Source organism: Chlorocebus sabaeus, chromosome 11, assembly GCF_047675955.1.
Source record: "Chlorocebus sabaeus isolate Y175 chromosome 11, mChlSab1.0.hap1, whole genome shotgun sequence".
Lineage (NCBI taxonomy): Eukaryota > Metazoa > Chordata > Mammalia > Primates > Cercopithecidae > Chlorocebus > Chlorocebus sabaeus.
In genome coordinates, this window is record NC_132914.1 from 105,896,448 (window position 1) to 106,160,007 (window position 263,560).

The 263,560-nt window shown below is 46.2% G+C and overlaps 3 protein-coding genes and 1 non-coding gene across 10 annotated transcripts; 1 reads left to right on the forward strand and 3 right to left on the reverse strand.

The window, feature by feature from the left end:
- Positions 1-3,086: 3,086 nt before the first annotated feature.
- On the reverse strand, positions 3,087-79,068 carry SSH1 (slingshot protein phosphatase 1). 5 transcript variants are annotated; one of them, XM_008004593.3, is made up of 15 exons: positions 78,880-79,068; positions 74,029-74,069; positions 45,209-45,312; positions 39,854-39,918; positions 38,625-38,746; positions 32,486-32,554; positions 30,918-30,983; positions 28,871-29,065; positions 27,549-27,642; positions 25,988-26,116; positions 23,197-23,243; positions 21,669-21,815; positions 19,891-20,091; positions 13,143-13,689; positions 3,087-9,611 (listed from the first exon to the last, which is right to left on the reverse strand). In XM_008004593.3, exons 1-15 carry the CDS (start codon positions 78,946-78,948, stop codon positions 8,355-8,357), a joined length of 3,153 nt encoding a protein of 1,050 aa, XP_008002784.3. In that variant the 5' UTR covers positions 78,949-79,068; the 3' UTR covers positions 3,087-8,354. The 5 variants fall into 5 exon arrangements, with proteins under 5 accessions (XP_008002784.3, XP_008002789.3, XP_008002782.3 ...); XM_008004598.3 differs by lacking the exon at positions 45,209-45,312 and having other exon boundaries at positions 78,880-78,938; XM_008004591.3 differs by lacking the exons at positions 74,029-74,069; positions 78,880-79,068 and adding an exon at positions 49,215-49,484.
- A 28,249-nt stretch (positions 79,069-107,317) lies between these two features.
- On the forward strand, positions 107,318-123,746 carry DAO (D-amino acid oxidase). Its single transcript, XM_037996571.2, has 9 exons — positions 107,318-107,687; positions 109,808-109,922; positions 111,823-111,899; positions 112,560-112,625; positions 115,455-115,509; positions 116,715-116,819; positions 120,282-120,364; positions 122,646-122,744; positions 123,658-123,746. Exons 1-8 carry the CDS (start codon positions 107,413-107,415, stop codon positions 122,704-122,706), a joined length of 837 nt encoding a protein of 278 aa, XP_037852499.2. The 5' UTR covers positions 107,318-107,412; the 3' UTR covers positions 122,707-122,744; positions 123,658-123,746.
- Positions 123,747-133,617: 9,871 nt separating this feature from the next.
- On the reverse strand, positions 133,618-237,715 carry SVOP (SV2 related protein). 3 transcript variants are annotated; one of them, XM_008004606.3, is made up of 16 exons: positions 237,425-237,687; positions 205,256-205,416; positions 200,133-200,218; positions 198,907-199,005; positions 193,897-193,968; positions 182,336-182,460; positions 166,272-166,335; positions 164,385-164,510; positions 162,081-162,209; positions 160,518-160,591; positions 156,513-156,589; positions 145,314-145,421; positions 142,286-142,397; positions 140,800-140,881; positions 138,545-138,634; positions 133,618-135,457 (listed from the first exon to the last, which is right to left on the reverse strand). In XM_008004606.3, the coding sequence occupies exons 1-16, from the start codon at positions 237,457-237,459 to the stop codon at positions 135,251-135,253; spliced, it is 1,647 nt and encodes a 548-aa protein (XP_008002797.1). In that variant the 5' UTR covers positions 237,460-237,687; the 3' UTR covers positions 133,618-135,250. The 3 variants fall into 3 exon arrangements, with proteins under 3 accessions (XP_008002797.1, XP_008002799.1, XP_072877173.1); XM_008004608.3 differs by lacking the exon at positions 145,314-145,421 and having other exon boundaries at positions 237,425-237,715; XM_073021072.1 differs by lacking the exon at positions 205,256-205,416 and having other exon boundaries at positions 237,425-237,711.
- On the reverse strand, positions 149,068-149,174 carry LOC119623955 (U6 spliceosomal RNA). Its single transcript, XR_005240055.1, has one exon. It is a non-coding gene; the product is annotated as a U6 spliceosomal RNA (small nuclear RNA).
- Positions 237,716-263,560: the final 25,845 nt, after the last annotated feature.

Below are 263,560 nucleotides of genomic sequence, written 5' to 3' on the forward strand. Positions count from 1 at the left end.
TCTTTTGAGATATGCATCACAGACCGCAATGCCTAGTTTGGAGGATTCCGGGGGTTTTCTTACGTAAAGCACATAGAAGGAATGTGATAAACATAACCTGGTTTTAGGCGGCAAGGATGCGTGGGTGGGTGGTGTTTCCTGGGTGGGGCTCACTTTGTGTGCTATCAGTGGAGCTCTCCTTTAGAAAGGGCTTCTTTACCACAAAGTGAATCCCCCTAAGTTCCGAGTCATCCTCCGTGCTGCCTTTGGAGCCTCTCCCAAACATCTTGCCACGAGGGGCTTCCCCAGGCATAAACACAAACAAGCATGCGGATCCTCCCCAGCAAAACCACCTCCATCGTGGGTGTGATCTGGGATCACACCCAACTGGACGATGGTTACTCTGAGGAGGAAATCAGGGGAAAAGCAGTCAATTACAGGAATATTGTCCTAGGGCCCTGAACAAGTAAGTATCGGATGAGTTTTATGAACACATACATTGTTAGGGTGGTGTGGGTGTTGTCTCCAAAAAGCATGTGTGCAACGTGATTGTAACTGGCAAAGCGTGAGCCTACTCAGTTGCATCACATTCTTATTTTCATAGTTTCTAAACTTGACCATCAGAATTCCCAGGGAATCTCGGAAACATACAGATTGCTGGGGTCCATTCCACCCTATTCGTGGCTGGAACCCAAAGAGAATTTGTTAGCTATCTTCAACGTTGCCAGGGAACCGTGTCTTGAACCATGACCCTCAGTGATTTGTTTTGAAAACATTTGACAGAGAGGGCTGAATTATAGCTTGGTAACACTATTGGAAGCATTCTGCGGCTGGGCGCGGTGGCTCACGCCTGTAATCCCAGCACTTTGGGAGGCCAGGGCGGGTGGATTACCTGAGGTTGGGAGTTTGAGACCAGCCTGACCAACATGGAGAAACCCTCTCTCTCCTAAAAATACAAAATTAGCCAGGCGTGGTGGCACATGCCTGTAGTCCCAGCTACTCGGGAGGCTGAGGCAGGAGAATCGCTTGAACCCAGGAGGCGGAGGTTGTGGCGAGCCAAGATCACATCACTGCACTCCAGTCTGGGCAACAAGAGCTAAATTCCACCTCAAAAGAAAAAAAAAAAAAAACAAAGCAGCATCCCGCTAAACTTTTAATATTCAATAAGCAATTCTTAGGGAAAATTTGGCACCCCATATAGATTTACCTAGAAGGGGCTGGGCACAGTGGCTCATGCCTGTAATCTCAACACTTTGGGAGGCTGAGGCAGGAGGATCATCAGAAACCAGGAGTTCAAGACCAGCCTGGACAACATAGTGAGACCCCATCTCTTAAATAAATAAATACATACATACATACATTTAGCTGGGTGCAGCAGTGTGTGGCTCTGGTCCAAGCTACTTGGGAGGCTGAAGCAGGCTTGCTTGAGCCCAGATCAACACTTCAGTGAGCCATGACTGCCACTGCACTCCAGCCTGGTGACAGAGGGTGACCCTGTCTCAAAAAAAGAAAGACTTACCTAGCAGGACTAAATGTGTTAATCAGCGGCCGGGCACGGTGGCTCACGCCTGTAATCCCAGCACTTTGGGAGGCCAAGACGGGCGGATCACGAGGTCAGGAGATCGAGACCATCCTGGCTAACACAGTGAAACCCCGTCTCTACTAAAAATACATTTAAAAAAAATGAGCCGGGCGCGGTGGCGGGCGCCTGTAGTCCCAGCTACACGGGAGGCTGAGGCAGGAGAATGGTGTGAACCCGGGAAGCGGAGCTTGCAGTGAGTGGAGATCGCGCCACTGCACTCCAGCCTGGGTGACAGAGCAAGACTCCCTCTCAAAAAAAAAATAAAAATAAAAATAAAAAAATGTGCTAATCAGCATATGAGTAATCTGGTCCCCTTGACAATTGTAATTCTTTTGGTAAAGTAATAAACTTACATTCTGGTTTATTCATCAGTCGTTTGAGTCCAGTTGAGACAGCAAGTCCAGATGAACTGAACAAAATACTTCCTGGCTCTGCAGGCACTGGAATTTAGGGGTCACGCCCAGGTACTTGCGGCAGTCAGTGCTCACCAAATACATGTGCCCCATACATTTCCCAGTCTCCCTGGCTGTTGCGTTCGGACCCTGTGACTGGGCCTCGCCCACTGGAAAGCGAGTAGAAATGATGTATTGCATCCAGACAGAGGAGACTGAGTGAATGCGAGTCCTCCTTGGCTACACAGTTGAAAGCAAAGAACTCTAAGGTGGCAGAATTTTAAGATGGAAGTTGAGGTGGCTCACACCTGTAATCCCAGCACTTTGGGAGGCCAACGTGGGAGGATCACTTAAGATAGGAGTTAAAGACCAGCCTGGAGAGCAAAGTGAGACTTCATCTCTATAATACATTTTAAAAATTAGCAGGGCAAGGTGGTGCACACCTGTAGTCCCAGCTACTGGGGAGGTTGAGGTGGGAGGATCGCTTGAGGTGGGAGGATTGCTTTAGCCTAGGAAGTTAAGGCTGCAGTGAGCTATGATGGCACCACTGAACGCCAGCCTGAGCAACAGAGCAAGACCCAGTTTCAAAAAAAAAAAAAAAAAAAAAAAAAGGAAGCAACTCTGCTTCCTGAGTGTCCAAGGCAGGAGAGCCACCAAAAGCTGCCTGGTGTGCAGTGGCCTGGAACATGAGCATGTACTTTGGAAATCAGCAGTACTCAGCCTCCAGAGTCCTCCTCTCCCACCAGGGCTGGGGGGAGCAGGTTAGATGTTCTCTAGTGCATACCTCTGGCTTTACTTTTTCTACTTGTATGGGAAGAGAACCCACCCAAAGTCCAAACCCTTTCCTGGTGGATAATTTTTTTTTTTTGGTACACAAAGGACCACCCACAAGTGGGCCTGCTCTTGCTTACTGACAAAACTAGAAAGAAAACAGACTAGTCCTGGGAGGAGCTAACATTTCTTCCCGTGCTCCTTTCTTTGGTGTAACTTGTCCAGGTTTTCTAGCAAATAACTTAGCACATAACAGATGCTCAATAAAGACTGTCCATGTCAATGACGATGATGATGATGTATCAGACTGTCTTGGCAAGGGTTGAGGAAGCAGTTTCCTTTTTTATAAACTCAGTCATCAGGAATTTATAAAGAAAAAGTTTATTTTCATCACAAGAAGCACACACACTATATACAATACACACCAACAGAAGTAAAAAAAAAAGTGCATTCTGCATCTTCTACTGCAAATTCACAGTACAAAAGATACTGCCTTTAAATATATTATTAAAAAAACAAGAAAAACAATATAATAAAAATAATCATCAATATCGTAACGCAATTCACGGGAACCCACTGGCAGCTTCTGGAAAACCAAACAACTCCTGGTGTGGAGCTCCTGATCGGGGGAGGGACGGGGATTGGTCTGTACCTACATTTTGTTGCAAAAGAGCTCAGGACACTAACAGAGAGGAAAACGAGGGTGGCCTAGGTGGTAATAAAATGTCTATGAAAGAAAAGTATGATTGTGTGACTGGGGAATGGGCAGGTGCTGGACTCTGGTGCAGAGGCCGCCTGGCCTGCATCACCCCACAGCTGGATAGCAGACCAAGCTACGTTCTTTCATTGGCTCCTATGGGACGCAGCGTCGGCCAATGCCTGCCTGGCCTGCAGGACCTACCAGTGTTGTTTCTAGCAAGGCTCCTTGGAATAGATAGGAACACACAACGTAAAACTGCATAGCAGAATAAACACGTATGGAGTAGGACAAGCTCACATCCCAATACCGACCACTACTGACAAGATCAAGTATCCAATCACAACAGAGGAGAGTTGAACAGTTTTGCATAAATACATAGTATTTGTAAACTATTATTAAGGCACTCAATTGTAAAACAATGATTACAGTGTAGGAAAAGAGGGAGGAAGCAGCTATCTTCTCATGCAGCAAGGCCGACAGGAAGGACAGTGGAGGACTGGTGATCTGCTTATCGGGACTCCTGTCTGAGACAGTGACTGAAGCCAGGGCCCCAGCACCTATGGCCAAACAAGAAGATGGCAGTCTCTCCAGAACCACCCAGGGTGGCTCTGGTCACAGTTTCATTCCAGATCATTAAGGTGATTTGCTCTGTGGCTCAGGTGACGTAATGTGTCTGGATGCACATGATCATTTGACTCGGTTTCTATACTCAAATATACAGATGCAGAGTGAACTCAAACACACAGGCATTCCATTGCAGAGCAGACAATGACAAAACAAGTGGCTGGGGACAGGGGTCATTCAACGACCTTCGTTTGGCCTGCAATGTCTGCAGGAATCTGGGAAGTGGGACCAAGATGAGTGAGCCTGCTCCGTGCTAGCCAGGTGTCACTAAGTTTCTGATCTACCCAGCTCTTGCCAGAGGTGAAGGGGGTCCCCTCGCTGAGTTGGTGTTTAGAGGAGCCCTGCTAGGTGGCCAGCCAATGAGGAGAGTTTTGGGCACAATGTATTCTGGCACCAACAATTTCCCACCAATGAAAGGCAACCCGCTCTCCAGATGTCTCAGGCGAGGTGACTTAATAGGATCTTGACTCAATTATGTCGCATGTGTTCCCGCTAGGGAGAAAAGGTCCCCAGGAGAGTGGTGGGGAAATTAATCAACTTTCTAAAATGGACTGCCCTGAGATAAGAGTGCGTTAGTCCAGGGCCGTGCTGAGGGTCTGTTCTGTTCAAGCTCAGCTCCATACTGCTGCATCCTCTGGACTTCTCCAGGGGAAAGGGCTTTAGATTACCGGAATGCTCTTTAGCTGAAGAGGGCAGGGTGGAGCCGAATGGGCTTGGACAGTACAGCTGTCTGTGTGCGCCTGGTGAGCAATCTGTATGCTTAAGCAACAGGGTGCCAAGGAGAAGGGCTTGCCACCCAGCAGAGAGCTATTCAACAGCCCAGAGGTTGGCTGGGGTCCCTGCATGGACAGCAAGGAAGCAGGGAATGTAAAGAGAAATAAACTTTGTTCTTAGGAAATACGTGCAACCAGGGACCTTGCTAGAAGACGCGGAAGTAGCCATAAGAAAAAGAAATGGAAATCGTCATTGTCAATTAACCATCCGAGAGCAGCCTGGTCCTCTTCCCGTGACCGCTATCCCCCTTATACCCCCTTATACTGAACAAGACTTAAAGAGAAGACCTTCCTGTATCAATGCAAGGTGAAGACGTAAAAAAGTTCAGTCTAACTTTTGGCATGCCACATGAATTAATGTGAGACAGAAGATAAGATTCAGCTGTTTATACAGAGTATCAAGCTGATTTAGAAAATGTTCCTTTTGTCCCAATTCAACAAATGCATTCAATGAAAATGATAGTCATAAAAAATCAGTGACTTGCACAGCACAGACCCCTGCCACCTCCGCCTGCCTCTTTCCTGTGATATTTATGTTTGGAATTTCCCCCATCAGCTAAGGTTGCATTCAAAGCAAGGGCCAAGCTATGGCATATTTTACAGTGCGGACAGTATGAATTTATCTTTGCCCAGGTGCCCCAAAGCCTGACGGAATGCTCATCTTGTTCATACAGCATTTTATTTTTTTTTTTTTGAGATGGAGTTTCACTCCCAGTTTCACTGCACCCAGGCTGGAGTACAGTGGCGCGATCTCGGCTCATTGCAACCTTCGCTACCCAGGTTCAAGCGAGTCTCCTGCCTCAGCCTCTTAAGTAGCTATAGGATTACAGGCACGCGATACCACACCCAGCTAAGTTCTGTATTTTTAGTAGAGACGGGGTCTCACCATGTTGGCCAGGTTGGTCTAGAACTGCTGACCTCAGATGATCTGCCCGCCTCAGCCTCCCAAAGTGCTGGGATTACAGGCATAAGCCACCGCACCCAGCTGCATCATACAGCATTTTAAATAGCCACGTGCCATCTGTTTACATGCAACTGATCTGGGTTTCAACAAAAAAATCTTTATCCTTTTCTCCAGGCCAGAGTATTAAGCATCAAGTCAAGAATGCTTCACTTTGCTCTGATGACGGGACCAGTGCTCTTGTCTGGATATTGACATGCTAGCTGTGCTTCAGAAAATCAATAGGTAAGTTTGCCAGAAGCCAAAGACCAACTTGTATTCTCCCGATTCCACACCCCACCCCCCAACTCTTTAGATAAGAAAAATTATGGCTTTCAAAATTAAAGTTTTCAAAAATATATCATTCTCATACATAGACATGGTTAAAAAACCAACAAAAGCCTGTCATCACTAAATTTAAAAGGTTATTTTGACACAAAAATTGATCTACCACATGAAATTTGATTTGGCAAAAACATACTGAACTTGGTATTTTTTGAGGCTATGCTTTTGTTGGCTGAGGGAGAGGGGGAACAACCCACAGGGTTTCAGGAATAAGTGGATAATCACCTTTTAAGGTGATTTTAATTGACACTAGTGGGAAAACAGCTTCCTATAAAGTACTGTATGTATTTTTAAAAATCACTCCAAGGAGACAAAGACCTGGAGAGAGGATTTTTGCAAAAATTCTGCCCAGTAGGTGAAATACGGACTCGCCTTGTTCCTGTGGACCCGGCCTGGGGTGCTTTCTACAACAGCTTTGGGGAGCACGCTTCTGACCAATGGAAGATGATGGCTCACTCACCCACTTTCAGAATCAGCTGGCCCTTGAAGGCTTTCTGGTTTCACTGAGTCAATCTGGCGGACCCAGCTGAGGGCAAGATGGAATTGTGGAAGAGCTTCAGCCAACTGTGTTCCCCTGCTTTCTCCCGCGTACGCACCTACTCCATCCTGCACAGGTGAGGCTAGTGCGGGGCTGGAAAAGCTTGTGGTCGGGAGGAGGGAAGGATCTGGCCATAGGTGTCAGAGAGGCAGAGGGCTTCACATTTACCCAGTTTCTTCCTACAGGGCCATGGGCAGCCCTGTGTGGCAAATCAAACCAGGTAAAGGGCCTGACCGTAAGTATCTCAGGCTTTGTGGGCCACATGAATTCTGTCACATATTCTTTGCTTTTTTTACAACTCCTTAAAAAGGTAAAAGCCATTGCTAGAGCCAGGGAAGTTGATGCTGCAGCGAGTCATGATTGCACTACAGTACTCCAGCCTGGGAGACAGAGCCAGGCCCTGTCTCAAAGAAAGGAAAAAGGAAAAACCATTCTTAGCTCACGGGGCCACATGCCATAGCTTGCTGACCCCTGAATTCAACCTTTCTGCCCTTCGACAAGCTGCCTCGCCCCCTTGAAATGTTTTGACATCCAGCTTGCTGACACCTTTGATTCAAGCTTGGCGCAGCGGGACTGGCTGAGCTCACCTGAGTCTTAAAGGGGCCGCCCACAGAGCCAGGCAGCGACTACAGATCCCTCTTTTACTCCATCACCACTGCTGGGAAGAGCTGGAGGGAAACAGGAAGCAGTAATCTCACTGCAGGAAGGGGCAACCGTAAACATCCGGGAAGCGTCCCGACAGTCCCGTTCCTTTCAGGGAAGCTGCTGAAATCTCCTTTCCCTTCCCTAGATGGGCCCTAGTGGACCTGAGCAATCTGGGCTCCCAGCAGGACGATGTGTCTCAGAACCACCACCTGAGCCAGACACTTGAGCAATTTCAAACCTAAACACAACCATGTGGTTCAGTAGCAGAGGCTCAACAATGCGGGTGGGTCCTTCCCCTCGAGATTTAAACTTCAGCATTAGCGACAACTCAGTACAACCCATATATTTTTCCCCACCAGACCCCTGTGCTTGTCAAACACGTAACAACGCAACCAGGACAGAGAGCCTGCACCGCCCTTTGGGCACAGAGTCAGCTCAACAACAGCATGGGGCCACCCATCTGATGACTTTACCCAGCAGCTCTTGGGGCTGTCGGGTTAAAAGTCTTGACACGTCTGGGGTCCCAGTCGAAAAACAAAGTTTTTTTTGGAAAAACACTTTCAGACAGAGCATTATTCCCTGGAACGAGTCTTGGTCATTGTGTTTTAAAAATAAAAAGCACAGCGAGAACAGAGGTAGGACTTAACGTTGCCATCGAGAGTTTTCTGCGAGGTCCAGAATGAGTTAGAACGTGTGCCGCGGTGAGGCTGCCACCACAGGACTCTTCTTTTGCAGGTTGCGAAGGGAACAGTCTGGATGTGTGCGCCTATGTGTGCACGTTCTTCCTAAAACACGGTTCTTCTTGAAGACACGGTGGGAGCGGAGTTTTGTGTCTCCTGGCCGGCGGCTCCTGGTTCTTCCAGACCACAAGACTGATAGCTCTCCTTTTTGTGCTGCATGTTGGTTAGTTTCTTCTCCTCTCTATGGCAAGAGTAGGGGAAAAGTTAGGATGACTTCAATTGTTTAAGGGAAATCAAGATGTAAGGGGTTGATCAAAATCCACAGTGAACGTGAGGGAGGGATCATATGAAAATATCCGCCCGGCCTGACGCAGCAAAAGGCGGGTCAACTTTTGCTCATCCACGAAGGGCTCTTTAAGTTTTCTGGGGCGGGTTTCCCTGATGATTTGGAGGTTGCAGCTGGGTCCCTCGGGGTTGCCTGGGGCTCATGCAAGAAGGAAGATTCGCTCAACGTGGCGTCCTGGGAGTCAGCGCCGGTGGAGGGGTCAGCCTCACTGGACAGATCTTCCGTGGAGAAGTTGAGACTCCCGAGCTTGGCAAGGGAGTGTGAGCGCTTCAGTGGGGAAGAGACAGTGAGGCCTGCCAGCCGGAGCCGGGTCTCAATCTCCTGCGTCCGCTGCTTCACCAGCCCAGGCTTCCCACGGACGCTGTGGATGCTATCGCTGCTGGAGCTCCGGGTCAGGTTGGAGCTCATGGAAGAGGAGGTCGGGGTGTAGCAGATGGTCTTCAGAAAGTCTTTTGAGAAACTACTGGTGTGGTCCAGGCGGTAGAGGAAAGGAGGGGGGCTCTTCAGTGAGCCTCCTTCCAACGAAGCAGGGGCGGCCTCTGATTTCTCATCACTCCCAGCCTGGCCAGGCATAACCAGGGGGCCCAGCTCGTGGAGCGCAGCTAGATCCTGGCTCTCCTCGGGGATGCTGGCCTCCAGCCTGCTGGCAGGGCCGTCCCTGGAGGGAGGTGCTGGGTCTGTAGGCACGCTCTTCAGCCGCTCCAGTTCTTTGGTGTGCTTGCGGACCAAGCCCGCCTTCTGCAGCTGAATGATGGACTCCTGGTGCTGCATCAGGTAGCTGTTGGTTGTCGGCTTCTCAGATTCGTGACTGAACAGAAGCCTCAGGTCCTTGGCTGGCTTTGTATCTTTCTTGGGTGACGATTCTTCCTTTACTACCACTTCTGTGCTGGGAGGGTTCTTATCACAGTGAGAATTCTTCAAAAGGAGGGACTTTGGCAGGACTTTTGGGGTCTCTCTGGAAGGTTCCAAAAGGCTGGTTGGTGGTTCTAGGACAGCTCCAGCCCCAGGGCCACTGGTGTCTGGCCTCCTGGAGCCTGCTGGTGGTAGGAACGGGGGAGGTTCAGTTGGGCCGGAGGCCGGCTTCTCCGGAACACGGGACCTGTTGGCCATGTGGGCCACGGGGGAGGACGTGATGTGGGGCAGGAAGGCTGGCTGGGTGCAGATGGCGGGAGCACTGGGGTCCTCACATCGCTCCCTGGAGGCCTCAGGAGCCCCACCAGCTGTAGGGTACACGCAGTCGGCACAGGATTTATAGGAAGGCTTCACTTTGTTAAGGATCCCAAATATAGCATCATGCTACAAGGAAGGGACAAGAACATGGTGAGATGGGGCAGTCATGAGCAAAGACCGAAAACACGAGGGTGGGCAGGGAAAGGCGTGCGAGGCAGGGCTGGGGGCCAGGCCTGGAGGGGCAGCTCTCATTTCACTTAGCACCAACAGCCAGACCTCCTGGAGCCCACTTGATTGTGAATAACCACCGTGCCTGGCCTGAGGTGGGTTTTACACGCCAACAGAAAACAAGTTTAGGACAGGCGAGGTGGCTCATGCCTGTAACCCAGCACTCTGGGAGGCCTAGGCAGGCGGATCACGAGGACGGGCGAGCAAGACCACCTGGCTAACATGGTGAAACCCCGTCTCTACTAAAATTACAAAAAATTAGCTAGGCGTGGTGGCGGGCGCCTGTAGTCCCAGCTACTCGGGAGGCTGAGGCAGGAGAATGGCGTGAACCCGGGAGGCAGAGCTTGCAGTGAGCCGAGATCGCGCCACTGCACTCCAGCCTGGGCAACAGAGCAAGACTTCGTCTCAAAAAACAAAAAAACAAAAACAAAAACAAACAAACAAACAAAAAAACGGTTTACATTGTTTTTTTTTTTTTTTTTTTTTTTGAGACGGAGTCTTGCTCTGTCGCCCGGGCTGGAGTGCAGTGGCCGGATCTCAGCTCACTGCAAGCTCCGCCTCCCGGGTTTCCGCCATTCTCCTGCCTCAGCCTCCCGAGTAGTGGGGACTACAGGCGCCCGCCACCTCGCCCGGCTAGTTTTTTGTGTTTTTAGTAGAGACAGGGTTTCACTGTGTTAGCCAGGATGGTCTCGATCTCCTGACCTCGTGATCCGCCCGTCTCGGCCTCCCAAAGTGCTGGGATTACAGGCTTGAGCCACCGCGCCCGGCCTTACATTGTTTCCTAAGGAAAACCCCCTGCCTTTTGGTCAGTGAGGAGCTAAGTGAACGTCACACATGCCTCTATGTCCCCACCCTTCACTTCCTCACAGGCCAGTTGATAGGTACCCAGTGGTCCTGGGAATGGACTAGAAAGCTGTGTGAAGAGTCCCAGGGGAGAGAGGGACAAGTTCAGAGTCTCCGCGGGGGGAAGGCTGCCCAGAGGAACTGACACTTCAGCTGAGGCTTCTGGGACAAGCAGGTGTTGACCAGCCAGAGACAGCAGCATGCAGGCCCAGAAGCAAAGCGGGAGGAAGGAGGAGGGCACCCCGCACCCCACCCCACTTGCACAGGACTGTAGGCTGGAGGGCAGGACAAGGCAGGGGGCAACAGGGCTCTGTCTCTCTCTTTCAAATAGATAAGAGATAGGGCCCTACTATGTTGCCCAGGCTGGTCTCGAACTCCCGGGCTCAAGTGATCCTTCCGCCTCAGCCTCCCAAAGTGCTAGGATTATAGGCATGAGCCACCACAACCCACCAGCTCTGTCTCTCAACACCTCCTGATGTCCTTGCCCCATCCTCTGAGCCACTGTGATCCCAGGCTCCCAGCTTCCCCTCTCACCCCACCAGCCTGCCTGTAGACCACAGTCAGAGGGGGCTCATCACCCGCCTGTTTAAAGCCCCCGCCATGGCTTCCAGGGTTTTTTTTTTTTTAAATGGAGTTTCACTCTTGTTGCCAAGGGTGGAGTGCAATTGTGTGATCTCAACTCTCTGCAACCTCTGCCGCCCGGGTTCAAGCGATTCTCCTGTCTCAGCCTCCTTAGTTGGAATTACAGGCATGCACCACCATGCCCAGCTAATTTTGTATTTTTAGTACAGCCGGGGTTCCACCATGTTGGTCAGGCTGGTCTCGAACTCCTGACCTCAGATAATCTGCCCACCTTGGCCTCCCAAAGTGCTGGGATTATAGGCGTGAGCCACCGTACCTGGCCCAGGGTTTTATCTCATCTGTCTTTATGGGTATTTGCTTTGTGGTAAGTAGGGAAGTGAGGGAAATCCATAATAAGTATTTGATTTGGAACATTTTATGGAGGTTGACAGATGCAACTGCCCAGTTTTGTTTGCATTATAACATGCTGTTAATAATAAACTGGCTGTATACTTGAATGCATCTGTCGGGACCCCAAGTGCCCCAACTTGAGAACCACGGCTGTCCTGTGAGACAGGCAGGTGAAGCCAGAGGGAACGAAGTCAGTGGCAGGGCAAGGGTGGAAGCAGAGACCGGGCTGCACGGCCACCCTTCCACTGAACCAGCCTTGGCTCCTGCATCACTTCCCCCATGAAGGAGGGTAAAGTTTGGCTGGAATTAACGAATTTCTCAGTAAGCACCAGGTTGAAGCTCAAACCTTGTGGCAGATAATCCACTAAAAATGGCAACTCCAAGAGACTAATGGAGTTAAGTATTAGAGTCTAAGTTGGAAGGTTGGATACTTGATAATGTCGGGAAATTACTATCTTTTTTTTTTTTTGAGATGGAGTATTGCTCTGTCGCCCAGGCTGGAGTGCAGTGGCACGATCTCGGCTCACTGCAACCTCTGCCTCCTGGGTTCAAGCAATTCTCATGCCTCAGCCTCCTGAGTAGCTGGGATTACAGGCACGCACCACCACACCCAGCTAATTTTTGTATTTTTAGTAGAGACAGGGTTTCACCATGTTGGCCAGGATAGTCTCAATCTCCTGACCTCCTGATCCGCCTGCCTTAGCCTCCCAAAGTGCTGGGATTACATATGTGAGCTACCGCATCTGGCCCTATCAGTTTTTTTAAAGGTGACAATGGTATTGTGGCTATGTTAACATACTGGGGCATTTATGAATAAAATAATGTATCTGAGGCCAAGCATGGTACTGAAACCTGTAATTCCAGCACTTTGAGAGGCCAAGGTGGGTAGATGGCTTGAGGTCAGGCTGGGCAACAGTGAGACCTCATCTCTACAAAAAAATAGAAAAAATTAACCAGGTGTGGTAGCATGTGCCTGTGGTCCCAGCTACTCAGCAGGCGGAGGTGAGAGGATCACTTGAGCCTGGTAGCTGCAGTGAACCGTGATCATGCCACTGTATTCCAGCATGGGCAACAGAGTGAGAACTTGTCTATAGTATGTATCTATCTATATCTATAGTATATACCTATAATATGTATTTTTTAGATATAGGTATCTATATCTAAATCTGGGATTGGCTCCAGAATCGTCCAGGGTGTGGGGAAGTGGGTAGGGGTGAGATGAAAAAGCATAGTCACGTATCGATAAAGGCTGAAGTTGGCTGATAAATTATATGTTTTAATTTTACATATGCAAAAAGAAATTGAGCTGGAAGCCCCGCCCAGGGTATGGATAAGGTATATGGGTGAAGATGGCATGCAGAGATATGCATTATTTCTAATAGATTCCCAATTTGCTATATAAGGTACGCATTACGTACCCAAGGCAGAATCACTGTCTGAAAGAACCCTCAGGTCCTGGAGATGGGAGCTGGGGGCCCAGCAGAGGCAATAGAAAAAAATCAGCTGTGTGTGGTGGCGCGTGCCTGTAGTCCCTGCTACAGAGGCTGAGGTAGGCCAATCAGAGTGGGATGGAAGGGACGAGGTGTGCCACCCTGCAGGCCGGGTCCTGCCTACCTCCGTGCCGTCGGGACAGCTCCTCTTGCTGTTGTTGTTGTTTAGGTTCTCTGAGTTGAGCAGGTTTTGATCAAGTTGGGTTGGAAGCCGCCCCCAACTCCCTGCTCCCAGGCCCTCCTCCCTGTCCGTCTCCTCCACCTGCGGCAAGGAGCCACTCCGGCCTTTGGGACTCCCAAACTCTAGTTTCTTCTTCACATCCTTCTCACAGAGTCCGGACCCCTGCTGGGGCTGTCTGGCTGGCCTGTGCACCTCTGCAGGTAGAGCAGCTTCCTCCAACAGAGCCTCCCTCTCCGGATCCTGCAGGTGGACCAAGCTGCCAGTTTCATCCTCTGGGGAAGGCAGAAGCGGGTCTGAGAGTCTCCGGAAACAGCAGGGGAGGGGGGGCCCTAAGCCAGGCTGGGTGGCATCATCCAAGCAGGGCAGCTGGCTTTCTAGGGTGCCATCTGGGGTCTCTGGCAAGAAGTCGCCGGGTCCCGCAGGGTCATCCACAGGCTGCTGGAGGTTGCTGTCTGTCTGCTGACGCCACAGCTTGTTGTGCCGCTGTTTGCTGCGGGGAGAGAGGATGGAGGAAGGTGAGGGGAGGAGGATGGTGCCTAGGGGTGCCGGGAAGAGTGTGCGGTGAGCCAGTGAGGGGCTGCCCAAGGTCGGGGCGCCAGGGACGATCCATGGCTCATTCAGGTGAAGCCTCTCTCTATTAATTTGTTCCCAAGAAACACAAGGATGAGAAACAACACTGGGATCTTAAGTTGTCCAGGCTCGCAGAGGAAGCCTGATGTGACTTTCTGCCCCTGATGACAACGGGGAAGGAACGCGGGGGCATCTAGACTTCAATCTGTGTATCTGTGTTTAGTGCTGCCTCATTTTACGAACTTCATCCTGTCAGTTACACTCCATCTTTCATTTCTCTGTCAAATAAGAATAACAACGCTCCCCTACCTATATTGTAGGAATATGAAGAGAATCAAAGCAGAGTATGTACAGATCTATACACGATAATACAGCTATACACACGCATAATGCACTGGAACACATTTGGGAAGATCTCGGAAAACTACAAAGTATTTGTGTAGGTCAGTTTTGAAACAATTTCTTCTACTATGATGATACTGTTTTTATAATCCTTTTTTTTTTTGAGATGAGGGTCTCACTCTGTGGCCCAGGCAGGAGTGCAGTGGTGTGATTATGGCTCACTGCAGCCTCAAACTCCTGGGCTCAAGTGATCCTCCTGCTTCACCCTCCCAAGTAGCTGGGGCTACAGGCATGTGACACTATCCCTGGCTAATTAAAAAAAATTTTTTTTTTTTTTTTTTTTTGTAGAGACAGGGTCTTGCTGTGTTACCCAGGCTGGTCTTGTACTCCTGGTCTCAAGCGATCCTCCCTCAGCCTCCCAAAGTGTTGGGATTACAGGTGTGAGCCACTGCACCAAGCCCTATAATAAAAATGTAAGGCATAAAAAAAGAAGTTTACGGTGAAATAAGGTAACTAAGTCACCCTCAAGGACCTTAAAGTAATATCAATACAGGTTTGCAAGGGTTAAAAAGAGAGAGGTAAATGTAAGAGCACACTGTGGGAGCGCCATTCACCCTCTCTGCTCAGTGTGCACATTCCAGCCAGCAGCTATTCAAGGACACCGCCAAGCTGCTGTGAACCCAGCCTGGGTGCCCAGCTTAGGCTGCAAAGGGCACTGAGTGCCTGGCAGGCTTGGGGAAAGGACAGTGAGATGCTCGCACTTCCTCCTCCTCCTCCTCCTCTGGGCCTTGCCTGGGGATCTGTCTAGCCCTTCTGACAGTGAAGGAGTCCACAGTTGGCCGGTGCTGTTCTCTGGACCCTGTTTAACCCTGCAAGGGCACTCCTGCATTCCCAAACTTGGCCAAGAAGCTGGTGGACTTCGCCTGTGGCTTCCTTCCAACACCGGCGTGATATCACCTAGGGAGGTCTGCTTCTCATACAGACTGATTAGAAAGGGAACCAGGAGAAAGTGACGCCCAGGCTCTGGGCTTCCGACCTTAGAGCCTGGGGTACTGGAATCAAAGTGAGGACCTCCCCACCACCCCATGTGGGCAACAGAACCGCAGCGCTTTTTGCACACAGCACCCTGACTCAGGCCCAGTGAGGGGCCGTGGTGTACCTCTCCCTCCTGCTGCCCACTGGCTGTGTGATGGGGGACAGGTCAGCCTCTCAGTGTCAGCTCATTATCCCTGCCCTGATCCTCGTAAAAGGGGGATAACCTGTACAGAACTTTTTAGGGTGGGAGTTCAGAGACTTTAAAATAAGCTACATTTATTATTTACCACAAGCCAGATCTGGAAGTATCTGTAAAGGTAAACTTGTTTAGCACTGGAAAAGGAAAATAAATCTTGGGACCCTAAACTCACTAAGCCAAAGGGAAAAGTCAAGCTGGGAAGTGGGTCACACAAATCTGCCTCCCATTTTGGTTCCTAAATAAGATGGCTACGAAGATGAAAAGCTACACACCTCCCTCATATCTTGCCCACAAGGAAGTTCCTTGGTGTCCCCAAGATCTTTACCCTAAAGCTTTTCTGTTAAAATTCACCATGGCAATGTAAATAGACCACTGTCTTCACAGGTGGGAGGGTGGGTGGGAAGGAAGACAGAGGACAGGACTCAAAGTCGTCGCTCTACCCGCCTGACACAAATGCGTATCTGATTGTCTCCTCTGCCCTATTGTCTATGTTATGCAAACACGCAGATTCACAGAGCCAGACGTGCAGGACTCTCTTCCCCCTACCCCGCCTCACATGAGAATTGTGTATTTCTCAGTATCCCACCCTTTCCCCTCAAAATTTGAAGCTCTCAAAATTATCTTCGGAGAAAGGCACAGACCCGTCTCCTGGGTGCTCATCCTTAACACTGGCAAATAAACCTCCTGAAATGATTGAGACTTGCCTCGGTCATTTTGCTTGATTGACAGACAGCGCTTATGCAAACTTCACAGCAGCCCTATTGGGTGGGTATTCTTTAAAAACAATTTTTGAGGTGAAGTCTCACTCTGTCACCTAGGCTGGGGTGCAGTGGTACGATCTCGGAACCTCTGCCTCCCCGGTTCAAGCGATCCTCGTGCCTCGGCCTCCTGAGTAGCTGAGATTACAGGCATGCGCCACCACACCTGGCTAATTTTTTTTTGTATTTTTAGAAGAGATGGGGTTTCACTATGTTGGCCAGGCTGGTCTCAAACTCCTGACCTCAGGTGATTCGCCTCCACTGGTCTCCTTAAGTGCTGGGATTACAGCATCTGACCCTCAAATTTTTTTTTACGGCTAAAATACATATAACACAAAATGTGGGCCACGTGTGGTGGCCCAGCACTTTGGAAGGCCGAGGTGGAAGGACTAATTGAGCCCAGGAGTTTGAGACCAGCCTGGGCAACATAGTAAAACCTTGTCTTTACAGAAAATATGCAAAAAACTAGCCGGCTATTGTGTGCACCTGTAGTCCCAGCTGCTTGCGGGGCTGAGGTGGGAGAATCATTAGAACCTGGGAGGTTGAGGTGTCATGATCATACCCTGCACTCCAGCCTGGGTGACCGAGTGAGACCCTGTCTCAAAAAAATAAATAAATGAAACAAAATTTGCCATCCTGACCACTTTTTATTTATATATTTTTAAAATTTTTATTTATGTATTTATTTTTGAGAAAAGGCCTCACTCTGTTGCTCAGGCTGGAGTGCACTGATGCGATCACGGCTCACTGGGGTCTTGAACTCCTGGCCTCCCAGGTTCAAGCCATTCTCCCGCCTCAGCCTTCCAAGTAGCTGGGATTACAGGTGCATGCCACCACACCCAGCTAATTTTTGTATTTTTAGTAGAGATGGGGTTTAACCTTGTTGGCCAGACTGGTCTTGAATTCCTGACCTCAAGTGATCCACCCGCCTCAGCCTCTCAAAGTGCTGGGAGTACAGGCATGACCCACCACACCTGGCCTCATCTTGACCACTTTTAAGTGTACATTAAATACATTCATAATGTTGTGCAACCATCACCACCATCCAGGCAGCCTCCAGACTACAGTCCCCAGAACACTCTGTCTCTGGCAAAGCTGAAATTCAGTACCCAACGAATAGTAACTCCTCATTCCCTTCTTCCTCCAGTCCCTGGCAACCACCATTCTACCCTCTGTCTCTATGACTTTGACTAAGTAGCTCATATGCATGGAAACATACAGTAGTTCTCTTTTTGTGATTGGCTTATTTCACTTAGCACAATGTCATGAAGGCTCATGCCTGTTGTAGCCTGTCAGACTTTCCTTCCTTCTTAAGGCTGTGTAATGCCCCACTGTATGAATATGTCACATTTTGTTTGTTCATCATCCATCAATGAACACTTGGATTGCTTCCGCTTTTTGGCTATTGTGGATAATGTTGCTATAAGCACTAATGTACAAATATCTCCGAGACACTGCTTTCAATTGTTTTGGATATATTTCCACAAGTGAAATTGCTGGATGATATAATAATTCTATTCCTTTTTTTTTTTTTTCCTTAGACAAAGTTTCACTCTTGTTGCCCAAGCTGGAGTGCAACAGGTGCAGGGCTCACTGCAACCTCTGCCTCCCGGGTTCAAAGCGATTCTCCTGCCTCAGCCTCCTGAGTAGCTGGGATTACAGGTGCGTGCCACCATACCCAGTTAATTTTGTATTTTTAGAAGAGATGGGGTTTCTCCCTGTTGGTCAGGCTGGTCTTGAACTCCCGAACTCAGGTAATCCACCTGCCCGGGAATCCCAAAGTGCTGGGATTACAGGTGTGAGCCACCGTGCCTGGCCCCTAATTTTCTGAAGAACCACCATACTGTTTTCCACAGCACCTGTACCATCAACACCCACATTAAGGTAAGCATTCATTGTTTTTTGTTTTGTTTTGTTTTCTTTTTCAGACAGGGTCTGGTTCTGTCACCCAGGCTGGAGTGCAATGGCACAATCTCGGCTCACTGCAAGCTCTGCCCCCTGGGCTCAAGCAATCCTCTTACCTCAGCATCCCAAGCAGCTAGGACCACGGGTGCATGCCACCACACCTGGCTATTTCTTTTTGTACTTTTGGTAGAGACAGGGACTCAGCATGCTGCCAATGACAGCAATAGGAGGCAGAGAAATTCTAGGCAGATAGGGGCGGGTCCCTGGCAAAACCCCACCTTCAAGCCGAAAAGCCTGAAACCTGTGTCCCAGAGTAAGAACGCTCATCCCGGTGTGCCTGCTCTTTCCCGACTGGCTCCTTCTGAATAATGTCTTTTTACCAATTGAATGTTGCCTTTTCCAAAACTACCTATAGCCCACTCTGCCCCCATCCTGTGCCTATAAAGACCCCAGACTCAACTGGCAGAGAGAAGCAGCAGCTGGACATCAGGAAGAAGTGCCTGGACGTCGGAGAGAGGCAGCTTGATTTCAGAAGATGGAGGCTGGATGAGGCAGAGTGGTGGCTTGACCTCAGGGGAGAGCAACCTTCCCTTCCCATCCCCTTTCCGGCTCCCCTCTCTGCTGAGGGCCGCTTTCATCACTCAATACAATTCTCCACATTCACCATTCTTCAATTCGCCCATGTGACCTCATTCCTCTTGGGCACCAGACAAGAATTCAGGACACACCAGGTGTGAGTACCCAAAAGTGCTGTCACACTGGCCCTTTGCCCTTGCTGGCAGAAGGCAGCTGCCTCACATGATGAAGCAAAGGGCCCACTGAGCTGGTAACACACTGCTATCTGCGGACAGCGGAGCGAAAGGACGTTATAACACACTCTCTGAGACCTTGGGGTCACAGGCACCCACACCTGGACGCTGCCATGGGGCCTGCACAGAGTTCACTCTTGCCAGTGCCGAAGAGGCCAGTTCCTCCACTCACTCACTCACTCCAGTTCTTGCACTAGTTCGCTTGTACGCTCCCTCCCATGAGGGGTTGAGTGAGGCGGGCTGAGTAAACGAGGCACCCCTGTCAGAAGTCCCACAAAGGGGTCAAGAAAATATACTGCATCAGTAAGGCTGGTCTTGAACTCCTGAGCTCAGGCGATCCACCTGCCTTGGCCTCCCAAAGTGCTGGGATTGCAGGCGTGAGCCACCACCCCTGACTCAGTGTTTTAAGAAGCATTTTTGTTTAAGAGATGGGGTCTCGCTCTGTCATGCAGGCTGGAGTGCAGTAGCACGATCACAGTTCACTGCAGCCTCGAACTCTTGAGCTCAAGCAATCCTCCCATCTCAGTTTCCTGAGCAGCTCGGACTACAAGTGCCTGTCACCAGACCTGGCTAGGTGGGCATTAATTCTTAACTCAGAAGAGGGAACTGAGGCTCGGGAAGACTGATGAGCTTGCCCTGACTTGCCCTGCTCATCAGTGGTGGAACCTGGTTGCTGTGCCTCTCCAAGTCCTTGGCTTTTCCTGCAGCAAAGCCGGTGCACAGGGCTTGGCACAAAGCAGATGCCCAGGAAGCGGGATGCGCACGTGCCTACACCACACACATGAGGCCAGGCCTTGGCTTAGAACCTAGGCACCGTTCCCTCCAGCAGCAAAACCAGCTTTATGTGTGTGCCAAGAAAATCAAAACAGATCCCTCCTGGAAACCACTCATCAAAGCCCAAACAATAGTTGTTTTTCTCAAACTGGCTCCCCCTGAGAGGCAGGATTTTGGCTGCGGAAGCGGCTGCCGGGCCGAATGGGAGCACGCTCTGCTGCCGAAAGAGGCCCGGCTGGCTTGGCCACACGGCCGCTCCAGCTCTGCCTGCCAACCCTTCTCTCCAGGCAGGCACCTACCTTGCGTCCAAGATGCCTTCATACTCAGACAGCTGCCTCATAAAGCCTGCGTTGGGACGCGTGATGCTGCGCTTCTGCTTCACGTAGTTATATGCTTTTTCCAGAGGCCAGCCGAATTCCTTCATTGCATAGGCTATGACTGTGGAAGCCGAGCGACTCACGCCCATTTTGCAATGCACCAGGCACTTGGAATGGTTCCTCCTGCAAGGGTGGAAGCAGTTAGGGAGGAGGGATGGGGGAGAAGCAGTGGGGAAGGAGTTAAAAAGCTCCAACGACTTCATTTTCTCAGGTTTTACCTGAATCATTTTTTTAAACCCTGTAGTTATCTACCGCTGAAATCCTCCTACATCTTAATGTTTACGGAGCAGATGTCCACACACCCTCTAAAGGAAATACCACCACTGCAGAATCAATTAGCACACAATGGGATATCAAAAGAAATCTGTTCTGGCCTGACCATGTTTTGTTTGCAGGGAGAGCTTCAACATTTGGCTGTCTTCAAGGACCAAGTGAGAATCTTCTCACATGGCTGGCATGGGCAAGGGGACCCTGGGATGAGACTGGGCAGCTAACGGGATTTTTGCAAGAGCTCCTCAGCGGCTACAGCAGATGGAGACAGTGAACGAGTTACTGCAGAAAAATGGGGTCAGCAAACTGAAAGCTGCAAGGCCCTGGGGAGAGCGAGATGCTCTTCAGAGAGGAGGGCCAGAGAGCAGGAGTGGGGGCAGCCACAGAGAAAAGCCAGGAGTGGGAGACGGGGCTGGCCCGTTATTTGTAAGGAGGCAGTGCTGGCCCAGGCCTGGCTGATTTACCAGATATGGCCTGGGGGACAGTGTTTCTTTAAGTATCACTTGCTCAAGAATGTGAGGGAGCACCAGGCCGGTAAGGGCAACACCTGTGAAACTTTATTTGTACAGAAGGCAGACCCAGCAGGTGGGAGCCGGCTCTGGTTTCCTATACCCCAAGCTTGAAATTCTCCTGCAGATCTCAGTGGGTTTTTTTCCTCCTAACTGCTGGTCTGAAGTCTCCATCAAGGGAGTCTTGAGTTTTGACTCCTGGGAATACAAGGGAACTAAGATTTGGTTAAGGACACATCATGTGGCTTTGACCCAGAGAGAGACAAAGCAGAAGAGGGTGATTGTCTGGACAGCATCTCAAAGGGTTCTCTTTTTCTGTTCTTGACTTCAGTAAGGCAGAGCTGTTTTGCAGGGGAATAAAATGAGCACCAGAGACAGGTGAAAACAGTGACGGGCTCAGGGGCAGTGGGGCTGGCCATGACCTCCGATGTGCTGTCCTGTTCCATGTGACAGTAACTCAGGGAGGGAAGATGGGCCGTATTCTTAGGGAGACAGTCCCAAAGCAGCTCTAAGCTGCATCCGTGCATGTTGTCCTCTAGCCCGCCTTTGGCTCAGTGACTTCCTAGGGGTGGGGTCCCTGAGTGTCCACTTGGTATCTGGGGCTTGCCTGGAATCAGAGCTGATGATGACAACTGGGGTCAAGTGTCACAATCAAAGACAGGTGGGAGAGCCTAAGCTCAATAGGGACTCTACCTGGAGAGGAGCAACCACCTTTTCTCCTTTGGTGCTTGGCGTCCTGTGACTAAAAGCATAGGCCCATCCCACATCAAGTTCCCTCCCATCAGCCGACTCCTGTGTCTGGAGTCCTGTTAGTTCCCCCCTCCCACCAGCCAACTCCTGCGTCTGCAGTCCCGTTTGTTCCCACTCTCCCAGCCTCCGCAGGTCCGTTTCATCCTCAGCCCCGCCTCTCTGCCCACTTACTTCGCTTTGTTTATAAAATGATACGCTTCGTTCCAGTGGGCAAGGAGGTCTGTGGTCTCTTCGTCGTAGACTCGGATGTTATGATATGCAAATAAGCCAGGAAAAAAATTATCTATTTCTCTGGTAACATTTAAAATGTAATCAACCCTGCAATGAGAAAAAAATAAGAAACATATTTGGAGAATCAGAATGAGAAACAACGAAAAGCAAGGTAATAAAAAACTGGCAGAGAAAAGAAAAGGAAACACGCATTAACCAAGGGTCATATGTTCGTGGTGGGACTTTGGTTTTTCCTTAATAGCTATGTTTTTTTGTATTTTCTAAATGCCCTCTCGATGGTGAGAATGTTGTTATATTTATACTAAGAAACCAAATTATTTTAAAGACCTTATAAAAAGAAAGCTCAGTTTAAAGCATTCTGGAAAATTAAATATATGTATTACTTAAATTTACAACTATTCGTAACTATTATGAATATACAGAGGCTTAAAAAAATCCCAGTGTCTTCACTCTTAAAGAGCTAAAAAGCAGACTATATCCATCCATTATCTATATCCTTGGGAATTGCCTTAAATCTTTTTTTGAAAAAAGGCAAGACAGATAATTAAGTATTTGACAGGGTCTGCTAACCCAGGTTCTATAGTTATCTAAACTTAATCAACACTTCTGGAAGAAAATAATGTCAGGAGTTAGAAAACATCTCAAATAGGTTTCATAATATTTAGACATGCTTAAAAAAATACCTACGAAAATCATTAATTTATTCCCAGCAAGACGAAAGCACAGAAGGGTATGGCCTTACGTTTTAAGAGTACTTTCTGTTGAAATAATGCATCTTAACCGGTAGTTCTAAAGATATATTTTAAGGTTTGTTTAGTCTTGATTTTTAAAAGTGGTAATTCTAGAATGTCATTATGTCAGGCCCACAGAACGGTGATTTTGTGACTGTGTCAAAAAAAAAAAAAGTCCAGACATCTGTTCTTGAAGGTCTAGATTGAAACATTTTTCCTGCTTGCTGAGTGTTTGTCAGACTACGACAGGAATGTGCTTCTGGCCAACACTGAGCGTGAAGTTGCAAGATTCCCACCAGGCCCCAAAGCATAAGCTCAGATAGAGCCCAGAGAGGCCCAGGGATCAGAGCTGCTGACTAACGAAACAGCCAGCAGACCTCTGCATCCACATTAGGGTTTGTAGCAACTGTGCGGGGCAGGGAGGCCAGCGGGGAGGCAGCACAGGGCCTAATCAATATCCAGGCGGTCCTACAGCAATTAAGAGTGTAATTTTAAGTTTTCCTCAACCCACACCATCACAAGAGACTTCAGCACAATCTAAACTCCATGAATTATTCAGGGTGTGGTGTTTGGAAGCACATCTGTTTAGCTATGCACATCAACCCCTGGCAGCCACTTCAGAGACCAGGGTGCAGGCAGTTACAGGCAGGCAGCCCCAAGGTCTCCCCCTCCATGGCAGAGTGGAGGGTTTCTAAGCTGCCTGGAAGGACAGGGAAAGACAAGGGGAGGAGACTCACCCTGAGCCCTGCAGTTCCTCCAGATTGGATGCATTCCATTCAGAGCCCTGGGAGACAGATCACACAAACTCCTGTGAGTGTCACATGTCAGCCTCAGAGCTGCTCAGGGGATGCACGGTTTGCCCTAGCTCTGGCAGTGAGGTCTTACTTCATGGCCCCTTGGCCTCAGAGAACAGAGAGAACCAGCGGCTGATATTTAAGGAGGTTCCTGAGTGAGTACTCACAGCATGGGAGGAAGGGAGGAAGGAAGGGAGGAAGGGAGGGAGGGACGGAGGGAGGGAAGGGTCCCGGTCCTCACTGGCCCCTTGGCCTTAGGGAAACACCAAGTCCAAGAAAACCTGCTCTCCGTCTCCCAACTTCCTTTCCTAAGAGTCCAGTGGGGTCCTATAAGCAGAGGCGATGACCTGCGACCTCCCACCCAGGGAAGGGCATGTTCACAAGCCACTAATTAAAGCAGGAACTGTTCTACCTTCTGGGAAGTATTTTGGCAATACTGAAAAAGTTCCCACCCTCTGACCCAATAATTCCACTTACAAAAAGCTATCCTGAGGAAATAATCAGAACTCACACAGTGATTTAGGTAGGAGGATATTTATAATTATTTGTAATAAACCAGTGGAAACCACCCAAACATCCAATGGGAAAAAATGAGTAAAATAAATGAGGCTGGATCTTCATGATAGAGTCTTTAAAACAAATAAATTTTGCAGAATATTTAATGATACAGGCAAATACCATGTAAGGAAAAAAAATTTAAAAAGAGAGGATACGGGACTATATAAACATAAACAGTATGATCCTTTCCTTCTCTGTTTCTTTTTAAAGAAGCTACATATGCATTTAAAAAACCCCCAAAAAAACAGAAGATGGGAAAATAAATACGCCAAAATGTTAACAGGGACTACCTCTAGATTTGTGAGATTGGGAATGCTTTTTTCTTCTTTAGATTTATTTCTATTTGCAGACTTTCTGCAACATGTTTTAATTTAGTACTTTTAAAAGTACTAAATTTTTGTACTTTTCATCATTGGTATCGTTGAAAAACCTTCCATTCCCAAGCATTCAAAGGACATGGAACGGCGGAAAAAAAAAAAAAAAGAAAAGAAAAAATGATCACTTTCCTCTTAGGAAATGCGGACCACATAGTGTCATAAAGAGCAAAATAATCTACCTTTGTCTTCCTTGCAACTTCCTTTCCCAAGTTCCCAAGAGGGCAGACCCCTCAGGACCAGGGGTGGCAGGGCCCTAAGCAAGCTGGCAATGTGCGACACTAGTTGAATTTTCATATTTGAGGGTGAGGCCCAAACATAAAAATTCCTTTAGTATCTCTCATGGAAAAAGTGACATAAAGCACCGAACCACACCAAAAAAATAACCCGAGCGCCGCTGAAGCTGTGAGCATCATCTTGCTGTGACTGCCACCTAGTGGACAAAGACAGGACGGAGGTGCCTTCTGTTCCCTTCTGACCAGGGAAATCGAGAGACTTCCAGAGAGATAAGTGCCCACAACTGCCCACGGCTTTCAAATCCACACATGTACATACATCTTAATCAATAACTATGAAATCTATATAGATTTGTACACAGAAATATATTAAAAATACACGTATCTATATATCTACATAGATATCATGACATACATATAACTCTTAATTACTTCCTACAGAAAACAAAATTTACTAAAATTTACTAGCACTAAATTTACTTCCTTAGCTTTCCCAGGAAGCGCTTTCTCCTCTAACAATGGTTACCATTTATTAGCACCTACAGAAACTGCACTCGGTGCTTTAAATATGTATTTTTTGTTTTATTTGATTAAAAAAAAAATTTTTTTAGAGACAAGGTCTCACTGTGTTGCCCAGGCTGGCATTGAACTCCTAGGCTAAAGTTATCCTCCCACCTCAGCCTCCTGAGTAGCTGGGACTACAAGCATAAGCCTCTGTGCCCAGTTTGTATTTTATTTAATCCTCATAGTCATCCCTTGGGGTATAGGATGAAGAAAAAAAGAGGGAAAGTGACTTCTTCCAAGCCATATAGCTGTTGAGGCTGAGGAGTGGGAACCCGGGCCCTGGTGGGCCTTGATCTTCATTACACCACCAGGCCTCTCTAATTTTAGTAACGTGCCTTCCTCTATAGCCTCTCTGACTTTGAAAACCTGCCAGTTGCCTTCTATGGAGATTCACAGCATTAAGATAATCTGAGCTAGCCGCGGAGGTGCACAGAAATCAGTACAACCCACCCAGAGCTATAGGACCAGGGTGAAGGCTTCCAGCGGCCCTGGAGCCGGGCATGGAAAAGCTGTCTGGACAAGCTTGGCGGGAGCTCCGTGTCAGCCGTGTGATCTCTCCTCCCTGTTGTTTCTCATGTCTCACGTCTCAGGATGCCTAGGCATAATTCTGGGGTTTGGTGAGGATGCTTCCTTTAGTAACTGGGGCTTTTTTAGCCCACAAACCACTTGGAAGTAACGGATGGGGCCTATGTGTTAGTGACCGAAGAAGACAAAGGGTTTGAGGGAGTCTGAAACACATGCCAGCTGACTAGGCCAAATAGCCCCCAAACAACTCCCCGCAGCTCAGCCAGGAGCCACGCCTCAAACAGCTGGCTCAAGAGCACATCAGCAGGCTGCAGGCCGGAGAAGTCGCCAAAGAGGGGCGCTCCTGCCAGCCAGGATGGAGGCTCCGGCAACTTAAGTTTTTGCCTGCTTTTTCTCCCGGACTTGCTGCAAACTCCAAACAACCAGGGTCTGATTTATGTCCCCTAAACCAGATACTGCCAGGGCCATGCCTCTTACGAGATAAAGATGATCGAAGATAAGGGAGGGCTTGTCCATTTGTCCCAAGATAAGTAGCATCTCGTTGTCTATGAATTCCTTGAATTCCTTCAAGTTACAATTCATCTGTTTCTCTAATTCATTACGGATCTGTGGAGTAGAAAATATTAGGAAAAGTGATTTGTTAAAGAAAACAACTGTCCGCCTCAAAAGAATTAAAGTTACAATACAAACTGTGGCTATTTCCAAAAATGGTAGTTTTTTTCTCTTTCAGGGTAATACATTTAGACACACGCAACATACACGCGTGGGTGGCGGGAATGCAGGTTACTCAGCTTAGAAGTAAACTCAACTGGGTGAAGTTTATTATTTCAAATAAGGAATTTGATTTCCATGAGATCTCTTCTACCAAGTTTAAAGTGCTTTTACTTTTATAATTAAATGTCAAATACATCAGATAATCTAAAATCAGTTCTATCTTTCTTGGAAAGATATCACAATATGATTTTTTTAAAATGTATTCACTAATTAAAAGACAGGGCTGGATGGAGTGGCTCACGCCTGTAATCCCAGCACTTTGGGAGGCCTTGGTGGGAGGACCGCCTGGAGGCCAGGAGTTCAAGACCAGCCTGGTCAACACAGGAAGACCAAGTCTCTTAAAAAAAAAAAGAAAAAAAGAGATTATATATGAACTTTTAAAATGTCAATTTTAACCTCTTAGATCCACCCAGTTTAATCTCTTATTATAATTCATTGCATGCTTTGAATAAAAAGCAATGGAAAAAAAAGTGATCCAGGAAAAAACATGAAAAGGTAAAAAGGGAGAGAGAAATTATTCTAGAATTTGATACTTGCAGGTCAGCTGTCATCCTGTGGAAAAACAAGTCTGCTGTCTCCTCCATAAAACCCAAGGTAGGCCGGGCGCGGTGGCTCAAGCCTGTAATCCCAGCACTTCGGGAGGCCGAGACGGGCGGATCACGAGGTCAGGAGATCGAGACCATCCTGGCTAACACAATGACACCCCGTCTCTACTAAAAAGTACAAAAAACTAGCCAGGCGAGGTGGCGGGCGCCTGTAGTCCCAGCTACTCGGGAGGCTGAGGCAGGAGAATGGCGTAAACCCGGGAGGCGGAGCTTGCAGTGAGCTGAGATCCGGCCACTGCACTCCAGCCTGGGCGACAGAGTGAGACTCTGTCTCAAAAAAAAAAAAAAAAAAAAAAACCAAGGTAATAGGGAGCGGAAGAGAGAACAAGGAGGTGTTATTAAAACAGGTTAATGCTTCTCGGTGCAGTCTGCAGATCTCAGGGAATTCTCCCCAAAGGTCATATTGGTGAGGCTCACAAAGGCCAAGAAATTTGCTCAACGTCTCATAGCTGATAAGCGGCAGATCTGGAATCAAACTGGAGTCTGACTCCAAGGCCTGCTGCGATTGTAGAACAAGGCAGAAAAAAAGCCTCCAGGGACTAACACAGGGACAGGTAAAGACAACCAGGTGTTGGGCCTGCTTTTGCTGCACTTTTGGGAGCAGGACACATGAAGGCTGCATGACCTCTGACCTGCAATGAAGGGAGGAGTTGTCTTACCTCTTTGGAAGTCACATTTTCTAGATCCTGGCTCATCATGATGCTTCGGAGCTTGGCTTTGATGAGGCGCTCGGTCCTTTCCCCTTCAGTGGGCCTGGAAAAAAACGACGTTTAGGAGAGCAAGGAGTTGTAGAAAGCTTGAGGTCAGAGGTTACAGGAATGCCAGATGCTCCTGGATCTAAACAGAACGCAGCTTGGCAAGGAGAGCACACTTCGTGGTGTGCACGTTCTCAGGCAGTAGGGAGAGGTGCACAGAAAACCCACTGCAGCTCTAGAATTCCCACAGGAGTCAACAGAACGGGGAGCAGGTCAAGGGGGGAAGAGGACAGTGTGGAAACTCACTCCTTGCTCAGACGCTCTTAGGGCAAGATGCCAGGATGCCCAGCACAATATCCCTAGGGCCCTGGGCCCTTGAGTCTCTGCTCAAACACGTTGGGCATGAGGACCTCACTGTCTCGAGGCAGCCCGGTCCAGCTGCAGCAGCTCCCACTATCCCCTTCTTCCTCGGAATCAAAATCTGGGTATTTCCCTGCTCTGGTTTTAACTCTAGGGGGTACACAGACCAGGATAATCCTTATTCCCCATAAGGAATCTTCAAATATTCAAAGGCAACTATCCTTCCTCCATGATTTCAAGGCCCTCTTCTAATGTGGCTTCCCACCCTTCAGGTCTCTGCCCTCTGAACACGCTGCGGTTTATCCATAGTACTCCCAAAATGCAGTGTCCTGGAGGAACACCACACTGTGGGAGCAGGGTCCTGACCCTGAGGGGAGGGGCGACCAGCATACTCCCTAACTAGACTTCAGGGAGTATGGCCCCTCCACGTCAGTGCTGTCATAGGTCACAGGACACAGGTCATGTGGTTCACCGCGGCTGCTGCTAAGGCAGGCTGCCCTCAGCTGTGGTGTTTTTGGATCCAAGGAAGCAGAGGACACATTCCTTGTTTTCCTCAGAGCAGAGCGGGAGGCTCCGGGAATTAAGTCTCTGGTAATCTGAAGAGAAAAGGCCAGACCACAGAGTACTGCAAGGAGTTGGGAACACAAAGGGCCACACATCCCTTTGAGAGTCTGATGGGAGTTATGGACCCCATCCCCAGAAATGCATTCACCAAATTCATCAATTTTTTTTTTTTTTGCACGGGACAGGGGCCTGTGTATAGACCCCCGCTTTAAACGCTGGTTCTGAGAAAGCTGGGGCTCTCACTCAGGGGACTCCAGGGAAGGTGTGGCCCAGTGTAGGTTCAGGATCGGGCACAGCGCAGGTCGGGGAGAGGCAGGTGCCTGTGGGCTCGGGTGCACTCACACCGGTGGCGCTGCACTTACTTGTCCACAAACAGCGCGGGGGAGTCGGGCCGCGTGGACTCCAGGTCCTGCATGGCGTTCCACTCGTTGATGCAGCTCTGCTCGGAGCTGATGCAGCTCTCATAGTAGGTGGCCCAGATGAGAGCTACGCCCCCAGGGAAGTAGTTGTGCCTCCGGGCCACTTCACAGGCCTTGTGAAGCACCTGCAGGGCAGACCTGGGGAGAGGAGAAGGCTGGGTCAGGCCTGGGAAGGCACAAGAGATGTGGGGTTTTCTCCTCTGACAAAGGGGTTCAAATATGGGAATGGAAGGGCAATGATTGATTGGTTGATTATTTCTTTTTGAGACAGAGTCTCGCTCTGTCACCCAGGCTAGAGTGCATTGGCGTGTTCTCAGCTCACTGCAATCTCCGCCTCCCGGGTTCAAGCAATTCTCCTGCCTCAGCCTCCGGGGTAGCTGGGACCACAGGCACCCACCACCATGCCCGGCTAATTTTTGTATTTTTAGGAGAGATGGGGTCTCACAATGTTGGCCAGGCTGGTCTCGAACTCCCAGCCTCAAGTGATCCGCCCGCCTCGGCCTCCCAAAGCGCTGGGATTACAGGCTTGAGCCACCATGCCCGGCTGAGAAGGGCGGTTTGTAAAGGGCTCACTCTTGGAGTTGCACTTAACACGTACGGGCGCTGGGGAATGCACACAGCCTGAAACATTCAGCCCACCAGAGCACAGAGCTAGTCCCTGGGACATATTCACTGATTGAATCTAAGAGTGGCCAGAACACCCCACATCATTTCCAAAGAGGGGCAGAAACAAACAACAACAAACTACTTCATAACTCTTCCAATCAGGTGGTTCATGGGCTACTTCACAACCCATCAATTAACTCCAGAGAATTAAGAACTGCTCCTGAAGCTGTGGTAGCCCTGAACAGATGTTCATATGACCCATATTGAACATAAGACCCACAATTAAGCTTAGCAGCTGGAAGAAAAAGTCTTTAATATGCAACAGAGACATCTGCCTGCATTCTAAATAATTACATTTCCACCCATCCCCCCATCAACGTTCTAATAGCTTAGATGCCTACATTTCTTAAGGAAACAAGTTCTAGAAAGTTATTTTAATACAAAAACTAACTGAAAAGGTTTGGGGAGGCAGACTGGGAAACAATATTAAGAATCTATGTTTTATTTAGTCACCCTCTTTTACTACTACTACTTCTTTTCTTTTTGAGACAGAGTCTGACTCTGTCGCCCAGGCTGGAGTGCAGGGGCGTGATCTCGGCTCACGGCAACCTCCATGTCCTGGGTTCAAGTAATTCTCCTGCCTCAGCCTCCTGAGTAGCTGGGACTACAGGTGTGCACCATCACACCTGGCTATTTTTTGTATTTTTAGTAGAGGCAGGGTTTTGCCATGTTGGCCAGGCTGGTCTCAAAACTCCTGACCGCAGGTGATCTGCCCACCGTGGCCTTCCAAAGTGCTGGGATTACAGTCATAAGCCACCATGCCCAGCCCATTTTGCTTCTTTTTACAAAAATATAGGCTGAGGCCAGGTACGGTGGCTCAGCCTGGAATCCCAGCACTTTGGGAGGCAGAGGTGCGAGGACTGTTTGAGGCCAGGAGTTTGAGACAAGCCTGGGCAACATAGTGAGACCCCATCTCTTAAAAAAAAAAATACAAAAGTTAGCTGGGTGTGGTGGTGCATGACTGTAGTCCCAGCTACTTGGGAGGCTGAGGCGGGAGGATCACCTGAGCCCGGGAGGTCAAGGCTGCAGTGAACCATGATCACACCACTGCACCCCAGCCTGGGAGACAGACAGAGCAAGACCCTGTCTCAGAAAAAAAAAAACCAAGAAACCCAACCCCCCAAACATTGTGAATATACTTAATGCCACTGAAAATTTTGCCTTTAAATATGGTGAAAATGATAAACTTTATGTTACATATATTTTTGCCCCCTTCAACATGCACATATATAACGAGCTTCTTGGTAGAAGGGGTTTTTCTACTCATGCTGTCAGCTAAGAAAATATTTCTAGGGAGTTAAAAAATCCCTAAAACCACACTTACCACATGGCCTGGACAGACACAGGCTTAAATATGTGCATCCTTCCTGCTGTGCTCACGCTGAACCCACTGAGAATAAAAAACAGAGAGAAAGGTATCTGTGGTGAGAAATCAGCGCCTTGAGTGAAATCACTCTGAGAGGAGGGAGCCGGCCCACCGTGCACACTGGGAACAAGCACATCTCATGCCGCCTGATGAGGGATTTTATGGAACCTGCTTCGGCAGAGACATGGGCAAGGGCAGAAAAAGACACATTCTCAGGCGAGGAGGGCTTGTTTTGAACCCAGCAATGCGAGTTCCACCAAAACCTGAAAGCCTGGCAAAGGGTGCCAGGTGAAGAACTCCAAGAGCGTCTCTTCTATGTTCCCATATGGTTCCTGCCTCCCTGCCACCTCCTGCCCCATAGGCCCAGCCGTTCCTTTTTGTAATTGCATGGAAACTATATTCATAGGATTGCACGGAAAATAATCAATATATAAAAATATCTATTAATACATTAATATAAATGTGTTAATCTAAAAATACTAATATAAAATATAAAAAATTAATACAGGCCAGGGGTGGTAGCTCACGCCTGTAATCCCAGCACTTTGGGAGGCTGAGGAAGATGGGTCACCTGAGGCCAAGAGTTCAAGACCAGCCTGGCCAACATGGTGAAGCCCCGTCTTTACTAAAACTACAAAAATTAGCCAGGCATGGTGGCAGATGCCTGTAATCCCAGCTCCCTGGGAGGCTGACGCAGAAGAATAGCTTGAACCCAGGAGGTGGAGGTTGCAGTGAGCTGAGATCGCACCACTGCACTCCACCCAGGGTGACAGAGTGAGACTCCATTGAAAAAAGGAGAAAAAAAAAATCATACAAATATATTAAAATAAATTTTAAAAAGGAAAAATATCCCCATAACCCCATCGCTTAAACAACAAATCAAATTTTTATTTTTCTCTTCCCATCCTATGAAGCAACATAACTCTGACCTGCTTAGAATCCCCGTGTCGGGCCACTTTCCTATTCTGTTTCTTCCCACTCCTCACTGTAACCACGCACCTCCTTGGGAGTGAATGCGTGCGGACGCTGGACGGCCCTCATCCCCTGCCTGCCTGCCTGCCCGGGTGGAACTGGTTCATTCCTCCTTTGTGGCTCCCAGGGTGACACCTGAAACCTTGTTGTGCCTGCCAGTTGTATGTCTTTCCTTGTACCCCCAAAGCTGGTGAGTTCCTGCTGCACCACATTCATCCATGAACTTTCAGGATGAGCCCTGTGGAGGGCATGTGGTGAGAGTTCACTTAACCGAAGGTGGTGGATGGATATCGGTTTACCGCTGTCTTGAACTTCACACTAGCAGCATATCTCCTGTAATCGCTCCCACTGATACCTCATGAGCTAAACTCCCTGATGGGACGTCCAACACATACCCTCCCTCGTGGAGCTCACTCGACGGCAATACGAATTCTCCTGCTGTGACACTCCCGCCACACGTGTCATTCTGTGCTAATGATCATCCAAGGATGCCTGAACCAGTTCGTGTTTCAAAGCCAACATACAGTGAGAGAATCTTTTAAAGACCTCCTTACCCATCTCCATCAAGGTGGATTTTCGTGTCGCTCCACAGTCGGAGAACCATCCCAATGGTGCAGCTTTTACTGCGAGGGGGGAGAGAAGACATGTGGAGTCAGCGTCTACCCACGTACATGCACAGCCTTTCCAGCTTACCACCTGGTCCAGGACGGGCTGTTGGATGTACGTGTGGGAGTGGCCCTTAGGCTGTCTGCATAGGAACTATTCACTGATGAATTCTAGAAGACATGGGTCTGGGATGGCCCTATGGACACAACTGCGTAAGTGCTCAGCCGAGGCTCTTGGGTGCAGTGTGCGCTGACCGCATGCCCACTCTGCAGCAGGGAGGCAGCCGCCCAGGGCTGGTGTTCTGCTGGCGGAGGCCACATGTGTACTCGGGGGTACATAGGCAAGCACCAGTGGCCAAGCCCGGCCCAGTCTGTCCCGGGTGGCAAGGAGGGGAGTGTGCTCACACCGTTCCCAGAGCTCACTTTCGAACCTGTGCACCTGCGCCTTTAGTGTGGTTGCTGTTTTATAACCTTGCTTAATCTGGTTTTGTTTTGCCCATCCTACCAGTGAAATGAGACCAAATGACTGCAGAGACTGGCGCCACTGAAAAACAGGGAAAGAAAGGGCTTATCGGAGAGTCCTCAGATTATGATGAAAACTCTTCAGGCATTTAAAAGCTGGCTTTTGAGAAGCCGCTGTAACTGTGCCAAGGGCCAGCTCTGCGGACCTCAGGAATCTCATGCTTCCATCTCTGCTGCTGCCAACACCACGGTCATGTTTTTGTGTGCCCGTGTGGGCGGGGCCTCTGCGGATCACAGACCCAGCTCCCCTCCGGGTAGCACCCTGCCCCATGCAGGACTCTTCTCAACCCCATGCTTCTGTATCTGTGGGGAAGGTTGTTCCAAGCCCTTCTGGCCAATGACACTCAGGCTTTTTTGGGTTGGGCAAATTCTGAGGTCCCTCCCTGCCATCCTACCCACTCCGGAGGGACTAACTGTATTTCTCTCACAGTATTGCAAAATATAATTTATGTTGGGCCTCACAGAGCTCTAGGGACCATGTGGCTGTGTCAGCGCCAGGAGGAGGCAAGGAAGGGGTCCCTGTGGAGCCCAAGTCAGATAGGCAGAAGCCAGGTCAGATGGTGCCCTGGGAACATGCAGTCTAGAAGACCCAACCTGAGCACTGATGACCCTTGCCAGGGACTGATAAGGAGGTGGGTACAGCACAGAGAGCTGCAGAGAGAACAGGACACGGGGCGCCAAGGCCAGGCCTAGGCCGGGGGTGGGGCCTCCCAGGACAGGTGGAGGACAAGTGGGCAGGGATGAGACTGCCCATAGGAAATAAGGAGCACATGAAACCATGTGGAAACTAAACCCCTAGACCGGCCTCCCTTGGACACGGATGCGCAAGAGGGTCAGCCCACAGGGGACTTCTGCTCACAACCTTCAACTTGAGCCAGGAGCAAGGAACAGGGACCAGGCAGGACTGCAACAACTGCCCTCATCTCCTATCGTCCCCTAGCTATTCCTTTTGTGAGTTTCCAGGGGTCCTACAATGATTAACAATAAGATTTTCACAAGGAAGGTGGGCCCATGGGAAGCATATTTTTCTTTCTTTCTTTTTTTGAGCCAGCGTCTTGCTCCATTGCCCAGGCTGGAGTACAGTGGTGTAATCATAGCTCACTGCAGCCTCCACCTCCCGGGCCCAATCAATCCTCCTACCTTAGCCTTCTAACTAGGACCACAGGCATATGCCACCATGCCTAGCTTTTTTTAAAAAAACTTTTTGTAGAGATAAGGTCCACCTGGGGAGCATATATGGGAAGCAGGAAAGGGATACGTAGCTAAGGAAACTGAATCTTTAGAGGAAGAGTGACTCCAAAGGATAAAGTGGGTGGGAGAAATTACAGAAGAAGAAAGCAGGCTCCAAGTTCCTAGGGCCGGTATGGCAGGAATAGAGAAGCCAGATGGGTCTGGCGGTCCAGGCAGGAAACCGATCTGTTCCAAGACTCCATTGTGGAGTCCTTCACTGATGGCAAAACACTGATGCGTGGACGGTGGTGTACGCTCATGGCACTCAAAACGTTCCCAATCCGAATTGAAAACATAATCCTGCTCGGGTGTGGTGGCTCATACCTATAATCCTGGCACTTTGGGAGGTGGAGACAAGAGGACTGCTTGAGCCCAGGAGTTTGAGACCAGCCCGTGCAATAGTGATTTAAAAAAAAAATTGTATGTATTGGCCAGGCGTGGTGGCTCACGCCTGTAATCCCAGCACTTTGGGAGGCTGAGGCGGGCGGATCACAAGGTCAGGAGATCAGGACCATCCTGGCTAACACGGTGAAACCCCGTCTCTACTAAAACTACAAAAAGTTAGCCAGGCATGGTGGCGGGTGCCTGTAGTACCAGCTACTCAGGAGGCTGAGGCAGGAGAATGGCGTGAACCCGGGAGGCGGAGCTTGCAGTGAGCTGAAATCTCGCCACTGTACTCCAGCCTGGGTGACAGCGCGAGACTCCGTCTCCAAAAAAAAAAAAAAAAAAAAAATTATATATATTAAAAAAATCAGCTGGGAATGGTGGCATGGGCCTGTGGTCCCAGCAACGCAGGAGGCTGAGGTAGGAGAAATGATTGAGCCTGGGAGGTCAAGGCTGCAATGAGCCGTGATTTCACCACTCCAGCCTGGGTGACTGAGGGACATCCTGTCTCCACATTAAAAAAAAAAAAAAGAAGGAGGAGGAGGAAAGGGGAAGGGGAAGGGGAGGGGAAGGGGAAGGGGAAGGGAAGGGGAAAGGGAAAGGGAAAGGGAAAGGGAAAGGGAAAGGGAAAGGGAAAGGGATGGGAAAGGGAAAGGGAAAGGGATGGGAAAGGGAAAGGGAAAGGGAAAGGGAAAGGGATGGGAAAGGGAAGGGAAAGGGGAGGGAAAGGAGAAAAAGAAGAGAGAAGAGAAAAGAATCTAAGATTGAACCCTAGGGTGGCGTGGCTGCTCTGGTCTCCCCAGGATGCATATGCAGATATAAGACTCTGAGGGAGGCTGGGTACGGTGGCTCATGACTGTAATCCCAGCACTTTGGGAGGCCGAGGAGGGTTGATCACTTGAGGTCAGGAGTTCAAGATCATCCTGGCTAACATGGCGAAATCCTGTCTCTACTAAAAATACAAAAATTATCCAGGCATGGTGGCGCATGCCTGTAATCCCAGCTACTCAGGAGGCTGAGGCAGGAGAATCGCTTGAACTTGGGAGGCAGAGGTTGCAGTGAGCCCAGATCGCACCACTGCACTCCAGCCTGGGTGATGGAGTGAGACCCTGTCTTAAAAACAAAAACATAAACAAAAACACTGAGTGAGAGTGTGCGAGCCTGTGCAGCAGCCGTCATTCCAATGCTGCCTTTTGGACAGCACTTGGACTCTTATGAAGATCCCCTTTGTGAGCAATGCTCATCTCTTTTCTTTTTCTTTTTTTTTTTTTGGCAGGGGGAATCAAAAAACAAAATCCCAAGGAAGGAATTTAGAAAAAACAAGTATATTGCTCCCTCAGCAGGTCAAACGCTTCTGGTGGGGACCTGGACTTTGTTTTCAAGCCAGGAAGGAAGACAACAGCCTGGTGCCCAGGCAATGTGGGAGCTGCAGGAGAAGGCCCAGTTCCCAGCCCCCGGGATTCCCTGGGCACGGAAGACAGCTGCATCAGGCCCAGCGACAGGAAGGACTGCTTAGTTCTGGTTCCTGTCAGGCCCCTGCTCACCTTGGGTGGCCTCTTGACCGCCCTCTCCAACCTCAGAGACCTGCCCTGGCCTTGGGGTCGGTGCCCACACGTGGGCTGTGGCTCCTGCTCAAAGGGCGCAGAGACTCGAATCTGAGGGAGGAGCATGCAGTGGAGGCGAAAGAACCACAGGGAGAGGGACCACAGGAGAGGGAACCACAGGGAGAGGGAAGTCGGGTGCCGAGGGGAGGCAAAGGGAGGAGAGGGTGGGAGGGAAGAGCACCGTGGGGGCGGTGCGGATGAGCACATGGGCCTGTCTCCTCCAGTCAGGCAGCAGTGGAGTGCACCTGTGTGCATCTAAGGCATGCCCATGACTGCTGGCCTGTGAGCTCTGTGAGACTGCAGGTGTGTCTGCCATGCTCCCTGATGTGGCCCCAGCACCTGGTGGGGCACCCGACACAGGGAAAGAGCTAACAGATCCATACACGATAAACCTAGAAGTGAATGAATGAGCAAGGCGGTGTACAGGAAGAGAGCTGCAGCCCGCTGGGAAAGAATGCGTGGGATCTATTCATTCAGCAGGTCGACAGGAAAAGCCCTGCCTCCAAGTCCCAGGCCGGCCACTTACTGGGATGGCCCTGGGGTAATCACTGCAGCCTCGTGAGCTTCTGTCATGTGTAAAACCTGAGGTAGGACTACCCACCCCAGGGGGATGAAGGGGCTAAATGAGACGTCCACGGAGGCATTTTGTAGGTGTGCTGTACTCTACAGTCAGGAGGACGGGGCTTCCACACCGCTCCCATGGTTCGGATCAAGACGATGGGCACAGGCCACAAGAGGCCGATTTCCATTCAGGATCAGAAAGCATTATTGGAACAGGCCACACTTGTGAGGAAAGTCCCTGCCTCAGAAAGATTCCGAAAAGCTGGATAGTCATTGGAAGAACAATTACAACTGCAAGACGGTCAAACACTAAACACTGCTATGCCTCACAACCATACAGATAATGGCCAAACAGATGGGGCTCTGGGCATTTCTGAGAGCATCTGCCTGGTGGTACCCCGTCCTAATGGACCACGCCTTCCAGTCTCCAAGTGGCTCTTTAGAGCTCATATCCTAACACCTCCTATGCTACAGGTTCTTCTAGCCCCAGGTTCCCAACCAGGTCAAGGCCACAGATGCCAGCCCCAACTCCGTCTCCTACATGTGTCACAGGAAACTTTCTCATAGTGCTATTTATTATGTACTGCAGGGGTGGGGGGCATGTCATAAAGAAATGTCCTCCCTTTTTTATTCATTTCCTTCTAAAAAGCATCCAAGTCTCAGTTGCTAGCATGTGACTTACAGAAGCTCTCACCGGAACAAGACAAGACCGTACTGTTACCATGACACTCACAGCCTCCCTGACGGGTTTCTGCTGTTGATTCTTCCTGAAATGCTCTTCAAATGCACCTCGCGGCTCTGCCTCCACCCTAGAGCCTGACTGCCCACTTGTCCGTTAAGATGTGGCTTAGGCTTCACTCCTGCCAGAAAGGTCCTGCCAGGTGCTCTCAGTAGCCGCCGCCTCCTGTGGTCTCACAAAACCCCAGCACCTCTCAGTCACTCTCTCCCTCCTACCTGGTTGTGACTGTCTTCCAAGCTCACTTAGAAGCCCTCTGAGGCCAAGAACTGTGTTGTTGCTTCTTTGTTTACCTGGGCCTAGCCCATTGCCTCATACACAGGAGAATGCAAATAAATCATATGCTTAACGAATGAGTCGATGAATGAATGATGAATAAAGGGAGTCTAATCTAGTTTGAACAAATCCAGGTTTTGCAGTGATCTCACAGGCATTCATTTATCTGAGATGTCAGGGGAGTGATCCCACCTTCATTTCACACACAGCATGGGGTCAACGCTCTAACTTACTTGGCCTCCAGTTAGTGGGAAATTACAAGCTACTCTTCAAGCCTCTGACTAGGACGTGCCATGAAGGTGGAGTTCCCACTCCACTTGGGAACCTGTGGAGTATCACTATGGGGTAAGGTGTCTGAGAGGAGACCCACCAATCTCCATACTTCTCCACAGGCCCCTCTGCCTGGGAGGGTCTCCTGCTTCCCTTGGTGGACTCTGGCTTGGCCTTCTGGGTTTGGCGTTGTTGTCACCTCCTTTAGGAAGCATTCCTGGCTAAGGTGCCCCACTCTGTAGCAGCTGGCGTGAAACCTCTCTAAGCACAGCATAACTTTCTGTCCTCTCAATCGACTCTGAGCTCCGAGAGCACAGCCTGGAGCTGGCACGGTGCCTGGCACACAGGGCTGAAATGGCACACCCTAGTGTTCCCAGTGTCGACTCCCCAGGCTCTCCATCAGGACGCAGCCCTCTCCCACATGGATATGGGACCATGGAAACCTTTTTCTAGCAGCAACTCTTGCCTCCCACACAGAAGGGAACACCTAGCTCATCAGACTCACCTTTCCTTACTGGAAAAGTCCACTCCCAGCAAGATATTCTCCTCGGTGTCCTGGCGCCCGCTGCTGTACACCACTACCATGTACCGGACCCGGTCCGCCCAGGCGCTCTCCAGGCGCACGGCCTGGAACAGGGCAGACATGCTCTCACTGGCCTGCCTTTAGAGGTGGTGCCTCCCTCCCATCTCCAACGCAAGATCAACACTTTCAGTGTTCTACCTTTCCCTCCGGGAGTTAAAAATGAAGAGAAAATCCTTGGCTGGGCCCGGTGGCTCAGGCCTGTAATCCCAGCACTTTGGGAGGCAAAGGTAGGCAGATCACTTGAGGTCAGGAGTTCAAGATCAGACTGGCCAACATGGCAAAACCCCATCTCTACCAAAAATACAAAAATTAGCTAGGCGTGATGGTGTGAGCCTGTAATCTCCGCTACTCAGGAGACTGAGGCACGAGAATCTCTTGAACCTGGGAGGTGGAGGTTGCAGTGAGCTAAGATCACACCGCCACACTCCAGCCAGGGCAACAGAGTGAGCTTCCATCTCAAACACCACCAAAAACAACAACAACAACAAAAACACACAAAGAGGAAGTTCTTGACAGCAGGAACCAGGCCTCGTTTCTCTCTGTAGCACCAGGGACGCTGCCTGGCTCAGAGGAGACACCCAAAATGCAAGAAATCAGTGAACACATGAAATCCAAAGAAAGTTCTTATTTAGCTTATTTAACTGCCGTAGAGACCTGTTTCATCCCTCCTGTGGCTCCTCTGGGGTACTGAGGAGTCAACCTGGCTTTGGCTTTAGTGAACAATTTGAGGAGAATTTGTTGTAATGTAAAAGCTTTTCCCCCTATCATTCATGAATGGTTCCCCACCAAGTTTCACAATTAAAAATTAAAACGTGCTGGCTGGGCACGGTGGTTTACACCTATAACCCCAGGACTTTGGGAGGCGGAGACAGGAGAATCGTTTGAGGCCAGGAGTTCAAGACCAGCCTGGCAAAACAGCAAGACCCCACATCCACAAAATTCTCTAAAAAATTAGTGGTATACACTTGTAGTCCCAGCTACCCAGGAGGCGGAGGTGGGAGGATTGCTTGAACCCAGGAGTTTGAGGCTGTAGTGAGCTAGGATCATGCCACTGCACTCCAGCCTGGGCAACAGAGCAAGACCCTCATCTCACAAAAACTAAAAAAAAAAAAAAAAATTTTTTTAAATTTGACATTCTCACCGCTTCTTACCAGCTTGATTCTGTCTTCACAACGCAGAAGGTTGATCATCACCTGAAGATGCTGAGGCAGGTCACCTGGTGGAGCAATAAAGAAAGGTTTAAAAGGTCTCCTACCTACTTTCTAGGAAACAAACCTCTGAAAGGCTGATTTTGAGGGCCTGGAAAAAGATTGAGAAGTTAAAATTTGTCTACCTACACCACAGGAGAATCACCACAAAAACTTCAAGTCTCCATTTCTCTTACACCACTCTGAATACTGTGTGATGCGGATGGGTGACATGGAGCTTACTGTCATGTTGTTAAAAGTTGCTCTTATTTCCTGAAATACATACAATATAGGTTTCCAAATACAAAATGTGGAAAATACACGCAAGCCTAGAGAAAACTGTCATTTCATCCAAGGCAATGTTACTCGGCAGGTTGGGGTGCCTAGAAACGACAGCTGTGGCTGGAAGTAAGGCATTTGCTAGGGGTTCATCATTAGAGAAAAAGGACAGAGCGTCATGTTTCCTCTTCAAACAACTTCTTCTTCCTTTTTTTAATTTTTTTTTTGAGACACAGTCTTACACTGTCGCCCAGGCTGGAGTTCCGTGGTGCAATCTTGGCTCATTGCAACCTCCGCCTCCTGGATTCAAGCAATCCTTCTGCCTCAGCCTCCCAAGTAGCTGGGATTACAGGCGCCCATCACCATATCCAGCTAATTTTTGTATTTATAGTAGAGACAGGGTTTCACCATGTCGGCCAGGCTGGTCTTGAACTCCTGACCTCAAATGATCTGCACGCCTCAGCCTCCCGAAGTGCTGGGATTACAGGCATGAGCTACCCCACCCCGGGCCCCACTTCAAATTTCTGCATTTTCCACTGGAGGTAGACATTATTTCCATAACCAGGAGGGGAAATATTTAAGTGACTCTACAGATAGCAGCTGTATGCTGGTTGCCCGGAGAAATAATTTGAATAGACAACCACCTGTCATTTTCTCTTTTCTTGCTAAAAATTATGTACTCTTTTTTCTTCACTATGTAAAACAAGCAGTAATCCAGGGGCGGCTTCTGAACTTCTCTGAGCTGCCCCAGGGTTCAGGTGGTGTCCCTGGAGTGCCGTGAGGAAAGTTTCTTACTGGCCATGAGTCTCGCGCGAAGCAGGAGACCCTGTCAGAAGAAGCGCACACTTTCACAGAGGGGAAAATTGTAAGGGAGGTGCATAATTAATTAAAGTAGCAGATGTTACTCCAAGGTTGCTTTTTTCTCTAGCTTATACATTTTTCTTTATATCTGAAAGGATTTCCTTCTGAAGAAAGGTTCATCTGTAAAGATGCTAATATCAGCCTGGTGTGGTGGCTCACACCTGTAATCCCAGTGCTTTGGGAGGCCAAGGCTGGACTTGAGGCCAGGCATTCAAGACCAGCCTGGGCAACATGGCAAGACCCCATCTTTACAGAAAAGTAAAAAATTAGCTGGGCTTTCTGGTTCGTTCACATCTGTAGTTAGTCCCAGCTACCTGGGAGGCCAAGGCAGGAGGATCACTGGAGCACAGGAGTGTGAGACCACCCTGGGCAACATGATGAGACCCTGTCTCTACAAACGAAAAAAAAAAAATTACCCTATACCTCACAATTGTAACCCGAAAAGGATCAATAATGCTTACACACTCAAATGCTCCAAAAGAAAACACTGTGTTTGTTCCTTTTGCAAAAGCATCTTTTTCATTTTAAGGGAGAATGACAGATGATGTCCAAACTGCACTTCCTGCCACAGAGAGGAATTGGGTCATTAGAAATTTGTGCCTCTAGTCAGGAGGGTAGATCTCATGTTAAGCATTCTTTTTCTTTTTTTTTTTCCAATAGAGATAGGGTTTTGCCATGTTGCCCAGGCTGGTCTCGAACTCCTGGGCTCAAATGATCCTCCCACTTCAGCCTCCCAAAGTGCTGGGATTATAGGCATGAGCCACCAAACTCGGCCCAATTAAGCATTCTTTCCACAATAAATAAAATGTAAAAAAGAAAAGAACCATGCCCCTCTTATCTGTCCTCTCCAGTTATACAATTCCACAGTGTATAACACCCTGTGTTGGCCCTGCTTCCTATGATGAGTGATTTGGAGATAAGGGTTCATATTAAAAAAAGCCATAGAGCTCCCCACTCCCTTCCTCCACCCATCATGTCACCAACGCAACACAGCGACCATGAGGGGTTCTTCACCTGCCTGCCCGCCCCCACATCTACCCGAGTCACAGAACTGCACTGGGGAAAGCAAAAACAAACCCCTGTCTGATAAATGCCTAAATGAAAGGGACATTTTCCACACAGATAAACTTCTTTCAGTGGGATTGTTTGCTGAGATATGGAATTGCTGACAGACAGAAATCCAAACCCCCGTCTGACATCCACACACAAAAAAATCAGAGAACACAAGCCCTAGAAAGGGTCTCAAATTGACCAGACTGGCTGAAACAAACTGAACTACTTTTCCACGGACAGAATTAACCCTCAATTGTACTCAGCTCTGCACGGTGGTTACTGGGGGGACTCTGGTACATTCATGAGACTTGATGGTAATGGTAATTCTAGGGAAAAAAAAGGAACTGATGTAAGTCTAGTCTGTGCCTGTCCCAAGGTCATTTTACAGACCTACTGTGGACAGCTGGTGGCCCCTCTGCCTTCTGACCTCATCGCCCACTCCAGACCTCAGGGCATAAGAGTCAGCCAGCCAGTGGCTTGCATCCTACCCTTCTAGTCTTCGGATTATAGGAAAGAGGTATATGACACTTAGTGAGCAGAGCTTGAGCATCTGCTTTGTTGTATGTGTTACAGTTAAAACATGAACAATAGCTACATTTCTAAGAGGGCAGAATAATTAGCAAATTCAAGAATGAAGAATCTGGCTGAGTATGGAGCCTCAAACCTATAATCCCAATGCTTTGAGAGGCTGAGGTGGGGGAATGGCTTGAGGCAAGGAGTTGGAGACCAGCCTGAGCAACATAGTGAGACCTCATCCACACACACACCCACACACACACACACACACACACACACACACACACACACAAAACTAGCTGGTGTGGTGATGCGCATCTATGGTCCCAGCTACTCAGGAAGCTGAGGCTGGAAGATCACTTGAGCCCAGGAGGTCGAGGCTGCAGTGAGCTATGGTCAGGCCACTACACACCAGCCTGGGCAAGGTAATGAGATCTGTCTCTAAAGAAACTTTTCAAATAATTTAAAAAAAAAAAAAAGAATGAAGGGTCTGCTTATAGCTGTATCGTACTAGGAGTCATCGTAATAACAATGATAGTTACCCATATATATACAGCACCTACTAAAGGCAGGTATGTTACACGCATAACTCTAAATTTCCATATTGTCTGAGGTACCAGTATTTGATGCCCATTGTAAAGACTAGGAAACTGAGGCTTAGAAGTCGACCTATGACTTGTAAGTAAGTTGGAGAACTAGGATTGGAACACAGGTCTGCCTGGTTTCAAAACAAATACTATTCCCACAAACCACACTGCCTATTATACAGGACAGTTATTTTCTTTGCTTAAAACAGACCTAAATATTATCAGCATCAGTATGTGAAAATACTGACTGAGCCTTGGTGTTTGCTATAAATTGTATGGTGCAGAATTCTAACCTGAGCACTCAGATCTAAAATGAAGCTGAATGACTTGAGGTTAAACGAACACAACGATCACAGGGAACAAGAAAACTGGCCACAGCGATGGGTTGGTTTCACCTGCTGCTGCTCTGAAAGGTAAAGGCCTTCTCAGCTCACAGACATGCAATCATGCACTGCCTCCCCAAGAAATACCGAGATGCTGGCCATCTACGACAAAGATTCACCGACATGCAAGCATTTTTTTCTTTCTTTCTTTTTGAGATAGGGTCTTTTTCTTTGTCACCCAGGCTGGAGTGCAGTGGCGCAATCGTGGCTCACTGAGCAATACAGTGAGCAACACAGTGAGACCTCATCTACACACACCCCTACAAAAAACTAGCTGGGTGCGGTGACGCGTCAGCCTCGACCTCCTGGGCTCAAGCAATCCTCCCGCCTCAGCTCCCCACCTTGCTAGGATTATAGGCACACGCCACCATGCCCAGCTAATTTTTGTATTTTTTGGCAGAGATAGGGTTTCACTGTGTTGTTCAGGCTCGTCTGAACTCCTTGGCTCAAGTGAGATCTGCTCACCTTGGCCTCCTAAAGTGCTGGAATTACAGGCAAGAGCCACTGTGCCTGGCCATAAGTGTTTTTTGTTGTTATTGTTTTTAAGAAACAGTCTCTCTCTGTCACCCAGGCTGGAGGGCAGTGGCGTGATCCTAGCACATTGCAGCCTCAAACTCCTCGGCTCAAGCGATCCTCCCACCTCAGCCTCCCAAAGCACTGGGATTACAGGTGTGAGACACCATGCAGGGCCATGCAAGCGTTTCTTTTTTTTTTTTTTTTTGAGACGGAGTCTCGTTCTGTCGCCCAGGCTGGAGCGCAGTGGCGCAATCTCGGCTCACTGCAAGCTCCGCCTCCCAGGTCCACGCCATTCTCCTGCCTCAGCCTCCTGAGTAGCTGGGACTACAGGCGCCCGCCACTGCGCCCGGCTAATTTTTTTGTATTTTTATTAGAGACAGGGTTTCACTGTGTTAGCCAGGATGGTCTTGATCTCCTGACCTCGTGATCCGCCCGTCTCGGCCTCCCAAAGTGCTGGGATTACAGGCATGAGCCACCGCGCCCGGCCTGCATTTCTTGAATTCCTCTTTCTAACTGCCTTCAGTTCTGAGTCAAGTCTCCTAAAAAAACCAGTCTTATTACTTAGTAAGCATTTCTTATTTAAACTCAGTTTGATTCTCACTCTACTACTTCTGTCCACTTCCTAAAAACAAAACTATTACAGAATCAAGACTTCCTACTATAGTGTCGATCTCAGAGTTGGAGCCAAAGGCCCTTCAAGAAATTCTCCAAATGAGTGTTTTTCACATGCTTGGAGAAATCCATCCCAAGATTAGGTATACAGCACTACAGATGGTTATTTTCAAGTGGACGACATCTGGTTATAATTCATTTTGGTGCATTTGTTAAAAAGTCACTTACAGCCTGCAGTTAACTGATAAACGACAGAGAGGAAATCTTTGCATCCCAGCAGGATGCAGATGACCTTACTCCTGACGCAGATAGACATGACATAAAAGGTTGGAAAATGTGCGTGGCGTGCTCAAGAAAGAGCATCTGAGCCTCTGCCTGCACTGGTCATTGCAAACCTGTGTTCTCCACTATTTCTAAGGCCTGCAAACTCAGCAATATCACCAACAATGGAAGTTTCCTCTGCTGTCCAGAAAAGCAGCCCCAATGTAAGAGTATCAACTTAGAGCCCTCACCTGCATGCTTGTGGGGGTGCTGAAGACTCCGCTGGCCTTGAGGGCTGCTTCCCTGTTGTAAGAAGAGGGCTGCGCCTTTCACCATGAAAAAGCTCTCGCTTAAGCTGGGAAGGATAAGACCAAAGTACAGTTAGACTGGAATTCAGACAGGAAAATGGACAAAGAATTACTGCAGGGGAAAAAGCTTTAGCGTGGACAAATGGCATGTAAAATGCAAATAGGATGAAACTGCTTTTATAATAATTCCACGTAGTACTCTTCTCAAACCTTGCTTTTGCTAAAAGCTTAGTGCTGGAGAATTTTCGTGACAAAGCAATGCTTCTGTGACACCACTCAAAGTTCTCTGTAGGCTCCAGGGCCCCTTTCTGCAGAACACCGGACAGGGATCTCACTGTAATATAACATTTTCTTCTTTCTTTTTGATTCTTCTTCTTCTTTTTTTTTTTTTGAGACACAGTTCCACTCTGTCATCCAGGCTGGAGTGCAGTGGTGTGATCTCAACTCACTGCAACCTCTGCCTCCTGGGTTCAAGCGATTCTCATGTCTCAGCCTCCCCAGCAGCTGAGATTACAGGTATGTGCCACCATGCCCAGTCAATTCTTGTATTATTAGTAGAGACGTGGTTTCACCATGTTGGCCAGGCTGGTCTCAAACTCCTGACCTCAAGCGATCTGCCTGCTTCAGCCTCCCGGAGTGCTGGGATTACAGGCGTGACCATGCCCAGCCGTAACATTTTCTAAGAATAGAGAACAACTCCCTGATTAGGAGAGGGTGGTCTACTTTGTGAATTCTCATGCTCTTGCTGTTGATCTCTGCTTCTAACTCTGGCTTTTAACCACTCCATTGTTTCTTGGTGACTTCCCTTTATGAAATACAAGATGAAATTACACTTTCACTAGCTGTTTGCATTTTAAGAAAAGTAGGGACAGGCGGGGTGGCTCAAGCCTGTAATCCCAGCACTTTGGGAGGACGAGGCAGGCGGATCACTCGAGGTCAGGTGTTCGAGACCAGTCTGGCCAACATGGTAAAACCCAGTCTCTACTAAAAATGCAAAAATGAGCCAGGCGTGGTGGCGCATGCCTGTAATCCCAGCTACTCAGAAGGCTGAGGCACAAGAATTGCTTACTTGAGTCCCAGGGGTGGAGGTTGTTGTGAGCCAAGATTGCACCACTGCACTCCAGCCTGGGCGACAGAGTGAGACAACGTTAAAAAAAAAAAAAAAAAAAGAAAGAAAAGAAAAGAAAAGGAGGGTGGCTACTGACTTGTGATTTAACTTAGTCAAGGTTGCCCTGTCCACTATGCTTGTGGAAAACCTCAAGTTGGCCCAATGAATTTCTCAGCAGAATGAATCTTTGGTCTGTTATTTTAGCTAGCAATAACACATATCTAACCTATAACTTTAAAAATTACAATTAAAAAATTTTTATTTGGGAGGCTGAGGTGGGAGGATCATTCGAGCCCAGGAGTTCAACACCAGCCTGGGCAACGTTGTGAGACCCTGTTGTACACCAGAAGTTTTTATTTTTAATTTCACTTTGATGACTTGGCTGCCAAGTCTGGCTTTGGCAAAAAATAAGACATAAAAAAAGAATGCCTCAGCTATGAATTACTATCAATTGTTCAAAAATACCATCAACTCTCAAAATTATGCATAAAATACACCAAAATTATTAACATCGTCTTTGCAGGAGGTGGGGGAGGAGGAGGAATAGATTATCTTCTATTTACTATTTTCCAAATGTTCTATATTAAACATATTAACCTTTAAAAACATCTATTTTTGTTTGATTCTCAAAATAATATAAAACACATACTATATAATTTAAAAAGAACATTCTAATCTTAATAATTTTGTAAAAGGAGGTCACAGTTCAAATTGTAGGCGACTACAAAAATTTCTCTCTTGAGCAACCAATGAACATATACATGATTTGAAGGAAAAATCCCTACGAAAAAGCAGTCTTCTAATTAAAGAGAACCTTGAAATTAAGTAAATCAATTCCTGACAGAAAGACGAAGGTGTTTTCTGTAATATAAGACAGCAAGATCACCTTTGCCCCAGACATCTAATGTTGCTAGTTAAACGTTCGAATTCTGGAATAAAAAACTCAGCAAAGTCTGCAGTATGACTCCGGGTGCCAAGAAAATGCCACATGAACTAGCATTTCCAATCAGCAGCTCCCGAAATCAGGAAAACTGGTATGTCCTATGATATGAAGTCCACAATAAAATCTGTTAGTTTTTCTGGCTAAATGCTCACGCTAAAAATACTGACTGCTCAAACATTAAATAAGAAGACTTAGTTCTTTCTGTCTTCTTGTTCAGTCCTTTGAATTCCAGGCAATTGGCCTTCGGTATCTTGTGACACCAACACTTGACATCTGACAGCATTTCGTCCGCTACTGCAGATGCACTGCCGAGTCATCCTTTCCACTCTCTCACAGTCGTATATTTGTGCTGCAAGGTTCAAGTGTTGACGAGCCCAGGATTATAAATAATGAAAGAAACGAGAAGTAGCCTTTCTTTGCTGTCTCACCCTCACTCATAGGAAGCAAAAAGCTCTTTAGCATCCATCTGGCCGATCTCATTTCACAGGTTGCAGAATCACCTAACCCTTTCCACCCACAAAGCTTGTCACTCTCTCCTTCCTTAGAATCTCACAGCTCAGTATGTTTTCAGAACTGTTCTTAGACACAGATCACTTACTATTTATTCTCATCAAAATCTGAAAGAGCTATGCGAGAGGTTACAAACTCACGAAACCTAAAACAACCAGCAGTTCATCGAAGCAGCTGGGAAAATCTTTTCGAGACAACATCAACTGCTTTTGTTCATCAGATTAAAAAAAAAAAAAAATTCATACTGACCAGAAACCCAAGCACGCTGGAAACAGCCAATCATTAACGATGACCTTTGCCTTGGAAACCACGGGCAAAAGTTCCCCTTGGTTTCCCTTACATTTCCTTTGGAAAAAAAAGGAACAATGCAACAGACTAGGCTGGTTTCACTCTGTGATCACTTACAAGGCCAGCTGTTCCTCCTCCGTGTTCCTACACTGATAAGAATCAGGGCCTCTGCTCTACGCATGAAGTCGTAGAGCACTGACTGGGGCCCTGGAACACTCTGCCTCTGTTCCCCGACGACAATCAAGCAACAGGCGTTTACTGTAAAAAGCAAGACTGGAAGCTGCAGGGAAGCCCAAGCAGCAGCGCATTATCCTGAGGCTGTGAGATCACCCTGCATCCTGCAAATACAGTAAGGGGATCCAGCCAGAGGAAACCGCGCGACATGACTCTTGGGGCGGGGGGTGGGGTGGGAGGCCGCAGAGCGTGGTCAGTCACAGGATTTAGGAAAACAAGATGCAGAAAGTCTCTGTGACCCAGCTTCCCGGCTTCTCTTCTGAGCTCACTCTGGGCCCAGAGCCTCACGCGCCCTCTGCGTGGCTGATCTGAATACTATATCTGACGGCCACAGCTTCTGACGCCGAGAGGCACAGGCTCCCGATTCATCAGACTCTCAAAGTGCCCTACTGGGGAAGTCCATGAAGAAATCCACATTAGTGATGGCACGCTCAACTTTTCCAGGTGCCCGGGGCCAGGAAGCCCAAACCCACAAGCCATTCATCCCAGCCACGCAGAAATCACCCTTCTCACAAAAGATCTGAGTGTCCTAAAAGGAGTGACCAAAGTTACAAAAGGTCAGACGCAGACAGACAAAACGGAAACGTCCTCCTCCACCGCTGTATGAGGGATAAAAAAAAAGCCACTGCCCTCTCTACCCGCCAACCAGAACATTTTTATCTCCACCACACAGATCTGTTCTCGGACACTGATTACTGCCATTCGGGAAGCTTCATAAGATTAAAGTTTCTCCAAAGCATTGAAGACAGACAAAAACCTCAATCAATGCTCCTCAAAAAACCCCAGGCCCCCAGAATATAAACAGCCAGTGTCATCTAGAAACTAAGCCATGGCAGGAAAACAGAAATCAGGGTGGTCATACGTACTAATTTGAGCTGGAAACCTCTGGACAGCAGAAGTAGTGGGTTGGCTGAAGGAAGATGCAGAAGTCAGTAAAATAAAAGAGGTTTGTGGCTGCAGTGCTCACATCTCTAACGCCCCCTACAACTGCCCTCGGAGCTCCGGCCATCTGCTCCCTACGGAGATCAGGAAAAGCCGGGAGGCTGCCGAGTGCTTCCACAAGGGCTGGGGAGCCGACTCCTCCTCGGAGTCCTACCGAAGAGCAAATGGCTCTTGTGGAACTCTTGTCTTCCTCTGATATTTTGGCTGAAAAAGGCCCTTGTCCCAGCACATCCTGATGAAAGAGGGCCATTCAGCAAAACAGCTGAGGTTCCTCTAATCACTGTACTCCTACGGGCTTTTCTGTAGGCCGGAGAAACAAGCGCCAGGGTGTGCATTCGACATTGTGAGGGCAAACAGCTGGCCCCCAAGGAACCAACCCCAAGCAACAAGACCCCCTTCCGATTCAAATCAACATTCTGAAGGATGACTCTTTCTTTCAAATCAGCATCCATTCACCCAACGGTGACGGTGACGTGGGCAGCTGCCGCAGTCAGTTATTCCGTGTATTCAAAGCACTGTTACATCCTGAAAATTCTTCAGTCGTGCTAACAGCTACCTGAGGGGACACGCCAGGTAGAGGGGACCACATGTACACCTATGAGGAGCGCTGGGATACGCACGTAGCCCAGGACAGGTCAGGCTGCAAAGGTCCTAAAGGGTGAAGGTATGATCCCAAACCCTCCAGGCACAAGTCAGCCAAGAGCTGTGTTTTTAGCGCTTCTTTCAGCAAGAGAAATAAATTCAGGATGTGAATAACTATGATGCAGGAGGGAATGGAATAAGTACCCTAAAAAAGGGGCTTGGCTAGGGTTTACAAGAGGGAGGAGGGAGCATTTAACTGGTGACTTCCGGAACAATTCCTGAAGGAAGCGGCACTGAGCATGGGCTTCTCTTCCCTCAGCTCGCAAGTGACCAAGCGATCCTCCCTGTGGATTAAGTGAAACACACATTACCATGATTCTGGTTTTGCAGGTAAGGAAACCCTAGCTTGCCTAGGAGCACATATCTCTACAAGATGGGGCTGGACTCACATCTATTTGCCCCACACCCACCTGCTTAACCCCTGGAATGCTGTTCTCATCCAGGGTGAAAATCAGAGCCATTATGCCTTGGTCACCTCCGCTCACACCTGCCCAGGTGCCTAATGGTAAAGCCACTAAAGCACTGAGAGAAGTCAGAATGTGGATCATATCTTCCGTCCTTCTTCCCAGCATGTGAATGCATCATGCGTGGGAAAGAGAGAGAAGGAACCATTCAAGCAAACAGAACTCCAAGAAGACGAGACTGTGCTGGGGTTCTTCCACCTCCCCAAGTAGAAATCAGAAGGGCAGGGACCCACAGCCTTATCCTACCCACCACCGCCATCACAGCTGAGGGACAGGACACATCCTTTGGCCCTTCTGCACTGCATAGAGGCTGGGGAGTTCTGTAAACCGCACAGCCACGCTGACCAAGAAGTTGCTTTGAAGGTAGGTTTCTCATCAACAGGACTATTGTTTACCGAGCATCTCCCACGTGGCCAAGGCTGTAGGAGGTACTTAGCTATGCCACGTCATCGAACTCTGGCAATTCTGCAGGGTAAGGTATTTTCTCCATATGACAAATGAAGGAAGCCCGTCAATGATTCCAAAATAGAATCTCCAGGGATAGCATGGACAACGCCCATGGTGACTGCTGCACTTCAAAGTTTAAGAAAAGTAAAAACTGGGGGGAGGGGGGTGGTGCATGCCCGTAATCCCAGCACTTTGGGAGGCTGAGATGGGCAGATCATTTGAGGTCAGGAGTTCGAGACCAGCATGGTCAACATGGCAAAACCCTGTCTCTACTAAAAATACAAAAATTAGCCAGGTGTGGTGGTGCATGCCTGTAATCCCAGCTACTCAGGAGGCTGAGGCAGAGAATCACTTGAACCCGGCAGGCGGAGGCTGCAGTGAGTCGAGATCACACCAATGCACTCCAGCCTGGGTGATAAAGCGAGACACTGTCTTGGGCGGGGGGGAACAAAAGTAAAAACAGTGGTCTGGGAATTCATATTTCTGGGTTCCAATTTACATTCTACCATATATAATCTGATTAACCCCTGGAATTAACCCCTGGAATTCCCTTACAGGGTTCTGTTCATTCATCCAAACAGCCAAACATTTGCAGAGCGTGGAGCACTGCCAAGCCAGCCCAAGCACTGATAAGGGCAAAGATAGCCATCCTCTTTAAGGAATGGGTATATGTGCTGGTGATCTGGGTGTCTGCCCTGCTGTATAGAAACAACATTTCCTGAAGAACAAAAATAGTAGGTATAGAAACATCACAGTATAGAATATCACCCAAATGCCCCTGAATTCCAACTCTGGTCATTCACTGAAACAACCTATCAAACTTCTAAAACACATTCATGCCCAAGTCCAGCCTCAGCAGAGTTTAATTCGGAAGGGCTGTGATGAGTCCTGGGCATCCAGTGTTTAAAAGTTCCAGGGGGCTGGGCATGGTGGCTCACAGCACTTTGGGAGGTCGAAATGAGAGAATCAGCTGAGCCCTGGAGTTCAAGATTAACCTGGGCAACATAACAAGATCCCGTCTCTACAAAAAATAAAAATAAAGTTAGCTAGGTGTGGTGGTGTGTGCCTGTAGTCCCAGCTCTCAGGAGGCTGAGGTGAGAGAATCACTTAAGCCTGGTGAGGTCAAGGCTACAGCGAGCTGTGACCACGCCACTGCACTCCAGCATGGGAGACAAACCTTGTCTCCAAAAAGTTCCAGGGGGTGCTTCTGATGCACAGCCAAGCTTTAAAAACCTCAGAATCAAATAACATCATGGCCGGGCATGGTGGCTCACGCCTGTAATCCTGGCACTTTGGGAGGCCAAGGTGAGTGGATCACTTGAGGTCAGTTCAAGACCAGCCTGGAAAACATGGTGAAACCCGGTCTCTACTAAAAATACAAAAATTAGCCAGGCGTGGTGGCGTGTGCCTGTAGTCCCAGCTTCCTGGGAAGCTGAGGCATAAGAATCACTTGTACCCCAGAGGTCGAGGCTGCACTGAGTGCAGATTGTGATCCTGGAGTTCCCACTGCACTCCAGCCTGGGTGACAGAGTGAGACTGTCTCAAAAACAAACACACACACACACAAACAAATAACATCAGAAGACACAGAGAAAACAGGCTTCTCCATGGGTTTCATAAAGATGCCTCTCACATAGGCACACGTCAATGTTTTCTGCTGGTAAAAGGTAACACCAACAAAAAGGCATGGTGCTCTCAGAAGGTGGGTGACGTGATTAGGTGCAATAAAGGGAGGTCATGCTAGGGTCAGAAACAAAATAATACTCTCTTTGGAAGCAGTAAAACAGACGCTAGTCTTCTACTACACACTTTCAGAGACCTGAATGTTCTTGCCCTCTAAGGGAGACGCTGCATCATGACAATACGAAATGATGACAGTGATAGCAAACACAGATCAGACCTGTGTTTTGTGAAACAGACATGGGGTCTCGCTATGTTGCCCAGGCTGGTCTCCAACTCCTAAGGTCAAGCAATTGTTCCGCCTTGGCCTCTCAAAGTGCTGGAGTGACAGCCATAAGCCAGCGAGCCCAGCCTCAGATCAGACCTTTGACAAACTCTGCTGTGGACAAAGCATTCTGGTGAACGTCAACTCATGTGATCTTCACAAAACCGTGTGGAAGACCAGACAGGCATTATTACACTAATTTATGCCTAAGGAAACGCGGAGTTACTCAAATAGTACAAATTTAGGATTTCTGATGCTGTATCTCAAAAAAAAGTAGAGAATATGAGCCTGAAGAACAGGCCCTGTAAAGGGTCCCAGATTGATGGGACAGGCTGAGACAAATGGAATCGCTTTTCCCTGGATAGAACTAACCCTCAACGGTAGCCCACTCTGCATGGTGATGACTGAGGGGACTGTCAATTGTCCATCCAACTTGATGGTAATTCTAGGAGAAAAAGGAACTAATGTAATGTTGTCAGCACAGGAAGATGGGTGCCAATCAGCATTCCAAAAAGGAGGCTCTGTTAATTCCATTTTGATCAACAAGTATTTGCTGAGTGTCTATTGTGTCTGGTCAGTGCTAAGGCCTGGGAATTTAGAAGTGAAACAGACCCGGTTTCCACCCACTCCACACCCAGTCTGGAGTGACACTGGAGGGCCAGACAGGCACAGGACAGTAACTTTGATATAAGGCAGCAAGTTCCATGGTGGAAGGATGCACTGGGGGCTGCAGATGCACATACACATAGGGGTTCAGGGAGGCCTCCCTGGAAGAAATGAAGCCCGTGAGGCGCTGAAGGATCAGTAAACAGAGGGGCGTAAGGGGCAGGAGAGTAAGATGATTATGCCACATGTACCTTGTTGTGAACCCAGGAGGATTTGGCCTCTGTCATAAAAGGCCCCTCTCTGGGTTCATAAACCTCAGTTTATAAATTCTGCTTTGTACATCAGTTCCTTATAAGTTTGGTTAGCGTAAATTGGTTTCTCAGAACTTATCATCACTGAGTGAACTCACAAATTCAAGTTTCAGAATGTGCAAACCTAAGAAACAAACCTCGTGCTTGTGGTTGAGCCATCGCACTGTCAACATCACAAATTCTCAGCACCTGAATGCCTGGTATACTAACACAATCAATACATATTGTTTTAAATAAGTAAATAATAGCTTTCTAGTTTACAGACAGTTTGTCCCTACATTTTTCCACTTAATTTTTACAATCCCATTCCTCTGATGAAACAACCCCAGCCTGGGCAACATGACAAAACCCTGTCTCTACAAAAAATACAAAAATTAGCTGGGTGTGGTGGCGTGCACCTACAGTCCCAGGTATTTGGGAGGCTGAGGTGGGAAGATCACTCCAGCCCGGCAGGCAGAGGTTGCAGTGAGCCAAGATCGCACTGCTGCACTCCAGCCTGGGTGACAGAGGGAGAACCTGTTCCCCCCCCAAAAAAAAAGAAAAAGAAAAGAAAAATGAAACAACCAAGACTGCAAGAAGATAAATGACTTGTCTGTCGTCATTTGGCTAACAAGAGGCAGAATGGGGCTGAGAAAGTTCGGTGCTCTTCCTGAAGAATCCATAGGTCAGAGAGCAGGACCATCTGACCTGCAGCAATAGCGGCAACGTGGAAAGCTGATCAACTGACCTCAAAACCACTCTCAGTGAGGCTCTGGATGGATTCAGAACCCCAGGCCTAGCAAAGTGAAGTTGATAAAGATGTAAAGGAGATCGAAAATTCACCATTTGAAGAGAGATTAGCTAAAGACTGCAGGTGGGATGGAAAATTCTTTCCATGGTTCTCCCACAGGTTCTTCCCTCATTTAGAACTCGTGTTTAAAAGTCACAAAGACCCCAAGTTGGGCCAAGGTCTCGTTCTTCTTCACTGTGCAGCTTGCAGTGCAACATGGCAGGGCCTCGTTCCAAACGTCACTCTTCAGAGCCTAAGAAAACAAGTAACTTTAGGGACACACCTGTCAACCAGAGTCCCAAATTGTACCCCCCTAAACACGTAATGCTGAGCATAGAAAAATTCCAGCTCTGCAGGGTGTTATACTTAGGGAAAGGGGTCACAGACAAGGAATGCTGGCAGGGCTCATTACAAATATCTTTGCTGCTGGAACATGTATTGTTTGGCTAGAAGGCGTAGGCTTCTCTCAGAGAGAAGGAATGTCCAAAAGTATTTCAGACAGTAAGAGACATTCTCTGAGCCAGCTACCCAACTCTCCTTCAAACCAACGGGTAGTGGCAAGCAGCTGAACCGACCAGCAAGCTCGCAAAAGCAAGCTTTCTTTTATTTCCCCTAAGACAGACAGCAAGTGATGTGTCTTGGCTTGGTTTAGCAAATCTTAAGATAGTTCCCTCATGACCCCAAGAGCCCGCAGGCCCCACGGAAGCTAGAGCTAATGCATCTTCCTCCAAGCATCATCTGCCCCACCAGGATCTAAGCCCCTTCGTGAGGGCAGAAGGTATAAAGGCTGCACTGTGCGGGAAATGCTATGGCAGCAAAGTCAGCCGAGCACGCCAGAAATAACAGGCACATGAAGAAATGTTTCTGAGACAGCTCAAAAATTCCGAGAAGAGATTATCCTGACTGTCCCAGGTTCTCAGCCCTGTCTTTGGTATGCAGCCCCATACCACAGTCATTTGTCACCAAGTCCTAACTTTGTCAGAGGCCCCTCCTTCCAGGTCTCTCAGGCACCACCCCAGTTCTGCCCTCCTCACCTCTGTGAGCCAGGTGACATCCAAGTAGCCCCACGGGGCACCCGGCTCTGTGCTGCATACTCTGAATGTGCCTGAAGGCCAGGGCTGTTGAGGAGAACATTCGTGTGTGTTCTCTACCCATGCTGTCTAGTATGGGAGCCACTGGCCAGATGTGTCGATTGAACAGTTAAGATGCAGTAAGTGTGACCAAGAAACTGGGTTTGCCATTTTATTTCATTTTAATTCATTTAAATTTAAGTTTAATTAGCCACATGAGGCTATCAACTGTGGAATAGGACAGCAGAGCTCCGGAAGCTTTTGGCCTGGTGAGAAGAATCAGGACAAGGGCCCCCCCGGCCTCTCGCCCACTCTGTGCAGCCCCTAACCACTGCTCTCATGACATTCTTTCCCAGCCCCAGAACTTTCAGCCATGTGACATCATCTATTGATTAGAGTCCAAACTTCTGTGCTAACTGTCTATGGTTGCCACAATTAGCCATTCTATGTCGTTAACCTAAATTTCATTCATCTGCTATGCCCTGGCCTTAGGGGCTGAGAATATAGTTAGAAAACAATACTTTAAAATAAGAACCCTCCTTGTATTACCTCTCACACTGTTTCTCCTGTTCTCCCCGCTACACATTCTCTGTTCTATCCCCATCTATAGCACTGTCCCCATAAAGCCTACTGTGGTTCTCAGCTCATGGTCTCCTTCCTCCCATCTGCCTCTCCACATCATGCCTGTCTTCCAGAGTTCATGCCTTCTCCAGGAAGCTTTCTCTTGTGGCCCTCACTGCAAGCTATAGCTCCTCCCCTTCAACATCTTCTAGCACCTCCTCTTACTGTGCAGGTGAGGACACTGAGGCTTGGGGTTAAGTCACTTGCTCAAGGTCACATACAGTCAGTCCTCTGTATCCGCAGGGGTTCCTCATTGGTGGATTCAACCAACTGCAGATAGAAAATACAGTATTCGAGGGATGCTGAATTCTTTGAATTAGAGGGTTCTGCGGGTGCTTAAGCATTCATGGATTTTGTTATCCTCGGCAAAGGGGGTGATCCTGGAACCAATCCCCTTGGATATTGAGGGAAAGACCATCCTTAGTGATAGGAACTCAAGTTCCCTGATTTCCAAATCGTGTTCCCTGACCCACTTATTTACTAACTAGTGGTGACGCCATCTTCCTGCCAGTGTATTTTAACTTCACAATGGGATGCGAGGGCCAGGATGCACATGCTTCTTAAATCTCCCTCTGTGCTTGACACACAGTAGACTGAAAGTAAGTGCTGGCAGATACACTGGCCAAGCTGTGATCCTCTCTGAAGTCAGTATTCCAGGAGTAACTCACCCTGGTCATCTCTGCACCCTGGGCACATTGGGCACTCCACACACACAGGTTGAACCTGGCAAATAAGACTCGTGGCATCAGTGCCACAAGCGAGTTAAAGCCACGGGGAGGTCAGGTCAGGTCTTCCTGACAACTGAGTGCTTCAAACAACACAAGAGCAGCTAAGTTTCCCCACATCACCTTGAGTGTCTGGCGAGCTAGGGCTATGACTTCTCTGTCTCAGGATCCCTCTCAGTGCCCAGAGAACAGTGGACATCAATAAATGTAACACCAATAACACCTTCGTTGAGCGCTATGCTAAGCACATCAGGTATGTTAACTCATTTACTCCTCAGTGTCCATCTCCCAGCGTTTTATACATATGGAAACGGGCTCAATTAGCCGAGCGTGGTGTCGTGCTCCTGTAATCCAGCTACTTAGGAGGCTGAGGCACAAGAATCGCTCGAACCCGGGAGGCGGAGGTTGCAGTGAGCCAAGATTGTGCCACAGCACCGCAACAGATTGAGACTCTGTCTTAAAAAAAAACACAAAACTGAGGCTCGGGGAGATTAAGTCACTTGCCCAAGTTCATGAGTCAAGGAGCAGGGAAGCAGGAAGAGGAAAGCAGGAGTGTAACCCTGAAACCTCTGCTGTTAGGCACTGGCTTTCGGCCAAACTGACACCTCTGGAAAACAGCGTCAAAAAAAGCCCACTTCTCTTCCCAACAATTCAGACCTAAAACCATTTGGCGGGGAAGGGCAGGGCAGGCTTCTGAGTTGGGGAGGGGGTGTGGGATCCCAAGCTGGGGTGTCTGTTGGCAAGCAGGGTGCAAACGGATCCGTGTAGGGAGGGGTTGCAAGGGAGACAGAGACTGCTCACAGGCAAGGACTGAAATATTAAACATTAATATTAATATTTATAATATTTTAATATATTTATATAACAGATAAATATATTAACTTTATAATTCATGAATATAATTATATTAACATAATTAACAAATATATTATGTAACGTAAATAATATATACATTTTATATAATATACATAATATTAATATTAATATTTTAGGGACGATGGGAGTCATGAATATGGAAGAGACAAAACTAGAATGAACCCCAAGATGCTGCATCAGAATTGAAGGTGTCAGTCTGAACTCATAGTTTTCCACATATTGAAATATAGATGCACGTGTGTGTGTGTGTGCGCATGTACATACACTTGCTCCCTAATTCTGCCCATTGACAGGCCTGTGGTTAGCAACACGCCAGCAGCAATAAGCAGACCCAGCTTGGCTCCTAAATTTCATTTTCCACTAAAAGGAACCAGGGCCCCTTGGAGAAAGGACTGATTCCACAGGTGGGGAGGGAGCATCTGTTGCCAGAAAGCAAGGAAGCACTTAAAGAATGCTGTGGACATGTCAAAGGGACACAGAAGCCAGCCTGGATGAGATCCCACTGGCCCAAATTGTCCACAAGGACAATCCAAGCATGAATGTCAACAATTTAAGAATCAGATTATAAACCACTGAATAAAATAGAAAAATACAAATAATTGAAACAGACACTGATAGCAGACAGGATATTAACATAAAGTATCTCTTCAAGAAATGCTTCTGAATGATGAAGGGGAAAAGAATAACTGTACAGTGGAAAAGCCTGGTAAAACCCACCTTAGTGACCAAAGTGAATGTCACTACAGTGGGACAAAAGGAAATCACGTGCCACCTTATGGGATTCAAAGAGGACACAGCATCCCTTGGGTGCTGTTCCGGCCAAATATGCACGCCCCGTGGAATCACACAGGAACATAAGACACACTCACACTGAGGGACACTCTGCAAACTGACAGTCCCAGGCACAAACATGCCCAGGTCATGGTCAACTGTGGTGGCTCATGCCTGTAATCCCAGCATTTTGGGAGGCTGAGATGGGCGGATCACTTGAGGTCAGGGGTTTGAGACCAGCCTGGCCAACATGGCAACACCCCATTCTCTACTAAAACTACAAAAATTAGCTGAGCGTGGTGGAGCACGCCTATAATCCCAGCTACTCAGGAGGCTGAGGCACAAGAATCGCTTGAACCTGGGAGGTGGAGGTTGCAGTGAGCCGAGATATCACCGCTACACTCCAGCGTGGGCAACACAGTGAGATTCCGACTCAAAAAAAAAAAAAAAAAAAAAAAAATCCAGGCCACAAGAGTCAAAGAAAGACTGAAGAATGTTCCAGACTGCAGGAGACCCAAGAGACAGGACATCTAGATGCAATGGCAGTCCTGAAATGGATCCTTTTATTACAAAGGACAACACTGGGACATATGGTGACTCCTGAATGGGGTTAGAGGACTAGACGGTGGGAATGTATTAAGAGTCAGTGTCCTGCGTGGATGGCTGTGTTGCGGTTCTGTGGGAGAATGCCCTGGCCTGTATTCCAAGGGTAATGGAGTAGCAGGTTGACAAATTACTTTCAAATGGTTAAAAAAAAAAAGTCATTTTCACTGTACTTGCAATTCTTACGTAAGTTGGAAATTATTTCAAAATTAATGAGAATTTTTTATCGACGTAGTATTTTACACATTTATGGAAGACATGTATTTGTTACATGCATAGAATGTGTAATGACCAAGTCAGAGTATCTCGGGTATCCATGACCTTGAGTATTAATCATTTCTACGTGTTGGGAGCGTTGCAGGTTTTCGAGCTACCATTTTTTTTTTCTTTCTTTGTGACACCGTCTTACTCTGTTGCCCAGGCTGGAGTGCAGTGGGGCGATGACGGCTCACTCAGCACAGCCTCCACCTCCCAGGCTTAAGCGATCCTTCCACCCCAACCACCCGAGTAGCTGGGACTGCAGGTATGTGCCGCCACCCCCAGCTAATTTTTTAATTTTTTGTAGAGACAGGGTCTCACTATGCTGCCAGGACTGGTACTGAACTCCTGGGCTCAAGAGATCCTCCCACTTCAGCCTCCCAGAGTGCTGGGATTATACACATGAGCCACCACACCCAGCCAAATTTCTTAAAGTTATTTTTTAAATCTCCACTTAATTTGATTTTGGTAAAACATTACCTGTAATTTTTCTTTATCAGTAGGTGATAAAAGCTTCAGATGATTCTACTGATCACTGGTACGGTCATATTTCATGACTTTCCCCTTTCATCTCTTGCATAGTTTCACCCTCACCAAGCAAGACCTTCCCTGCCTCAGCACTGTTTTCCCTCTTCGTGTTTTCCAGAACAGAAGTGGCCCTGTTTTGTGCCCAGAGCAGAAGAAAATGATGAAGGGCTCTGCTCTCCCAGGTCCTCCTGGTCTGTGTGTGTCCAGGTTTTGAGGGCCTCTCACATACATGGCTCTGGACCATGTAAGATCTAATTTTAGCATTTTCCTGCTTGGAGACCACACGTTTGGAACAGCAGAGGCCGACCTGCCCATGCAGGCCTCCCATTGTGAAGGGCACGCGAAGCCAGGATACCGCAGCCCTGCAGGATGTGACTCAGCATCCTGTCTCAGTGCTGGGGCGGCCAGCAGCTCTGGCACCAAGCGCTGCTGTTGACCTCACCTCTTAAGACCACAAATACCCAGGGTAATTGGTGGGATAGGCATGCAGCATCAGCTCTCCCTGTTAAGACAACTTGTTTGTCCACCCATTATGCTGGGCTTCCTTGTGAACACCCACAGGTATCTATCAGGAAGAGCTCTTCCAAAGAACTGATCTGCTGGTATTTTCAGGACACCATGAATCAAGAGATTGATCTTGTTTCTCTCTTTGCTTTGACTACCAGGAAGCTCAAAGTCAGATCTGTGGCCAAACTCTGGTAACCATACCAATGCTATGCCATGTATTCCATGTACAAACCTTCCCCTTACTTCATCTTATTTTCTTCTGCTTTCTTAATGTCCCGATTTTCTCACTAATGTTAAATTCTATTGCTCTCTATGAATGTTGTAGGGTGTTTCAAATCCTTTTTGGAAGGCACTACTGTAGATACAATACACGTTACCCCTGGGGGATATGGATTCTTTTTCACTCCACACAGAATCCCTGGTATTTGGCAAAGAACCCATATTTAGGCACTAAATACACATCGGCTGAATGGATAAAGCCAATAGCTAAGTAAAAACCACCTTCATTACCACATTGTTTCACAAGAGGTTCTTCTCCCTTCCACCTCGCGAGGTGGGGCCTGGTCAGGAGGAGTCCCTAAGGCCTGGGAGGTAGGTTCCTTAGGGAGCCTTCTTGCTGTAGGGGCAGCCGACAGGTCAGTGGCCTTGACACCAGACTTAAGGAGCCACGCCTAGACTCCCAGCTGCAACAGATACAGCGTGGCACGGGTGGGCCTGGCCATCTGGGAAGTGACAAGTGATTTCCAGATGCTGCAGCCAGCCTGGCTCTTTCCAGACCACACTGATGGCCCCTTCCTGTGGGAATTCTGACTGGGACCAGATTTGGGGAAACACGCCTCAAGGACTCTTGGCAAGTTGGTGCCAGCCCTGGACCAGGAATGACTTCCGTGGGCACAGGGAGAGACCAGGCATTTCCTAACACAGGACCTCTGAACAGCCTTCTCTGAAACAGTCTTTTTAAAAATAGCTTCAAAAGTAACCATTCAAGAAAAGAAAGAAAAAAAAAAAACTGTAAAAGTAAAGGCACTCAAGAATGATGTTTCCCAGATAAAAGCCTGGCACAGGTTTCAAAGGAACTTGCGGGAAAACAGGTCAAGGCTGGGTTTTTCCTCTTAGGTGTCACTCGGTTAACATTGGTCTTTGGAGGGGAACAAGCGCGGCAGGAAGGGCTGGCACCAAAAATGATGGCTAGTGGGTACGGACCAGGGCCAGACACCATACACAGAACAACACCCTCTGGAGGCCTCAGGAGGGCTCTGAGAGGAGAAAGACAGGTGGCAGGCCCAGGATCAGACACGCAAGTGAGCTAAGTGGCAAGGCTGATGTCCCATCCCGAGGCCCCGCTCTGGCCACACGCAGGCTCTCCCAGCATGTACTCATTTACACGGCAGTCTCTTGCATCTCACTGCAATTCTGCCCCCATACTGCAGGCTGGCCAGCGTGGTTTCCTCATCAGCACATCACCCTGCATCCCGACACTGACTACACCCACAAAGCAGAAGCCCCCACACCCTCCGGCCCAATCGTCCAGTTAGCTTTGAAAATGGCTCCTCTCAGGGGCTAGGTGCAGTGGCTCATGCCTATAATCCCAGCACTTTGGGAGGCTGAGGTGGTTGGACTGCCTGAGGTCAGGGGTTCAAGACCAACCTGGCCAACATGGTGAAACCCCATCTCTCCTAAAAATACAAAAAATTAGCCAGGCATGTAGGTGCACGCCTATAGTCCTAGCTACTCAGGAGGCTGAGGCAGGAGAATCGTTTGAACCCAGGAGGCAGAGGCTGCAGTGAGCTGAGATCATGCCACTGCATTCCAGCCTGGGTGACAGAGCGAGACTCTGTCTCAAAAAAAACAAAAAACACACACACAAAAGAAAAAAAGAAGAAAATGGCTCCTCTGGATTTTGATTAATCCTATTTTGATTAATCCTGTCTTTTCATTTTCAGCCTTCCTTGAAGCAGCACAACCCGTCTGGATGTCCTCCTCGTCTCAGGAATTTTCTAATAAGCTGTAAATCCAGAGATCTGACCACAGAACAATGAATGCCAAAGATGAGTTCTAAAGATGTGAGTACTCTCTTTCTAAACGGACGCTGCTTTGTGTGTGGCTCTGCTCCTGCGGGCAGACGCAGCAGGCTAAGCTCTGCGGAGGAGGAGGAGAGTCCCAGCAGAGGATCACTTCCTCTCGGTAGCCAGGCTGGTTTTCTCTATCGCAGGGTCAGACCATAGCCCTGACCCAGCTAGACCCCCACAAGCGCATGACCTTGCTCTCACTGTGGGAATAAAACTCGTGATAGTCAGTTACAAATACACAGCAAATGATGAGCAGCACAATATAAACACAGATCTAGATTGGTGGCTCTGAGGACTCTCATTCTTAAATTTGGAGGCCATCATCTAATCTTGTCTTTTCACTTTACACAGCGGGAGACAGGGACCCAGAGAAGTGAAGAGGCATGCCTTAGCCTGCACAGTAGATGACGCATCTCAAGACGGACCAAAGGTTTTCTGACTCTGTCACACAGCTTTGTCCCATTTACCATGAAGATGACCGCTGGTAACACTGCTACCTACGAGCTGAGCTTGCATGCACATTCCTGGTGTGTACACGCATGCGCGCAGGCTCCTGCGATGTGCTAAGCGCACAGGAAGGAGACCAGGGCCCCGAGGCATTCTTTTGAAGTCTAAGTACTGGTATTTCAAAAGTTTAATGAAACCTACTAGACTCTGAGCAAAATTCGTTTTACGTTAACCTTAATGAAAAGTTTAATTAAGTTCTGACAGAATTAACTCTTTACGTCTCTGTCCTCATTTGTCCCCATTCTAGAATGAGTTTTCTAATTAAAAAAATATATATAGGGCCGGGCGTGGTGGCTCAAGCCTGTAATCCCAGCACTTTGGGAGGCCGAGGTGAGTGGATTGCCTGAGGTCAGGAGTTCGAGACCAACCTGGCCAACATGGTGAAACCACGTCTCTACTAAAAATACAAAAAATTAGCTGGGAGTGGTGGCGCATGGTTGTAATCCCAGCTACTTGGGAGGCTGAGGCAGGAGAATCACTGGAACCCCGGAGGTAGAGGTTGCAGTGAGCCGAGATTGTGCCACTGCACTCTAGCCTGGTGACAGAGTGAGACTCCGTCTCAAAAAAATACATATACATATGGCCAGGCACAGTGGCTCACAGCTATAATTCCAGCACTTTGGGAGGCCGATGTGGGTAGATTGCTTGAGTCCAGGAGTTCAGCATCAGCCTGGGCAGCATAGTGAGACCCCATCTCTATGAAAAATACAAAAATTAACCAGGCATGGTGGTGTGCACCTGTGGTCCCAGCTACTTGGGAGGCTGAGGCGGGAGGACCAATTGAGCCCAGGAGGTTAGGGCTGCAGTGAGCTGTAATCATGCCACTGTACTCCAGTCTGGGCAACAGAGCAAGACCCTGTCTCAAAAAGAAAAAGAGAGAGAGACAGAAAAAAAAAAATTGAAGGCAAATTCTGATTTTCAAACCAAACGTTCCAACAAACTGCAGAAATAAAACCCGAGTTAAACCAAAAGGAACAACCAACAGCACAATGGCCCCAGAATGATAAGTCTATATGCTCCAATGTTTAAAAGTGGGAGTCAATGGGAGGCCACTACCTACAAGGCCACACGGGTGGGGGCAGGACTCAGGTCCCTGAATCACAGCAGCCTGCATTCAAACCCTGGCTCAGGCCTCCCACCAACCTCATGGAACTGGTTTCCTAAAATGAGGAGAGTCCTACGTTGCAGGCTTGTGACAAGAAGATGATAGCAAGTGCAGAAAGTTCCAAGCCCAGAGCCTGCAGCCGGCAGAAGCTGGCCTCATTACCACCGGGACGCTCTCCGGGCTGCAGCACATGAAGGGGATACATGACAATCCCTGCTTTAAGTAGAGCTCAGGGAGGTGACGGGACCTGCCCAAGCACGTAGTGGTGCTGCTAATGGCTCAAGCAGGAAGAATGGGCTGCAAAGCCTGGTTCTTCTGATAAGCTCCATTCTGTCTCCCAGTGTGCGTTCTGACGCATAGGAAGGAGGAAAAGGAAAGACAGCACTTGGATTTTGGGGTGAACAGCACAGGTTTTGGAGTCAATGAGACATGGAGTATGAGGGCCTCAGCTCAACGGTTTACTACTAAATAAAAACAGGCCACTGACGTCTCTGGGGCTTAGTCTTCTCATCCAGGGAATGGGAATTTAAATGTCCTTACAGGGTTTTCACAAGGATTAAATGAAATAATGCATGTGGAGTATGGGTGTTCCCTTTTCTCTCCTCCATCTCTGCTTTATTTTTTTTTTGCCTGGGCACTTACCAACATACGATTATTGTGCTTGTTTATTTTACTTACTGTCTTGTCTCCCTCAACAGAATGTCAGCTTCCAGAGCAGAAATCTTTATTTTGTTTGTTGCTATATTCCCAGCCCCTAAAACAGGGCTTGGCGCACAGTAGGAGCTCAATAAATGTTTGTTGAATGAACAGCTCACAAGCAGACAGATGAGGACAGAGGGGTACTGAGACTGATCTAATAGCACTCATATTACTAAACTGCAATGGAGGCAAAGGTGGGAAGAATCTCTCTGTCCTTTGTTTCCTGAACGTCCAAGACAACTTTTAGTTGCTCAACAGGAAACAATACTCAATTTACAAGACCTCCAGGGCCTACCCAGGGCAAACTGGGCACTGTGAGGCAGGAGGTCAGGCAGGCCCTGTCCCTAGGGTGGCTCACAGTCGAGTGGGCAAGGCCAGCTTCTTCATATGTGCTCAGAAGGGCCCCGTGCTTGGTTTAACACTCTGCTCATGCCATCTTGAAATTCTTAATTATGTTTGTTGTTGTTGTTTGCTTGTTTGTTTTGAGACAGATGCTCACTCAGTTGCCCAGGCTGGAATGCAGTGGTGTGATCTCAGCTCACTGCAACCTCTGCCTCCCGGGTTCCAGTGATTCTCCTGCCTTAGCCTCCCGAGTAGCTGGGATTACAGGCACGTGCCACCACACTTGGCTAATTTTTGTATTTTTAGTAGAGACAGGGTTTCACCATGCTGCCCAGGATGGTCTCAAACTCCTGACCTCAGGTGATCCACCCGCCTCGGCGTCCCAAAGTGCTAGGATTACAGGCATGAGCCACTGCGCCCGACCTCTTAATAACGTTTTAACAAGGGGCTCTACCATGTTCATTTTGCACTGGGCTCCACAAGTTATGCAGCCAGTCCTGCACTACAGGAAACATTACTGTACCTAAGTACATATACTACAGGGCAAGCACTAAACGCCAAGGAAACACTAAGGAGAGAAAAATGCCTGTGAGAAGAAAAAGGAAGACACAAATCATTTTCAACAGAAGCTGTTACCATGAAGGAAGTACAGGCAGGGGGCATTTGTTGAATGTCTACTATGGGAGAAAAGGTTCGCATCATGAGCACATTTAATTCTGACAACCACCCTACAAGCTGCGTACTATATTGGCCATTTGAAACTAAGGCCTGCCCAAGATCATGTAATAGCCTAGTGAGGGGACAAAGGACAGACACAGGAGCCAAACCCATGCCCATCTCTCCCTAAGTCCAAAGCTGTGGGAAAAACAAAACAGAATCAACATGGGTGGTTATTTTTAAGGTCAACATATTCAAGGTGGGGGCAAATCCAAGAGACACTAAGCCTCAGAGCATGAACAAGCATGTGGGTGCTGAGCGGAGGGGACCAGCGTTCACCAGGGTGGTGTCAAACTCTGTAAGGCTTGCTCCCCGTGTTCCTGGTCTCTTCCCATGAGCACCAGGCACCCCTTACCATCCCAAAACTAGGCACATCAGTAACACTGAATGGAAACCTATTTGTTTACATGTGTTCTCTCTATATTAGACTGGGGGCATCCCTAGAATACACACAGATTGACTGGTGGGCAGAATTCTGCCAGATGCATGTACCCGAGTGAGCCTTTCTCTTTGAACGTGGGAGGGACAAGAGAACAAGATGGGAGAGCTGTTCCCTTAATTAGGCTGCATTGCACATTAAAGACGATGAGACAGTCATTCTGGTGATAACAATCTGTCATAAGACCTTACAGAGGCAGACTCTCCTGTTGGCTTTGAAGAAGCAAGCACCATGAATTCTCTACAGTTGCAAGAAAATGAATTCAGGCCAGACGTGGTGGCTCACACCTGTAATCCCAGCACTTTGGGAGGCTGAGGCGGGTGGATCACCTGAAGTCAGGAGTTCGAGACCAGCCTGACCAATATGGTGAAACCCCGTCTCTACTAAAAATACAAAAATTTGCTGGGTACACCTGTAGTCCCAGCTACTCGGGAGGCTGAGACAGAAGAATTAATTGAACCCCGGAGGCAGAGGTTGCAGAGAGCTGAGATCGCACCACTGCACTCCACTGGGTGACAGAGTGGGGGGAAAAAAAAATGAATTCAGCCAAGAACCATGTGAGCTTAAAAGAGGACCCTGGGGTTTAGATGAGACCCCAGCCCTGGCCAGCAGGCCTTATAAGTCCCTGAACAGAGAACCCAGCTATACCGTGTCCAGATTCCTGACCCATGGAAGCTGTGAGATAATAAACATGGGCTGGGTGCGGTGGTTGGCCAGGTGTGGTAGCGTGGTGACTCATGCCTGTAATCCCAGCACTTTGGGAGGCCAAGGCAGGCAGATCACCGGAGGTCAGGAGTTTGAGACCAGCCTGCCCAACATGGAGAAACCCCGTCTCTACTAAAAATACAAAATTGTCTAGGCATGGTAGTATGTGCCTGTAATCCTAGACACTCGGGAGGCTGAGGCAGGAGAATCGCTTGAACCCGGGAGGCAGAGGCTATGGTGAGCTGAGATTGTGCCATTGCACTCCAGCCTGGACAATGAGAGCAAAACTCCATCTCAAATTAAAAAGAAATAAAATTTAAAAATATATATATATACTGTTTAACTGTTAAGTTAGTAGTAACTTGTTACACAGCAAGCGATGACTGATACAGTAACCTACGCACATGTCCATCTCCAGCACAGACACAGAATTTGGAAGCACTGGGTGCATGACATCTCTTGGCAGGACTTAACTGGAGAGACTAGCAACAAAGACAATAAAGCCCAGGCTAAGATGGACCGCCAAGGGCAGGGAGGAACCCCAGATGGTGGACAGCTGCAAAAGTAAGGATATTCAACATGCCAACCCCCATCTACTCAGACACTGTAGGGGAGGGGGAGAAGGCAAAACCACACTTTAGAAGGCTGTAAGGAGAATGGGGTCCCTGGGAGACTTCCAGGTGGAGACCAAAAGGGGAAGGGAGTGTGGACAGAAAGGCAGAGGAGTCAGGGAGTTCACAGTTTACCACTGAAACCCAATAAAACAGAAGAGACAATATCCTGCCACTTGCTCTGGCCCATACCTTTGCTAGGGCAGGCAATCACGAATCATCAAATTATAATAATTTTAACGACCATGTTCCCGCACTTGACTTGGAAACGCTGGATTAAAAAAAAAAAAAAATCTTCACTCCCGATCCACACCCTAGGGACAATATTATCTCCCCAGCGTCCTACCTGGCCCACAACTACTTATGTCTCATGCCAGACTGAGCCGGCTCCCAGGATGGCAAGGGAGCCAGGAGCTGCTGCCAGCAGGGCCATCTGTTCACCAGTTCCCACAGTCTAAACGGCACAGATTCCAAAGAGGGACTGGGAGCGGCCAGCAGCAGCCTGCACATGCGGAAGGCAGGGGAGAGCAAGGGAACTGGATCCATCCTGCTCTGCTGCAATCACCTGCATGCCGGGTGTGAGATGATCAGTTCGAGACACTTCCCAGAAGGCCTGCAGAAAAACCGTCTGAGTTACAACACTGCTTCCTCCAAGTCCGTATTCGTATTTGCATCTTATAGTAACGTAGCCGGGTAAAACAGGAAGGCTGCTCAAAGAGCATGGATGTCGAAGAGCATCCATGGCGGGCGCCCTCTCAGGCCTGGCCGCAGTACCTGCAGGAGTTGGCCCCTCTAATTCTCCTGTGCTGTGAACTAACACCGCACGTCAGCAACACCTTGTGAAGACCGAGCACAGCAACCAAGCCCACTGTGGACCTAATTCTGGACAAGGAACTTTTTTTTGAGACAGGGTCTCGCTCTGTCACCCAGGATGGAGTGCAGCAGCATAATCTCAGCTCACTGCAGTCTCGACCTCCTGGGTTCAACTGATTCTCCTACCTCAACCTCTTGAGTAGCTGGGACTACAGGCATGCGCCACCATGCCCAGCTAATTTTTCTATTTTTTTTGCAGAGATGGGGTTTTGCCATGTTGTGTAGGCTGGTCTCGAACTCCTGGGCTCAAGCGATCCACTCACCTTGGCCTCCCAAAGTATTGGGATTACAGGCGTAAGCCACTGCACGTGGCCTGGGCAAGGAACATCACACAACTACTCCACAACCCTCAAAGGTCACAGTGTCATCTCTGTTTTATAGGTGGAACAACTGAGACCCACAGAGGTGTAGGAACACACAAAGGTAAAGGAACTCAGCCACCAGCACAGGAGCCAGATGCCAAACCTAGGTCCGCCTGACTCAGAACCCCACTGCCTTCCCTCTATACCTGGCTGTTTCTCCTACATGTCTGGAATTTACTGCAGGGTCAAAGGTTAATCCATTTGAACTGTTAACCTTTATTTACTTACTTATTTTGAGACAGAGTCTTGCTCTGTTGCCCAGGCTGGAGTGTAGTGGCGTGAACTCGGCACGCTGCAACCTCCTGGGTTCAAGTGATTCTCCTGCCTCAGCCTCCCAAGTAGCTGAGATTACAGGTGTTCACCACCAAGCCCGGCTAATTTTTGTATTTTTAGTAGAAAGGGGGTTTCGCCATGTTGGCCAGGCTGGTCTCGAACTCCTGAGCTCCAGAGATCTGTCCCGCCTCAGCCTTCCAAAGTGCTGGGATTAGAGATGTGAGCCACCGCGCCCGGCCATTTAAAACTGTTTAAATGCTACACGAAGGCAGAGAAATGAGGCCATCCCTAAGGGATGTGAGAGCAGTTAGGGATGCGACAAGGGCACACAGACCTGCAACATAGGCGGATGTGGCACCTGTCACAGAGAGGGATGCCAGGGGCTCCCTGCTTTCTCTGAAGAGAGGGAAATCACAAACGTCTGGGGTGGGAGCACTTTTAGCTGGCCATGAGGACTACAGCCAGGTGAAAAGGAGCAGGCCAAGGGAACATGCATGATTAGGGAGCAGGGAGTAGTCCCGATGGACTGGAAAAGGCGCGTGCAAGAGGGGAGGGCGGAAAGGCCAGCCACGCCGGTGACGCTGGAGCTCAGGAAAGACTCCAAGGACCAGAAGGAAGAAGCATCAAGGGACCAGGGGTAATATGCCAAGGTAGAGAGGATAGGTCCAGGGGTGTTCCTCTGTGACAGGACAGAAGAGGTGTGAGGATGTGAAGAGGCGCCACCAGGGAACCTGAGAAAAAGAAGGCAGGCGGCTCGGAAGAACCGATCCATGTGACCCCGCAATTTATTGGATATGGATGAATCACAGCTGACTTTTTAGATGACCCAAAAGATGAAACTATTAATTAAGGCTAGACAGAGGGGAGAAAAGAGAAATATCCTGCTACCTCCAGTTTTTCTCCCTACAGCACCTCTTAGAGACGAGGTGATGGCAGTTCACCTTCAGGATCCATGGAAACAAAGAGAAATCTCTCCCTAACTCTCCTGATGCCAAACAAAAAACAACCAACTATTCCATAATTTTCTTCTCCAGGACAGACTCAGAGAGAAAAGGCCTGAAAATGCAAATTGACACACGGATGTGAACGCGTTTCAGTCAAAGCTTAAACCAGGACAACTTTTCTTGTGTAGCAAGGAAGGTTAGGAGGCAGGATGGTGTTCTGTGCCTAAAAAGGTGAGTGCGATGTCAAGGTGGCTGAAGAGGGGTTTAAAAGGGGACCTAGGGGGACAAGCCCAGGGCCCAGCATCCCACCCTAAATGAGAACACAGGTCTCCAACTCCAGCCCAGGGTCTCCCAATGGTCACAATGGTGTTGGGGACCTGCTGACAGTGGCAGGAAAGGACTCTCGGTGGCGGTCAGAATGACCCAACATCCCAGGAGGCACCCGCCACCAGCTGGCATGAGTCCTTGGTGCTGCCCTGGCACTGCTGCTAATCCACCCCGGCGGCCTCAGGCACGCTCCCGCACCTGTATGTCCAAGACAGCGAATTCAACGGTACTACTAGCCTGGCCTCCAGAAAGGCAGCAGAGTAGGATCAACTTGGCATTAGAGGTCTCGCTTCAAACACAGTATTTCCCAGTTCCAATCTTGGGCCTCAACCACCAACTGGGAAAACCTCCCTCCTAGGGCTGTTTTGAGAACTCGATATGGAAAGCTACCAAAGCTTTATTTCCCACCCCTTTGTAAGGTCCCCCGCAGCTCCCAACGAGGCAGAGAAAGGGGCCTTTTGCAAGAAAAGGGCCAGGTGCAGCGGCTGTCACCACGCCTGCAATCCCAGCATTTTGGGAGGCCAAGGTGGGAGGATCACTTAAGCCCAGGAGTTTGAGACCAGCCTCAACAACACAGTGAGATCTCATCTCTTCAAAACACATTTAAAAAAATTAGTCAGGTGTGGTGGCGCACGCCTGCAGTCCCAACTACCTGGGAGGCTGAGGTGGGAAGAGAGCTTGGCCCAGGAGTTCAAGGCTGTAGTGAGCTATGATCACACCAATGCAGTTTGGCCTGGACAACAAAGACCCTGTCTCTAAAAAATAAAAATAAAAAGTTTTAATTTAAAAAAAGGTTAAATACTAAGGAGAAAGGTCCACATACGCATTTTCATGTCATTGGTATTTATAAGTTCTTAACTGAAACCACTATGATATAAGCTATTAAAGGTAATTAAAAAATAAAAATAGCTGTTTGCCCCAAAGATAGTCTAAGTGACAGAGCTCAGTGCTCTCTCATCAACAACAGCCCTGAGAGAGACAAGAGATGGAAGAGATTCCAACCCCAAGAAAGGGCTGGAGGGGAGCCTGGGGAGGAGACATGGGGGAGGGGAGCTCCAAGAGGGAGCTGGGGGAGGGGAGATGGGAAGGGGAACTCCAGGAACAAGCAGGTGGAGGGGAGTATGGGGGAGGGGAGCTCCAAGAGGGAGCTGGGGGAGGGGAGATGGGGAGGGGAACTCCAGGAATGAGCTGGAGGAGGGGAGTATGGGGGAGGGGAACTCCAAGAGTGAGCTGGGGGAGGTGAGATGGGGAGGGGAACCCCAGGAGAAAGCTGCGGGAAAAGAGCTTGGGGAGGGTAGCTCAAGGAGGGGACCTGGAGGTGGGGAGCTAAGGAGATCTGGGAGAGGGGAGCCTGGGGAGGGGAGATGGAGGAGGGAAGCTGGGGAAGGAGATCTGGGAGAGGGAAGCTTGGGGAGGGGATCTAGGGAGGGGAGATGGGGGAGGGGAGATGGGGAGGAGACATGGGAGAGGAGCTTGGGGAGGGGATCAAGGGAGGAAATCTGAGGGAGGGGGATTCAGGCAAGGGAGCTCAGGGAAGGGAACTTGGGGAGGGGATTTAGAGAGGGGAGCTGGGGGAAGGGGAGCTCAGAGAGGGGACTTTAGGGAGGGGAGATGGGGGAGGAGATCGGGGAGTGGAGGCTGGGGAGGGGATTTAGGGTAAGGGATCTAGGGAGGGAGGGATGTAGGGTAAGGGATCTCGGGGAGGGGAGTGGGGGAACAGGGAGGTGAGTGGTGGAAGGGAGATGGGGAGTGAGGTGAGGGGAACCTGGAGGGAGGGATCCGGGGAAGGGGATTTTGGGGAGGGGAACAGGTGGAGAGAGGAGCTGGTGGGGAGGGGAGTTGGGGGCAGGGATCTGGGGGAGGAGATTTGGGGGGAAGGGAGCTGGGTGCCTGCAGGAGCTGCTCTGACGTGGGCAAGCCCCTCTTTCAGTTCCTTCTTGACAGTCAGTCTCCAGACTTCCACTCTGCCCCCTCCCTGTTTCCACCCAGACAGTCTGATCTGCAACTCGGCCCATGACTACCCCCACTTGGGAGTCCAGCTGCTTCCAGCCTGGCAACCCTGACATGGGCCCTGAGCTGACCAACCAAAAACCCCAAGGTGACAGAGCAAATGTGTCCTGTGTCTTGAGCATAACATTAAAAGCGAGGACCAAGCAGAAGTCCCCTAGCGAGGACCCAGAAATAAGACATCTCTTTGATTCTTGCAGGCTAGTGTTTCCCTAGCCACATAATCTTTAGAAATCATGTGTGCTGTGATAAAAGTCAGTATTTCCCCTCCCTTTACTCAAGCACATAGAAACATCGGAGAAAAGCTGAGCATATTTCCACCAGTTCTGCATGAGAGTTTGACCAGAACACCCTGCTCTCGGTAATGAATGGTTGACCCCAATTTCTGAACACACATTTCCTTTTCCAATCAATTTGCCTTCCCCTCATGAGATAAAACAGAGTATATATACATTTTTAAGAACAATATCCCTGAAAATTTGCTTACTTTTTTAAAACTATGAGGTCAGAGTTTAAGACTGGTTCCTTGGTATGAAGGAATACATTACATTAATACAACAAAGGGCTGAATCTTCTACAAACCAACAAAACACCCAAACAAAGGCAGAACTTAATTTTTGGCAAAGAAAAAACGAAAATGTTTTTGGTGTCCATTAGTGAATACATCAGCTGAGGACTACATCTTGGAATCTTTTCAATGAGCGGAGCTAAAGATTTCTCATAAGCGCAATTAAAGCACCCTGAATTGATACATCTAGGGGGCTGAGCATCTGTTTCAAATCAGTGAAGTGCTTACTGCAAAAGGAACACCTTACCAAAAGCAGGATGAAAAACTGAGGGCAGAGTGTCATGATTATTATTATTACTATTTTTTAAGCAGAATAGTCTGCAAGAAAATACATAAAAATGCTCAAGTTAGGCCAGGTGCAGTAGCTCATGACTGTAATCCCAGTACTTTGGGAGGCCAAGCAGGAAGATCACTTGAGGCCAGGAGTCCAAGATCAGCCCGGGCAACACAGCGAGACCTTGTCTCTATTAAAAAAATAGTAAGTTACCAAAAAATGCTCAAAATGGTAATGTAAGGGTGGCAGAATAATGGCAATTATTTTCCCTCCAAGTGTTATATAATATTATTAAAGTGGCTAGACATATGTATGGATTTTAAAGCACTTCAGTTTTATACGTGCTTTAGGTATAATTTCTAAGGCATTAAAAAATTGGCATATTCTTTTTTTTAAGATGGAGTTTTGCTCTGTCGCCAGGCTGAAGTACAGTGGCACGATCTTGGCTCACTCTGCCTCCCAGGTTCAAGCGATTCCCCTGCCTCAGCCCCCCGAGTAGCTGGGACTATAAGCACACACCACCACACTCAGCTAATTTTTTGTATTTTTTTACTAGAGACAGGGTTTCACTATGTCGGCCAGGATGGTCTCGATCCCTCGTGATCCACCCACCTCGGCCTCCCAAAGTGCTGGGAATTACAAGGTATGAGCCACCACACCCGGACCAAAACTGGCATATTCCTTTTGAAGGTTTTGCCTTTGGGAGAGGAACAATAGCATTCCTTACCTGCTTGGGAGAAAGACTTAGGAACAAAAATTAAAAGTCTACTTACCTGAGGTTTAATTTTCGATCTTCTTCACTGCCAGCCTCCAACTACAGAGAAAGAAAGAGAATATTACACCACAGGCACCACTGTCAACATGCCTCGGGCAGCAGTCTCACATTCTCCACCCTGGTATTGGAAAAAGATAAAGACATCCAGGAAACCTAGCTACTTCTAAACAGCCGTGCCCTTTCCTCACCAATCCCGGTCTGTCCCTTGGAGTCATTTCCGTGGGGGAATTTTCAGATTTCCAAATGTTGACCCACATTCCTGCCACAGTCTAGGGGATGGAGTCCTTCTAGCTCAACATTTCCTATCTGGTGTTATTACCCAGCACGGTCTTTTAGCCCTCAGCCCTCAACTTTCCGGGGTTGTTCTGGATCTTATCCTGTTTTTCTCTTTTAAGGGGAGGGGGTCGTGTTTAAAGAGAATTCACTTCCTCCGTGGAGCCAGGCAGTAACAGCTGAGTGATGAACACCATTTTCAAAAAACCATCCCAGGCAAGACTTGCACAGTGGAAGGTGGCCAGGAATCAGGCTGGCTGTCTGTGGGTCTTGAAAGCTCTTGATGGTTCCCGAAAAGACTTAAACATTTAATACGAAACATCCTAGGCTATCAGTTTATTTATATAAATGCAAGAAAGAGATATTTAATATTTTCTGAAAGCTAAAAGGCCAAGAGCTCGGGCTCCAGAAGTACCTATGACTTATTTTTATTTTTTTTCTTTCATAAACCGAAATGAGAAGGCAACACACACACAGACACACACACACACACACACACACCCCCCACGGCCAAACAACCCCTGACCACTGGGACTTGGCATGTTTTTTATGTTGCACACAGGCGCCCATTGAATGGGAAGGAGAAACCTGGAAAGCCGTGATGGCTGGGAGAGATGCAGGGCTGACTGAGGGCAGAAATGAGGCAGAAGCCAAGGGCGAAGGAAAATGGGTCCAGAGATAATGTAGGGAGGAGCCTGGGCAGCAAAGGACACACACCAGGAGGTGGCAACTTCAACCAAGAATGAGGACACCAGCAGTGAGCTGTGAGCAGTGGCTCACACCTGGAATCCCAGCACTGCGGGAGGCCGAGGAGGGGCTGATCACCTGAGGTCAGGAGTTCAAGACCAGCCTGGCCAACAAGGTGACACCCTGTCTCTACTAAAAATACAAAAATTAGGCGGGCACGGCGGCACGTACCTACAATCCCAGCTACCTGGGAGGCTGAGGCAGGAGAATCACTTAAACCCAGGAGGCAGAGGTTGCAGTGAGCCGAGATTGAACCACTGCACTCCAGCCTGGGTGACAGAGCAATACTTCATCTCAAAAATAAATAAATAAATAAATAAATAAAATAAAATACGTACACCAGAGAGCCTGGGAGTCCCTACATCATATTATGATGTACATACAAGATTCTGCAGAGGCACCTACCCCACACAGAAGAAGTGGAAAGACCAGGGAAGGCTTCACTGACCACAAAACAAGTCACAACAGCAACAAACTGAGAAGAGTATGTTGGGTCTAACCCAGTGGTTCTCAACTGGGAGCAAGTTCTCTCAACAGGAGACAGTGGGAGATGTCTGGAGGCATTTTTTCTGGAGGTCACTACTGGCACCTAGTGGGTAGAGGACAGGATCCCACATGTACTGCACATTCCACAATACACAGGACGGTCCCCCAACAAGAGAGAATGTTCCGGTCCCAAGTATCAACAGTGGGTTGAGAAACTCTGGTCCAATCCAAAAAAGTGCCTGGAGATCTGCCCATGAAAATTGGTCACTTTGAACATTTCTCAGAAATAACAATGTTATGATCCATTCCTGAAAATTATTGATTTATCTATTCTTGTGCTCTGCCTGTTCACACAAAGGAACTGAGATAAGATTCACAGGAAAACGACATAAGTGACATAATCAAAGACTGGGGGAAAAAAAAGAAAATTAAAAGAGAAAGGAGAGCCTTAGGACTGAGGGCTGTGATCCCCCCCGTTTCCCACGCCGCCAGCAGGCCTGGCTGTGCCAGGAAAGAGTTGCCATAAGTGTCTGACTCATTATGAAGTTGCATTTTGAAGAGTGATGACGTGACTTGGGGGTACGGACTTCACAATCATTTAATTCTTGGTCACTCTCCGAGGTTCTCAGATGAAAGGCCATGTCAGGTCAGTTATTCCAGGGAAGCTACATATGCCAAGGAACACATGAAAGAAGTAATCCAGTCCTTTTAGATGAGCCAGGGACCACAGACAGGAAGCAACTCAAGCGAGGGCAGACCACGGCAGAACCCGCCTGGCCTAGGTCTCCTGACCCCACACACACTTGCTGTCTCCATCCCACCTTGCTTCTCGCCTCAACACGTCTGGACGAGGACCTTGCCTTCGGGAAACCTCCCAGCCCATTCAAAGCCCAGCAATGAATGCTGCAGCTTTACTATGATCAAATAAAAGCTGCCTGAGTTTTATTTTATGTTTATCAGGTCACTAGCACTTGGTAAAAAGAATGCTTTATATAATAACTGGAAATGTATCTAGTAGAAAAAACACAAATGTCCCAACAAAATGTGCTACATCCATGCAATGGAGTATTACACAGCCACGAAAAGGAATGAAGAACTGCCACATGCTACAATATGCATGACCTCTGAAAACGTGATGCTGAGTGAAAAAAGTCAGACACAAAAGGCCACATAGGGTGTGATTCCATTTACATAAAATGTCCAGAATAAGCAAATCCATGGATACAGAAAGTAGATTAGTGGTTGCCTAAGGTTAGGGAGAATGGGGCAGGGGGAGGCTGCAGGTGAGGGCTAAGGGGTACAGGCTTCCTATTTTGGGGGGGATGAAAATGTTCTGGAATCAGATGGTGGTGATGGTTGCACAATCTCATGTATATACTAAAAACCACTGAATTGTGCACTTTAAAATGGCAAATTTATGGTATGCAACTAAAAAATAATAAGACCTTAAAAATGCATAAGACAAGAACAGACCAGGTTGCAAGTAACTCCAGGAACACGGGGTTTTGAATCAGAAATCTGGGCTGACAGGCTCAGCCTGAAGCCAACCACTCCCCTTACTTCACATACGTTTTTGTGATGGGAACCTGAGATGAAGCGCATAAATCGCCAGACAGCAGTGATAGGAACAGAAAACAGCCCCTCCTCACTGTGGGAAGGAAAGGTGCTCCTGCAATCTAACTTCTCAGTAGCAGGCTATTGATCGCCCATGTTCTTTTGCCACTAATCAGCGTGTAGAGGGGGATTACTAGAACCTTCTGTCTGTAGATAACTCATGAATGGCCTCTCCTCTCCAAGGAGGGGGCTGTGAAGGTTCAACTTCCCAGTCACTCTGAAAATGTCCCTGCCAATCCCAGCAAAACAAGGCTGAAGAACTACCCTACCAGGAGACAGGGCTGTCAAACTAAACGTAAATGTTCTTCTCTTGTCTCACACGGACACACAAACCTCTCCCATGTTATCAGTCAACTTGCCCCACTCCCTCCCACAAAGAAAGGGGCTGAAGAGCCCAGATGCCGGCTGCGGAACTTCCTGGGCCTGGGACAGCAAGGCCCTCCTCCAGTCTTCTCTAAACATAGCTAAGGGTCCGGAGGCAGACACTCAGCCTTGTATAAGTAAGAGTTTAGACCAGAGGCCTTGAAGGGTTCTTCAAGAGATGGTAGGCAAGATTGCACGACCAGAGAGTCATCCCTGCATCTGCAGAGGGCTGACCTGCTCAGAGGCCCAAGGCCCTAGCCTAGGACAAGCCAGGCCAACCCTGCAGGCTCAGAGGGCACCAGTTCCTTCAATCAACCTCAGAGGAAGCAGCAGCCAGGCAAATGGACCCAGGCCACACACAGACCCACAAAAACGCACACGGTGCCAGTACACGAAGCCCAGGGATGCACCTATGCAATCACCCAGAATGGGTCACAGTCACACAGAAAGACAGATGCACATAAACACACAGCCTAGAGCGATGCTACAGAAAGGAAAAGCCAGACTCAGGCTGCACACACAGACGTGAGACACGGCCACACAGAACCCATAGCACGCTGGGTCACCGTCACACAGTGACACGGGCACGCCTACAGACAGAACTCCAGAGGCGGCAGGCGGGGAAACAATCTCACACGTTTGTAGGGGCACTCCCAGATGCCTGTCTCACGCTGGCACAGTCCCCGGAGGGCAGGTCAGCAACAGTCACATCTCACATCGCACAGCCAGGCACACAGGCAAAGGGCCTAGAACTACCCCCGCCACAGGTATCAGAACCATCGGCTCACGCAGTCACCCAATCAAGGGCCCCAGTCGCACATTCAGTCACCCCTGGACCCGGGTCACACTGCAGAGTCACTCACAAATGGGAGTCCCCACCAGACGCACTGTCCTCCCCAGACAGAGGTCAACCCCAAGACGGGAGTCACACCTGAAATCACAGTCCCCACACAGTTGCGAGGTCACACTTGCACAGTCACCCTCAGATAGGGGTCACAACGCACACAGTCCCCGCCTAACAGGGGTCACCCCAAGATGGGGGAGACCCCCTGATGTGGGTCAGAGTACACACAGTCTCCTGCAGACACTCCCAGAGGGGTCGCACTGCACACACAGTCCCTGAAAAGCTGACCCCCGATGGGGGTCACACCGCACACAAAGTCCCCCACAGCTCCCCCAGACAGGGTCACATCGCACACAGTCCTCGCACGGTCACCCCGGTCCGGCTGCCCGGCTCGGTTCCTACGGCTGGGCCCCCGGGAGCCCGCGCAGCCGCCCCCCCTGCCCCGCACGCGCGGCCCCGGCTCCGGCGGCCTCGGCGAGGCGTCCAGCGGCCCAGGCCGGGCGCGGCGAGCCCGGGGCTCACCTCGCTGTTGCTGGCCGAGGAGGAGGCGGCGCTGGGCGTGGGCGAGCGCTGCAGGGTCACCAGGGCCATGGCTGCGGCGCGGTGCAAGGTCGCCCCAGAGGTCTCGAGCTAGAGCCGCCACCGCCACCGCCGCCCGGGCCGGGCCCGGGGCCTCCAGGAGCCGCGCGCGGGCGGCCGGGCCGAGCCGGGCCGGGCCCGCCCCTCCCCCTCCCCCTCCCCCTCCCCCTCCCCCTCCCCCTCGGCGTCGCCAGCGCCCCCGCCCCCAGCTCCCGCCTCCCGCGCCGGCGCGCGCCGGCCTTGGTGAGCAGAGTGGGCGGGGAAGCGGGGAGGGCGGGGAAGCGGGGAGGGCGGGGCGAGGAGGCGCGCGTGCGCGGGGGCCCCGAGGGCCGCCCGAGGCCTCGGCTGGTCTGTCACGTCCCTCGCGCTCCCGACACACGCGCCCCCGCCCGCGCGCCCGGCTATCTGACCTGGGACTCGGAGGCGCGCGCGCCGCCCGGAGCCCGTCCGCCCCAGGGGCCCTGCCCGCTGCTCCGGCTGGGGAAACTGAGGCCCGGCGACCTTGCAGACAGGACTGTACAGCGACCAGGAAATAAAAGATGTCCTGGGGCCCGGCGCAGTGGCTCACGCCTGTAATCCCAGCACTTTGGGAGGCCGACCGAGGAGGGCGGATCACGAGGTCATGAGATCGAGACCATCCTGGCCAACATGGTGATACCCCGTCTTTACTAAAATTACAAAAATTAGCTGGGCATGGTGGCGCTTGCCTGTAGTCCCAGCTACTCGGGAGGCTGGGCAGGAGAATCGCTTGAACCTGGGAGGCAGAGGTTGCAATGAGCCGAGATCGCACCACTGCCCTCCAGCCTGGGCGACAGAGTGAGACTCCGTCTCAAAAAAAAAAAAAAAAAAAAAACAGCAAAATACTCCGTCTCAAAAAAAAAAAAAAACAGCAAAATAGATTCACCTAATTTTGCAGAGGTTAATCAAGTTATTAGGCACGTTTTTAAAAAAGTATTTTGCTAATCTTTTTCAATGAATTCTTTCTGTGTGTTCTGAAACCCAGCCAACTCCTTGAAGGTCAGGGAAGCCTTCCCAGAAGAGCTTTATTCTGAGGCTTGAGCTTGAGCATAAGCAGGATTAACAGGTGAAAGAAGGGAGAGACAGCTCTCCAAGCAGGGGGGATCAGCGTGCCCTGAAGCAGGAAGAAGTTTGTCAACTGGAGGCCAGCACTCAGGGAAGGGAAGAGGGGAGGAATGGCTGGACTCTGCATCCTCTGGAAAGATGGCTCCGGCTGCTGCGTGGAGGAGGGACCATGGGGTAGAGGACTGAGGGAGACCAGGGAGGAGGCTGCTGCTGTTGTCCCGGGGAGAGGTGACCAGTTATGGGGACGGAGATGGGAACATGGAGTATGATACCAAGAAGGCAATTCTGGCTTGACTTAGTAATAGGAAACTTCTTTTAGTCAAAATCTCATCTCCCGGCTCCCACCCCCAACCTCTGCATGTTGCACAAGCACTCCCAAACGCAGTGGTTCCAGCCTGCCCGCAGCTTAGCAAATTTGTCTTACTGCCCAACAGGAGACCCACGCAGCCTCCTGGATTCTTCCCCCTCCCTCCCTCTGTCCTGGGGCTGTGACCTCCTCCATATTATTCACAGGGCCTCAGCACGATTCATCTCAAAGGTGATTCTAGTCGGGGGCACTGTAGCTTCTATGGAGCGTTTCTAAGAGGGGATTTGTGGGAATGTTTTTCGTTGTCTTGCTGGTGGAAGGGGAGAGCTCCTGGCATTTAGAGTGCAAGAGCCATGGGTGCTAAATGTCTTCCAATGCACTGGACAGTCTCCCCAAGGAGAATTGCTGCGTTCCCACAAAATGTTTCCTGGGTGAAAAACCCATTTATGATAATCTGAAGCCAGAACCTAACTCCATTTGATACATCAACACAAGCTAGTCTCCCTCCCTCCCTTTTTTCCTTCCTTCCTTCTTTCCCTCCCTCCCTCCCTCCCTCCCTTCCTTCCTTCTTCTCTTTATTTTCTTCTCGTCTCTTCTCTTCTTTTCTTTCTTTCCTTTTCTTTTTTTTTTCTGAAACAGGGTTTCACTCCCGTCACCCAGGCTGAAGTGCAATGGCACAGTCATAGCTCACTGCAGCCTCCATCTCCCAGGCTCAAACCATCCTCCTGCTTCAGTCTCCCGAGTAGCTGGAACTACAGGTACACACCACCACGCCCAGCTCCTTTTAAAAAAATGTTTAACTATGTTGCCCAGGCAATCCTTCTGCTTTGGCCTTCCACAGTTCTGGGATTACAGGCACAAGCCACCATGGTTGGCCTAGTATTTTTTACTGAATTTTCAGAAAGGTGACTATGTTGAAACTCCATCTCTCCTAAAAATACAAAAAATTAGCCAGACGTGGTGGCGGGCACCTATAATCTCAGCTACTCAGGAGGCTGAGGCAGGAGAATCACTTGAACCCGGGAAGCAGAGGTTGCAGCGAGCCGAGATCGTGCCACTGCACTCCAGCCTGGGTGACACAGCGAGACTCAGTCTGAAAGAAAGAAAGAGAGAGAGAGAGAGAGAGAGGGAAGGAAGAAAAGAAAGAGGGAAGGAAGGGGAAGGGGAAGAGAAAATATACTTTGTTTTGCTTGAGAGTTTTGTCAAGAGTTGTTCATCCATCCTTAGGGAAAAGGAGATCATGGATGGCAACACCTCTCCTGATATTAGAGCATTCCACACAAGGTGCCCACATTTGTAGCTGCATTCTAGGTAGACAGACAGTCATAGGTACTTAAATGTCAAATATAAGGCAAAATTGTGGACAAAATTGAGTTGAGTAGAGAATATTTTCTCAAATCCAAGCACATTCATTATTGGCAGGCCCATGCTTCTGAGACGCCCCGTGTCCTCTCAGGGAGTAGTGGCTGAGCATTTCCACATTGTAATACATGTTGTTTCATTATGATTTATTTTTCTTTTATGTCTCTCTTACATTAGTTTTCAAATTGGAGAGTTTGAGAATCCCCTGGAGAAAATACATATTGCTAGACCCCACCTCCCAGAATTTTGGATTCACAAGATTTGCTGTAGGGCTGGAAAATTTGCACATCTAACCAATTCCCAGGCAATGCTGATGCTTGTGTCTGGGGACGACAGTCTGAGAACTACTGCCTATACAAATGCCATGGCCTCTTCACCAAGAAATTCCTACCTAGATCTGATCCTGGTACCCATCCGTGACCCCGAATCCTAATCCCCCTCCTCTGGCCGGCCTGCTTTTCCACTCACCCCAATTGTTTGGAGGCCGTCTCCACCCCTTCTCACTTCCTCTTAGAGCTGAGAGCCCTCTTCTTCCCCACAACTAACTCTTGCCAGAAATCACCTCCAAAAAGCTTTCCCTGCCCCTTAAGCAGTGTTTTTTCCAGGATCTCGTAGCCCTCATCCTACCCTTAAACACACAGCAAGTGTCAGTCTGCCTTATCACAATGGGTCCATCTCTGTCTTGTCCCATTACCGTAGAGCCCTGAATGGTCCCTAAGAAAATCCTGAGGAGTCAGGCTGGGACCAGCGTGAGGGTGCAAAATATGAGAGGGTGCCCCCAAAAATTCAATGATTAAGATAAATAGTATTTTAATGCAACATTTTAGAAAATCAAAATTAATGCCAAATCCATCATGAATAAAATATTTTAAAAATTTGTTTCCTTTTTTTTATTGAGACAGAGTCTTGCTCTGTTGCCCAGGCTGGAGTGCAGTGTGGCACGATCTCTGCCTCCTGGATTCAAGCAATTCTCCTGCCTCAACCTCCCGAGTAGCTAGGATTACAGACCCCCGCCACCATGCCTGGCTAATTTTTGTATTTTTAGTAGAGATGTGGTTTCACCATGTTGGCCAGGCTGGTCTTAAACTCCTGAACTCAAGTGATCTGCCTGCCTTGGCCTCCCAAAAAGCTGGGATTACAGGTGTGAGCCACTGCACCTGGCCAAAATATTTACAAAACTTTTTTAAGAGCCAAGCTGTCATTCTGTCACCTAGAACAGGGTGTAGTGGTGCAATCCTAGCTCACTTCAGCCTTGAACTCTGGGCTCAAGCCATCCTCCTGCCTCAGCCTCCCAAGTAGCTGAGACCACAGATGTATACCACCACGCCTGGCTGACTTTATTTTTGGCAGAAACTGGGTGTTGCTATGTTGCCCAGGCTGGTTTCAAACTTCTGGCGGCACGCAATCCCCCCACCTTGGCCTCCCAAAGCGTTGGGATTACCGGCATGAGCCACCACACCTGGCCAACGTATCACATTTTTACATAAAAACTGAATGAGTACTGTATCACTGATTCTTCCATTTACTTCAGACTTCAGTATAGCTCAGCAAAGCACTTTTATTGATCCTGTCTTTATTTGATTGAGTCTTTTACAACTTTGGCCATTCTAAAGCCTTTTGTGAAAATGGCCTGTGGTTTAGCTGGGCATGGTGGTGCACACCTGTAATCCCAGCTACTCAGGAGGCTGTGGCAGGAGAATCGCTTGAAACCAGGAGGCGGAGGCTGCAGTGAGCTGAGATCGTGCCACTTTTGAGACTCTGTCTCAAAAAAAAAAAAAAAAAAAAAAAAAAAAAAAAAAAAAAAAAGCTTGTCGGCTTGACTCCAGTAGCCTCTGAGAGGGGTGGAATGGAAAAGGGGAAGTGAAAGCTCCCAGGCCTCAGTCAGGGCAGATCCCAAGAAGCCCTGGGTGTGGAGGAGGGGAACAATCCAGTAGAGGCAGCTCTGAAGTTTTCTCCCATGCATTAGAGCCCTTTCCAATCAGTATCATAATTTTTCATTATATAATAGTTTATTTAATCATCTTTGACCTCCTTGTAGTCCCAGCTCACATTTGCAACTACTAAAAAACAGTTATTGAGTTATTTGCTCTCTGCTAGGCACTATGCAAAGTCCTTTGTCAGTGTGTGGGGGACATGATTTATTAACATATGAATGTCCCCCCATTTATACTAGAAGATCACCTCCTCCAGGAAGCCTTCCTTGCCCCGTGGCTGGGTTAGGCACCCCTTCTCTGTGCTCCTACAGCCCCTGGGCATTGGTGACAATGGCATTGTGGATCTGCCCTGGGCTGGTTTCTGGGTTGGGCCACTTTAGGTACATTCATTCTTGTCACCCTGTGATTCTCATTTCATGGGTGAGGAAATGGATGCACAGAGTGGTTAAGGCACTGGCCCCAAGTTATGTAAGTAGGAAGAGGTGAATCTGGTATTCAAACCCATGTTTTTCTGCTTTAGAACTCACAAAGACAGGTTCTTCCAGGACAGCCTCAGAAAGGGTTGGTGCAAATTAGGTCGGTGCAAAAGTAATTGTGGTTTTTGTCATTTAATGGTGCAAAAGTAATTGTGGTTTTGTCATTAATGACCAACTAATAAAAGTAATAGTTCCCCCTTTTTTTTTTTTTGAGATGGAATCTTGCTCTGTTGCCCAGGCTGGAGTGCAGTGGCTGGATCTCAGCTTACTGCAAACTCTGCTTCCTGGGTTCAAGTGATTCTCCTGCCTTAGCCTTCCAAGTAGCTGAGATTACAGGCGCCCACCACCATGCCCAGCTAATTTTTGTATTTTTAATAGAAACGGGGTTTCACCATGTTGGCCAGGCTGGTCCCGAACTCCTGACCTCAAGTGATCCACCCACCTCGGCCTCCCAAAGTGCTGGGATTGCAGCCACAACACTCGGCCAATAGTTGGCTTTTTAAAGCAAAAAATTTGTAATTCCTTCTTAATTATTCATTCCAAAATGAAATTCAGAGGTAATAAAGCTCTGGTAGGCTGAATAATGGCCCCCAAAAATGTCCATATTCTAAATCCCCAGAATCCCTGCCTATGTTACCTTGCGTGCTAAGAGGGTTTTACAGATGTGATTAAACTCAGTATGTTTAGGTGGGGAAATTTTGCTGGAGGAAGCCCGAGAGGTCCTAATGTGATCACAAGGATCCTTATAAGAGGGAGGTGAGAAGAGTCAGTAGTAGGAGATGTGGCAATGGAAGCGAGGGATTAGAGTGAAGGAAGAGGCCACAATCCAAGGAATGTAGGCAGTTGCTAAAAGTGGGAAAATGCCAAGAAATGAATTCTCCTTTCAGAGCCTCCAGAAAGAATGGACCTGCTGATATCTTTTTCTTTTATTTTGTGAGACAGGGTCTTGCTCACAGAGCTGTCACCCAGGCTGGAGTACAGTGGCATTATCATAGCTCACAGCAGCCTCGACCTCCAGGGCTCAAGGGATTCCCCCACCTGAGTAGCTGGGACTACAGACACACACCACTAAGCCCGGTTGACTTTTATTATTATTATTATTATACTTTAAGTTACGGGGTACATGTGCAGAACGTGCAGGTTTGTTACATAGGTATACACATGCCATGGTGGTTTGCTGCACCCATCAACCCGTCATCTACATTAGGTATTTCTCCTAATGCTATCCCTCCCCTAGCCCCCCACCGCCTGACAGGCCCCGGTGTGTGATGTTCCCCATGCCCATGCCTGGTTGATTTTTAAAGGTTTTTTTTGTTTTTTTTTGTTTTTTTTTAAGATGAGAGTCTCAGCTGGACACAGTGGCTCATGCCTGTAATTCCAGCACTTTGGGAGGTAAGGCAGGTAGATGGCTTCAGCCCAGGAGTTCGAAACCAGCCTGGGCAACATGGCAAAACCCCATCTCTACAAAGAAATACAAAAAAATAACTGGGCATGGTGGCACATGCCTGAGGCTGAGGTGGGAGTATTGTCTGAGCCTGGGAGATCAAGGCTGCAGTGAGCCACGATCATGCCACAGCACTCCAGCCTGGTTAATGGGGTGAGACCCTGTCTCTAAAAAATAAAAGAAATGAAGGTCTTGCTATTTCTTTTCCTAGGCTGGTCTTGAATTCCCAGGCTCAAGCAATTCTCCTGCCTCAGCCACCCCAGTTGCTGGGATTACAGGCACAAGCCACCATGTCCAATCCTGGCAACATCTTGATTTTAGACTTCTGATCTCTACAACTGCAAGAGAATAAATTTATGTTGTTTTAAGCCACTAAATCTCTGGGAATTTGTGGCAGCAGCTCTAGGAAATGAATAGAAAACTCAGCCTCCATTTGGGCTTTAAAAAACATATCACTATAGGCCGAGATGGGCGGATCACGAGGTCAGGAGATCGAGACCATCCTGCCTAACCCGGTGAAACCCCATCTCTACTAAAAAATACAAAAAACTAGCCGGGCGAGGTGGCAGGTACCTGTAGTCCCAGCTACTCGGGAGGCTGAGGCAGGAGAATGGCGTAAACCTGGGAGGCAGAGCTTGCAGTGAGCTGAGATCTGACCACTGCACTCCAGCCTGGGGGATAGAGTGAGACTCTGTCTCAAAAAAAAAATAATAAAAAAAAAAATAAAAAAAAAAATCACTATAATGCCATTACCCAGTATGTTCCAGGTGCTTCCCAAGCATTGCGTCATTTTCTCATTTACTCAGCTCATCCAATAAACTATGTTTGTTGCTCTCCTGGGCACTAGCCTCGGAATCGGGTCCATCAGTGAACAAAATGGAATCACTGTCCTTGAAGAGCATTCAATCAAGTGGGAAATACAGTAAAAAAATATATATATGTATATATGCAAATATGTTTAAAATCATATATGGTAAATATATTGCATTTAAATGAATTAATAGGCCGGGCATGGTGGCTCACGCCTGTAACCCCAGCACTTTGGGAGGCCGAGGCCAGTGGATCACTTGAGGCCAGGAGTTTGAGACCAGCCTGGCCAACATGGCGAAACTACGTCTCTACTAAAAGTACAAAAATTAGCCAGTCGTGGTGGTGGGTGCCTGTAATCCCAGGTACTTGGGAGGCTGAGGTAAAAAAATCACTTGAACCTGCAGAGGCGGAGGTTGCAGTGAGCCAAGATCACGCCACTGCACTCCAGCCTGGGTGACAGAGTGAGACTCTGTCTCAAAATAATAATAATAATTAATTAAATGAATTAATATTGGTAAGGGTCTTAGAACAAAATAGGAACTGATATGTATCAAATAAATGAAATATGATGTCCAATCGTGAAAAAGAGCTTGGGAGAAAAACAAAGCAGGTTAAGGGCAGAGTAATGGAGGAGGCCATTTAGACAAGTGGTCAGGGAAGCTTCTGGGTGAGGTGATATCTGAGCAGAGGAATCACCATGACAACCCCACCAGGGAGGTGTAGAAACCCTGGGATCTGCCTGGTTCATTCAAACTGGCCTCTCCACTTAGGAACTGTGAGGTTATGGGTCAGGTACTTTTTCTGAGACCCACTGTCTTTCTCTTTGTATCACCCAGGCTGGAGCGCAGTGATGCGATCTCGGCTCACTGCAACCTCCTTCCCCCGGGCTCAAGTGGTCCTCCCACCTCAGCCTCCTGAGTAGCTAGGATTACAGGTGCGTGCCACCATGCCCAGCTAATTTTTGTATTTTTAGTAGAGACAGGGTTTCACCATGTTGGCCAGGCCAGGCTGGTCTCGAATTCCTGACCTCACATGATCTGCCCACCTTGGTCTCCCACAGTGCTGGGATTACAGGTGTGAGCCATCACACCCGGCCAAGACCCACTTTCTTTCTCTGTAAAATGGATATGAAAGTGATAGTGCTTGGCCGGGCATGGTGACTTGAAAAGGGCATGAAAAGGGGAAATTTGACCAGGTGTGGTGGCTCACACCTACAGTCCCAGCACTTGGAGGCCAAGGCGGGTGGATCACCTGAGGTCGGGAGTTCGAGACCAGACTGACCAACATGAAGAAACTGCACCTCTACTGAAAATACAAAATTAGCCAGGTGTGGTGATGCATGCCTGTAATCTCAGCTACTTGGGAGGCTGAGGCAGGAGAATCACTTGAACCCGGGAGGCAGAGGTTGTGATGAACTGAGATTGCACCATTGCACTCCAGCCTGGGCAACAAGAGTGAAACTCCATCGTAAAAAATAAATAAATAAATAAATAAATAAATAAATAAAAATAAAAGGGGAAATTTGGACCCAGAGACAAGGGGAAAATGCTTCCTGAAGGTTGGAGTTGTGCTGCCACAAGCCAAGGAGCAGCCAAGATGGTCAGCAAACCACCAGAGCTAGGAGTGAGGAGTGAGGAGCAGATTTGCGTGGCCTTCTGAAGAAACCAGCAACTTGATTTCGGACTTCCAGGCTCCAGAACTGTAAGAGTAAATGCTTTTGGTTTAAGCCTCCTGGTTTGTGGCACTTTGTTATGGCAGCCATGGGAAACAAATGCATCTAACATGATCATTTCATCAGCTGCAGAAATAAGGCTCAGAGCAAGACTAGAGTCTGAACCTAGTTCAGCTAGACCCCAGACCCCACACATGGGTTGTTAGCCTTTCTAGCCTGGGAGGTGACAGTTTGGAGGTGCCACTATATGCAGGGAATGGTGTTCAGAGGACTCAAAGCTTCAGTCACTTGGGCCAGGGTGTCCAGGGTTGGATATGGAAGTCACGTATCTGGGACTCCAGACAAAGCATCGCTCTGGGTGGGTCAATAGGCACCAGCAGCCGGGCAGTTGAGGGATCTGTGCCCCTGTGTGGAGCTGGCTGAAGCCTCCCTTCCTCTACCCATCCCTTCATTTAACCTGCTTGCCAGATCCAGGTGTTCCCTGGCCTCTGCCAGGGGTGTATTCACCTGACTTTGCCTTTTATTCACTGTGATCACAGGTAACACACTGACCCTTGCTGGGCCTCAGAATCTCAACTCTTGGTGGGGTGCGGCGGCCCATGCTGGTAATCCCAGCACTTTGGGAGGCCAAGGTGGGTGGACCACTTGAGGCCAGGAGTTAGAGACCAGCCTGGCCAACATGGCAAAAATGTGTCTCTACTAAAAATACAAAAATTAGCCAGGCATGGTGGTGTGTACCTGTAGTCCCAGCTGCTCAGGAGGCTGATGGACAAGAATCACTTGAATCCAGGAGACAGGTTGCAATGAGCCAAGATCACACCACTGCACTCCAGCCTGGGTTATGGAGTGAGACTGTCTTAAAAAACAACCAACCAAAAGAATCTCAACTCTTAATATGGAATGATTAAATGTCCTGTAAGAAAGGATTGGTTAGATCAATTGGGAATATGCATATGATGTCCCTCCTAGATAGTTCTCAGTGATCCTCATCTCCTGATGTTCATGCCCTGTGGAGTCTCTTCACACAATAAATAGAACTGACCTGTGTAACCACTAGGATATCACAGATATGACAGCATGTGACTTCTGAGGCTAGGGGTCATAAAAGACACTGAGGCTGCTATCTTGCTGTCTCTTGGATTTCTCATTCTGAGGGAATCCAGCTACCATGTCATGAGGACATTTAGGACATTTAAACAGCCAGAGAGAGAGGGCCACACGGCAAGAAACTGAGGCCTCCTGCCAATGACCAGCACTAACCTATTGCCATGTGAATGCACCATCTTGAAACTGGATCCTCCAGTCCCAGGCAGGCCTTTATTGATTGATTGATTGATTGATTGGTTGAGAGAGACAGGATCTCATTCTGTCTCCCAGGCTGGAGTACAGGGCACCATCTTGGCTCACTATAACCTCTGCCTCCTGGGTTCAAGTGATTCTCATGCTTCAGCCTCCTGAGTAGCTGGGATTACAGGCGTGCACTACCATGCCCAGCTAGTTTTTTGTATTTTTAGTAGAGACAGGGTTTCACCATGTTTCCCAGGCTGGTCTCAAACTCCTGGCCTCCAGTGATCTGCCTGCCTTGGCCTCCCAAAGTGCTGAGATTACAGGCATGAACCACTGTGCCAGGCCCCCATTCAAGCCTTCAGATGAGATCACAGCCATGGCCATCATCTGGAGTGCGACCTCATGAGACACTCTTGAACCAGAGCTGTCCAGCTGAGCTGCTTCCGGATTCCAGGCCCAAAGAAAACGTATGAGATAATAAATGTTTATTGTTTTAAGCTGCTAAATTTTAAAGTAACTTGTTACGCAGCAATAGATAACTTTTATATGCTGCCATAAAAATATTATAAAATCTTGCACTAGTACAGAAAGATTTTTATAAAATATTAAGTGGAAGGAAAAAAAAAGCAGGCCACCAAACAGTATAGGACAGTAGACCCCATTTTTGGAAGAAAAATATGAAGAGTTAAAAAACTCTACCAAAAGGGAAAAAAAAGAGGGCATCAATGGAGAGATGGAGAAGCTTTGTTTTTGGATGGGAAGACTCAGTATGGTAGAGTTAACAACCTCTCAAAATTAAATTAAACGGAAATGCTGTTGAAATCCCAACTTGATTCTTTTGAGTGTAGGGATCTTTGCAACAGATAACTGGACAAGCTAACATTTATTGGGTATATATGTGCATTGCATCACGTGACAATCACTGTTTCATCTTAATTCCACCATAGGAGAAAGTCTTTCTTTGTTTAATTTTTCTAATAGTAAGGAACTGCTGTTACCTGTTCCCCTTCCCATTTTACTTATGAGATTTCAAGAGGGGACTTGTCTGAGATCCTGGAAACCATGGAGGTGGGATGACATCAGGCATGTTTGATGTTTACATGTGTACCCTTGGGCCTCCTGCCACGTGGCCTCCCCACTGTGCTCTGGTTTCCCTAAGTACCAGCCCAAGGACACACGGATAGAAAGGGTGGAGCTGGGGCACCAGCCCGGTCTGCCTGACTTCTGAGTCCCTGGTCTTAATCACTAGACCACCCAGAAAAGTAACTGTGGGAGAAGAGACCTGCACACTAGGAAAAGGAAGATTAAAGGGAAGGAATCTGTTCTGCTAAATATTAAAACATATGACAAAGCTGTAGAAATTAAAACAGGATTGGGCCAGGCGCAGTGGCTTACGCCTGTAATCCCAGCACTTTGGGAGGCCCAGGTGGGTGGATCACCTAAGGTCAGGAGTTCTAGATCAGTGTGAGCAATATGGTGAAACCCTGTTTCTGCTAAAAGTACAAAAATTAGCTAGGCATAATGGTATGCACCTGTAGTCCCAGCTACTCTGGAGGCTGAGCCAGGAGAATTACTTGAACCTGGGAGGCAGAGGTTGCAGTGAGCCAAGATCACACTACTGCACTCCAGCCTAGGCTACAGAGCAAGACTCCACCTCAAAAAAAAAAAAACAAAAAAAACAAAAAACAAAAAAAACAGAAAAATAAGCCGGGCACAGTGGTTCATACCTGTAATCCCAGCACTTTGGGAGGCTGAGGTGGCTGGATCACCTGAGGTCAGGAATTCGAGACCAGCTTGGCCAACACGGTGAAACCCTGTCTCTACTAAAAATACAAAATTGGCTGGGTGTGGTGCTGCATGCGTATAATCCCAGCTACTTGGGAAACTGAGGCAGGAGAATACCTTGAACCTGGAAGGCGGAGGTTGCAGTGAGCCAAGATTGCACCACTACACTCTAGCCTGGGCAACAAGAGCGAAACTCCATCTCAAACAAACAAACAAACAAAAACATAGAATGAGTGCTGGCCTAGAAAGCCACAAATGGATGAATGGAGCGCAACATTAAGTCCAAGAATAGACTCAAACACACAGGAAGTTTGGTGACCGATAATAGGAGGTAGGTATCTGTGAAGCGTGGAGTAAGAGTGAGTTAACCAACTGTTCTGCTGCCACTGGCTAGCAAGTAAATGCGGATCCCTACCCCACTGCTAGTCTCCAAAATTAATTCTGAATGAGTCAAATAGTTAAATGTTTAAAAAACCTTCAAAAGTTGCCAGGCACGGTGCACCACTCTCGCCTGTAATCCCAGCACTTTGGGAGGCCGAGGCAGGTGGATCACCTGAGGTAAGGAGTTCTAGATCAGTGTGACCAATATAGCAAAACCCCATCTCTACTAAAAACACAAAAATTAGCCGGGCATGGTCGTGGGCGCCTGTAGTCCCAGCTACTCAGGAGGCTGAGCCAGGAGAATTACTTGAACCCAGGAGGCAGAGGTTGCAGTGAGCCAAGATCACACCACCACACTCCAGCCTGGGCTACAGAGCAAGACTCTGTCTCAAAAAAAAAAAAAAAAAAAAAAAAGGGCCTGGTGTGGTGGCTCATGCATGTAATCCCAGCACTTTGGGAGGCCGCCAAGGTAGGCAGATCACCTGAGGTCAGGAGTTCAAGACCAACCATGGCCAAAGTAGTGAAACCCCATCTCTACTAAAACTACAAAATTAGCCAGGTGTGATCGGTGGGCGCCTGTAATCCCAGCTACTCAGGAAACTGAGGCAGGAGAATCGTTTGAATCCAGGACACAGAGGTTGCAGTGAGCTAAGATCACACAACTGCACTCCAGCCTGGGCAACAGAGTGAGACTTGGTCTCAGAAAAAAAAAAAAAACAACAAAAACAAAAACAAAAAAAACCTTCAAAAGTTATAGAAAGTCTGTGTAATTTTTTTTTTTTTTTTTTTTTTTTTTGAGACGGAGTCTTGCTCTGTCGCCCAGGCTGGAGTACAGTGGCCAGATCTCAGCTCACTGCAAGCTCCGCCTCCCGGGTGTACGCCATTCTCCTGCCTCAGCCTCCCGAGTAGCGGGGACTACAGGCGCCCGCCACCTCGCCCGGCTAGTTTTTTGTGTTTTTAGTAGAGACGGGGTTTCACTGTGTTAGCCAGGATGGTCTCGATCTCCTGACCTCGTGATCCGCCCGTCTCGGCCTCCCAAAGTGCTGGGATTACAGGCTTGAGCCACCGCGCCCGGCCCTGTGTAATTTTTAATATGAAGCAAGGGAGAGCGATGAAGCAACATTTCTAAACATGACTATAGCCATATAAAAATATGTTATAAAGCCGGGTGTGGTGGCTCACACCTGTAATCCCAGCACTTTGGGAGGCTGAGGGCGGGTGGATCACCTGAGGTCAGGAGTTTGAGACCAGTCTGACCAACATGGAGAAACCCCGTCTCTACTAAAAATACAAAAACTAGCTGGGTGTGGTGGCGCATGTCTGTAATCCCAGCTCCTCGGGAGGCTGAGGCAGGAGAATTGCTTGAACTTGGGAAGCAAAGGTTGCAGTGAACTGAAATCAGCCTGTGCAACAAGAGTGAAACTCCGACTCAAAAGAAAAAATGTTATAAAACCACACACCACTATAAAGAAATGGTAATGCAAAAACCATAAAGGACAAAAAAAAAAAAAAAAAAAGGAAATAGATTTAACTACAAAAGAGTTTTTGTTTTTGTTTTTGTTTTTTTAGAGTTAGAGGCTTGTTCTTTTGCCCAGGCTGGTACAGTCATAGCTCACTGCCACCTTGAACTCTAGGGCTCAATCAATCCTCCTGCCTCTGAAACTGCCTTTGCAAAAATTATGCTGAGAAAACTATGACAGTGAAAGAGATCTGACCTGCCTGACTCCATCTTGCTTCTAACCTCCAAACTGTCCATGTTCATTCGTGGGTGTAGGCCAAGTTAACTTTGGGAGGAATTTAGTTTATATTTTAACTTTGTCAAAGTTTAACTAAGATGTTAATAGCCCATTTTCCGAAACAAACCCCCTTCCTGCCTGGGGACTAGACTGCCTTTGCAGGACTAACAAATTATTATAGCTACCAGATTAGAAATTACGGTTTAGGAGTCATGCAGCTGAAGGCTGCAAAATTCTAAATCTCCCAAATTGCTCCTGGGGATGACATCACTGTTATAAAACCTAACATCAGTGCCTGACATATTTTGCAGACCTCGCACTTGATGGACCAGCTGGCACCACCCAAATGGGTAAACAGTTTCATCTGATCTGTGGTCCCCACCCAGAAACTGACCCAGCACAAGAGGGCAGCTTCAACTCCATATGATTTTGTCTCCAGCCTGAGCAATCAACACTGCCCTACTTTCTGCCCCCCTACCCACCAAATTACCCTTAAAAACCTTGATCCTGGCCAGGCGCAGTGGCTCACTTCTGTAATCCCAGCACTTTGGGAGGCTGAGGCAGGCGGATCACCTGAGGTCAGGAGTTCGAGACCAACCATGGCAAACATAGTGAAACCCCATCTCTACTAAAAATACAAAATTATCCAGGCGTGGTGGCGGGCGCCTGTAATCCCAGCTACTCAGGAAGCTGAGGCAGGGGAGTCGCCTGAACCCAGGACACAGAGGTTGCAGTGAGCCAAGATCGCTCCACTGCACTCCAGCCTGGATGACAAGAGCAAAACTCAGTCTCAAAAACAAAACAAAACAAAAAAACCCACAGAAAACAAACCCTGAACCCTGATCCTAAACTCGTTCACTACTGCAATTCCCCTGACTTGATAAATCGGCTCTGTTTGGCGGCGGGCAAGGAGAACCCAATGGGCAGTTGCACCTCAGCCTCCTGAGTAGCTGGGATTACAAGTGCAAGCCACAGCTAAAAAAGTTTTCAGACCTCTGTAGGACAGACAAATTGGGGAAAGTATTTGCAACAAAGGGATAACACACATACATATAAAGAGTTCTTTCAAGGCTGGGTGCAGTGGCTCATATCTGTAATCTCAGCACTTTGGGAGGCCGAGGCAGGCAGATCATGAGGTCAGGAGTTCAAGACCAGCCTGGCCAATATGATGAAACCTTGTCTCTAGTAAAAAAACAAAAATTAGCCAGGCGTGGTGGCATGCGCTTGTAATCCCAGCTACTCAGGAGGCTGAGGCAGGAAAATGGCTTGAACCTGGGAGGCAGAAGTTGCTGTGAGCCGAGATCATGCCACTGCACTCCAGTCTGGGCAACAGAGTGAGACTCCGTCTCAAAAAAAAACAAAACAAAAAGAGTTATTTCAAATTAATAAGAAAAATGACCAACACACCTCAATAGAAAAATGGGAAAAAAAGGATAAGCACTTTACAAAGAAATAAATATAAAGCCCAATGGACATGAAACTTTGCCATCTCCTTATCAGGGCTTGGACTAAGGTGGGGAGAAGGGAGGATGCAAAATTTAAGGAGGCTCTCACTCTCAGGGCCATGTGAGCACAAAGTGGGCATCTGAGGGTAAGTGCCTCCTTAAATGTGTAAATTGTTAGAGCCCTGCTGGATGGCAGTCTGGCAAAATGGATCAATATTTTAAATGTACAAACCCTGGCACAATGATTCCATTTTTAGGAACTGACCGTATGAAAGCAATCAGGCAAGTGTGCCAAGAAACACATCTAGGATATTTTTAATATCAACAAATTAGAAATGACAGGTAAATTCAACCCTACGGACTGACTTTAAAAATTGTTGCTTCTGGCTGGGCATGGTGACTCGACCCTGTAATCCCAGCATTTCGGGAGACCAAGATGGGAGGAGCACTTGAGCCCAGGGACCCATCTCTACAAAAAAAAAAAAAATAAAAAATAAAAATTAGCCAGGTTGGTGGTGCATGCCTGTAGTTCTAGCTACTCAGGAGGCTGAGGAAGGAGGATCACTTGAGCCTTAGAGTCAAGGCTACAGTGAACGGTGATTGCACCACTGTACTCCAGCCTGGGCAGTAGAGTGAGACCATGTCTAAAAAAAGAAAAAAAAATTGTTACATCCAGTACATCGGCATCCTGTGTAAAAAGGATGCCATCCTGTAGTCCCAGCTACTTGGGAGGCTGAGGCAGGAGAATCGTTTGAGCCCAGGAATTCGAGGCTTCAGCGAGCTATGTTCACACCACTGCACTCCAGCCTGGGCAACAGAGCAAGATCTTGTCACTAAATTAAAGGAAAAATAAAAAGGATGTCACTGTTCTATAGTGGTCGTGGAAAGAGGCTCAGGGTGTACCATATTGGTATAAGTGAACAGAGGAACCAACATATGTCACATGATACTATTTTTGTCACCTGCCTGTGTTTATGTTCACATTTGTAAATATTTGCCCAAAGTAATGGTCCCTATTTCCTGGTGGTGGGATTAATTGCAGGGGATTCTTACTTTCTTCTTTGTGCCTTCTGCATAAATACCTGAAATCCTTAAATACTACTTAATACTTGAAAAAGCGATTAAAACTAATTTTGTTTGAGAAAGAGAGTGGGAGTTAACCTATTATTCTGTAACTTCCTGGCCCCACCAGGGTTGACTCCTGCAGGGAATTCTCCAGGTAAATGTTTCTGCCCTGGCCTGACTGTATTTCAGAACTACCAGGAGGTCGTTTTGTTTGTCAGTCACCCAGTGGGGTCAAAAGGACCCTTAACTTTTACAATTCCAGCCAAATAAACAAGAGTTGCTTTCAAAGGTCTAGGGCCTCGCATGACTAGGATCAGTGAGTTTTGGACTTCAGGGTAGTGGAAAGGGCCTTGGTCCCACAGGGCTCTCTCTGTGCACTTAAATTTCCCTAACTGTAAAATGGACAGATTCAACCATATCAGTGTTTCTCAACTTTTTCTTTTCCTTTCTTTTCTTTTCTTTTGAGACAGGGTCTCGCTCCGTCACCCAGGCTGGAGTGCAATGGTGAGATCTCAGCTCAGTGCAGTCTCAACCACCCAGGCTCAATCAATCCTCCTACCTCAGCCTCCCAAGTAGCTGAGACTACAGGCACGTGCCACCATGCTTGGCTAATTTTTTGTAGAGATGGGGTTTCGTCATGTTGCCCAGGCTGGTCTCAAACTCCTGGGCTCAAGAGATCCTCCTGCCTCAGCCTCTCAAAGTGCTGCGGTTACAGGTGTGAGTCACCGTGCCTGGCCGACTTTTTCTTAAACTCACTCTCCTTTTTAATAAAGATAAAATTCTTACACCCTTTCTAGTGGGTATCTTTCTCCTTATTCCAATAGCCAAGAAGATACTGTGGAAGTTTACTTTCTGTAGATTATATCACGAAAACAATAGTCCCCCAAGCTAATTTTCCAAAATTAAATAATAATTCTAAGTATGCTTGTTTGTACACAGTACAGGACTTTCTGAAGCCACAGGCCACCTCCAGTCCTGGTCACTGATGCCTGGGGTCCTTCTCTGGCTCTCAATTAAAAGCTGTAGTGTAGTGACTGAGTACCCCAGTTCTGGACACAGCCTGGGTGAGGGATGCCAGATAAAATACAGGGTGTTCTGGGGAGGTGGCTCACACCTGTAATCCCAGCACTTTGGGAGGCCAAGGTGGGTGGATCACTTGAGGTCAGGAGTTCAAGACCAGTCTGGCCAACATGGCAAAACCCTGTCTATACTAAAAATACAAAAATTAGCCTGGTGCGGTGGTACATGCCTGCAATGCCAGCTACTTGGGAAGCTGAGGCACAAGAATCACTTGAACCGAGGAGGCAGAGTTTGCAGTGAGCCAAGACCACGCCGCTGCACTCCAGCCTGGGCAACAGAGCAAGACCCTGTCTCAAAAACACACACACACAAACACACACACACACACACACACACAGTGTCCTGGAATTTATTTCCAGATCTGGCAACCCTAACCTAGGTTCACATTTGGGCCTCTGCTTCCAGGAAGTGTGACTATGAGCACAATCTGTCTTTCCTTTTTTCTTTTTCTCACCCTCTTTCTCTTTCTTCTTCTTTCCTTCTTCCCTCCTTGCCTGCCTGCTTTCTCTTTCTTTCGTTTTTCTTTCTCCCTCTCCTCTGCTCCACTCCCTCCTCCTTCCTTCCTTTATTCCTTACTTCCTCTCTCCTTTTCTCTCTCTTTCTTTCTTCCCTAATTGTGTCAAATGCATCAATCTTAATTTTAAATATGCAGCTTGATGAATTTTTACATATGCATAAACTCCTGCAACCACTACCCAGATTAAGGAGCACATTTCCAGCATCCCAGAAAATTTTCTTATGCCTCTTGCTGGTCAGTATCTCCCGCAGAGGTAACCACTCTTCTCATAGCGTCTGTTATTGTCAATCAATTTTGTATGTTCTTGAATTTCATAAAAATGGAAGTATGCAATATGAGTTCTTAAGTGTCTGGCTGCCGCTTCTTAACCTAATGATTGAGATTCATTCAGGTTGCTATATATAACAGTATTTTTCCTTTTCATTGCTGTATAATATTCCATTGTGTGAATTTTTTTTTTTGGGAGGGGGCGGGGTTGTTTCCTGAAAACACCACAGTTTGTTTATCCATCCTCTGTTTCATAGATATTTCAGTTGTTTCCTAAGGGTCCACTAAATGAACACCCTTCTTGGCAAAGGGAACCCCAGAAAAACTTTAAAAATTGTTTCCAGCTATGATGGGACAGGAGGTCAGACACACCACATTATACTCCCTTCCTTCCTTTTGTGATTTAGATACAAGAACTGATCAACATTAATGCTAAAATAGAGGGCTGGGTATGGTGGCTCACACCTGTAATCCCGGCACTCTGAGAGACTGAGGCAGGCAGATCACTTGAGGCCAGAAGTTTGAGACCAGCCTGGGCAATATGGTGAAACTTCGTCTCTACAGAAAAATTTTTTTAAAAATACAAAAATTAGCCAGGCACCGTGGTGTGTGTCTGTGGTCCCAGCTACTGGGGAGGCTGAGGTGAGAGGATCGCTTGAGCCCAGGAAGCAGAGGCTGCAGTGAGTCATGATCGTTCCATTGCACTCCAGCATGGGTAATAGAGTGAGACTGTGTCTCAAAACAAACAATCAAACAAACAAACAAACAAACAAGAACCATAAGACTGACAGAACAGACTTTTTGTGGTGATAAGATACTAAATTATAAACATAGCCTAAGGCCATGTCAGGCAAGAGTTAAGTCAGGTGCCCCTACTCTTAAGGAATAAACTATGTTCTAATTACGTTACAAGATTTTTCTTTTTCTCTAGCTGCTAAACAAGCACTGGCCTCAAGAGAAGCAATATTAAAACAGTTACAACTCATCCATCTCACAGACCCCCAAATGACACCCTGTTCCACCAGTCATAACTACAGCTTTGATTGAACAAGTGACTGATTTCAGTAACTTTCTCCTAATAAAAAGATCACTGACCATGGACTGCATCTGGTGGGATTACAGAAACCGCACTCTCACGTGCCTGCATTTCCTGAAAAGACCTTTTGATATGTAGGTTCCTTTATTTTTATTTTATTTTATTTTACTTTTTTTGAGACAGTGTCTCACTCTGTCACCCAGGCTGGAGTGCAGTGGTGCAATCTCAGCTCATTGCAAGCTCCGCCTCCTGGGTTCACAACATTCTCCTGCCTCAGCCTCCCGAGTAGCTAGGACTACAGGTGCCCGCCACCACGCCCGGCTAATTTTTTGTATTTTTAGTAGAGACAGGATTTCACCATGTTGGCCAGGATGGTCTCAATCTCCTGACCTTGTGATCTGCCTGCCTCAGCCTCCCAAAGTGCTGGGATTACAGGCATGAGCCACTGTACCCGGCCAGATGTGTAGGTTCTAATTGTAATACATTGATTGATTGACTGATTGATTGATTGATTGAGACAGGGTCTGACTCTGTTGCCCAGACTGGAGTGCAGTGGCACAATCACCACTCACTGCAACCCCTGCCTCCTGGGCTCAAGCAGTCCTCCCACCTCAGCCTCCCAAGTAGCTGGGACTATAGATGCACACAACTGCACCCAGGTACTTTTTGTATTTTTTGTAGAGACAGGGGTTTCGCCATGTTGCCCAAGCTGGTCTCAAACTCCTGGGCTCAAGCGATCCACCCACCTTGGACTCCAGAAGTGCTAGGATTACAGGCATGAGCCACCAGGTCTGGCCTAATTGTAATACATTTAAATGTTAAGTCTTCACCCCAAAGTGAACATGGGTGGTATGTCACATGCACGTTTGTTCATACACATGTGTTGGAGCCATCTTCAGAAATATTCATAGTTTCTCCTGTAACCTGCTAATTATATCATTCAGCCAACCCCTTCGGCACAAAGCTCCTAACCCAGCCCCTCCTCCTTCAAAGTGCCTGTCTCTGGTCTTGGCGGGAGGCATACTTCCCAGCCTGTGGGCTGGTCCTTGCAGGCTATAACTCCTTATAAGAAATAAGGTCTCTTCTCCTCTATGAATTTACACATTTGTGATTTTTTTTTTTTTAAGTTAACAGGGGCTATGAACATTCTTACAGAAGCCTTTTATCTTTTGATTGATGTATGTTTTCATTTATCTTGGGTATATATATAGGCGTGGGCATGATAGATATTAGGATAGCCATCTTTAACTTCAGTGGATGCTAGAGCAAGTTTCTGAATTTTAGCCCTGAAGTGGGGATGATAATAACAGCACCTGCCTTATAGGGCTGTTTCAGGATTCAAAGAGAAAATCTGGGTAAGGCAGAGTGCGGTGGCTTAGGCCTATAATCCCATCACTTTGGGAGGCTGAGGTGGGCAGATCACCTGAAGTCAGGAGTTCGAGACCAGCCTGGCCAACATGGTGAAACCCTGTCTCTACTAAAAATACAAAAATAATGAGCCAGGCGAGGTGGTATGCACCTGTAATCCCAGCTACTCAGGAGGCTGAGGCAGGAGAATCGCTTGAATTTGGGAGGCGGAGGTTGCAGTGAGTCGAGATGGCACCACTGCACTCCAGCCTGGGCGACAGAGTGAGACTCCGTCTCAGAAAAAAATAAAAAAGGAAATCCAGGCAAAGTATTGGTGCACCAAAATTTATAAAATGTATATTATTGCTGGGATGGCAGTGGGGAGCCTGAAGATATTGGGCTTTTATGAATGTTGAAGTGCTCCTATGACGAATTAAACACACAGGGAACTTTATAAGGCCACATGATATATAAGTGATACTTGACTATTGTATTAAAATTCAAACTAGTTAGACATAAAATAAAAAGTGGATTTCACCCCATCCATTTTTTATTATTGAAGAAAAAAAATATGTCAGAGTGTGGTGGCTTATGCCTATAATTCTAACCCTTTGGCTGGGGTGGGATGATTTCTTGAGACCAGGAGTTTGAGACCAGCTTGGGCAAAATAGCAAGACCCTGTCTTTACAAAAAATAAATATTTTGACTGGGTGTTATGGCATGAATCTGCAGTCCTGGCTAGGCCAAAGCAGAAGGATTGCTTGAGCCCAAGAGTTCAAGGCACCACTGCATTCTGGCCTGGGTGATAGAGTGAGACCCTGTCTCTCTCTCTCCCTCTCTCTTTTTTGAGACAGAGTCTCACTCTGTCACCCAGGCTAGAGTGCAGTGGCTTGATCTTGGCTCACTGCAAACTCCGCCTCCCAGGTTCAAGTGATTCTCTTGCCTCAGCCTCCCGAGTAGCTGGGATTACAGACATGTGCCACCACGGCCAGCTAATTTTTGTGTTTTTAGTAGAGACGGGATTTCACCAACCTGTTAGCCAGGCTGGTCTCAAACTCCTGACCTCAAGTGATCTATCCACCTAGGCCTCCCAAAGTGCTGGGATTACAGGCATGAGCCACTGCACCTGGCCTGACCCTGTCTCTTTTTTTTTTCCTTTTTCTTTTTTCTTTTTTATAGACAGAGTATCGCTCTGTAGCCCAGGTTGCAATGTGCAGTGGTGCCATCTCGGCTCACTGCAACCTCCGCCCCCCGGGTTCAAGCAATTCTCCTGCCTCAGCCTCCTGAGTAGCCGGGATTACAGGCACACCCCACCACTCCCAGCTGAGTTTTTGTAATTTTAGTAGAGACGGGGTTTCGCCATATTGGCCAGGCTGGTCTCAAACTCCTGACCTCAGGTGATCCACCCACCTTGTCCTCCCAAAGTGTCAGGATTACAGGTGTGAGCCACTGTGCCTGGCCGACCCTGTCACTTAAGAAAAAAGGAAAAAATACTAAGCAGTGAGTATTTTGCATGCATTTTCTTATTTCATCTTCGCCTTTTAATTTGATGATACTAAAGGCAGGTGTTAGAGGCCGGATTGCTAAAGCTGATCCAAAGAATGCCTCCCTCAAGGCTGGTTGATCCCTCTCTCTCAGGCCTCAGTCTTCCCATCTGTACAGTGAGGTGCCTGCAGATCTCTGGGCTCTAAAAATCACAGCTCCACGTCTATCCCTGGCAGAGGAAGGGCCTGGAGTCCTGCCGCTTGCGTCTCTGGGATACGGGAGCAAAGAGCCACGCATCCCCATGGCCCACACAGGCGTCACCTCCAGTCCCTCCTTGGCCTCATCTCCCCAGCGTCCTGGAATGGCATCGGGTTGGCCCAGGGAGCCCCTGTCCTGCGCCTCTCCTTTCCCCTCAGGGGCTGCCAGGCTGACCACCCCCTCTCTGCAGGCCAGGCCTCCAGTGCCCCAGGGAACGGCCCGACCCTCCCCCAGGGCGGCAGCAGGAAGAGGGAAGAAAGGGGATCCTCTCCAGCTGGCCAGAGGAACAGATCTTCTTGTGCTCATCAACCCTCCAAGAATGCCCGTCCTCCCTCCCTCCCCCGAGGCCTGTCCACAGGAGCTTGAGATCAGCCAGAAAAGTCAGGCAACTTTGCAGGGACCGGGAGCAAGGTCTCCCGGCCGGGCCTGGGTCCAGTCTCTGCGGGCAGTGCAGTGCTGAGCCCCACCCCTCAAGCCGTGCCCTGTCCATAGCTCCAGACTTTGACCCTGCGCTCCAGTCCGGGCTGGCGGACAGAGGGCTGCAGACAAGACGCCCCAGCATCAGGAGCTTCCCCTCAGGAAATAGCATCCTGTGTCCCCGCACGGCAGTTATCTGGTCTCTCCAGCAGTTTGGTACTTCCGGTGAGTGGCAGATGCACCTTTGAGCTGGGGGCAGGGGTTGGGAGAGGGGAGAGGCAAAGGATTTCATGTCCTCCCAATGTCAAAGACAGGGCTCAACATTACAGCCTAAGGCAGGTGACAGGAAAGGAGAGATCCAGCCTCTCAAACATCCAACAGAGAGACCATAGGTAAGTGATTTTTCCCTCCCCAAGCCTCAGTTTCTTCATCTGGAACACTGGGATCATAACTCCCCTCTTAGAGGGTGAATCTGAGTGTTAACAGAGGTGGTGCATGTGAAGTGCTTAGAACAGATCTAGGCAGGTAGCAAGGACTCAAATGATAGTTATTATTATTTTTGGTGGGAGAATTGTTAGCCTGGTTCTCAAACTTTTATAGCTTCTGTTCCATTTCAAGAATAAACTCTGCAAATAACTTCATAAGAAGTAGCCAGGTGGTGCAACCAGGGAGAATGAATTATGTTCATTCAAATGCCTCATCTCTGGCTTACTGATTTTTTTTTTTTAAAAAACAAGTCTTTCATATTCTTTGCTGTGCACGTAACAATCAAAGCCATCAGCTGTCTCAGATTGCCTTCTAGGAGACAAGGGAGGTCCTAGGCAGATAAACACAAGACTGAAAGACAAGCAGAAAGCGTCAGGTGGCAACTGCATGCCGACTGCCTAAATATTTTTTTAGAGCAACGCAGAAAGTGCTGATAGAACTGGGTCTGGATCCGAATGCTGTCCCATACTGACTGTGTAACCTTGGGTGGGTGACTTCTCCTCCCTGAACCTCAGTCCCGCCTCCAGAATGAGGGCAGTAACCTTCCCTACTTCCTACAGCAGTTGAGAGGATTAAGAGGATTACGTCTGTGCTGCATCTACATGTGTCTGGCAAGTGGCAGAGACCAAAATACGTTGGTTCCCTTCTTGTCCCATGCTTACACAGACATTCTAATCACACACACACACACACACAACTATAATAATCCCAGCTGTTTGCATCTTCTGGGATGCATACTCCAAGCTTGCTGGGTTGAAGTAATGGTGTAAAACAGAGGAGAATGGCAACGCTAATAAAAACATCAGCAACAACACGAAAATGTCCAACCGAGTAACTGAGCTGGGTGCGTTTAAGTCCAAAAGCTCATTACCTACACGCATGAATGATTTTACCTGAGGCTGGATCTGCCAGATCTCACAATGTGGCTCTGGCTTGTCGTGAGGACCTCATGCATTTTGCATTTATTTTGCACTTTAACACACACACACACACACACACACACACACACACACACACACGTTGCAATAATCAGTGTCAACTTTGACTCATACAGTGAATTTTTTTTTTTTTTTTTTTTTTTGAGACGGAGTCTCACTCTGTCGCCCAGGCTGGAGTGCAGTGGCCGGATCTCAGCTCACTGCAAGCTCCGCCTCCCGGGTTCACGCCATTCTCCTGCCTCAGCCTCCCGAGTAGCTGGGACTACAGGCGCCCGCCACCTCGCCCAGCTAGTTTTTTGTATTTTTAGTAGAGACGGGATTTCACCGTGTTAGCCAGCATGGTCTCCATCTCCTGACCTCGTGATCCGCCCATCTCGGCCTCCCAAAGTGCTGGGATTACAGGCTTGAGCCACCGCGCCCGGCCCCATACAGTGAATTTTTAAAAAAAGATAATTAACTTTGGACTCACATTTTTTTCCTTTTAAATTCCTTTTTTTTTTAGATGGAGTTTTTTTGTTTTTTTTTTTTTTAGACAGAGTTTCACTCTCGTCACCTGGGCTGGAGTGCAACGGCATGATTTCGGCCCACTGCAACCTCCTCCTCCCGGATTCAAAGGATTCTCCTGCCTCGGCCTCCTGAGTAGCTGGAATTTCAGGTGTGTGCCACCAAGCCTGGCTAATTTTTTTGTATTTTTGTAGAGACAGGGTTTCGCCATGTTGGCCAGGCTGATCTTGAACTCCTGACCTCAAGTAATCTGCCAGCCTCGACCTCCCAAAGTGCTGGAATTAAAGGCGTGAGCCACCGTGCCCAGCCTTTTTGATTTTCCATTCTATTCCCACCAACACTCTAAAAATTCCTACAGACATTTTATTTTATTTTGTATTATATTATATTATATTATATTATATTATATTATATTATATTTTTGAAATGCAGGACTCTGAAGCTTCGGTTGTTCCTCTTTACCTGCTTGATTCTCAGATTTTTCAAACCGTGTGATTTACTGGCAAGCACGGCCTTTAAGCACATAGACTTATGAGCCAGGCTGGCCTGGGCTCTGCCTCTCGCTGCCTGGGTGTCCAGGAGCTGATATTCCAGTGAGGAGACAATAAGGCAAGGAACTTTGTCAGTTCTCATAAAAGTTTATAGATGAGGTTGGGCATAGTGGCTCACTCCTGTAATCCTAGCGCTTTGAGAGTCTGAGGCCAGCAAATCACCTGAGGTCAGAAGTTTGAGACCAACCTGGCCAACATGGTGAAACCCCGTCTCTACTAAAAATACAAAAATTAGCCAGGTGTGTTGGCACATGCCTATCATCCCAGCTACTCAGGAGGCTGAGGCAGGAGAATCACTTGAACCCGGGAGGCAGAGTCTGCAGCGAGCTGAGATTGTGCCATTGCACTCCAGCCTGGACGACAAGAGTGAAACTCTGTCTCGGAAAAAAAAAAAAAGTTTATAGATGAGGAAACTGAGGTTCAATTAGGATTAACCAGCTCATCTTGGTTTGCCTGAAACTCTGATGCACTGACTTTTAGTCTGAAAGGCTGCATCCTGGGAGGACCCTCAGTCCTGGGCAAGCTGGGGAGGTTGGTCACCCTCACTCAGTCAAGTTGAGCAACCTGCCCAGGGTTACATGGCTGGTGTGTGCCCAAGTCAGCCTGCGAACCTGGGTCTCTCTGACCCTCAGCCTGGGCCATAGTGTCTCTTGGATTTATCATGGAGAATCTGGAGAATGCAGAAAGCCCTTTATTCCTCTGCCTTCTCATTGTTAACGTATAAAAATGGTCAAGAGGGCAAGTGCAGTGGTTCACACCTGAAAGCCCAGCGCTTTGGGAGGCTGAGGTGGGAGGATCACTTGAGCCCAGGAATTGGAGGTGGCAATGAGCTATGATCATGCCACTGCACTCCAGCCTGGGTGCCAGAGTGAGACCTTGTCTCTTAAAAAAAAAAAAGAAAAAAAAGTGGTCAGCTCTCTGGAAATTATGCAGAGACAGTCAAAAAGCCCAGAGAGGGAGAATTAACTTAGCCAAGGTCACACAGCAAGGCAGAAGTGAAGCCAGGTCTGACTCTACCTTTCTCTTCTTTTTTTTTTTTTTTTTTTTTTTTTTGGAGAGAGTCTGTCTGTGTTGTCCAGACTGGAATGCAGTAGTGCGAACTCGACTCACTGCAACCTCTGCTGCCCGGGGTTCTTCAAGAGATTCTCCTGCCTCAGCCTCCCGGGTAGCTGGGATTACAGGTGCCTGCCACTGCGCCCGGCTAATTTTTGTAGATTTTAGTAGAGACGGGATTTCACCATCTTGGCCAGACTGGTCTTGAACTCCTGACCTCGTGATCCACCTGTCTCGGCCTCCCAAAGTACTGGGATTACAGGCGTGAGCCCCTGAGCCTGGTTCTCCCTCTGTCCTTTCGTTCCTGCAATGTTTTTGTTCTATGTGATTTTTCAAAGTTCTAGGAGACAGAAGGAGGCTGCTGTGTGTTGATGGCCTACTCTGTGCCAGGCATTGTACCGAGAACTTTTGCTAAACTTCTTATTTAACCCTTAAAATGACCCTGTAAGATTGGGATTACCCCCTTTTCGCAGATGAGGAGATTGTGTCTCCAGAGGCAAAGTATTAGAGAAGAGGGAGGAGAGGAGGCCAGGAGTCCCTGAGAGGGGCTGTCTCCTAAGCCCCAGTATCCAAGCTAAGGCTCGAAGCTGGAAGAATTGCCTAGAGGAACGATACCTTTCTGTTTGTTGGTTCTATCTCCAACTTGGCTTCTGAAACCCCAACAGAGTCCAGTTCTTGTGGACTGGAGCCGTTTTTCCCTCCTCTATAAAACTAGGCCATATTAAGAATGTCCCGCTGTCCAGGGCCACAGGCCCAAGTTGCCAGGAGCTGAGGTCTGCGGGAGGAGAGTTGTGAGTGAAGAGGAGGGAAAGTTGAATTTGGCTCTTCTGAGCACAAACAATTCTCTTGTTCTGCCTCAGCAGGAGCCTGCAGAATATTTCCCTGCTGTGCAGGCTTAAGTAGCTTCAAGGTTAGAAGCTGGTAGGCCTTCTAAACTTCTCAGGGCCCAGTTAGCCCTGTGCCCCAAGGCAGGTGGGGTTCTGTGCTGGAAGACCAAGTTCTGAGGCCAGACACTGTGTCTGTCATGCTCATAGCTGCATTTGCTGGCTGCCAGCCTGGCATATGGTAGGTATGCATTAAGCGTGTGTTGAGTTTGCTCAAATTGAAATTAAGTCACAGCTGCACCATTTAACTGGCTGTGTGACTTCAGGTAAGTCACATCACCTCTCTGAATGTCAGTTTCCTCCTCTGTAAAACGGGGCCGATAGCAGCAGCCCCTACCTCATAAGAGTGTTGGGAGACTTGGAAGAAGGGATGCCTGTGAAGTGCTTAGCCAGGGCCAGCTGGCTCACAGTACGTGCTCCACAAATGTCAGTACATTACTTCTTTTTCATCAGGCAGCTTGTTAAATTTGTTACTTTTGGCATCTTGTTCAATTTCTCATCCATCCTCTCAAGTATGGATTATTAGAGGTTGAAGCATCTTGCCCAAGGTTAACGGCCAGTAGGTGGCAGAGCTGAGTCCTGAAGCCAGAGCCCATCGCACTAACCACCAGCCTACAGTTGGTCATGCGCTCTACTGGGTCTTTTCTATTCCTAGCCCAGAAACTACGTGTCTGGGGATGCTCCCCAGAGAAAGTTGCATCATTTACCAGCCGTGTGACTGTGGCCAAGTCTCGATCGCTTCTCCATACCTCAGGGTTTCCATTTGCAAAATGGGAACAATGATATTCCTTCCTCCTAGGGATCATCAGGAAGATCAAATATAAAAAGGGCTTGGTGGTGTCTGGCACTTTCTAAGCCTTCAATGGATGGTGGCAATGGCAGTGAGGATGATGGAGATGATGGTGATGATGGTGTGCCTCAACCCTTCCTTCCCACAGGCTGGTACCATGCGTGTGGTGGTGATCGGAGCGGGAGTCATCGGGCTGTCCACCGCCCTCTGCATCCATGAGCGCTACCACTCAGTTTTGCAGCCACTGGACATAAAGGTCTACGCGGACCGCTTCACCCCACTCACCACCACTGACGTAGCTGCCGGCTTCTGGCAGCCCTACCTTTCTGACCCCAGCAACCCAAAGGAGGCGTGAGTGAGGGTCACATAGGGTAGCCTGGGGAGCCCATGGGGCTAAGTCTGCAGAGGGGGTCAGGGTTCCCATCACCAAGAGCAAGCCCCTTGTGGAAGCTCTGGTCTAGCATAAGATAAAGAAAATGCCAGGCATGGTGGTTCACGCCTTTAACCCCAGCACTTTGGGAGGTCGAGGTGGGAGGATCACTTGAGGCCAGGAGTTCCAGACCAGCCTGGACAAGGTGGCGAAACCCCATCTCTACCAAAAATACAAAAACTTAGCTGGGCATGGTGGCGCACGCCCGTAATCCCAGCTACTCCGGAGGCTGAGGCAGGAAAATCATTTGAGCCCAGGAGGTAAAGGTGGCAGTGAGCTGAGATTCTGCCACTGCACTCTCAACAGAGTGAGACTGTCTCAGAAAGAAAAATATAAATAAAAGATTCATAAATATTAAGCCCCTTGCTCTGTGCCAGATACTAGGAGGTTTTGTCTCGTCTTCCCGAAACTGGGTGCCTGTCAATACCACATGGTTGGTGAATCTGGAAAACTTCCTCTTTTTTAGTTTATAAATTTTTATTTTTATTATTATTATTTTGAGATTGTGTTTCACTCTTGTCGCCCAGGCTGGAGTGTGATGGCATGATCCTGGCTTGCTGCATCCTCTGCCTCCTGGGTTCAAGCGATTCTCCTGCCTCAGCTTCCCAGGTAACTGGGATTACAGGCATCTGCCACCGCGCCTGGCTAATTTTTGTACTTTTAGTAGAGATGGAGTTTCACCATGTTGGCCAGACTGGTCTTGAACTCCTGACCTCAGGTGATCTGCCTGTCTTGGCCTTCCAAAGTGCTAGGATTACAGGCATGAGCCATCGTGCCTTGCCAAATTTTATTCTTTTTAAATAGAGATAGGGTCTGTCTGTGTCACCCAGGCTGGTCTTGAACTCCTGGGCTCAAGCGATCTGCCCTCCTCACCCTCCGAAATTGCTGGGATTACAGGTGTGAGCCCTTGCACCCAGCCGAATCTGGAAAACTTTTAAGTGGGTGAACATCTAAGTGGGTGGATGGATGCACAGATTTATCAAATAAATTGCAAAGGTCATTATGGTAGTTTAGAAACTGCCAGATGCTTCAGCAAATGGAACGCCCAATGAATAGCAGCTCAAATAGATTTAAAAAATTTTTTTAGTGGCATCCTTTCACCCAGGCTGAAGTGCAGTGATATGATCATAGCTCATTGCAGCCTTGACCTCCTGGGTTCAAGCAATCCTCCCAACTTAGCCTCCCAAGTAGCTGGGACCAGGTGCATGCCATCATGCCCGGCTAATTTTCTTTATTTTTTGTAGAGCCAGGTTCTCCCTATGTTAGGCAGGCTTGTCACAAACTCCTGGCCTCAAGTGACCCTCCTGCCTCAGCCTCCAGAAGAGCTGGGATTATAGGCATGAGCCAATGTACCCAACCAGAATTTTAATTCACACCTCTGTAAAAAACCAATGTTTCTGATCAGTGCGCAGTGATTCAGGGGCCCAGGCTCCTTCCATCTCATGGCTTTGCCATTTTCCCACATGTTCCGGAGTCACCTCAATGTCACCATTCACATGGGCCGGTGACTGCAGAAGGATCACGCAGGACCACATGCGCAGAGTCCTTAGAGTCCCTTGGCCAGAAACAAGTCACACAGTCACATTTAGCTGCAAGAGGGTCTAGGAAATGTAGGTGAGCTGTGTGCCCGGGGGAGGAGGAAAAGTTTGAGGAGCTGCAAGTCGATATCTGCCACCAATGTTTACAAGGAGGGGTGCTTGCAGCCAGCCTGAACAGTGTGGCTCGTAATCCCCAAAGCCAGGTCAAGGTCTTCACTGAAACTCATCAGCCATGTAATCCCGTGCTGGAGGGGTGCCCTCCAAATGGTTATGATGGGCATCCTTCATTCCCTGTCTTCTTTATTCTATTAATGGGGAAATATTGGAAAATTTGGGAAGGAGAAGACCCATGGCATTTGGGGAGTTGCAAGAGTGAACGTGGTGGATTTCTGGGTTTTGGACACCCCAAACCCCTGATCATGCCACAGCCCCATGCCAGCTGACCTAAGGTTTTTTGCCCAACTCAGGGCATTGGGTGATCGAACTCTTCATGACCCTTCCAGGGACTGGAGCCAACAGACTTTTGACTATCTCCTGAGCCACATCCATTCTCCCAATGCTGAAAAACTGGGCCTGTTCCTAATCTCAGGCTACAACCTCTTCCATGAAGCCATTCCGGTAGGTGAGCAGTTCTTGACCGTGAGGGATGATCCCCCAGGGCTGGGGTGGTGAGGGTGAGTGCCGCAGAGCCTTAATCACAGATGAGGGCGGGGTGCTTTGAGTCTCGTAGGCAACAGACTCCTGGGTTCAAAACAGGTTTGGTTTAAATTCTATTTTTGCTCTGAAAATTATTTTTGTTTCAAATTTTGCTGTTCAGTTGGCAGAGGACAAAGAATCTTCTGATGCCCAGGGGAAACTAGCCTTTGATTAGCATGGCTAAAACACAAGCATGTTCTGCAGTGATGGGCACTTGGTGCTGAAGCCAAAAGGTTTCATGTGTCCCTGAAGGTCCCAGGGCTTTTTATCAAGAAGAAATAAAATACTTATCATAGCAAAAACTGCCAAAGCATTTATTATGTGCCAGGCCCAGTCCTAACTAATTTACAGCTAGCGACTCATTTAATTCTCTTTATAACCAGAAGGTAAGGGTTGTCCTTATCCTCACTTAATAGATGAGAAAAAAGAAGCTCCGAGAAATGGAGTAACTTGCCCAAGGCCACAAAGCTTGCCAGTGGCTGAGCTGGGATTTGAATCCAGGCCATCTATGACCACATGCTGCCCAGTGTGCCCACAGAAACAGCACAGCCCTGGGAGGGTTTGCTCAGGCTGCTTGGAGAGGGTGGTCTGGCTCTGTGCCCAGAGCCCTGTGCCAGCTCTTAAGGTTCATTCAACCTTTAGCACTGTGCTAAGGGCTTTATCCACATTATCTGTTACCTTTTATGGGACTAAGAGTATTTTTTTTTTTTTTGAGACGGGGTCTCGCTGTATTGCCCAGGCTGGAGTGCATTGGCATGATCTCGGCTCACTGCAACCTCCGCTTCCTGGTTTCAAACCATTCTCCTGTCTCAGCTTCCTGAGTAGTTGGGATTAGAGGCATGCACTACCATGCCTGGCTAATTTTTGTATTTTTAATATAGATGGGGTTTCACCACGATGGCCAGGCTGGTCTCGAACTCCTGACCTCAAGTGATCTTCCTCCCAAAGTGCTGGGATTACAGGTGTGAGCCACTGCACCTGGCCAAGAGTGATTATTAACTCCATGATACAGACAAGGAGACTGAGTCTCAGAGAATTCAAGTAGTAAGTGATGAGGCTGGGGTCTCCGCCCAGGTTGTCTGACACTATGCTCTGTTGCTTTCTCTTATCCCCGGGGACTCTTACTGTTGCTGCTTTCTCTCCCCTATTTCTGACCTTTTCCGTATAACTCACCCTCAGTCTTACTCTTACCCTTACCATAATTAGGGGTTAAGAACATGGACTCTGGAACTGAGCTGTATGGGTTAAAATCTTAACACCACCATTTATTAGCTGTGTGACCTTAGGCGAGTTATTTAATCTTTCCAAGCCTCAGTGGGTCCATCTATAAACTGGGGAAAGAATAGCATCCACCCCAGTGGCTTCTTGTGAAGATTAAATGGACCAGTATAAGTAAAGTGCTTGGAACGGTGCCTGATACGCACTTAGTATGACATATGTCTTTGTCATTATCATTTTTTTTTTTTTTTTGAGATGAAGTCTCGCTCTTTGGCCCAGGCTGGAGTGCAGTGGCACAGTCTCGGCTCACTGCAACCTCCAGCTCCCAGATTCAAGGGATTCTTCTGCCTCAGTCTCCTGAGTATCTAGGATTACAGGCAGGCACCACCATACCTTGCTAATTTTTGTATTGTTATTATTTTTTTAGTATAGATGGGGTTTCACCACGTTGGCCCGGCTGGTCTGGAGTTCCTGGCCTCAGGTGATCCACCAATCTCAGCCTCCCAAAGTGCTGGGATTACAGGTGTGAGCCACCACGCCTGACCCATTATCATTATTATTGACTTCCATCCCTCCTGGTACCCCCTTTGTCTTTCCTCTTCAGGACCCTTCCTGGAAGGACACAGTTCTGGGATTTCGGAAGCTGACCCCCAGAGAGCTGGATATATTCCCAGATTACAGGTGAGTTTATTGTCATAGCCAAAGGGGACCGGGGCCCCATGAGTTAGATAGACCTGTCTAGAAGGCAGCAGAGGGTAGAGGCACCAGATTTCCTGTGCTACCCAGGTCTTGGTACCCTGATCTCCTGGTCCTTGGTCCAGCTCCTTCAAAGAGGCTACCCACTCAAACCTGGCCTTGGGCTGGGAAGGTAGGGGGTATGAAATCACAGATCTCAAGTCCAGAGGCTCCATATCACCATCTTGTTTTGTAGATGAAGATGCTGAGTTTCAGAGAGGCTAAGTGACTTCCTAAGGTCACACAGCCAAGTGGCCAAACTGGGATTCCAACCCAGTCTGTATGACCCCACACCCCTCCTTTCTTTTCTCTACAGCCTGATGCCTCTCTGGTCTTCTCCTCATCCCACCCCACGCCTGAATCCCCTCTACAAATGCACATTCAATCTCCACTTGCATCTTCCAATGTCAGAGATGGTCTTGTCTGATAGAACATTTTTCCTTGCATTGAGCTCAAAACCACATCCCCCCCTTGAACTTCACCTAGTGGTCGTGGTACTACCCTTTGGGCCTACAGAACAACATTGCTCCCACCTCCATTTCACAGCCTTCAAATATAGCCCTGATTTTTACCTTTATTTTCAACTTTTGCCTGCTGTGACTCTAGCTATGGCTGGTTCCACACAAGCCTAATTCTGGAGGGAAAGAACTATCTACAGTGGCTGACTGAAAGGTGAGATTTTAAGCTCCACTTTGAGGGAGGCACCTCCCAGAGACGAAGTTGTAGTAGAAGATGGTTCGTGGGCTTCCCCCTGCATGGACCAACCCCAAGGTTTGAAGAATACCCTCAGGCCTGGTGTGGGAGCTATCCTTGGTCCTGATCACCACTGGGCACAGAGGCAATGGGTCCTGAGCCTAAATGGGCATCAGAACCACCTGGGCAGCTGTTTATACATGACGTCTATTAACAACCTCTTTCAAATCCCTTATATTTGTGTAATAGTTTTAGATGTATTATTTTAAGATTTCCAGATATGTTTACATCATCTGCAAAACATAAGCTACCTTTTATTTTTATCTACCTCTCTCTTTTTTTCTTCTCTAACTGCTTTGGCCAATACCTCCAGAACAATGTTACTCAACCAGATGATATTGGATGTCTTTGACTTGTTCCTCATGTTAATAGGAATCTGGCAGTGTTCTAAATTAGCAAACACTCACTTGAGAGAAACGTTGATATTTATATTCACATACATTCATATTAAGGGAGATTCCATAATTTGTGTGTGTGTGTGTGTGTGTGACGAAGTCTTGCTCTGTAGCCCAGGCTGAAGTGCAGTGGTGCAATCTTGGCTCACTGCAAGCTCCGCCTCCCAGCTTCACGCCATTCTCCTACCTCAGCCTCCTGAGTAACTGGGACTACAGACGCCCGCCACCACCACGCCCGGCTAATTTTTTGTATTTTTAGTAGAGACGGGGTTTCACCGTGTTAGCCAGGATGGTCTTGATCTCCTGACCTCGTGATCCGCCCCCCTTGGCCTCCCAAAGTACTGGGATTACATATGTGAGCCACCAGGCCAGGCCTGATTCCATACATTTTTTATATATTACTATTTTATTAAGATTTTTAGGCCAGGCATGGTGGTTCATACCTGTAATCCTAGTACTTTGAGAGGCCAAGGTGGGCAGATCACTTGAGCCCAGGAGTTCAAGACAAGCCCAGGCAACATGGCAAAACCCTGTCTCTACAGAAAAATGCAAAAATTAGCCAGGCATAATGGTGTATGCCTGTAGTCACAGCTACTTAGGAGGCTGAGGTGGGAGGATATCTTGATCCCGGGAAGTAGAGGCTGCAGTGAGCTGTGATCACGCCACTGCACTCTAGCCTGGGTGACAGAGTGAGACCCTGTCTCAAAAAAAAAAAGATTTAAAAAATATGGAATGTATGGTGGCTTTTATCAGATGACCTCAGAAGATTTTTTAAAATGTAGATTTCAGGACCCCACTTTATGCCTGCCAAATTAGAACTTCTGGGATAAGGTTTATAAATTTGATTTTTCTTTGAGACAAAATCTTACTCTGTCACCCAGGCTGGGGTGGGGTGTAGTGGCATGAACACAGCTCACAGCAGCCTCAACCTCCTGGGCTCAAGCAATCCTCCCACCTCAGCCTCCAAAGTAGCTGGGACCACATATGCATGTGCCACAATGCTTATCTAATTTTTAAATATTTTTGTAGAGATTGGGTCTCACTATGTTGCCCAGGCTGGTCTCAAACTCCTGGGCTTAAACAATCTTCCTGCCTCAGCCTCCCAAAGTGCCAGGATTACAGTCGTGAGCCATCAGGCCCAGCAGAAATTTGCATTTTAAGAAGCTCCCTGATGATTCTAATTATCAGCCACGTTTTGGAATAATTGTACTAAGACATGGCTATTTCTTCTAACTTGAGGACACATGACTCTTGTCTAGTCTTTTCCAGGAAAAACATGCCCATGGTGTTTCTATCTTGAGAAAATGATGGAAACGAGATAGTTCTGAGAGTATGCTTCACCTTCTTTTTGGCTTATTTCCTGTTCTTTGGATGTTTCCAGTTTCTTTCTTTCTTTCTTTCTTTCTTTCTTTCTTTCTTTCTTTCTTTCTTTCTTTCTTTCTTTCTTTCTTTCTCTCTCTCTCTCTCTCTCTCTCTCTCTCTCTCTTTCTTTCTTTCTTTCTTTCTTTCTTTCTTTCTTTCTTTTCTTCCTTCCTTCCTTCTTTCTTTCTAGACAAAGTCTTGCTCTGTCACCCAGGTTGGAGTGCAGTGGTACAATCTCAGCTCACTGCAAGCTCCGCCTCCCAGGTTCACACCTTTCTCCTGCCTCAGCCTCCTGAGTAGCTGGGAATACAGGCGCCCACCATCACACTTGGCTAATTTTTTTTTTTTTTGTATTCTTAGTAGAGATGGGGTTTCACTGTGTTAGCCAGGATGGTCTTCATCTCCAGACCTCGTGATCTGCCTGCCTTGGCCTCCCAAAGTGCTGGGATTACAGGCGTGAGCCACCGTGCCCGGCCGTTTCTAGTGTATTTCTAACTGTGATAGATATTTTTGCAATGGGATGTTTAAAGGAAGGGTGGGTGTCCTCAGCCCACCTCCCTCCTCATGCCCAGCTTCTGACAAAGGGGAATTTGGCACTGGTACAACTCCCCTTCTCTACTCTGAATCTCATCCCCTTTACTCTTACAAAGCAATGTGGTGGTCATAGGAAGTATTGGGGGCTAAGAGGCCTGGGTTTGAGTTCCAGCTCCATCACTGACTCACTCTATGGCCTTCAGCAAGGCCCTTCCCCAACTCCATCTGCCCAACAAGGGGCTTGGACCATCTGTGGTTTCCCAAGGGAGATTTTTTGGACCACCAGTCCAGCCAGGTGCTCATGAGCTGATTTGACGACACAGCCATCTTCTCAAACAGCATCCTGTGCGACTAATGTCTGCAGAAGGTTCTTTGGGAAAGGTTCCTGTGCCACCCTCTTGGCGGGATGGGACAGAGAAATGAATCCTAGGCTTTTTGATGTGTTTGATCATCCCAGGTTAACTGAGAGGGGAGTGAAGTTCTTCCAGCGGAAGGTGGAGTCTTTTGAGGAGGTGAGCTGCAGGGCTGATGCAGTGGATGGGGGAGGGAGAAGAGGGGAGGCCTCTGCTTCTTGCTGCTGTGTCGGGGGCCCCTTCTCAGGCTCCTAGGGTCCCCACAGGCCTGCCCTAGACCCTTGCCCCAGGAGGACTCCGGTATTCTGAAGGGGGAGGTCTCTGCCTTCATGTTGGTGGTAGGAACAAAGGAACACTGGGATCATGGTGGCCATTAGGAGCTGATTTATATCTGAGATTCGATGAGTTTTGGGGTTAGAGAGCTGGCCGCCTTTTCTCAGTGTCAGCTGCACTCCAAGGTCAGACGCTTGCTTCTTAACCCTACTGACATCTGGGTTGGTCTTTCTACAAAGTCCAGGCCCCCAGCTGACTCACCTCTAAAGCAACACCACCACCAATAATAATGATAGGAAAAGTCACCGTCTCCAGGCACCAGCAACAAGAGCTTTAGTGTATGGCTTCATTTGATCCCAGCATCTAGAACCCTGCTTGGCATATGGAAGGCACTCCATATGTCATGAGGACTAACCTGCTCTGAGTCGGGCCCTGATGGACACTGGAGATACATGGTCTACCCAATGCAGCCCTCATTCTCAATCATTCACTCAGGAACAATAGTAGCATCTTGCAATGTGTCTGTGCCATGACTGTCTTTTGATGAGAGTCCCTGGGGCTGGGTTGGGGAGCTTAGGGGCTCATCATGCATGCTTGAGATGAGACCATCTCATCTGTAGACAGAGCTAGGGATTCCAACGTGTCTTCTGCAAATGTCTTGGCAAACCAGAAGGCAAGAGAATAAAGTTAAAAGGAGTCAAAAGGAGAAAGATAACTATCTCTACTTCCTTTCTGACTTCTTTTGGGAGGTTCCAGGAAGATTTCCCCCATCCAAAGAACTGCTTTACAACCACTTTTGTATCCAGAGTTATACAGGAGCCTCATAGCAGCCTGTAAACAGGCACGGGCAGCCTCATTTTACAGAGGCAGCTGAGCGTTAAGGAGGTAAAGAGCCATTTTCAAGGTCACACATCAGATAAATCGCAGGGTGAAAATTTGGAGCCAGGCCTCTCTGATTTGTCATTGAGACCTCTCCCCACAGTTCATCAGGGAGTAGACAGATTGAGGGTAGAAGAAAGGGGAAGAGAGAACAGGGAATACCAGGATCTTCCCCACTTTTCATCCCCCACTACCCTGTTGGTTGTTACCAGGTGGCAAGAGAAGGCGCAGATGTGATTGTCAACTGCACTGGGGTATGGGCTGGGGCGCTGCAACCAGACCCCCTGCTGCAGCCAGGCCGGGGGCAGATCATTAAGGTGAGTATGAGGGTGAGACCCCTGCCTTTTGTTGGTAGGAAGATCATTCCGCATGCTTATTCAATCTCTTAAGATCGTGGACAAATCAGGAACATTTGTTAGAGGAGCCCCCCAAGACTGCAGAGAATTGACATGTTAAAATCCAAACTTGTCCCACCCCCATTTGCTCTCTTTCAGGATTTCCTCTTGATCGTGAAGCACACGTGTATGTTCTTGTACCTATGTGGGAGCAGCATATGCCTGTATTGTAATAAAAATAGCAAACATTTATGGAGTGTTTACCAAGCACTGGATACAGGCCTAAGCACTTTATTGTGTTTATTATTATTATTATTATTATTCTCGAGACAGGGTCTCGCTCTGTTGCCCAGGTTAGAGCACAGTATCTTGATCATGGCTCACTGCAGCCTTGACCTCCCAGGCTCTCACCTCAGCCTACTGAGTGGCTAGTACTACAGGAACATGCCACCACGATACCCAGCTCTTTTTTTACATATTTTGTAGAGACAGGATTTTACCATATTGCTCAGGCTGGTCTCAAACTCCTGGGCTCAAGTGATCCCCCCGCCTTGGCCTGTCAAAATGCTGGGATTACAGGCGTGAGCCGCCACATTCAGCCTATTTTGTTAATTAATTTAGTGATGGCCACAGCCCTTTGAGCTGGGTACTACCATATCGTCATTGCCATCTTACAGATGAAGAAACTGAGGCAAAGAGGATTTAAGTAACAGGCACAAGTTCACACGGTAGTAAGAAGTGGACTTGGGATTGGAAGCCCGGCAACCTGGCTTAAAAGCCTGTGCGTGCAAGCATTGTTCCATGCCTCCTCTTGCTGTGTGTGTGCATGTGCGTGAGGGTATGTGTGTGTGAATGTATGTGAGTGTGCGTGTATGTGGTGTGTGTGTGCATATGTGTGTGGGTGTGCGCGCATGTATGTGAGGGTGTGTATGTGTGTGAGGGTGTGTGTGCATTTGTGTGAGGGGTGTGTGTGCCTGTGTGAGGAGGGTGTGTGCATGTATGTGAGGGTATGTGTGTGTGCATGCATGTGAGGGTATGTGTGTGAGGGTGTGTGCATGTGTGTGATGGTGTGTGCATGAATGTGAGGGTGTGTGTGCATGTGTGTGAGGGGTGTGTGTGCATGTGTGCGAGAGGTGTGTGTGTATGTGTGTGTGCATGTGCGGGAGGGGTGTGTGTATGTGTGCGAGGGGTGTGTGTGCATGTGTGTGAGTGTGCATGTATGTGAGGGGTGTGAGTCCATGTGTGCAAGGGGTGTGTGTGTGCATGTGTCTGAGGGTATATACATATATGTGAGGGAGTGTGTGTCCGTGTGTGAGGGGTGTATGTATGCATGTGTGTCAGTGTGTGCATGTGTGAGGGGTGTGTGTGTATGTGTGTGAGGGGTGTGTGTGCATGTGTGTGAGGGTGTGTGCATGCATGTGAGGCTGTGTGTGTGCATGTGTGTGAGGGTGTGTGCATGTGTGTGAGGTATGTGTGTGCATGTGTGCGAGGATGCGTGCATGTGTGTGGGGGTGTGTATGCATGTGTGCAAGGGGTGTGTGAATGTGTGTGAGGGTGTGTGCATGTGTGTGAGGGTGTGTGTGCATGTGTGTGAAGGGGTGTGTGTGCATGCATGTGAGGGTGTGTGTGCATGTGTGCGAAGGGTGTGTGTGCGCACATGTGTGTGAGGGTGTAGTGCATGTACGTAAGGGTATGTGTGTGCATGCATGTGAGGGTATGTGTGTGTGCATGTGTGTGAGGATGTGTGTGCATGTATATGAGGGTGTATGTACGTGTGTGATGGTGTGCGCATGTATGTGAGGATGTGTGCATGTGTGTGAGGGTATTGTGTGCATGTGTGTGATGGTGTGTGTGGGCATGTATGTGAGGGTGTGTGTGCATGTGTGTGAGGGTGTGTGCACGTGTGTGAGGGGTGTGTGCATGTGTGCAAGGGGTGTGTGTGCATGTGTGAGGGTGTGTGCATGTATGTGAGGGTGTGGGTGTGTGCATGTGTGCGAGGGGTGTGTGTGAACGTGTTTGAGGGTGTGTGCATGTACGTAAGGGTATGTATGTGCATGCATGTGAGGGTATGTGTGTGTGCATATGTGTGAGGGTGTGTGTGCATGTATATGAGGGTGTATGTACGTGTGTGATGATGTGTGCATATATGTGAGGGTGTGTGCATGTGTGTGAGGGTATGTGTGCATATGTGTGATGGTGTGTGTGTGCGTGTGTGAGGGTATGTGTGCATGTGCACCTGTGAGTGTTCATAGGGGTGCACGTGTGTATGCTTATGTGTGTAGGGGTGCATGCATGTATTCCTAATGTGGACTGATGGGTGTGACAACCAAAATGAGTGACTGAGGCATACGTCTGAAATCATCAAGGTTTATGGAACCAGCTTGAAGGCACGCCCAGGAAAAATGCGAGTCACAGATGCACCTGTGGCTCTTTTTTCCAAAGAGATTCTTGGGAGATTTAGTCTTTATATGTTTTCTTTTTTAAAAAAGCAGGAGAAGGGTGCAGCAGTGAAATAATGATTACATACTTGTGAGACTTTAGTTAGTGCCCAGTAAATCTACATTTTACATAAGATAAGATGAAGGTTTGGGCCAGGCGCAGTGGCTCACGCCTGTAATCCCAGCACTTTGGGAGGCCTAGGCAGGTGGATCACGAGGTCAGGAGTTCGAGACCAGCCTGGCCAATATGGTGAAACCCCATCTCTACTAAAAATACAAAAAATTAGCCGGGTGTGGTGGCAGGCGCTTGTAATGCCAGCTACTCGGGAGGCTGAGGCAGGAGAATCACTTGAACCTGGGAGGTGGAGGTTGCAGTGAGCCAAGACTGCACTCCAGCCTGGGCAACAGAGCAAGACTCCGTTTCAAATAATAATAATAATAATAATTGAAGGTTTGAAGAAAAAAGGAATGGAGGAAGTTCTGTACCTGGGAAGATAAGCTGGTCAATGACATCATCAGTGTGGAGTCTGTTGAAAGGGCTGGTTTCTGCTTACCACTTAGGGAAGACAGCCTGACTTTGGTCAGGTCATTGAGGGAGGGGATATAATGAGACATGTTAGACCTCCCATCCCACCGCGGCTGTGAACTCAGCTCCAAGGTTTCTCTGGGGCTCCTAGGGCCAAGAGGGGGTCTGTTCATTCAGCTGGGGGCTTAGAATTTTATTTTTATTTCTCATGTGTATGCATTTACATGTGTGTACTGGTGCTTTTCTTCAGACATGTGGGTGAGGAGACACAATGCTTCAGGGAGCAGGGGTGGCTGCCAATCAGGGCGGCTCTTCCTGCAAGAGGCAAACAGCCAGGTGCACACTTGGGCCATAGCGTCGTGAGAGGTCTTATAAGGAATCAGACCTGACTCTTGTCAGGTCATCTGGCTACAGAGGGGAGCAAGGACAGCCGCACTGATTCACCTCTGCTGATGAGACTTTCCTGCCTTGAACCAACAGGTGGATGCCCCTTGGATAAAGCATTTCATTCTCACCCATGAGCCAGAGAGCGGCATCTACAATTCCCCGTACATCATCCCAGGGTAAAATCGGACTGTTCTCGGGCAGAAGAGGGGTCCCCTTCACGCCCTCTTCATGCCCCTGCTGCCTGCCCCAGGCTCCTTACTGCCCACAGTTGTTCCCTTTCAGTGTTTTAACGTGTTTATTTATTTATTATTATTTTTTGAGACAGAGTTTCCCTCTTGTTGCCCATGCTGGAGTGCAATGGCGCAATCTTAGCTCACTGCAACCCCTGCTTCCCGGGTTCAAGCAATTCTCCTGCCTCAGCCTTCCAAGTAGCTGAAATTACAGGTGCCCACCACCATGCCCAGCTAATTTTTTGTATTTTTAGTAGAAACAGGGTTTCACCATGTTGGCCAGGCCTGTCTTGAACTCCTGACTCAGGTGATCCACCCACCCTTGCCTCCCAAAGTGCTGGGATTACAGGCGTGAGCCACTGTGCCTGGACCCTTTCAATGTTTTTAAAGTGAGTTTGAACCACTGAATCCCTGGGAAGGCAGACTCAGCCTTGACTGAGGTCTACCATGAACATTCTTTTGGATGACAATAGTGGTGATGCTGAAGATAAAGGCAGTGGATGTAATGCGGTGACACTAAAAGTGGTATGTAGGTGGCTCATGCCTGTAATCCCAGCACTTTGGGAGGCCAGTGTGGGAGGATTGCTTGAGCCCAGGAGTTCAAGACCAACCTGGGCAACATGGCGAAATCCCATCTCTACAAAAATTGGCCAGGCATGATGGTGCATGCCTGTGGTCCCAGCTATTCAGGAGGCTGAGATGGGAGGATTGCTTGAGCCTGGGAGGTTGAGGATACAGTAAGCCATGATCACACCACTGCACTCCAGCTTGGGCCACAGAGTGAGACTCCGTCTCCAAAAAAAAAAAAAAAAAAAAGGTGGTGTGAATGGCAATAATGGGAGTGGGAATGGGAATGGTGATTGGGGTTGATGGTGGTGGTAATGTTAATGGGGGAGATGACAATGTCACCGAAACCAGTGGTGGTGTTTGTGGGATGACAATATTGTTGATAGCGGAATGGTGGTAGTAGGGATAATATTGTAGTGATGGGGAAGAACAGCATTCATGGGGGTGGTGATTGGCATAAGAGTGGTAGAGTGGTGATGTTAATGGAGGTGGTCTGGTGCTGATGAGGAGATCAGTACTGATGAAGGTGTGATTGGGAGTGGGGATGATAGTTGGTGCTGATGGAAATGACACTATCAATGATATTAATATGTAGCAGAGCTGATAATCTCAAAGGCAATGTTAATAACATGGTTGCACCAACCATGTGGTCTCAATGGCAATGTTACTGGTGTCATGGAAATGACATTATCAATGGCAATGTTAATGGTGGTGGTGAAATGATGAATGCCGTTGGTGGTGATGACCTATTAATGATAGTAGTGAAGACAATGTTGTTGATGGAGATGACAACACTGATGGAAGTGGTGATGGAAGAGTTCATGGTTGGTATTGATGGTGATGACAGTGACAATTGAGTTAGTGATGGTGGTGTTGTTAGCAGAGGTGACAAGGTTGATGGTAATGACCTTATTCATCTCAAAGCCTTCATTTTCCTTGATCCTTGACCCTCCTCATTTGTATCTAGGACCCAGACAGTTACTCTTGGAGGCATCTTCCAGCTGGGAAACTGGAATGAGCTAAACAATATCCAGGACCACAACACCATTTGGGAAGGCTGCTGCAGACTGGAGCCTACTCTGAAGGTAAGGTAGGGAAGAGTAGCAGTGCCCTAGACCAAGGTCCTAGGAGCTTGTTAATGAGGACACTTCAGGATGGGAAGATGCCACCGCTGGGATAATTGGGCAAATTAATTCCAGCAAGGGATGTGGAATATAACAGAACTTGACAATGTACAGGGAAGTTCTTGCTATGGGCTAATGAATCCTGTCTGGTCATGTCTGACAGCCCTTGGCTTTCACGTTTGTCTGCGAGTGATGATGACAGTAGTGACGGTGATGAGGATGAGTTAGTATTGATGGTGAGGAAAATGCTGAGAATGGTAATAATGATGGTGATAAGATGGTGACTATTGTTAGAATTATGGTGGTGGCTGATGGTGAGGGTGGTGGTTGATGATGGAATTGGTGGAGAGGTAGAAGCAATAATGGTAATGATATTGGTAGCTGATAAAGATGGTGTTGGTGGTAGTGGTGATTGATAAAGGTGACTGTGATTATATTAGTGTTGGTGGTGATGAGATTCTAAAAACTACTTACTACCTAAAAATGGCCGCAGGAAAAAAAATCCAGAAATGAGTGATCAGCACGTTTCTTTCCAGAATGCAAGAATTGTTGATGAGCGAACTGGCTTCCGGCCAGTACGCCCCCAGATTCGGCTAGAAAGAGAACAGCTTCGCGTTGGACCTTCAAACACAGAGGTATACTCCCACAGCAAGGAAAGTAATGCCCTCCTCCACTCCTTAGATGGCTCTGGCATTTTCATGAAACAGTCATGTCTGATCTCAGGTTCCACACAGGCTCCCTGGCAGGCAGGGGCAGTGGTGGCTAATATCCCCTCCTCTATAAATGGGGAAACTGAGGCTCAATGATGATTAAGGACCTGCTCAAGGTTACATAGAGGGGCAGTGGTGATATTAATGGAGGTGGTGCTGATGAGATCAATGTTGATAATGGCGTGATTGGGAGTGGGGATGGTAGTTGGTGCTGATGGAAATGACACTATCAAGGATGTTAATACCTCAGCAGAGGTGACAATCTCAAAGGCAGTGTTAACATGGCTGCACCAACTGTCTCAGTGGTGATATTAATGGTGTGGCAGATATGACAGTATCAATAGCAGTGTTAATGGTGGTGGTGAAATGGTGAATGGGGTTGGTTTTCTAAAGTCTGTGGTCAAATAGCAGGAAAATGTGTACTTACTGGATGTGTACTTCGTGTCACACACGGCAGCAAGTCCATTACATGAATGACCTTATTAAATCTCCTCTGGAGCTCTTTGGGATAGGGACAGTTCTCCCCATGCTTCAGATGAGGAAACCGGGGTGAATTAAGAGGTGAAGTCACTTGCCCAAGTCAGACTACTGGGATGTGATTTGAATTTGATTCTGAGGCTATTTTCTAGATATCCATTTTGTGGCTGCCCCATCATCTCTTGCTACTGTCCCAGGGGGTCCCCACCATTCCCCCTGGGTGCCAAGAGAAACTCTGGTGGCATCTGGCTTTGCCCAGGACTCTTCAGGAGGCTCCTGAGTCTTCCAGGGCAGAAGAGCTTCATCTGTTCTTTCCACTGTCTCTCTCGGACCTGGCCACCTTCTCTCTTGCTTCTCCTAGGTCATCCACAACTATGGCCATGGAGGCTATGGGCTCACCATCCACTGGGGATGTGCTCTGGAGGCAGCCAAGCTCTTTGGGAGAATCCTGGAAGAAAAGAAGTTGTCCAAAATGCCACCATCCCACCTCTGAAGACTCCAGCAACTGCTGCTTCCCCCACAAGAACTCCCTTCTCCCCTCAGCCAACAAATCAATGTGCTCCTTCATAAGCCATTGCTTATCCCTCACTTCTTTCCTCAAAGAAGCATGAGGTGAGAGAAAGCCACAAAGTCAGTGCCTGGAGAAGGGTTCAGCCCAACATGGGGCCCTTCTCATCACCGAAATCCCTCTACCTTCTCTGGGTCTGGCATTATAAAGAACAGCTGGGGGCTGTTATTCCATGAGTCTTCAGAAGAAAGGACAGCTCAGAAAATCAAAGAGGCCAACTGCCCAGAGCCACAGAAAATTGAGGATAATTGAGACTAAGTAACATGAATACAAGTTGTACTAACATATTAAAGGTTCTGAAAAGTCCTGCAGCAAAGACAACTATCTGATGTTGTTTAACCCAGTGCTTGCTAAACGTATCTGGCTATGGAACACTTTTGCCCAGAGCACCCATGAATGCCATGAAACAAATTTGAGAAAACGCTAGAACAGATGTTGTTTTATCTGTTGTATTTGTTGTAGGAGGTTATACATACAACTTGGGCGTGGAGGAGGCAGAGAGGTGAAGCACTGAACTAGTAACACATGGTGTTTCTTCCACATCCAAAATTCCAAATGGCATCAGCTATTCACCAAGTGGCCCCCGGGCACCACGTAACCTTTGAGGAGGGGCCACTGAAGGGATCATCCCACAAGGAATCCCTTCATAGAGAACTGTTTTAGTCCGTTTTCTGTTGCTTATAACAGAATACCTGAAACTGGGGAATTCTTTTTTTTTGAGACAGGATCTCGCTCTGTCACCCAGGCTGGAATGCAATGGCATGATTTTGGCTCACGGCAACCTCCGCCTCCCAGGTTCAAATGATCCTCCCTCCTCAGCCACCCGAGTAGCTGGGACTACAGGCACTTGCTACCATGCCTGGCTAATGTGTGTGTGTGTGTGTGTGTGTGTGTGAGAGAGTGTGTGTTTTTTGTAGAGACGGGGTTTGGCCATATTGTCCAGGTTGGCGTTGAACTCCTGGGCCCAAGTGATCCTCCTGCCTTGGCCTCCCAAAGTGGTGGGATTATAGACATGAGCCAGCACACCTGGCTGAAACTGTGGAGTTTATAGAGAAAAGGAATTTATTTCTTACAGTTATAGAGTCTGAGAAGTCCAAGATTGAGGGACCACATGGTGAGAACCTTCTCTCTGGCTGATGCAGAGGTGGGGACTCTCTGCAGAGTCCCAAGGAGGCTCAGGACATCACGTGGTGAGGGGCTGATTGTGCTAACATGCTAGTTCAGCTCTTTCCCTTGTCTTAGAAAGCCACCAGTTTCCTTCCCAAGATGACCCACTAATCCATTAACCTAATAACCCATTAATTGATAAATGGATTAATCCATTTATGAGAGCAGTGCTCTTAGGATCCAATCACCTCTTAAAGGCACCACCTCTCCAAACCACCACATTCAGGACTCAGTTTCAACGTGAGTTTTGGCAGGACATTTAAGCAATAGCAAGAACTAAACTCACCAAGCATGCTCCTTGTTTGGGGGGCAATTTAACATCTCTCTTGTCTTTCGGCTGACACCCTCTGAAATGACAAACAAGCTCCCAGGTGTTTTTGAAAGCCTTAAATGAGCCGAGGAGACCCCTTAGCATCTTCATCCCTAATTATCAGCCTCAGCCTCCAAGGCTGAATTTTCACCTGTCTGGGTTTCGGTGAAAGGCCAGAGCCTAGGAAGCCTCATGGATCTTGGCCCAGGAGTCCCCTGTGTACTGTGAAGAGGTCTCAGTTGGCCCTTGCCATGCCATGCCATTTCCATGAGGGTTGTTTCATGAAGCATCTGCCATGGTGCTGACCAGGCCTAGGCTAAGTAGGGTGAGAGAGCCGAGATTTAAGGTAGACATCCGTCCTAACAACAACAACAACAACGTTATTATTATTATTATTTTGAGACGGAGTCTCACTCTGTCACCCAGGCTGGAGTGCAGTGGCTCAATCTCAGCTCACTGTAAACTTTGCCTCCCGGATTCAAGCAATTCTCAGCCTCAGCCTCCAGAGTAGCTGGGATTACAGGTGTCCGCCAACATGCCTGGCTAATTTTTGTATTTTTAGTAGAGATGGAGTTTCACCATCTTGGCCAGGCTGGTCGTGAACTCCTGACCTCGTGATCCACCTGCCTCAGCCTCCCAAAGTGCTGGGATCACAGGCATGAGCCACCCTGTCCAGCCAGTAATTATTATTATAGCTAAAACTTAATATGTTCAATCTGGGTACCATACTTTGTGCTGAACTCTTACAAAATATTGCTCATTTAATCCTTACACATGCCTCAGAGGTAGCTATTATCCCATTTCATAGGTGAGAAGACTGAGGCACAGAAAGGCAGCCTGGCTGGGTGCGGTGGCTCATGCCTGTAATCCTAGTACTTTGGGAAGCCGAGGCAGGTAAATCACTTGAGGTCAGGAGTTCGACAAAAGCCTGGCCAACATGGTAAAACCCTGTTTCTACTAAAAATAAAAACATTAGCCGGGCGTGGTGGGAGGTGCCTGTAATCCCAGCTACCCTGGAGGCTGAGGCAGGAAAATCACTTGAACCCAGGAGGTAGAGGTTGCAGTAAGCCGAGATCATGCCACTGCACTCCAGCCTGGTTGACACAGTGAGTTTCTGTCAAAAAAAAAAAAAAAAAAAAAAAGAAAAGAAAAGAAAGAAAAAGAAGAAAAGAAAGAAAAAAAAGAGACAGAGAGAGACAGAAAGAAAGAGAGAAAGAAAGAAAAGAAAAAAAAGAAGGAAGAATGAAAGAAAAAGAAAGAGAAAGAAGAAAGAAGGAAAGAAAGGAAAGAAAAGAAAAGAAAAGAAAAGAAAGGAAAAGAAAAGAACGAGGCAGCCTGTAGTCAATAGTTGGGATGGGATAGAATGGAGATTCTGGCTCAGAAACTATGCGATTCCAGTGCTTCATTTTTCTTTCCCCGCCCCCGATGGAGTCTTGCTCTTTCGCCCAGGCTGGAGTGCAGTGGTGTGATCTTGACTCATTGCATCCTCCGCCTCCCAGGTTCAAGCAATTGTCCTGTCTCAGCCTCACAAGTAGCTGGGATTACAGGCGCACACTACCATGCCTGGCTAATTTTTGTGTTTTTAGTAGAGACAGGGTTTCACCATGTTGGTCAGGCTGGTCTCAAACTCCTGACCTTGTGATCTGCCCACCTCGGCCTCCCAAGTGCTGGGATTACAGGCATGAGCCACCACACCAGGCCCAGTGCTTCACTTTCAACTACTACACAAGACTGAATCCAAATTGTGGAGGGGGTAGGGCGCGGGGTGGTGGAGGGGTGGGGAATATGTAGCTGTGAAGGGATGGGTTGGGCCTCTTCCTCAACTCTCTCTGTAAGCACACTGAGAAGGAACTAGCTCTCTCTTCCTCATAGCTACATTTGGGCCAAGATGAGAGGACTCTGACAAGGCTCCCAGGGCAAGGGCACTTCCTGGTGCTTGGAGTAAGACCCAGCATTTAGTTTTTGACCAATGTGATTTCTTTACCCAACCTAAAAATCTGTAGGACAGGGGTCCCCAAGGGCAGGGGTCCCCAATCCCCAGGCTGTGGTCCCCAGTCCCCAGGCCATGGACTGATAATGGTCTGTGGTCTGTTAGGAACTGGGCGGGGCGGTGGGTGAGCAAGCCTTATGGCATGAGCTCCGCCTCCTGCGAGCTCAACAGCATAGGAGTGCAAACCCTGTTGTAAACTGTGCATGCGAGGGATCTAGGTTGTGTGCTCCTTATGAGAATTTGGTTTTTTTGTTTGTTTTGTTTTGTTTTGTTTTTTTGAGACTGAGTCTGATTCTGTCACCCAGGCTGGAGTGCAGTGGCTTCGTCTTGGCTTACTGAACCCTCCGCCTCCTGGGTTCAAGTGATTTTCCTGCCTCAGCCTCTCAAGTAACTGGGACTACAGTTGTGTGCCACCACACCTGGCTAATTTTTGTATTTTTAGTAGAGGCAGGTCTTTACCATATTGGCCAGGCTGTTCTTGAACTCCTGACCTCAAGTGATCCACCCACGTTGGCCTCCCAAAGTGCTGGGATTACAGGCATGAGCCACCACCCTCGGCCCCTTATGAGAAATCTAATGCCTGAACTACCACTGCCCCCCACAGCACCCCATCTGTGGAAACATTGTCTTCCACAAAACTGGTCCCTGGTGCCAAAAACTTTAGGGACACCTGGTCTAGGGAGAATGATCCCTACCTGCCAGCCAAGGCTAGCCATCAGTAGAAATCCTATAGGACTGAGTATATAGTGAACTCACAAAATTGTATGGGGACAGGAGACTCCACATTCAGACCCAAAATGACCCTCTTGTTCTTTCTGCAAATGGTAAGAACCTCCTCGAAAATGTATCCTAAAATTAAGAATAGAAGGACCATGGGGAAATCCTGCAACCCACATAGTTCTGTAGATTTTGTAGTGGTTGATTTCTATACAGGAAGCCTTCACTTAACGTCGTTGCTAAAAAATTAGCTGGGCATGATGGCGCACACCTGTAATCCCAGCAACTAGGTAGGCTGAGGCACAAGAATTGCTTGAACCCGAGAGGCGGAGGTTGCAGTGAGCCTAGACCACACCACTGCACTCCAGCCTGGGTGACAGAGCGAGACTCTGTCTCCTAAAAAATTAATTAAAAGAAAATAAAAACAGGAATGAACATCACATGCACATCTTTGGGGTGTGGGAGGAAACCAGATACCTTGAGAACACCCTTGCAGACGTGGAGAGAACGTGCAAGCTCCACACAGACAGTGGGCCCTGCCAGAATTGATTTTTTTTTTCCTCATCAAGGTTGTAACAAAACAACTGTTATTCGAGGATATGTTATACTTTTCCTTTGCCTAACACTGCTAGTTCTGTCCTGAAGGCAGTTTGCAACCAGATTTTCAGTGAATTCTTGGCAGCTCGATGAATTTAGAAAAGGCTATTCTTTCCTCATTGAATCGTCTTGGCACCTTTGTGGAAAATCAGTTGACTGTAAATGTATGGGTTTGGTCAGGCACAGTGGCTCATGCCTCTAATCCCAACACTGGGAAAGCTAGGTGGGCGGATCACTTGAGCTCAGGAATTCGAGACCACCCTGGGCAACATGGCGAAACCCTGTCTCTACCAAAAATACAAAAATTAGCTGGGCATGGTGGTGCGCACCTTTGGTCCCAGCTACTTGGGAGGCTGAGGTGGGAGGATCGTTGGAGTCCGGGAAGTTGAGGCTGCAGTGAGCTGTGATCATGCCACTGCACTCCAGTCTGGATGACAGAGCAAGATGCTGTCTCCATAATAAAAATAAAAATAAATATATGGGTTTATTTTTGGACCCTATTCCATGGATCTATCTTATGCTAGTACCATACTGTCTTGATTTCCATAGCACTGTATTACTTTTTTTTTTTTGAGACAGAGTCTTGCTCTGTCACCCAGGCTGGAGTGCAGTGGTGTGATCTTGGCTCACTGCAAGCTCCATCTCCCGGGTTCACGCCATTCTCCTGCCTCAGCCTCCCGAGTAGCTGGGACTATAGGTGCCCACCACCACGCCCAGCTAATTTTAAAAAATATTTTTAGTAGAGACGAGGTTTCACTGTGTTAGCCAGGATGGTCTCGATTTCCTGACCTCGTGATCCGCCTGCCTCAGCCTCCCAAAGTGCTGGGATTACAGGCGTGAGCTACTGCGCCCGGCCTGTAGTACATTTTAAAATCAGGAAGTGTGAGTCCTCCAACTTTGTTCCTCTTTTTCAAGATTTTTGTTTTGGCTCTTCTGGGTCATTTTCATTTCTATGTGAGTTTAAAATCAGCTGGCAGGCTAGGTATGGTGGCTCACACCTGTAATCCCAGCACTTTGGGAGGCAGAGGCTGGCAGATCACTTGAGGCCAGGAGTTCAAGACTAGCAGGAACTACATGGTAAAACCACGTCTCTACCAAAAATACAAAAAATTAGCTGGGCATGGTGGCACACACCTGTAATTCCAGCTACTCGGGAGGCTGAGGCAGGAGAATTGCTTGAACCCAGAGGGCGGAGGTTGCAGTGAGCTGAGATCACGCCATTGCATTCCAGCCTGGGTGACAGAGCAAGATTCTGTCTCAAATATATATATATATTAAAAAATCAGCTTGACAATTTCTGCAAAAAAACAAACAAAAAGAACAAAGTCAGCTGAGAGAGTTTGACAGGGATTGTGTTGAATCTATAGGTCATTTGGAGAGTATGGGTTGACATCTTAACAATTTTAGGTCTTCTGATTCATGAATATGAAATGTTTCGCCATTTATTTAGATCTTCAATTTCTTTCAGCAATGTTTTGTAGTTTGTAGGTCTTACACTGCATTTGTTAAATTTATTCCTAAGTATTTTACTTGTTTTGATGCTATTGGGAGTGGAATTGTTTCCCAGGCTGGTCTCAAAGTTCTGGGCTCAAGCAATCCTCCCATTTGGACTCCCTAAGTGCTGGGATTACAGTCATGAGCCACCGCACCCGGGTTTTTTGTTTGTTTGTCTGTTTTTTTAAGAGACAGGATCTCTCATTCTGTCATTCAAGCTGGAAAGCTGTGGTGCGATCAAAGCTAACTGCAGCCTCAAACTCCTGGCCTTAAGTGATCCTCCTGCATCAGCCTCCCAAAGTGCTGGGATTATGGGCATGAGCCACCACACCCAGCCAGGACCATGTCTTATGATGTTTTGCATCCTCAGTGTTGAATATCATGTCCAGCACATGCTGGATATTCCGTGCATACTGACCACTTGCCACGTTATGATCTGTCAGAGAGTTCTGATGAACAGACTTGAGAGTGTATGCACATGTCACTGCAGATTCCAGGCATACCAGCAATTGTCTGTGCCACCCTGCCAAAGGGCAGGCCAATGCCGCCGTGTCTGTACCTCTCCACCACTCCTTCCTGATCCAACTTAATTGGACCAGGACTCGATCCAACATTAAACTGGGCCAATCAGCTTCATTTCCTGAAGATCTGGGAGCAGGGCACTGAGCAGCTGAGTCAGGTATGTTTGCAGAGCTGAGTTATGAGGCCCTGTGTATGATGGTGCATACACAGCAGCCATGAGGAAACAGAAGGAAGCCAGACTCGTTTCTGGCAGAAAAGGGCAGAAACAAGAGCTACAGATTCAGAGGGGCAGCTGTCTTGGGCCTTGGTGGTTCCCCAGATCCCTGTTCCACTGAATGACACCAGGCTGTACTTTATTCCTATGCAATCTCTCTAAACTGTCAGAGGCTACAAACCATCAGCCCATCAACTAAAGCTGCACTGCAGATGCATTTTATTGAACTCACACATCATTTGAACATTTTTGATCAAATATACTAATATTTGGAGATTTCACAGAAAATCCTAGACTCCTCTCTTGAACATTGGAAGATCTGGTCCCACTGGACTCATGGTGGAACAGCATCAGCTGGAAGGGAGTTGTGGCCACCCGCTGCAGACAGCGCTGCATTTCTCTTGTCCTTATACCTTTTCCATTTCACTGATTTACATTCCCTGAATTTCCCCTGTAGGAAATTAACTACTGATCCCAGTCTTATAATAAAGCTCTGTTCCTTAATTTTAATTACCCTGAGTAGAATTTCTGTTGCTGGCCACGAAACAGCACTGATGAGAGCTCTGTGGCCTACACATCCATGGCAGGCTCCTTGCAACCATCACCCATCCAACAGCCATTGCTATCCTTCTTCTGTGCTAACAGAATCCCAATTTTGTGTTCAAGAGACTGTGGGTATCCCTTGGTGCTGGTAGGCCCTTCCTTCCAGCCCTATAGCAGGATTCGTGCTGGGATGGACATGACACCCAGGTCTGATCAATGAGAAGCAATGGTAAATCTGCTGGGGGACTTCCTTTTCTAACCAAAACCAACAGACTCTTCTGAAAGAAAACGTTTTATGACTGCTCCTTTCCCATTCTACCTTCTTTGAAAATAAATACGATGTCCAGCACAGGGGCAGCCATTTTGTGACCATGAGGTTTCAAGCACAGGGTCAAATGGCCAAAATGCAGAGGATGGTGACAAGGAAAGGCAAAAAGAAGCTGGGTTCTTGATAACACTGTTACATGTTGAACCTTCTCTGATCTCTGCCTGGTTTTGGTTCTAATGGTTTAAGCAACTATTGACTGGGATTACTGTTATTAGGTTGTTGCAAAAGTAATTGTATTTGGGAGGCCGAGGTGGACGGATCACTTGAGGTCAGGAGTTTGAGATCAGCCTGATCAACATGGTGAAACCTGTCTGTACTAAAAATACAAAAATTAGCCAAGCATCTAGGTGGGCACCGTAATCCCAGCTACTCGGGAGGCTGAGACGGGAGAATCACTTGAACCTGGGAGGTGGAGTTGCAGTGAGCTGAGACTCCATCTCAAAAAAAAAAGTAATTGCAGTTTTTGCCGTTGAAAGTAATGGCAGGGGAGACTTTTGATCTCATCATTCAAGGCTTTCTGTTGCTTAATATTATATTAAAAACAATGAATATTCATACTCATTTCAAAGTCAATTCCTAAGATACTGTTTCATCCCATTGTGAACACCACCAAGATCTGTTATATGGTTTTCAGAATACTTGAAGTAAGAGAAAGACAGAAATACATAGCTCTGGCTACATTAAATATATTTTGCCACTTTCTGAGATCTTTCCTAACTCTGAGAGAAACATGGCATTTCCATTAATGAAAACAGGAGCTTTTCGAATAGGATTGTTCAAAATTAGATACAAATATCTTCAGCTAAAGGTCTCACGTATTCAGAGGTTGGGGTGCCTTTTGTGATAGCTCTTATATCATTTGATAATATTGATTTTTTGAACAGGGCAGGCTATTTAGAAGGCAATGAGGGTTTTTTTGTTGTTGTTTTTTGTTTTGTTTTGTTTTTGAGATGGAGTCTTGCTCTGTCGCCCAGGCTGGAGTGCAGTGGCGCAATCTCAGCTCACTGCAAGCTCCGCCTCCCAGGTTCACGCCATTCTCCTGCCTCAGCCTCCCAAGTAGCTGGGACTACAGGCACCCGCCACCATGTCCGGCTAGTTTTTTTTTGTTTTTTTAAATTTTAGTAGAGACGGGGTTTTACCATGTTAGCCAGGATGGTCTCGATCTCCTGACCTTGTGATCCGCCTGCCTCGGCCTCCCAAAGTGCTGGGATTACAGGTGTGAGCCACCGCGCCCAGCAAGAGTTTTTAACTTTCACTTTCTCAAATAGAGAAAGCCCTCGACTGTAAACCCCTTTACCCTAGTCTCTGGGAAATATTCCTGCCCACCAAGTACTCTATCCCCACCTAGCCCCCAGCGCCACTGGGTTATTCTAGGGTGAGGGAATGGACATGATCATCCAGCAGCATCTGACCAGCCGGAAGGCAAAAGAAACAAGCACAAGTTCTGTGTTACCCAGGAAAGCTCAGCTGTCTGGAAATAATTAGAGCTACAGCCACACGTGGTTCAAGGAAATGTGGTTGTCAGAGAGAGACAGAGATCTGCCAAGCTGTCTCCTCTCCAACTGCCTGGGTCAAGGGGGCTGCAGCCCATATTTTAGAGACACAGTATTGTTTGCAGTTGATCTAGAACTTGAGCTGGAAGAAGTCCCCCATCATGACCTGCACACCATTAGAAGAAAGTGTTGTCTCCAACAGGCACAGCTACAATGTTGGTGGCCAACGGTGTATCTTTCCCCACTCATTGGAAAGCAGATTATCATACTAAAGCATTGAGATGAATTTCGATGAACAAAGGTAGGTAGACCGTTAGGCTGGACTGTCACTAGGACATGATGACAATAAATCAACTTAGGCTCTTGCAATGTCCATCACTGACATGTTTTAATAAGAGATGAACGCACAAATTGGCTTCCTTGCAATGTTTACTTCAAGCAGTAGGTCAATCTGCTCTGGCCTTTGATGGGATCTGCCAGCTTCCTCCCTCCTTGTCTAGGTCCCCTGCCTTCACCATGGGGAAAAAAGGCTCCAGTAAACCAAATCCCAGAAGTGATGTCGCCTGCAGAGACCAACTCAAAACCAATTGGCCTCCCTCCTCTTCCTTTGAAAATATATACATTTCATACACCTGAGTCCTCCCACCTCTCTCCACTCCACAGCAGGCTCCATGAATGGAACCCCAGGGGCTGCTTTTGGGTAATGACCAAGATGGCCCTGGACAGAGGAGCAGCTTCACAGCAGGGAATCCTGGTCCCCTGATCCCCATGGGACGAGATGGTGGGTGAAGCATCCTTTTGGTTTCTCTGCCCATTCAGCTGTCTACCCATGCACAAAACCCAAAGCCCTGGATTTTGGATTTTGTACCTGGAACCTGAGTAAACTTTTTCCCCTCAAGAGTCATCATTCAGGCGGGGTGCAGTGGCTCACACCCGTAATCCCAGCACTGTGGGAGGCCAAGGCAGGTGGATCACTTGAGGTCAGGAGTTCAAGACCAGCCTGGCTAACATGGTGAAACCCTGTCTCTACTAAAAAAGTACAGGTGGGCACCTGTAATCCCAGCTACTCGGGAGGCTGAGACAAGAGAATTGCTTGAACCCGGGAGGCAGAGTTGCAGTGAGCCAAGATTGCACCACTGCACTCCCACCTGGGTGACAGAGCAAGACTCTGTCTCAAAAAAAAAAAAAAAAAGTCACCATTCAACCTGACCAAGGAGGGGGCCAGGAAAGAAGCCGGAACCGTGGCCTTCGCTGCCTCAAAGGGGAGGCCCCTGCTCTGGCTTGAGCTTGATTCACTTTGGCCTCAGTCCTCAGTTCCCAGGGGGTAACAGCATTCTGAGGTCACCCGGTGCAAGTCCAGCTGTCCCCAGGGACACATCTGGATCTCTTGGTGCCAACAATGGCAACTCCCAAGGGGGCTGGGTGGGGGCACGTAGCTCTACGCACCATGTCCATCTGCCAGATAATCCACTGGTCAGGTTCTAGGGAGGCAAACCGGGGGCCCCTGTCAGGAAATAGCTGCTCAGACCACACCTAGATCACCTGTCATTTCAAAGAAGAAAGCCTGGGGCGGTGGGTGTGGGGGAAACCTACTGAACAGGTCTGGTGGGTGGACAGCAGGTGTCACATGGGCCTGAGCCTGGACGGTATCTACAGAGAAATCTTTTGGTTGTTCACTGAGGGTGTGGCCAGGTGACTCCGGGTGGTGTGTGATTGGTTGCTGGCATCACCAGACCCTCCTAATATGGGTAGTTTTCCCATGTAGATCCATAGGTTATGAACAAACCTTTCACCACATATACAGAGAACCCCCTAGAGCAAGTATCTCCCCATCCCTGGGTGCACCTCAATGAAGATGAGCAAACTGATTCAAGACACAAAACCTTGTTGGTCCAGGTCGTACTCTTGGGTGAGTTCTTGATGTCGGCAGTGACAATCAGTGCCCCAGTTGGGGCCTGCCAGCCCCCTGAGCTCTGCAGCCTCAAAGACCAGCACAGTCCCCCATCAGTCACTATTCCTGAGAGCCAGAGTTCGACCTGGTAACACCTGCACCGTGCATTCCTCGGCCGACCATCTCCTGGCCCCATTCCCGGTGGCTGGACTCCTGCAGTCCTCGGCCTTTGGTCTCGATGGGCAAAAAGCAGGAGGCCAGGGCAGCCAGGAGGCAGCAGCCACTGTAAACTGCCAGAGTCAGGTACACAGAGGATTCCAGCATCACCTAGGGGAAGGAGACATGGGTCGTCAGTAAAAGTATCCCTTCTGAAGCACAGACAGCGCCAACCATCAAATAGTATTAGTAACATCAGGCCTCTCATGATACTTGGTTGCTAAAAAGAATCTGGTGATTCCCTCCTCTCCCGCTTTGTCCTTCTCTCTCCTTGTGACACGCCTGCCCCTCCTTCACCTTCCTCCATGAGTAAAAGCTTCCTGAGGCCTCACCAGAAGTCAAGCAGATGCTGGTGCCATGCTTGTACAGCCTGCAGAATCGTGAGTCAAATAAATCTCTTTTCTTCATAAATTACCTGGTCTCAAGTATCCTTTTTTTTTTTTTTTTTTTTTTTGAGATGGAGTTTCGTTCTTGTTGCCCAGGCTGGAGTGCAATGGCGCAATCTTGGCTCACCGCAACCTCCATCTCCCAGGTTCCAGCGATTCTCCTCCCAAGTACCTGGGACTACAGGCATGCGCCACCACGCCTGGCTAATTTTGTATTTTTAGTAGAGACGGGGTTTCTCCATGTTGGGCAGGCTGGTATCGAACTCCTGACTTCAAGTGATCCACCCGCCTTGGCCTCCCAAAGTGCTGGGATTACAGGTGTGAGCCACCGTGCCCAGCCAGGTATTCCTTTAAAGCAACACAAAACGGACCAACACAGATGTCATGCCACAGCCCTATGAGCTAAGTACTTCATCCCCATTCTACAAAGGAGAAAACTGAGGCTCAAAGAGGATGAGTGGTTCCTACCCAAGTTCATACACATAATAAGGATGGGGCTGGGATTTGAATTTGGGTCTGCTAAGCTTGAGTCTGGGCTCCTTATAACTCTTCTCTCCTCTGGAACAGTGCAGTGCCTGTGCCAGCTTCCTAGCTTTTGGCATATGGCAAACCACATGGCAGAACTGAGTCCCATTTTCTTCTCTTTTCTTTTCTTTTTTTTTTTTTTTTTTTTTTTTGAGATGGAGTCTCGCTCTGTCTCCCAGGCTGGAGTACAGTGGTGTAAGTGGTGTAATCTCAGCTCACTGCAACCTCCGACTCCAGGGTTCAAGCAATTTTTCTGCCTCAGCCTCCCGAGTAGCTGGGACTACAGGCGCGAGCCACCACACCTGCCTAATTTTTTTGTATTTTTAGTAGAGATGGAGTTTCACCATGTTGGCCAGACTGGTCTTGAACTCCTGACCTCAAATGATCCACCCACCTCGGCCTCCCAAACTGCTGGGATTACAGCTGTGAGCCACTGCACCCAGCCCATTGTTTCATTCGCCAAATGGGTGTAGAGTGATGTCACTTCCTAAGAAGAAGAACCTGGGAGCACCTGGCACCGTGCAGGCACATGGTGAGCTCTCAACCAGTATCAGTTAGGAGTGCCACACAATGGCCAGCACCAAAGTGGAACAGAAACACTTGGCTAAACATGTCTTTAAATTCTGTTTCTCTGAAATATTCAGACTTGGCAAATCCACAGAAAGCAGATGGGTGGTTGCCAGGAGCCTGGGGGAAGTGGGGAATGAGGAGTGACTGCTTAGTGGATCCAGGGGTTTATTTTGGGGTGATGAGAAGGTTTTGGAACTAAATAGAAGCAGTGGTTGCCCAGCGCTGTGAATGTGCTGAATGCAACTGAATTGTTCCCTTTAAGATGGTTAATTTTGTTATGTGACGTTTACCTCAATAAAAAAGTGACGCAAACAGAAAAAAACCTGGATTTTCAAAAAGCAGAGAGACTTACTAAGATCTCTAGATACAAATGCTTCATGACACACGAAGAGTTGCAAAATTTTGCAGTGATGTCTAATTATCTAATTCAAAAAGCAGGAACTGGCATATTTACTTGTTTTCCACTAAATTGTGTCGGCGTACTTGTTTTGTTTCCTTTTTTTTTTTCTTTTTGAGACAGGGTCTCACTCCATCACTCAGGCTGGAGTGTAGTGGCGCAATCTTGGCTCACTGCAACCTCTGCCTCCTGGGTTCAAGCGATTTTTGTGCCTCAGCCGGAATTACAGGCACCTGCCACCACACCCAGTTAACTTTTGTATTTTTAGTAGAGATGGGGGTTTCACCATGTTGGCCAGGCTGGTCTCAAACTACTGACCTGAAGTGATCCGCCCACCTCAGCCTCTGAAACTGCTGGGATTATGGGCATGAGACACAGCACCCAACCCTTCTTTCCTTTTGTTAAAAAAAAAAAATTAAAAAAAAAAATTCGGCCAGGCACAGTGGCTCATGCCTGCAATCCTAGCACTTTGGGAGGCTGAGGCGAGCAGATCACGAGGTCAAGAGATGGAGACCATCCTGGCCAACGTGGTGAAACCTCATCTCTACTAAAAATACAGAAATTAGCCGGGCGTGGTGGCAGGTGCCTGTAATTCCAGCTACTTGGAAGGCTGAGGCAGGAGAATCGCTTGAATCTGGGAGGCAGAGGTTGCAGTGAGCCGAGATCGCGCCACTGTACTCCAGCCTGGGTGACAGAGTGAGATTCCGTCTCAAAAAAAAAAATTCAACTTTTATCATAGTTTAAGGGGTCCACTGCAGGTTTGTTACACGGGTATATTGCATGATGCTGAAGTTTGGGGTTCAAATGGCCCCATCCCCCAGGTAGTGAGCACAGTACCCAATAAATGGATTTTTCAGCCCATGACTCCCACCCTTCCTCCCCAGTCTAGTGGTCCCCAGTGTCCATTACTCCTATTTTTATGTCTATGTGTATTCAATGTCTAGCTCCCAAGAGAACATGCGATATTTGGTTTTCTATTCTTGCATTAATTCGCTCACAGTGGCCCACTTGTTTTCATCCAATTTTTTTTTTAAAGCAAATCATATGGCAGCCCAAGGATTTTCTTCACAGGGAAGACGTGGGTTTGACTCCTGGGTTGTCTGCTTTCCAGCTGCATTGACCTTGGGCATGTCATTTTAGCCCCTGAGCCTCTGTTTTCTCATCTGCAGGCAATATTTCTTCTGTCCTCGGGTGTGCTGTTAGGATAAAATGAGCAAATGCACCCTGAGGGCTCTGGGGGCAATCGGCATGTAGTAACTGCTTCCTGTGCATGGGGTTTTGTCACCCTCCCACCCCTCTGTATTTGGGGGCATCACCTACCTGGGCAATGAACGGAGTGATGAGAGCACCCACTCTTGCCATGCCACTGCAGGTGCCCAGTCCGAGGGCCCGCGTTGCCGTGGGGTAGACCTGAAACACAGAAGCTTGATATGGGCATGGGGACATTCAGGTTCCTCCCACCGCTCCAGCTCCAGGTTGAGAGGATGGACCCCAGGGGCAGGCCTGAAGTTAGGGCAAATCCCTCCAGTGTTGGTTCTGCCCTTAAGCGAAAGGAATCCTCACCCCAAAGGGCACGGGAGGTTCAACTCAGAACTAGGGCAAGAGGCTGAGCTGTAGGTGGGAACCCAGTAAAGGGGTCCACTCTATCCTGGGGGGCTCCCCAAAGACTCCTCCACCAGGAACTACCACAAGTTCAGAATTCAGGGGTTGCTCTCCACCTTCTTTCCATGAGTTCACCTTGAAGCCTGGGTCACAGTCTTTCAAGGGATTTCATAAAGAGAGAGATGGAAATGTTTACAGTCTCTCAGCTTGTACCCAGTAGTGGCCACGTGCCTCTTTCTTCCCTAGGCAAAGTGAGAAGGGACTGTGCATCTTCCAGGCCAAGGTAATTAAGAAGGGTGCGTTTTCTCCTCTCCTTTCCCATGTCTGCTGGCTGGGAGGAGGACTCCATGGCCCTAAGCCACGGCTTCTCAGCCTGGACACCATGGACGTTTTGGGATGGCTCATTCTTTGTCATGGGGTAGGGTTTGCTGTGCACTGTAGGATGTTCAGCAGCATCCCTGGCCTCTACCCACGAGATACCAGTAGCACTTCTGCCTCCCCCTGCCACCTTATGACAATCCAAAATATTCCCAGGCATTGCCAAATGTCCCCTGGGGCAAGATCCCTGGATAAGAAAGGCACACAATGCGAGGAGCCTGGGTCCCCAAATCACTGGAGGAGGAAAGTGTCCCCCAACCTAGAACACCCATATTGGACTCTTTTATTTACTTATTTATTTGAGACAGGGTCTCACTCTGTCATTCAGGCTGGAGTGCAATGGCACAATTATGGCTCACTGTAGCCTCAACCTCCCCGGGCTCAGGTGATCCTCCCACCTCAGCCCCACCCCGAGTAGCTGGGACCTCAGGCATGTGCCACCACTCCCAGATAATTTTTGTATGTTTTTTAGGGATGGAGTTTCACCATGTTACCCAGGTTGGTCTTGAGCTCCTGAGCTCAAGCGATCCACCCGCCTCGGCCTCCCAAAGTGCTGGGGTTTACAGGCGTGAACCACTGTGGCTGGCCTGGGCTTTTTGTAAGTGAGAAGCTGCTATGGTGTCAAACACTCCACTTTGGGGGTTCTCTGTTACATTAGCTAGCATGTTTTAACAAGTGCAATGCTCAGTGTAGGAAGCTTGCAAAGAATAAAAACATGAAGAGGAAAATATAAAACTCATTCAAGTTCTCAACACTCAAGAGATTTGTTCCATTTTTTATGTATATTCCTCTAGCTTTTTCTGGATTGTATATAGCACATATGTCTTCATTCACTTACTTATTCAGCACATACTTTTTGAGTTCATACCATATGCATTTATACATGATATTTCAATTCACTCAATTACATAAACAATATAGAAATATATTCTCCTCATAAAAAAATCAAAATGCCTAAATTCTCTCTTGATCCACTCCCTCTGCCAGGAAAATTCTCCCCATAGGACCCTACTATTAGTGATATCTTTGGAATGTATCTTCCCAGATATGTTCAAAAATATACATATGGAAAATACAGTATTTTAAAAATACATAAATGGTATCATGTCACACATATTATTCTGCAATTTGCCTCTTCCATTCAGTAGTATGTCTTAAAATCCTATCCACATCAATACATAGACATCCACCTCGTTCTTTTTTTTTTTTTTTTGAGATAGGGTCTTGCTCTGTTGCCCAGGCTGGAGTGCAGTGGCATGATCATGGCTCACTGCAGCCTTCAACTCCTGGGCTTAAGTGATCCTCCCGCCTCAGCCTTCTGAGTAGCTGGAACTACAGGTGTGCACCACCACAGCCTGGCCAATTTTTATTTTATTTTTTTAGAGAGAGGGTCTTGCTATGTTGCTCAGGCTGGTCTCAAACTTCCAGTTTCAAGTGATCCTCCTGCCTTGGCCTCCCAAAGTGTTGGGATTACAGGCGTGAGCCACTGCGCCCACCATCTCATTCTTTTTAATGGTTTCTGGAAGCAGAGCAACCCCCACAGCCACTCTCCCACTACCACCCATTTCCCAGCAGCTCCCAGACACCCCTCCTACCTCAGGTGTGTAAACATATGCCGCTTGAAAGCCTCCAGAAATAAACGCTCTTGCAATGAAGAGTAACAGAGTGAGCACATTTCTAGGAGGAGGATAAAGGCAGATGATGGCATTGTTTTCTGTCTGCTTGTTTCAGCATAGTCCTATCTTCCCAGGCAGTGTCAATGCCCTAGCATTAGGCAAAGGTTACCCCTCCCTGATGCTCACTGATACAGACATGTGGGCACAAATATTTCAGTATCATCTTGACAGTCCTGCTTTTGTAAGTTCGTCATTCTTCAAAGTACCAGGCTGAGAGATGGGAACACCTGTGGTGCCCACGATGGGCACAAGATTAGGGAGAAGTGATATAAATAGTGGAAAGCTCAGACAGGAACTTGGCTGGGGGCGGAGCAGGAATTGAGCCAGGGGCCAGCTGAGCTGGGGAAAGTAAACCACTATTCAGTATTCTTAGGATAATTCTGATCCCAATCCTCTGTCCCATTGTTCCTATAAATGTTCCAGAACACCAACATTTCAGGGTCAAAGCTACATCTCCCAACCTTCCTCAGACCAGGAGGTGGCCCACAGATTCCTCACTGGGTATGGTCTGGGGCCTCTTAGAGATCAAGAGAGGCATAAGCCATTTCTATATTTTGAGGTTCTTGGCAAATGGAAAAATGGAGAAATGTTAAAATGGGATTACAAAACAGGGCCTATGTGAAATATTTCCATTGAACAAGTTAACAGTTTTAACATATACATAACATATACATTTAACAATTTATGTATATTAACATATACATAAATAGCTACATTTATGATCTCACTGGGAGATGATAGCAAAAGTCTAAATTTGGCATCATTAGAGCAAAACTGGAGCCAAAGTTCCCCCCTGACTACAAGCCCCATCAGAGGCCCCTCCCTAGGCCTGATCTTTTATCCAGTTGTGAGGCAGCCATGAGCCTCAGTCCTAGTGAGCACCTGCACCTTTACCTGTTTCTGCACCCACTCCTGGACCTGCACTGACACCGGCACCCCCACTTGTACCCACCCTTGGGCCTACACCCACACCTGGGCCTGCACCTACACCTGCACCCACACTTGGGCCAATATCCACACCTGGGCCTATACCCACACCTGTGCCCACCCTTGGGCCTACACCCACACCTGGGCCTGCACCCCCACCTGCACCCACACTTGGGCCAATATCCACACCTGGGCCTGCACCACACTTGCACCCACACCTGGGCCTGCACTCACACCTGTGCCCACACTTGGGCCTATACACACACCTGGGTCTGCACTTATACCTGGGCATACACCAACACCTGCACTCACACCTGTACCTGTACCCATACCCACACCTACACCCACACTTGGGCCTGCACCTCCACCTGGGCTTACACTGACATCTGGCCTGCACCTCTACCTGGGCCTGCACCCACACCTGCACCCACACCTCCACGTGTGCCCATACTCACACCTAGGCCTGCAGATCGCCTACCTTCCAACACAGATAAACAGCAGGAGGCTACAGAAGGAGAAGATGACGAAGCACAGGGCCATGGTCTTCTTGCGCCCCAGGCGGTCAATAATCCACAGAGTCACAAGGACACCTGGAAGGGGAATGGGGAGAGATAGGCAGCTTCTGACGTGATTCCCAATGCCCTCCACCCTGGTAGCACAGCCTGTACCATCCCCTCCCCTGGAGGGTGGACTAGACCTAGTGACTGACTTCTAATGACTAGAAGACAGCAGAAGTGATAAGATGTCACTTGTGAGGTCAGGTGATAAAAGACTGTGACTTCTATCTTGGTGTTTTCTCTCCCTGGCCCTTCTCATGTATTTGCTTTAATGGAGAAGGCCAACTGGCAAGGAACTGAAGGTAGCCTCTGGCCAACAGCCAGCAAGGAACTGAGGCCCTCAGTGCAAAAACCTTCAAGGAATGGAATCTTGCCAGCAACCACGTGAGTAAGCATGGGAGTGGATCCTGCCCCAGCTGAGCTTTCAGATGAGACTACAGACCCTGGGCCAATGCGATTGCAGTCAGTCACATGAAATATGCTGAAGTAGAACACCCAGAGAAGCCACAGCAACTGTGAGATCATAAGTGTGCATTGTTTTAAGCCACTACATTTTCAGGATGATTTGTTACCTGGCAATAGAAAACTAACCCAGGCACCATCAGGAGCCTGAATGGTGGCATTCACTGAATCCAGGGAACAGAATGCCTGGGTTCTAATGCCTCATTTTGCCTTTAACTTGCCATGTGGTCTTGGACTAGTCCCTTACCTTCTCTGAGCCTCATTTTCTTCATCTATAAACGAGCCTAAAAAACAACACATTCTACCTCAGTAGAGGCAGTATAGCATAGTGCTTATTAGTAATAATAATAATTGAATTTAAGCTAAGTATTTTTGCATCTTTTTTTTTTTTTTTTTTTTTTTTTTGAGACAGAGCCTTGCTCTGTCACCCAGGCTTGGGTACAGTGGTACGTGCGATATCAGCTTATTGCAATCTCTGCCTCCTGGGTTCAAGCGATTCTTGTGCCTCAGCCTCCTGAGTAGCTGGGACTACAGATGCACGCTATTATGGCCAGCTAACTTTTGTAGTTTTAGTAGAGATGGGGTTTCACCATGTTGGCCAGGCTGCTCTCGAACTCCTGACCTCAGGTGATCTGCCCACCTTGGCCTCCCAAATCTCCGGGATTACAGGTGTGAGCAACCACGCCCGGCCCCATTTTTACATCCATAATCTTGTTTAGTCATCAGAACGATCCTCTAAAATAAATGCTATTAATTTATCAAATAGCATTTTTCCACAGTTATTCAGCCAATGAGAGCCTACTGTGTGTCAGGAACTGTTCTAGGAGGTTGGGACACATCAGTGAACAAAATCAAATAAAACAATACACATGGTAAATAAAGAAAGAAGAATCTGAGTTTCAGAGAGGCAAAATCACAGAAATGGTGACTGCTTCCAGTTACAGAAATGTCATGTAATGTGACTTTCTTAAAGTCACAGAAATGGAGATTGCAAATGCTGAGTTTAACTTCCGAGCCTTGGTTCTTACCTACTAAGCTATGTGGGGAAAGGGTTTTAGAGGAAAGACAGACAGTGTAGTATGGGACTGAAGACTATGAATTCTAGGGTGGGAGCACAGCTCTCAGCGCTGCCTGCTGTGGAGTACTCAGGATCGTAGTTGGGTTTTCCCAGAACCTAACCCTGGGACAAGGATGCCAGTGCAAGGCATCGACTTGGGAAGTAATCCAAGAAAGGACCAGCAGGAGAGTGGGGAAGTAAATTTGGGAAGGGAATGCAACTAACAAAAGGTGGGTACCAAGCAAGTTATTACTGTGGGCAACTGGAGCTGAATTCCACTGGGGGACTCAAAAGCCAGCGTAGAACATGTGCCTTGGAGTTTTCCTGCTGATGGGCAAGAACGCTGGGGTATTTGTCCACCAAATCCCACAGTATTGTTCAAAGGCTGCTCCCAGGTGCTAACTCCTTGGCACTTCCAGCTGCCTTGCCTGCTTTAGATACAGAGACTTCTCATTCCTTCTGAGATAGTCTTCAGGCACATAATCCTGGCAGTTGCAAGTTGCGGGAACAGTTTCTGCTACACTGGGCAAATTATGTCACCACTCTGAGCCTCAGTTTCTTCAGTTGTAAAATGGGAATAACTAAACGACTTCACAAGATTAAATGAGATTGCATCTGTAAGACATTTAACACAGGCCTTGGCATACAATAGGTGCTCAATAAGTACTAGATGTTATTGTAGTTGTAATAATTATTCCTCTTAAAAGAAAAAAAAAGATAGATCACCTTTGCATCACATGCTTGTCTGGATTTTTGACACTCTACTGTTCCTTTCCAGTGTGCCTAGTGTTGGAGGATGATTCTCCATGGGTTTCTCATATTTCTACACATCTTATGAGCAGAGGAACCAGCTTCCCTTTTGGTCCAGGCTACCATGTCAGAGTTGTTTGTATAGCAAACAACCTTGGAAGATACAGATACTGTTTCCCTCTGGAGCAAAGGGCAGGTTTGCTTATTGTCCAATATAATAAAGATGATGTCTCCCTTAGGGAAGTTTCTGGCAGGCCATTATAAAATATTTGGGTTCCCTAAGCTTGGGGTTCCCCAGCTGTGTTGTAAATCCATTGCATGTGTAGCCTCCACCTGGGTCCTTCCTCATCATCCCCGTGGGACTTGGGGGCAAGGGAAACAGTCACCAAGGTATTACTCAAGCTGCTTGCTATAATAGTCTTTTGTCTCTGACCCAGAAGTCTCATGTCTTCCACCAGTATGCATGAAACTGGGCAGCCTAACTTGACAGCCTTCAAGTAGGGTAACATCTCAGCCCCTTCACAGTTCTTGACAACTTATAGTTAACAATTGAAAAACAAAGTCCCTCACTGACTAAAAACGGGATTTTCTTTCAGGTAGAGCAGACAGAGCCACTGGCTGAACAATTGCCATATTCCCAGGCTTGCCTGACACAGCTTCACCTTGCACAGGTCCCTCACCTGGAAACTCAGAGAGGGTGGTCCACAGTAAGTCCATGTAATCCTCCTCACTCAGGTACTCGCAGGCCAGGCTGCATTTTGCCTCTACTGCCTTCTTACGACTGGAGACTGGGGTTGGGAGACAGAAAGAGAGGGGGAGTCATATACAGAGTCTGGAATCGCACCTTCCTGATCCCCATACCTCCTTCCCTGGGATGATCCAGTTTAGATGCCATAGAAAGAGCCCAGACTCAGAGACAGACATATTCAGGTTTGAATACCAAGCAGCAGTGCTCCAGCTTCATATCTCTAAGTGTGAGTTTCCTCATAAAACTGGAGCAAATAAAAGCACCATGCAAAGGGATTGAGAGAATGAAAGTGGGCTATGTGTATGAATGTGCTTAGCCCAGAATTGGCACGTAGTAGGTGCTTTAGTGGCAGACAGACTCTAGGGTGGCCCCCATGATCCCTGCTTCCTGGTAGTCATATTCTTGTGCAATCCCCTCCCCTTGATTGTGTAGGTGGGGCCTGTCACTTGCTTCTAGCCAATTTAGTACAGGAAAGGTGACAGGATGTATGCGATTGCATTCCATAAGACTGAAATGCCCATCATGCAGGACTGTCTCTTACGCTTTTCCTTGATGACTGTGAGGGAGCAAGTGGCCATATGGGTGGCCTATGTGGTGACAAGGAGCTGAGGGCAGCCTCTAGTTGCTGAGGGCAGCCTCAGCAGCCAGCCAGCAAGAATCTGAGGCTCTCAGTCCTACAACCACAAGGAATTGAATGCTACCAACAACCAACATAGGTGGGGTGGTAGGTCTTTCCACAGTTGAGCTTCCAGATGAGAACCCAGTCATCCAGTCCTGGCTATGTCTTGATTGCAGCCTGGCAAAGGACCCTGCTAAGTTGTGTCCAGACTCCTGACCTATAGAAGCTATGAGATGATAGGTGTGTGCTGTCTCAGGTCACTAAGAAACAATACACATTTATCATCTCATAGTTTCTGTACGTCAGGAGTTTGTGGTAATGCTGTTATGCAGCAACAGATAACTAATACATGCTTGTCACCTGTTCCTGTCCCTCACCATCTACCCCTAACCTTTTTATTGAAAGCGAGTTGGAGTGGAACCCAGTGGCCAAAGAGGTGATGGAAACAAGATCTCATCCCTGGTCCAGGCAGAGTTAATAAAGAAGGATGAATGCTACATTGCTCCCTTCCTGACCTTGCTTTACTCTCAAACTATGGGACTAATCTCCTAAAGATAGAGGTACAATGGTCTGAAATGTGTCCCTCCAAAATTCATGTTGAAACCTAATCTCCATTGTGTTGGTATTGAGAGGTAGGGACTTTGGGGAAGTGATTAAGTCAAGAAGCCTCTTCCATCATGAATAGGATTAGTGTCCTCATTAAAATGGTTGAAGGGAGCTCCCCAGCTCTTATGCCATCTGAGGACACAGTGTTTGCCCCTTTTATCATGTGAGGATGCCACAAGAAGATGCTGTCTATAAAGCTCTCACTAGACACTGAATGTAAAGCACCTTGATCTTGGACTTCCCAGCCCCCAGGACCAACATAAATAAATTTCCGTTCTTTCTAAGTCACCCAGTTTAAGGTATTTTGTTATAGCAGTCAAAATTGATTCATACACCCTATCTGAACCAGCCATTTAACAGGTAAGACTCAGAAAGGGTGAGTGTCCCCCAAAGTTGCTCCACCTACACCTTCCCCATCTCAGGTGTGGCATCTCCATCCTTCCAGTTGCTCAGGCAGAAAGCCCTGGAGGTGTCCTTGACTCTTCTTTTTTTATTAAACCCTATGGACAACCCATCAGCTGTTCAACCTTCAAAATACATTAGAATAGGATTGGCCACATCTCGTCACTGCTGAGACAGAGCAGGGACCACATCTCAGGAGGCTTCTGCCCACCCCTACCCCAAACATGGAAATAAAGGAAAATCTTGAGTCTCTTCAAGAGAAATACCAGGTACATAGCTAGCCTTGAGAAGTAACTGAATAATTTAATAAACAGGACGGTAAAAATACCTTAAAATAATAGCCACCCAAGGAGGTTAGAGCCACAGATGTTTGGTTCCCTATGGAAACTAAAGATAACAACATATGTCCCTGAGTTGGTTTCAGAAACCCGGAACCCATGAAATGGAAAATGCTGACCACCACTGAGTAGACCTCAGATAAGGGAGAACTGAGAACCCAGCTCTGACCACTGACCTTGATTATAAATCTTTTCCTGAGGGGCCTAGAGAGAGTCACGCCCAAAGGCCAAACCTTAACATTCCTTCCTGCTGACCTCAAGTTTTTGAAAAAGCCTCCCTTTTTTTTTTTTTTTTTTTTTTTTTTTTTTAACCAATTACAAATCAAAGAATCTCTAAATCCACCTGCAAGGCCCCCTGATCTTCAAGATATCCCAATTTCAGGGTCCAAACCAAGATATAGTTTCCATGGATTGACCTATGATTTTGTCTGTAACTTCTACTTTCCTAAAATGTACCCCTGCCTTTAAAAACCCTTGCTTGTAAGCCATCCAGGAGGTGGATCTTCAGTGTGAACTGCCTGTTTCTCCTTGCTTGGCACCCTGCAAATAAACATCCTCCTTTCTCCCACTGCAAACTTCAGTATAGATGTTTGGCTTTACCGTGCTGGGAGAGCAGACCTAGGTTCGGTTCAGTAATACTGCTGCCATCTTGGTCTGAGTCATCATCAACCATCCTCTGTCATGTGGATTACCAAAATAACCTTCCAACTAGTCTACCTGCTTCTATGCTTGTACTCACTTTCACCCCTGACCTCCCCACCCAGCCATGGTCTATTGCCAACACGTCAGTCAAAGGGATCCTTTTTAAAACTAAGTCAAATCACTGTCATTCCGCTGCTTAAAACTCTGCAGTGACCTCCCATGACACACACAGTAAAAGCCAAGGTCCTTCAAACATCTCTAAGGCCCTATATTATCTGGCAGTCAACACATCCTTGATCCCACCTTCTACTTCTTCCTCTGTTGCTCCACTCACTCTACTCCAGCACACTGGTCTCCTTGCTGTTCCTTCGGCAAGTAAGGCATGCACCTGCCTCAGTATCTTCACACTGGCTGCTCTCTCTTCCTGGATTGCCCTTTATCCCTCCCCATGATGAATGTCCACACTTCCTTCAAGTATTTCTTTGAATTTCACCTTCTCATTGAGACCATCCTATTTAAAACTTAACTCTAACTACTGCCCCTTTCTCTGCCCTACAATCCTGACCTATTTTTTTTTTTTTTTTTTTTTTTTTTTTTTTTTTTGAGACAGGATCTCACTTTGTCACCCAGGCTGGAGTGCAGTGGCACAATCACTGTAGCCTTGAACTCCTGGGCTCAACCAATCCTCCCACCTCAGTCTTCTGAATAGGTGGGACCACAGGCACACACCACCAGGCCCAGCTAATTATTGTATTTTTTGTAGAGATGGGGATTTGCCACATTGCCCAGGTTGGTCTCGAACTCCTAGCCTCAAACAATTCTCCCTCCTCAGCCTCCCAGTTGCTGGTGAGCCACCACGCCTGGGCTCGTTGCCATCTTTATGTTCATGAGTGCCCAATGTTTAGCTCCCACTTAAAAGTAAGAACATGTCGTATTTGATTTTCTGTTCTTGTGTTAATTTGCTTAGGGTAATGGCCTCCAGCTGCCTCCATGCTGCTGCAAAGGTATGATTTTGTTCTTTTTTGTGGCTGTGTAGTATTTCATGGTGTACAGTACCATATTTTCTTAATCCGATCCACAAAAATATGGAACACTTCATGAATTTGCATGCAATCCTTGTGTGGGGTCCATGCTAATTTTCTCTGTATTGTTCTAATTTTAGTATATGTGCTGCTGAAGTGAGCGTGTGTGAAAGACTTTGAAATGGGCAAAAATGTCTTGTAGTTATACCTTTATAGGTTATCTTCACTTGTCATTGTCTTTGAGCTATGTTGTAGAAAAATGATAGTAATGTAAATGATTCTTTTATTGATACATAGAAATGCAAATAGAGCTCGGTGGTGATGCAATTGGCTGCCCTATATATATTGACCAGTTTTGCCTCTAATTGTAAATTCATTTCAGCATTTCTGAGTGCCTGTATATGTATTTGCTTTGACTTCTCCTTTGAACCAGTTGTACCCTCTTATTGGTGTTAGTAGACAATTCTCTTTGGGTCTCTGACATTTCTGCATGTTTTGAGTAGAGGCACTGATTACCTTTGTTCTGGACTATATTTTCAAGGATATTTGTTTAGCAAACAGCCTTGGAAGAAAGAGAATGTCTCCCTTTGGCACAAAGAGTAGTTTGCTTATGGGTTTCAAAGATAGATTGTCTCTCTCTGGAGCAAAGGACAGACATGCTTACTGTCTAGTATAAAAGATTGGGGTTCTCTAAGCTTAGGGTTCTTCTCTTGTTACACAACTCAATACTTTTGTAGGTATTGCCTGCCCCTCTTTGTGTTACCCTGGGGGATTGGGGGCTTAAGGAAATGGTGTAGGGAAATGCTGATACCCTGGCTACTGCAATTGCTATGAGTAATATGGTCCTTTGTCTCTGACCCGGGAGTGTTGTGTCTTCTGCTAGCACCTGTGGGAACTGTGAAAGGCTAACTAGTCAGCTTGCAAATAGGTCAAACTCAGACTTTTAGTAATTCTTAATTGATTCATTTATTAATTAATGAGTTAATTGAAATCTTTGTCATGTATTAATTTTGTATTTGTATGAGAGGCATGATTTTACCTTTCATTTAGAATTTTTCCTTTAACTCATCTATCACCTTATAATATACTATATAATTTCTCATTATGCTATTGTCTCCCCTTCCCCCCAAATATAAGCCCACAGGACAGAAATATTTGTCTTTTATTATTAGAATTCACTGACGTATTCTAATGACAAAGACTCTCTGTCTTTTTTTTTTTTTTTTTTTTTTGAGAGAGGGTCTCACTCTGTTGCCCAGGCTGGAGCAGGATTGTGCAGTGGCACAATTTTCGCTCACCGCAACCCTCCACCCCTGCAGGCTCAAGTGATCCTCCCACTTTAGCCTCCTGAGTAGCTGGGACCACAGGCACACGTCACCACTTTGTCAGGCTACTTTTTTGTATTTTTTATAGGGATGGGGTCTTATCATGTTGCCCAGGCCGGTCTTGAACTCCTGAGCTCAAGTGATTCACCTGCCTCGGCCTCCCAAAGTGCTGGGATTAAAGGCATGAGCCACCAGGCTCAGCTGACAAAAACTCTTTTTCTGAGAGAGAGAGTCTCACACTGTCGCCCAGGTTGGAGAGCAGTGGTGTAATCTCGGCTCACTGCAACCTCCGCCTCCTGGCTAGAAGCAGTTCTCCTGCCTCGGCCTCCCAAGTAGCTGGAATTACAGGCACATGCCACCGAGCCTGGCTACTTTTTGTATTTTAGTAGAGATGGGTTTTACCATTTTGGCCAGGCTAGTCTCGAACTCCTGACCTCAAGTGGGCCAGGCTGGTCTCAAACTCCTGACCTCAAGTGGTCCACCTGCCTTGGCCTCCCAAAGTGCTGGGATTACAGGTGTGAACCACTGGGTGCAGCCAAACCCCGCACCCTCCCCCTGCCCCCGCCGCCCTTTTAACCAAACTTTTGTCAGGCTCCTCTGAGTCTTTTAAAACATTTATCCTCACCCTTGGACTCTATCTAGTTTTGACAAGATACTGCTGAATCAGTCTAGCGAAAATGCACACCTTTGATATTTTTGATCCAATTCCTCACCCCCCACCCTTGATATTTTATCACCCTGGCCTGTGATGGGGTTCAGGACACGCCAACCCCCAAATGTAGCACCTTGGCATATTGAATATTTTAATCCAAAATAATTGGAGAAACAGCATGTGGAGAAGGGGCCTCTCACCTTCCTTTGCCCCTCACCCCTGAAGCAGGTCATAAAACCCAGACGGATTTTCTGGCTTTTTTTTTTTTGAGACAGAGTCTCACTCTGTCACCCAGGCTGGAGTGCAGAGGTGCAATCTCGTCTCACTGCAACCTCCGCTTCTCAGGCTCAAGCGATCCTCCAGTTCAGCCTCCCAAGTAGCTGGGACCACAGATGAATGCCACCACGCTCGGCTCAGTTTTTGTAGTTTTGATAGAGACAGGGTTTCAATATGTTGCCCAGGCTGGTCTCGAACTCCTGAGTTCAAGAAATCTGCCCACCTCAGCCTCTCAGAGTGCTGGGATTACAGGCATGAGCCATCATGTGCAGCAATTTTATGACTTTGTTTCGAAGCAGATCATAAAACCTTCAGGTGAGAAGTGCCCTGCCTATAGCCAGAGAAGAAGAACACCCTTATCTCCAAAGACATACAGACAGAAAAGAATCTGAACAGGGCTTGCTGACCTTCCCCCAGTTTGTTACCACTAGGTCACACTCTTCATCCTGTCATATTTCTCTACGACTCTCCACTGTTCATCAAATCTAGCACAAAAATACTCAGGCTTAACCATTTCTCCAGGTTTTCATTTCCTTATGAAGGCTCCTATGCCACATCAAACTTAGATGAAATACGTTCGTATGCTTTTCTTAATCTGTCTTTCGTTATACAGGCCTCAGTCATAAAACCAGGATGAATAGAAGGAAAGATATGCTTCCTCCCCATACTTGCCTTTAGCAATAAACCTATTTATTTATTTATTTATTTATATTTTTAGAGACAGAACCTTGCTCTGTTGCCCAGGCTGGAATGCAGTGGTGTGATCACAGCTCACTGCAGCTTTGACTTACCCAGACCCAGGCGACTCGCCCGCCTCAGCCTCCTAAGTAGCTGGGACCACAGGCATGCTAATTTTTTCTACATTTTGTAGAGATGGGGTCTCACTATGTTGCCCAGGCTGGTCTCGAACTTCTGAGTATAAGCAATCCTCCCCCTTTTGCCTCCCAAAGTGCTGGAATTACAGGTGTGAGCCCGGCCCAGCGATAATCCTATCAAGTCAGTTTAACCAGAAACCATCTTATCCTTGACATTTCCTCTTAGTAATTTTCCATTTTCCATCTGACTCCCCAGCCCTGCTCTCTGGCTATAAATCCCCACTTTGAATACTTGCGTATACAGAAAGGAGCCCAGTTCTATACTGAGGTCTCTCTTCTCCTGCTGCAATTGTTACTAAATGAAATTTTCCTTCACTTCTGTCCACCTCTGGCTTTCTTGGACACTGACACATAGACCAGTACCTGGCATGTAGAAAATACATACTAAGTAAATGACTTGCCCAAAGTGACACAGGTACTTGGTGCTGTAACCCACGTCTCCTAATTTCCAGCTGTGGGCTAGTTCTACAGTTTTACTTTCCCGCCCAGGTATAAGAGAGAGCTTTTCAACAGGGGTCGGCAAACTCTGGCTGAATCTGGTCCCTTGCCTGTTTTTCCTGACCTATGTGCTAACAATGTTTTTTTCAAATGATTTTTAGAAATTAAAAGAGAAGAGATAAGGAGGCATAAAAATGACACAAAATTCAAATTTGCATGGAAACACAAGCAATGCTTGTTCATTTATATTTTTAAGAGAAAGACCTTGGATAAATTAAATGTAACAGAGTTGAATTGAACAAAGAGTAAATCATGAATCAGGCATCCCCCAAGCCAGAATAGGGTCAGAGACAGACTGGTGCTGCCAAGTGTTCAAAGGTTTATGGACAGAAACAGGAAAGTGACAGAAAACAGAAGTGAGATACAGAAACTGCTGGACTGGTTATAGCTCAGTGTTTGCCTTATTTGAATAGAGTTTGAACAGTTGATTGCTTTTTTTTTTTTTTTTTTTTTTTTTTTTTTTTAAGACAGAACCTTGCTCTGTTGCCCAGGCTGGAGTGCAGTGGCGCCATCTCGGCTCACTGCGCCCTCTGCCTCCCCAGTCAAGCAATTCTGCCTCAGCTTCCCGAGTAGCTGGGATTATAGGCGCGTGCCACCACGCTCGGGTAATTTTTGTATTTTTAGTAGAGATGGGGTTTCGCCATATTGGCGAGGCTGGTCTTGAACTCCTGACCTCAGGTGATCCTCCCACCTCGGCTCCCAAAGTCCTGGGATTACAGGCATGAGCCACCATGCCTGGCCAGTTGACTGCTTTTGAGGGGCAGAAATCAGCGATTGGCACAAGAGTAGACTACAGTCTGTTCACACATCAGTTAGGTTACAGTTCACTATGAATGGAGAAACCTTTAGACTGAACTTAAAATATGCAAGGAGGCAGCTTTAGGTTAGACGTAATTTAACAACATACCGTCCACCGTTGTCCTGCTACAAACAACAGAGCTGTGTGGCCTGCAAAGCCTAAAATATTTACTACCTGACCTTTTATAGAAAAAGGTTGCTAACCCCCATTTCATAACATTCCCCTGAATCCTTAGTTTAAGCACTAGGATGCTTAGCTTAAGCATTCTGCTCTTAGGAGATGCAATCTGTGCTCAATCAATACCAAACCCTATGATTGACTCTACAATCGAAGCACATCAGCAAACATTTAACATAGACTCTCCCACAATCCCTCAGCGAGATGGGACTCCACTACCTCACTCAATCCTTACACCAATAAACAAAACTATTCGCTATGATTGTAGAGGCCTAATATAAAAGACAATTGGGCAAACCCCGAACACAAGCAGGACCTTGATTCTTTTATCCTCTAACCTGAGTTCAATGCTGAGAATTTAGTGTTATCTTAAAAGTCAGAATGGCTTAAAAGCACAGGCATGAAAAAGCATATAGACTTTCCTTTGCGTTTGTTTCTTTTTGTCCAGTGGTTCCCACCTCCAGCTGCACAATAGAATCACCTGGGAGCTTTTAAAACTCACTAATGCTTGGGCTCCACCTGCCCTCCCAAGTCCTGAATAAATGGGTCTGGGAATTGTTTAAAAGCTTCCCGGGCGAGTCTGTTACGTGGCCATGGTGGAGAGCCAACTTGGTCCTCAAACTTAATATGCACATTAGAATTATTGCACAGGATCACATTCATAAAGCTCTGAGTCCTATACTTCGTGAGGGCTCTTTAGGGGATTTGAGATGAAAATTTTATTTATTTATTTTTATTTTTCACATACAGAGTCTCACTCTGTCACCCAGGCTGGATTGCCGAGGCTCAATCACGGCTCACTGCAGCCTGGAACTCCTGGGCTCAGGCAATCCTTCTGCCTCAGCCTCCCAACTAGTAGCTAGGACTACAGGCGCACACCACCATACCCAGCTAATTTTTAAAATTTTTTGTAGAAACAGGGTCTTACCATGTTGTCCAGGCTGTTCTTGAACTCCTGGCCTCAAGTGATCCTCCTGCCTCTGCCTCCCAAACCACTAAGATTATGGGTGTGAGACACCATACCCAGCCATAATTTTAACCTATATTAAATTTTCACCTTAGAATACTATTAGGCCCAGGAGGTCAAGGCTGCAGTGAGTTATGATCACACTACTGCTCTCCAGCCTGGGTAACAAAGCAAGACCTTATCTCAAAAAAAAGAAAAAGAAATGCTATTAGAAAAAATTAACTGAGAGGCCATTAGTCTGAGACAGCTCCAATGTTGTGGGGTCCTAGGTGAGCAAACTGAAATCAGCTAAGAGTAAGTTAACTGCAAACCAAAAATGAAATCCTAAGCTCCCAATCTGCTGAACGGATCCCTTCTTGGCCAAGGGGACTCCAGAGAAACCTAAAAAGCTGCATTCCGGCCATGATGGGAAGGAGGTTCAGACATACCTCCTTCTTATACCCCCTCCCTTTTAGAGTTTAGGCACAATTGACCAGCATTAACATTAAAACAAAGATCGTAAGACCAACAAAACAGACTCTTCGTGGCAATCAGATACCAAAGTCCAACTTGACTCTAGTAGAATATCACTCGACAGACAGCAGACCCTGAGGGAAATCAAAATATTTTACTCCCAAATATATTTCTTTTTTTTTTTTTTTAAATGGAATCTCACTCTGTCACCCAGGCTGGAGTGCAGTGGTGCGATCTCTGCTCACTGCAACCTCCACCTCCTGAGTCCAAGCAATTCTCCTGCCTCAGCCTCCTGAGTAGCTGGGATTACAGACACATACCACCACACCCAGCTAATTTTTGCATTTTTAGTGTAGACGGGGTTTTGTCATGTTGGCCAGGCTGGTCTCGAACTCCTGGCTTCAGGTAATCTACCTGCCTTGGCCTCCTAAAGTGCGGAGACCACAGGCATGAGCCACCGCGCCTGGCCTGCAACTTTTCAGCCTCTTTTCTATGAATAAATAAATAGATAAATTTAACTAACATGCTATTTCTTTTTGCACCTGTAGTCCCAGCTACTTGGGGAGATAAGGTATGAGGATCTCTTGAGCCCAGGAGGTGGAGGCTGCAGTGAGCCATGATTGTGCCACTGCACTCCAGCCTGGGTGAAAGAATGAGACCCTGTCTCAATAATAATAATAATAAAAGGCCAGGCACAGTCGCTCACACCTGTAATCCCAGCACTTTGGAAGGCCAAGGCAGGCAGATCATCTGAGGTCAGGAGTTTGAGACCTGCCTGGCCAACATTGCGAAACCTCATCTCTACTAAAAAAAATACAAAAATTAGCCAGGCATGGTGGTGCCACCTGTAATCCCAGCTACTTGGGGGGCTGAGGCAGAAGGATTGCTTGAACCCAGGCAGCGGAGGCTGCAGTGAGCCGAGATCGAGCCACTGCACTCCAGCCTGGGCAACAGAGTGAGACTCCATCAAAAATAAAAAATAAAATAATACTAACCATAAATAAAATAATAATAATTTTAAAAAGGAGGATTCACAGCAACCCATGTGAAGGGGCCTAGTTTACTTGAGCTGGCGGACAAGAAAATCTGTTCTGTTTTAATCCTATAAGGAAAGTCACTTTGAAACTACTCATCTGCTTTTTGTTCCCTGTTTCTGTTTTCTTCAGCTCTTTTCTACTGATTCATGAATCGCTGTCTGTTCAAACTCTTCAAAATTGCCTCTGTTTTTCTTTACTGTGCCTTGGTTTATCTTTTAACAGTGCGAACTTCAGAGCCCAAACCCTGACATAGATGTGGCTCCGCTAAGGTTAGCTCCATTGCAATGACTGTCCAGGTTTCTACAGAGTGTCTTGGAAACCACAGAAGTAGTAGAAGGCCAAGTCCCTTTAAGGGCAGACCCTGGAGTGGGAGTGTGTGCACGACTGTGTATGTGCCAAGGGTGTGGGAGTAGTTAGCTGGCAAAGACAACCAAGATACTCACTGCTGCAGACATCTCCTGCCTGGAAGAGTTCTGTGGTGAGTAGAACTAACCCGTAGTAAGAGAATGCATTGGAAAACCTGCCAGGAGAAAGCAAGAAAGGTAAAGAAATGATCAGAGGAATGCAAGTCCCCTTTCCCTACCCCCGTGGGAAGGGCCAATGTCTACAGCAGCAGGAACCAGTCTTTGGGCAGCACTGGGATTTTGGGGACTTTACTGGGGACCTTGAGCAAGAAGATGGCAGGTAAAAAAGCATCATGATATGATCAAAGGGAAGTGATCCTGTGTCCTCTGAAAGGCCAAGAACTGTCAGAGGCGTTTGAACCAGAGCACCTCCATCTTGAATAGGGGTTGGGTAAATGAAGGCTGAGACCTACTGAGCTGCATTCCCAGATGGCTGGGCATTCTAAGTCATAGGATAAGACAGGAGTCAGCCAAGATACGGATCATACAGACCTTGCTGGTAAAGCAGGTTGCAGTAAAGCAGCCAGCTGTGAACCCACCAAAACCAAGATGGTGATGAGAGTGACCTCTGGTCATCCTCACTGCTACACTCCCACCAGTGCCATGACAGTTTACAAATGCCATGGCAACCTCAGGAAGTTACCCTATATGGTCTAAAAAGGGAAGGCATGAATAACCCACCTCTTGTTTAGCATATCATCAAGAAATAACCATAAAAATGGATAACCAGGAGCCCTGGGGGCTGCTCTGCCTATGGAGTAGTCGTTCTTTTATTCCTTTACTTTCTTAATAAACTTGCTTTCACATGACTCTATGGACTGGTCTTGAATTATTTCTTGCACGAAATACAAAAACCCTCTCTTGGGATCTGAAGTGGGACACCTTTCTGGCAACAGAACTATACTATACCAGAGACACAACACCTCCAAGACTGTCTACCCAACCGGCAATAGGGGAAAAATGGGACCCACCTCTGGAAGAAAATAGTCCCATTATCATCTTTTAGGGCTCTGGGTTAAGTGCGTCAACTTGGACATGTGAATTTTGAATTTCAGAGCAGAATGACACCATTTATTAACTCCTGGCTGACCCAGGAACTAGAATACTCAAGTTTGCAAGACCGGAATATTCTCATCCAGTAGAAAAGTTATATGAAAACTCGGTCATAATCAGAAGCCAGTGATGCATTTCCTTAGGTTACAATGTGTGCAAGCAAATTTAGTGACTTTCATAATGCACTAAAATTAGTCTCTAATTAATTGCTTCAGCATTCAAGGAGCGTTGGCCCAACCAAATTACATGTGCTCAAAGGTGGGTATTCTCAGCTCTGACCTCCACCATCCTTTAAAAAAATTCTGCAGGCTCGCTGAGTTGATTGGGCTCTCAGGAATTCGGGGCAGAGCTAGAGGCTGTTCTGTATATTATCAAAGCTTTTTTCTCCTCTTCCCTATAATTGACCACCTCGAGGACACTTCCCCGTTAATTAGCACCTTTGCTAAATGGTGAACGGAAAAATGAGAACTGGTTAAAAAAGAACATTAAAGCCTTAGGCCAAGTTTGTTCACTGTTAGTGCTGTGTACATGAATTGGTGCAAAGAGACTTGAAAGATAACTGCAGCTCCAATTCACTGTGGAGTTTAAGGTGGTTACACTCTCCAAATACTACCCCCAACCCACACCTTCCGTTTCCAGCGCCCTTCCACGGATGTTATTTAAGAAAAGGTCCAACAGGACCTTAAAAGAATGCCCTTGTTGACCAAACCAGTGGTTCCCAAAATATGTGCCACATGCCACCCCTGTGGTACCCAAGGGGCAATATGGGCTACAGGGAAGACACTGACATAGTATAAATACACACACACACACACACACAAAGACACACACACATATACACACACATAAACACAGACACACAAGACACACACACATACATACACACACATACACACACGCACACATACACATACACACACACAAACACACACACAGACACAGACACACACATACAGACATGCGCACACACACACAGACACATACACACACACAAACACACACAGACACATACACATACACACACGCACACATACACACACGCACACAGACACATACACACACGCACACACATGCACACAGACACATACACACACGCACACACACAGACACACTACAAACACACACAAACACAAACACAAGCAGACACACACAGATACACACAGACACACACACAGATACACACACACACAGACACACAGACACCCACAGACACACACACGCACATACACACACGCACACAGACACATACACACACAGACACACACATACAGACATGCACACACACACAGACAGACATATACACATACACATACACAAACACACACAGACACATACACATACACACACGCACACATACACACACATACACACATGCACACAGACACATACACACACGCACACACATGCACACAGACACATACACACACGCACACACACAGACACACACTACAAACACACAGACACACAAACACAAGCAGACACACACGCAGACACACACACACAGACACACAGACACACACACACACACACAGACACACAGACACCCACAGACACACACATGCACATACACACACGCACACAAACACACACACAAACACACACTTGTACACATACACACACACATACACACACGTACACAGACACACACGCACACACACACAAACACACACAGACACGAACACACATACACACACACATACACGTATTTTTGAGACAGAGTCTCGCTCTGTTGCCCAGGCTGGAGTGCAGTGGTGCAATGTCGGCTCACTGCAGCTTCTGTCTCTCGGGTTCAAGCGGTTCTCATCCCTCAGCCTCCCAAGTAGCTGGGATTATGGTGCCCACCACCACGCCCAGCTAATTTTTGTATTTTAGTAGAGATAGGGTTATGCCATGTTGGTCAGGCTGGTCTCGAACTCCTGACCTCAGGTGATCCACCTGCCTCAGCCTCCCACAGTGCTGGGATTACAGGCATGAGCCACCACACCGGTACACATAGCAGAAATATTCAATTGTATTGTGAAAGAAAAATTCCCTTTTAAGTTTACTTTCAATTCTTTCAATCATTTTAAATTATATCCCAGTCTCACTTACATGCTAATGAGTCCTTAACACCTCCCCTTTCCCGTCTCTTTTTTGTTTTTGTTTTGAGACAGGATCTCACTCTCTTGCCTAGGCTGGAGTATAGTGGCATGATCACAGCTCATTGCAGCCTCGACCTCCTGGGGTATAGTGATCCTCCCACCGCAGCCTCCTGAGTAGCTGGGACCACAGGTGCATACCTCCACACCCAGCTAACTTAAACATTTTTTGTAGAGACAGGGTTTTACCACGTTGCCCAAGCTGGTCTCAAACTCCTGGCCTCAAGAGATATTCCCACCTCAGCCTTACTAAAGTGTTGGGATTATGGGCATGAGCCACCGTGCCCAGCCAGCCTTTTTATCTCTTAAATACAGAGGCTCATTGCCTCTGCAAACCATCGGTCTAGTTACTTTTTCTGGTATTTCTATTTAAGAGTGCCTTCTATCTGTGACTTGCAATTAAGGTGTTTTCTTTTAAAGTAGAGTTATAGCCTTGTTCAGTGGCTTACACCTGTAATCCCAGAATTTGGGGAGACTGAGGAGGGAGGATTGCTTCAGTTCAGGAGTTCAAGGCTGCAGTAAGCTAGGATTGCGCCACTGCACACCAGCCTGAGCAGTGGAGTGAGGAGACTCTGTCTCAAAAATAAAAAATACAATAAAATTGAGTTATAATGTTTCTTTTTAAAAGATACTTGACTAAAAGCATCAAGTTAAAGAAAAAGATTAAGGAAATAATAGTATGTACAGACGATAACCCGGATACGACGGGAATCAGGAGGATGATATTCAAACTACTGAAATTTGCAAACGTTGCCTGAAATCAAAGTGCTCTCTGTCCATTGCATTAAAACAAAACCCAAAACAGGGCACAGGGAGCGGAAAGGGGTCAAAGTGGTCAACAAACAACTCTTACCATATAAACCACAGCAACAAAGTTGTCCATCTAAAATGGGGCGTGAAAAGGTCCCTCATTTTGCCTCGGTCTTCCTGTTTCAAAACAAGGACATAGTGTTTATTCTCTCCCCTACAGATGCATGAGACATGGGCTGGTGGCCTGAGACTAGTGCACACCCAGGCTGGGAGGGAGGTTTCTGGTAAGTAGGACACTGGAGCTCTGATAACCCAGGTCTCAAATCTACAGGACGCAGCCTCCCAGCCCCTCCAGCCAGAACCCAACTGCGTCCAGGGGCATGATCCACACAGGACGGATCTCATGCCCTCCAACCTGGAAACCGGGACTTGGGAAGCAGATCCCTCCTTCCTGGCCCCTCAGACCTCAGCATAGACCCATGAACCCAGGGAGCAGAAAACCAGTCCAAAGCATGTCCAGCCATTTCACATACACACATGCGCCTTCCCCAGTTCTAGGTCTAGGTGGCAACAGTTAATGTGCTGAGAAACGAATTCACCAAAGGCCAATTTACCAAAAGATTGATTAGCTAAATGACCGATTGGCCGATTTTACATAATTTACAAATTCATCAAATCTTTGCTTTATAGTGTTCTTTAAAAAATATATGCTATGGCCAGGTATGGTGGTTCGTGCCCATAATCTCAGCACTTTGGGAGGCCAGGGCAGGTTGATCACATGACACCAGGGGTTCGAGACCAGCCTGGCTTTCCCTCATCCGTGGAAGGAATCTCTCCCCAAAGGCAACCAAATGGGCTTCTGCACCTCTTGAGGAATCCCTCCTGCTCTGCCCCCTGTAGATATGGGGCAGGTCCCCTGGCCTCTATGTTGTCAGACCAAACACCTCCTTCCAACCTGGTGAAAGGCCATTCAGTTCTTCTTGCATAATATAAAAAGAATCAGAAATATAACTTTATTTTAAAAGGCAATTTCTTTACAGGATCTGATGTCTGCTTAAGGTATTTGTCATGTTTCTCCAATCTGCTTGGATGGTTCTTGAAGGCAAGGACTGCAGCCTTAAATCCGAATCTTTTCTCTCCGTGTGTGCAATGCTGGTGCCTACGTACAGTAGGCGCTCGTGAAGTTTCACCGTGGTGGATTCCCTGATGGTGTTACCGGTGGAGTGAGGCACCATCCATTAAGAACATCTACACAGGGTGCAGTTTGATCCCCTAGATCTAAGCACACTCCTTCCTAACGTGGTTTTATTGCACAGCTTTTGCCAGTCAATCTCATTTGCTAGTCAGACCTCATCTGTGCTGAAAGGCGAAACCAAAGCAGCAGTAGTTACAGGACCCATTAGCAGATTTTACATTTCTCTAATCACTGGTGAAATTCTCCAGGAAGCATTTTTAGAACTTGGCAGGGAAAATACAGATTGGAGTTGCCAAATTACCCTTGCGGGTCTGTCTACTGGGCCCTCATCTGCTCCATGTGCACGCACACACCCCACCTTGGGTGCACACACCCACATGTGTCCATGCATGCATGCCCTACTCCATATGCACACACTCCCCTGAATGCACCCCGACACGCACATTGCAGTCTATTTGTCCAGGCACTGACCTGTCTGGAGATGATGAGTTTCCCCAGCGGCATGGGAGCTCCGTTTTCCGTCGCTATCCTCTTTAAGGTGGCGATTGCCTTTTCCTGGTTCCCTGACAGCACATCATACCTTGCACTTTCCGGCAGCCACTGGGATGGGGGAGACAGGAGACCCAGGTGTGGCTGATTAGGGTGGAACAGAGCACTTACTTCTAGCCACACACTCTTATTTGTGTGTGGGATCTTTAAGGGTGGGGGCTCTGAAGCCAGAGACCTGACTTCAAATCCTGGCCCTGCCATTTATTACGTTGGTTGTGTGACCCTGTACAATTACTTGACTTCTCTGTGCTTTCATTTCCTCCTCCATTAAATGTGAATGATAAGAGATCCTACCTCTTAGGGCTCTTGAGAGGATTAAACAGGATAATCCAGGCAAGGGGCCTAGCGCAGTGCCTGGTATGGGTTAATGCAACTATTATTATTGTCACGGTTGCTATTACTATTATTTGGGGCTGCTTTCAGAGTTCCAGGCGAGGGCTGAATTAAATTAAGATCACTGTCAGAAATCTCACCCCCATCTCTCAAGGAATTGTACCTCACCTGTATTCAGCATCATCTTGCAAACTCAGTTCAAGAGAAAGAAAGAAATCAGAAAGATTTTTAGAACAATGGAAGTCCCAACCCCAAATGACTAGATACATACATTTCTGTAAAAATGGAGCAACGGCTGTTTGAAACAGCAGGTATACTGGAGAAAAGACTAGGAGTTAGAAGACCTAGTTTAGAGCTTTTTTGTCTATTTGCTGTAGGCCCTTTAACAAGTCAGCCCCTCTGGGCTTCAGTTTTCTTATCAATAAAAAGAGGATATAGCAGAGAGTGCAAATACCCATCAACATTCTGTTTCCTTTATCTTTTTTTTTTTTTCTTTTGAGACGGAGTCTTGCTCAGTCGCCCAGGCTGGAGTGCAGTGGCGCGACCTCGGCTCACTGCAAGCTCCACCTCCCGGGTTCACGCCATTCTCCTGCGTCACCCTCCCGAGTAGTTGGGACTACAGGTGCCCGCCGCCACGCCTGGCTAATTTTATTTTTTTTGTGCTTTCAGTAGAGACGGGGTTTCACCGTGTTAGCCGGGATGGTCTCGATCTCCTGACCTCGTGATCCACCCGCCTCGGCCTCCCAAAGTGCTGGGATTACAGGCGTGAGCCACCGCGCCCGGCTGTTTCCTTTTTCATACTGCAAAGTTGTCCTTAGATGTGGCTGCCCAGACAGGGACTACATTTCCCAGCTCCCCTTGCATCTAGGTGGGACCATGTGACTTGCATTCACCAATGGCATATGAGCTGACTATTTCCGGCCAAGGTATTTAAGAAGTGACTGTGCAGTCTCCACTTGCCTTTTGCAAGTCTGTTGAGTGTATCTAGAAGACTTCAAAGCCCTAGAGGATAGCAGAGCCACCAGCTGGACAAAAACTGGGCCCAGAATTCCACTTGCCAACCAGAAAAGTCATTCTGAACTATTGTGTTAATGAAAGAGAAGCTCTTATCGTGCTGTTACTGAAATTGTGGGCTTCATTTGTTTCAGCAGCTGATATCATCCTGACTAATACAGGGATTCATTAGAGTCCTGTGATTATTGGGAGGAATAAATGTGATAATGCATGGAGCACAAAGCCTGCCACATAGTTAAGCTTAATAATTATTAATACTTATTGTCATTACTAGAAATTTTTGTAGTATTTACCATACATAAGAACTACCCATCTCTAGGCTTATTTTAGTGCCTACTGGCTGTAAAGTGTTTCATGCATGTGCCCATGAAATGATGAGTATGTGGCAAGATCTCAGTAGAGGGTGCGGTTTATGCAGAGCTGAGATGAAGAGATCATTTAAACTCCTGGAGCAGCCACGCCTGCAGTCCGATTTAATCCTCTGAAACGTATTTATTCCTCTCTTTTACTCAAGCCAGTTTGAATTGGGTTTCTGTCGCTTGCAACTTAAGAGTCTCAACTAGTGCAATACAATCACTTTAAGTGTAGATTTTGCAATGATGGGGCCAATGTATCCTCCCATCCCCAGTTATCTCCCCAGAAAACATCCCAGAAGTGTCTGTCTGGAGGAAATCTAACACTCCATACTGGGGCTACCCCAGGCCATAGCTCCCTTGTCTCATTTCCTGATTTAAAAAAATAAATCTCATTTCCTGATTTAAAAAAATAAATCACCTTTTAAGGTGGCTTTGGTATCCTTCTCCATCCCCTCCCCACCAAAATAGAGTGGACTGTAAGGTGTCAGGTAGCAAAAGCCGAAATCTCTTAAAGGATACCTACGAAACACAGCACGGCAAAGAGGAGGAGCGGGACAGCTGAGAGGATGAGCAGCCAACGCCAGCCCAGGCTGGGCATCACGAACACAGCCAGGACGACCTCGAACACTGTCCCGATGGCCCAGAATACCTGGCACAGGAGAATCAGGGTCAGTGGTGGGGGAAGCATGGTCCTCACAGTGAGGAATTATGGGGGAATTGTGGCCAAGGGTATCTCTATGGGTAAGGGGTTATTGGAGTCAGCAAGGTTATAATAGTCACCCTTTCCCTGTGGTCTGTATAGTTGAGCCAGGGCTGCCATGTTGCCCAGCCCAGCTTACAAGGGTACCATCTACACTGTATAATATTTGCATGTCACCCGCTGGAGCTGGGCAATGTGGCAGCTCTGGTTAAGGAGATCAATATGATCAATATTACGTGATACCAAATTGGTAGTGAACACATTGGTTTTCTCTCTCTCTCTCTCTCTCTCTCTCTCTCTCTCTCTCTCTGTCTGTCTTGCTGTCGCCCAGGCTGGATTACAGTGTCCCGGTCATGGCTCACTGTAGCCTCAACCTCCCAGGCTCAAGATCAGCTGGTCTAGATATATTTCTTTTTCTTCCTCTCCTTCTTCTCCTCCTCCTCCTCCTCCTCCTTCTCCTCCTCCTCCTCCTCCTTCTTCTTCTCTCTTCCTCTTCTTCTTCTTCTTTTTTTTTTTTTGAGACAGAGTCTTGCTCCGTCACAATGGCACGATCTCGGCTCACTGCAAACTCCGCCTCCTGGGTTCAAGCAATTATCCTGCCTCAGCCTCCTGACTGGCTGGTATTACAGTCCACCACCACACCTAATTTTTTGTATTTTTTAGTAGAGATGGGGTTTCACAATGTTGGCCAAGCTGGTCGCGAAACCCTGATCTCTGGTGATCCAAATGACTTGGCCTCCCAAAGTACTGGGATTATGGGCGTAAGCCACCGTGCCTGGCCTTTTTTTTTTTTTTTTTTTTTTACTAGATGGGGTCTTGCTCTACCACTCAGGCTGGAGTGCAGTGATGTGATCACACCTCACTGCAGCCTCGAACTCCTGGCCTCAAGTGATCCTCCTGCCTCGGCCTCCCAAAGTCCCAGATGCATTCCAATATTTAAACAAAGGATTCTTCCACATCAGTGTGGATCAGTGAAGCATCACCCTAATTGGTAAGAAGCAGATGTACTCAGGATGTTGGGCTGTAGGATCAATGCAATTAAAATTGTCACTGTGGTTATAGTGATTGGGGATATCAGAGTGGGTTCATTGTCATCACTGTTGGAATCAATGTCCAGCATGGGCAAATAAACCATTCTGCCACTGTGTGAAGGGGGCCACTGGGCAGCTGCATGAGGCAGGGAGTCATGGAGCCGTTGTATTTGCTCTGAGATCTTTCAGATCATGGTTAGAAAATGGGTCACGAGACCCTGGAAGAAATTGAGAAGAACTAGCTGGACCACAAAATTTTAAGGCAGTCTATAGGCCACAGAAATGGTCAAGAATGGAAATTCTTGACCAAAAAGACAGGTGGTGGGTGATGATATGGGTGTGGGCAGGAGTTTGGTCTACTCACACCACACATTCAACACCAGCTCTCAGATACAAACTATTTCCAGTTCAAGAAAACATACTCTTCCATACCCTTGCCGACATTTTTTTTTTTTTTTGAGGGATGATAGATTGAATGTTCTTGTCAATTGAAGAATTTGTCCATATTGCAAAACTGGCATGTCAGAAATGATGTAACTGATCCTTTTACATCTTTACATATTGAGTCTGTAATATTTTTTTCTTAAACTCCCTTTTCCTTGGCCTGTGGCTCAAGACATCTGAGAACCTCCTGCTGGAATCCACACGCTCTAGAGACCCAGGCCACTGTCCTCCTTACCTCAATCAGCAAAATACATTTAGCTCTGGCTTTCATGGGAAGGAACTCAGCATACAGCGTCACCCTGGAAATGTAAAAGGGACAGAAAAAGAGTTAAGATCAGAACTGGGTGGGCAAATGGCTACCGTTTTCTGAATTTCCTGCCAACATTCCTCCAAGGGTGGTCAGTGAACCACTTACATCAGAATTTCCTGAGATGATGATGGTTAAATATACAGATCTCTAGCTCCCTCCCTCCCCAAACCTTCAGAAACAAACTCCCAGGGATAAGGCCCTGACATCTGCATTTTTATTTTATTGTATTTATTTATTTATTTATTTATGAGTTGGTGTCTCACTCTATCACCCTGGCTGAAGTGCAATCATAGCTCACTGCACAACCTTGAACTCCTGGGCTTAAGTGATCCTCCTGCCTCAGCCTCCAGAGCAGCTAAGACTACAGTCATGCACCACCACTCCTGGCTAATTATTATTATGATGATTTGTACAGATGTATGTTACCCAGGCTGGTCTCGAACTCCTGGCCTCAAGTGATCCTCCCACCTCAGACTCCAAAAGCGCTGGGAATATAGATGTGAGGCACCATGCCCGGCCTCACCTGCATTTTTGACTCCCCAAGTGATTCTCAAATTTCCTAACTGCTGCCATTGAGCCCTAACCATAATCCAATAAGTCCAGGGAAAAATGTTTTTTTGGCAGGAACTCTTCAACCTGAGCCCTTCTCAGCACACCAGGGCACACAATGTCAACCTGTCCCATCACTGGTGACATTAATCTTCATCACCTGATCAAGCTGGCTAATTTTTGTATCTTTTGGTAGAGATAGGGTTTCACCATGTTGTCCAGGCTGGTCTCAAATTCCTGACCTCAAGTGATCTGCCCGCTTCAGCCTCCTAAAGTGCTGGAATTACAGGTGTGAGCCACCACCCGGCCTGCAACCTGTTATTATTTTGATGCTCAGACTGTCCCAGATCTGCCCAGTGGAAGCCCCTTCAAGCTGATTCTTATTGTTTTTTTGGCATGTCTCCATCATTCCTTGAGGTCTTTCCTATTTTCTAGCACAAGATATCCAGCTCATCTTGTACTTCCTTTGCCCCAGCCCTGCAGTCTGTCATCACCTTTCTAAGAAGCCCTGGTTCCCTTTGGCAGAAGATGGTATTTAGAAACCAAGATCTCTGTGCTCAGTGTGCTCATTGCTCCTGGGGTGTCACTGCTGCTGCACCCTCTTGGCGGACACAGCTAAGAGATTATCTGTCTATCTATCTCTATCTTACTTCTCTCCCTCTCTCTTCACACACTCACCATATCTATAACTATCTGTGTATATTTATTTAAAAATGAGTTCATACTGATACTTTCCATTTCAGTTCATCACCTTAGGGTTCATTCTAACCTTCCTCACTTGCATGCTGCAATTCCCTTCTCCAATAATGGGAAATCTGGTCTCATTATCCTCAATACAGTTACGTCTTTCCTCAATTTACTTGTTTCCTTAATGTAAGCAATGTCCCAACTGCACTGGCTGCCTCCTCTGTCTGCTGCTTCCATGCTTTCCTCCTTTTCACTTCCTCAACCTTTGGGCATGCTGGACGTGGAAAGGAACTTTTAAATCAATCCCTGCTCCCACCTACCCCATGCTGCCTTCAATTTTGCTAGAAAGAGGAGGCCTTCTTTTCTCTCATATCTCCCACCTAAGCCAGGCATCTGAGCTACTAAATGGCCTCATGTTATTCTCCTAGCCCTTCTAAGGGGTGGGGGGTTGGGGGATAAAGGGAAGTTAATTTCCTTTAACTATTTGAAGGCAGATGGTGCTGGGGACCCATTTAGATCTCCTAGGATCCCTTTACTATGTCTGTGTGCCCACCTTGCGCTTCTGCTAATGGCTCATACCTGCAACCTTCTCTTATGGATACTCTTGAGCAACTGAAGCTGCATCACCCCAGAGGTACCTAGGAGTTATGCCCATCTCCCCAGGGCAGGCTGCAGACTGGTATGTATGTGTATAAAAGGCCCACCCCCTGGTATTGGGGGAGGGGGTGGGGGTCAGACCCTGTGGAGCAATGAACACTCCTTAGCTCCCTGTGTGCTCAGGTGAGTCCAGAAGAAACCACATCCTTGTGAGCTTCTTCCCTGTATCTTTCTTTTAGCATCTTTCACTCTTACAGCTTCCTCCCAAGAACACTTTCAATAAATTACTTATAGAGAAATCTCTGCCCCCGGTTCTGTCTGCTTCTATGCAGCCCAATCAATGGGTTTCCCTACAGAGCTTTTCACTTTTCAAAAGGTGGCCTCAGCAATACCACCGAGATTTAGACACAGTTCTTTCTATCATCAGTAAAAGTCCTTGTTAGGATTCTGAGCAAAGGCACCTCTATCCAAAGCAAGAAGAACTCTCAGGAGCCTCAGAAGAAGGGCTAGGGCTTCAGTAGTTCAGTGGGACTCTCTTTAGAGAAAAGCAGGAAGAAAATGTTAATGCCAGCTAGTCTTACTTCATAGTGTATTTTAGTACATTCCCTCTTTCTGTCTTAGTCTCTCTTTTTCTCTCTGTATGAATCCCTAGCTGAGATCATACTCAAGAATGCCTATTATCAATCTGATTTATAAACAAGCATTTCCATGCCATTTAATAGGCTCTTGGACACATCTATTCTATCACATGCATGAACCATACTATCCTTAATAATAGCAACCTTTTACTGAGTATCTACTATGTGTTTAACACTACTCTAGATGTTCTGCATGGATTAGCTCACCCAATAAGAATTGCAAGTCATGGGGGTAAGTAATTACAATTCCCAATGTGTGTGTGTGTGTGTGTGTGTGTGTGTGAGAAAGAGAGAGAGAGAGAGAGAGAGAGAGAGAAAGAGAGAGAGAGAGATAGTTTGGCTCTTGGCCCCACTCAAACCTCATGTTGAAATGTAACTCCCAGTGTTGGGGGAGGGACCTGGTAGGAGGTAATTGGCTCTTGGGGGTGGTTTTCCCCCTTGCAGTTCTCATGATAGTGAGTGAGTTTTCATGAGATCCAGTTGTTTAAAAGTGTGTAGCACTTCCCTCTTCACTCTCTCTCTCCTGCTGCCATGTGAAGATACGCTTGCTTCATCTTTGCCTTCCAACCATGCTTGTAAGTTTCCTGATTCCTCCCCAGTCATACCTCCTGTACAGCCTGTGGAACTGTGAGTCAATTAAACCTCTTTTCTTTATAAAGTACCCAGTCTTAGATAGTTATTTACAGCACTGTGAGAATGGACTACCACCATTTTCATATCTACATCTATCAACAACAGAAAAGTTGTTACTTGCCCAGGATTGCACAGCTAGTAACTTAGTAAGCAGAAGAGCCAACATTTTAAACTAGGTTTGTCTATATCATGCAACCCATGAATCACTTCCCTGTTGGGACAGTTTCACAGTTATAAACAACACTTCCTTAAACATCTTTAGGCTGAAAGTCATTGTCTTCACATTGTTTCCTTAGGACAGATCCCCCTAAGTAGAATTTGAGTCAGAGGGTATGCCTGTTTTTATGATTTGAGATATATACTACCAAAGTGCTTCTCCAAAAAGTTGTTCCAATTTATATTCCTTCCAGTACCTCACTCAACAGAAAACCATGGGGAATTTCATTAACTAAACCCTGGTAATAGAAACCAAGATTATAGTGGTTGCTAAAGATTGCAGCAATTATCACGGATGACTTTGATATTTTATTCTATTTTCTGAATGGTATGCTTATATTATTTTTAAAAATCAATAGTAATACCATGTTTACCTTTCCCTCACCAAATTGAAGTCAAACTACTAATCATGCAAAAATGTGCAGGAGGATATTCTAAGGGCAAAGCTGTTTCTATCCTTAGAGATTAAGGATTTGTTTTTATAATAAAGCTATAACCTGTTTAATGAAGTCTTTTCATTCTGTTTTTTTCAGTTATAGAGTATTATATGAATGCAATCTCATTGTAAAATAATTTACCAATACATAAGCATGCAGAGTGTATGATGATTCTTCCTCTCCCTATGACCCCAACTTCCATTTCCCTTCCCAAAAGCCATAACTACTATTCAGAGTTTGCCTTGCAATCTTTCAGCATTTTTTTTTTTTTCTCTGACACGGAGTCTCACTCTCTCATTCAGGCTGGAGTGCAGTGGTGTGATCTCAGGCTCACTGCAACCTCTGCCTCCCAGGTTCAAACAGTTCTCCTGCCTCAGCTTCCCGAGTAGCTGGGATTACAGGTGCACGCCACAATGCCCAGCTAATTTTATTGTATTTTTAATAGAGATGGGGTTTCACTATGTTTGCCAAGCTGGTCTCGAACTCCTGACCTCAAGTGATCTACCCGCCTCGGCCTCCCAAAGTGTTGGGATTACAGGCATAAGCCACTGTGCCTGGCCTGCAATCTTTCAGCCTCTTTTCTATGAAAAAATAAATACATAAATTTAACTAACATGCTATTTCTTTCTTTCATTTTCCCTTCTCTTTCCTTACCTCTCTCCTACCTTTTCCTCCCTCTCTTCTTTCCTTTTTTTTTTTTTTTTTTTTTTGAGACAGAGTCTCGCTCTGTCACCCAGGCTGGAGTGCAATGGTGCAATGTCAGCTCATTGTAAGCTCTGCCTCCCGGGTTCACGCCATTCTCCTGCCTCAGCCTCCTGAGTAGCTGGGACTACAGGTGCCCGCCACCACACCCAGCTAATTTTTGTATTTTTAGTACAGATGGGGTTTCACCGTGTTAGCCAGTAAGATCTTGATCTCCTGACCTCCTGATCCGCCCACCTCGGCCTCCCAAAGTGCTGGGATTACAGGTGTGAGCCACTGCGCCTAGACTCTTTCCTTTTTTTTTTTTTTTTTTTCTTAACACACACAGCACACTGTCAGCGTTCCACCCAAACATCCCCATTCTTAGCACATCCATGCATGCCAGCCCACCTTCCAACTGCCAGTACCTGTGACTGTTTCCAGAGAACTTTCTCTGGCCATTAAAGCTTGCCTGGCCAGCCTTTGTGGCAGGCCAGAAGTGCCAAAGAATTTAAACTTCCTGGGAGTCACCCTCACTAGACAGTTGCCGCATCCGTGAAGTGGGACCATTTGGAGGACCTGTGGCTGAGTCTCCCAGAGGAAACTTCTTGCTCTTGAATTTCTGTGTTGGGATCTGCTTCAACAAGACAATATGGAAATCTTTTCATGTTAATAGAGGTAAATCTACAGTTTTATTTATTTTTGAGACAGGGTCTGGTTTGTCACCCAGGCTGGAGTGTAGTGGTGCGATCATAGCTCACTGCAGCCTTGAGCTCCTGGGCTCAATTGATTCTCCTGCCTCAGTCTCCCAAGTAGCTGGGGTGACAGGCATGCACCGTCATGCCCAGCTAATTTTTCCTTTTCTTTCTTTCTTTTTTTTGTAGACATGGAGTCTCACTATTTTGTCCAGGCTGGTCTCACACTCCTGGGCTCAAGCAATCCTTTTGCCTTGGCCTCCCAAAGTGCTGGAACTACAGGCATGAGCCACCATGCCTGGCCAAGAATTACTCTTTCTATTTTTTTCTTTTGAGACAGCGTCTCACTCTGTCACCCGGACTGCAGTGCAGTGGCACAATCTCAGCTTACTGTAGCCTTGACCTCCTGGGGTAGATGATCCTCCCACCTCAGCCTCCTGAGTAGCTGGGACTACAGGTGTGCACCACCACACTTGGCTAATTTTCGTATTTTTTGCAGAGACAAGGTTTCACCATGTTGCCCAGGCTGGTCTTGAATGCCTGAGTCAAGCGATCTGCCTGCTTCAGTTTCCTCCTAAAGTGCTGGGATTGCAGGCATGAGCCACCACGCTCCGCTGAGCATTATTCTTAACAGCTGCATAGCCTTCCTCATCTCAGTAGTATCATCATTTATTTAACTGCCCCCTATTAATGAATGCTTAGGTTGTGTTTAGTTTCTTGCTTTTGCCACCTGTGCTACAAGAAACGTGTTTTCCTATAATTGTTGTGCCCCACATTTGGCCATTATTTATAGCAGTTCATTATGAAAACAAGCTACTTGATCTTTATCCAAAATATGGCAATTATTATAATCAGACTGAAAAATAAAAGAATGAGCAATGAAATTAGCAATGCCAAGAATCAGCTGATTCTGGCATAAATAAATTCCCACTGCAAATAATCACATTTACAGCACTGGGCAATTAGAGGCTTGCCATTTGGATCACGTGTTTGGAAAGAAAGAACCTGTGATCTCAGCCTGGCATTTCTGCCTGGTCTTTGGAGGAACGAGGACAGCCTTTGTGTATAAGCTCATTGTTGACACCAACTTGAAGATCATTCTAGGGCAGGTTTCAAGGTAGAACAGCTGGGCAGCTACTTGAGGTATTGTCTTTAAGAGCAGCTAAAACACAAGGAGGGCGTGGGTTACCTTACTCCAGATTTCCCCTCGCAGCCGCTTACATAAATGGTGTTTGACTGCGGTGCATGGCGCCCTCTACTGGAAGTAAAACATATTGGCCCAGTGCCAACCTGTATTGGTATTTTCGTGGAGACACGGCGCAGTGAGAGGTGATTATCGTTTCGTTGGTGCTTATTTGCATTTTCCAAATTTTCTAAAACAAAAGTATGCTGTCTGTAATGACAAAAATAAAATTGTATTTAATTCCCTTGCTTGAATTAAAGTCTATTCCTTCTTGATGTCCCTCCATAGACAGAAAGTGTAATTATCTGGGATTCTACATGTGATTTCTCTTGCCTGCCTTAAAGGGAATATAAATCTGTTAAGAACCACCAGCTCTACACACCAGAGTCATTCTCCAAATCAGTACCAGAGACGCCGTGGACATAAATGATTTAACAGGACCTTCTGACTATATATGCTAGAAACCCCTTTGAAATTGTTGTTCAACATGGTTAGGGCTTTGGCACCAGACATACCTGGATTTGAACCCAGTTATAACTGGCTTGCCAAAGTTGCTCCAATACTTTCCTTCCCAGTATCTATGCACCTTTGCAGTGTGACGGCAGCACGTCCCATCAAGAGTTCATTTTCCCCTCCCTGGGATCTGGGTGGCCTTGTGACTTGCTTTGACCATCAGAATGTAGCAGAAATGATGTTATGCTAGTTCCAAGCTTAGGCCTTGAGAAGCTTTGTGGCTTCTGCTTGCTGCCGTCCAGGTGCCATGGGACCAGGTGCCCGGGTGCCCCCTGATTCAGTGGACTGAAGACATTTGAGCAAGCCCCATAGAGTCTAGAGAAGCCACCAAACTGCCTCACTGCAGAATCATGAGTGGAATTAATCACTGTTTTAAACCATGAATGTGAAGGTGGTTTGTTACAAACTAGAAGCAAACCCTACATTCCACTTTTTTTTTTTTTTTTGAGTCAGAGTCTCACTCTGTCACCCAGGCTGGAGTGTAGTGGTGCAATCTCAGCTCACTGCAACCTCCGCTTCCCGGGTTCAAGCGATTCTCCTACCTCAGCCTCCCAAGTAGCTAAGATTACAGGTGTGCACTACCATGCCTGGCTAATTTTTGTATTTTTAGAAGAGATGGGGTTTTGCCATGTTGCCCAGGCTGGTCTCAAACTCCTGGCCTCAAGTGATCCACCCGCTTCAGCCTCCCAAAGTGCTGGAATTACAGGCGTGAGCCACTGTGCCCAGGCCTCCTACACTACACGTAATAACCATCTGGCCAGGCATGATGACTCACACCTGTAATCCCAACACTTTGGAAGGCCAAGATGGGAGGATCACTTGAGTTCAAGAACAGCCTGGGTAACACAGTGAGACCACCCACTCTGTCCTCTGTAGCCCATCTCAACAAAAAATTTAAAAAATTAGCTGGGTGTGGTGGCACACACTTTAGCGACTCCAGAGGCTGTGGTGGGAGGATCGCTTGAGCCCAGAAGTTTGAGGCTGCAGGGAGGTATGATCGTGTTGCTGCACTCCAGCCTCAGCAACAGAGCAAAATCTGATTTCAAAAATAATAATAACTATCTGACCTCCAGCAAGTCCCTTGTGAGCTCTAAGCCTTGGTTTTCGCATCTGTCATATGGGGATAAAACAGTTGTTCAGTGGACCAAGTAAGGTAGTCTGAGCAGAACATTGAGCAAAGTGCCCAGCACTTGGTAAACTCCATTATCATCATCATCATCATCATCATCATCATCATCATCATCACTATTAAGGCAAATGTTGTTGTTCTTATCACCAAGAATGAGAATCTCTACTTTGGGGGAAGGAAGAAAAGAATGAGGAAGGGAGGAGAGAAGAAGGGTCGTAGAAAAGCACAGATTAGGGTAGAGGAACAGGATCCTTAATGACCTAGTTGACTTTTTTTTTTTTTTTTTTTTTGAGATGGAGTTTCATTCTTGTTGCCCAGGCTGAAGTGCAATGGCATGATCTCAGCTCACCCCAACCTCTGCCTCCTGGGTTCAAGCGATTCTCCTGCCTCAGCCTCCCGAGTAGCTGGGATTACAGGCATGTGCCACCGCACCCAGCTAATTTTGTATTTTTAGTAGAGACGGGGCTTCTCCATGTTGGTCAGGCTGGTTTTGAACTCCCCACCCCAGGTGATCCACCCGCCTCGGCCTCCCAAAGTGCTGGGATTACAGGCGTGAGCCACCACTCCCAGCCCTAATTGACATTTATACTTAAAATTCAGAGTACATTACAAGGACTTCTGGTTGTTGAGCTTTTAAGAATTACACAGCAAAATCTTTTTCATCTGATTTTATGAGTTGCTGCAATAGGGTATAGCTATTGTAAATTAATGGAAACTTTTAATTGCATTTAATCACATCAAAATATCTCCAACTAAATGTTTCCAAATAATGAACTTAAGGGAGTCATTTTTGTAACTAGATAGGAACATTGTATAATTAAGACATTATTTTTATGTAAGTGGATAGAGTTACAGTGGTAGGAAGCCAGTGGCTCTCTTGGGTGGCTAAATATTTCTTCTGTAATTTCGTTTCTAGTTTTTATTTGCCCTCCTCATAGATAAAAGAGCTATTTAGGCTGGGTGGGGTGGCTCACACCTGTAATCCCAGCACTTTGGAAGGCTGAGGCAGGCGTATCGCTTGAGGTCAGGAATTCGAGACCAGCCTGGCCAACATGGTGAAACCCCATCTCTATTAAAAATACAAAAATTAGCCAGGTGTGGTGGCATGCTTCTGTAATCCCAGCTACTCAGGAAGCTGAGGTGGGAGGATAGCTTGAACCCAGGAGGTGGAGGTTGCAGTGAGCCAAGATATCATGCCACTGCATTCCAGCCCGGGTGACAAAAAAAAAAAAAAAATGCTATTTAGTGGGGTAGTTCAGAGAATAGGTTTGGAGGGTCAAGTGATGTCTAAACCTTAGCTCTGCCATTTACTAGCTATATGACCTTGGGCATGCTACTTAGTTTCTACAAAGCTCCAGCTTTTGTACCTGTAAAGTGGAGATGATCATAACATCTATATCCTAAGATGTTATGAGCATTAAAGTGGTAATATATGTAAAGCACGAGGCTCAGTGTCTGGAATGTAGTAATAGCTCAATAACCAAACGGAAGGGCTATAGCAGTGTTCAATACATGAACGACTAAATGGGGAAGAGGTAGGGAGCAGGCAGGCAAGCTGGGGACCCTTAAGATAAGCATGAGATAAGGGGGAAAGGCCCTCCTAGCTCCTCTGTGTCCTTTATTTTATTCCCCTGGTGTTCTATGCCATTACCCCAGAGCCCGACAGGAAGAATCTCTCTTCCTCTTTGTAGTCCCGCCCCTTTGCTGTTTTAGGGTGTGGTTTTCTCTGTTCCAGTTACTCCACCCTTGCAATCCCATCTGTTTATAAGCTTCCAGAGGCTTTTCAAAATTCTGATCCACTGATGGCACTGTTTTCTCACTCTCTAGCACTGTTTATTCTATTTCTTAGCTGGGCATCTTGAGGCATGCCTGTAATCCTAGCACTTTGGAAGGCCAAGGCAGGCAGATCACTTGAGGTCAGGTATTCAAGACCAGCCCAGGCAACATAGTGAGACCCCAGTCTCCACCAAAAAGTAGAAAAAATTAGCTGAGCATGGTGGTGTGTGCCTGGAAGTCTGAGGCAGAAGGATCACTTGAGCCTGGGAGTTCGAGGCTGCAGTAAGCCATGATTGTGCCACTGTACCCCAGCCTGGGTAACAGAGCAAGACCCTGTCTTTTGCAGAAAGAAAAGATTTATTCTATTTCTTACTACTTCTATGTCATTTCTAGGAAATGTGGAAGAAGAAGAAATAGCAAATGTCTCTTCTCATTCTACCTTCTTGAACAAGAATTTCTGTGGGCATTCTGCATATTTAATTCCTTTTTCTTTCCTTATATAAGAAGAAAATCCAGTGACTGTTTGAAGTCTATTGCTGCTGGCATCTCTCTGAGCGTCCCTGGTAAGGGAATTTGATTTGCTGTTCTGTGAGTACATTCCTCCTAGCCACTAGGGGAAAACTGTATCGTACTCAATGAACTCATCATACTCATGAATAGGGCAGTGGTTGTGTCTGCAGGAATTCCTGGAGCTGAGCCAGAAGTGGAGCACATTGTCCACAAGCCCCTGCCAGCCCAGATTTATGGCTGCAGCTCCGTTAATAGCCTTTGCTTCAAGCTCCAGTGGTTTGTAAGCTCATCCCAGATCCAGAAGTGTATGTCAAATGTCTACTCTACAGAGCCCTGGAGGAATTAATCATGAATCAAGGAGGGAAGGACTGAGGAGAGCTGAGAGCCACTCACCATCCTCCAGCCTCCCAGGTGGCAGGAGGAGGCTGGGGGTTTGCTCATGTGTTAAATCCATGTGGTCATGTCTCCCCTGTCCCTGTTCTGTCTACAGTGATACCTTGAGTCATTCATCCGTCATCCATCATCCATCACAATGACACTTGAGCTTCTTAGTAGCCTTCGGCAGATCAAATGCTTATTAATAAGTCTTAAGTGCTCTGCCAGGCACTGTCCTGGGCATTTTACAGAATGTTGTCATTTAATGACTATTATTTTAAGGGACCTCATGAGGTGGGGACGTTGTTGTTCCATTTTAGAGATGAGGAAACAGATGTAGGAAGGTTCAGTGACTTGCCTGAGGTCATATAGCTATTATGTGACAGAGCAACCAGGATTCAAACCCAAGCAGTCTGGTTTCACAGCCTATGATCTATTTTAGAATTAGCATTACCCTGGCTGGGCGCGGTGGCTCACGCCTGTAATTCCAGCAGTTTGGGAGGCTGAGGCCGGCAGATCACGAGGTCAGGAGATCGAGACCATCCTGGCTAACACAGTGAAACCCCGTCTCTACTAAAAGTACAAAAAAAATTAGCCAGACGTGGTGGCGGGCGCCTGTAGTCCCACCTACTTGGGAGGCTGAGGCAGGAGAATGGCGTGAACCCAGCAGGCGGAGCTTGCAGTGAGCTGAGATCTGGCCACTGCACTCCAGCCTGGGCGACAGAGCAAGACTCTGTCTCAAAAAAAAAGAATTAGTGTTACCCTTCTAGGCTGTCTCTTCCAGTCTTGCCCAATCACGATGCTCAGCAGGCATAAGAAGTCAGTCCCTGAACTATTACCCCTGAGAGGGTGGGCGCTCTGGCAGGACTGAACAGATCCCCACCCTCCAATGCTGATCTTGCTGCTTGTGCTGCGGAAGAGCCAGCCTGCCAGCAACAGAGACCAACGTGGAGCCCCCCAGGATGGAACCACTCCATGTCACTTGGTAGCAACTTAGGTACATTGGACTCTTCCAGTTTTGAAGGAGCAGCAATTCACCTTGACCGAATCTGCACCAATTCTGGGTACTGGTTTAACTCTCCTGCCCACAAGGTCTCGGTTGCCACCATCACCCGAGGGCTCACACAATGTCTGACCCACTGACAAAGGATCCCTCACAACATTGCTTGGGACCCAAGGAGCCCATATAGAGTGAAGGAGATGTAGAAGGGGATGTATGGCCTGGAATCCACTGGTCCTATCATATATTGTGCTATCCTGAAGCTGCTGGCCTGAGAGAAGCTACTGGCCTAACAGAGCAATGGGACAGTACTCTGAAGGTGACACTAAGGTGTCAGCTTGGAGATGATGCCCTATGACCATGGGGCACTGTCCTCCAGGACACAATACCCACTTAAGTCCACTACCATTATGATGCTTCATTCCCAGGAGAAAAGATTCATGGGTCTGGAAATTAAGGGGTTGAAGTAAGAGTAGGCTTCATTGTCATCAGTCCCAGTGACCCGGATCAGGGGATTTGTACTTCACATCCTGCAACTTCTGGGCTCTGTGGGTCTAGAGGTCCTGGCTCCTAGGGAGGGAAAGCTTCCACAGGAGACACAGCAAGAGTCCCAGTGGACCTTTTTTTTTTTTTTCTTGAAATGGAGTTTTGCTCTGTCGCTGAGGCTGGATTGCAGTGGTACGCTCTCGGCTCACTGCAACCCCTGTCTCCTGGGTTCAAGGGATTCTCCTGCCTCAGCCTCCCAAGTAGCTGGGATTACGGACATGTGCCACCACACCCAGCTAATTTTTGTAGTTTTAGTAGAGATGGGGTTTCACTGTGTCGGCCAGGCTGGTCTCAAACTCCTGTCCTCAGATGATCCACCCACCCTGGCCTCCCAAAGTGCTGGCATTACAGGCTTGAGCCACCATGCCCTCATCCATTAGACTTTAAGAAATAGCTGCTACCCAGTAACTTTGGGCTCCTTTGTGTCAAGAAATGAACAGGCAAGAAAAAGAGTCACCACTGTGTCGCAGAAATTGATCCTAGCCATCATGAAGACTTAATAAGCCCCATCTATCATAGGGTCACCCAGATGACATACCAGACATCTCTTGGTAATCTGCTGCTCAATTTTGGTGTTAAATGGACAAGCACAGCAAATATGGCCTAAAAGAGGCATGGCGACCAGGGACTCGAACCCCTTAGGTGTGAGGTCTCAGTCACCCACCCAGGTAAACCATCTAGATCAGCGGGGGTGCTCACTGAAGCTGAGAGGAATTTACAATGGGGAGTGGGGGTGGGAGACATTTGGCCTTTTGACCAAGGCAACTTCTGCAAGGGACTCAACTATGAGCTCCACTGGCGTCCTCTGCAGCCGTGAGGCCAGCAGCAATCACAGGGACTATAGATTAATTTATTGCAGAAAAGAGACTAACCAGAATCCTGGGGGAACTGTTCTGAGGCAGGGTGAACGGATTACAATTATGGGCTGCATAACACATTTGAGTCAACAACAGACCATATATATGATGGTGGTCCCATAAGATTATAATACTGTGATAATTAATTTATTTTGCAATCTTTTATTGAAGAGCACTGCTCCGTGCAGAGCAGGACTAACTCATAGGCAGTGCACCCAGAGTTGGCCTATTTTCATTATTCTTTAATAGCGAGGGGGGCTAGCCTTGTTGCCCAGGCTGATCTCAGACTCCTGGGCTCAAGGGATCCTCCTGCTTCAGCCTCCCAAAGTGCTGAGATTACAGGTGTGAGGTACCATGCCTGGCCTTTAAAAAAAAAAAAAAATTAATACTGTGTCTCTACTGTAGGTTTTCTATGTTTAGATATGTTCAGATACACAAATACCGTTGTGTTCAAATTGTCTGCGGTATTTAGCACAGTTACATGCTGTGTAGCCCTGGAGCAATAGGCTATACCATATAGCCTAGCTGTGTAGGAGGTTGTCCCATCTAGGTGTGTGTGAGGACAGTCTGTGATGTTTGCACGGTGACAAAATCACCTATTGATGCATTTCTCTTAACACATCCCCATCATTAAGTCATGCATGACTATATTGGAAGCAAGTGGGTCCACCCTGGACTGTGGAGGATGCTGTGATGTGCCACGAGGTCTGCCCTTCAGGACTGAGGCATTTATTCCCTCCCAAATGAGCAGCAGCCTTGCCTACTGGGAGCTCAGAGCTGCGTCCCTTGCAGAAGTTGCCTTGGCCAAAAGTAGCTGCCTTGCCAATGGTCATGCTCCGTCCTTGAGGGCAGCCCGCCCACATCCGATGCCTGGTTGGTGTGAGGGTAAAAAGGCCTAGCCCCCCTGCCCCAATCTGAAACACCTCTGAAGGGCTGCCTCAGCTTCTGAACCCCTGTAAGCTGAGCAGAGGCCTCTGTGGCAATGGTATTGCAATTCAGCTTCTCCCTCTGCGGCTCCTAATTTTCTCACTTGCTTGCAAGTGTTAATCCTAGTAACCACCCGCACAGTAATCTCCATCTCAAAGTCTCTTCCCCAGGATCCCATTCTAGAACAGGGACCATGGCGCTCTTGCTCAATGCTGCATCCCAGCACCTAGCATTTATGGGTGCTCAAGAAACATTGGTGGAATAAATGAATACCCTGCAAGGGATCGCCCTAGTCCTCTTGCAAACTTTGCCTAAATTATTGCAATACGATTCCTTACCTCCAAGCTGCTCTACCTGCCACAGCCAGATTCATACTTCTAAAGTACCTCCACTGCTCAGGAACTCTCAGTGGCTCCTCATCACCAATAGAATCCCTTTGGCCTGGCATTTTAGGCCTTTAACAAGCTTGCCCTGGCCTATCTGTCCAATCTCAGCTTTTAATTCTTCTTCTTTTTTTTTTTTTTTAAATTTTTATTGAGACAAAGTCTCACTCTGTTGCCCAGGCTGGAGTGCAGTGGTACGATCTTGGCTCACTGCAATCTCTGCCTCCTGGGTTCAAGCAATTCTCCTGCTTTAGCCTCCCAAGTATCTGGGACTACAGGCGCCCACCACCAAGCCCGGCTACTTTTTGTATTTTTTAGTAGAGACGGTGTTTCACCATGTTGGTCAGGCTGGTCTCGAACTCCTGAGCTCAAGTGATCTATCTGTCTTGGCCTCCCAAAGTGCTGGGATTACAGGCATGAGCCACCGTGTCTGGCCAGCTTTCAATTCTTACAGATCTCATCCTTCCAAGCTGACCAATCAGACAATTAGCCTTCCTCAGCCTCAGCTGCAGCTTCCTCTTTTCATGTGGTTCTCTTCCTAGGAAACATCTTACATCTTCTCCAAGTCTCCTTCTGGGTCTTCCCAAATCCTTTGCCTTCTTAATAGCAAGGCAGTAAAATGCAATGGGTATAGAGCCCAGGCACTGGGGTTAGAAGGTCCAGTTCATATTCCAGCTCCGCCACTTCCTGGCTGTGTTGCCTGGAGCAAGTTACTTTACCTCTCTGTGCCTCAGTTTCTTTATCTGTAAAATGGGGTTAATAATAGAATTTACCTTCTAGGGAAAATGAGAGCTTAAAGGAGATCGTCTGGGTAAACCATTTAGAACAGCACCTGCCACATAGTTAACACGAAATATTGGCTATTATTTTTTAGGGTGGGGTCCAACATGCATTTTCTATATTGGGCCACATAGTAAATAGTTCAGGCTTTGCAGGCCGTATATCTGCTGAAACTACTCAGTTCTGTTGCTGTGGCATGAAAATGACCATGGATAATACATAAATGGAGGGTGCAAGGTGTTCCAATAAAACTTTATTAACAAAACCAGTCAGCAGGTTGAATTCTGCCCATATGCCATAGTGTGCCAATTTCTGCTTCACGGCCCATCACAAATAGGAAGTCCTCCTCAATCCCCCAGGAGACAATGGCTTCTTCCTACAGCTCTGAATATTCTCAGTACCTTAAACTACAACACTAGCAAATTACTGCCCGGGTGACATGTGGTCAGCATCATCCCCTGCCTTGTGTTTAGGTTGGAAGAGTGTGGAAAGCAGCATTCATAGTGGCTAAAAGCATGGGTGTTGTAGTTACCCACCATGTGATTCAAACAGATGATTTCACTCTCTGAGCCTCAGTTTCCCCAACTGTAAAACAGAGATTGAAATAATACAGTAACACACACCTCTTGGGCTGCTGCGATGCGTCCAAGTGGAACAGTCCATCCATGCTAGATGCATTATTATTTCGCTTGCAACCTTCCAGCCATTGTGTTGTTTTGCTGCTGTTGTTGATCCTAACAATACTGATAATGATGCTATTTTCTTGCTACACCATAGCTCCTTGATCCTGGAAGCCCTGGTATAGCTATCTCTGCACCCCTGCTCCCACATCTCAGCCCCTACCTCCCGACCCAGGCCATGAACAGTATTTACTTACGACTGGGGAACTCCTCCAATCCCAAAGCCCACCAGGCCCCGGAGCACCAGGATCCAGCTATACACGGGTGCAAAAGCACTAAGGATGCCATAGTACAGCGTCCACAGCACGCTGATCTTCAGTCCCTGCGGAGAAGGAAGACACGGAATCACAAGGGCTTTTCAGCGCCTCCAGGTGGCGTTTGCACTGCACTGAGAGCTGCCGATAATGAGGTCACACTGAAGGAAGCCTACACAACCAAAGGGATACTGGAGTCCTCTGTATGGGGAGTGCCAACCCATAGGGGGTGGGTAAGAAAATCGTGAGACATTCTTGGTTGTCCCAATGATTGGCATTGAATGCCAGTCTGGGCCAGATATGTCAGATATTCCACAATACAGGAGACAAAATAGACTTGTCCTGCATCTCATGCCATCTCAAATATTCTGCCCGCCCATCATGCAGCTGAAACTCTGTTTCTGATGATCTACACCTAGACCTTTTGCTCTGTTTCACACATTCAAGACTTTTTTTTTTGGCATAGTTTGAATACACACTTAATTTTTCAGGAACGCCACTTTCAGATAAGTCAAAAGAAAATTTACTTTGTTTTACCCAGAACTTTACAAAATTATTCTTTTCAGAAAACCATGCTGTCAATGACAACGCTGTGTGCAGCGTTTGAGTCACTGATGGGAAACTTCAGTGTCAGCTTTCATTCACAGGGTTTATCTATGCATAGACTGATTTAAACCTTATTTTAAAAGGTCAAATGTAAAGAAAAAGCATCAATAATATTCCGTTAAATCCAAACGTATTTAAATCAGGGGCAGATATTGACCCTTTGTCATCTAGACAGAGTTGTAAGTAAACATTTGCATATTAAAAATAAATTTTATTTTATTAATGATGTTTTAAATTTATCCCTCCTGGTTAGCACTTTAGAACTGATTTCTTTCTTTTTCTCATTGACAAGTTTATCTTGGCATCATTATTCTAACATCTATTGTACCAGGATAAAAGTATATCAAAGTATAATTGTACTGAGTGATATTTTTACTATGAAGAATAAAACATAATATAAAGGTGGTTTCCCGTGTTGGCAAACTCATTTTGAAGTTATTTTAATGAATGACATACTCTTAGATCCTCCTAATTTGCAAACCAAACAAAGAACTTATTTCTTTCTTATTTATTTATTTTGAGACAGGGTCTCATTCTGTTGCCCAGGCTAGAGTGCAGTGGTGCAATCTCGGCTCACTGCAGCCTCAACCTCCCAGGCTCAAGTGATCATCCCACTTCAGCCTCCCGAGCAGCTGGAAGCATAGATGTGTGCCACCATGCCTGGCTAATTTTTGTATATTTTACAGAGGCGGCATTTCACCATGTTGCCCAGGCTATTCTCAAACTCCTGGGATCAAGTGATCCACGCACCTCAGCCTCCCAAAGTGCTGAGATTACAGGTGTGAGCCACCACGCCCGGCTGATTTCTTTTTTAAAGTATGTGAGTGACTAAGTTATTTTATCTTTGAAAGTTTTTTCTGGATAGATAAGAAGGCATTATTCGAATTGTTCACTTTTTTAAAGAAATGGAGTGTTGCTATGTTGCCCACACTGATCTTGAGCTCCTGAGTTCAAGGGATCCTCCTACCTCAGTCTCCTGGGTAGCTGGGATTACAGAGGCAAATTTTTGACATTTTTAAAGTAAAGGAGGCATGTGTTCAATAGGGTCAAGAACCACAGAGGGACACAATGTTTCAAGACAAACAGGGGGCCGAGCAAGGTGGCTCACATCTGTAATTCCAGCATTTGGGGAGGCTGGGGCTGGCGGATCACTTGAGGCCAGGAGCTCGAGACTAGCCTGGCCAACATGGTGAAGCCCCATCTCTACTAAAAATGCAAAAATTAGCCAGGTGGAGTGGCGGGTGCCTGTAGTCCCAGCTACTTGAAAGTCTGAGGCATGAGAATTGCTTGAAGCCAGGAGGTGGAGGTTGCAGTGAGCCAAGATCATGCCACTGCACTCCAGCCTGAGCGACAGAGTGAGACTCTATCTCAAAACAAAACAAAACAAGAAAGACAAACATGGCACATATTCCTGGGGTGTTAATTACCCTTAGAGATTGAAAAAAAATTAAGAATAAACAAATACTATTTTTATATCACAATCAATGCCAAATATGAGAGGGTAAAATGCAAATTTCGCATGTATTTTCAACCTGCTCTGTGAGGTCTGGGGCAGGCCTCTTTCTGCAATACCCTTCCCAGAGCTCCAAGGGTGAGTTCACCTTCCTGTCCCCCAGGGGACTACTTCAGGGGGCAAGTATGAAACATACTGATTTTTTGAAAGTGAATTAAAGGAGATGAGCGAGGAAATTTGGAAGCCTACCAGATGATTTCAGGTCTTTTAGAAAATGACTTTAGGTGGCAGAGAGAGTATTTTAAATAACTTTGCATCTCCTCACAAGAAAGTTATTTCTTTTTCATTTCAGTCTTCATTTTTATGATTATGTCAAAGAGAAAGAGTCCGTGAGGTGCCAGTCTGTTTTTTAACACCTATTTATTTATCTCTATTTGTATTTATTTGTTTATTTGAAATAGAGTCTCGCTCAGTCACCCAGGCTGGAGTGCAGTGGCACGATCTCAGCTCACTGCAACCTCTGCCCCCTGGGTTCAAGCGATTCTCCTGCCTCAGCCTCTGAGTAGCTGGTATTACAGGTTTGTGCCGCCATGACCAGCTAATTTTTGTATTTTTAGTAGAGAAGGGGTTTTGCCATGTTTGTCAGGGTTTCGGCATGTTGCCCAGGCTGGTCTTGAACTCCTGGACTCAAACAATCCACCCGCCTCAGCCTCCTAAAGTGCTAGGATTACAGGCATGAGCCACCACACCCAGCTGACACCTTTTAAGAATAGCTACTCTGCTCTCTATTTAACACAGAAGGCACTGGGACAACCACAACTTAGAATTTAATAACGTTGTTTTATTTGTGTTGCATTTATTTTTGCAGACACTTCCTACTTAAGACAATTGTTATTGATCTTCCAATTAAAACTCTATAGTTTCACTTTCCAAAAATATATTCCAATTTTTTTTATTAGCCCCATGTTAGAGGTGATAGATTTTTAAAAAGCAGTTTGATATGAAGAAAGTTATTAAGTTAAGGACAAGGTGGCTCATGCCTGTAATCCCAGCACTTTGAGAGCTTGAGGCAAAAGGATCACTTGAGGCTAGGAGTTTGAGACCAATCTGGGCAACATAGCGAGAACCTTGGTCTACAAAAATTAAATTTAAGAAAAGAAAGAAGAAAGATATTAAGTACATAAGATAATAGGTGGTACAGGATTGACTAAAGTCTAGGAAGCGATGATAATAATAAAGCAACATTTTTGCACTCCTAAATCCATGACTGTGACATGGGTACTGGCCATGCAGACATTTAATCCCTTTCTTTTGGCTTAAGCTAACTTAATAGGGACTTTCTTCCTTGGCATCCAAGGAGTCTTGAATCAAACACAAGACTTAATTAGCAGCAGTGGGAGAAAAGAAGGCACCGAGATGAGTGCATGCGAATTAACCCTCCTTCAAGGTCTGCTGGGACCTTATTATCCCCCTGCCAGGCAGCAGAGACACACTGATGTGTCCTGTTTGGTCGCAGCAGGCGGCAGCTGGCTCTGCATTTGTCTGCTGATGCCACGGCTTTCCAGCTGCCCCAAAATGAGGGCTCAGCAACCCTGTGTAAGGGCTGTCACGGCTATTACAAAAGCAGGGGGTGCTGCCAGCAAGCCCCACCTGAGAGCTTGTGTGGGACTCTGCAGGAATGTCTCACGGGCCTTTGGGCTTCTCATTAACTGTGACTGGCGTTCAGTCTAATATCTGTTCTGCCCTTTATAGATGGATAGCTCCTTCCTTCCTTCTTTCCTCCTTTCCTCTCTCCCTTCTTTTTATGTTTATTGAGCATCCCCTGTATGTAAGGCTCCAGGGTAGGTGCATAGACATTATGCATTCATTAATTTGCTCATTTGATAAGCATGTATTGAGCACCTGCTGTATACCAGACACTGACATATATTCTTCACCCATTCATTCATTTATTCAATAAACACATGTTGAACATGTGCTGTGGACCCAGCATTAAAGATACTGATATATATTATTCAACCATTCATGCATAAAATATGCATATATTGAACACCTGCTGTTTGCCAGGCCCTGGACTACCGTAGGGAACATGACAGCCAGAGTCTCTGACTTCATGGAACTTTCATTTGCATTTCATTCACTGCTGTCACAGCATTACGCTGGGTCCTCACAGCAGCCCTGTGAACAAAGGTTATTATTTTCATGTCTGCTTTACAAATTAGCAGAGCAAGGGCCCAAGTGGTTGAGCGATCTGCTGAAGATCAGTCCGTGGTGCCAAAGTTGGAGCCAGAACTTCCAACCTCGAATGAGCCACTCCCTTCCTCTAGAGCCTTTGATGGCTCCCTGTTACCTCTGACAGAGAACATAAACGCACAATGCAAGTGTAGCACAGCAAGGATGGGGGGCCTGGTGGAATTACAGAGAACTTGCCCTGTCTTGTCAGCCTCTGTTCAACTCTAGCCAAAAATTACCATGACAAAATGGATTCCAGGCCCAGATTACCTGATTTTCCAAAAAAATCATAACTTTATTTTTATGCAAGATGTCACTTTTGAAATGGAGGCAACTGATTCAAAATCCTTTGAAACGTTGTGCAGGATAAATAAGACACATCAGGGGGCCATATTTGGCCTATGGGTTACAGTTTGCAACTTGTAGCCTAGAAAACCTGGCGCCCGTGGGCCAAACATGGCCCGTGGTATTCTCTAACATGTTCAACCAAAGGACAATATTCACAGGTCGAGGAGCCCCCAGGGATCCTCAGAGGGAGTCTGAGCGCCTGCCAGGCACCTCCACTTCCTTCTTAAAGATAAGATAGACCTAATAGCTTTTGAACTAGATAGTGACCGCTCCATACCATATTCAAAGTGTATTATACACTTTTTCTCCCTTCCTTCTTTCTTCTTTCCTTCCTTCCTTCCTTCCTTCCTTCCTTCCTTCCTTCCTTCCTTCCTTCCTCCCTCCCTCCCTCCCTCCCTTCCTTTCCTCCCCCTGCTTCCTTTCCTCCCTTCCTTCCCTCCCCCTGCTTCCCTCCCTCCCTTCCTTCTTTTCCTTTCCTTGCTCTGTCACCCAGGCACTTGAGCCCAGGAGTTCAAGGACTGTGCAGTGGTACAATCACAGCTCACTACATCCTTGAACTCCTGGGCTCAAGCGATCCTCTCACCACAGCCCCCAAGTAGCCTGGACCACAGCCACATGCTGCCACGCCTGGCTACATTTTCTTATTTAATCCCCCCATTAAAGTGCCTATTATGGAGTCTATTTTGCAGACGGGGAAACTGAAGCTCAGAGAGGTGAAGAATCTTGCCCAAGGTCACCTCAGTCAACAGGGGTGCACTGTGATATAAACCTGGATGTGTTTATCTCCATGTCTTCAAGACCACACACCTACAGTTGCCTTCGCCTTTCTGCGGCGGCCACAAACTCCCAGGCGGTAGAAACTCCTGTAGGAACCGAAGTGGCTCAGTGAGTCCTAACCCCGCATGTGAATGCCCCGCAATATCACGCAGTGAACGCCCCGGCAGGAACCTTACTGCTGAGCCAGGGCAGATCAAGGAGGTTCTCGGTGGTTGCCAAGGCTCGCCAGCTGCCTGGCTTGCCCAGTGTTCCTGGGGGAATTCTGGGGAAGCTTTATAATTAGAATCTGATCTGTCCTTCCTGAGGTTGGGCCAGAATTCCATGCTGGGGAGGAGGAAGCTCTGCAAGCTGGGGACACTTTCTCTTTCCCTCTGGTCAGGTCAGTTTCATGTTGGGTATGGAATTTATCAAGCTGGTTGGGAGAACTGGTGGGACACCATATGGGCAGCCCTCCTGGGCTTCATCTATTTGGGATGGATGAATGTTCAACTGATCAACTAAATTCTGAGGGATAATTCAGTTATGTCTCCCAGCAGCCAAGGTCAGGGTTAAGGATGTGGACCCTGGAGCCAGGTGTGCCTGCATTTCAATGCTGGCATTGCCTTTTACGGGCACCCCAAGCTTGGCAAATGATAGGTATAATAATGGACATTTATATAATTTTCTCTGTGCCAATAGCCCCATGGGAGAGACTATTATTATCCCACCTACAGATGAGAAAACTGAGACATAGAGAAGTTGAATAGCTTGCCCAATATGCAGCTTTTAAGTAGAGGAGCTGGGATTTGAACCCAAGCAATCTGGCCTCAAAACCTAGGCTTTTCACAATGACACAGCATTATTTCATTCATCAAAATGAGCTTCTTTGGTAAATATTGAAATGAGGGCTGAGGCCGGGCATGGTGGCTCACACCTATAATCCCAGCATTTTGGGAGGCCCATGTGGGTGGATCATGAGGTCAGGAGATCGAGACCATCCTGGCTAACACAGTGAAATCCCGTCGCTACTAAAAATACAAAAATTAGCCCGGCCTGGTGGCATGCGCCTGTAGTCCCAGCTACTTGGGAGGCTGAAGCAGGAGAATCGCTTGGACCCAGGAAGCGGAACTTGCAGTGAGCCGAGATCGCACCACTGCACTCCAGCCTGGGCAACAGAGCGTGACTCTGTCTCAATTAAAAAAAAAAAGAAAGAAAGAAATGAGGGCTGAGCAGGCCCAGGAGATGAAGAAAGATCATGAAGAGCGGATGCCACATCACTGCAACTTGGTGATATTGTCTGCACATGTTTTCTAGAACCTGGTTTCTCAACCTCAGCACCGCCAACATCTTGGACTGGGTCATTCTTTGTGGTGGGGGCTGTCCCATGCACTGTGAGCTATGGAGCAGAATCCTTGGCCCCTGTGCACCGGATGCCAGTAGCACACCCCTCCCCCCAGGTGTGACAATCAAAAATGTCTTTAGACATTGCCAAGTGCCCCCGACCCTGCACTGAGAACTACTATTTTGGAAGGTGCCAAAACATGTTTGCAATCTGCAAGATTCAGTAAATGGCATTTCTGTAAACCCCTCTATAAATGTCTTTAAAATCCCAGCTTAGAGCTTCCTCTTCTGAGGCCCTTCACAAACATGAAGATGTCTATGTGGGAACACCAAGTGAACTACTGTCCCTAGTGGCAGAGTAAACATACTCTTCCAAGGGAAGCTGGGATCCTACATGAATGACCATTGTGCATTGTGGACTTTCCAGGTCAACAAAGAACATTCATCAGGCAGTTGTTGCTCTGGAGAGGATAAGAAAGTAGCAGAAAGTGGAAACAAGGAGGTCTGGTTCTCATCCACTGCAGCTCAGTCACTCGAGAAGTATTTATTGAGTGTGCACTCTGAGCCAGGGAGGTCAGGCTGTGGGGCCAACTCAGTGAACAAAACAAATGCAGCCCCTTTCCTCATGGAGTTTACTAAATTCCCTCCATGCTTTTCAGTCCTGTGCCTGTGGCAGACATCACTAGTCAATCACAGCACTGTCCCACTGAACCTTCTGACTCCTCAAATCCATGTTTCTGGCATCCTCTAATAAATGATTAGAACAGACACAGGGACAAAACTAACCTGCCCTTTCGTTTTGGGGATTCAATGAATGGTAGCTATGAATATCTGTGTTTTCTAATCCAGCCTCCTCTGATATAAATAAGGAAATTTCAGCCCTAGATGGGGAGTGGCTTGCTTTAGTCATGCAATGTCGGATTCAAGTCTAAAGTTAAGGTATTTTTACTCATTTTCTGTTATATTCCTCATTGCTTTATAATTCAGCAATTGGATAGCAGAATTTGGGTTCAGCAAATTTCCTCATTATGGATTCCTGAAGTGTGTGTGCGTACGCATGTTTGTCTGTGTGCGTGTGTGTGTGTGTGCATGTTTGTCTCAGGAACAAATAAATGAATTTTTTTTTCCAGACAGAGTCTTGCTCTGTTGCCCAGGCTGGAGTGTAGTGGCATGATCTCGGCTCACTGCAGCCTCCCCATCCTGGGTTCAAGCGATTCTCCTGCCTCAGCCTCCTAAGTACCGGGCACTACAGGCACGCGCCACTGGGCCTGGCTAAGTTTTGTATTTTTTGTAGAGATGGGGTTTCGCCATGTTGCCCAGACTGGTCTTTAACTCCTGAGCTCAGGTGATCTGTCCTCCCAAAGTGCTGGGATTACAGGCATCCTTTGATTATTTTAAAGGCTTAAAGATTAACATTGGATTCAGCCTCAGACAGCCACAGCTTTACAGTTCTTTCAACGGCTGCTCAGCTCCATCAAAGCAAAAATGACTCTATTTTATTTTCAGAGGTGTTTTTTCTTCTCTCCTTCCTTCCCTCCTCCTTCCCTCCCTCCTTTCTTCCTTTTTTTCTTCCTTCTCCCCCTTCCTCGCTCTCTCTCCCTACCTCCTTCCTTTCTTCCTCTCTCCCTCCCTTCCTACCTCTCTCTCTTTCTCCTTTCTTCTTTCCCCCTTTTCTTTTCTTTCTTTTTTTTTTTTTCTGAGATGAAGTCTCACTCTTGTTGCCCAGGCTGCAGTGCAATGGCACCATCTTGGCTCCTGGGTAGCTGGGATTACAGGCATGTGCCACCATGCCTGGATAATTTTGTATTTTTAGTAGAGATGGGGTTTCATCATATTGGTCAGGCTGGTCTGGAACTCCTGACCTCAGGTCATCCGTCCACCTTAGCCTCCCAAAGTGCTGGGATTACAGGCGTTAGCTGCCACACTGGGCCCTCTTTCTTCCTTCCTTTTTTCCTTCCTTCTCTTCCTCTGTCCCTTTTCCCTCCCTCGCTTCTTCTTTCCTTCCTTCCTTCTTTTTTCCCCTCCCTCCCTCCCTCCCCCCTTCCTTCCTTCCTTCCTTCCTTCCTTCCTTCCTTCCTTCCTTCCTTCCTTCCTTCCTCTCTCCTGTCCTTAAACTCTTGTTCATTCTTCCAACCAGAAAATCACTGTGCCATCACTCATACGCTCCAGAAACAGGAAATGGGTGGGAGGGCAGATGGGGGCAGAATCTAGAGAGCTGCCACTGAAGACTAGAGTAATTCCTTCTTGGGTTAACAGGGGGGTAATAACCAGGTTTTGCTTCCTTTGGGAGCCCCAGAGAGGACTTTCCAACTGCCATCTCCAGCCCCATCACCAGTCAAGACCCCGAGGCCCATCATGGCTGCATTTAGTTTCCAGCCTGCTGCCTCCAGAGTTACAGTCTTGGCAGTTATATTAATCACCATTTCTTAGCAATTATATTGATCACCATCTTCCAGGTGGCTACTGGCCAAAGTTTCCTGCGCAGTAGCAGTGAGAGGGGATGCAGCAGGAGTCTACATCCTCTGTGGCATTGCTGGAACGTTCATTCTTTCATTGAGCCATCACCTGCTTCTGGAGCACCTACCGATTCAAGCCACTGGCATCACAGTGAAGACAGAGTTCTAGACTTAGAATTAGCAAGACCTGCCTCTGTGATGCAAAAACCGTGTGGCCCTGGGTAAGCTGCCCACGCTCTGTGCCTCAGTTCTTTCTTCTATCAAGTCAGAGTGATAATAGTACCTACTTCAATGGTTATTATGGGGATTGAATGAGGTAATGCATGAACCATACTTTGTATCATGCCTGCTATACAACGCACTATTTTGGTTTCAGCCCATGACTTGCTAGTTATAGTGGAGATTGCCTGTTACCTACCCAGCATCCAGATCTCACTTCTTCCTTCCTAACAGAATTCTAGGTTTGTTCAAGTAGCCCATTCCCAGCTCTAGTAGTAGGTTATTCTTAGTCTAAACCAATCATTTTCAAAGTATGGTCCCAAAACTAGGAGCATTGACGTTTCATGGGGACTTGTCAGAAATGTTATACTTGGAGTTTCAGTTTACATGTGTCCTGTGCCTAGCATGTGCCTGGCATTGTACAAAGAGATTCACACAGTGGCTCACATCTGTAATCCCAGCACTTTAGGAGGCTGAGGTGGAAGGACTGCTTGAGGCCAGGAGTTTGAGACCAGCCTGGGCAGCATAGTGAGACCCTGTTTCTCTACAAAAAAATTTTAAAAAAAACAATTAGCTGGGCATGGTGGCACAGTCTTATCCCAGCTACTTGGGAGGCTGGGATGGAAGGATTGCTTGAGCCCAGAAGGTCAAGGCTGCAATTAGCTATGATTGCACCTCTGCACTCCAGCCTGGGCAACAGAGCAAGACCCTGCCTCGAAAAAACAAAAGAAACAGTGATTTACACCTCAATTAACCCTAATTCATCTCTCTTAACCCTCCAATACAGGTTCTGTTATTTTCTTCTTTATTCATATTAGGAAATTGATGATCAGAGAGGTCAATTTGGCTGGGCGCAGTGACTCACGCCTGTAATCCCAGCACTTTGGGAGGCCATGGCCGGCGGATCACTTGAGGTCAGGAGTTTGAGACCAGTCTGGTCAACATGGTGAAACCCCATCTGTACTAAAAATACAAAAAATAGCCGGGCGTGGTGGCAGGTGCCTATAATCCCAGCTACTTGGGTGGCTGAGGCAGGAGAATCACTTGAACCCAGCAGGCAGAGGCTGCAGTGAGCCAAGATCGTGTGATTGCACTTCAGCCTGGGTGACAGAGCAAGACTCCATCTCAAAAAAAAAAAAAAAAAAAGGTCTATTTGCTTGCCCAAGATCACACAGCCAGTAGTGGCAAAGTTGAGACTGAACCCGGGTCCATCTGATGTCAAGGCCCTGAGCTGTAAGTTCCCTGTTCCTTCTTGTCTGCAAGTCCATTTCATATCATGTCTGGGCTCTCCCAAAAGCTGGCTCTAAGATAAGGATCCTAGTAAAGATAGTTTATTTGAGCAGATTCCAGTAGGGGAGTGGAGAAGTGAGACAGGGAAGGGAAGGAAGGTAATTCAGGATGTCTTCATGAACAGGTTCCCACAGCAGACACTGGAGCTCAGTCCTGCTGGGATTGAGAAATTGTTTTCTGGGTGCAGTGGTTCATGTCTGTAATCCCAGCGCTGTGGGGAGGCCAAGGCAGGAGAATCGCTTGAGGCCAGGAATTTGAGACCAGCCTGCTCAACATGGTGAAACTCTATTTCTACAAAAAATACGAAAATGAGCTAGGTGTATCGGTGCACACTTGTAGTCCCAGTTGCTTAGGGGACTAAGGTGGGAGGATTGCTTGAGCCTGGGAGATTGAGGCTACTGTAAGCTGAGACTGTGCCACTGCACTTCAGCAAGACCCTGTGTCAAACAAAAACAAAAAACCCAAAATTTGAGAAATGGCTCTCTTTAGGACAAGAGAATCAATGGCTTTATCTACCATCCTTTGACTGCCCCAGCCAGGGGTAATGAGGAAATGATTCCAGCCCAGGGGATATGAGTAGGCACTGACTGTCTAGATTCTGAAATGCATATGCTTGGGCCCCACTAGGAATGTGTGCTTTGAAGAGAGTCCACAGCAGCCTTACAGCAATGTCTTCTCACTGTACTTCAACATAATCCTCATTAGGCCTCCCAATTGCTAACGCAGAACGGGTTTGCTACTTGTCCAGACCATCACCAAGAGAACCCAGAGGACATGCATTTAGAAGAGTAAGTTTGCCTTACTGTTTTCCTGCCGTACTGGTCTGAGATATTTCCCCAGAGCGTGGAGCTGGACATCATGCCTACAAAGACCACCTGTGGGGGGAAAGACAGTTTTCATTAGACAGAGGACTTGGATCATTGCACAGAAAGGGAACAACAAATGGAAGTGGTGATGTCACCCTCTAGGTAACAACAATGATCTAACATTCACTGAGAGCCTGACAAAGGGCAGACACTAAGTGCTTCCTGCAAGCTTCCCAACAATCCCGTGGGGAGGGTGCTATTACTATCCCCATTTTACAGATGAGGAAACTGAGACTCAGAGAGAGGCAATTGCATGACCAGTGTCACAGAGTGTTAAGTGGTGCAGCCTGCACTGGAATCAGGCATTCTGGCTCCAGAACTAGCTTCTGACAAGTTTCACACCATCCCAAAGAAACACTTGCCCTACTGCTGAGAAAATACCAAGGGCTGCAAGGTAGAGGCTGGAAAGTAGGAAAAACAGGCACACAGGAGGCTGGCATGGGAGCTGTAAACTACTAGTAAGAGAAACTACTCATTGTGTGGTAGGCAAAGTCATTGTTACATTGTTAATCCTTGGAGTAACAGCTGGTAAGATTTGAATGATCCTACTCATATGACAGAATGGGGAGCCTAGGCTCAGATAGGTTAAGAAACCTGCTCCGCCTCCCTGAAAGGAGAGAGTAGAGGCAAGTCTTAAGCCCAAGCAGGCTGACTGGCGCCTCATCACCATGCTCTTCCCTCTCTAAGTGCCAGGCACCATGCTGAAGGCTTTATGCACACGTCTTACTGCATCCTCACAGTAGCCCTACCTGGCGGGTGCTTCTATTATCCCCATTTCACAGATAAGGCAACTGATGGCCAGAAAGGGGAGGGCACAGCCTCAGTTTGGTCTGACCCAGAAAGCATTTCTTGTGGCATGTCCGAGGGTGGGGCATGGGGATGGTACACAGAAGCATTCCAAGGGAGAAACAGACACAGCTTATGTATGTATAATTTATTTGTTTGTTTGTTTAGACAGGATCTTGCTCTGTCACCCAGGTTGGAGTGTGGTGGTGTGGTCACGGTTCACTGCAGCCTCAACTTCCTGGGCTCAAGTGATCCTCTCACCTCAGCCTCCCGAGTAGGGGAGACTACAGGTGTGCACCACCATGCCTGGCTAATTTTATTTATTTATTTATTTAGTAGAGACAGGATCTCACTTTGTTGTCCAGGTTGGTCTCAAACTCCTGGTCTCAAGGGATCCTTCCACCTCAGCCTCCCACAGTGCTGGGATTACAGGTATGAGCCACCACACCTGGCCCTGAATGGATCATTTTAAGGGAATTCATTTCCAAGTTTACAACTTCCCCACAGACTCTTTCTTAAAAACATGTTAGGGGTCTTCTTCTCCATTTCCTGCCTGACTCCGTCTTTCTCAGCCACGCCTCTCTAGGCCAGTCTGACCAAGACATTGCTTTTCAATGTAAACCCTTCAGAGTGCCTCAGAAGGGGCACTGATAATGCACTTACCGATGACTTTTGCAAGTCATCTGGGTTCCGATACCTTTATTATTACTTTCAACAGAATTGGAGAACAGTCTAATCAAGCTGTCGGCAAGTCAGGTCATGGAACATAATTTTTCAGAAATGAAAGCTGTGTGCTCTTTGGCACACACAATTTGGAGAGTGTTTTTAAAAATCAAGTGGCATCAGTTTATTGAGTCCTAACAAAACTCCTTCAGTTCCTCAAAATTTTTTTTATGTGAACAAAGATTTTCACATACACATTCATTCAGGAAAAATGACAAATAGGAATGGACCTGGTGCTAAACCCTGTCTCACTTTAGCAATAATCATTCAGGAATACATAAAATATTTGGGAAACGTTCCACACCACTCATAAGGGATACATTTCCGATAAAACCTTGCTTATGATTAACAGTTATTTATCAAAATTATATGTTGTTTATGTGGTCTATTGTGTACTACTAAAAATTATAATGATAAGTCAGTGTAGGAGAAAAATGTGAGTGCTTAGAGCCTTCTCGTCTCAGAGAAATAAAACTAATAATTTAAAATGTATGTATTTTGTCACAGAGAATTATCACAGGGTAATGAATGTGATCCTTTCAAGCAAGAAAACATGACATTAGGCCAGCCTGGGCAACATGGTGAAATTCCGTCTCTACTAAACATAAAAAATTAGCTGGGCATGGTGGCGTGTGTCTTTGTTCCCAGCTGCTCAGGAGGCTGGGGTGGGAGGATCGCTTGAACTTAGAAGGCAAAGGTTGCAGTGAGACAAAATCACACCACTATACTCCAGCCTGGGCAACACAGAGAGACCCTATTTTTAAAAAAAAAAAAATTACATTAAGATAAAATTATATGGAGAAATGAATGGAAATATAGGTTCCAAGAAAAAATCAATGCAAAATTTCCAAATTCCTCTAAATAGCTTGTTCATGTAATTTTAAAACAAATAATGGTAGATATCAGGTAAGTATTTCCATTTTTCCACTTTACTAGACACATTTAAAAAAGCGATATGATAATTTTATTTTGATTTTTATATTTCAGCACACTGGCTATGGTATCATCTGCAACCTACAATTTTAAAAATTTCCTGTCAATGTAAAAACATGTGACAGTCCTGGATTCTACATGGTTTTTATTTAATTATTTTCTAGATTAATCCAGAACCAAGATGTTTGAAGATTACTGTCTTGGGATAAAGTGTTGCCTTTGTCATGTGCTAAGTGATATTCTTACGTCCTGAAAGAGTTAAATATCTCTCAAAACACCCATTTTCCTCAAAAGGAGAGATTCTGGCACAGCAGAGCACTGCTTCTATATCATAATAATTACGGTAATCTTGCACACTATGTCCTGCAGCAACAATGTGCATCTAAAGCATCTTCCTTGGGTACTTTATGTCTCCAACTCCTGCAGGACTCTAGCTTTTCCATAGAAAATTCACCCATGAGACTTAATGGCTCTACCTAGCCTACAAGTCTAAACCTCATACCACAAGAAAGTAGCCCGAGGCAGGGGCTCAGAGCCTGCCAGGCCTGGCTTTTGATTCTGCCTCTTACAGGCTGTCTGAGCTTGGGCAAGTCAATGCCCCTCTCTAAACCTCAGTTTCCTTATCTGTAGAAGTGACAATAATAAAAGCACCTCTTTCATAGGTTTGAGAAGGTTAAAGAGGTAATGTATGCAAAACCATTAGCCTGGCCCAAAATAAGTGCTCAGTAAATTGGAGACCAGAAAGGCCCTACATTGCAAAAACACAGACCTGCAGTTATTATTATTATTATTATTATTATTATTATTATTGTTTTAGATGGAGTCTCACTCTGTCGCCCAGGCTGGAGTGGAGTGGTGAGATCTCGGCTCACTGCAACCTCGGCTTCCCGGATTCAAGTGATTCTCCTGCCTCACCCTTCTGAGTAGCTGAGATTACAGGACGTGCCACCATGCCCAGTCAATTTTTGTGTTTTTGGTAGAGACAAGGTTTCACCAAGTTGGCCAGCCTGGTCTCGAACTCCTGGCCTCAAGTGATCCGCCCGCCTCAGTCTCCCAAAGTGCTAGGATTACAGGCATCAGCTACCGCAACCAGCCTGCAGTTACTCTTTAGGAGATATTGGTGAGGAGGAATATAAAAAACAAATATCATGGACTCAGCCCCTGGTGTGTGCTAGGGGCTGTGTGTATTTAACAAAATACACAGAAAAACAGGCTTATCACCCCCATTTTGCAGGCCACAAAATATAGCCATCAAGTGCCTCACTCAAGGTCACACATCTGGAGGTGACTAAACCACAAAAACACAGGTGTATGTGCCATGAAACTCTTCCCACTGAACTTCACAACCTTATTGCTAATATCAGACTGGGCCATGCTGTGTGGAAGGCACTCAGGCCATTCCAGAACAGTTATCTACAAAAAACAACGTTCTGTGAGGCATCCTGAATTGGCAATGACTCTAACACTGATGGAGATCACAGACCTTAAGCAAGTGATTAACCTCTCTGTGCCTCATCTTGCTCAACTAACCATAGTGCCTAGCTCATAGGTCTGTGAGGATTAAAGAGCACATGTACATTATGCATATATTGTATGCAATGTAGGTAAAGGCCTTTGCACAGTAAATGCTCTGTAAGTATTAGCTTTTGTGATTATCATTATTATCCTCTTATCCAGCCTGGCCATTCCTCTCTCTCTCTCAATCTCTGTTTTTTTTTTGTTTGTTTGTTTTTAATTTGAGGTGAAGTCCTGCTGTGTCACCCAGGCCAGAGTGCAATGGCACAATCTCAGCTCACTGCAACCTCTGCCTCCCGGATTCAAGCAATTCTCCTGTCTCAGCCTCCCAAGTAGCTGGAATGACAGGTGCCTGTCACCATGCCCCGCTAATTTTTGTATTTTTAATAGAGATGGGGTTTCACCATATTGGTCAGACTGGTCTCAAACTCCTGACCTCAGGTGGTCCACCCACCTCGGCCTTCCAAAATGCTGGGATTACAGGCGTGAGCCACTGCGCCCGGTCCATTCCTCTCTCTTTTAAGAGGTTGCTGCTGATCTCTCCCTGACAAAAAGTGAGGGTTCTGCAGCCTCCTCCTTCAGGCCTTAATTCCAGGGAGCAATAGCTCCAATTTATTGAATACCTACTCTATGCCAGGCACTGTGTTGTTTCCAGTCCTCAAATCATCCTAGGGGTGTGGGGATTGGCATCTCCTGTTTGCAGCCAAGAAAACAGGCATATAGAGTTTAAGTGATATGCACAGGTGGGTTTCAAGCTCCCAGCAATAGAACAGGATGCCTGGGACACCCTCCCAAGTAGCTGGACCTCCAGGTGGAGTAGAGTTGGCTGTAAACCTGCTAGAATACGTGAGGTGGGGATGGGACAGTGTTGCCATCAGGGCTTAATTCTTTTCGGCTGAGCCTTCAGCAGCAGGAGAAGGGAGATATTCTGCAGGACACCCCAGCGGAGCAGAACTGTATGCAACAGGAGGGAGCTGCTGGGCTGCCTACCGAGGTCAGCAATGCCACCTGCCAGCTTGGGAGCCTCCACTCGCAATGCAACTGTGGCGCCAGGATGCTGAGGATCATCATCTCCATGGCATCAGCCATCTGCAGAGAGGACGGAGACATCATGAGGCCAGGATGCTGCTTGGTGCTGGGGAAGGCTGGCCAAGTCCATAACCCCAGAGACAGAGACTGTAGCGCACCCCTCTCTACCCGCTGCCAAGTGCCCTGCTGCACACCAAACCACACTCAAAGCTCCAGCAGTTAAAACCATGCATTACCACTGCAGGAATAGACAGATTATATTATTTTATATTATTTTGTCCATAATATATTATTATCCATAAATATATTATTTATATTATATTATTCTGTATGTGTTTTTTGTGTTTTACAAAATATGGACACGTGGCAAATGAAGTGGGAAAACATATTTCTAAAATCTGAGAAAAAAACGTTTTTATAGAGGCAGAGAGACTGATATTTTTAGTGCAATTAAAGACTGGCTTGTCTTTGGCTTATAGGTCATTTGTTCATGTAGAATAGAATATAATTGTCAGTATAGTTAACAAGTGTGACCTTTCAATACATTAAAACAGACTCGGAATCCCCAGCAATTAAACATCATGTACCTTTATGAGATTAGACAGACCAGGACAGACATGGAATCTAGAAGCACGCCCGTGTGGCCATGGGAATTTGGTACATGATAAAGGCAACTTTTCCAATTAGTGGGGGAAATGTTGTGGGGAAATTGACGATCCATTTGGAAGAATATATATTTAGATCACCATCTCCTGCCATTCACAAAAATTAATTTCAAGTATATTAAAGGTTTAGCTGTGCTGTTTGCCATAGCTAGGGGATTTGAATGAGGAAGCATGAGAATCTTGAAGCAGAAGGCACATTTTTAATCTATGCCTGCTTTTCTAAGGAGAGCTCTACAGCTGACATCATAATCTCATAGTAGCCCTGAGCCCAAAGAGTTGAAAGCCACTTAATTAGCTAGAAACTTCAACTCCTTCTTGGGGGCAACTGCCAAGCACACCCAACTCTCCTCAAGCACAGACCTCGTTATCACCACTTATCACGCCACATAAATTTTGTCGATTGGAATTCAAGCAAAGGCTCCATGTGCAAAGAACTGTGTCCTTCCTTGCAGACCATGGAAACCCAGCGGAGCAGCATGGGGGTTTCTTGGAGGCTGAGCCACTGCCCCTGGAAATACTTGCCCAAGCCAAGCCGGTGAGAACAGACAGCTTCCACTGAAATTTTCCAAAGCCAATGGCTTCCACCGCATCTTCCACCATGAAAGTATCTGGGAAGGAGAAAGGGAGAGGGAAGGAAGGAATCAGTGCACCTTGCAGTTGTCCTAGTGTGGGGTTTTCTGGGGTGGTCCCCAGCCAAGCTAATTAAAGGCAGCACATGCTGCTTTTAGAACTTATCCTAGAAAAATATTCCAATATGAAGTGATGTCCTACAACTGCAGCATGACTTACAACGGGAGAAATGGAAAAACCCAGAACGTCCATCAGTAGGGGGTTGGCTAAATAAATTATTAAGTAGATATTATACATATATAAATTATTAAATATCCACATTATGAAATATGACCCAACTGTTAACAAGAATGTGCAGATATAGAAAGATACACAAAGTATATTGTTAATTAATGTTTAAAAACACAACAAGATCAACAACAAGGATTTAGCATGGTTCTATTATTGGAAATGTATGCATGTGGGTGTATATATATGCACATGTATCTATCCATAGAATATATATAAGACTTTGAATTATGGTTTAATTTGTTTGTTGTCAGAGGGAGGAAGGAAAAAATTATATGAGAATTAACTTCCTTTTACAATTTATTACTTCCATGGCCAGAAAAAAAAATGAATACTTTTTTGTTTGTTTTGGTTTTGTTTTGAGACAGGGTCTTGCTCTGTTGCCCAGGCTGAAACTCAGTGGTACAATCATAGCTCACTGTAGCCTTGATCTCCTGGGCTCAAGTCATCCTCCTGCCTCAGCCTCCCAAGTAGCTGGGACTACAAGCCCATGCCACCATGCCCAGCTAATTTTTTTCTATTTTTGTACAGATGAGATCTCACTATGTTGCCCAGGCTGGTCTTGAACTCCTGAGCTCAAGCTATCTTCCCACCTCAGCCTCCCAAAGTGTTAGGATTACCGATGTGAGCCACTGTGCCCAGCCTGAAATACTTTAGAAAGGCACAATTCCATCTGCACTCCAGTGGAAAGATGTGCACACTATGTTGTTAAGTGAAAAGCGAAAGTTGTGGAGAGGTATGTGCCATAGGAGCTGCCTTTGTGATAAAATGTGTATACGTGTGTGTGTGCCAAGCAGGGGAAGTAAGACTGAGTGGACGTCTTACAAACTGCTTACCAGGCTCATCTTTGAAAACAACACTCACTTTCCTACTTTGAGCATTTCTTTAATGTCTGAATGCTTTCCAAATAAACAGGTGTTATTTTTATGCTCAGAAAAAAGCACAGATATAATTTATAAACTAATAAGTGTTTTGAAACATACTAAAAGACGGCCGGATGCTGTGGCTCATGCCTGTAATCCCAGCACTTTGGGAGGCTGAGGCAGGAGGATCACTTGAGACCTGGAGTTTCAGAGCAGCCTGGGCAGCATATTGAGACCCCATCTCTACTAAAAATATTTTTAAAAAGTAGCTGTGAGTGGTGGCTCACGCCTATGGTCCTAGCTACCTGGGAGGCTGAGGGAGGAGGATGTCTTGAGCCAGGGAGGTTTCAAGGTTGCAGTGAGCTGTGATCATGCCACTGCCCTCTAGCCTGGGTGACAGAGCAAGATTCTGTCTCAAAAAAAAAAAAAAAAAAAAAAAAAAATCGAAAAAACAAAACAAAACTAAACTAAAACACTAAACCCAATGTGCTATGCTGGATTGTATCTGGGAACAGCACAACTGCAATGACTGATGAAATCAGAATAAAGTCTGGAGCTGAGCTAATAGTAGCACACCAAAGTTAATTTTTTTAGTTTCGTTGTTAACATTAGGGGAGGCTGGGTAAAGGGTATGTGAGAACTGTCTACATTGTATCTGCATTTTTTTTGCAAAGCTAAAATAATTCCAAAATGAACAGTTAATTAAGAAATAAAAATACAGCTGGGCACGGTGACTGCACACTTTGGGAGTCCAAGGCGAGCAGATCACCTGAGGCCAGGAGTTTGAGACCATCCTGGCCAACATGGCAAAACCCCGTCTCTACTAGAAATACAAAAATTAGCCAAGTGTGGTGGTGCATGCCTGTAGTCTCAGCTACTCAGGAGGCTGAGGCAGGAGAATCACTTGAACCCAGGAGGCGGAGGTTACAGTGAGCTGAGACTGCACCACTGCACTTCAGCCTGGGTGACAGAGTGAGTTTCCACCTGAAAAAAATAAAAATACTAAAGGAGGATGCTTGGGTGGCCCTACGGGTGACCTCCAAGGATCTCATCAGCCCCTGCTGGGAGGTGTCCTTTTTTTGGAATTTCAACCATGGGCCTTGTATGTCAACCATAATTTTCTCCAGAAGTGTGAGCTGGTGTTGATCACATTAGCAGGGTGTGGTTTCCTCCAGCAAAATATATCATCCATAAGAACAGTAGTAACACTATTGTGGGGCATTTACTGAGTGCTCACTATCTGCAAGGCACTGTGCCAAAAGCTAGATGTGCATTATTTCACTTAATCCCCATCACAATCCTATGAGTTAAGGCCTAGTGTTAGCCCCATTTTACAGAGGAGGACATGGATTTGCCCTGTGTTTCACAGAGTTGGGAGTAGAGCCCAGATCAGACTGAGAGTAAAGCCTCAGCTTCCCTCCATCCCCTGTTATTGCCACGTTATCTCTGCCAACAGTAGGCTGTGCGTTCACGTCATTAGTCCTCTCTTAGATTTGGAATCTGAGGCTTTTCAGGAATGCATAGAATGTTTTCATTCATCAAGAAGTAAGGGAAGCTGGAGACCAGGTCCCACAGCACTGCCTCAGAGGCAGCACAAGGTCATGGGTAAGAATGTGGGCTCTGAGGCCGGATTGCCTGGGCATAAATCCAAATTGGCTAATTCCTAGCTGTATAACCCTCAGCAAGATACTTAACCCTTCTGTGCTTCAGTTTCCTCACCTGCAAAATGGGGAAGATGTTGGTAATAGATCCAATTGGAACTGTTGTGAGGATTAAATGGATAAAACATGTAAACTGGTTAGAGCAGTGCCTGGCACAGAGTAAATCCTCAGCCAATGTTAGCTGCTCCCATACCATCATCAGTGTCACCATTACCATCACACTATCATCATAACCAACATCACCACCATTGTCATTACACTGTCATCCCCACCATCATCACTATCACCGTCTTCACTATCAGCATCACCACCACTATCATCACCATCATCACCACCACGGCCATCATCTTCATCATCACCACCACCATCATCATCATCTTCATCATCACCACTATTGTCATCATCATCTTCATCATCACCACTATTGTCATCATCACCACCATCATCATCACTATCATCATCATCACCATCATAACCCCATTTTCATCATCATCATCACTATCATCACCATCAGCATCATAACCCCATCTTCATCATCATCATCACTATCACTATCATCATCATTAGCATCGCCAACCTTATCATCACCATCTTCATCATTATCATCATCATCATGATCACCGTCATCATCACCATAATCATCACTATCACCATCATCACCACTATCACCACAACCATCATCATCACCACCATTGCCATTATCTTCATTATCATCACCACCATCATCATCATCATCACCACCACCATCATCATCACCATCATAACCCCATCTTCATCATCATCATCACTATCATCATCATCACCATCATAACCACCATCTTCATCATCATCATCACTATCATTATCATGACCATCATAACCCCATCTTCATCATCATCATCACTATCATCATCATCACCATCATAACCACCATCTTCATCATCATCATCACTATCATTATCATGACCATCATAATCCCATCTTCGTCATCGTCATCACTATCATCATCATCAGCATCATAACCACCATCTTCATCATCATCATCACTATCATCACCATCAACATCATAACCCCATCTTCATCATCATTATCACTATCATCACCATCAGCATCATAACCCCATCTTCATCATCATCATCACTATCACTATCATCATCATTAGCATCGCCAACCTTATCATCACCATCTTCATCATTATCATCATCATGATCACCGTCATCATCACCATAATCATCACTATCACCATCATCATCACTATCACCATCATTATCACCACAACCATCATCATCACCACCATCATCACCATCATCATCATCATCTTCATCATCACCATCATCACTACCATCATCATCATCACCATCATCATCACCATCATAACCCCATCTTCATCATCATCATCATCACTATAATCATCATCACCATCATAATCACCATCTTCATCATCATCGTCACTATCATCATCACCATCATAATCCCATCTTCATCATCATCACTATCACCATCACCATCATAACCACCATCATCATCATCATCACTATCATCACCATCAGCATCATAACCCCATCTTCATCATCATCATCACTATCATCATCAGCAGCATCATAACCCCATCTTCATCATCATCATCACTATCATCACCATCACCATCATAACCACCATCTTCATCATCATCACTATCATCATCACCATTGCCAACTTTATCATCACCGTCTTCATCACTATCATCATGATCATCATCATCATCACCATAATCATCACTATCACCATAATTATCACCACAATCATTATCATCACCACCACTATCATCACCATCATCACTACCACCACCACCATCATTTTCATCATCATTACCATCATCTACACCATCTTCATCATCATCACTATCATCACTATTGCCATCCTTATCATCACCATCTTCATCACTATGATCATCACCATCATCATAATCATCACCATCATCACCATCATCACATTACTATCACGATCATCACCATCATGATCATCACCACCATCATCATCATTACCATCATCATCTTTGTCATCATCATCATTATTACTGCCATCCTCAGCCAAGTGATGTGCAATGATGCTAACTGGCAGGGATTGTGATGTAACCCTGCCTGCTGAAGTAAGCCATGTAAGCTCAGCCCCCACTTCCAGCTCCACCCCTTGGCCCTCTGGGCCCTCCCAACTGCCCCTTCACAAGAGCCCTCTGCAATTGCCTGCTGGGGAGGCAACCTTGACAGTGGCTCAGGCTGATTCCCCAACTGCAGGGCCCTCTCACCATCGGTGGGATTGGCAAATTCCTTGGGCACAGCTGCCCCATCATCCAGCTCCACAGCCTCTAGGCCCACGCGGACCCCTTCAATCTGGACTTCATGCTCTCCTGAAGCCGTGTCGTCCTCTGACCTTGCACTCTCACCTGTGCGACGGAATTTCACAACCCTAGAGAACAGAACAAATCTGGTCAAGATGGCTAAAGCTTCCTCCAAATGGCCTTGCTCTTGCTGCACAGTTCTAGTGACCAAGACAGGTGAAAGACTTCTTCTCATGGTTTGGAGAGCTGACGAATGGGGGTTAGCATTTCTGTTGAATTGGACTGGGGCTGGGGAGAGTGATAACTTCAAGAGTTATAATGTCAAGACTGCCATGTACAGTTGAGCAGATTGGGCACTGCCCAATTCCAGGGTTTCCTATTCACGTAGTAGGTTATGTGATTGAGGATATCTTTGTTTTAAGCCAGAATACTGTTTGTGAGTACATCTGTTTCAGATTTTAGACTCATCTGTCTATATCTAACATTTTGGTCATCTAAAGGTCACGTTAGGCCCACAAAAAGTTGCTCACGCCATATTTCTCAAAGTTTAAAGAGGATGCCATTTTTTAGAATAGAGACAAGGTGTCACTATGTTGCCCAGACTGGTCTAAAACTCTTGAGCTCAAGTGATCCTCCCTCCTCAGCCTACCAAAGTGCTGGGATTACAGGTGCGAGCTACCACGCTTGGTGCCAAAATTTTTAAATTGGGAAAATTCACATAAAAAGCCAGAATCCCAGTGTCTCTTGGAAAAAGTAGAATATCTCGCTGTCTGGAGCCCACATTCCTGCATTGGAATTGTGCTAGGTCTGGGCAGTGGGGGCCCCTGGCCCACCCTGACCCCAATTTTAGATGGGTCATGCACTCCACAGTTGACCACTATCTCCTCTTCTCCAGATTATCTCTAGCCCTAAGGGTCTTTTGCTAGTTATTCTTGCACTTGCTCTGTGTTCCTCTTACTTGGCTCATGGCCCCATTTGTCAGGCCCTGTAGGCATTTGAGTTTGAGACTCCATGGGTCCCACTCTCATGCAATATGTTCTTTCAAACTATGCTGTTGCTTGTTCCTCTGCAGGAAGCTTTGATTCTCTGGGAAGTCGTTTCTTCTTCTGCAACTCAGAGGCAAAATCACCTGTCTCCTTCCAACTTTGTCACTCCCAAACACAAAACTCCTGCTGTCTGCCAGCCCTAGGGTGGGTTTTGGGGTTATAGCACTGACAAGACAGATGTGTTCTGACCTCACTGTCTCTCAAGGGGATAGTGATGCCGAATGTGCAAGTCCTTTCTATCACGGCTTTGAGTCCTTACAGACTTTTTGAAGAAAGTTTGGGGTGCTGAGTACTGTGGATCATGCCTGTAATCCCAGCACTTTGGGAGGCTGAAGTGGGAGGATTGCTTGAGCACAGGAGTTCAAGCCCAGCCTGGGCAACATAGTGAGATGCCGTCTCTACAAAAAGTAAAAAACTTAGCTGGACATGGTGGTGTGTGCCTGTGGTCCCAGCTACTTGGGAGGCTGAGGTGGGAGGATCGCTTGAGCCCAGAAGGTTAAGGCTACAGTGAGCCGTGATCATACCACTGCAATCCAGCCTGGGCAACAGAGAGAGACCCTATCTGAAAAATAAAAAGAAAGAAAGAAAGAAAAGAAAGAAAGAGAGAGAGAAAGAAAGAGGAAGAAAGAAAAAGAGAGAGAAAGAAAGAAAAAAAGGAAAGAAGGAAGCAAGGAAGGAAGGAAGGAAAAAATAAAAGGAAAAGGAAAATAAAAAGTCTGGCTGGGCATGTTCACTCATGCCTATAATCTCCACACTTTGGGAGGCTGGGGCAAAAGGGTCGCTTGAGTCCTGTAGTTCGAGACAAGCCTGGGTGACATGGCAAAACCCCATCTCTACAAAAAATACAAAAATTAGCGAGGCATGATGGTGTGCACCTGTGGTCCCAGCTACTTGGGAGGCTGAGGTGGGAGGATGGCTTGAGCCCAGGAGGTGGAGGTTGCAGTGAGCCAAGATTGTGCCACTCCCTCCAGCCTGGGTGACAGAGCAAGATCCTGGGTTTTTTTTTTTACTTGTTTAAAAAAAAAAAGAAAGAAAGAAAGAAAAAGAAAAAGTCTGGAGTTACATGGGGCATGAATAACAGAGGTAGTATATGAGCAGATGGAGTACACATTTGATCCATGTTTTTAAAAGGCAAAAAAAGAGAAATATTTAAGTTCAAAATACTGCTATTATTAACGATTGCATCAGTCCATGTATTTCACCAAAGAATAACTGTTGCACTGGCATAGAAAGGGTAAATCTCTGGATTTCAGAAGCACAGGGAGCATACCCTGCTTGTGAAGTTCTAGAAGAGAAAAGACAGATCAAATCACAGTAATTCTGTAAACTCCTGAAACTCCACTCCTTGGCAAGGCTGGGCTTGGAAAACCTGAGCTGTCAGGCTCGTCTGGGCTGGAAATGCAGGGCCCAGCACAGGGTTGACAGACAGACTGGCGGGGTTTGAAGTTTGGTGCTAACATTTCACCCCATCTACCACAGTCACCTCTAATAGAATCAAGTTTGTGCTCTGTGCAAGTTCCAGCTGTTTTCCGTGCACTGGATCTGCATAGCACCTCTCTGAGGTTCATATTATTATCTCCATTTTACAGACAAGAACACTGAGGCCCCAGAACTCACATGGCTTGCCCACAGTCCCATAACTAAATAGGCATGGAGCCAGGATTCAACCGCAGTTTTTTCTGGCTAAAAACATTGTATTCCTGGCCAGTGAGAGGGTAACACCTCTTCAAACTCTTCCATTGCTTCCCATTTACTCTATTTTTTTATAAAGATATTTTATTTTGAGATATTTCGAGCATATAAAATTACACACGTAACAATGAGTGAAATCTTTGTTTCTGCTGTTTAACTAAAGGATTAGACATGTGAAATTGCCAACATTTGTCCCTAGTTCAGTTGAAGCCACCGTGTCTCCATCACTCACATCTTCACAGGTATTTCACATTTTAAAATAGGCAAAGGACTTCAATAGACATTTCTCCAAAGAAGACAGGCAAAGGGCCAATAGGCACGTAATAAGTTGCTCCATATTAGGGAAATGCAAATCAAAATCACAACGAGATACCATAAGATACAGGTTCTCACTCTGTTACCAATGCTCTTCTTTGATGATAGTGGGGGGGCTTTATAGGCATCATTATTCGATTTAATCCTCACAATAACCTTGAGAGATGGAGACTATTATTATCCCCACTGGATAAGACAAACAAATAGTCACTCTAAGCCTCAGTTTACTTCTTCTATACATTGGTGTCATAATTGCGCCGTAAGTCAGGTGTCCTAGAAGAAAATCGTGAAACAGAGATTCCTTTTTTATTGTGGTAAAATATACACGCCATAAAATTTGCCATTTTAGCCATTTTAAGTGTACAGTTCAGTGACATTAAGTTTCACCTGAAACTCTGTCCCCATAGAAATCAATGCTCCATTTTCCCCTACTCAGCCCCTGACAAGCGCCCTTCTACTTTCTGTCTCTGTGAATTTGACTCCTCTAGGGATCTCAGATAAGTGAAATCATACAGTATTTTTCCTTTTGTGTCTGGCTTATTTCCCTTAGCATAATGTCTTCAAGGCTCATCCATGTTGCAGCACATTGCAGAACTTCTCTCCTTTTTAAGGCTGAATAATATTCCATTGTGTGGACAGATCACATTTTGCTGATCCATTCATCTGTTGATGGACAAAAGTTGTTTCCATGTTTTGGTTATTGTGAATAACGCTGTAATGAACATGAGTGTATAAACATCTATTTGAGTTCCCGCTTTCACTTATTTTAGATATAGACCCATAAGTGGAATTTCTGGAGAAAAGGGTTATTCTATGTTTAAGTTTTTGAGGAATTGCCAGAATGTCTTCCACTGTGGCTGCACCGTTTTGTATTCTCACCAGCAAAGCACAAAGATTCCAATTTATCCACATCCTTGCCAATACTTGTTATTTTCCATTTGCTTGGTAACAGCCATCCTAATGGGTGTGAGATGGTATCTCATTGTGATTTTGATTTGCATTTCCCTAATATTGAGCAACTTATTATGTGCTTATTGGCCCCTTGTTTGTCTTCTTTGGAGAAATGTCTATTGAAGCCCTTTGCCTATTTTAAAATTGGGTTGTTTAACTTTTTGTTGTTGAGGTGTGCTTCTTTCTATACTCTGGATATAGATCCCTTATCAGACATATGATTTGCAAACAATTTCTTCCATTCCTTAGATTGCCTTTTTACTCTATTGATTGTGATCGTTGAATGCACCAAAGTTTGAAAAAAAAATTTTTAATACAGGATCTCATTCTGTCATCCAGGCTGGAGTGCAGTGGCGTGATCACAGCTCACTGCAGCCTCGACCTCCTGGGCTCAGGTGATCCTCCCACTTCAGCTTCCTGAGTAGCTAGGACTAGAGGTGCACACCGCCATGCCTGACTAATTTTTGTTTTGGATGTTTTTGGGTTTTTTGTTTGTTGGTTGGTTGGTTTTTGTAGAGATGAGATTTCACCATGTTGGCCAGGCTGATCTTGAACTCCTGAGCTAAAGCGATCCACCCACCTTGGCCTCCCAACCTGCTGGGATTACAGGTGTGAGCCACCATGCCAGGCCGAAAGTTTTAAATTTTGATGTAGCCCAATATATCTACTTTTATTTTTATTATCTGTTCTTTTGGTGTCATATCCATGAAATCATTGCCAAATCCAGTATCATAAGGCTTTTCTCCTATATTTTCTTCTAAACTTTTATGGATTTAGGTCTTTGATCCATTTTGAGTTAACTTTTGTATATGGTGTTAGGTAAGACTCCAACTTCATTCTTTCACATACGGACATCCAGTGTTCCTAATACCATCTGTTTAAAAGACTGTCCTTTCCCCCACTGAGTGATCTTGGCACCATTTTGAAAATCATTTAATCAAATCATATGACTCGAGAATTTATTTCTGAGCTCTTGATTCTATTCCATTGATCTGCATGTCTATCCTTAAGCCACACCTAAGTAAGTTGTAGTAAGTTTTGAAATTGGAAAGTATGAGACCTTCAATTTCCTTCTCATTTTTCAAGGTCACTTTAGTTATTCGGTGTACCTTAAGAGATTCTATATGACTCTTCAGGTAGACTTCTCTTTCTTTCTTTCTTTTTTTTGTCTTTCTTTTTTTCTTTTCTTTCTTTCACATCTCACTGTGATGCCCAGGCTAGAGAGCAATGGCACGATCTCGGGTTACTGCAGCCTCCGCTTCAGGTTCAAGTGATTCTCCTCCTTCAGCCTCCTGAGTAGCTGGGACTACAGGCACATGCCACCACACCCAGCTAATTTTTGTATTTTTAGTAAACATGGAGTTTCACCATATTGGCCAGACTGGTCTCGAACTCCTGACCTCAAGTGATCGGCCTGCCTTAGCCTCCCAAAGTGTTGGAATTACAAGCAAGAGCCACTGTGCCCACTCTCCTTTTTTTCTTTTGAGACAATGTCTTGCTCTGTCGCCCAGATTAGAGTGCAGTGACACTATCATAGCTCCCTACAGCCTCAAACTCCTGGATTCAAGTGATCATCCTGCCTCAGCCTCCTGAGTAGCTGGGACTACAGGCACGCACCACCACACCTAGCTTTTTGTTAGTTTGTTTCGTAGAGACAGGGATCTCATTGTGTTGGTCAGGCTGGTCTCAAACTCTTGGCCTCAAGCAATCCTCCTGCCTTGGCCTCCCAAAGTGCTGGGATTAGGATTTTTCTGTTTCTGCAAAACAGTGAGATGGGGATGTTTGTGCAAGCGATTTACTAAGGAAATACTCTCAGAGAAACCCATTGGGAAGCAGGAGGAGGCAGGAGGAAGCTAAGAAAGGATGTAGTTCCTGCTGAGGTCTGGCCTCAGCCTGACCACACAGGGAGCTCTGAAGTGTGACTCGTACCACCGAGAAGGTCCCACCCGGGGATGTGAGGGCTGGGCTGTTACACCCTCATATCAGTCAGTCCTTGGCTACGCCACCCCCAGCAGTGGAGGGCATAATCTCCCAGACAAGGTGGCTCCCCTCCACCAGGGGCAATCCAGAGGGAGCTACAGTTGTGAACCAACACTGGCAATAGCTGGGGGAGTGCCAGCCTGCTAAAGGAATCTGCAAAGGGCACCAACCGTATCTGCTACAAAGAAGCTCCTGCAGAATTATTACACAAATTAATTGTAAAGCACAAGATAAATGTGAGGGATTCATCATTGAATTCTCCTTCCTCGAACTCCTTGGATAATAGCCCTCAAACCATGCAACTAGTTATTGAGCATTTGCTATAAGCCAAGAGCTGTGCAAAGCCCTTTATATTATCTCCTGCTACCTTAACAATCAACTTATGAATTAGGTACGGTTATTAGACCATTTTATAGACGAGGAAGTGGCTGCTCAGGTTATGGCAGTTGGCCTAGGTCACACAGTTTGAAGAAGCTGAGGCTTCAGTTTGGTGGTCTTTGGTAAGAGCGCCTTCAGTCCTAGTCACTGGGTGTCAAGTCAGTGCCTCTCCCAGGCATTCACATATCTCAGGAACGCGGGCAAGGTCTAAACTGAGCTAGCTTGTGTGGGCAGGCTTGCCAGAGAGTGGAAAACGGTGTGTGTTCTGGAGCAGGAATCAAAAGGCACAGCTCCACTCTAGCCTGGTTGACAGCTCTTTGGACTGTCACTTGAGTCCAGGGGTTCTTGAACTGGATGTAGTCTCAGAACTTCCACGAGGCTGGTCACAACACGGACGGCTGGGCCCTGCCCCCAGAAGGTCTGATTCAGGAGGTCTGACCTGGGGCCAAACCGTTACACTTTGAGTGCATTCCCAGGTGCTGCTGACATCGCGGATCTGGGGACTGCTCTTCTCGTGCATCAGAGGTAGGCAAGTGATTCTGCTGTTCCCCTGCTCCCAACCCCTTCGTGAAGCAGACGCACTGAGGGACTGAGCCCCGAGGAGTCCCCACTCTCTTGTTGGCTGAGCTGGGTATCTACAGCTCACCCTCCTCCCCTGAGAGGCCTGTGACACAGGACTCAGGCAAACATCCTGCCTTCTGGAGCTGGGGCATCCCTTGCAGCTGGAAGGCAGGTGTCACTTAGGAGCAAAGGCTTGACAACAGACTGCCTTAGGCCTGGATATCTGGTCAGAAAGTGGGACCAGGACATCTCTTAAGCAGTACTTGCCCGGCAAGAACACTGTTTTATTCAAAATAGGTATTTAAGAGGTCTGCATGGTGGCTCATGCCTCTCATCCAAGTACTTTAGGAGTCCAAGGCAGGAGGATTGCTTGAGACCAGGAGTTTGAGACCAGGCTGGGCAACACAGCAAGACCCCATCTCAGGTTTTGTTTGTTTGTTTTGAGACAGAATCTTGCTCTGTCACTGAGGCTGGAGTGCAGTGGCAAGACCTTGGCTCACAGCAACCTCTGCCTCCCAAGTTCAAGCAATTCTTGTGCCTCAGCCTCCTGAGTAGCTGGGATTATAGGCATGTGCCACCACACCTGGCTAATTTTTATATTTTCAGTAGAGACAGACTTTCTCCATGTTGGCCAGGCTGGTCTCAAACTCCTGATTGCAAGTGATCCACCTGCCTTGGCCTCCCAAAGTGCTGGGATTACAGGCATGAGCCATCATCCCTAGCCTGTAAGACCTATCTCTACAAAAAAAAAAAAAAAAAAAAAAAAAAAGATTAGCCAGGCATGGTAGCACATACCTGTGGTTTTGGCCACTCAAAAGGCTAAGGCAAGAGGATCTCTTGAGCCCAGGAGGTTGAGGCTACAGTGAGCTATGATTGCACCACTGCACCCTAGCCTGGACAATAGAGTGAGATCCTGATTCTAAAGAAATACAGAAGTAAACCAAAGTAGGTATTTAGTTACGGTGACTTCTCAGGGATACTGATAGAGATTATGGGGTGCTTTAAAGCCAGCAGTGTGCCTATAAACTGGTTCTCAAATACCCTCCCCCAACAATATTGATTTGTAGCATTTGCCAATGTCTGTGTCCTAGATACTCCCATAATGGCTTGTTTCAACCTGACAGTGACTAAATAACAGGCTCCCCAAATTCTTGCATATTTAACAATCCATCTGCTCTCTAGAACTGGTACCATCAGGTCCTAGCACATCCCTGTTAAAAAAAAAAAAAAAAGAAAAAAGAAAAGTCCTCATGGGTGCAGTGGCTCACACCTGTAATCCCAGCACGTTAGGAGGCAGAGGCAAGAGGAACACTTGAGTACAGGGCTTCAAGACCAGCCTGGACAAAATAGAGAGACCTCATCTCTATAAATAATTTAAAAATTAGCCAGGTACAGTGGTGCGTGCCTGTAGTCCTAGCTACTCAGGAGGCTAAGGTGGGAGGATCACTTAAGCCTGAGAGGTCGAGGCTGCAGTGCGCTATGATTGCGCCACTGCACTGCAGCCTGGGCAACAGAAAGAGACACTGTCTCCAAAACACAAAACAAATAAATAAACAGAAACCTCCTGAAACTACTGACACATGCTACATTACAGCTAAACCTCAAAAATATTACACTGAGCAAAGAAGCTAGTCACAAAAGTTCACACAGATATGAGTCCACTTAAATGCAGTGTCCAGAATTCATGGAGACAGAAAGCAGATTAGTGGCTGCCAGGGAATGGGGAGTCATAGATTAATGGGAGGGGGTTCTCCCTTTGGGGACTAGATAGAGATGAAGGTTGTGCAACCTTGTAAAATTGCACGCTTTAATTGATGGTTAAGATGGGAAAAAAATAAAAAATAAATAAAATGGTCAAAATAGAGCCAGGCACGGTGTGGGTGGGCGGTCGGGTGGCACATGTGTCTATAATCCTAGCTAGGTGGATGGCCTGAAGCAAGAGAACTGCTTGAGGTCAGGACTTCAAGACCAACTTGGGTAATATAGCAAGACCCCCTCTTTTATTTTTTTGAGATGGAGTCTCACTCCATCACCCAGGCTCCCTGCCACCTCTGCCTCCCAGGTTCAAGCAATTCTCCAGCCTCAGGCTCCCAAGTAGCTGGGATTACAGGTGCGCACCACCACCCCCAGCTAACTTTTGCACTTTTAGTAGAGACAGGGTTTTACCATGTTGGCCAGGCTGATCCTAAACTCCTAACCTCAGGTGATCCACGCACCTCGTACTCCCAAAGTGCAGGTATTACAGATGTTAGCCATGGTGCCCGGCCGCAAGACCCCATTTCGAAGGGGAAAAAAAGGTTAAAATGGTAGTTTATGTTATGTGTATTTTGCCATAAAAAAAAAATCCTTAACTCTTAGCACTGCTATGGATGTTATTGGAATCCCTTATCCAACAAATATTGAATGGGCACCTGCTTTGTGCCAGGCCCAAAGGTGCTACTGGGATCACGAAGATCATCAGACTTCAACGCCTTTCTGCAGTGCTCTAGTCTAGCAGGAGGGGATAAGAATTTTAAAAACAAAAATAGTGATTACATATGGACATCACTATATAGATGGTTTGCACATTGTAAGAAATGCTGCAAATAAAATAAACTGGGTTCTGAGAAAGGCTCATGGTGGGAGTGACATTTCACATCTGGAACCCACTCAACGAGGGGTGGTGTGAAATGGGCTACAGAAAGGAAACTACAAATGAGTAGGACCCCCAGTCCCGAAGAAGCAACCCCAAAATCAAAACGTAAACAGTCCCCTAAGGTATTCACAGAAGATGGACACATAGAGAAATATCCCAGGAAGGAAGGACATGAATGTTTGCGTGCACTCTCAATTCATCTTCAGGGATGAAGGCAAGGTCAATGGATCAGCACCCTTGACTGTGAGGACATCACAGAAAGAACTCGCTGTGTGGCCTGATCATCCTCCTTGAATACTCCTTTTGTCACATCTTCTCCGCAAGGACAATCCACGGCTCCCTGCTTCCTTCTGTGGACTAATAGTGACCACTGCAGCCTTTTGGAAGGTAATTTGTGATATCTTTCACAGTGTTTAAATGTCCTGTGCTGCCACCAGCTTTGTTCTGCTGGCAATTCATTACAGGGATGGAAAAAAGTAGGCGATGACTTACGATACCAATAATGGCTGGTACGGGGCCAGGCACAGCAGCTCAAGTCTATAATCCCAGCACTTTGGGAAGCCAAGGCGGGCAGATTATTTGAGGTCAGGAGTTTCAAACCAGCTTGGCCAACATAGTGAAACCTCGTCTTTACTAAAAATACAAAAATTAGCTGGGCATGGTGGCGGGCACCTGTAATCCCAGCTACTCAGGAGGCTGAGGCAGGAGAATCGCCTCAGTGAGGTGATTCACTGCAGCAGAGGTTGCAGTGAGCTGAGATCACACCACTGCACTCCAGGCTGGGTGACATGGCGAACTCTGTGAAAAAAATAATAAGAATAAAGAACAGCTGATATGGACTATTAGTTTGCCATGTGTCTGGTCCAGAGTTCAGTGCCTTGTGGATTATCTTATTTAACATGCACTTTCACTATCCCTATTTTACAAATAAGGACACTTAAGCACAGAGGGGCTGTAAGCTTGCCCAAGGTCACACAGTAAGTGGCTAAGCCAGGCTTTGGCAAAGTCATCTGCCTTCAGTGTCTCCAGTCCCAGCCCCCCTGCTATAGTCCCTTCTGCTGCTAGCATGCTGTTTGCAGCTTTGATTGTGATAATAGAACACTAGAAACGATCACTGGGACAGGGGTGATTAAATGGATATAGCGCATCCACTTTTTTAATGTTTTTACAGCCGTGCACGGTGGCTCATGCCTGTAATCTCAGCACTTTGGGAGGCTGAGGCGAGAGAATTGCTTGATCAATCCCAGGAGTTCAAGACTAGCCTGGGCAACATAATGAGACCCTCATCGCAACAAAAAATGTTAAAAAATTAGCTGGGCATGGTGGTGCATGTCTGTGGTCCCGGCTACTTGGGAGGCTGAGGTGGGAGGTTTATTTGAGCCTGGGAGGTCAAAGCTGCAGTGAGCCACAATCACACATAGCACTCCAGCCTGGGCAACAGAGCTAGACCCTGTCTCAAAAAAAAAAATTAAAAATAAATCAATAAAAATGTTAGAACTTAAAGTATAATTTAAAAAATAAAATAAATAAATAAAAACGTTAAAAATGTTTAAGTTGGCCTGTATCAAAATAGCCAAAAGGCAGAAACAACCAGCCAAAAGGCACAAACATCCAACAGATAAACGCATAAACAAAATGTGAACAATGCATACAACAGACTATTATCCAGGCTTAAAAAGAAAGGAAATCGTGACACAGGTTACAACATGGAAGAACCTTGAAGATATTATGCGGAGTGAAGTGAGCCAGTCACAAAAGGATTCTACCTATATGAGGATTCTACCGACGTGAGTGGACCTAGAACAGTGACATTCTCAGATATAGAAAGCAGGATAGTGGTTACCAGGACTAGGGGGAAGAGAGGACAGGGAGTTAGTGTTTAATGGGTACAGTTGGGGAGGATGAAAAAATTCTGGAGATGGTTGATAGTGATGGCTGCACAACATTGTCAATGTACTTAATGCCACTAACTGTACGCTTAAAATGGTTTATGGTCCTGTGATCCCATCACTTTGGGAAGCGCAGGAGGGCAGATCACTTGAGGTCAGGAGTTTGAGAGCAGCCTGGCCAACATGGTGAAACCCTGTCTCTACTGAAAATACAAAAATTAGCCGGGCGTGGTGGGTCATGCCTGTAATCCAGCAACTCAGGAGGCTGAGGCAGGAGAGTTGCTTGAATCTGGGAGCGGGAGGTTGCAGTGAGCTGAGATCGCGCCACTGCACTCCAGCCTGGGCAACAGAGGTAGACTCTGTTTCAAAAAAAAAAAAAAATTGTCAATGGTAAATTTTACTTTACATGTATTTTACCACAATAAACATACACACACGCACATGCATACATACACACACACGCTGATCTGTAGGGGTCAACAGGGAAAGATTGTTGAGATTCATTATTAAATGTGCTATAAAATGGGCTGAGCACAGTGGCTCATGCCTACAATCCTGGCATTTTGGGTGGCAAAAGTGGGAAGATCACTTGAAGGCAGGAGTTTGAGACCAGCTTGGAGAACAAAGTGAGACTCTGTTTCTCCCAAAAGAAAAAGTGGTATTGTTATGCCCAGACCGTTTGTTCCCCAAAGAAGACCACCAGAGTCCAGAGTCAAAGCCAAGCGGCAAGGATCTTTACTGCAAGTTCGAACTTGGTCCCTCCATTCCACAGCATACAAGAGGGCCCTGAACAATGCGAGTGCTTGCCTTTTATAGCCCGAGGTAGATAGGATAGCAAAGTTACAGAGGAACAAAGGAATTCTTTTGGTTACAGCATTACGATTGGTTTACATTTACATTTAGTAGTAGTTTTTGTTGTTGTTGTTGTTGTTGTTGTTGTTGTTGTTTTTAATTGGTTCCCGCGCTTTCAGTAAAACTACAAACGGCTGTGTCCTTATCGGAGATTTTCCAGGTGGTGTTTGTACTGGGCTTCAGAAAATTGAGAGATATGTGTTTGTACTGGGCCTGTTTGTGTTAAAAGATATATGGTGGGATGTGTTTGTACTGGGCCTGTTTGTGTTGAGCCCGGGGCTGAGAAATGTGCCTGATTTCTTTTCAGTATAATATGGTCCTGAGAGCTAGGTCCTTGATACTCTAAAACTTAAGTGTGGTCCCGGCCAGATGCGGAGGATCATGCCTGTAGTCCCAGGACTTTGGGAGGCCGAGATGAACAGATCGCTTGAGGTCAGGAGTTTGAGACCAGCCTGGCCAACATGGTGAAACCTCGTCTCTACTAAAAATACAAAAATTAGCCAGGCATGGTGACTTGTGCCTGTAATCCCAGCTATTTGGGAGGCTGAGGCAAGAGAATCACTTGAACCCAGGAGGCAGAGGCTGCAGTGAGCCGAGATGGCTCCACTGCACTCCAGCCTGGGCAACGGAGCGAGACACCATCGCCAAAAAAAAAAAAAAAAAAAAGAAAAACTTAAGTGTGGTTCTGAACCAGAGGCTCCAGCAATCCCTTAGGAGCTTGTTAGAAGGCAGAATCTTGGTCAGGTGTCGTGGCTCATACCTGTAATCTCAGCACTTTGGGAGGCTGAGGCTGGAAGAGTGCTTGAGCCCAGGAGCTATAGACCAGCCTGGGTAACAAAGTGAGACCTCCATCTCTACAAAAAAGACAGAAATTAGTCGGGCGTAGTGGCGTTGCCTGTAGTCCCAGCTACTCAGGAGGCTGAAGTGGGAGAATCACTTGAGCCCAGGAGTTTGAGGTTGCAGTGGGCTGTGATTTCACCACTGCACTCTAGCCTGGGTGACAGAAAAAGACCCTGTCTCAAAAAAATAAAAATAAAAAAACAAGAAATGCGAGAAACGCAGAGTCTCAGACCGTGTCCCAAACCTACCGAATCAGTATGTGCATTGTAACCAGTCTCCAGGCAATTTGTGTGCATGCTGAAGCCTGAGAAATATTGCTCTAGAGGCGTTATGCTTAGACAATCACAGACAGTTGGGAAGGACATGTAAGAAGTCTAATGCTGGTTTCTTCTGGGGAGGAGAACTGGATGGGAATGGGACATTTTGAGAGAAGACACATTTTTTTTTTTTTTTTTTTGCTTATTCATTTTGGACCCTTCTGTAATGTTTGATATTTTTAAACTGGGCATCTACTGTTCTTACTATAAATATAAATAACAACAGCGACTATTGACCATGCTCTAGTTGATGGAGCAGCATGCTGTTAAGCGTGGCTATGCTCTACTTTCGTCTGTGAAGTGGGGATGACAGCCGGTTTACAGACGGTCGCGAGTATTAACTGAGCTTGATGAACAGGAAAATCGTGAGCAAAGAGGAAATATGAGCTTCCAGCAACCCGTCTTCTCCAAGTCACCTCTCTACCTTGAGTCTGGAGTACATTGACCCTTGTAAAAAGTGACTTTGAGAAAATGGCTTAGCTCCCTGCAGTTTTCTGTATTTATTTTTTGAGACAGGGTCTTGCTCTGTCACCCAGGCTGGAGTGCAGTAGTGCACTAAAGCTCACTATACAACTCCTGGGCTCAAGCGATCCTCCTGCCTCAGCTTCCACAGTAGCTGGGACTGCAGGCGTGTGCCACCATATCCAGCGAATTTTTAAATTTCTTATAGAGTTAGGGTCTCACTATGTTGCCCAGGCTGGTCTCAAACTCCTGGGCTTGAGCAATCCTCCTGCCTCGGCCTCCCAAAATGCTGGGATTACAGGCGTGAGCCACAGAGCCCAACCTCCCTGCAGTTTTAAACCTGGACCTGCTCACATTTCTTCACTGGCAAACCACAAGAAGCGAGGGCACCTGTGTTTATTAAACTTTGTTTTAAAACAGAAATAAAGAAGGACCTTTGACATTAAATTATGCAGTCCTCAGAAAGCCAGTCTGCATTTTGAATCAGTCGGGTTCCTAAAAGAATTTATCAAGTACATGAGCCAAGATTTCCCGAGGGGAAAAAAAGTAATATGAAAGAAAAAGAAAATAGCAGTGGCATATGTTAAATATATGAAGGCTTCAAAACAGGCTGGCTCACATTTTCTTGCCATTTGTTGTATATGTATATATATATAGCATATAATTTACCAAAATAGCAGGGAACATTTGTTTTACATAATTTTGCTATTTAAGGAAGAGAAGAACTTGAGGAAATAGCTGTCAACCTAAAGATCTTGTTTGTACCACCATAGAATTTTCCTCGGTACCTTAAATTAGGGCCTGTGACTTGATTCAGGTATTGTTATTTGTTTATTTTTTTGAGACAGGGCCTTACTCTGTTACCCAAGCTTGGAGTGTAGATCTGGGCTCACTGCAGCCTCGACTTCCCAGGCTCAAGCAATCCTCTCACCTCAGCCCCCCAGGTAGCTGGGTCTACAGCTATGTGCCACCATGCTTAGTGAATTTTTTTTTTCATTTTAGTAGAAACAAGGTCTTGCTATGTTGCCCAGGCTGGTCTCAAACTCCTGAGCTCAAGTGATTCCCAAAGTGTTGGGATCACAGGTGTGAGCCACCATGCCCAGGCCTGATTCAGGTATTTTATTTTATTTTATTTTATTTTATTTGAGATGGAGTTTCACTCTGTCACCCAGGCTGGAGTGCAGGGGCACAATTCTGGCTCACTGCAACCTCCGTCTCCCGGGTTCTAGCGATTCTCCTGCCTCAGCCCCCCAAGTAGCTGGGATTACAGGCATCCGCCACCACACCCGGCTAATTTTTGTATTTTTAGTAGAGACAGGGTTTCACCATGTTGGCCAGGCTGGTCGCGATCTCCTGACTTCAAGTGATCCGCCTGTCTCGGCCTCCCAAAGTGCTGAGATTATAGGCGTGAGCCACTGCGCTCAACCAGGTATTTTAAGTAGGGAAGTTCTCTCTTTTCATCTGGGCTTCTGGAGTTTTATCCCTTGAGTTCAGACTATCAGAGTTCAAGCTGTCAGACTGAAAAGGAAGTTGAAGCTGTGATTATCTGTGGGTGGCGCTCAGAGTTGGAGAGGTGGTCCGCCAGAATAGATAAGAGAGCCCCACTCTGGCAAACAGACTGACTTGGGTTTGAATGCCCTACCCACACCATTCAGCACCTGTGTGACCCTGGGTAGGTTAATTTGTTTCTCTGAGCCTCAGTTTCCTCACCTATAAAATGGAAATGATAATCCCTACCTCACAGGGTAGCCATGGAGATCAAAGGAGTCTATCTATTGAGAGCATCTGGCAGAGCCTAGCAGTACCATTCAGTATTTCCATAAGCATCTATTGAGGGCTGACTTATGCTGAGTGCTGGGGTCCAGTGGAGGATGACATTGACATGGTCCCTGCCCACGAGAAGTGGATGCTCTGATTGGCAAGGTGGTTAATATACAAGTAAACAAATACATCGTTATAGATTTGCAAAGGAAATGTATCTTGAGGAGGAAGCAAACAGGGTGCCAAGTGGGGACAGCAATGGTACCCAAGGAACCCTCATGCCCTAGAAGGTGGGTGCCATTGCTGTTCCCACTTTATAGATGAGAAAACTGAGGTCTAAAGAAAAAAATGAGTGATCAGAGAAGACCTCCCCAAGGAGAGATCAAGGGGACAAAGACGGTCCCACACAAGTAAGGGAGGAGTAGAGAGAACAGCTAGTGCAAAGGTCTGGAGGTGAGACCAGGGAACATAGGTCAGAGAGACAGCTGGCATCACACAGAGCCCTGGAGGTCACAGTGAGGATTTTCTGTGTTGTCCTAAGACCAGTGGGATGCCATGGAGGGGTTTCAAGTAGTAGCGAGATGGTGGAAGATGATCAGAGTTGAGTTTTGAGGTCACTTGGCACATTCTCCCGCAAGAGGATGAATCAATGGAGGAAAGCAGGTTGTCTTGTTTTGTTTGAGACAGTCTCGCTCTTGTTGCCCAGGCTGGAGTGCAGTGGCACAGTCTTGGCTCACTGCAACTTCCCACTGCCAGATTCAAGAGATTCTCCTGGCTCAACCTCCTGAGTAGCTGGGATTACAGCTGCCTGCCACCACGCCCGGCTAATTTTTGTATTTTCAGTAGAGATGGAGTTTCACCATGTTGGCCAGGATGGTCTCAAACTCCTGAACTCAGGTGATCCACGTGCCTTGGCCTCCCAAAGTGCTGGGATTACAGGCATGACCCACTGTGCCCACCCCAGAAAGCGTTTTTTAAATATAGGTTTTAATATTATTTAGGTATGGCAAGGCTGAGAGATTATGAGATGTGAGCCATGGGCAAGATATACTCTGTCATACTTACAGATCCCAAGAAGAAGGGGCACGCCACACTGTAAGGGGCACACACGGCAACCCCATGGTTTGTCAGGAGGCAGAGGGAATAGGAGGAGAACGTGAGCAAGAGCCTTTATTGTGGTTTCCCAGGAAATAAATGGGTAAGGCAGAGGCTGCAGGCTTGGGATTGGTTCGTTTGAATAATTTCGCCCTTCTCTGGAGCATAGGGGCTGTCCTTAATTGTCTCATGCCTGGTTCTGGGGTGATGAGGGCAGGTAGATGTGGCCTGGAGTCTGGGAGCTGGATAAAGGAGGCAGCTAGAGAGACATGAGGCTCTGGCTTGATTGGTTTGTATAGCAAAGGCACGCTGGCAGGTGAGCTGTTTGCTATTTCTAGGAATTAGTTAACTCTGAGTGGGGCAAGTCCCTCCAGGACCAGCAAGGCTCCAAGATGTTGAAGCATCAGAATATAAACAATCAAAGGTTGCTGGGCGCGGTGGCTCACTCCTGTAATCCCAGCACTTTGGGAGACCGAGGTGGGCAGATCATTAGGTCAGGAGATCAAGATCATCCTGGCTAACATGGTGAAACCCTGTCTCTACTAAAAATACAAAAAATTAGCCAGGCGTGGTGGCGGGCGCCTGAGTCCCAGCTGCTCAGGAGGCTGAGGCAGGAGAATGGCGTCAACCTGGGAGGCGGAGCTTGCAGTGAGCCAAGATCATGCCACTGCACTCCAGCCTGGGTGACACAGCCAGACTCCGTCTCAAAAAAAAAAAAAAAAAAAAAAAAAAAAAATCAAAGGCCTGGTTAATAGAAAAAGATGACTGAGGAGGAGTCAGGGAGGCCAGGAAGGAAGCTGTGTGGCCAGTGGGAGAAGAGGTGCTGGTGGTTTGGATTAGGGGGGTTGGAGAGGTGGAAGGCTGAGGCTTTTGTTAAATATTCATCCCTTTCTCCCCAGCTCTGCCAAATAGTACAAATAGTATAAGAAGACATCTTCATAGCAAGGCTCATCTGCCAGTGGAAGGCAGGGTTGCATCATCTCGTTTGGGGAACTTGATAAAAAACACTGATAACCAGTATCCCTCAGCTTTGTCCCAGATACCCTGGCGATGTGGCACTGGGCCTCTTTGGAATCTGAAACTTATCAACAAATGTAGTTAGATGCTGTGCACTTGGAGCAGCAGAGACTGCCAAGGTCACTAACATATGGACTTGCTTTGTCTTCTTCAAGACAAGACCTGGGGCACTCCCTAAGCTATAGGATTTGAGAAGAGTCTTCCCAGGAGATGAACCTCTGTCTTCAAATATTTGAGGCTCTGACCTGTGAAAGAAGGTGCTTCTCGACCATAATCCTAAGGACAGAGCTTGAACTTCTGGGTATAAGAAAGAAGGAAGCAGATCTCAACTCCATATAAAAAGGAGCCTTATCAGGCAGAGCAGCCCAGAGATGAAAACGGCTGCTTTAGGAGGCAGTGGGCTCCCTCTCTTGAGAGTCATTGCAGCAGAGGCAGGTGTCCATGTGATTGGCTCAGGAGTAATGATATTTAATATTTATGCATCACTTCAGAATGCCAGGTCCAAGCCTGAGTGTTATAAACTATCTTATGTAATGCACTCAACAATCATAACAGGGAAGTATTATTAATAACTCTACTTTCAACCAGGCACAGTGGCTCACACCTATAATCCCAACACTTGGGATGCTGAGGTGAGAGGATCACTTGAGCCCAAGAGTTCGAGACCAACCTGGGCAACATGGCAAGACAATGTCTATACAAAAAATTAAAAAATTAGCTGATCATGGTGGTGTGCACCTATGGTCTCAGCTACTGGGGAGGCTGAGGTGGGAGGATCACTTGAGCCCAGGAGGTCGAGATTGCAGTGAGCTATGATTGCAACACTGCACTCCAGCCAGGGTGACAGAGTGAGACCCTGTCTCAAAAAAAAAATCTCCAGTTTATAGACAAGTAAACTGAGGCTAGAAGAGGTTACACCAATGGTTCCAGGTCTCCCAGATAATACGCAGTGTACCAGGACCCTGGCTCAAGTAGCTCCAAAACCCATGATGTTACCCAGTCAGCCAAAGCTTCTGTACCTGAAGCCAAGAATACCCCCGTGGAACTGATTAAAACACTGATTCCTGGGCCGTACTCTAGACCTACTAATGCTTTTGCATCTCTACAGAGTGGGGCCCAAGAACCTGAGTTTTAATCAGATGATGGCAGCCCCAGAAGTCTGAAAGTCACCATCTGATGCCTGCCTGCTCTGAATTAGGGAGACAGGGTGTGAGGGGTTGGACGTGATGACCTTGAAGATTCCTTCGTTTCCGAAGTCTATAATTAATGGAAATTTTAGTTCTTTGTGGATTTTATTTATTTGCATTTTTTTGCCACCCCCATCAGCCTGAATAGCAATGAGCTTCTTCCTAGGATAGCAGACGACTTGCTTATATCCTGGACAAAAGGTAATGATAAAAAATAAATCGTAGTTAGCATTCAGGAAGCCTTTACCAGGGGCTGGTAGCTCCGCTAAGCACATTGTAAGCATCATCTCAAGGAACCCTCATGCCCTAGGAGGTGGGTGCCATTGCTGTCCCCACTTCACAGATGATAAAACTGAGGCCTAAAGAAAAACAAGGAACTTGCCCAAGATCACCTACCAAGTTAGCCAGAAAGTCAGGATCCAAAACCAGCTCTGCCTGAGTTGAGCGCGCACACACTTACTCATTCTCTGACATGGCCTGTGCAGAGAGGAGAGGGTTACTCCTCCTATTGGAGGACCAAAAGGCCTGTGCTGCAACTTTCAGGGTCATTTGTCTTTGTAACTTTTCCTTTTTTTTTTTTTTTTTCTTTTTTGAGATAGAGTCTCGCTCTGTCGCCCAGGCTGGAGTGCACCGGCATGATCTCCACTCACTGCAGCGTCTGCCTCCCAGGTTCAAGAGATTCTCATTCTTCAGCCTTCCAAGTAGCTGGGATTAAAGGCGCAAGCCACAACACCTGGCTAATTTTTGTATTTTTAGTAGAAACAGGGTTTTGCCATGTTCGCCAGGCTGGTCTCAAACTCCTGACCACAGATAATCAGCCTGCCTTGGACTCCCAAGAAGCTGGGATTACAGGCGCGAGCCACCGCTTCCGGCCTTGTCTTTGTAACTTATGTATTCACTCGTTCATTTAACAACCATACAGAGGGGACCCTCTCTGTGTCAGATTTGAGTTCTCGCCCCCATGGAACTTCGAGCCTTTTACCAAAGTTACTTTGGGCATTGCAGAAGATGCACACGTTGTTAAGTGAACATGTACAGGGTGCCAGCATGGCTCAAGTCAGAGGAGTGAGGCTCAAAGAGAAATCTGAAGATGCTGTAGAAATGAGTGACTGCCTCCTGGATTGAAGCGATTCTCCTGCCTCAGCCTCCTGAGTAGCTGGGATTACAGGCATCCACCACAACGCCGAGCTAATTTTTGTAAAAAGAGATGGCCAGGCTGGTCTCGAACTCCTGACCTCAAGTGATTGCTTCGGCCTCCCAAACTGCTGGGCTTACAGGTGTGAGCCATGGCGCCCAGCCCTAGAGCAGTGGTTTTCACCCGGGGCAATTTAGTCTCTCATGAGCATCGGCAGTGTCTAGAGAGAGCTTTGATGGTCACAACTGGTGGGAGTGAGAGTGACATCTGGTGGGTAGAGGAGGCCAGAAATGCTGCTAAGCATCCTACAATGCATAGGACAGTCCCCTACTACAAAGTATTGTCTGGTCTAAAACATGAATAGTGTAGAGGCTGAGAAACCCTGGGTTCAAGAGTGAATGAGATACTATTAATAATCACACCAGGCTGGGCAGGGTAGCTCACAGGGTAGCTCCAAAGTACAGCACTTTGGAAAGCCGAGGTGGGAGGATTGCTTGAGTGCAGGAGTTCAAAAGCTGCAGTGACCCATGATCGTGCCACTGCACTCCAGCCTTGGCAACAGAGAGAGACCCTGTCTCAAAAAAAAAAAAAAAAATTAATCAAATAAATAAGTTAATAAATACACCAGAATAACTGCCATGATCCAGGCTGGTGCCAGGCACATTCATTCAGAGAACTGAGAATCAGTCTTGTAGAGCTGAAAATGCCCTCGAAGGTGACCCGGGCACCCCCTTGTGTCTCAAGGAAGTTAAATAAATTGCCCAAGATCATATAATCAATCACATGCAAATCTGCATAACTCTTTTAGACAGCCCAGAGAAGAGTTTAGCTGGGGCTGTAAAGCCACTGTCTAGGCCAGTGAGCCCTGGAATAATTCTCCCTAAGACCCAAGGCCACCAGAACAAAGGCCTCTTTTCAGGGAGACTTTCTTTCTTTGGCCTCCGGAGTGTTGTGGTTTTCATTCTGTTTTGTTTTTCAAACTGGGTCTCACTTTGTCACCCGGGCTGGAGTGCAGTGGTGCAATCATAGCTCACTGCAATCTTAGCCTTCCAGGCTTAATTGATCTTTCTGCCTCAGCCTTCCGAGCAGCTGTCACCACAGGCACCATACCCAGATAATTTTTTTAGAGAGGGGGTCTTCCTACGTTGCCCAGGCTGATCTCAAACTCCTGAGCTCAAGTGATTCTCCTGCCTTGGCCTCCCAAAGTGCTGGGATTATAGACAAGAGCCACTGCACCCAGCCCAGACTGTTCCCCTTAAGTCACTAAAACACACATTCCTCAGAGGTGAAGCTGGCTGGCATAAAAGGTAAACATTTTTGAAGTGAAGGGGTGTGAGCAGCTTTGAGCGTGAGATTTTTTGTTTTGTTTTTTGAGGCAGAGTCTCACTCTGTCATCCAGGCTGGAGTGCAGTGGCATGATCTTGGCTCACTTCAACCTCCGCCTCCCGGGTTCAAGTGATTCTTGTGCCTCAGCCTCCCGAGTAGCTGGGATTACTGGCGCGCACCACCACGCCCGGCTAATTTTTGTGTTTTTAATAGAGACAGGGTTTCACCATGTTGGCCAGGCTGGTCTCAAACTCCTGACCTCAAGAGATCCTCCCATCTTGGCCCCTGCCAAAGTGCTGGGATTATAGACAAGGGCCACTGCAGCTGGCCCAGACTATTCCCCTTAAGTCATTGACGCACACATTCCTTAAGTGAAGCTGGCTGGCATAAAATGTAAACATTTTTGAAATGAAGGGGTGTGAGCAGCTTTGAGTGTGAGGTTTTTTTTGGTTTTTTTTTTTTTTTTGAGATGGAGCATCGCTGTCGCCCAGGCAGTGCAGTGGCACAATCTCGGCTCACTGAAAGCTCTGCCTCCTCGGTTCATGCCATTCTCCTGCCTCAGCTTCCTGAGTAGCTGGGATTACAGGCACCCGCACACGCCTGGCTAATTTTTTGTATTTTTAGTAGAGACGGAGTTTCGCCGTGTTAGCCAGGATGGTCTTGATTTCCTGACCTCATGATCCACCCGCCTCGGCCTCCCAAAGTGCTGGGATTACAGGTGTGAGCCACCACGCCCAGCCAAGTGTGAGGTTTTAAAGGCCGTGGTGGGTTCCCTTGGAGGATGCCCAGGCTATTACAATAACTCCCTACTTTTTGCCTGAAGTGGGTGACGATGATGCCCTATCTCTCCTCCTTGTCCGGGGATCCTCCCTCTCTTTTGACCCCGTTCGGTCTCAGGGGCATGGGAGCCAGCAGGAAGTCTCATGTGTGCCTTTGCCACCTCCTTTTGTCCTGTGTCTCTATGCAGAGATCTTCTCAGAGGAACCACAACCTACTTCTAGCTTCTCCCCTAGAACTCAAACACAAATCCTTACCTGGTTTAACATGGGCTCGAAGAGCTTACCTGGGACAATTTCAATAGCAATAGTCATATAATCATTGCAGCATTATTCACAATCACCAACCTATGGAATCCACGTAAGTGTCCATCAAGAGATGAATGGATCAAGAAAATGTGGTGTATACACAATGGAATACCATTCAGCCTTAAGAGAGAAGGAAATCCACTCATTTGCAACAACATGAAGGAACCTGGAGGACATTGTGTTAAGTGAAATAAGCCAGGCACAGAAAGACAAATACTGCATGATCTCACTTACCTGTGGAATCTAAAAAAGTTAAACTCATAGAAACAGAGAGTAGAATGGTGATTACCAGGAGCTTGGTAGGGGCTTGGAGGAATTAGGGAGTTGCTGCAGGTAAAAGAATTTCAGTTAGGCTGGGCGCAGTGGCTCATGCCTCTAATCCCAGCACTTTGGGAGGCCGAGGCAGGCAGATCACCTGAGGTCAGGAGTTCGAGACCAGCCTGGCTGACATGGCAAAACTCCGTCTCTACCAAAAATATAAAAACTAGCCAGGCGCAGTGGCGGGTGCCTGTAATCCCAGCTACTCGGGAGGCTGAGGCAGGAGATTCGCTTGAGCCTGGGAAGCAGAGGCTGCAGTGAGCCGAGATCATGCCACTGTACTCCAGCCTGGGCAACACAGTGAGACTGTCTCAGAAAAAAAAAAAAAAAAAAATCAGTTAGACAAGAGAAGTAGGTTCAAGAGATCTGTTGTACAACATGGAGACTATAGTTAATAACAATTTAGAGTACTGTATACTTGAAAATTGCTAAGAAAAGAGATTTTAAGTGTACTCACCACAAAAAAGGAAGTGAGATGATGCATATGTTAATTAGCTTGATTTAGTCATTTCACAATTACACATATTTCAGAACAACATGTTCTGTACCATACATATATAATTTTTATTTGTCAATTTAACATTTTTAGAATATTAAATAAATTTTTTTTTCATGTAATCAGTAACTCAAACTGCTGTTCTCCCAACCTCCCTGATTTCGTCTAAGAAAATGGGGAAATACGGCCAGATATGTGGTTCAAGCCTGTAATCCCAGCACTTTGGGAGGCCAAAGCAGGTGGATTGTTTGAGCCCAGGAGTTTGAGACCAGCCTGGACAACATAGCGAAACCCCATCTCTACCAAAAATACAAAAAATTAGCCAGGTGTGGTGTCATGTGCCTGTAGTCCAAGCTACTCGGGAGGTTGAGGTGAAAGAATCAGCTGAGCCCGGGAGGTTGAGACTGCAGTGAGCCATGATTGCGCCACTGCACTCGAGCCTGGGCAACGGGAGTGAGAGCCTGTCTCAAAAAAGGAATATGAGGAAGCAGAAAGTAGATGTGAAGAAACAAAGCTAGTCTTTCCAGTTAGACTGGGCTACACAGCTGCTAAAACTTAATAGTGGCCCCACTGTCAGGGAAAATAATACAGCCAATGGACAGATTTTTCTGGTTTTTCATTCATGAAGCTTTCCTAATCATTTGGCCTGTCTATATTGGTCTATGCTGGAATCCAGTAGTAGGTGAAACTGACAGCAATATCCCACACACTTGAGATACATCAGATCCCACCCTTGTGAAACTCTCACAAAGGAAGGCAAACACTAAACAATAAATAAGCAAATTATAGAGTTTATTAGCAGATAATACGTGCTATGAAAAAAAGAAAAAAGAGAACATGGTGTTGGAGGATAGAGGAAGAAGGCTGTAGCTTTTTTTCAATTGTGATTAAATACACATAACATCAAACTTACCATCTTAACCTTTTTTTTTCTCTTTTTTTTGAGACAGAGTCTCACTCTGTCACCCAGGCTGGAGTGCAGTAGCACGATCTTCGATTACTGCAACCACCACCTCCCAAGTTCAAGTGATTCTCATGCCTCAGCCTCCTGAGTAGCTGAGATTATAGGTGCACACCACCACACCTGGCTAATTTTTGCATTTTTAGTAGAGACGATTTTCGCCATGTTGGCCAGGCTGGTCTCGAACTTCTGGCCTCAAGTGATCTGCCTGCCTCAGCCTCCCAAAGTGCTGGTATTACAGGCATGAGCCACTGCGCCTGGCCCAATCTTAACCATTTTTAAGTATACAGTTCTCTGGCATTAAGCATGTTCACGTTGTTGTACAATCATCACCACCATCCATCTGCAGAACTCTTTTCATTTTGCAAAATTTAAATTTAAATTCAGTACCATTAAACACCAACTCCCCATTCCTTCTCCCCCCACCACCAAGTTCCTGGAACCACCATTTTACTTTCTGTCTGTATGGATCTGACTGCTCTAGGCACCTCATATAAGTGAGATCGTGCTGTATTTGTCTTTTTGTGCTGCTTTGCTTGCACAGTGTCTGAAAGCTTCATCTGCATTGTAGGACTGTCCAAATTTCCTTCTTTTTTTTTTTTTTTTTTTTTTTTTTTAGACGGAGTCCCACTCTGTTGCCCAGGCTGGAGTGCCGTGGCACAAGCTTGGCTCATTGCAACCTCCGTCTCTTAGGTTCAAGCGATTCTCGTGTCTCAGCCTCCCGAGTAGCTGGGATTACAGGTGCATGCCACCACACACCTGGCTAATTTTTGCATTTTTAGTAGAGATGGGGTTTCACTATGTTGGCCAGGCTGGTCTTGAACTCCTGAACTCAAGTGATCCACCTGCCCCGGCCTTCCAAAGTGCTGGGATTACAGGCGTGAGCCACTGTGCTGGCCCAAATATCCTTCCTTTTTAAGGCTGAATAATACTCCAAATGTGGATAGACCACGTTTTGTTTCTCGAAAATTGCTAAGAGAGGAGATTTTAGCAATATTGCACAATGGAATATTATTCATCCATCCCTCAGTTCATGGGCACGTGTTGTTTTCATGTTTGGCTATAGTGAATAATGCTGCTGTGAACATGGAAGTACAAACATCTCTTCAACACCCTGCTTCCCATTATTTTGCATCTATAACCAGAAGTGGAATTACTGGGTCACATGGCATATTCTTTTTTAAGTTTTTATTATACTTTAAGTTCTAGGGTACATGTGCACAACATGCAGGTTTGTTACATATGTATACATGTGTCATGTTGGTGTGCTACACCCATTAACTCCTCATTTATATTAGGTATATCTCCTAATGCTATCCCTCCCCCCTCCCCCTACCCCATGACAGGCCCTGGTATGTGATGTTCCCCTTCCTGTGTCCAAGTGATCTCATTGTTCAGTTCCCACCTGTAAGTGGGAACATGCGATGTTTGGTTTTCTGTTCTTGTGATAGTTTGCTGAGAATGATGGTTTCCAGCTGCATCCATGTCCCTACAAAGGACATGAACTCATCCTTTTTTATGGTTGCATAGTATTCCATGGTGTATATGTGCCACATTTGTAGCAAAGACCCAAATGTCCATCAATGACAAATGGCATTATTTTTATTTTTACATTTGAGGAACTGCCATACTGTTTTCTATAATGGCTACACTGTTTTATATTTCACCAACAGTGTGTAAAAGTTCCAATTTCTCCATATCTTCACCAACACTTGTTATTTTCTAATTTTTTTGGTCTTTCTTTCTTTTTGAGACAGGGTCTCATTCTGTCACCCAGACTGGAGTGTGGTGCCACATTCATAGCTCACTGCAGCCTCAAAACCCTGGGCTCAAGCAATCTTCCCTCCTCAGCCTCCCAAGTAGCTGGGACTACAGGCACACACAACCATGGCTGGCTGGTTTTTCAAAATTTTTGGTAGAGACGGGGTCTTGCTTTGTTTCCCAGGCTGGTCTCACAGCTCTTGGCTTCTAGCAGTCCTCCTGCACTGGTCTCCCAAAGTGCTGAGATTACGGGCTTGAGCCACCGCGCCCAGCTCAGGTATTTTTTATTTTGATAGTAGCCATCCTAATGGGTATATGAGAGGGCTGCAAATTTAAAGAGAGTTATTAGGGTAAGCTTTGGTGAGAAGGTGGCATTTGAGACTTGATGAGGGTGAAGTAGGTATCTTGGAGAAGAGCTTTCTAGGGGGTGGATCCTGAGGCAGGAGCCTGGCTGGCATGGATGAGGAACAGCAGGGAAGCAGAAGCATGACTGTGTAGGATAGTGAAAGAGATGAGGTGAGATGGGAACAATGGGAGAGTTTTGAGCCAAGGAAGGACATGATCTGACTTTTAAAGAATGCCCCTGGCCGCTAGGTTGAGAATGGGCTATAGGGAGGCAAGAGTAGGAGCAGGAAAACCAGCACAGACATCATTGCAATCAATCCCAGTGAGAGAGGACGGAGACTTGAACCAGGGGATCGCAGCAGAATGGGTGAGAGCCTGCGTGTAAGTTGAAGGCAGGACCAAAGGATTTCCTGATGGGCTGAAAGTGAAATGGGACCAGGCATGGTGGCTCATGCCTGTAATCCCAGCACTTTGGGGGGCCAAGGTGGAAGGGTCACTTGGAGCCAGGTGACAAGCCTGGCCAACATGGCAAAACCCCATCTCTACAAAAAAATTCAAAAATTAGCTGGGCATAGTGGTGCGTGCCTGTAATCCCAGCTACAGGGGTGGCAATGATAATCGCGTGAACCTGGGAGACGGAGGTTGCAGTGAGCTGAGATCACGCCACTGCACTCCAGCCTGGGTGACAGAGCGAGACTCTGTCTCAACAACAACAACAACAACAAAATTGAAATGGGAGGAAGAGAGGAATCTAACTTGACTCCAAAGTTTCTGGCCAAATGGGACAAATGGAATTGTCATCAACTGAGATGGGGGAGGCTGAAAGAGGAGCAGGTGGAGGATGGACAAAGAATTCAAGTTCAGACATGTGCTGTCACACCACACCAGACATCTTCTTAGTGTTTTGCACAGGAGACTATGGCTTCCAGGCACTCCTACTACCTAATAAGTTGGAAGATCAGGGAAACCAATGCAGAGTGGAGGAAAACAAATAACACCAGCACCATGAATCGAGCCCATACTCAAAGCCAGGCACTGTGCTGAGAGCTTCCCAGTGATTATCTCCCGGATCCTTACAACAGCCCTGCAGGTATTATCACTGTTCTAACTTCACAGATAGGCACTCAGCCTTGGGGAGAAGGCTTTGGCCCGAGGCCCCCCAGATAGGGCCAGAGCCAGAGTCTGAACCCAGGTCTGCCTGAGTCAGTTTCCACATTTTTACCTCTGCTATTGATTAAAACCAGCAGAAGCCAGGGGCAGATTCATTAAAATGGTGGACCCAACTCAATCTTGAAAGACAGGGTTCATAAGAAAGGAGAGAGTAGATTCAGCAAATGCAGGATGACATCCCAACTTCTTGTCATATACTACAAGACCCTGGATGGTCTGCTCCCTGTTGTCCTCAGCAGTTTTCCCCCAAGTCACTTGTTCATTAATGATCTATTGGCTGATTTTGAGACACACCAAGCTTTTTTCCCAATTCAGGGCTTTTACCCATACAGTTTCTTCTTCCTGGAATGTTCTTAATCCTTTCTCTTTTTCCTGAAGTCACATCTGCAGAGGATCAGGTCAAATGTCACTTCCTCAGGGAAGCCTTCCCTGATACCTCCTCCCAGCTAAAACTAGTCTCCTTACGCATACCCTGCATTCGTTCTTTATTATTATTATTATCATTAATTAATTAATTTATTTATTTATTTTTTGAGACAGGATCTCACTCTGTCACTCAGACTGGAGTGCAGTGTCACAACCATGGCTCACTGCAGCCTTGACCTCCTAGGCTCAAGCAATCCTCCTGCCTCAGTGTCCCTAATAGTGGGGCCACAGGCATGAGCAACCAGATTTGGCTAATTAAGAAAAATTTTTTTCAGTAGAAACACGTCTTAATATATTCCCCAGGCTTGCACTAGCTCTTGATAGCACTTAAGACAATTCTCATCATTATTTGCAATGATGTGTTCAGTGTCCTCCCTCTTACCAAACCAGTGCTGTTCAATAGAACTTTCTGCAATTATGGAAATGTCCTAGACCAGGGTCCCCAATCCCTGGGCCGAGGACCCATAATGATCTCTGGCGTGTTATGAACCAGGCTGCACGGTGAGCCGCGGATCAGCGAGCATTACCACCTGAGTTCCACCTCCTGTCAATCAGCAGCGGCATTAGATTCTCATAGGAGCATAAACCCTATTGTGAACTGAACACGCAAGGGGTCTAGTTTGCAGGCTCCTTATGAGAATCTAATGCTTGAAGATCTCAGGTGGAACAGTTTCATCTTGAAACCCCAACCCCATCCCCCTACCTAACCACCCCTGTCCATGGAAAAATTGTTTTCCAAGAAACCAGTCCCTGATGCCAAAATGTTGGGGACTGCTGGCCTACACATATGCTTTCCAATATAGTAGCCACTAGCCACATGTAGCTACTGAGCATTTGAAATGTGGTTAGTATGACTGAGGGACAGATTTTTTTAAATTTTACATTGTGTGCGTGCGTGTGTGTGTGTGTGTATATATACATTTTTTTGAGACGGAGTCTCACTGTGTTGCCCAGGCTGGAGTGTGGTGGCACAATCTCTGCTAACTGCAACCTCTGCCTCCCAGATTCAAGTGATTCTCCTGCCTCGGCCTCTGAAATAGCTGGGATGTGCTACCATGCCCGACTAATTTTTTTGTATTTTTATTAGAGACAGCGTTTCACCATGTTGGTCAGGCTGGTCTCAAACTCCTGACCTCAAATGATCCACCCTCCTCAGCATCCCAAAGTGCTGGGATTGTAAGTGTGAGCCACTGCACCTGGCCACATATTTTGTATTGTATATTATATATACATTTTATGTTGTATATTATACTATATAAATTATTTCATGTACAAACCGCATACTTTAAATTCATTTAAGTTTAAATTTAAATAGCCACATGTAGCTAGTGGCTAAATGTACTATTGGACATTGCAGCTCTAGATTGTGAGTTGCTTAAGCGCAAGAACCATTCTACCTTACTCAGTTGTAGAATTCTTTGTACCTAGGATGGTATCTAACTAACTCAGTGAATGAATGACTGAATGAATGAATTGATCAATCAATGTCTGCTAACTGGCTTTCAAGAAATCATCCTAGAAAGAACAGACCTAGAAAAGTCTGATTTGCACAAGGTCACACAAAAAGGCAGAAATGGATGCAAACTGTTAGCCTCCCAAATCTCCTCTGTGTGGTGCTGTCCCAGAGTGGACAGCATGTGAAAAACAATGGTCTTTTGTGGTCTCAAATGAACCACCCCAGAGTTGTGTGAAAGTTCCTTCAAGTGCGAGGAAGGACTGTTTCTTAGACACCCTCACTCCCTTTCCCCATTCCCCAACCATGTAAACTACTTAGTGGCTTATAATCTGCTAACACTTGGCCTCCCATGGGATTGAGCCTATTCCAAAGTCCACTCTTGCCAACCCTCTACAAGGCACTCTGAATTTTTTTTAGCCATAGTGCTCTTGGGAAATCTGCTGCCTGCAATCTGTGCATAATATACGAAGGGTGTGGTTTAAAAAACATCTAAATCGTGATTTGTAACCCACTCAGATTCATGTGGCCGTTCCTTTTAGCTTACTCTTTTTTTAGAAATTGAGGTCAACACATTTCAGGGCTAATTTTGACTTCATTCAAATGTCATTTGGGGTTTGCAGATTAAGATTTTGAGGGAGTCCAGTACAGTAAACCTACATATTTTGTTTATATAAATGATTTTTCAGATGCAATAATAATAACAGCTAATATGCATTGAGTGCTTTGTGTCTGCCCAGCTTTTAGCATACATTATCTCATTTGATCTTCACAATAACCTTATGAATTAAGTACTGTTATGATCCTCATTGTGTAGCTAAGGAAACTGAGTCTCAGAAAGGTTAAGTCACTTGCTTAAAGTCACACAGCCAGGAAGTGGCAGAGTAAGGATTTGAATCCAAGTATGTTTGATTCAACAGATAATGTACTTAGCCAGTACACAATTTGGCCTAATAGATAGTATATGTATTTATGCCTATTAAGCACCAGAAAGAATAATTAAGAAACTTAACTCTGGGGAATAGGACTGGGGTTTGAAAAGAAAGGAGACTTACTCTTTATTCCTGTGATTCTCTTTGAACTTTATTTACCTTTATTTATTGGTACATTGTATTACATTCCTATAAAAACCTAAATTTTTAAATTTAAATAAGTAAAAACTTCCTATTTTTGCTTTTTTTAAATTAAAGAAGGAATTCTCATGATAATGTCAGGTCTGTACACCAGTAGATTAAATATACATGACCCTTTTGCAAAGTTTATATAAACATGAATCTTCGAAAAGTTCACATGGTCTGACATGATTGAAAAATTTATCCCAGGAAAACCAAAGTTCACATTTCTGATATTAAATTATTTTTTATTTGGGGGTAATGGTTTTATTTTTGAACATGATATTTATTCACAATAGAAGTTGTATGTTTTCCTTGGGAAATTTATAATCAGACCTTTACATTTTTATGTACTCTTATATCTACCTCTGAATATTATAACTAAACATGCTCTAGCATTTGTGAAATAATGCTGTATTACATAATCAAATATGCTATTTGTGGATCAATTAGTAAAAGCTTTAAAGCAAATTTTAAATAAATTAAAAATTTTAGTGAAAATTAATTTTACACTGATTGAAAAGTAAACATTACAATCCCCTTCAGTACTCAGAGCCTCAGAGAACTATATCAGTCACACTAAAAGTCACTTGGGAGAATTCCTCAGTAACTTACAGAAAAAAATAATCCACCATTTTTAAAGTCAAGAAAATACACACATACTAACTATAATTTACCCTTTCTAACAATCCCAGAGGGAATCTACTCTTACCATTCAAACGGCTAGTGCTTCTAAAAATTAAAACAACTCCCACCCCAGCAATGTTCTTTTTAATGCCCCCTCTCATACTCTTGGAATTTACTTAACAAATCACTATCTGCTTGAGGTAGGAAAAATCTGTAAGCCCCTCTACAAGGCCCGTGTCCTTTCAGTTGCTTGGTATTTCCCCCACATTCTCAGAGAAAATTTGGTTTTTCTTAAAAATCCCCATCCTCAAAGGAGTATATTCCTGATGTTCCAACGGTGAGTCTCACTCTAGCTAGCTGCTACAAAAACCTTTCATTCAGAAGAAGGCAAGAGGTTTCACCGACCGTGCACAGCCCTCTCATTCACACACTTCATAAACAACAGGACTTTGCCCAACCCTCTCCTCTAGGAAGGCATCCCAGTTTTTTATCAACCAGTTTGCAACATCAGTATCATTCCCTTCCAAAAGACCTTGCAGAAAAATTATGGATTTCACAGCATAGGATTAGGGCTGGAAAGGACCGATGTCATTGCATAGACTCACCAATTCTGTCCACATTTCAAAACAGCAGCTAATGCTTTCTTAAAGCTCACGTCTCAAAATCCCTTTAGGATTGAGAGCAATTAAAAGGGAAATCATAACCCCCGTGGTTCCCCATAAGGTCCTGACAGATCTGATAAATAGAACTGAGTCAGAGATACAGAGGCTGGGCTGCTGGGGAAGGAAAATGGCTTGTCTCCTCCAGGCCCTAATTCCTTCCTCCGAAACAGTTCCCTTTAAATTCAAGAAACCATGCAGAGATGCACCCCCCAGCCCCCTTGCAGGTTTTCGTTTTTTAAAAGAAAGCCTGTCTGCCTCTTGCTCGCCCCCATGATACTCACGGCAGCTGCCTTAGCTGGAATAAGTCCTCCTCCATGTCCGCGCTGCGCCAGGACGAGCCCTTCTCATGGCCCTTACATGGTAGTGGTGGATGACGAGCCCCCTGGTTTTCAGCACCGGGATGCTGGACAGCACCCGCGCCGCTTCCTCCCTCGAGCAGCAGCTGTTCCGGGAGGGAGCCGCTGGGGACCAGCCCACGAGACAAAGCCGCCGCCGCCAGGAGACCGCGGCGAGAGTGGGCGGAGAAGAGGAGGCGGAGGGCAGAGCGAGCTGCGCGGGGAGAGGGGGCAGGGAGAGCCCTTCTGCTCGTAGGAGTTCACAGGCTTTCTGGCTGATGGTGCATTACTGGGATGCCTATAGGGCACACCAGTCTGTGAAATGGTTGTCCGGGTACCAATGAGCACCCTTTGGTTGATGATGCCTGTCTAAATGTTTATTTGCATGGATTCATTAATGTTATCAGTATAATACTTTTGAAATCCAGGCTGCTATAACAAATACAGACATGCATTTAAGTACTGTTTACTAAGCACCTATGTGCCAGGCACTGTAATAGGTACTGGGGGTATGACAGAACAAATTCGACCTGTCATTGTCATCGTGGAGCTAAGGGCCTAGTGAAATGAATCAAGAAAAGAAAAATGTAAGTCAGTTATGAGAAGACCAAAGATCAGTCATTCTTTCAACAAGCGTTGTTGGGTGAATTCTACAGCCCTGACCCTGAGGAATAAAAACATGAATAAAATAAAGTCTCTGCCTTCAAGATCCTAGCCAGCTTAACGGTTCCCCTAGCTCACCTCTCACTAGAATTCCTGACCCCTTTAGAACTTAAGCTCCATGAGGTTTCACTGATGTGTCCCAAGTACTAGAACAGGGCTGGCATGCAGAAGGTACTCCGTAAATATTTATTGAATAAATGGTTCTCAATTGAGGCTGCATGTAAGAATTGCCTGGCTCCATTTCAAACCAATTGAACTCAACTCTCTGGAGATGGAGGCCAAGCCTGGGTATTTTTTTATTTTTTCAATATTTGTTTATTTATTTACTTTTGAGACAAGTTCTTGCTCTGCTGTCCAGGCTGGAGTTGTAGTGGCATGATCATGGCTCATTACGGCCCCGACCACCTGGGCTAAAGCAATCCTCGCACCTGAACCTTCCTAGTAGCTAGGATCACAGGCTTACGCCAGCATATCCAGCTAATTTATTTATTATAGAGATGGGGTCTTGCTTTTTTGCCCAGGGGTCTAGAACTCTTGGACTCAAACAATCCTTCCATCTTGGCCTCCCAAAATGCTAGGATTATAGATGTGAGTCATTGTGCCCAGCCTCAGGGTATTTTTTAAAAGCTCCCCAGCACCATGAAGTGAAAACCCCTGATCAAGTGTGAACAAATGAAAAGAAAAGCAGAAAAATTATACAACAGAAAACTACTAAGATGATCCATGATGGCAGCTGGCAAGAGCTATGAGCATGACGATTGAATGGACACTCACAAGGAACTAAAGGAAGAAGGAAACATTTTTTTCTTTTTTTCTTTAATTTTTAACAAAGGGTGGGGGAAGTTGGAAGAGGGTACAAGGAAACCAATCTGAGAACTGAAAACAATCTCACATCAAATCCATAAAAGGACTTGAAAATCCAAAATTGAATTGAATGTGTGCCCAGCACCCAGATATGTACTTCACCATGGTCCCCTTGATCTTTGCAATCCTATGAGCAGGTGTGATTTTTATCCTTATTTTGTAAGATGAGGAAACAAGGCTCAGAGAAGGGTAGACTTGCTTGCACGAGGTCACACAGACAGGAAAGAGTTGATCTCGACTTAAAACCCAGGCAGTCTGTCTCCACAACCTGCACGCTTAAGTGCTAGGCTTTCTCTGAGTGTCTCAAAAGAAACCATCCGTTGCGGGTATAGTAGGAGAAATTGGAATTATTGAAATATTGGATAACTTTAAACAAATCGAATGTCGGAAAAACCAATTATACAGTGGTACTCAAGTTCCAATGTATTATTTATCTAGTAAATATTAATGGAGAAACAACTATGTGTCTGTCACAATGATAGTTTGAACTTATTCATGGCTCCTTCTCATCTCATACTGGAGTCAATCACAATTTGTTCTACCCACACTTATTTCTAAAGGAATCTCTCCCCCATCCTTGCTGTGCACTACATTTGGTATCACATGATTCCTGGCCACAGCTGATTGGCTAGGAGGGTGGACACTTATCTAAAGACATCCAATCCAAACACTTGTCAGTATCCCCATTGTTGCACAGCTGGGAGAGGGAGCTGGACAATCTGGTACCTTTTCAATGATGGATTCAAATGTCTCTAAAGGTTTTTGCTTTAACTACCCCTCCTTTTCCTTCAATCCTAGTGTCAGGTGGGGCTCTCTAGGGCTCTATGAATATTCATTACACTCATTCTAAATAGCCCCCTTAGGGGTCGGGCGCCCTGGCTCACGCCAGTAATCGCAGGCACTCTGGGAGGCCGAGGAGGATGGATCACTTGAGGTCAGGAGTTCCAGACCAGCCTGGCCAACATGGCAAAAGCTCATCTCCACTAAAAATAAAAAAACAGCCAGATGTGGTGGCACAGACCTGTAGTCCCAGCTACTCGAGAGGCTGAGGCAGGAAAATTGCTTGAAGCCAGGAAGCAGAGGTTGCAATGAGCTGAGATCGCGCCACTGCACTCCAGCCTGGGTGACAGAGCAAGACCCTGTCTCAAAAATAAATAAATAGCCCCCTTTTATCATCCTATTTCAGCTTCTACTCATGTGCCTTAATCAGGAATTTTGTTTGTTTGTTTGTTTGTTTGTTTTTTAGACAGAGTCTCACTCTGTCACCCAGGCTGGAGCCGCGATCTCGGTTCACTGCTACTTCCACCTCCTGGATTCAAGCAATTCTCTGCCTCGGCCTCCCAAGTAGCTGGGATTACAGGTGCCCACCGTCACGCTCGGCTAATTTTTTTGTATTTTTAGTAAAGATGGGGTTTCACTCTCTTGGCCAGGCTGGTCTTGAACTCCTGACCTCGTGATCCACCCACCTCGGCCTCCCAAAGTGCTGGGATTACAGGCGTGATCACCACTGCGCCTGGCCAATCAGTATTTTTTGATGTTCAACAGAGACCCAGTCAAGTTCCCTTGAGGGAAAAAGGGAGTTTGCAGCCTGGAACTGGAGAGTAGTTAGAACAGCCTCAGTCCTTGGGACTCTCTTCCCAGCTCCACCTCTCCCTGGGTGGGTAACCTTGAGCAGATTGTCTAACTTTCTGTGCTTGCATTTCCTCATCAGAAATACAGGGATCAATAACCATAACTACTTCATAGGGCGGTGGTCAGAATCAAAGATAAAATGGAGGTGAAGGACTACACACTTGGATGGCACATAATAAGTGTTAGCTGTTGCAATGGTTAAATTTATTTTAATTAATTTTTTTTTTTTTTTTTGAGACAAAGTCTGGCTCTATCATCCAGGCTGGAGTGCAGTGGTGCGATCTCAGCTCATTGCCACCTCCACCTTTCAGGCTCAAGCCATCCTCCCACCTCAGCCTCCCGAATGGTGCAGTAAAATCTGCCCTCGATGTGTGAATGAGCACCGTCAAATCAGCTAGAGGCCCAGACAGAACAGAAACAGAGGAAAGGTGAGTTGATCTCTCGCTCCAAGAGTGGTTTCTTCTCCCGCCCTTGGACATCACAACTGCAGGCTCTCTAGTCTTTAGAAACCAGGACTTACATGTGTGGCCCCCTTGGGTTTTTGGGCCCTTAAATTTGGCCTGAGCCATACTACCAGCATCCCACGGTCTCCAGCTTGCAAATGGTCTATTGTGGAAATTCTCAGCCTCCCTAATTATGTCAGCCAATTCCGCTGATAAATGCCCTCCCATGTATTATATGAGAGATATCTTATATTTATGTCTATGTAATATATTATATTACATGAAGATATTATTTATCTCATTGGTTTTGTCTATCTGGAGAGCTCTGACTAATACAGTGCTTATCATTATGCTGCTCTCTTCAACCCCCGTCCCCAAATCAATATCTTTTCTACTACCTTAAAATGTTAGCTGGCCTATGAAGGATAAGGAAAAAAGATGGTATTGGGAAAACTAAATCCTCATCAAGTTTATGGAAATGAACAGAACATGTCCAAAATTGAGAAAACAAAAACTAGCCAAATGAGATCTCATATAGAAATTTGCCTGCAGGTACTAAAAGCAGCAGTTAAAAGACTGAGGGTGGGTGGAAGTGGAACAGTGACTTTTTTTTTTTTTTTTTTGACGGGGTCTTGCTGTGTCGCCCAGGCTGGAGTGCAGTGGTGAGATCACAGCTCACTGCAGCCTGGACAGTAATCCTCCTGCCTCAGCCGAGCTCAAGCAATTCTCTCACCTCAGCCTCCCGAGTAGCTAGGTCTACAAGCGTGCACCATCACACCTGGCTAATTTTTGTATTTTTGTAGAGACAGAGTTTTGCTTCATTGCCCAGGCTGATCTCAAACTCCTGGGCTCAAGTGATGCTCCCACCTTGGCCAAAGGTGCTGGCATTACAGGTGTGAGCCACTGACCCTTGCCTGAAGGTTTTTTTTAATTGTAAACTTTTGGTACTATTTTATTTTTAAAACCATGTGCATCTTATTACCATGATTCTTTTAAATAATTTTTTAATTAAAATAAATTTTTTGAAACAGGGTCTGGCTCTGTTGCCCAGGCTGGTCTCGAACTCCTGGGCTCAAGTGATCCACCCGCGTTGGCCTCCCAAAGTGCTGGGATACAGTTGTGAGCCACTGGACCTGGCCTAAAAGTAATTTTTATTGTGGTAAATACATATGTCTTAGCCAGCTCATTTGCCATAACAAAATATCGTAGTCTTGGTGGCTTACACAACAGAATTTTTTTTTTTTTTTTTTGAGACAGGGTCTCTCTCTGTCACTCAGGCTGGAATGCAGTAACATGATCATGGCTCACTGCAGTCTCAACCACCCAAGCTCAAGTGATCCTCCCACTTCAGCCTCCTGAGTAGCTGGGACCACAGGTGTGCACCACTATGCCCACCTAATTTTGGTATTTTTTCTGGGGAAGGAGTCTCACTATGTTGTTCAGGCTGGTCTCAAACTCCTGCGCCCAAGCCATCCGCCCACCTTGGCCTCCCAAAGTGTTGAGATTACAGGCGTGAGCCACTGCACCCAGCCCAGAAATCCATTTCTAACAGTTCTAGAGGCTGACAAGTTCAAGATCAAAGTACCAGTATAGTTTGGTTCTGGTGAGGGCTTTCTTCCCGGCTTGCAGATAGCCAGCTTCTCTCTGTGTGCTCACATGCTTTTTACTCGGCACGTAAGCAGAAAGAGAAAGCAAGTTCTCTGGCATATTTTCTTATAAGGGCACTATCTCATCATGTCAGCCCGCACCTGCATGACCTTCTGTAGCCCTGATTACTTCCCAAAGGCCCCATTTCCAAACACACATTATGGTGTTAGGACTTCAACATATACATTTGGGGTGGATACAAACATTCAGTCCTTAACTATGTATCATAAAGTTTGAAGTGTACAATTTAGTAGCTTCGAGTATATTAATAATGTTATATAGCTGTCATGCTATTGACTTCCAGATCTTTTTTGATTATCCCAAAGAGAAACTCTACCCATTGAGTAATAACTCCCTATTCCTCCCTCCTCCCAGCCTCTGGTAACCTCTATTCTACTTTCTTTTTTATTTTTATTTTTTAGAGACAGGGTCTCACTCTTCTGTCCAGGCTGACTTGCAGTGGTGTAATCACAGCTCACTGCAGCCTCACCTTTCTGGGCAATCCTCCTGCCTCAGCCATCTGAGTAGCTGGAACTACAGGTGCATGCCACCATGCCCAGCTAAGTTTTATTTATTTATTTATTTATTTATTTATTTATTTATTTATTTATAGAGACAGAGTCTTGCTATGTAACCCAGGCTGGTCTCGAACTCCTGGCTTCAAGCAGTCCTCTTACCTCAGCCTCCCAAGGTGCTGGGATTACAGGTGCGAGCCACAGTGCCAGGCTTATTCTACTTCCTATTTCTATGAATTTGCCTACTCTAGTTATCTGATAAGAGTGGAATCATACAATATTTGTCCTTTTTATGTGGCTTATTTCACTTAACACAATGTTTTCAAGGTTCATCCGTGTTGTAGCAACTATCAGAACCTCATGATTTTATATGAGTGAATAATATTTCTTTGTAGGTATATGGCACATTTTAATCCATTCATCTGTTGATGGACACGTGGGCTGTTTCCACCTTTTTGGCTATTGTGAAGAATGCTGCTATAAACATTGGTCTACAGTGTATCCCTTTGAGTCCCTGTTTTCAATTCTTTTGAGTATATAAATAGGAGAAGAGTTGCTGAGTCATATGGTAACTATGTTTAAGTTTTTGAGGAGCTGCCAAGCTGTTTTCTACAGCAGCTGTACCATTTTACATTCCCACCAGCAATGCACAAGGATTCCAATTTCTCCACATTCTCCTCAACACTTGTTGATAATAGCCGTCCTAGTGGGTGTGAAGTGGTCTGATTTGCATTTCCCTAATAACTAACAATGTTGAGCATCTTTTCATGTGCTTATTGGCCACTGGCATATCTTCCTTGAGGAAATGTCTATACAAGTTCCTCACTCAGTTTTTAATTGAATTGTTCAGGGATTTTTGCTGTTGAGTTGCAGGAATATTCTATTAGGCCGTTTTTGCATGGCTGTAAAGGAATACCTGACACTGGGTAATTTATAAAGAAAAGAGATTTAATTGGCTTACAGTCTGCAGGCTGTACAGGAAGCATAGTGCTGGCACCTGTTTCTGGTGAGGGCCTCAGGAAGCTTAAGAGTGGAAGGTGAAGCTTGATGGAAGGTGAAGGGGAGCAAGAGAGAGAAAGGGGAGGTGCCACACGCCTTTTTTTTTTTTTTTTTTTTTTTTTTTGAGATGTAGTTTCCCTCTTGTTGCCCAGACTGGAGTGCGGTGGTGCAATCTCAGCTCACTGCAACCTCCGCCTACCAGGTTCAGGCAATTCTCCTGCCTCAGCCTCCTGAGTAGCTGGGATTACAGGCATGTGCCACCACACCTGGCTAATTTTTGTAATTTTATTAGAGACAGGGTTTCACCATGTTGACCAGGCTGGTCTCAAACTCCTGACCTCAGGTGATCCACCCCCCTCAGCCTCCCAAAGTGCTGGGATCACAGGCATGAGCCACCACACCCAGCTACCACACACTTTCAAACAATCAGATGTCTCGTGAACTTACCCATCACCATAGCAATGATGCTAAGCCATTCAGGAAGGATCCACCCCCATGATCCAAACACCTCCCACTAGGCTCCACCTCCAACACTGGAGATTACATTTTAACATGAGATCTGGAGGGGACAAACATCCAAACCGTATCAAATGTCCTTGAGATTTGAAAATATTAATGTATAATTAAAATGTTGGCTTGTTGTGGTCCTTATCCAATTACACGGCATCCTTACAACTCCTGCTCAGTTCAGCTATGAATCATGTCAGGTTTCCTACCTTCTAAGAGAAGCTTCTGATTGCCACAGTACATCTTTTTAAGCCAGCTTATATGGGTCGTGGAGAGTTCTCACGGAAAGATATTAGCTGCAGCTTCTTCCAGATGTCTAGCTCTGGACCAGTCACCCATGGCCAGTGTAAGAATTAAAGGAAGAGGAAAGAAACATGAAAAGTGGTTCAACTGTCAAAGACAAGTTTATTTTGGAGAATAAACCTGAAAGGGGCTTCCGGCCTAGTTAGGTCAGAGGCCACCCTTTCTGACAGACTAAGAGTTTTTAAGGGTTCAGGGTGGGAGAGCTTATCACAGGCTCAGAATGTTGCTCTGTCCCTTTGTCTTGCTTATCTGGGAGGGAGAGTTTTGTGTCTGTTCCCATACATCTCCCTTCCACTGCAGGCATACCCCCTGAGACTGCATTTAGCTTCCCTATCTTAGTGCACCTAAAGGGAAAGGAATGTACTTATTAGGGCCCACTGTTTTACTGGGGCCCATTGTATGAGTGTGAAGTTTGGTGGTTACCCAAGAGACTTTCCCCACTCCCTCTGTGCCCGAGCTACCTTATCTGTGTTTCACTGTCTGCTCTTTCTGGCTGTTTATTGTTAGAAGAGAAGTGATTTCCTTGAAATGCATGAGGTTAGAAAGGGAGCTGGAACAAAGTGGCAGTGTTTGTCCAAGATGACGGTGCTCCTGCTCTGTCAGCCAGGGTATATGGCAGTGCACAACAGAGAACACAACTGCTGAGGAGGCAGGGCTGTGGGTAGGGCCGGTTCCTAGAAGGTAGGGTGAGAGAGGCAAGCTTTGATTGACATTAATTGTACCCTATCTGCTAAGGCCTCTGAGAAAGTTCCCCAAGTTCTCCAGTCCTCCCATAGTCCCTCCTCTCCCATCTGCACAACACTCTACATTCTTAACCAAGCAAATAGTTTATTTCCAGTAATCATTGTTGAAATACATGTTGAACTACATTTTCAGCCGCTGAACACATGTTCACCTTCTTCCTGCAAGTTACACTGTAAGATTAAGGCAGGGAACCTACTTTATACCTTTCTCACACCTACAAAAATCCTGTCACCCTGCCCAGTTGTCAGTCATTGTGTACTGGGCACCAGCTTTGGAGTCAGAAACACTCAGCTCTGTGACTTACTACCTGTGTGACAGTGGACAGGTTATCTTCCCTCTTTGAGTCTCAGTTGCATCATCTGTCAAACAGAGACAGATACCAACCTGCAGCTCTGTTGTGTGGATTAAACAAGATGATGGATATTCATGTGCATGGCAAATGATTGTATGAAACAAATATATGTCAAACCCCTACTATAAGCAAGATCTTAATACAAGATCTAAAAACAAATTTTTGAAAGAAAGGGGATATAGGGAGATGTTTGATCAAGGTGTACAAAGTTTCTTTCATTTATACAAGACGAATAAATTCTGGAGATCTAATGTACAGCATGGTAACTGTAGGTAACGATACTCGAAATTTCTTAAAAGGGTAGATTCTAAATGTTTTCACCAGACACACACACAAAAAGGTAGGTTGTTTGTTTTTTGAGACAGAGTCTCACTCTGTCACCAGGCTGGAGTGTAGTGGCGCTATCTCGGCTCACTGCAACCTCCACCTACCAGGTTCGAGCAATGCTCTGCCTCAGTTTCCCGACTAGCTGGGATTACAGGCACCCGCCACCACGCCCAGCTAATTTTTGTATTTTTAGTAGAGACAGGGTTTCACCAACTTGGTCAGACTGGTCTTGAACTCCTGACCTCGTGATCCACCCGCCTCGGCCTCCCTAAGTGCTGGGATTACAGGCATGAGCCACTGTGCCTGGCCGATTGTGATTCTTTTACAATGTACACATATATCAAATCATCAAGTTGTACATCTTAAATATATACAGTATTGTTAAAATCAGGGGACGCTGAGCAAAGGGTATACCAGAACCCTCTGTTCTGTCTTTACAACTCTCCTGTAAATCCAAAATTATTCCAAAATAAAAAATTTAATTTAAAAAAGTAAAAAAACACAACATACTTTTGAGCCATCTTAATATAGTATATTTTGTAAACTAGATAAAATGTTCAACGTCTATTTAAAATTTTAATTTATTAATTGACGACATGCATTTAAAATGGCACATTACATAAAACAACAACCCATTTACAAATGTTACTTTTGTCCGTCACATTCATGGAACAGTTTCATTCAAACTCTACACATGTGTCCTCAATGGCGTTGTCTTTGTCATGCTGGGTCCACTTTCTTACTCACTTAACTCAGTTTTTTCCGGATCACACCATCTTCACTTCCAATTCAGCTGCATGAGATATAGCACTTTTAAAATTTGCCACTGACAGTTCCTTTAAAAGTTAAACATAGAATTACTCTATGATCTGGCAATTCCACTCCTAGGTATATACGAAAAGAGTTAAAAACAGGGACTCGAACAAAAACATGAACAACAAATGTTCATAGCAGCATTATTCACAATAGCCAAACAGTGGAAGCAACCCATGTGTCCATCAAGAGATGAATGGGTAAACAAAATGTGATCTATCCATGCAATGGAATATCATTCAGACATACAAATGAATGACATTCCAATAGAAGCTGCAATATGGATGAGGCTTGAAAACATTATGCTTAGTGAGCTAAGCCAGTAACAACAAAAAAAATTGCATGATTCCCCTTAAATGAGGTCTCAAAAGTAGTCAAACTCTAGAAACAGAAGGTAGAGACAAGGTGTGGTTACTCAGGCTTGTAATTCCAGCACTTTGGGAGGCCAAGGCAGGAGGACTGCTTGAACCCAGGAGTTTGAGACCCGCCCTGGCAATATAGCAAGACATCATCGCTAGAATTTTTTTTTAATTAGTCAAGTGTGGTATTGTGCATCTGTAGTCTCAGCTACTTGGGAGACTGAGGTAGGAGGATCACTTGAGCCTAGGCAGTCAAAGCTACAGCGAGCCATGATTGTGCCACTGCACTCCAAACTGGGTGACAGAGTGAGACTCTGTCAAAAAAAAAAAAAAAGAGAGAGAGAGAGAGAGAAGAAGAAGAGGAAGAGGAAGAAGAAGAGGAAGAAAAGAAGAAGAAGAAGAAGAAGAAGAAGAAGAAGAAGAAGAAGAAGAAGAAGAAGAAGAAGAAGAAGAAGAAGAAGAAGAAGGAGGAGAAGAAAAGAGAGAGAGAGAATGTGGTTACCAACCACTGGTTGGGGACAGGGGGAAATGGGAATGGTTGCTCAAAGTTCTAGAGATCTGTTGCACAACAACGTGCATGTAGTTAACACGTGGTACTCCACACTGAAACATGGTTGAAATGGTAAATTGGATATTATGTGTTCTTTACTACAATAAACTAAGTGTCTATTGTAAATCAAAAGGGTAGTTCATTTATGTATAATTTTGCCACAATTATTTTTTATTTTTTATTTATTATTATTATTATACTTTAAGTTCTAGGGTACATGTGCATAACGTGCAGGTTTGTTACATATGTATACTTGTGCCATGTTGCTGTGCTGCACCCATCAACTCGTCAGCACCCATCAACTCATCATTTACATCAGGTATAACTCCCAATGCAATCCCTCCCCCCTCTCCCCTCCCCCCTCCCCATGATAGGCCCCGGTGTGTGATGTTCCCCTTCCCGAGTCCAAGTGATCTCATTGTTCAGTTCCCACCTATGAGTGAGAACATGAAGTGTTTGGTTTTCTGTTCTTGTGATAGTTTGCTAAGAATGATGGTTTCCAGCTGCATCCACGTCCCTACAAAGGACACAAACTCATCCTTTTTTATGGCTGCATAGTATTCCATGGTGTATATGTGCCACATTTTCTTAATCCAGTCTGTTACTGATGGACATTTGGGTTGATTCCAAGTCTTTGCTATTGTGAATAGTGCCGCAATAAACATACATGTGCATGTGTCTTTATAGCAGCATGATTTATAATCCTTTGGGTATATACCCAGTAATGGGATGGCTGGGTCATATGGTACATCTAGTTCTAGATCCTTGAGGAATTGCCATACTGTTTTCCATAATGGTTGAACTAGTTTACAATCCCACCAACAGTGTAAAAGTGTTCCTATTTCTCCACATCCTCTCCAGCACCTGTTGTTTCCTGACTTTTTAATAATCGCCATTCTAACTGGTGTGAGATGGTATTTATAGATTCAATGCCATCCCCATCAAGCTACCAACGAGTTTCTTCACAGAATTGGAAAAAACTGCTTTAAAGTTCATATGGAACCAAAAAAGAGCCTGCATCTCCAAGACAATCCTAAGTCAAAAGAACAAAGCTGGAGGCATCACGCTACCTGACTTCAAACTATACTACAAGGCTACAGTAACCAAAACAGCATGGTACTGGTACCAAAACAGAGATATAGACCAATGGAACAGAACAGAGTCCTCAGAAATAATACCACACATCTACAGCCATCTGATCTTTGACAAACCTGAGAGAAACAAGAAATGGGGAAAGGATTCCCTATTTAATAAATGGTGCTGGGAAAATTGGCTAGCCATAAGTAGAAAGCTGAAACTGGATCCTTTCCTTACTCCTTATACGAAAATTAATTCAAGATGGATTAGAGACTTAAATGTTAGACCTAATACCATAAAAACCCTAGAGGAAAACCTAGGTAGTACCATTCAGGACATAGGCATGGGCAAAGACTTCATGTCTAAAACACCAAAAGCAATGGCAGCAAAAGCCAAAATTGACAAATGGGATCTAATTAAACTAAAGAGCTTCTGCACAGCAAAAGAAACTACCATCAGAGTGAACAGGCAACCTACAGAATGGGAGAAAATTTTTGCCACAATTTTTTAAACTGCCATTTAAAATATTAGGCTAACTCATGAGCACCATTCTTGATAACAAAGCAGTCGTTTTTGTCACTTGTGCGTATTTGTATTTGTTGTTCCCACAACTTAACAACTTATGTATTGCTTTTTTAAAAAGTTGTATTTAAAAGACTTGGCTTACAATAACTTTCACTCCTTGAGATTGTGAGGTCATATACCCAGGAATAATAATTAAATCAATGCACCATTTTATTGTTCCCCCACCTTAAAAAAAAAAAACAACTAATTCCATTAGATGACCTTTTCTAAAACTTAGCAGATTATCATCTCAGCTAATAGGTCTTCCCCAGAATAAAGAATTGCCATGACACCCTGTAATATGATTTTTGTAAGGACTCAGATATAAGATGACTTCCTCCTTATATTATATAATTTTTTCTTTTATGATAAATTTTCCCCAAAACACAGGGAAATAGAGACTTTCTATATTTAGTATCTTCCCTCAAATACTTGCTACGTGATCATCATTCCACCCATTTTTAACCCACTTTCACTCAGCTCCATGAACTGGCAGAAGCAAAAAGAATTGACCTGAGGCTGGGTGAGGTGGCTCATGCCTGTAAAACCAGCACTTTGGGAGGCTGAGGCGGGCAGATCACAAGGTCAGAAGTTCGAGACCAGCCTGGCCAACATGGTGAAACCCCATCTCTACTAAAAATTAGCCAGGCATGGTGGTGCGTGCTTATAATCCCAGCTACTCTGGAGGCTGAGGTAGGAGAATTGCTTGAACCTGGGAGGCGGAGGAAGCAGTAAGCCGAGATCATACCATTGTACTCCAGCCTGGGTGATAGAGTGAGACTCCATCTCAAAAAAAAAAAAAAAAAAGAATTGACCTGAAAAGTCGGAAAGCAAATCAGAACTATTCTGGAAAGAAAAAAAAAAAAAAAAAAAAAAGGTTCAAGCTGTGAAGATAACCTTAAACAAAAAATCCACTTTCAATTCACCATCCTATCTTTTACCATACTCATCCCCAAAGATTTGCATTGTGGGCATTTAAAAAATGCTTGTTAAATCAATCAAAACAAATGAATCTCCCATCCAGGTGAGGAGGGATCCAGGCTCTATTTCAACACATGGAAAGCAGAGGTGGCAAATCAGAAGTCCATAAGTGGAGTGGCCAAGCCATCCTGGTTTGCCCAGAATTTCCCCTGTTTTAGCATCGAAAGTCCTATGTCCTAGGAAACCCCTCAGTCCCAAGCAAGCTTTGACAGTTGGTCACTCTACGACCACAAGGCAAATCTGGCATAGAAATGTGTTTTGAGTAGCCTGAAGGATTAGAAAAATTACTTTTAAATCTAAGAGTTGAAACCACAAAACTCTTAAAAGAAAGCACAGGAATAGATCTTCATGACCTTGGGCTAGGCAATGGTTTCTTAGACATGACATCAAAAGCACAAGTAATGAAAGAACAAATAATAGATACATTGGACTATATCAAAGCCAAAAACGTCTGTGCTGCATATACCATCAAAAATGTGAAATGACAACCCACAGAATGGGAGAAAAGATTTGCAAATCATATATCTGATAAGAGATTTGCATTCAAAATATAGAAAAATCTCTTGTGACTCAATAATAAAAAGACAAATAACCTAATTTAAAAATGGGCAAAGTATCTGAACAGACATTTCTCCAAAGAAGATATAAATATGACCAATAAGCACATGAAAAGATGCTCCACATCACTAGTCACTCAGAAAATGCAAATCAAAACCATGAGATACCATTTCATACCCACTAGGATGGTTAGAATTAAAAAGGCAGACAATAACTAGTGTTGGCAAGGATGTGGATAAATTGGAACCATTGTACACTGTCAGTGGGAATGTAAACTGGTGTAGCCGCTATAAAAAACAATTTGGCAACTCCTCAAAAGTTTGAAATAGAGTTATCATCTGATCCAGCAATACCACTGCTGAGTGAATACCCAAGAGAAATAAAAATATGCTCCATGCAGGCTGGGTGCAGTGGCTTACGCCTATAATCCTAGCACTTTTTGGGAGGCTGAGGCAGGTGAATCGCTTGAGCTCAGGAGTTCAAAACCAGCCTGGGCAACATGGTGAAACCCATCTCTACCAAAAAAAAAAAATTACCTGGGCATAGTGGCTTGTGCCTATAATCCCGGCTGCTTGCGGGGCTGAGGCAGGAAGGTGACTTGAGCTCAGGAAGCAGAGGTTGCAGTGAGCCAAGATCGTACGACTGCACTCCAGCCTGGGAGACAGAATGAGATACCGTCTTAAAAAACAAAATAAATGCTCTATGCAAAATTTAAATGTTCATAGCATTATTATTCATAATAGCTAGAAATTGGAAACAAGTCAAATGTTTATCAAATGATATGAATGGATAAACAAAATGTGGTATACCCATACAATGAAATATTGTTTGTCAACAAAAAAGAAGTGCAGTACTGATTCATGGTGTAACATGGAAGAACCTTAAAAACATTGTGTTAGGTGAAACAATCCAGACATAGAAGGTCACATGTTGTACATATTGTGTGAATTCGTTTACATGTAACATCCAGAATAGACAAATCCATAGAGACAGAGAGTATCAGTGGTTGTTTAGGAATGGGGTTGGGGAGGCGGAATGGGGATTGACTGCTAATATATATGAGGACTCTTTTAGAGGGGACAAAAGTGTCCTCAAAGTAAATGTGAGAGTTGCACAACCCTGTGAATATGCTTTTAAAAACCCCTACTAAATTGCACACTTCAAAGGCAGTTGCCTCCAGCCCACCACATTATTCATCTGTCTAGGAAGTGGGGGCATGCCAAAAACCAGATGGGTTTTATTTCACACCAGAGCAATGCATCATGATTTCTCCCCTTAGATTCTTAAAACAAAAGTGAATATTTTAAAGGAGACTGGAATAGAGATTGACAAGCTGCCCCTTAGCCTGAAATACTGAAAACAAAAAGCTTGTGCTATATACAAGCAGTTCCCCAATGAACTCTGTTCTAAATCCTATTCTTACCAAGACAATATTCTACCGGTTATGAAAATGGCACTTAATTTTTTAAAAAGAAGCCCATGGATTTAAATTCAAGAAACGGACTTGTCTTTTTTTCTTTGAAACTTAAGTTGGAGTGTCAGAGTCAAATAAAATATAGAGGTAAACCTCTAAACTTAAAACATGTTATTTGAGAAGGAAGAATTATACTTCAAGGCATACACATAGACCGGGTAGTCTTCAGTATGCATAAAGAACAAGCGAAGTTCGGAGGTTTTGTAACATGGAGAAATGTTATGTATTGTTTAGAAAGAAAGTTCATTGGCACTGGTAAAGTTTGGAGGAGCTGGCAAGTTCTGACTGATAAGTGACAGGGGTGGGTAAAATTAGTCTTAGAGTCACAGCAGGTTGTTTTAGTAACACTGGTTTCAGGTTACAGCAGGCAGTTTGAGCAGACAGGCTTGCAGAGAATTATTAATACAGCCTTGGAACAATGCTATGTGCCCTGAGTACTTTTTCTCCCTAGCCTCTTGACTCTGTTTCAGTTGGGTATGACAAGAATGACCCAATTCTTTTGATCAAATTTCACATGATTTAAATTTAAAAAAAGGGTGAGGGGAATAAAACATTGATGGAAAGTCCCTAGTCTGCTAGCCATGCTGATGGGGTGGCACTTCCATCTGGAGTCACTCCCAGATCCCTGGCACTGTGCTGGGAAGAGGTAAGTACCTCTTGACTTTGCCACAGATGCTAGTAAAAAGGTGAGGCTTGGTTAAGAGGTTACGCCCTTGTTAAATAATGTAAAGATGCACAACTTTAAAGAGTCCCTTGGTCACATAGCTCGTCCCTCCATGAAAATTCAAGATGTCTAATCAGTACAATAACTAGGGAGGCCAAAAAGGTCAGAGAGAAAAACTGTGTAGCTTGCTCAAAGGGCAAACTCCAGAAGTCTCCTAGTAAAACCCTAATCCCTCAGATAATGTGTTCCCAGAGGGCCGTAACATAAACAAGAGGAAGAGGTGATTCCGAAGCTGGTGAACCTGTCCAGACCTAAGGAAAAGCTCAGCAAACAAAAGCAGCTCAACGTGTCTGAGTCATTCTTACCAAAGAAATAGTGATCTTCTCTCCACAATATTGTGACTTGTACCTCGTGTTTTTATTTTTACTCAAAGTATTTTCTAATTTCCCTTGTTAATGTTTCCTTTACCTATTGGCTATTTAGGAATGTGTTGTTTAATTTCCACATATCTATAAAATTTCCCACATGCCTGTGTGTTATTGATTTCTAATTTCGATCCACTGCAGTTAGAGAACATATTTTATATGATTTCAATTCTTTTAAATTTGGAGGCTTGTTTTATGGCCTAATATACGGTCTGTCTTGAGGAATGTTTCATGAGCCACTTGAGAAGAAAGTGTATTCTGTAGGCCAGGTGTGGTGGCTCATGCCTATAATCCCAACACTTCAGGATACTGAGGTGGGAGGATCGCTTGAGCCCATGAGTTCAAGACCAGCCTGGGCAACATAGTGAGACCCCCATTTCTAATAAAAAAGAAAGAAAGAGAGAAAATGCATTCTGCTACTGTTGGGTGATGTGCTCCATAGATGTCTGTTAGAAATAGTCAGTTTATAGTGTTGTTCACATCTGCTATTTCCTTGTTGATCTTCTGTGGAGTCGTTCTATCCATTATTGAAAGTAGGGTATAGCAGTCTCCAACTATTACCGTTAAATTGTCTATTTCTCCCTTTAATTCTGTCCTTTTTTTTTTTCATTGTATTTTGAGGCTGTGTTGTTAAGTGCATGTATGATTATGATTGTCTTATCTTCTTAATGAATTGGCTCTTTTATCTTTATAAAGTTTTTTTGGTTTTGAGTAACAATTTTTGTCTCAACATCTATTTTGTCTGATATTAGTGTAGTTACTTCAGCTCTCTTTTGGTTGCTATTTGAATGATACCACTTTTCCCATCCATTTACTTTTAACCTATTTGTGTCTATGAATCTAAAATGAGACTTTTGAAGATAGAATATAGTTGGATTATGTTGGTTTTTTTTTCGTTTTGCCAGTCTCTGACTTGTAATTGTATAATTTAATCCATTCAAATTTAATGTAAAAAATTAATGTAATCACCAATAATGTAGGATTTACATTTTGCTATTTGCTTTCAATATGTCGTGTCTTTTTTGTTCCTCAGCTCCTCCATTACTGTCTTCTTTTGTGGTATATATTTTCTAGTGTACTATTTTATTTCCCTTGTCTTGTCTTTCACTATATATTTTTGAGTTATTTTCTTAGTAGTTGCCCTGGAGATTACCATTACCATTTCTATTTATTTATTTACATTTTATTTCATTTTATTTTATTTTATTTTTGACATGGAGTCTCGCTCTGTCACTGGAGTACAGTGGCGCGATCTCGGCTCACTGCAACCTCCGCCTCCCAGGTTCAAGTGATTCTGTTGCCTCAGCCTCCTGAGTAGTTGGGACTACAAGCACCTGCCACCACGCCTAGCTAATTTTTGTATTTTTAGTAGAGATGGGGTTTCACCATGTAGGCCAGAATGGTCTTGATCTCTTGACCTCATGATCAGTCTGCCTCGGCCTTCCAAAGTACTGGGATTACAGGTGTGAGCCACCACACCCAGCCACCATTTTGATTTCTAACAATCTAGTTTGGATTAATGCCAACTTAATTTCAATAGTATATTAAAACATTGCTCATACGTATCTCATTTCCCCTTAAGCTGTTATTGTTCAGATTACATCTTTAGGCAATGTGTGCCAATCAGCATAAATGTATAATTATTGCTTTATGCAGTTGTCTTTAAAATCAGATACACAAAAAAATTATATACAAAAAATACAGGGCCAGGTACAATGACTCATGTCTGCAATCCCAGCACTTTGGGTGGCCTAGGTGTGAGAATTGCTTGAGCTCAGGAATTCCAGACCTGGGCAACATAGTGAGACCTCATCTCTGCAAAAAATAAACAAAATTAGCTGGACATGGTGGCACGTGCCTGTAGTCCCAGCTACTTGGGAGACTGAGGTGGGACGATTGCTTGAGCCCAGGAGGTTGAGGCTGCAGTGAGTCAAAGTTTCACCATTGCACTCTAGCTTGGGTGACAGAGTAAGGCCCTGTCTCAAAAAATATGCATATATTTACACTTTCTTTTATGTTTACCTATGTAGCCAGCTTTATTGATGCTCCTTATTTCCCCATGTGCGTTTGAATTACTGTTAGTACCCTTTCATTTTAGCCTGAAATGTTCCTTTTAGTCTTTCTTTCTTTCTTTCTTTCTTTCTTTCTTTCTTTCTTTCTTTCTTTCTTTCTTTCTTTCTTTCTTTCTTTCTTTCTTTTTTTTTTGAGGGAGTCTCGCTCTGTCACCCAGGTTGGAGTACAGTGGTGTGATCTCAGCTCACTGCAACCTCCACCTCCCGGGTTCAAGGGATTTTCCTGCCTCAGCCTCCCGAGTAGCTGGGATTACAGGTGTGAACCATGCCCAGCTAATTTTTGTATTTTGGGTAGAGATGGGGTTTTACCATGTTGGCCAGGCTGGTCTCAAACTTCTGCCCTCAAGTGATCTGCCCACCTCAGCCTCCCAAAGTGCTAGGATTACAGGTGCCCTTTAATATTTCTTATAGGGCAAGTCTGCTAGTTACAAATCTCTCTGTTTTGTTTTGTTTGAGAATCTGGGAATGTCTTAATTCCTTCTTCATTTTTAAAGGATAGTTTTGCCAGATATGGTATTCTTCGTTGACAGCTTTGTTTTCTTTTAATACTTTCAATATGTCCTTCTACTACCTTTGGACCACCATGGTTTCTGATGCGAAATTAGCTGTCAGTCTTATTAAGGATACCTTTTAGGTCAGGGTTGCTTCTCTCTGCTTTCAAAATTCTCTTTGTCTTCGGCTTTCTACTGTTCAATTGGAATGTGTCTGGATGTCAACCTCTTTGAGTAGATCCTCTTGGAATTCACTGAGCTTCTTTGATGTATAGATTAATGTTTTCCATGAAATTGTGGAAGTTTGGGGTCATTTACTTCTTCAAGTATTTTTTCTTCCCTTTTGTTTTTCTCCTTTTTTTCTGGGATTACCATTATGCCTATATTGGTATGCTTGATGGAGTCCCACAGGTCTCTGAGCCTATGTTCATTTTCCTTCAATCCTTTTTCCTTCCATTCCTCATCTCAATGGACCTATCTTCATGTTCATTGATTCTTTGCTTACCTGTTCAAATCTGTTGCTGTGCTCTCTAGTGAATTTTTCGTTTCAGTTATTCTCCTTTTCAACTTCAGAATTTCTACTTTATTCCTTTTAATAATTTCTCTTTATTAATATTCTCAATTTGAGGAGACATTGTTCTCATTCTTTCCCTTAGATCTTTATGTCTAATTTCCTTTGATCATATTTAAAATATATTGAAAGTCTTTGTTTCATAAGTTCAATGTCTGAACTTCCTCAAACACAGGTTTTATTGTTTTTCGTCCTGTGCATAGGACTTACTTTTTTGTTTCTTTGCATGTGTCATAATTTTTTTTATTGAAAGCTGAGCATTTTATATAATATAATATGGCAACTCTGGAAATCAGATTCTCCTCCCTCCTCAGGGCTTGTTGTTGCTGCTGCCTGTTGTAGTTGCTGCTGCCTGTTGTAGTTGCTGTTTGTTTTGTGACTTTTCTGAACTAATTTAATAAGCTCAGTTAGTGGCCCATAGGTGTGGCCACTGAAAACTCAGATAGTTTAGTGGTCAGCTAATGATTGGATAGAGAGTTGCTTAAATGCCTGGAACTGCCTGGAACCAGTAAATCTTCCAGGCTTTGCCAAGGAGTGCCATGTATGTGTTGGGGCACACCTTCAACACTCAACCTGTCAGCTGAAAACTCTGCCTTAACCTTTGCTTCCTGCTTATGTCAACCATCAAGGTCAGTCAGATGTGAAAACTTAGGGTCATCTTAGGTTTATCCTGAGCATGTAGAGAGCCCTGCACATATGTATGTCCTTCTAGATACTCAGAAATACGTCTGAATTTTTCAAAGCCCCTGAATAGCTCATTCCTTAGATTTTCTTCTTTTTTTTCTTCCACTTTTGCTTTAAGTTCCAGGGTACATGTGCAGGATATGCAGGTTTGTTACATAAGGTAAAAGTGTGCCATGGTGGTTTGCTGCACAGATCAACCTATCACCTAGGTATCAACTATTCATTAGCTATTCTTCCTGATGCTCTACCTCCCCTCAGCCCTCTAAAAGCCCCAGTGTATGTTCCCATTCAGCTCCCACTTGAAAGTGATAACATGTGGTGTTTGATTTCTGTTCCTGGATCAGCTCCATCCATGTCTCTGCCAAGGACGTAATCTCATTCATTTTTATGGTTGCATAGTATTCCATGATGTATATGTACCACATTGTCTTTATCCAGTCCATCATTGATGAGCATTTGGGTTGAACCCATGTCTTTGCTATTATAAATAGCACATATTTTCCTTTTAACTTTTTTCCCTTTTAAGCTTTTTGCTAGTCTAATTTTTTTTTGCTGCAGTTGTTATTTATTTCTTCAGCAATGAATGTTATTTATTAAACTACTTACCTGCAGTGTTTCAACAAACAGTCTGTGTGGGCTTATATTTCCCTTTCTCTTGGGAATATACATTAAATAAATACCTAGAAGAGGAATGGTTGGATCATTACGATAAGTTAATGTTTCTCTTTATATGAATCTGCCAAATAGTTTCCCAAAGTATATCATTTTACATTCCTGCTAGCAATGTATGACATCCAGTTGCTCCAAATTCTCACCAGCAAGTGATATTATCAGTTTCTTTAATTTTAGCCATTCTAATGGGTATGTGGTGGTATTATATTATGGTGTTAAATTTTGTATCCCTGATGACTAGTGATGTTGACCATCTTTTCATGTGCCTACTGATCATTCTCATATCTTGTATTGTGAAGTATCTGTCCAGATATTTTGCCAGTTCAGAGGGAATTGTTTGTCTTCTTATTGAACTGCAAGAGTTCTTTACATATTCTAGATCCTAGTCTTTGTTAGATATACATATTATAAACATTTTGTGGCTTATCTTTTTGTTTTCTTAACAGTGTCTTTTGAAGATAAAAATTTTTTAAATTTTGATTAGTTTTTTCTTTTCTAGTCTGTGCCTTTTGCAACCTATCTATGAAATCTTTGTCTACCCCAAAGTTGCAAAGATTTTTCTCCTAGTTTTCCTCAGAAAGTTTTACAGTTTTAACTTTTAATTGTAGATCTATAATTCATTTCAGTTCATTTGCATGTCTTGTTACATTCTTTTACAATAGTGTACCCTCTATATTTTTATGTGCCTTATTCCATAGTTCTCTATGGTTTATTTTGGCCATAGAGGAATGTCACATCTTGCAAAAAGGTTTGGGTGGGAAGACAGGAGATAGGGCTTGTGTTCTAGTTGTGTGACCTTAGATAAGTTCCTACAATGTTCTCATCTGTAAAATGGCACTAATTATAACTTACCCTATCTGCTGCCCATGAGTGTAGTAAGAACACAAGGAGATAATATAGAAGCCAGCATTTAGAACTGATCTAGTTCCAGAGAAAAATGTGGGGTGCTGTAACTATTCTTATCCTTTCTTTTTTTTTTTTTGAAATGGAATCTTACTCTGTCTCCAGACTGGAGTGCAGTGGTGTGATCTTGGCTCACTGCAACCTCCACCTCCCAGGTTCAAGTGATTCTCCCGCCTCAGCCTCCCAAATAGCTGGGACTACAGGTGCCCGCCACCGCACCCAGCGAATTTTTGTATTTTTAGTAGAGATGGGGTTTCACCGTGTTGGCCAGGATGATCTCAATCTCTTGACCTCGTGATCTGCCCACCTTGGCCTCCCAAAGTGCTGGGATTACAGGCATGAACCACCACACCTGGCCAGCCATTTTCTTTCTTTCTGTATCTCAGTGTTTCACTAAGGATGGAATGTTTACCTCTGAATGTAATCAAGATGACTTGAGGTGATGTATGATATAAATATTTATCACATTTTAATTATCATATGTAGATACTTATTTTCACACATATTAGAAAAATATTGGTTTTTTCTACATGTGAAAACAGTTTTTAAAAAGAACATTTAAAATATTTATGTGCCACAGGTTGATTAATAAAATAGTGAAGGTGAAGTCTAGATATGGTAAAATAAAATTTAGGGTGCTACCAAAATACCTGAAGTTTGAGGAAACGTTAGAGTCTAACTATTAGGGAAGTGATTAGGGAAACTATTAGGGAAGCTTGTCAAAATGCAGATTCTTAGGCATCATACGGCTATGTTCTGATCCACTTGACTAGGATGGGGCCTGGAAACCACACTCTTAACAAGCAACTCAAGAGATTTTGAGGTAGGTGGTATAAGGTTCACACTTTGAGAAAGATTGCTCTTGGTATAGTAGTTCTCTACTGCTGCATAAGAAATTACCCCCAAAACTTAGCATCTTTAAAAAAATTAACATTTGTTATCCCACACAGCTTCTGTGAGTCAGGAATCCAGCAAGAGCAGCTGAGTTGTCTGGCTCTTGCTCAGGGTCTTTTATGAGGTTGTAGCCAGATGTTGGCTATGGCTGTGGTCTCATCTGAAGACTTGATTGTGGCTGGAGGATCCACTTTCAAGATGGTGCACTCACGTGATTGGCAAGTTGGCAATGGCTGTTGGCAGAAGGCCTCAGTTCCTTGCCACATGGACCTCTCCACAGTGCTGCCTGAGCATCTTCACAACATGGTGACTGGCTTTTCCCAGAGCAAGTGTTCCAAGAAAAAGCAAAGTGGAAGCAACAATGTATTTTATGACCTGGCTTTGGAATTCACATAGCATCACTCTCACAATAGTTTTTTGTTTGCACATGTTAGCCTTATTCAATGTGAGATATGAATTCAGAACATGGCGGATCATTGGGAACATATCTTGGAGGCTACCACACTCAGCTTTTCTCCCATATTGCCCTACGTGGTCAAAAGTCTCAGAAGAGGCAGTGGAGAAAGAACCAGATTCTCTACCAGGAAATGGGGTGTCTGGTTCCAGTTCTGCCCTCATTTAAACTCTCAGGTCCTCTGTTTCCTCATCAGTCAACTGAGCTGGCCTCTGACAGTCTCTTCAGTTTAGGACCTTCCAGATTAGAAAGAAAACAATTGTTTCCTTAAGATTAGATGTTCTGCAAAACAATGTGCTGAAGACTTACAGGATTTCTGTTTTAACAGGATAAGGTGACTTTCAGGCAAATGCAATTCTTGCTGGGGAAAACAAAAGAAATCCGGTCACTGACAACCCATAAATTAACAACAAATAGAAGGAAACATGCACAATTAATCACATTCAAGTTCCTGAAAGTTTGCCGGGGCTTCATGATTTAAGAAAATGAATATGGCCAGGTGTGGTGACTCACCCATGTAATCCCAGCACTTTGGGAGGCCAAGGCGGGTGGATCACAAGCTCAGGAGTTCGAGACCAGCCTGGCCAACATGGTGAAACCCTGTCTCTACTAAAAATACAAGAATTAGCCAGGAATGGTGGTGCGTGCCTGTCATCCCAGATACTCTGGAGGCTGAGGCAGAAGAATCGCTTGAACCCAGGAGGTGGAGGTTGCAGTGAGCCGAGATCCTGCTGCTACACTCCAGTCTGGGTGACAGAGTGAAACTCCATTTCAAAAATAAAAGAAGAAAAGAAAAAGAAAAAGAAAATGAATATATGTGAAGCATTAACTTATCAATCATATAAATTAGGTGATGCCTATTCCACGGCAAATTATTTTTTTAAAGGATTTATCATGGCATTCCTTGAACAGCTGCTTTGGAAGGTCGAACCGTGGGTTTATTGTTGTGAAGATGTGAGGTAAGAAAAGCTTTGAAGTGGGGTTTTAGGATCCCTCTGTCAATTGAAGCTCAACCAGAAAAAAATACTTTGAATTACAAAGATTGTGACAATTTAGAATGACTGCATAAAGACAAACGTATAGAGTATTCTATCAAATTATTTTTTAATTATAAAAAATTATTGTAGAAATTCAAATAATATGAAACAGCACTCAGAAGAAAATTAAAATTACTAATAATTTTACCACACAGAGAAAACCAAGAGTGACCACTTAAGAGGCATATCCTCATAGTCATTTGTCTGTTCAGGGACACCGACATATAGGTATCTTTATACAAGTTTGTGACCATATTTATCATATTAGCTGACCTTCTTTTTTCACTTTGTGTAAGCTTCTAATGAGCTTTTTTTCCCAAAAGAAGCGTCAATTTTGATGCTGTGTTTCTATTATGTTTTTCAAGTTTTAAATTATTTTTTGAATAAATACTGCATGGAGATGGTGCAAAATTCACTAAGAACAAAAAGATGTTCATTTCTGTCCTCAGTCATACGGTTGTCTTCCCAGAGGCAAGCAATGTGTGCTCCCAGTTACTTATTTATCCCTACAATTATAAATGCCTAATATTTTATTCTCTCACACAAATGATAGCATTTTCCCCATTTTTCTGCACCCTCCTATTTTCTCTTAACAATACATCTGAGCACCTTTCCTAACAATACAGAAAGAGTTGGCTCATTGTTTTCATAGCTACGTAGTACTTTGCTGTGTGTGTATATAATAATTTTGTTGGATATTTAAATTGCTTCCAGTCCCATACTATTAAAAATAATGTTGCAGAACATTATACTTAATGGTGAGAGACTAAAAGCTTTTCCTCTAAAATCAGGAACAAGATAAGGATGCCTGCTTTCACAACTTCTATTTAATGTAGTACTGGAAGTTCTAGCCACAGTAATTAGGCAAGAAAAAGACATAAAAGGCATCCAAATCAGAAAGAAAGAAGCAAAATTATCATTGTTTTCAGATGATATGATTTCATATGCAGAAAACCTTAAAGAGTCCAGAAAAAAAGCTGTTAGAACTAATAAATAAATTCAGCAAAGTAGCAGGATACAAAGAAAGTCAATACACAAGAATCAGTTGCATTTCTAGACACTAACAATGAATAATCTGAAAAGGAAGTGACAAAAACTATTCCATTTACAATAGCACCAAAAAGAATGAAATACTTAGGAATTAACTTAATCAAGGAGGTGAAAGACTTTTACAATGAAAAATCACAAAATATTGCTGAAAGAAATTAAGACATAATGGAAGCACATCCCAAGTCCATGGATTGGAAGAATTAATATCATTGAAATGTCAATAATACCCAAAGTGATCTACAGAGTAAATACAATCTCTGTCAAAATCCCATTTATTTTTTGAAGAAATAGAAAAACCCATTCTAAATTCATGTGCACTCTCAAGGGACCTCAAATAGCCAAAACAACCTGAGAAAGACAAGCTAAGTTGAAGGACTCACTCTTTCTAATTTCATAACTTACTACAAAGCTACACTAATCAAAACAGTATGCTACTGGCATAAGATAGGCATATAGACCAATGAAGCCCAAATATAAACTCTCTGATATATGGTCAAGATGACTTTTGACAAGAGTACCAATACCAATGAAAGGGAAAAGGACAGTCTTCATCAAATAGTTCTGGGAAAACTGGATATCCATGTGCAAAAGAATGAAGTTGCTCCCTTACCTAACAACACATGCAAAACTTAATTCAAAATGGATAAATATCAAAATGCAAGACCTAAAATGATAAAACTCTTGGAAAATAATACAGGGCAAAACCTTTGTGACATTGGATTTGGCAGCTATTTCTTGGATATGACACTGAAGACACAGGCAACAACAACAAAAAATTGACAAATTGGACTTC

Excerpts from the sequence above, each read along its gene's own strand:
- SSH1 (XM_008004591.3), bottom strand. The coding sequence starts at position 49,357 with ATGGCCGGAGCTCCGAGGGCAGTTGTAGGGGGCGTTAGAGATGTGAGC. Across the intron at positions 23,244-25,987 it reads TCTTCGATCATCTTTATCTC|GGCTCTGAATGGAATGCATC; the intron begins GTAAGAGGCATG and ends TCTGTCTCCCAG. Across the intron at positions 9,612-13,142 it reads GCTGTCCCGACGGCACGGAG|CATGATGCTATATTTGGGAT; the intron begins GTAGGCAGGACC and ends CCTTCCTTGTAG.
- DAO (XM_037996571.2), top strand. The coding sequence starts at position 107,413 with ATGGTGGCAATGGCAGTGAGGATGATGGAGATGATGGTGATGATGGTG. Across the intron at positions 116,820-120,281 it reads GCCGGGGGCAGATCATTAAG|GTGGATGCCCCTTGGATAAA; the intron begins GTGAGTATGAGG and ends TTGAACCAACAG. Across the intron at positions 120,365-122,645 it reads TCCCCGTACATCATCCCAGG|AATGCAAGAATTGTTGATGA; the intron begins GTAAAATCGGAC and ends GTTTCTTTCCAG.
- SVOP (XM_008004606.3), bottom strand. The coding sequence starts at position 237,459 with ATGGAGGAGGACTTATTCCAGCTAAGGCAGCTGCC. Across the intron at positions 156,590-160,517 it reads TTGTTGCTGTGGTTTATATG|GTTTTCCAATGCATTCTCTT; the intron begins GTAAGAGTTGTT and ends TTCTCCTGGCAG. Across the intron at positions 138,635-140,799 it reads CATATGTTTACACACCTGAG|GTCTACCCCACGGCAACGCG; the intron begins GTAGGAGGGGTG and ends TCTGTGTTTCAG.